A 249732-nucleotide genomic window follows, 5' to 3' on the forward strand; every position below is an offset into this window, starting at 1 on the left:
GGGGCTTAAACCTGATCCTGGGTCTCCCTATAAGGGTGTTTTAGGATGTGACTTACATTTAAACTAGTAGAATAATAGCAGACTTTCCTCCCTCATGTGGGTGAGCCTTGTCCAACCAGCGAAAGGCCTGTGTACAGCAAAAGAACTGGCTTCCCACTGGACTGGGTGACCGGATAAAAGCCAGTTTGAGCAGACTGTGTAGGGGGACTGGCTGAACAAGCAGGGACACTGGGTAAAATGCCCAGGCTTCCAAAACTGGTTTGAAGGGGAGCTGTTGAGGATGATGGTTCTCTTCTTGACATAGGACACATGGAGGATCTGCAGACATGAAGGAGTATTATTGCAGCCTGAAAATGCTGAGAAGGAAGGGTAACTACCGGAAGACCCCAAAGTCGCCAGAAAGTGGCAGTGCAGACTAGGGCCTTCCTCCAGATGAGGGGTGAGAGCTCCACAGAGAAGCTGACAACTGGGTGGTAGGGTGGTAGGTGAGGTTGGCCCTGGGCAATTGATTCTCATTTTATTTAAATTAGAGAGCAAGATCTATAGCAGAGTGGATGGGAGTAGAGGGAAAATGGAGGCAGGGAGGACGTGGAGAACCAGGAAGAGAAGCGGGAGGACAAAGAGGAGAAGGGAATAGGGGAGGAGGGGAGAGAATGAGGAGGAATAGCAGAGCCAGGAGGAGGGAGAGGAGGGGAGTAGAAGACGGGCAAGAGGTCTAGGAGGAAGGTGAGGAGGAGACCAAAGAGGAGGAAGGCGAGGAGAAGGACAAGGAGGAAGGGTGGGAGAAAGAGGAGGAGACACAGGGAGGAGCAGGAGGAGGGAGGTCATTTTGGAGGGCAGTGGGGGCAGTGCTAGACCTACCAGGGAGGTGTCGGGTCACTAAGCATGTCTGTGCCTGTCTGAGGTGACCTCACGGAGGGAAACTGAGAGCAGCTAGCACAGTCCCAGTTCCTGTCAGGTGCAGGTGTGGGATCAGGAATAAAGAAGTGGGGGAGGGACACTGACCAAGGCTACTGTTTGGCTCAGCATGTGTGGCACAGGGGACACTGGGGAGGAAGTTAGGACACTGGTGGGGACTGGTTGCAGCAATGGGACCTGTCATTCAAGCAGGGTAAAGCAGTTGGTGAAGACTCTCCGAGGGAGTGACCAACAGCCAGTAAGTGTTGAAAACAGTGAGGAAGTGGGCATCGCTGGGTGGCAGGCAGCTCTGGACAGGAGAGTGATGGAACCGGCAGGTGAAGGGCAGGGGTCCTGCAGTGGGGACATCAGAGGCCCCATCTGACTCATGTGGGCAGGGGACAGGGAGAGCTGAAAATCTGACTGTTTGGGAGCCAGAGTCTGAAGTGTGCACTGTCAGGCACACCGTGTGAGTCCCACACACTCTGATTAAAGCAAAGATGAGGAAAATGAACAAGTGACCACCAGTTACATAGAGGCCAAAGATCCCATGTGCCTTGGCTGGGGCTGGGTTCTCGGTGAATGCACTCTCTTACCAAGAATAGTCTGTAAATTACAACTAATTTCCTTTAAGAAAAAAATAAATTTATAACTCAGCCCTCTTAAGATTCATCTACTTTATAAAGTTCTAGTGATGAGAAGTATCAGATGAGAGGAAATTGTACAATTATTTTCATCACAGCACAAGTGGAGGAGAATTGTTTAACATTTCTCTGATATTTCTACTCATCTTACTTAAGCCATGAAAGGAGCCTCTGCACATCTGCCTAACCAGGAACGGGTCTAGCCATAAATACACCTGAATGTGTTGCTCCTCCTTGTCCACCAGGAGCCCATCCTAAAAGTTCAGGTGCCCAGTGGACATTCCTCCATCCAGCTGTTTTTAATATCTTCTAAACACTCTCGTGCAGCAGGGTGTGGTCACACAATCTGTCAGGAGTTCACTCCTTCTCAAAAAAATCTAGTTTGTGCACACAGGAAGTCCAGTTTCTGGAGGGCATTTTGGTAACTTTATGTAAGTGACTTACTAGATGTGCCCTCCACTCTACAAGGGCCAGGGGGTCCAACCTTACATACCAAACCCCAGTGTCCACTGAAGCCTCAGTACATGGTCAGCTGTCAGTCAACAGTGATGAGTGTATGAACAAACGATTATATTGAAAAGTAAAGTATAATAAATGATATAAATCTTTTTATTTATTTTTTGTTGGTAGTACTGGAAGTTGAACTCAGGGCCTTCTCCTTGAGAGATAAGCGCTCTACCACTTGAATCACGCCTCCAGCCTTTTTTGCATTGGTTATTCTTTTATATAGGATCTAGCTTTGTGCCCAGTCTGGCCTGGACCTCCATTTTCCTATTTATGCTTTCTGCTGCAGTTGGGATGACAGGTGCCCATCACTGTGCCCAGCCATTGGTTGAGATGGGGACTTGTGAGCTTTCTTCCCAGGCTGCCCTCAACTCTTGATCCTCCCAATCTCCAACTCCCAAGAAGTTATGATTACAGGTGTGAGCCTCTGTGCCCAGCTGATATAAATATTTGACTACAGTTTTAGGCATGTGGTTCTATGCTAATTCAACACCTCCCCATGAAAAAGGAAAAGAAGCTGCCCTTAGGAGAATGTATCAATCTATAAACTTTATTTTCTCAATCAAACAGCCAATTGAAAAAAATGTATACTGAGGAGGGGCCAATCAGAGTATGTTTTCATTTTTCCATACACAAGAGAAGGTGTCCTAAACTCAGGAGTTTCCAGAAATCAACTTTAAAATAACTGAGTTAAGGAATGAGGTGGTACATTCTGTAATGCCAGCTATTTGGGAGGATGAAGGAATCAGGTCAGCCAGGGCAGATCTAGCATGAGACCCAGTCTGAAAAACAAAGTAAAAGCAAGAAGGGACAGGGGCATGGCTCAAGTGGTAGAATAGTGGAAGGCCCTGAGTTTAATCCCTAGTATTGTAGATAGACAGATAGATAGGTAGTTTAATCCCTAGTATTGTAGATAGACAGATAGATAGGTAGATAGACAGATAGATAGATGGATAGATAGATAGACAGGTAGGATGGACAGATAGATAGATGAGAGGTAGATGGATAGACAGGTAGATGGATAGATGGATGGATGGATGGATGGATAGACAGACAGGTAGGTAGATAGGTAGGTAGACAGGTAGATGGATAGATAGATAGATAGACAGGTAGATGGATGGATGGATGGATAGATAGACAGACAGACAGGTAGATGGATGGATAGACAGACAGATATAGATAGATAGATAGATAGATAGATAGACAAATAGATAGACAGATAGATAAAGTAGTACAGCTGGATTAAAATTTTGAAAACAGACCATAAGGAAGAGATTCGAAAAACTGAAATTATATTTTAGAGGTAAAAAATTCAATAATAAGCTTTAGTTCCTGTGGAGGCATGGGAGGCAGGATGTGAGATGAGTTGTGTGTAACTCGGGAAAGAGAGGGAAAGCTGTGAGGCAGAGGAGGCGTCAGAGACACAGGACGCAGAGAAGCTGACAGGCACATGCTCAGCCCAGAAGAGGAGGAGAGAAGAGGAACACTGTTTGGAGAAATTCTGCCATCAGATTTTTCAACACTGATGAGAACTAGCAAGGTTCAGACTCAAGAATGCCTGCAGTCATCAGGAAGTATGAGCTCACAGCAATCCACAAGAAGTTCCAAGCCAGAAATGAGTGAGGAGAAACCTCCATGCAGCAACCCCACACAAGGAGGGCAGGACAGCTAGGACCTAACACCAATGTCTCCCACCTACTTTGGGACATCAGGGAAGCCTGCCACCTAGGTAGAAACAGAGCCAGAAGCCAAAGCCAGTGTCTCCTCACCGGCCCCAGAACATTGACTGGGTTGGTTCTGAACCTAGAGAATCACCCTTCAAATATGACACCCCAAAGTTCTTCTCTCACAGAAAATGAAACTCAAATGCCTGACTAAATTAATTAATTAGCACTTCTGAATGACCAGCTAAGCATTCAGGGTATTCAAACTTAACAAGGAAAAAATCAGAAGATAGCTTTTTAAATTAACCTGTAATGGAAACCCAGTGTTTTCTTCAATCGCAATAGTGGGCCACACATGCAACAATGTCACCAAGAGAAATTGCACAGCCCACTGCCCTGGGTGTGCACATTGTGAAATGTCTGGGATGCTCCCTGCCCTCTGACACAGAGTTAGGTATCTGAGCTGCCGCCAGAGCTCTTTGCTCAGTGTTTTCAAGAGCCTTGAGCACATCTTATTAATCATGGTTTAAAAATTGCTGGGTGTGCTTCCTGTGATTACTTTCTCTCTGGTTCTGTGTATTAACATGCATTATTCCTCTGGCCTGTCCTTACCAGGCCACTCAAGCATGACAACCCTGAATGTGTGACTTGGGACAAGGTGGCACCTCAGAAGTGAGGAGTGAAAGTGATGGGGGCAGAGAAGGGATGGGGACAGGAGAGAAGGGATGGACATAAATCCACAAATCCTGTAAGATGAGAGCAGTGTCAGGCTGGTGTCACTAGAGTTAAAATTCAGGCAATAGACACCCAGGCACAGGGAGGGTCTTGCATCCTCTGGAAGTGACAAAGGCTCAGCTGAGCCACCGTGGGAAGATGAGTACACACAAGGCCATGCTGGGAGGGAAGTAAATAACTGAAGGTAAAATAAAATAACAAAAGTACATGATTGGCTCAAAGGCAGGCAGGATTAATGGAAAACAAGAAATAAAGCACACATCAGACAAAAGGAAAACAAGTAGTATCAAGGTGGGAAATATAAACCTGAGTATGTTAATTGATGCATGAATTGTAAACAAAGGTTCCACTGACACACAGATTATCAGAATGGCTGAAACAGAACCTAGCAATGTACTGGATAAAAGAGACAGGTGCAGGCACTGAGCCACCCAGACAGCAAAGAGAGTGGAGGAATCACACATGCTATCAGAGGAAGGGCAGTGACTGCCTTGGATGCACACACAGCATCCTTCCAGTCAGTCAGGAGCGTCTCTAGGGACTGGGTCCACTCCACAAACCCAGAAAAGCCAGGCCAGGAGGGCATAAAATAATCCTGGACTGACTGATGGAAAATAGTATCACTCTAAACTCACCAAGTCAAAGCTGAGTTAAAAATTTCATATACCTCTCTCTGCTAATGACAGGATAAGCAGCTAAAGATCCCATAGACACAGAAAACTTGATATTTGGCAAACATGACTGAGATTTGACTTAATTGTCTGGTGGAAATTGTCTTAATGGAAATGAAAGAAGCACTGAATTGAAAAATATTAAATATATAAAATATGAGCAATGGGAAATTTGTCACCTGAAATTTGTCATGTCAAAACTATGAAAATATTAATAACTGATTATAAATATAAGTAATCATTTTTAAAAGTAAAATTACAAAAATATAAAAAACTGAGCTTGAAAGGAAAGTCTCATGAACGGACATCTCAGGAAAGCAAAAGTGCTAAAGTGAATGAATGCTCTGTGTGGGTAACCCAAGAAATGATAACTGCTTCAACAAACTGAACCTGTGAAAGGTGGAAGGAAATAACGGGATTGAAAAACTAAGACAAATCACCTTTGAGATGCTCAATAAAGCTGAAAGTTGGAGCTCTGATAAATCTTGCATGCTTTAAAGACCCTGCAAGGGACAAGAAAGAGAGGGTGCTTGAACCTGGGACTGAGAGGGGCACAGCTCCCAGCACATGGGAATCACAATGGGCCACATGGATGCTGCAAGGTGGTGCTAAGCAGACCTGTGATCAGGAAGCCCTGTCTTGAGCACACCATGGACCTGGTGAGGCTAGCGGGCCCCAGGGGAGGAGAAGGTGGAATCTTCCCTTGCAGGGCCTGGCAGGGTGAGGGCAGAAGGGGCTGGGAGGGGCTGATTGGCCTGCAGGTGGGGCACTTTCTTGAGAGCTTGGTGAGATGGGGGATGAGAACTGAGCAAATAAAATTGAGTGTGATGGGAGCCAATGAGATATGGAAAGAGGGGCAGGTTTACAATGGGGAGTGCTGCCCAGAAGGATAAATTTAATGTGCACTTGCTTGTCTGTATGCAAATAGATAATGGAGGCTGGGCTGCCATATGTAATATTGATGGACAGATGAGTTGTCCATTGGTGATTTATATATATATTTCAAATATATGTATTTGGAGGAGGAGGAGGATGTGTATATATATACACAAATAAGTGTATATGAATTATGTACATATGTAGTTTTTCATAGCTCTATCTGCGAACAAAAGCTAAGTGTTGGGTAACCAACAGCAATAAGTCATTTAGTATCTGGATTTCAATTTCTCTATTCCTTTCTCCTCTAAGAGGAGTCAGATCTCATGGAGAGAGAGAATCAGATCTCACAGAATGAGGACTTGTCAAAGGATGGGGGCTCTTGTGGGCCAAATATGACAATTTGTGCACCAAAATTTTACTGGGCTCTAACCCACCAAAGACAAGAAATCCATGTGCTCATATTGATGTAAATGGGTGAACTTGCACAGTATGCCAATTAGTGAAGGTAGAAAAGATAAAATTACAGGCCTGGTGTTATAGCTCAATGGTAGAATGTGTGTTCACCATGCATAAGGCCTTGGATTCCATCCCCATCTCCAAAAAAGAAAAATAGAAGTTATCAAAATATCATGTGACAACCATTACAGCAATGACTTGTATGTGCAAAAAACACCACCAATGGATGACTTTTACCTAAGGTGTGCATGGCAGCCTGGCCTCCCTTATGACCTAGAAGATCCATGCCTGCTGAAGCTTTTGTCCTTGTTTCTTCGCAGTGACTCAGGGGTGTCCCTGCATTGCCTGCAATGTCCACAGGTGGCAGTAATGACAGGTGCTTTCCTAGGCCAGGTTCTGTGGCACATAGAGGATCACACTTCTTCGCTGGGGGAAACTGGCCCACTATATCACCAGGAAACTCCTGCAGCCCTTGAGGGAACCTGGGGGAAAGGAACTGAGGCCTGAGCAGCTGCCCAGAGCCACCTGCCAGCTGGGAGATGTCACTTTGGAAAGGGGTCCCAGAGGTTCAGTCCAACCTTCCATGTCAGCAGCCTCAGCTCTACTCAGCCACAATCTCAGCAGGCACCCTGAGTGGGAAACACCCACAATGGCCAATGACCACAGACACTGTGTGGGAAAATAATTCATTCTTGTTGCTTTGAGCCATTGCACTTCAGGGTGCAGAAGTGGATAACCAAACACTCAACCACCAATAATCATTTCTAGTGTTTATTAGCTAGTGACTTACTAATTAATAATTGCTACAGTAGATAAATCTGGAGACACCAACTTAGCCCAAGGATGAAGCTGACATCCCCAGAGTGGGGACAGACCAGCATCATGCATTCTGATCTGATGTGTTATGAGTAACAGTGTAATTTTGGTGACATTCCTGCCAAAATGTGTCACTAAATCAAATCTTAAAGAGCATTCAAACAAACCCTTCAGGTTGTGACTGAAGCAATTACAGGTACAGGCAACTATGGCAGAACATGATCCTGAGGGGACCGTGACCCAAAAGAGAAAGCAGAAAAAAGGAAAAGCCAGGTATTTTTTTGAATGCATGCAGTGTTGCTATGAAATGACATTATTAGGCAAGTCAGTGTCATTTGAATCAGGTATTACTGCATCAGTGATGACTTTCTGATCTTGGTGGGTGTACATTGTGCCTGGGATGGTGCTACAGTTTGGAGGCTGATTGTCCCCAATGGCCCATGTATTACAGGCTTGGCCCCCAGAGTGATGCTATTGAGAGGGGCTGTGAACCTTTTTGGGATTATGAGGTCAGGCCATTGGGAGTGTAGATTGTGGGACCCTGGCTCCTGTCTCTTCCTCTCTTTTGCTCCCTGGCAATGAGGTGAACTCTGCCATGTTTTTCCACTGTGATGCCCAAAGTGATGAGGGCAATGAATCATGGATTGGAACCTCCAAAACTGTGAGCCAAGGCAACCCTATTCTAAGTTAATTATCTCAGGTGCTTTGTTATAGTGATGGACAGCTGATGAACACAGATGGTGTCCTTGTATTTTTTAGGAAGTCTGTGATAAGTACTTAGGAGAGATAGTACATTATATCTGCAAGGTCTTCACAAAATAACCTGTAAATACCACAAGTCTGAGTAGAGCATAAATGGTACTTTTGTGTATTACTTTGACAATGTTTCTGTAAATTTGTAATTAGGTCAATAAGTTACGGAGTCACTGATTATACTTTCTATTTGGACAGTCTTCAGCAGGAACTCTGCAGCAAATGGAAGGGGATTCATCAGGACAGTCAGTGTTGTACTATTTATTGTTATTGCATTGCGGTCCTGTTAGGAAACAAAACAACACAGCCCTTCCTTGTGGTCCTAATGCAAAATATACAAAAGCAGAGAAGTTACAGCTAAAACCTTCACTACAGCTTTCCAGATGTAGTGTTAGTGCAACAAAGTATCCCTATCTAGGGCCATGAAATGTAGCATTTGTAGAAAGGACTCCAGAGGTTTTCAAGTAAGACCACATTATTTTACAAATGTATTAATAATTAGCTTAGGTCTGAGAAAAAATACCCACATTCAATGGTAAAATTTGAAAAAAGCCTCATCTCCCACCTCCAACTGGAGCCACAAATCACACTGTTCCTCCACTTCCGACCCTGGAATCAAACTTCTCTTTGGAAGTCACTTAGGCGGTGTCTTTGTGTGCCTGGCAGACCTTTGATTTCTCAGATTATATTCATGCATTTTTAAAAATCCAACTTCCAACAATGATTTCCTTCTCTTTCTTATTCTGGGTTTTGCTACAAAAATAGTACAATATTTCTTGTCCATTCATCCAAGAAATTTATTTTGTAGCAGGTGCCAGACAAGTACAAGATCTAATTTTTGCACCTTAAGCACTCACACTCAGTAACCCAATGTGTGTTAGGAAGCTCCAGCAAGGTAAAAGGGGACAGAGAAATCTGGGAAGTCTTGCTTTCTCCCTACCTCTGGGTTAGAATTCCAGGCCTGTTCCATGGTCGGAACAAGTGGAGTCAGAACAAGTAAAGCGTCTCTAATGGTTTGCTCAGTATTTATTTGTCAGGGATCACAGGATTCCTTGAGAGGGTTCTTGGATGCAGATTTCCGAACCATAGACCTCACCCGGCATTTCATGGCCACAGAGCCATTTGGACTTGACACCCAGCAAGAATGTGTTCTTGCCTGTGTCTGAGTCGGGGTGGCCACAGGGAGGAAAACACACGAGTGTTTTTTAAAATGTTGGCACTCTGTGTTTGTGTATGTGCATGTACACATCTTGAGATTTATCCCAAACTTACTTTCCTTTACATTTAGGGTAGGATGATTTGAATCCACAAAACCCAATGTTGCATTTCTGAGTCTTCTTTTGCATAAACTTGGATGAGGGAAGGAAGCCACTGAGCAGGCTAGTGCCTGAGCTCCTGGCTCCATCCCAAGATGACCACAGCCCCATGTGCCAGGGAGGCACCTTCAGGGGGATGGGTCCCCCTGGGCAGATGAGAAAGGAAAAGGCACAGGAACAGATGCCACCAGTTTGGGAGAGGGGACAGCGAAATTTTGTGTGTGTTTCCTTTTCCCAGGCAATGGGTCCTGAGACAGCCAGGCTGGTTTACAGTATGGGGACCCTTGATGCATAAGGTGCCTCAGGCTGTGGATCAAAGTCCTCCTGTTCAGAAGCTGAGAATCTTTGCCAATGGAAAGGGTTTGCCAAGCCAGGCTAGAGCACCCCTTCTCTCCTGCACCCCAGAGAGCAGCAATGGATGGCCCCTTGAACCCCTTGGAACTGCATCTGTGTCCCCAACCTCCCATGCAACTTTGACATTCAGGTTCTGATGGACTTGCGCACCGATCCCTCCCCAGCTGGAGCAGCTTGTGGTGATGAAACCCCTTGGGACTCAAGATGGTCTCCCTCCTGGGAGTGCACCGCACCTAACCCTCACCACAGAGGGTGTGGCTGGAGGCCGTGGGCGGAGCTGACGGCAGGTGGGCGGAGCTGGAGGGTAGTGGGTGGAGCTGGGGGTGGTGGGCGGAGCTGAAGGACGATGGGAGGGACTGGAGGGTAGTGGGCGGGGGCTGGAGGCAGTGGGCGGGGCTGACGGCTGGGGGCGGAGCTGAGGGCGGTGGGCGGAGCTCCCAGGCGCCCTGAGCGGCGGCTGCCCTGGGAGCCCGAGCCCATCCCTGGAGGGCGCGGACGCGGCGCCAGCGCCCTGAACGCTGCGCGGGGCCGGCGCGGAGCTCGCCGTGTCGCGACAGCCGCGTGGGCGGCGATGAGCGCAGAGGGACCTTCGCCCCCGGCTGCCCGCTGCGGGCGCCCCGGCCGCCTGCTGGTGCCGGAGAGAGTGAGTGGGGCCCCTCCCGCCCGGCTTTTCCCCGCGCCCCCGCACCTTTCCACTCCGGTTTATCCCGTCGGGTTCCTCTTTTCCCCGCACCCCCTTCTGCCCTGCCTCCCCTTCTCCCCCCGCTTCCCCTCTCCCCGTGTCCGCTCCTATCCCCCTTGTCCTTTCTCTCCCCCGTGTCCCCTCCCCCCCCACCGTGTCCTCTTCCCCGTATCCCCTCTTCTCTCCTCCCCGGGCGTCTGGCAGGGCGGGTGGACACTTGGCCCTGGGCGCGGTGGGCACCACCCGTTGGCCGCTCCTCTCCCCCTGCCTAACATGTCAGCTGGAAACTTGTAAGCTTTGGTTTTCAAGTGTTGAAAGGTGGGTGTTGGGGCACAGGCGCTTCCCTTTACTGCGTGGGAGTTAGGGTCTTCCAGAATTGCTGGCTTTGCCTAGTACTGCTTCCTGGGAGCGGCCCCTCCTGTCCCAGTTCCTGGTCCAGCCTCTGCTCAGCTGAGGTCTCAGCTGACCCCTGAAGGCCCTGGCTGCCCCTGTCTGCACTGTCCCTTGTGCCCAGGGACTGTCAGCTCAGTGTCCCCAGCAAGCCAGGGGCCTGCTGATGCTCCAACTCAAAACATTTTTTTCTATCCTAGTTCAACCCTGAACAACATCTCCATCCTCTTATTTTTAAATAACTAAACTATTAATTGACAAAACCCAGAAATGTTGGCTCAAACAAAAACAGAAAGTTCTTGGAAACCTTCAAGTTGCCACCCACAGCACAACTTAGTGTTCTGGAAACCGTCTACAAGAACAGCTGGCTGTCCTAGACTTGGAGAGCTGCTGGGATGCTGTCCTGCAGATGCACTGGGGGGGCCCCTTCCTTAGGATTGCTCCTGGAGAGCTCCCCAGTTTCGGGAACCACAGCCAGACAACCAGGCACATCCAGCTGCCCTTTTAGGGTAACAAAAGCAAGTGTGTCAAGAGCCTAGGCTGAAAGCTGGAGAGTTCTCATCTGTCCTGATGCTTTGCACTTGAGTCGTAGTAACCAGCAGGGTAGGGTGCTTTGATTTGTGTGTGTGTATTTTAATGTTATGTAGACATGAATCTCTTCTTTGTGCAGTGTACCATTCTGTGAGCTATTCCCACCCCATCTTTACATTTTGTGTGAAATGTGGGTGTTTATTTTTTTTCAAGTACTTGTAACATGAATAGTTATCCAACTATTGCAGATGGGACTCAAGCCCTAGAAAATACACTTGGAGTGGTTAGCTATAAAATCCAGAAAAAAGTGCAGAAGCTCTGGGGTCCCTGGCTGCTGCTTGTATTCCTGCTCTGAATCTTGAACAGTGCCCCCACATGCCTAGTGGTGTACACTTTGGGAGAGGTTTACTTGCCACAAATGTCCACAACTGTTGGAATTACACTGAGAGATGGCACGCATTGATTGTATTTCATAATTTGACTAATTGATGAGTGTCGGCAACAACTTCGGATTTTTAAAACGTGTATCAACTCCACGTGTTCAATACTGACAGCTCCGTTGAGCTGCGTGGTGATTAGTGTAAGGCGTGGGACAGTGTGGGGAAAGACCTGATCAGCGCTTTCTTTAGAATGAGAACCTCGACGGTGTGAAACAACCCATCAAGGCCAAGTAGTTCATTAGTGATGCAGGGCATTAAAATGCAGGGCTTTGGACTCCTTATCATGAGGTGTGCGCAGATGCCATGCTCAGCCCTGCTGCACGGTAAGGTTTGGATTCTCACTTAGTTAAAATGAATCTGTTAGATGTCACGTTTGCTGGTTTGTGTTATGAACAAACAGCTTGTGTGTCAATGGCATTGTACCTGAAGCACTGTGAGCCTTGGGTGGCCAGTGATTTCCTTTTTCATTATTGGAGCGTAGAAAGCCTTGCAGAATTCTTAATTTTCTTATCAGTAACTATGCATACTATTATTGAACTTGTGTGGCTGTGTAATCGTTTCAGTTAAAGAACGTGATGCTTCTAATTTGAAAAATAATGATGAAACAAGGACCATACTGAATCCACTATATTTCCAGTCATTTTTTTTTCTGAATTAAAAAATATAACCCATCTTTATAATGGATGCTTGTTTCAGTCATGGGAACTTGGGCAGCTTTGACATCTCCACTTTTTCTCTCAGGTAACTGTTCTTGTGTATTTTTCTATGTTACGTCAGGTCATACAGTGCTGTCCTGATGATGCTGTATTATTGTGGTCATCGCATAAGTGAGAAGCACCAGCCCAGTGTGCTGAGAGGCTCTTCATTTATGTTCAAACACTGCTACATGCATTGACCATGTGTTCCTCATCCTTGCTGAAAACTTTACCTGTAGAATTTCTGCCCATGTCTATGACTTCAGCCAAATCCACATATTCTAAAGCAGGGAAGTATCTGATGTTACTAGGAGATGTGCTGCATAGTGAACAAGTCAGAAAATCGTGCTTATTCATTGAAAATATTAGAAGTTAAACTTGTCTTATTTCTTGAACTATACATGTACAATGGCAGCCTCTTATATCTACATATCCAGGTATATTTTCATTGTTATTTAGATGTATTTCCCAAGGTCGCCCATGTGACACAATTTGAGAGAGGCATGGAGGGGGCATTGCTGTACCCCATGAGGAGGGAGCCCCCCACAGCCCAGGTTTGTTGTTGAATGGGTATATTTGCTGCAGAAATTATGTGGAGCACAGGATGGCATCAGGTAGCGTGAGCCCCATCAGAGAGGCTCTTTGCATTTTTCCTGTTTCCTCCTGATCTTGCCATGCTGGTACCCCGCACATAGGCACACCATGTTTATGGGTGCAAGTGGACTGACTGCTGAGACTATTGTACCAGAGAACCAGAGATTCTAGACTTGGAAGGCACCTGTGACTGGAAAGGGCTGTTCTCAAGGTCACTTAGGTTGTTGTCACTTAGAGTTTGTAATTGACAGGCAGCAATTGCATGTATGTTTGGGGTGTGATGTATATTGTGGAATATTGTGGAATCTTACGTAATCGAACTGGCTGTTTAGACTTTAGAGTAAAACACAGTAAGGATGGTTTTTAAAAAGGCCTTTTAGGGGAAAACCGCACTAAGGATTTCATGGAAAATTAGTTTACATTTTAAACTGGTGAGTCCCACTGGTTGTGGCACCTTGTTTGCCCTCCTCAGTCTTGAACAGAGAGGTTGGATTATTCTTTGCCAACACTAGGTGGCACTGTTGCCCAGCCCTGGCTCCAGACTTTAAACTGGAGCCTAGTTTATCCCTTCTATTTCTGCCCTAAGCGCTCAGATGCTGACATGACCCCTTCTGTTCTGTCCCACGTCCTGTGGTCACTGGTTGTCTCCCCCAAAGGAGAGGGCACCTTGAACTCCTACCCAGGGATGGTGACTTCTCACCCCATTGGTCTCTCCTGTCTGTTTTCTTGCACATTTCAGGGGATACAATTAGGATATGATTTTTCAATTATGTTACTTAGTAAAAATAGTTAAACAGCTACTAAGGGGCCTATATTTGTAGAGGAAATCCTGTAAAGTATTATTAATCACTAGCTAAATTTTAATTAAGCCAAGAATTAGGATTCAAGGAAAATGAACATGCCTTGTATTTAAGGCTACTCGTGTAAACAGTTGTAAAATGTCAGGTTATATTTTTCACAGGAATCAGTCTACTTCTGAGATCGCTTACTCCAAAACTGCTGAGTCTTCATTTTGCTTAACCGGTTTTATCGCATTCATTTCTGTTTATTTGTTTACCATACTTTTTATTGTAAATGGAGAACACTGGTTCTAAGCTGAAGCATTTTGAGAGTGAGCTCAGTTTGGACAGGCACCAAAATCCACCTGACATTTGGAGGCTATCATTTGATAAGCACTGAATTACCTTGCTATAAATACAGTCATGTAAGATACCAACTTACCTTATGTGTTACTGGGTTGACTAGCCTTCATTTTATGGGTTCATTTTCTCACCACTGTTCATTGGACCCCAGCTCCAGGGAACAGATGTCCTTCTCACTGTAGGTGAGTAGTAACTTCATTTAAGTGCTGACTACTGAAGAGTAAGCATAACTAAGTTTGTTTTAATCAAGATAATTTAAATGGCAAGTCATATGTGAGAGCTGGGTTCTCTTTCTAGAACAAATACTTCAAGCAGGCAGGAATTCATGCCTCACATCACTATAGGTAAAAATACCACCTCAGAAAGGTACCCAAATTCTGTAAGAGAGCATTTTGAGTAATTGAACTACTGTTTAGGAAAATAATCTGTAAATGTGAAGTAATTGTCAGTTATTCCTGTCAAAAATTATAACTTATTTTCCACAGAAAATGAGTGTTTTACATCCAGCAGTACTTCCATGCATGCTGGATGACACAGCCTTCAGACACAGACAGAGGACTCCTTGCATGGTGTCCAGGGGAAGCAGTGCCTTTCCAGGGCGAAGTCAAAGAGAGGGAGGAGAAGGGAACTCGAATCTTTGGCGCTTCCCCCCAGGTGAAAGAGCCACACTGAGCTCCATTCACAGGACACCTCCTTAGTCCACGGTATCTGTCCACAATCCCAAAGACAGAACTGACCCCAGTGCCCAGTCCCAGGCCAAGCGCCCTGTGTCCACCTGCCTTCTCCACTCAGGGTGTCAGCAGTTGGCTGCTTGCTTCCCAGCATCTCTGCACTTGGGAGCCCTTTCCCGCTCTGCCTGGACGCGTGGGGGTGTGTAAGTGCCACTGGAAGCTGTTTCATCTCCTGTCTTATTTTGGCCAGGCAGGGTTCCCAACTCCTGGGATCACACCATCACCATGTGCTATGGACCGCAGAGCTGTCTGCAGCCTCTGAGTGGACCTTTGGGGCCCAGCCCTGCATGGGGTTCACAGGAATATTTCCAAGTCTGTTCTCTCTTCATAATGCAGAACAGGGTTTTCTGTGAGGTTCACATGTCAGAGCAGCATCACCCCTTGGCTGATCTCTGTACTTCTGAATTTCTGCCTGGGATGTTCTTCCTGTTAGCCTTGGCCTTTGGTAGGTGATCTTCTCTCCTGTACCTGCTGCCTAGTGCGGCCTCCTCTGGTTTCCCTTCTGCCTGGCTGGTTCTTAGTCACAGTGGTAGCCCAGAGCCTCCTGCTAGGCGTCCACTGCTGCCTCAGGTCAGCCCTGCTCTGCAGCCTCATCCCCTAGGGCAGTGTGCACTAAGTCCTCCCTCGATGGCCTTCAGAAAGGGCATGGCCAGCTCTGATAAGGGTGCTGCCTCCCAGAGAGTGGAAATTGTTCCCTTTGTTTCGGAAGGAGGCAAGGCTGGGGGATGAGCTGTACCCCAGAGCTGAGGCACAAGTGCTGCTCAAATCCATTCCTATTTCTCTGAGTTAACATCATTTACCCTTAAGAGTGAGAGAAAGTTCCATTTCTGGCTCTTGGACTGATAATCTATTTTATACTTACAATTAGCTTATTTGGGTTTAAATAAAATTGTGCATTTCTATTTTTATAGTAGCTAGATTTTAATTTTATGAATTAGCATAACTATTAGTGGTAAAATGTAATTTTTTTTCTTTTCCTTGTCTCTACCCTGCTGGAGATTATCCTTGATGATTTCTCTCCAGGTGATTAGAGTTCATCCGCTGGATCTATCAATTAGACCTTTCACAGTATGATTACCTGGAGTTTTCATTATGCTCCTCATGCCATAAACTGGGGCCTTCGTCCCTCAGATGGGTTAGAAATGGTCCCTTCAGAAAGGTGTTCTCTCTTAATGCAAGAAACCCAAGTCTGGTTGTTTTCCTAAAACTGTCATGATGCAGCGGGAGAGAGAAGCCAGCTCCATCCTGTGCGTCAGAAATGCCACGGTTTGAGTGACTTCCTGTGTGTGTGGAGGGTGGAGTAGGGTGAATGGAAAACACAGCACATAGCACCAGCCATGTTCCCTGGATAGTGGGGATTGTGTGATGTGAGGTTAAACACTGAAAAAGTGATTTGTGATTATAAATTTACACACATGCACAGCACACATGTAACTTACAGAACCCAGACAGAGCAGTGTAGGCCCCACCCACTCTGCTGGAAAACAGGAACAAATGTAATGGGATGTGGTCCACGAGGACCTGTCCTGGGGGACTGTGTGACACCCAGGTTCTGATCAAGCAGCTGTGTGTGTTCATCGGTGCATGTTAACCGGGACAACACCAGTGTGTCCTGAGACATTGAGAGAGGTCTGCCTTTAAAGCAAGCAAACAGAGAATGTGCTTGTCTTATGGCACTCGTTGGGGGTCTGTGCTATAGAGAAGAGCACACACACTGATCAGTTTAGTTATCTCCCCTGATGGAGGGGCACAGGGCCAGCAGCATGACTACTTGAACTGATGGTTGGGGCCTCTGAGCCAGTGAGTTGGGAAGCAGAGGGTGAAGTGGCCAAGGAGCAGCTGGCACCTGTGGTGAGCTGGGATTCAGAGACCTGCCTGGACCTCACAGGGTTAAAGGCATGTGTGCAGCACACCTCATGCAGGTGCACCAGTATCATATGCTTGTACACCACCCACATGTACTCAACACACACCTGCATATGCCAGACATGTATACAACACATGGCATGCATGTGTGTGTCAAACACGTGGACATGTGTATACAACATGTATACTGGCATGTGCCCATACACATTATGCAAAACATATACACCTATGTGCGTATTACACAGCACGTAACATTCACACAGCATATATGAATACACAGAGAACACATGCATACTCCACATTTGCACACAACACATATACACATACACAGAACGCACTGTATACCACTCAGGCACATGTACACACAATGCAACCCAGGTATACAATATAGCTGTGTGCAGCACACACTACATATACATATACACACTCACATGTACACAGCACACAACACACACTGGCCTGGGGCTGTTGGAGCTGGCGTGTCTGCTTCGCTTACCTGTGCAGAGTGGAGGGTACACAGCCCTGCGCGTGCTCTGAGGTTTTCACACCGATGGAGGAGCTATGGTCTGGCTGTTCCAATTCATTTTCCCTTTCCAAAGCCAGTGTGTTTATGGACCAGTTTACAAGCTGGGCTCACTTTGGGTCCATGATTATCAGACAAGAACATCTGTGTGTCGAGGTTGGATGGCGAGGGAAGAGCTCAGTGAGAAGGGTCAGGAAAGACAGGTCTGCATCCGAGCAGTTGCTCATTTCACTGTGGCCCTGTCATGTCCTCATGGTGCTGAGACAGTGGCGTGAGCGCCTCACCTCCCCATTGTACCCAGGTTGTTTGCTCCTCACAGTCATCTTTGTCACTATGTCTGTGGTGTGCACACCACTGGGACTTGCAGTTGGTCTTCATTTTAACCAAGTGTAGCTCAAAAGGCCTCCAGCTCTCTGCTATCTTTGACCCCTTTCTCCTTTGGGTACCTTTCCTGTTCACAACTTTGGGTTGATTTTGTGGTGTTGGGCAGCATAGCAGAGGACAACCCTCAACCCCAGCTCCACCACTGCCTGTGTGACCTTGGTCAAATTACTAAACTTTCCTGTTTCTTACCAGCAACATGGAGATAATGGTGGAGTTCTCACTGTAGGGTCCTAGTGCTGACCCCATTAATTGATGGCTGTTAACAGGATGTCTGGAGTTACTTAAAGAATGGCACCAGCACAAGTTAGAGACTGTTATTGAACTTGTCCCTTCAAATGCAAATCACAAGTAGCCTGTCACGACACCATGCAGATTTTATTCTGGATGTCTCTTAAGAATGTAGGTTCAAGCATCTTGGTGGCTTGGTAGGTTTTGTTTAAAGGGATCATTCCAATGGCATGCATTGTGACTGAAGTAGAATTTCTCTGTCAGTTAGAAAGCCACTTGGGACCCTAAGATTCCATCAAATTATGCAGACTCAGCCACATTGCTGTTCCTGGTGGAATCTTGTCCTAGAGTCTGCTGGGTTCTGATTCCCTGTGGGGGTTTTCTAACCAGTGGCAAGACACCCAGTGCATTCTGGAAATGTTGCCTGCAGTTTTCCATGTGACTTTCGTTGTGGGCTGAAGGGTGTTCCCCAAAACTTACGGCCACATCTTAATGATCTCTGAAGTTTTATGTCAAGAGTGTGGATATTACCTTATTCAAAGGATGGGATTAAGTGAGGGTTTTAAAGATTTAAAATATTTAATTGGCAAATAACATTTGTATATATTCAAGGTATACAGTGTGATGCCTTGGTCTATGTATACACTGTGTACTAATTACAACAGCCAAATTAATCAGCACATATAGTTGCCATTATGTGTGTGTCTGAAGTGGACACTTAAGTCATGATCCCCTGGTAGATTTCAGGTAAAATACACACTATTATTACTTACAGTCACTGTGCTCTGCAGGAGAGCTCCAGAATTTATTCATCCTGTAACTGAAAGTTTGTACCCTTTCATCAGCATCTCCCTACTTCCCCGCCTCCACCTCCTGTCAACCCCCTTCCCATCCTGGGTGTCTGTGCGTGTGGCTGTCACAGATGCCATGTGGAGGTGGACTGTTCGGCATTTGTCTTCATTAAAGACCTTGAGGGGAGTTTATCCTGAATTATTTAGAGTGCTTAAATACAAGCATGTGATTCCTCGTACTGGAGGGGAAGTGGGAGTCTGCAGACCAGCATGCAGGGCTGAGGCAGAGATGGGGGGAACATAGCCACAGTTGTGCTACACCTGGGGTCACTGGGCTGGAGGAGGAAGGAGGATCCTTCACTGAAGCCCCTGGAGGGATTTGATCTTGGACTTCTGGGTTCAGAACGGTAGGGAATGAATTCCTGTGGTTTTAAGCATTAGGTTGGTGGAAATGATACAGGGTCCCTGAGTGCACACATCTTTCTGGGTAGTGCGTGGTTTTCAAGAGAGCACCTGCTTTAGAAACACAGGGGATTTGAGCACAACCCTCCCCTCCCCAATACATATGACTATATTGTCATATTTGTGCTCCGAATGTTCTGGAGGACTTCATGATTTTAGCACAAGTCCCCAAGGTGGGGATGGCTGATGCTCCCCATTTGTAGGTAAGAAAACAGGGGCCAGACGCCTGTGATTGTCCTGCCAGCAGCTGCACCCGCGGGACCTGGCTGCAGAGGGTCCCTCTGGTCCTGTGTGCTTCAGGGAGAGAAGGTGTAAGGAATTCCAGTGAAATGGCCACTTCCTGTTAAACAAATGAGACAGCAGAAATTGGACCAGAAATCACATACATGCTTTGAAGTTACCTGTTTATGCCTGGGTCACCATCACAAATGCGGGAAAAGCAGGCAGGTCAGAGCAGACCGCCTCTGAGCACCATGCTCTGCAGGGAGACCGTGTGGGGTGATACCAGCCAAGTCACATCCAGGTTCCACATCTGCTGCTTTCACAGACTTACCTGAAAAATGTGACCATGACCAGTTACTTAAGAAATGCGAACAAAAATCCTGTCTGTAGGGTGAAGGTTATCAACTAATCCTGAGAAGTACATACTTTTAAAGAAGCTTTTCCTTTTTGAGTTCATTCAAAACTTTATTTTTAATATCCATTTTCAATATGAAAAACTCAAATTTAAATAAATATTTTTAAAACTCAGTATAAAAATACATGGTTGAATAAATTTTGAAGATAAGAGTATCTTATTATGAAGTATCTGTGGATGAACAAAATATCATTCCCTGTTCATCCTTACTTTGTGTCAGTCGTGGTGGTAACTGGTGACTACAGAGGGCAGATTTCATGTAAAACATGGCAGACTTTGTGATTTTGCAAAGACGTGACGTTTTTATTGAAGCTGAACTAGCTGGAGCTTTGTTAATTGGCTTAAAAGAAAAAACAGCCTAAAGTCAACATTATCTAAATTGGTGCTTACGATTTGAAATCAGAGGAAATGGATTTATAATTAAAATCTGGTTTAATGTAAGTAAATGGCATTTTAAAAGAAAATTTATTCACTTAAAATCCAGAGAGAAATGAAAAAAAAAAGATGCACCATTTACAAACGGATATTGTACGATACAGTATATATCAGCATTGCTATAATTGTAGTATCAAACCTGCTTAGTTGACCCGGGATTTGAGGATAATATAAACCCTGAATTATGACCTACTAAAACCCTGGGGTTTCTTTAACATTTGGGGAATGAGAACCTAATTCTTAAAGGGAGGAAAGTCATAAGAAAACCATGCATGATGCACACCTAAGACTCGCCCTTCTTGTGTATGACACAGATTAACAAGGTAAAGGGAAAATCTGACCTTTTACTGTGGGAGGTGCTGTGCTTGGATGAGGCGCAATGATGCTTGTACAAGTTCATTTATAGATTTGGTAATATTGTAACTTACAATGTATAATTTGATATGGAAATTTATACCATGGCACATTAACTTTAACATCATAATGAAGAGGAAAGAACTCCTAGCTAAAAACAGAAAAAAATAGGTAAAACTAAAGAGCTGTCCTGTCAGGACAAGGCACAGAGGCCAGTTGAAAGTGTGCACGGCTTGCCCGGTGCACTTACCAGCTGGGAATGAATCCTCTAGGCCAGGTTGCCAGCTCTGTGCACGTCCCCAGTGTCCCTGGGTTGCAGTTATTCCCTTCCAGCACTCTGTCAAGCATTGCTGTGGCCACTAGGGTCTTTCATTCTTATCAGGGAGGAATCAGACGCTTACAGATTTGCCCTTTCCCTGTTCGCAGATGAAAGAGGGTCAGAGGCAGAGGCATCTCTGAGCCCTGGAGCTCTGCAAAGGATCCAGGAGGAAGGACTCTGGGGCCGAGGGGGATATGGTGAAGTCAGGATGCCTGTGACTTCCTCATTGGCTCTTCTCAAGGAAGGTTTTGCTTTATCAGCCTAGGACTGAGAAGGAGGGAGAGGAAAATGGCGATGGGCTCCATCACAGAAGCAGGGTGAGGTCATACCGGCCTGGGCTGGGGCTGCTCTGAGCGCTGCTGTGACCCTAGGACAGTGGCCAGTGATGTGACCTTGCATCTGCCCATCACCTGCTGTGGTCTCAGGGAGTATCCTTCCAGCTTCTGAGGCACAGGCAGGGCACGGTGTCGGTACCTGGACAAAGAAAGTGTCAGGAACAGAGTTCCCAGGACCCTGCATGGGGGAGGGAGTGTTCAATACCTTTGTTCCTGGTGGTTTTCCAGTGCATATTCTGCAAGTCAGACTTCCATCTTACTTTTTAGAACTTCTCGTTACAAAATTAGAATTTCCACAGTTCAGTAAATTGTCGTTGGCTGTGGTGGAATCCCTGGTCAACTGCAGGAGGCTGCTTTGATGGAGAGGTGGTGTGGATCCCAGTCCTGCAGAGGGCTTGATGAAGACACACAGCTTGCTCTCCCGGGGGAATGGTGCCATCCTTATTGTCTCCCTGTTCTACTGGCACAGGTGTCTTTGAGGTGACAACATTGCTTGGGAGCACTTGGGAGCTGAGTTTGCTCTCTGATTACAATCTACAGGGACCATGCCAATTCCCCTTGAATTTTCAGTCCGTAGCTCTCATTCATCAGGAACACATCAATGAAGCACATTTGGAATGGGCTCATGCAGCTTATCTCCTGAATCCCAGGTCTGCAGGATTGCATTTCATGGTCTTCTCACATGAACGACAAGCTGGCCCTGTCACATGGTGCTTTTCCTCAGATACGCCTGATTCTAGGACAGGGAAACAGAGCCTTCTTTAGCCCATCTGGCCAGTCGAGGGATTTATTCTTTATTCAGACCTTCAGCACAAATGTGTTTTGGGCTATGGATCTCCAAATATTTGGAAATAAAACAGTGCGTGCACACACCCAGACATGCACATGTACAGACATACACATGCATGTGCACAGGAACACACACACATACAAAGTATACCTACACATGCACAAGGACACACAAATGTCCCCATACATGTATGTGGATAGACACATTTTCACCCCACATATGCAAACCAACATGCATTCCTGTGCACCCACAGGCGTGAACACATGGAGACACACACACACTCATATAGGCTTGCATGCATGCACATGAACACTGAGATGTGTACACAGACATAAACATACATACATTTGTGTGTACATTGTACACACGTGCACATGCACAGTCTTGTGCATGTATGTAAACAAAGGTTTACATGTGCCCACACTCATACCGATATGTGCACGTAGACACACGTGCAGGCACACAGATACCCATGTTCACACAGGCTTGCAAATATGCATGTGTGCACATGTGCCTCCCAGCTTTGCCTCAGGCTTACCATGTCCCAACTGCATGTCCATTTTCAAACCTGAATTCCAGTCGTTCTGTGATGTATTAGGTCACTCATCTGTTGTAGCAAAGCCCCGACAGAACCATGGACTCCTTACTTCCTTGGTTTTTTTTCTAAAATTCACACAAAAGTTTTGTCTGCTGTGTAATATATGAGATGGGTTTAATATCACGTAAGTTTTATAGTTTCTAACCCACTTTTTGATTGAGAACAGTGTTTCGCAGATGTGCTTGTTGCTCTGGACATTTCACACACATCGCTGTGCACACAGGTGAATCCACAGCTTGCTTGTCCAGGTTTGCCCCAACCTGTGCCCTCTTGGCTGGGAGTGAAACTGAGTAGCTAGCAATGCACTGAGGTAAAACACAAAATGACACAACAGTGGGAAACATCTCAACATCGTGATTCTTGCTTTCTAAACACAATTTGTGTTAAACTCAACAGTTCTCACGTTGGGTTTCCTAGGAAAGAGCCAGAGCCGTGTGGCCAGCTTCTACTTGCACACAGACACCCTGCTCACTCTAAGTAGCTTCCTTGCTGTTCCTGCTGGGCACCCTCACCCTTCTCAGAGCTGACTGTGGCTGAGATTCAGTTATTGATTATGGACTTGTCACTCAGTGCTAAATCCACCGAGAATGGAAGCCGCTGGCAGGTGAGGCACTGTGCCATTCAAATCCACAACTTGGTTCCCAGAATGGAGCAAGACACAGGCTGCCGATCCATTTATCAAACACTCTTGAGAGTGTGAGTGAGCTCCAGAGTGGTCTGACTAGCAGGTGTCTCCACTGCCTGACCTTGCCCCCTGTAAGACCCTTCTCTGTACAGAGGCCACAGTGGAGTGAAAGGCACTTCCGAAGCCCATGTCCTGGTCAGCCTCTGCTGCCCATTGCTCCTCAGTGGCTCCCAGGCTCCAGGACGAAACCTGAGTCTCTGGGCAGCCTTAGCTCTACCTCTTGTCCTCGGCTGGATTTAAAGTGCAGTGTGTGACAATTGCACTTAGATCTTCATCCAGAATACACCAGACAAGGGAGAGTGAAAGGCCAAAATGCCCCCACGGCCACGACAGCGCCCACAGTGCGAACAGAGAGGTGAAGGGAAGGAAGCAGCTAGGAGATTGGGTGGTGCTCACTGCAAGGTGTCAGGGCTCTGGGCATCACCTGTGTACTTGGCCACCCTGGGTAGCAGGAGGCAGCCACACCGTCCTTGGGGGGACAGACTGCCCCAGAGGTGGGGTGACTCGGGCCTCAGTCATCTTGCTCATCATGACTGATGGATTAGCAGCTGCACCCCACCACCACTGGCATTCTTCAGTTACTCTAATGATGGTGACAGTCTGAACCTGGTGCATTTTGGAGCAGAACAAGGAAGAAGCATGGCTTCCTGCTGATGTCAACAAAGCTGCTTTTGCTAAAAGCACCCCTCTTGCACTATGAAACAAAAGAAAAAGAAAAACCTCTCTGGTTAGGGACAGAAATCAGAAGTCCAGGGTCCCATTACTGACCAAGGAGCCTCACACCATCTAGAGAGCAACCCCTCATCCCCTCATTTAGCCCAGTTAAGCGGGAGCTCTGTGGGAGACCATGGGGAGGCCACTGATTCACGTGACCAGCCTTGCCATCTCTCCTGCTGCCCTTCCTCTCCTGACCTGACCTGTCCTTCCTCTGCCTCTGTTAGGCCTCTGCTTTCTTTTGAGCTGTGCACTGACTGCATCAGGCAACAATCACATATTGATCCCCTAGGAGTCTCCTCCGTCTCGGGACATCCTAAGCTAGACAGCAACCTCTCCACATCCCTAGGTCTCTGAACAGTGCTGAATAAACAAACTCATCCTGAGCAAGGCTGTGGGGACAATGATCACACAGTCAGAGCTGCTCCAAGGTGCAGATGCCTTGCTGGGAGGGAAACAAGACATCCTGAAGGCAGTCTGGAGTTTTCATGTCCTGTGCCCATTTATCTTCCTATAGCAGAATGGAAATTTTATTGTCAGAGTTTTACAAGATTGACACGAACCTATTTGTTCCTTTGATTTACTTTTCTTTCACAACTCTGGAAAATGAGATGTTACAGGGCTGCATAATTTGCTGGAAGAGATTTTCTGTGCGAAGTATATTATGTGCCATTTTTATGCCCCCCCAAAATTTGTATTCTTTTTTCCAAAGGAAATTACATCTATTTGTGTAGATCAAACTCTTGTCACCAAGTGTTGCCAGAGGACCAGATATATATAAATCACTTTCACTCTTAGGCACAACCTGGTTTCTAAAGCCAACAGCAATGACAAGAACAGAGCTGTGTCCGTCTCCTCGAGAACCCTCAAGCTCCCTGGGGTAATGGCCTCTTCCCTGGCGAGTGGATCAGGCCAGTGGGGACAAGCCATTGCACAGGGATGCTCTCGGTAAGTGGAGGGGCTGGATGAGTTTTTTTTGTTTTTTCGCAAATGTAGGAACAGCAAGGAAGCATTTCACGCTGGAGCAACCTCTGTAGTTAGGACTCTGCCTTCTCTAGGAGCTCATGGATGCGCTGCTTCTTCCCAGGAAGTCAGCAGACCACGTGACTCTACTCTTGAACTTGGACTCTGGACAGGTGGGTCATGACATTCACCCTGCTCCAGGCCTGCTTTACGCCCCTCTTGGTGCCAGGCCAAAGGGTCACCTTACAAGCGCTGATGTCTTCAGCCCAGGGTCATTTTGCTCTCTAACTTAGAGGATGTGAACAGAATTACTGCTGGGGAACCGTCTCGCAGAACCGCTATGGGCAACGTGGCTCCTTAGACTGACTTTGTAGAGAGAGAGGGTTGATCCCCATGGTGAACAGTCACCGTGTCTTCCATGTAGGACTGTGTGGGACCATTCCTCCCCTAAGGGAACCCCAATATGGTTGACTTTTCACCCCAGCCACTCTTTTAATTGGTTAAATTCTCATACCATATCCCTTAGTTGTTTTACAACAGTTATTAAAATACAGAGAGAGGCAGGGAAGCCTCGCATTCAGAATGTTCAGGAAAATAGACAAGAAAGAAAATGCAAAGAGGAAAGGGACTATGTTCACTTGACCTGAGGAACAAGGCTCAGAAGAGAAAAAAGAGGAATGTTATTTATTATTTTATTTGTTTTTATGATTTTGGGGGAAAATACATAATTTTTCCTGGCAAGTAATGTATACACACAGACCAGAGAGTTTCATTTTTGTCAAGCTTTGGTGACAGGGCTGGGATCACAGTGAACAGTGCAGATGTGTAGGGCCATCTCTGTCCTCGCCTGGGGCTGAGCACAGCTGTGACCCCTCTGGACCTCAGCCTCTCTCCTCAGGTGTTCATGGGGCTGCTGGATGCGGTGTGGAAAAGAGAAAATCCCAGAAGTCAGGTTTCTGTGTCCATTTATAATGCTGTCAACACACCCTTTACGTGCCCTTCCTGTGTGAAGGTGATATCTGGTAACTTTGTAAGTGAGATCGTCACTGTTAGCTAAAGTGGGAGAGACCTCAGACAGACAGGACTCCTGGACAACTCACGGTCCATAGGAAGGGACCGGTCTTGTGGCAGAGCCTAACATTGCTGACACCCAGAGAGGGGCTCACAAGCAAGTGGACTGTTTTTCCTTCCTGAAGTAGAGGAGCCGTCTGTTCTTTTAGTAGAGGAGACGCTGCAGTCTTGTTGATTAAGGCACAGATCGTGTTTTAAGGGAAATGCCCTGGGCGTGCCAGAAAACGGAGACCAATGAGCACACGGCACTTTTAGAGCGCGCACCTGTGCAGGCTGAAATTCGTAGGATGCTCGTAAAACACAGTAGCTCCTTTTCTTACCAGTAGCTTTTGAAATTTAACTTGATTGTTACTTTGTTGAGATTACAGAAATAAGTGATATATCACATGGCTATATGTATTATACTTCTATATAATATCTATTATAAAATGATCACTGACTCACATTTTTGAGTGGCAGTTATGTTTGTAACACTTGCAAAGTCCCATGTCTGCACACCTGGGCACCTCCATCCCTGCCTGTTTGTGTGCAGGTCCTCACCTCCCCTTGTCTGCACACAAGTGGTCACCAAGTGTGTAGGCCTGCTGTGTCACATAGAAAACCATGACTCCCCATCGTGGGTAAGCAGCAGCCCTGACAGCTTTCCATACCTCACCTGCAAAGTAAAGTTTGAGTCTGGCATTAGTTGACTTCACCCTGCTCCCAGCTTATAAGTCAGACTTTCCAGTACTATTTCAGGGAAGCTGGGTCAGTCACAAGACTCTTGGCCAGAGACCAACTTCTAGGACAAGGTTGAGCAGCACCTGCACATGGTGGGCTGTCCAGAAGACAGGTGTCTGGGGTGGACATTCACTGTCTGGGTCTATATGAGCTGTGAGGGCTGGACCGGGCCTGCCTCCCTGTGCACCTACAGAAGGGACCAGGACTTTACTCCCAACAAATCAGGGCTTCTGGTTCTGGACACTCTACAGTTCTGTCACCCAGTATTGGCCTTGTGGCATGCTGTTCACTTACAGCTATGGTCCACTTATGTGCTGTGTCCACGTTACACAGCATGGAGTGACGTCTGTCTCCAGGGTGGCCCCTCTGGCCTCGTCCTGTCCGAGTCTGGTGTGTGGTGCGCTGTGACGGCTGCTGCCCGGTCAGCACCTGCTCACCCACAGGAGGGATCTCAGCTGCTGAACTCTGGTCAGCTGCCATCCCTCCCTTTCCAGGTTTGTGAGGGGACGGCAGGGAGGGTGGTCAGATGGAGAGTGCCATTTACCTCTCGGTCACTGAACCTCAGACATCCGACTCTGCCTCATTGTAAGACTGCTTTCACCTTTAGAACCATCAGTGACAGTGAATTTACTTCTGTTCCTGCTTTGGGGGGGCAGACTAACTGAGATTCAATTCCCGCACAGTAAATCTGCCCTCAGCGGTTGCATAGTTTGAAGAATTTTGACAAATGCAGGGATGGAGTCCCTCCGTACTCAAGACACAGCACTTTCGTAGTCCTGACTCTGTCCCCCTACCATCTGCTGGCCTGTTTCCAAAATGTTATGTAAGTAGGATCTTACTTCTAAGATTGATTTGGGTCCAGCTTTCTTCCATAGCATGGCACTGTTGAAAGTCCCTTGTGGACTGGGCACGGTGGTGTATGCCTGTAATCCAGCCACTCGGAAGGTGGGCATTGAGAGGATCACAGTTCAAGGCCAACCCAGGCAAAAAGTGATGGAGAGCCCATCTCAAGCAACAAGCTGAGTGTGTTGGTTCATGGCTATAATCCTGGGTATGCAGGAGGCATATGTAGGAGGATTGCAGTTCTGGCTGACCCTGGGCAAAAATGCAATACCCTATCTGAAAAATAACTAAAGTCAGCAAAAGGGAGGAGGACGCTGTGATATGGCTCAAGTGTTAGAGTGCTTGTCTAGGAGGCCCTGAGTTCAAATTCCATACAGCCAAAAAGAAGACAGGGAGAGAAGAAAGAAGGGAGGGAGGGAAACAGGAAAGTCATCTGTGGATGTAGGTGTCAGGACTGGGGTCCCTTGAAGGGGCCTTGGCGCCTGTCCACCCTGTCACCACTGATGGACACTGTAGTTTGGTGGTAGTAGTGTCTGTATTGTGCGCAGTCTGTCTGTGAGGTGCACTTGAATTTCTGTCGGGAACGTCTTGGCGTGGGATTGCAGGGTCTCAGGACAGGCAATCAGACTTCACAGGAAGGCCGACGGTATTTCCCATGGGCTGTGACAGTGTGTGACGGGCTTGGTGGCTTTTGCTTGTGACCTTGCCGCCTCTGCTCAGAGCCAGGGCTTAAGCGCGTCTCCCTCGTGAGAGGGAACGTTGACAGAGCACGTTTTTAATTTGGGTGCATTCAGTTTCCCTTTTGTTTCCTGGTCCCTCTCTATTTACAAAATACTTTCCTAATCTAATATCACTAAGTTCTGGGAGGTTTATTTGGACATATTTTTCTTGCAACATTTTTTGAAAATACCTTCCCCTTATAAATTTTTCTGGCATTTTATTCTGTTGTCTCATGTGGAAATGTGTGTTTCCGGTTCTGTTTCTTTGACACTAAATGTCCGTCCTCATGCCACCGTCACCTTCTGTTCATTACTGTAATTTAACAGTAAGTCAAGACTGGAATTAACACGAGTCAGTCCAGTTTGTTCTTTAGTTTCAAAGTTATTTTAGATACTTCACGTTTTCATGTAATGACAGAATCACTTTCTCTGTTTCTGCAAGTATGCTTGCTGGAATTTTGATTGAGATTTTGCTGAACGTACACCTCAGTTTGGGGTAACTTGGTATTTTATAAATACTGGATTTTCCAATCTAGGCACATGATAAACTTCTCATAAACTCTCACACTCTGCCAGCCATGCTGCATCGCTTCTGTGCACAGAGCTTGCACACTTTGTTAGTGACTGTGTGAAGCTGTCGAGGTTGCTTCATGGAAGTTAAACTGGTGGTCACGCTGTCTTATGCTTCTGCTCCTGTGGACACCATGTGGTAGTTTGAGTAGCTTTAGCTTTAGATTCTCTGTAATTTCCTATTTGGCAATCATGCTAGCTGTGGTAAAGACTGTTATTTCTTCCATCTCCAGGATTTCTTTTCATGTTTTCCTTCCATGTTGCAAAGGCTAGCATCTCTAACAAAATGCTGAAAGGCTCCTTTCACCATCAGCTCCATGTTAACTAGAGATTTTCTTACTCCCCTCCCTCCCATGCCTTGTTGGCTGAGAGGTTCTGTCCAGAATGTGTGGAAATTACTGGAAAACCCATTTTACATCCATTGACAAGTTGATATAATTTAGTTTTATAGTTTTATGTGTTGTATGACAATTATTTCATGCAAATTTGCAATACTGGCACAAATCCTGATGGACATTACGTCTGATTCTTTCAATTCGTTGATAAATTTATCTGACGTTATTCTGTTCTGGTGTTGGCAGATAGGTTTATAAAGGAAACGACCTCCAGCTTTCTCTCTTGTGATGCCTTTGCTTTTGATACGAGAGTAGTTCTGACTTTCTAGGTGAATTGAGACTCATTCCATTCTCCACAATAACTGGGAAGGTTTTTGAGTGATTTTCTACTGAAGTGACTTACATCTAGAGTTTTCTCGTGAAGTAAATACACACAGGCCATTCGGGATATCCATGTCTTCTCCAGTGAATTCTGGGAGCTTTGACCCCACACTTTTGTCATTCCATCCAAGCCATGAAGTTACGCACAAAGCTATTCACACGCCATCCGCACAGTGGCAGGTGCCTTTCATCCTGGCGTTTGTAACTCCTGCCCAGCTTCCTCACCTACTCACTTTTCTTGACCCTTGGTAGATATTTACCAAGGTTCTTGAGTTCTTCAAAGAACCATCCTTTTTGTAGTAAAAATAATAGTAAAGTTTATTAGGAAAGGAATTTAGTGAAATAGGATAAAAGTGGGGAGAAATAGGGCAAAAGGGAGAAACACTGTCTGCTCCCCGTGCAGGAAATGGGAGTAGAGACTCCAAGAACATCTTTTTATTATTGTTTCTCTCTATTTTTAAATAACTGATTTATGTTTGAACTTATTATTACTTCCTGCTTCTTTCTTGGGATTTCGATGTTCATGTCTTCTTACAGGGAGTATTATTCACATCATTAATTTGGGGCTTTTGATTTAAACTTTTACTGCTATTAATTTTTATAAGTAGCACTTTAGCTGGATTGACACATTTCGATATGTCTTTAGACATTTGCTTCTTCAAAATATTTTCTGACCTGCTTATGATCTGCGCTTTGAAATGCGCTTCATTTACCACGCTGTTTTATTCCCAATATTTGGACATTTTCCAGGTGCTTTTTGGCTTTGTGATCCACCTTAATTCTGTTGTGTTTTAAATTCGTTGAGGTCTTATGCTGAAGAGTGTGCTTGCATTTATGTCCCACGTGTGGTTGGAAACCATGCAGGCCCTCAGCGTGGACGACACGCCCCAGGTCTCCCTCCCACACGACCCCGTTCTGTGACTTCACACCCACACACCGTTGTGCAGTGGATGGCACTTCCTGCTTTGTACCTGTGTCCACTGCTTTATCGAGCTGTACATGTGGACGTGTGCAGGCAGGCACACATCGTATATGTAGAGAGGAAGAAGCTAGAAACTGTAAGGCAGGGTGTATCACAGTGTTGGAGGTGTCGGCGGAAGGGTGGGAAACGGGAGTAGCTTTCATTATAATAGCACCTGAGTGTGGACTGTGATACGTTAACAGTGTACAGTGTAAACCCTACATCAACCACACATTCACTTTACAAAAGAGTTATAAATTTAAAAAGTCAAAAAAACCCCTAACGTTAAATAATAAAAACACTGACTCTGCAAAGGCCAGGAGACAAAGAAGGATGGGCAGAACTAGAAAACGGTACCAAACAGGGGTGAATGTGGACAAAATACGTTACACATGCATATGGAAATGCCATTAAGAAACCCCTTACTATGTACACTTATATACTCCAATAAAACTTAATAAATGTCCATCCAAATAAATAAAAACCAAGAAAACATACAGAAGGTAAAGATGCACTGACATAGAGGTCTTTAAATTCAAAGTTAAGGGTTTCAGGCCGGGTATGGTGGATCAGGCCTGTAATCTAGGTACTTGGGAGGCAGAGATCTGGAGGGTCTGGTTCTAGCCATCCAGGGTGCAAATGTCGCAAGGCTCCACCTCAGCCAAGAAAGGCCAATAAAAGGATGATTGCTGTGGAGGCCATCAAAACTCTGTTCAGAAGTGACCAGAGCACAAGAGGCTGGGGCCATAGCTCAGGTGGTAGAGCGCCTGCCTGGCAAGTACAAGGCTCTGAGTTCAAGCCCAGGCTCCTCAAAATAAATAAACGAATAAAATTAACAGTTAGCCACAGACAGGTCGAGGAAGACCAGTTGTTTTGCTTTGACCAGATTTAAAGGGCCATAGTATTTGTGCCCCCTCTGCTTTTGCTCTGGGCCCCTGCAGCCAGGTGCAGTCCCACTTCCTCCGGTCCCTGTGCGCCCAGTCTTCTCCGCAAATCCGAAACACATTTCTGGACATCAGACGTTGACCAACAGTTCTGTTTTCTCCTGGTGTTTGAGGTTGTTGCCTCCTGGCTCACACACCTTGCTCTGGGGTTTCTGCTACCCACTGTCAGGGTTTTTTCTTCCTCTCTGGGCTCTGGCAGGTTGGCAGTGAGTGTCTGTGTCCTCCTCTGGAGCTCTCTGAGGTCTCCCCTGCAGCTTCTTTCTTCCGGGTGGAAAGTCCTGTCCTCCATACTGTCACCTTCACTGCTTCCTTGGATTTGCCCTCTCACCGTTTTGCTCCTGACACTTTCTTAAATTCTAATCTCATGAATATTAGGTTCTTTGTTGTCTCCCCTTGGCTTTGGGTTTCCTATTGTTCCTTTTTCCCCAGGCTCATTCTTTCATGCTTTGCTTGGGTAATTGCTATTGACTTTAAGTTTACTGATTCTTCATGCTGTAGTGTTTACTTTGTTGATAACACTTTAAAAGATTCTTAAGCATCTCTACAAAAGTGTCCCCCAGCATTTCAGTTTGGCTTTTTTTTAATAGCTTGGTTCTTGTTCATCCGTGTCTATCTCCTAGGTTGTGTTAACTTTCTCCTCGCAGTTTCTGGGAAGAGCCTGTCTGACAAGTTTTGCGTCGTGGTCAGCTGAGGGATTTTGTTAACTGCTTCATTTGGTTGACAGCAAGTTCCTTAGTCTTGCTTCAAGGGAACACTGCATTTTATGCTGGAATTGAATGTAGGAAGGATGGGAGAAGCTGAGATAAATGCCACTTGCACCCCAAGTGGCCTTTCTCCTTCCCTTACAGCTGGGCAACCGGTCAGGTCAGCACGGAATGCAGGCGCGGCTTCTGTGGGTTCTGTGGGTGCTGTGGTGTGGTGGTTCCTCTTCTTCGAGGTAGCTGATGTGCTGTGGGGTCTTCCTGAGACGCTGCTTCCCAGGGCACAACCTCTTCTCTGTTTCTGGTGCTTGCTGGAAGGCCAACCATCCATTCCCTTGGCTCAGCAAAGCTCGTGACCATGGGGCGAAGGCAGCACCTTCCCCTCCTGTGCCGGACAGCACGGAGGCCTCCACCCTGAAGACGTCGTCACCTCCCAGAGACCCCACCTTGAGAGCATGGCCCCGCATGAGGTGGGAACTGCAGAGGATATGGCACTCGGCCCAGGGCAACACCGAGCTGTCTGTTAATGGTGACGTCTTTCCCCGCAGGTGTCAGTGCTACATGCCATCACTTTTGTGTGCACATTCTTATCGAAACTGCCGAGAAAGCACCTAATTAAAACCTATTAAAACAGGGCTACACTGACTCTCATTTTAGGAATGTCTCCTACGTCAGAGGGAAAAGTTGGTGTCCTTATTCTAAAATATAAACAAGGAAATTTGTCTTTAGATGGAGCCAGCCACTCGGTGTCCTCTTGCAGACTGGACAGTGTAGCCGCCTATTTCACAGAGGATTTGGAGGCTTTCCTTTACTGCCTTTTCCTCTCCCTCCTGTGGGCTTGTTTAATCCTTACCACACTGGGGCCAGGAAAGAACACGCCATGTGCTGTGGGTACGTCTCGTCCATATTAAAGCGAAAACTTGCTTCTGTGTGTTTCTGCTAGTGATCAGATAGTTTACTACTGAAGACAGAGGGAACCAGATGCAATTTTGTTTTTCCTTGACTGTAGGGGTTCCAACTAGCTCTCTCTGAAAATCTTGAAATATTCATCTTTAATGAGTTTCAAGGATGAAACTCAAAACAGTGATTCAATTTCCTAAGTCATGCATGACTTATACATACCTGGTGTGGGGAAGTGGAGGTGGATGGAGGCGGATAGGTGTCTTTTAACATTAAAACCCAAAACCTCAGACCCTGACTTCAATCCTAAAATGGCAAGGCAGGCTGTAATTGTTATACTACCCCCATCACCTTATTGCATTAGGATGTTTATGTAGTAGAAAAGGATCTTGCTCTATTAGAACTTGCTGGATTATTTGATTTTCCTTAATCCTGCAATGGACTTGACCTACTATATTCAAGTGCTGGAATGTGAAGCAGTTTTTTTGCTTCATATTACACTCAGTGACACCCAGGGAGCACAGTGGAGGTGTGGCGTGTCTGCGGGTGCCATGTTTGTGATGGCAGGAACAACGCAATCTCTGCCCTGTGTTCTGGCTACTGAGGTGACATAAGGCAAGCTGCCTTAGTCTCCCCAGAGTGAGTGTCCTTGCTTGTCCATAAGAAACCCAGCAGCAGTCGTGACAATGAGTCCCTTCTCAGTTCCTTCCGACTGTCAGAATGCTAAGTCTCCTGAGAGACAACTTGGGAATCGCCCTTAAGCTTAAATTTGACAGGGCAATTCCTTCTTCCCTGAGACAGAGTCACAAAGATGCTCACATGGAGGCCAAGTGCACCCGACACTGAAGTCAGGAGACAAAGGCAGCAGCAGCTTGGACTCGACCAGAACCCGTAAGAGTCGCAGGTAATGTGTACTGTGTAGATCGAAAGCACTTAATAGGGGTTCCTGCATGCTTTAGCTAGATAATCAATACTGCATTCTGAACTGAAAAACAAACATTTCATTATGTTATAGGTAACAAAATCTACCAGCAAAAATAAATACGCAGAAGACGTGTTAAAAATTAAATTGGTGATATTGAAGAAATTATGGTTGCTAAGAGTACAGAAAGACAGGAGAAAGTGGGTGACAGGTTCAGATGACAGAGCAGGGGACAGACATTGCCACTGAAGAGACAGACAACACATAAGCGAGGCAGCAGACAGATCACAACTGCATCCTTTCTGATGCATGGTTACTTCTATACCCTCAGAGACACCACCATTGGGAACTTCAAAATAAACGGCATATCAGACTTCAGAATCCCCAGTAGGGAAAAGCGAATGAGAGAATAAAGGGACAAAGTGATACAGTCTCTGAAACTTTCTCTAACTTACAGGCAGGAGAGCAACTGGACACCTCTGCCCTGTCCTGTTGCGTTTCTCGTGTGAATCACAGGCAGACGCTCAGCTCACATTAACAAGCAACAGACACGTGTCGTCCACTGTGTCACGCAGGCGGCCCTGGCCTGTCCAGTGGGTTCATCCCAGATCCTTCTGTTTGTGACAACTCTGTTGAGAGATGACACAACGCATGCTGTTCATCACAGTGTCTTATCCTGCAGTTCTCAGCATATTCACCGAGCTGTGCAGTGACCCTCACAGTCTGATCCGGGACCTCAACACTCCACAGCACATGCCGTCCACGGAGCAGCCACACCTCTGCTTCCCAGCTCTGGCCAGCAGCCCACCATGCCGACTCTGGCTTAGCTTCTTCTGACATTTTACACAAATACAGACAGAGACATGGTCTTCCGTGATGGCTTTTCTGTGTACAATAATTTCACCGTAGCGACCAGCAGACTATTTCCGATGTTGTCAAATGATGCTTTTTTTCATATTTTGTTTCTCCATTCGTCCGTTCAGCTTTAGGTCGCTCTGCTGTTGGCACTTACGAATATCGATGCTGTGAGCATCTGTGTGCAAGTCCTGACGTTCTCACCAGTGGAATGTCGGCCCGACTGATTTCGGATGTTTCCTTGTCTTTGTCTCTGTCAGCCCGTTGCAGGGTTTACACCTGTAGTGCACTGCTTTCTCCCAGACCTCTTGCCTGTTTCTTAGTTAGGGTGATGTTAGTGCACGTGAAGTGATATCTGAAGTTCATTTGTACTTGCCTAGTGTTTAATGACAGTAAACGTCTTTTAGTCTGTTTAATTGGCATTTGTGTATTTTCACATCTTTTGCTTATTTTTAATTGGATTACTTGTCTTTTTTTTTCTGGTGGTATTGGGGTTTGAACTCAGGGCCTCACACTTGCTAGGCAGGTGCTCTGCCACTTGAGCCACTCTGCCAGCCCTGTTTTGTGTTGGGCTTTTTTGAGGAAGGGTCTCACAAACTATTTCCCTCGGTTAGCTTTGAACTGCAATCCTCCTGATCTCTGCCTCACATTCTGTGTATTTTTTTTTTTTTTTTTTTTTTTACTTTTTCATGGCATTTTTTCTTTTTTGGTGCTGGGCATTGAGCCCAGGACTTTGCACATGAGCCACCACACCAGCCCTCTTCATGGCATTTTTGGCACGGAAAGGTGTTAAGCTAGACAAAGTCGAGTCTACTGGTTTTCCTTCTGCTGTGGGCTCTTTCAGCATGAGACCAAATGAACCATTGCCTGACCAGTTTACAGAGAGTCACTCTTTTGTTATTCCCAGGCCTTAAAGAACGCTTAGCACTTGCTACTAGGTAAAGGGTTTTTTTTGTTGTTTAGGAAAAGGTATTTCTTTTGTGCTATGTGAATCTGGTCTTTCCACCTTCCATTTATCCCGGCAGTCTTGTCGGAAGCCCGATGACTGATGGTATCTGTGGGGCTCATTTCTGGGTCTTAATTCCCCTGACCCTTGTCTCCATCCTTACAGATCTGTGTGTTTATCCTAATTCTCCTTCGGGGACCACCTCATCGTGATCTGAAACTGGGACTCTGAAACATTCCCTATAAAGTTTCAGAGCCAGGTTTTCAATTTCTGCAAAGAATGCCACATGGTGTTCATTCTCTAGCAGAGTTTGAGTTTTTTTTCTGTCATTTCTTGTGTCTTCCAAACCATGACTATAGGATGCCTTTCCATGTATGTAGTTCCTCTTTAATTTACTTGAACAATAATCCTTATTTCTTAGAGTTTTGCATTTCTCTTAATAAAATCATCGTGGGTTTTTATTCATTTTGCTCCTATAAATGGAATTGTTCTCTTAATTTCACTCATAGGTCATTTGTTGTAAGCACATATAAACACAGGTGACTTTTACGTATTGATCTTGTCCTTGGACACATAGTTCAGATAACTTTAGTGGATTCCTTAAACTTTCTGACTATAAGGATCACTCATCTGTAAATAGAGCTAGTTTTAATTGTTAACTTCTAGTGTGTTTGTTTTCGGGCTTTTTCCCCATAACTACCCTGGCTAGAACTTCTGTCAAGTTCTCAATGGGACAGGCAAGAGTGAATGTCTCTGTCCCGTTCTCGGTCTTTGCAGGGAGACACTCAGACTTCTTCCTTGTGTGTGATGTTAGGTGTGGACTCTCACAGACGCCCTTTATCTGGTTATGATTTTCTCTTTTGGATCTAGTTTGGTGCTCATTTTCATGATGAGAGGGTGTTGGATTTTACCCAGCTTCTCTTCCGCTTCTGCTGAGATGACCGTGAGCTGTGCTCTCCACTCTGTCCAAAGAGCCCCACGGGGACATGGTGCATACCCTTCTTCTGTGTCCTAAAAGATACTGGTCTGTAGTCTTCTGGTGATATCCACGTCTGTTTTGGGCATCAAGAGTTATTCTTCTATTTGAGGGGAAGTTTGTGAAGAACTGTTATCAATTATCTGTTCAGTATTGGGTAGAATTTGCCAAAAATTGCTATTTCAGTTTACATGCTTGTTTGATAGGTATTGAGATCAAGCATTTCTTTTTATTCAGTTCTGTCAATGTGTGTTTTTCTAGAAATTTGTCCATTCTCTCTAAGTGACATGGTTTTCCCATAGTTCTGTAATGCCAGTCTTCCTTGCCTTATCTCCCTCCCCCGACCCCACAGAGCACGCCCCAGGAGGACAGAGCAGAATGCTGTGAGATGCCACTCAACCTGCCATTTAAAATTTATGATGGTTTATTTCTTGAATTTTTCGTTATATAGGTGGCACTGGGGTTGAACTTAGGGCTCTGTGCTTGCTAGGCAGGTGCTCTACTGCTTGAGCCATGTCTCCAGCCCTTTTTGCTGTGGTTATTTTGGAGATAGGGTCTCACTTTTTGCCCAGGCCACAGTCCTCCTATTTTAAGCTTCCTGCTGTCACTGGGATGACAGGTGTGCACCACCACACCCAGTTATTCATTGTGATGGTGTCTCACAAACTTCTTCCCTCAGCTGGCCTCGAATCACGATCTTCCTGATCCTCAATCCCCCAAGTACGTAGGATCACAGGCATGAGTCACCTGTCCCTGGCTCGTTTAATACTTTCCAGCCATGGTTGGTCACACGTAAGTGAAACCATGGTCTAAAATATTGAATGGAAAATTTCAGAAATAAGCAATTCATAAATTTCAAACAACTTTTATTGAGATATGATTTTTTATATTTGGTGTATTTTATTATCAGTTATTGTTCTCTTACTGAGTCTATTTTATGAAGTAAAATCATGAGGTTCAGTACCACCACAGTTTCAGCACCAACTGGAGATATTGGTTCATGTCTCCTGTGGATGGGGGGGTTCTGCTTTTCCATCATCTAACTTTATTTAGCTGTATGATTTTAGAAATTTTTAAAAACCCACAGGAACTGTTCACCTGCACAATAATATTTGGTGTTTACGTGTCCAGTTGAACTAAACTCTGCAGTATTTTCTAGAAGCTATCTTGATAAAAAAAAGTTCAAAATGTCATTTGTGTGAAGATAGAATGTGATTTACACTCAGCTCTTGTGGTCCAAATGCTTGGTGAGGAGCAGTTGATCTCTGCACAGAAACATGTTCATTCTCACTCAGCCTCAGCAATGTGTGAGGCCAGCCAGGCTTTTCATCACACCGAGCTTTCTTTCTCAGACATTAACCAAGAGTTGGTAAGCATTGGGTGATCTAAATGTGAAAAGTTGCTCTAACATTGGAGGTATAGAAAGACAGCGATACTCTTCTATACTCATTATTAGGAAAATGCAAGGCTGTGCAGGGGTGAGCACTGCCTTCAGTACAGAGTCTCTTCCCTGGACAGCTTCGCTCTGTTCCAAGGCCTGTGCCCACCCACCTGTGCTCCTACCTTGGGCAGGCCTGTGCTTGCTCACCTCCTCCATGCTGCCAGCCCTCCCTGTGTTACTGAGAAGTAAATCCTGGCTGTCATGAGCCTTTTAAAGTCTTTTCCATGCATAGATTAGAGTTCTGAAAAGGCATTTTTATCATGACCTTCTTACTCCTGGCAAACCAATTATATTTATGTAATATCCAGTATCTAGTGAGTTCCATTTGAGATGATGCAATATAGCCTCTTCTTTGTTGTTAATGCCCTTGGCAAACAGCTAGGCCAACCTCCACAGCTCCAGGTGACAAAGGAACCTCAGAGGAGAAGCATTTGGTACTCGTGGCAAGGCAGTCGAAGATCACTGAGGCTTCCTGACACCTAGACCCCATGCTGCCTGAAGACTCAGCTAGTGACCACAGTGCCTGTTGCTGTCACCTCAGAACTGTCACAGTCCACACAGATGTCCCTTCATAACCTGAAGTCCAGGTGACCGCCTCACAGACAAGCATCACTTTCTTCCTTAGAACAACCCTGGGGGCCACCAGTGTCCAGCTCAGCTGTGGGATGGGACAGGAGGACACTAGCTGTTAGAACACAGGACAGAAGAATTTTAAAGTCACCAAGGAGCCTCTGGGTTGAGGAGCTTGGGGAGCTTTTGCAGGTGCTGGCCCTGTTTTCTACTCCAACGGCCAAGTCAGCTGAGGCTTGGAGTGGTCAGCTTCCCTCCAGCCGCACTTAAGAGGGCACATTACTTACAACTAGAAACCAGTCCCTGTGGTTCTTTCAGTGCCCTCCAGTGACCTCTATACAAGACTTGGGAGGGGATGGGTGTCATATGAGAAAGACGAAAGCACCCTGCAGTCAGAAAGAAAGGTATCTGACAGCCCTGTACAGCAGAAGTCAGCCCTGAATAACCGTGAAAGTCTTGAGTTGGCAGGGCGCATGAGCGTCTGCGCCATCCTCCCCTGCCAGTAGTCAGGTAAATGTTTGCCTTGCACATGTTAAAGAAACGCCTGCTCACGGCATTGAGGAGGTGGTTAACACAGTGCATTCTTACAGTGAGCACGGGGCGGGGTGCATTTTGCAATGGAAAGCCCTGACCTCTGCTTCTGAACCCTGACTGACCTGTTGTTATGGTCCACTCGAATACAGCGCATACTTATTTTAAAAAATTGCCTAGGGGTGAACAGCACACTATAATAAAATATATTCCAGTGAGTGAACAGCTGACAACATACTCATCCATTCCTGTACACAGATGTGTAGGAGTCCTCAGGTGAGCACTTGGCAATGCCAGGATGTGATCTCAATGGGCCCCACAGCTGCGGGCACCTGGCTGCTTTGTAAGGTTTTCATGTTGGAGTCTCACCATGCAGGGCAAGAGAGTGGGCTCCCAGGGCTGAGTGTTTCACAACAGTTGAGGAGACATGGGGAACACGCACGAGCACCCCATCTTCTTTCCACTCTTCACTCCCCATGAGGAGGAGCCAACAACTGGACAGCAGCGAGAGCTTCTTCCTGCTGAGCCATCTGAAATGGGAGCAGGTGATGCTGCAGGCTGCCTGCAGACACCCAGCTGTCCCCAAGCCCGGTGCCCACCTGGGATTGCAGCATCATCACCAGTTTAGGAACGGCGCAGGAGCTCAGTACTGGCATTTGTAAAGCAAGTGCTGTGTCCTACTAGATAGGACACAGCCGACAAGGGCATCCCTGAGTGGCCACACTCTTGAGAATGTGAGTGGACCGTGTGGCACGTGCTCTGACGCTTCAGATGTTCGTGCTGTGTTGATTCTCACACACAATTGTCAGCTTGCTTAGGAGCAGGAGGTGGATGGTTTGGAGTGGTAACGCTGGTCCTCACACGTGGCGCTTACACGGCATTTGAGCAGATGGTCACTGCAGAGCTTTACAACCGGAAATAACAGGAGGGGAGCCTGAGAGTCAACACACGTTAGCGTGCTGACGGACGATGTCTTACGTGGAACTGAGTTTTCCGTAAGGTTAATGGAACGTGTAAAATCACTGGGTTTGGTATTTAAAGACCCGTGTAAGAACAAAATGTGTTCTTTCCTCACTCCAGCTTTGAAATCTTAAGTTCCCACGAGTGCCTAAGGAGTTCTTCCCAGAACTCACGGCATCTCACACTCACTGTGGGAACGTCAGGACTTTGGACTGTGGATGGGCTCTCACAGCTAGTTTATTCGCTTTTGCTGCTGAAATACCCTCCAGTATGTGACGGAAGACAGCGTAATTGTCTGTTCTTCTGTACAAATGCTGCAGTCAGGAGGTGCTGTTTCTCTGCTGTGTCCCACAGGGGGCTTTATTTCTCCGTCCCAATGTCCCAGGGCTGCTGCCTTGTTCAGCCTGTGTTCTAAGAAGGGCTTTACTTTTTTTTTTAGATGCTTGAAACATAATGAACAGGTGAGCAGTTTTTCATGGTGAGAAAAAAGTGTGTGAAGCTCGTGGTTCAGCATAGGATCCTTTTGGATGTGGCCACTTACACCTGTCCACACATGACTGTGGTGGGGACCATGAGCCCAAAGGCTGGAAAGACTTGCTCTCATTTGTGCACGGAAGGTGTCCTGGCCTTGCTCCAGGGCCCCCGTGGCAGGTGTGGAGCCCCCTCGTTCCCAGAAGAGCTGAGAGAATGGTGGCTAACATTTCCGGAATGGGAGGCGCTCTGGGGTGTTAGTGCCGAGGGGCTCAACTTTACTTGGTAACATCCCTTGTTTTCCAAGGTGGTGCCTCACACCTGCAGCACCATGGGCTCACACACACTTCCCCTCAGAGGCAATTTCTCTCCATTCTGGCAGGTACAGGGGTCCATGCTCCTGTGGGTTTTCCCGTGTTGTTACCACTACCTAAATTGACACTGTTGCACGCCATGGCATGTCTGGCTCTGGTTTTTCTATCATTGTCTACCCGGTATTTGTATTTTTTGTATGTAGACATCACTTGTTTTTATATTCCCTGATTAGTAGTTATTTGTCACTTGTGTGTGGCAATTGTGTCTTCCACTTTGTGCAGGGGCCATGCAGGCAAATCTGTTTAATGTGAGACTGACTTGAGTTTCTACTTTCTGTGTGCCAGTTACATCACTTCACCCCTTGCTGTAAAGAAGGGGTGATGTTATCAGCCTTGTGTGCTAGTTTACAAAATGTGGGTCTTTCTGCATCTCACCCGGCAGCCTTTGCACATCTTAAAAAGTACACCTTGTGAAGATTCATCACAGTATTTTCCTTAAAACTCCTTTTCTCATTGTGCCAGGAGCAGTATATAGTGATGGCAACAGCTGCAGGGCTAGAAGTGTCTTGGTGGTTTTGTTGTTGTTACAAGGAGTAGGTTCCAAGTGTACTGATAGATTTTCTGTAGCTGTCTATTTGTGAATTGATTATAACAGCTGAGTAGCTATGATCTTGGACTTACTACATTGAAATACCTTACGACACTGATAATTCATTGCAAAGGACTCAGAATCACAGTATCACTTCAAGGTCGGAAATGTTTCAAATATTTCTTTAAATTACTCAGTGAAGATACCAGTAATAATTATTATCTGTTGTTTACTTTATGCAAGCTGCCTCATAAAGTTTGTTAGTTTTTTTCCTGGCTGTGACAAACTATCTGACATTACAACTTATGGGGAGGAATTATTTATTTTGACTCACATCTTCAGAGTTTCGGTCTGTGGTCAGCTTGGGCCTGAGGGGAGACAGAAGGTCGCAGACCCCAGGACCTGCAGAATGGAAAAGTCCCCTGGATGAGTCTCCTTTTTATTAGAGTAACGTGCACCTTTAAAATGCACTGTTTCCTTCCTACAACACCAGTATTGAAGAGTTTGTAGAAATTCTTGTGGAAGTGTCCCCAACTCCTTTTTGACCTGAAATGCCGTGGCAGCTGTGAGCCTGCAAGAAACAGCCAATATTTGGAGATGAAATACACAGGCCATGGTGGTAGATGGAGATGGGGAGTGACCAGGTCTTCCTTAGGGAAGTGGGCCACACAGCGCCATGCCCTTGACTACCATGAAGGCAAGGGCAGAGGTCGTGCCCTGTGTTTATCACTTTTCCCTCACTGTGGCAAAACCCAAGAGACACACTAAGCAACCAAAGGTTTATTTTGCCTCTTGATTTGTGAGGTTTCAGCCCAAGGCTGGCTGGATCTGTTTCGGGCCCATGGTGAGGCAGAACATCACAGGGATGGCAGCATGTGAGGAAGGAAGCTGCTCACTTCAGGGCAGCCAGGAAGGAGAGAGAGAGAGAGAGAGAGAGAGAGAGAGAGAGAGAGAGAGAGGAGAGAAGAGAGAAGGGGATGAGGGACAGGGACAGGATATAACCTTCAAGTCTCACCCCCAGTGACCTACTTCCTCCGCCCAGGCCTGCCTTCCACACCTCCACCACCTCCCAGATTTTGAATCCACCAAAGGAATAATCCATTCATTCCGTCAGAGCCCGCAGGATCTAATCATCCCCAGAAACCCACAGACACACCCAGAGGTGAGCTTCCCTTACTTGTTCTGTGTCTCTCAAGTCCAGTCAAATTGACCATCAAGATTGGACATCACCCCAGCACTGCCCCCCCAGGAAGACCCCGAGGCCGGCCCTGGGTCAGCCCTAGCTGCACACGTGGTCATGCAGCCAGTCACACTGCAGTAAGTGGTTTTCTGCATGTAAGATTTAAGCTGTAGCTGTGCCTTTCTCTAACTATCAAAGAAGTCTGAGACAAATATAAGAAAGGGTTATGTTTATCAAAAGGATCAGTAAAAAGGACTGCTTTCACCTGATTTGCTTAAAGGAGCAGAGTGAATCTGCTATTAAAAAATCATTTTCTTTTGTTTTCAATGCCCCCAAATCATGTTAATTGATAGAGTATAACCCAGAAGAATAGCTTTTCAATGAATATAACTTACAAGATTACTTCAGTATTATGTAAGGATTTAAAAAATTGGTAGTTATGTTTGTAAAAGCTCAGTGAAATAAACAGGAAATGCAGTGGAAACCTTCCAGGCCAATGATAACACAAATGATGCCCAGCTTGCTATGACCGGAAGATCCTGGATGTTCACTAATGGAGGTATCATCGCACAGCTATGACACTGAAAAATAAAAAGGTGTGAATTCCAAATGCATGGAGCAGCACTTACAGTCCACTCCAGAAATCAGCCAGATTTATGGAATTTTGAAGCACGGTGAATTAGCCGTTTTAAGTTATGACACACCTGCCTGCCAAGTGGGATTCAGCAGAGGCCCTTACTAGACTCAGTGCTAAACAATTTGCTAAACCACTCGCTGACCAACAAATACCCATCCATCCACTCATCTGCAGATGCCAGAAACAACAAACTGTCGAAGGGCCTCGAGGAAATGCCTGGTGCCAGCTGAGCCTGGCGGGGTCGTTCTCGGTGGGAGCTTACAGTGTAAGGGAGCAGGTGGGAGTACAGCCTGACCCGGACAAGACAGGTCACATCATCATTGAATCTAATTCTCAATCCACCGCTCATAGGACCCCTGCTTGTGCCATGACCCTGAATATTGTAGACGTGAGTATTTCTAATACGCAAGCTGCAAGATAGCGTTCACTTGCCAAGGGCATAGAGATATCTAAGGACGGCTTTCTGTGATTAGAAACAGAAGTATTAAGATGAAATCCATTTGTTTTTCTCTTTAAGCTTATCTTTCCTATGTGCACTCATAGGAAAAATGCAGATCTATCATGGGTGTCTAGAGGGTAAAAAAAGGGTCTTACCGTACCACAAATACAGTTATGAGTGTGTGCATGTGTGTCCCGTGTGATGTGTGTGTGATCACATTAGGTGTGCACGTGCGATGTGTGCACATGTGAGGTGTGTGCATACTTTTCTAGAGATGTGTTGAGGAGTCCACCTCAGATCTCATCCCTTTTCCTCCTCAGAGCTTATTACTCTAATAAATAATCTTTTTAATGAAAGTGTTTACGCTTTCACCACCATTCACATCTTAATGAATACTAGGCAGCAGTTTTGTAAGTTTTAAAGCTGTAGTAGAGGCAGGCTGTGCAGCTGAGAAACTGTCCACAGCATGGCTGCTGGGCAGCTGAGGGGCAGCGGGTCACACAGTGGCCAGTGGGCACAGAGCGATTGTTGTGAAGCTCTGAGCAAAGACCTGTGCACAGTGTGCTTCCACACGTGATCCGCCATCACCCCACGGCCTCTGCTGACCCCAGTGGGGCTCTCTTGGGGGGCTGGGCATGGGGCACCACGGGGACATAGAGAGGTGTCCAGCGCCTTCTCTGGATGGCTTCCCTCCCTCACACAGCTTCCCACCTGTGCGGGCCAATGCCACACCAGCTAGAGACCCTATCTCGAAAAACCCTTCCAGAAAAGGACTGAGGGGACCCCAAGTTTAAACACCAGTACTGCCAAAAAAGAAAAAAGAAATGTCACTTGAAGGAAAGTTCCAAGACCACGCAGCAGTCACAGCCATCAGCCTGAGGTGTTGGTTTTCATACTGAACATAAAATAATAAGGTGCAATGGTTAGCACCTCACAGGGAGAACCAAGCTATTTGAACAGTTTGTTGAAAGTTAAAGGACAAATGTTTAAGTTGTAATGGATTGTCTGAGAGGTGGAATAAAATTAGGCTAAGAAATCAACTGAAGTTTGATGTGAAAATTACCCCACACTGGTATAGAAATCCAGTGTCAGGCACTTGCTGCTAAATACAGAGCAGTTCTCATGTGTAACAGGATGGCTAAGCGCACGAGTTATCTCTCGTGATGTTTGCTTAGCTTGGTAGCCAGGAACTATGGTGGAATTCCGTCATCTAAGTAAAACACGCTCACACTCTGTTTCCCTTCCTTGGTTCTGATTTCATGAAGGACAACTGAGGTTTCGTTTGCAGAGCGCCAGGAGAAGTCAGTTTTGTGCAAAAAGTCATCCGAACACATTTGTGTGACAAAGTACATCTGTGACAAAGCAGATGGGGAGGTGTCAGACTGTCACTGGTAATTCTGATGTCTGAAGACGCATCTCAGGAACCGGGGCCAGAAAGAAAAGATAAATTGTGTCACAGAGCCCCAGTCAGGGAGGAGAGGGCATGTGGAGTGTCATCTCGCTCAGTCCTTGTGGCTGGTTCTTCAGCTGCAGGTCAGGGGGGCTCATGGACCCTGCAGGGGTAAGGGCACAAGCCCCTGCCTGGGGGCTGGGGGCCAACAGAGCCACAAGGCCACCGGGCACTTTTGTGGGACCCTGTGCTCTTGGTACCAAGTTCCCGTGTTTTACATCCATGCAGGCAAGAATGCATGTGCCACAGGCTGGTGGTTCTCAGAACTCACCCCGAAGTCATAGAGGAGGAGCGGCCTTCCCTGCTTCCTTTCCTCCTCCTCCCTGGGAGAATCCCCGCCCCACCGCCCAGTCCAGGGCGAGAGGCTGGCCAGCCATGCCTGTCTTCAGATCTGCAGATGGTGTTGGGGTTAAGATTTGCTTGGGAATTTAAGGAGACAAAGGAGAAGGAGAACCAAGATGACAAAGTGGCTCAGCAGTGCCCAGAAAGTGGAAGTCAGCACAGATGGAGCCTCTGGTCACACAGGCCCCTGGCTGGGGACACAGACAACAGAGGAGGAGGGGAGGCTTTGTGCAGTGCATCATTTCTGACCTGTCTTTAAGGTACTAAATGCAATTTAAGTGGTTTTTATTACAGCTTGGGATGGCTCAGTGGTTCAGCGCTTGCCTAGCATGCACAAGACCCTGGACCCTGGATCCCATCCCCAGCACCTCAGAACAAAGCGAAAAGCAAATAAATACTTTTTATTTACTCTGCTCCCGCATGAAGAAAACAGAAATATTTCAGAAAGAATAGTGGTGTTATTTAATAGCTTATAATCTGATCTCCCTATAAATAAAAGGATATTTTGAATACAATTCCAGTAAAAATATTAAGAATATTTAAACTGGAATATATCACCTCTGAGGTTTATCTAGAATGAGCAGGTGATAATGCATAACCTGTGTTTCTTGTGAAAGTTTGAAGTTTGATGTATTCTGCACTCATGATCTTGGACAGTAAAAACAGCAATTATGAGAATTCACAGTGTAATTTCAAATCCTACAAAGGAGAGTGACAAATCCCATCAGGTAGCCTGGTGCAGGAAGGAGCACAAATAAACACACTGATGGGGAAGAACTAAGCCAGACTTAAGCCTTCTCTTTTCTGGTTAACCAGTTTTGGCCAGTTTTTGACCATACCCAGTTAACTTCTGTGTGTGGTGGGAGGTACACCACCACACACAGAATACTGGTCTTTACAGTATGAAGCTACTTATCTTTGTTCTACTTCTTTTCTTTTCCTTGTTTTGAGACAGGGTCTTACTATGTATCCCAGGCTAGCCTTGAACTTGCAGTCCTCCTGCCTCTGCCTCTAGAGTTCTGGGATTACAGGTGTGTACCACTACACCTGGCTGTCTTTGCACCATTTCTTAAAGACAGTCTATTCTCCCCATTGAATTTTCTTGACATCCTGGTCAAAAACTGGTTAACCAGGAAAGAGAAGGCTTAAGTCTGGCTTAGTTCTTCCCCATCAGTGTGTTTATTTGTGCTCCTTCCTGCACCAGGCTACCTGATGGGATTTGTCACTCTCCTTTGTAGGATTTGAAATTACACTGTGAATTCTCATAATTGCTGTTTTTACTGTCCAAGATCTTTCTGACTATTTTAGATCTGTTGACTTCCCAGATGGATTTTAGGATCACTGTCAATTTCTACCAAACAAGAAAGCCAAGATTTTCAAAGCCTGCATCAAATGTGTAGATCGACTTGGGATCACTGCCATTTGAACAGTTTTAGGTCTTCTGACCCATGAACTTGGGGTGTCTTTCCACTTAACATAAGTTTCAACAGAGCTATATGGTTTCAAGGATAACTTTTGCTACATGTATTTTTTGTTAAGCTTATCCCTAGGACGTTTTGCTATTCTTAAAAATGGAGTCTTTTATTTCATTGCTTGTTCAGAAATACAACTGATTTTTGTGCATTGATCCACTGTAACGTGACCGCCCTTACGAGTACAGAATTCTCTGTGCAGACTCCGTGGGAGGAATCAATCACACACCAGTTGTCAGGCCCTCTCCTTGTCATGGTGTGTTGCTGCCACCTGAGCATCTTTACAAAAACACTTCAGTGTCCCAGGGTCAAGTCGGTGGTTGGCTTTCCTTTAAAAGTGAGCCAGCTCCCTGTGTAGGGAAGGTATTCATGTATTATTTCCACCATGCTTCCTAGGTAGGATTCCTCCATGATGACATTTTCCCAGCATGAACCTAGACATTCCCATGGCCAAGTGGAATAAATAAGCAGGTGTTGGTGGGAAGGCTATGCAGTCATGGAATGGTTGAAGTAATCGTCACCGTCCCTGGGCAGGGGGCGGGAGGGGTGATGGGCTACCGTGCCCTGGAGCTCCTCTCACCAAGCCCACCCTACCCATAGCTCCTCTGCTCCTGTTCACGCTCAGCAATGTCCAGATGAACCCTGTGACCCATTTTCACTCCTATTATTGTAAGTTAAAATCTGTAGGAATTAAAAAAATATCAACAGGAGTTCAATATAGATGAGAAGATCTTAGCAAGAGGACTTGTCTCCTACAGAATGTGCCCATGAAATGCTATTAGCTGCACCATTGTTTTTCCACGTGCAAGTTCAAGTCTGACCTTGTCACGGGCTTGCAGACTGTTTCAGCAGGTGCTGAGAAGCCTGCTAAATCCAGGGGCTGAAGTTGTTATTTTTAAGAATGTTAGGCGCGTATGCCTAATTTAATTTTGTGGACAAATGTGACATCGCTGAAACGTGTGACACATTTGGGGGATTTAGGCATGATGCATTCTATTCCCACCTGGACTTTCTTCCTCCTACCTGAGCCAGGTTTTATGGCTTTAGCTTTTTTAAAAGGACGTGTTTACTCGAAAGTGTATGTCCTGACTGCCTCGTCCTCTCTGCAAACCTATGAGTCCATGCTGAATGTGTAAAAAGCTCACATTGCTCCACTGCAAAAGGTGACACCCCCCATATATTAAGGGTGCCTGCCTATAATTTTGCCTTTTAAAGCCAGTGACAAGTTCCAGACTGTGACACGTCATCAGTTCTCAGAGTGGCCGACAATGCATCCCAGCATCACAGATGGGAAGTCGCTGACTTTGGGCTTTCCTTACCCTGAAATGCGGGTATGAGACTTTCTCTCACAGTTAGATTGCACTTTACAACACAGTCCGCTGCAAACATGTATTTTAAACAGCAGTGAGATGTGCGGTGTGTCGACCTGTTATTCAGATGCCGGGACGGTGGTGAGAAGGGCCCTGGTCTCCATGACTCCCTTCAGTGCTCTGTTTTGCAGAACTAGAGGTCATTCAAAGGCGTGGAGTCCTGCCTTTTTTGTCTAAAAATGTCCTGAAGTAAGCACTACAACAAGTCTTGCTGTTTTCAGAATGGTCATCACCGTACTGGGGTTGGAGAGTCAATCACTTTACACAGATGTCTGATGGCCGTCTTAGGGGCCTTGCTTCTGACTGAAGTTTGGGTCTCTAGATTAGAAGAAATACTAGAATTTTTCTTGGATTATGGAACAATATAAGCCCTACTTTTATTGATACCACTGGAGACTGTGTCTGTGAGTCCTTTATTTTTTGCTGATTAATCTCTTCTTTGTATATTTTCATGGGTGTCATACTTGTCCAGCATTTGTTATTTCCCGCAGGTATTGCTTTGTTGTACTCTGGCATCCAGGCTACCAGCATTGGAGAATTTCAGTTTCGATTTCCCTTTCTGTTTTGTGGACAGTTTGAGTGGCACTGGTCTTCGTCCTCATTTAAAGGTCTGGGAGAACTCAGCAGTGAATTCATCCCAGGCTTTTCTTTATTACTGCTTCAGTCTTCGTATTGTAAGTTTTTATTCCTCACGGTTCAGTTTTGTTCAGTCGTAGATGTTTAGCACAGTGCATCTGTTTCTTTTATATTTTCCAATTTTCATGAATATAAGTTTTTAAATATTCTCCAGTGATCCTCTGGATCTCACTGGTATCTGCTGTGACACCCTCCTTTCCATCTCTAGTTATGTTAATTTGGGTCTTCTCTCTTTTGGCTAGTTTGGGTGAGAGTTTGTCAATCTTGTTTATCTTTTCAAAGAAGTTCTTTGTTTCATTGTATTATTCTTGCAGTCTTCATTTCATTAATTTCTGGCCTGATTTTTTTTTTAATCTTTCCATCTGCTGACTTTGCGTTTGTCTTGTGCTTGATTTCCTAAGACCTGAGGTGCATCATTTTGTTATTTATTTGGGATCTCTCTGACTTATTAATGTAGGCACTCATAGCTATACACTTCCCTCTTACTACTGCTTTGTCGTGCTTCAAAGGTTCTACTAAGTTGTATTTTCATTTGATTATGGGAATTTCTTTATTTCCTCCATGATTTCATCAGTGAGGCACTTGTCATTCAGAAGTACATTTTTGACTTGGAATTGTGATGTACACCTGTCATCCCAGCTACTCAAGAGGTGGAGATGGTTCAAGGCCAAGCCTGGCAAAAAATTAGTGAGACCTCATCTCAATAGATAAGCTGAACCTCCCTGTAATCCCAGCAATGTGGAGGCATAGGTAGGAACAACACAAAAATGCGAGAACCTATCTGAGTAACAACTAAAGCAGAAAAGGGATGGGTTGTGGCTCAAGTGGCAAAGCACCTCCCTGACAAGCATGCAGCCCCGACTTCAGGTTCCAGTACTGCCAAAATAAAGCGTGTCATTCACCTCCATGGGTTCGTATGGTTTCTCAAGCTACCGATGCAAATTCCATTCCGTTCTGTCATATTGTGATCTTGATAAGACACAAGAGATCACTCAGTATTTTTCTGTTTGTGGAGATTTGCTTACTGGCCTAAAACGTGCTCTGGTTTGGAGAAAGTTCCATGGCTGCTGTGTCCCCACAGCTGCTGGAAGGAAGGGACCTGGGACATCCTTTTGCTCACAGTGCAGCTCGGTTCCAAGGTTTCTTTGCTGACTTTTAGTTTGGGTGAGAGGTACATATTGAAGTCACCCACGGCCATTGTGTCTGGACCCCTCTGTCTCTTTGTGACAGGGGCGTTTCCTTATAAAACTGGGTGGAGTCCACACATATTTACAATTACTGTATCCTCTTGGTGACTTTTCCCCTTCGTTAATATGTGCTCCCTTCTTTATCCCTGATATTAATATTGGCTTGAATCTGCTTTCTTGGAAATGAGTGCTGCCACTCACGCTTGCTTTTGGATTCTTTGGAATGTCATCTTCCCTCCTTTTACTTTGTGTCTGTGTGTCTTTGCTAACGAGGTGAGTTTCTTGTAGACAGCAAATGGTCGGTCTTGTTTTTACTCCATCAAGCTAGCAGTGTCTTTTAACTTAAGCCCGCTTACAGTTATTGGGAGATCTGCGGTACTGCCTCTGTTCTTCACCCTAGGGTTTTCCGGCTTGCTGACTTAGCCATGTGTTTGATTCTACTTCTCACTTGTTTATCTGCTTTCCTAGTTATATTTGTTTTTATTCTAGGCTCTTGTGCTTGTGTTTGTATCCTTCTTCTTCTATGTATAGTACTCCCTTACGTGACTTCTTCAGCGCTGATGGAGGGGTCATCCACTGCAGACGTTCTCATAAGTTTGCCCTTGGTTTTTATTGACACTTCTCTCTTTCAGCTTTAGATATTCTTCCTTTGTTCTGTACTCTGGGCTTTTAATGATATTATTATGTAGAGAAGAACTTTTTCTGTTCTTGTCTGTTTGGAATTCCAGATGCCTCATGTACTTGAATTTTCATTTCTTCCCCTAGATTTGGGGAATTTTCACTATACTTGCATCGAATACATTTTCTGTGTCTTTAGTCTGTATCTTGGCCCCTCTTGTACATCACAGACTCATGGGTTTGGTCTTAATTGTGTCCAGACCTCTTGGATGTGGTAAGCATAATTGCCTATTTTTTTTCATTTCTGCCTATTTTAATTCTTCTGCCTGTCTTTAGTACCTGATGCTCTTCCTTACACCTGGTTTAGCCTATCCTTGTGCTTTCCACTGAGTTTTTGATTTAATTTATTGAGATTTGCGTCCTCAAGATTTCCTTTTTTTTTTTTCCAGAATCTTTCTTTTTGCTGAATTTCTCATCCAAGTGGTTGAATTTCTAGTTCAGTTGCTGACTTTCTCATTCAGGTCTTGAATTTATTTCTCTACTACATTCATCTGTTTATTTGAATCCTTTTTTGAAGCTGTTCATCATTTTTAAAACTAGACTTTTGAATTGTTTGGCATTTCAACCTTCTCAAAATCTTTGGATTCAGATATTACAGAGCTGTGAACTTTTGGAGGAGTCACATTGTCTTGCTTTTGGAAAGTTTTTGTGCTTCTCAGTTCCAATTTGCACATCTGTAGGGATAGCTCTGTTTTCAAATGTTAATTGGAGGTAGGGATTCTATGCAATCTTCTCTTGAGGGCTCGGTGCCCAGTGCCCCTCAGTGAGGAGCAACAAACCTCCTTCACAGGAACGGCACTGTTTCAGGCTGGTCTGTATCTGGATCGACAGCCAAGCTTTCAAAGGGTCATTGTCAGCTGCAGGGCTGCATCCACTATAATAATTTCCCTTTTTTGAATACCAACAGCCATTGCTGGCCCTAATAAGCTTTGCAACCTGCAGACAAGGCAGTTTCCCATCCCCTCCGTAGTCCCCCCAGTTTGTGTACCCAGAGGTGGCAAACATCCTAGTAGAGGGGTGTCCCCAAAATGCATTGCATGGGGAGCCAACAAAGCACTGAATTCTGCACTGGGGAGAAGGGGACTGAGAGAATCTATCTGCCTGCTGGTCTTGGTGCCTTCAGATCCTGCTGGTGGTAAGCCACCCTGCAGATTGGAGAAGGCTGGGGATGTCACATGAACTGCTGGACCTGAGCTTTCAGTCCTGTCTGGCAGAGACCACAGTCAATAAGGAGGTAGTACTAGAGTCTCAGTCTGCTTTGCGGCTCCTTTGTAACCTCCTCAGTGTCATGATAGAAGGATTGGTCTGTGCTGAAGCTTGTGTCACTCTGGGGACAATTGGTTCATGACTACACTGTAGAAAGACTGGCCTGTGCTGTGCCTGTGTCTCTTTGGGGACAGTTGGTTATTGGCTGGATCCAGCACAGACCATTAATGGTGGTATCTGGCTATTGGATGGAATACTCTGGACTTGAGCCATTTGGATGGAGTAGTCACAAAAGAGTGTGACATTTGGATCAGACAGTCCCTGCCCTCCTCCTGAATCCATCACACAGCCTTTCCTCCTGTGCACACCACATGGCTATCCTGCCTCCTTCTTCCTGACCTCCCTTTCCAGCCCCCGTCATTGTGACCTCTCATTTCTGCACCCTTCTATTCCCAATTGTTTTCAACTTTTCTGCCCAATAGAATCACTGAGACAGGGTGTAACCTCCTTAACCCCACCCCTGTGAAGCTAGCACCCCTGTAGTGGGAACCCAGCACAGCAGTGTTTGAAGCTTACTAGGTGATTCAAGTGGGCATCCCAGTTTGAGGATCCCTTCCCTTCCCTGGCTCTCCAGCCACTCTCACTGCCTTGATCCCTGTCCATTCAATTCTGGCTCACATTTTTCTTTTCTTTTTTTTTCCTTTCTCTCCTTCTTCCCCTGACCCTTGCTCCCAGTCTTTTTTTCTTACCCTGTGGCTCTTTGCTTTTTCTGCCTCCAGCCCCACAACTTAAAGACCGGGGATCCTCATGGGTGTACAGTTTCTACCTGCCACCTCAAAATCCTTATCAACCTCCTCAGTGATAAGGAGAAAACCTCGTCGCCTGAAATATGAATTTCTCTTCTTTAGTTCTAAACAAAAACTAATTTAGATATTTTTCCTTACCATTAATACCATGCCTGATCGTGTGGAGCATTTCAGAAGCCGTGATGGGAAAATCTCATCTCAGAAGTGGCTGAGCAGTGTGATCAAGCGTAGGCAGCAGAATAAATTCTGCTCCTCCCACCACCCTTGACATTGATGTGAATTATGTTTCAAAAATACTCCCGTGTGACAGAGCCTGGGTGTGCGTCAAATGAGGGGTTTGGTTTCCGCGTTTGTTCCCGTTCACTTCTCTTGTTCTGTCAACTCTCAATCAGGTACTGTGGTTGGGTTTTCAGAGGAAGCTGTGGTGATTTAGGTTCAGAAGCTTGTGGAGAAAAGGGAGTTTCATGCCAGGCCAAGTCTGAGATGTATGTGTGGTCATCCATTTGGGAAGGACATGGCCTGCTGTGTCCAACAAGCAAACGTGTTACCTATCCTGTGCCTTCTGGATGTGGCTCATGGGCACCGGACAGGCGGCTTGGACCTGCTTTGGAGTATGTGCCCTGCTCTCAGAGGGACCCTTGGGTGAGAAGTCATATTTGTCAATCCTTACCTTGTGTGGATTTTGCCTTTCATGCTGGTTGAGAAAGCTAAGTAAGGAAAATACTTCTTTTAAAATTTTTGTAGCCAAGCATGGTGCTACATGCCTGTAATTTCAGCACACAGGTGACTGAGGCAAGTAAATCCCAAGTTAGAGGCCAGCCTGGGTTTGCGTAATAAGACCCTGTCTAAAAAGAAAAAAAATCAATTCAATGGCTTTGATTCATCCAGAATTAAGGGGTGATCCATTTTTGGTCTTCTTATAACGAGTCACTCATCCCAGCTCCACTTGTTCTGATCCAGGCTGTCAACGGTGCTGTGAGAATCAGATTTCCATGCACAGGTGGGGTGGGGGGCACTTCCGAGCTCTCGCTTCCATTCTTTGTCTTGTATTTCTCACCCTACAGTGTTCCCCACTGCTCTAACACCACAAGACTTCAATTCTGGGGTGCCATTAATAGCAACACCGTGTCACAAAGAACAAATAAGGCTGCCCAAGAAATGCTGAAGCATCACAAGATACGCCCATGAAAATACGCACGGGAGAAATGTAAGACAAGCGTTGCTTGCTTGTGATGGATGAGACCAGGCCCTCACTAATGTCTTCTGCCGAGTGCTTTCGTGGCCCATCCCATGCTTAATAGCTCATTTCTTTTTTTAGTGCTGAATAATATTCCATGTCTGGGTGAACCACGGTTCATTTACCCATTCATCTACTGAAGGTCATCTTGGTTGGTTGCTTCCCAGTTTTGACAATTACAGAGGAAGCTGCTGTAAACATCCATGTGTGAGTTTCTATTTGGACATATTTTCAACTCTTTGGTAAACACAAAAAGTGCGATTTCTGGGCCATATGGTGAAAGTAGGTTACTTTTATAAAAACTATCAAATTTCCTTCCAAACCAGCTGCACCATCTGCATCCCCACCAGAGAGAATAAGAGCCCCATTGTTCTGCATCCCCACCAGCATTTGGTGGGTCAGCTTTGGGCTCGGCCATTCTGACCGGTGTTTCCTAGAATATCATTGTTTTAAGTTGCACTCCTGTGACACGTGCTGTTGATGGCATTCCGTACGCTTATCTCCATCTGTCCCTCTTCTTGGTGAGATGTCTACTTGGGTCTTTGTCTATTGTTTGGTTGTGGTTGTCTCTTTGCAAATGTCTACGTGAATCTTTGCTAATTTCTCTCTTGAGTTGTTTTATTCTTACTTACATAGGAGTTCTTTGTATTTCCTGTGTATGACTTGTTATTAAATGGGCATGATGCAGAAATTCAAATACGTGAGAAGTAACTTCCTTTCTCTCCTCTTGGTATCTTTCACTGAGAGGAATTTCTCACTTTCAATGTAGACGTGGTTGTCCATCTCTAGACCAGTTTAGAACATGTCACCTTGTGATGAGGAGACCTTTGCTACTCAGGTTTACGAGGATGTTTTCACTTAAGCACTTTATTGGTTTACCTTTCAAATTTACACCGGAATTGATTTTTTGCATGTTAAGAATTAGGATTCAGATTCGTTCTTCCCTTTTGTTGTTAAGATTGATTGTAGGACTTCGCTGCATTGTCACTGTTGTCACAGTGAGGTCATCGTGCGTGTCTGGGTGTCTTCCTAGGTCTGGATTCTCACTGCTCCACTGGACTATTTCCTTTGAGAAAATTCTCCATTGGTTTACTTGCTATAGGCTTATAGTAGCTTTTGGTAACTGGCCACATGAATCTTAAACTTTGTTTTTCTTCCTCAAGGTTTCCTTGACTACACTTGGCCCATGGATCATGGCATTTCCACTTAAAATTTATATTCATATTGTTGATCTCCAGAAAAATTCTGGGATTGTGATTTTCTGTTGTGTTGTGTATGTAGAGGAGTTCAGAGACAAAGGAGAGCTTGAGAGTGCCAACTCGCCCACATTCCTGCCTAGTCTAAAATATGCATACCCTCCTCACCTCTCTATAATGTTTTGTACTTTTCTTCGTAGAGATCTTGCAGTCTTTCAGTAGACTGACTTACAGACATTGGCAACTCTTTTTTGGGGGGGAGGCAGTACTTTTCTTTTTGAGAGCTTGTTTGGAGGTTCTAGCAGGGGAGCGCAGCTACTCACACACACTTGACCAAAGAATGGTCCTCCTCTGTTGGGGATGGTCGTCCTCTTCGACCGAGCGCGCAGCTTCGGGAGGGACGCACATGGAGTGGTGAGGGAGGAAGGGGACACCCGCCTGGCCAGCCAGATCAGCCAAATCAACCCTGGCGATCAATGGGGTGACAGATGTCACAGCCAGATCGCCCTCCCATCCAGTACTTTCTTTTTGAACTTAAGGCCTCATGCTGGCTAAGTAGGGATCCTACCACTCAAGCCATGCTACCTGCCCTGTTTCGTGTTGGGTATTTTTCAAGATAAAGTCTTGTGAATTATTTGCCCAGGCTGGCCTTGAACCATGATTCTCCTGATCTCTGCCTCCCAAGAAACCAGGATTATAGGCATGAGCCACCGGTGCTGGCTTTGGCAAATTTTAATGCTATTTACATTTTGAGTTTTATTTTATAATATTTGTTACTTATACACTAGAAATATACTTATAAAATATTGATGTAGCATATCATGAACTGGTAATATAATTGCTAATATTAATTGCTTATCTGTCCTTATCCCACACACATAGACACTTTTGGATCTGCTCCATGCTCTCACATGTTCTTTTTCTGGGTGTCTCACAGATACGCCCATCTCCCCTTTCCTTTCTTGGTGTGTTCACTGCACTTCTGAGTTGCTGAAGTGTGAGATTTGCAGAAGCTTGTAAGGGTAGCATCGTGTCAGGAGGAAAGCTTTCATAGTTCAACACTTGGGTTTGGCTGTGCTCCTTGTAGACAGTCACTGGTGGGTTATGGAAGCTCGCTCCCCTCTGTACATTGTATTTTCAGTGGGTAAGGAATTTTTGTCAAGCTTTTTGAGATTAATCAATGACCCTTCAGTTCTTCTCTGACTGTTGACGTGGTGTGGCTTCCAGTCTCTACAATGGTAACTCACCTTATATGGCTCTGGGTTGGTCTCTGATCACACGTCATGACAAGCCACTTCTGATGGAATCCTTATCTACATGTCTCTGGGATGCAAGGTCTTTTCCTCCTGGCTTGTTCCTTCCAGAGTGTCATGTTGTGAACAATACAGAGAGGCCCATGTGTCCAAGAACTGAGGCCATGACAGCAGCCACAGGAGGGTCTGAGAGCAGCCGAGTCTCCATCTGTATCACTGTCCAGCTGTCCTGCAGCTGGACTGCAGCTGTTGTGGGAGGTGCCCTCCTGACACCCTCCTGGTCTAAATGGCTCTTTGCCATTGTCTGATGCTAACTTGGGGTGTTTCACTGTACAAGATTAAGTGACTATTATATGTTGTGAATTACTAGTTTTCAAATTGTGAACTCCTTTGTCCACCTTGTTTCAGATGCTCTGAGTCATATTTCTCTGGATTCAACTAAGAGCATTTTCTTCAGGACGTTTGCCTTTGTGCTCACAAGGGTGATTAATGTGTGGTTTTACCTTATCACAACATCCTTGTTAGGTTTTGGTCCCTGGCTGAGGCTGATGTTATAAATGAGTTTAATAGTGTCCCCTGCTTTTAGGCTCTCTGGGGAGTTTGTCCTATAGTCATGCTTTCCTGAAATGTTTGGAAGAGTTCACTGATGAACATATGATGACCTAGATTGTACCGCGTGGAAAGATTTCCATAATGGATTTAACTCTTTAAACAGACATAGGCAAGCACATGTCTTATTTCACTTTATAAGGGTGTTAGTAAACTGGGTTTTAAAGAGTTCGTCGTTTGAACACAAGTTGTCAAATGTATGGTGAAATTGGTTATTTTTTTAAATCACTGTGGGGTTCCTGGTGTTCCCTCCTGTTCCTATTGCTCCTACATCATGGGTCTCTTTCAGAGGACTCTTGCTTGGCTTGGCTTACATCTGACCTGGGTTCCATTTCATGCATTTCTTCTCTCATTATTTCCTTCTTTGTACTTTCTTTTATTCTTTGTTATATGGAAGTTTAAGTCAGAGATCTCTATCTGCAAGCTGTTTGTAGGGTCATATATGGGCTTGTAGGGCCTGTGGCCGCACACTCACCTCTGCCATGCAACAAGGAAGGGCCATGGTCGTGCTGATAAAAACTCATTTATGACACAGGCAGCTGGCTGGCATGCTTGTTTCTCTCCCCTAGGACAAGGACATTGGTTTCCAACCAAAGTTTTAGTCAAGCCTCACTGATGAAAGGAAATGCCTGTGAATTGTGTCTTGGATGATTTTGTCATTGAGAACACAATGTCACTTGGTTATATAATCTTGCTGGATTGCCATGGTATGTTTGATATGTCATCGACCAAAATGTACGTGGCCCGTGACTAATTATAAATACTTTTCAAGTTGTAATTTTTTTTCAGAAACACTGTTTTAGATGTATTCCACGAGTTTTAAAAGTTGTACCTTCATTGTCTGTTGAAGATATATTCTGGTTTCCACTGTCACTTCTCTCCCATTCACCTGTGATAATAATTCTGTTGGAGAATGGATTTTCTGTTACCTTTCAGCTGATTTTTTGTTGCTGAATATGTAAAAAGAACATACTCTGTATGTACTAGTCCTTCACCTGTGTTTTCCTATGACCCAGCATTGTGTTCAGTTGGGTACATGCCCCACGTGTGCCCAGAAGAATTTGTTGACAACAAATTCTATGGACATCAGTGAGCTCAGACTTCTAAACTGTGCTCTTCAGACCCAGGCATTGATTTGTTCACTTTTTAAATGCAGGTGAATAAAATTATTGGTTTTCAATTCTGGAATTTTCAACTATGCATTGTGATCCTAGAAAAGCATTAAAAATTCTATTTTAACCAAGGTGAAGGTTTTTTTATCAGGAACATCAGATCTGCTAAATTACTGAAAGTAAGAAGCCATAGTTTTATTTTTTGTCGTAAAGTACAGTTGGTGTTAGTTGTTGGTTAGTCTCAGTCAGTGCCCCACACCCACCTCTGTAGTCTCAGCAAGTCCTCCTACAGGTAGATCGGAGTTTTTATCCAAGCACTGTGTTATTTCTGTGCATATTAATGGCTCCTTTTCTACATTGGAAATGTCCATTATTTGCCGTTTGGCTTTTATCTGTCATCTTCTCCATATTGTATTTGTGGTATTTATTTAAGCCAACACAGCATGACTGCGTTTGACTTATTGTATTTCACTGTGACTTTTATTGCAATTATTTGTACATGGTTTTCATCTTCCTTAAATGTTCCTGTTGTGTTTCTGAGCTGTGGTGACTCAGTTCTCAGATTTTTCTCTCTCCATAACCTCTCCCTTCTGCACTGTGCCCAGAGTGATTTCCTGGGAGTCATTTGGAAGTCATCCTCCTGGCACCAATCTATAGGTTGCCTTTTCGTTTTATTGATGGGTCCCTATAACTCCATTTATTTATTTATTGATTGATTGACTGATTTTATACCCTGAGATTTGGGTGTGACATTCAAAACTCATTGTCAAATCCAAGGAATGGAGCTTCAGCTCCATCTTCTTCTGGACATTTATCATTTCAGGTCTTACATTTACATCCTTCATGCATTTTGGGTTTATTCTGGTTTTGATGTAACACAGGGGTCCCATGCAACCTTTTGCATGTGGAAATCCCATTTCTCTGGCACCATTTTCTTTAAGAGACAATCGTTTCCCTATGATAACCTCTTTTCATATTTGTAGAAAATTAGCTGTCCTTGTACATTTGGGTTGATTTCTGGGCTTTCTGTTCTGCTGCACTTGCCTTTGTCTTGCACCAGTACTAAATTGCTTTGGTTTCCTTAGATTTTCTATGATTTTAAATGAAGAATGTGAAGCCGTCAACTTTTGTTTGTTTATTGATCAGAATTACTTTAGATATTTGGGGTCATTCATAGTTCCATATGTATTTTAGGGTTTTTTCCTCTATTTCTGTGAAGAATACAATTAGGATTTTGATAGAGAGTATCTTCAACCTATAGATTGCTTAGGGGAGTGAGCATTTTTACAGTGTTCTTGTGATCCACGAACATGGGATTTTTTTTATTTATTAATGATTTATGTCTTCAATTTCTTTCATCAGTGTTTTATAGATTTCAATATACTGTTCGCTTTCTTGGTCCCACTTATTCCTAAGTATTTTCTTTTCCTTTTTTTGTGGTATGGGGTTTAAACTCAGGGCCTCATGCTAGCTAAGCAGGCACTTTACCACTTGAGTAACTCTGTCAGACCCAGATTTGTTTTCTTTCTTTTTTTCTTTCTTTCTTGCTTTCTCTCTCTCTCTCTCTTTCTCTCTTTCTTTCTCTCTCTCTCTCTCCCTCCCTCCCTTCTCCCTCCCTATCTATCTGTCTGGCTGTCTATCTGTCTATCTATTTATATGGTATTGCAAGTTAGATTGTTTTCCTTCCCCCTAGCTGGTCCTTTGTGCATAGAAATACAGCTGATTTTTGCGTATTGGTCTTATGTCCTGCAGCTTTACTGAAGTCACTTCTTAGAGCTAATATTTTTGTGAATTCTTTTGATTTTCTACATATAAAATCATGCAATCTTCAAGCAGAGATAGTTTTATTTCTTCCTCTCAGATTTGCATTCCTTTTATTTCTTTTTTTTTTGAGTGGTTACTTCTGGTTCTTCTAGGACTGTGTTAGAAAGAGAGGACATCCTTCCTTTGAACCATCCTTCCTTTGAGCCATATCATAAAGTAAAACAGTTCAGTTTTCCCCAGTGATAGTGATGCTAACTGTGGGGTTTTCCTAGATGATCTTTATTGTTGAGAAAATGTCCATCTGTGTCCTGACTATTGATAGTTTTTTCAAGAAGGGATGCAAATTTTGTCAAATGCTTTTCCTGCATCAATTGAGATCTGCAGTTTGTATCTTTCATGTTAATATGTTAATTCATGTTTCATGTTAATATGTTAATATGTTAATTCATTGGCTGATTAATGTATAAGTCAGCCTTACATGCCCTGGATAAACCGGTTTGGAGGAGACTGGTATCAAATTCCTTATAGTTTTTAGTCCCCACAAAGCCAATAATGAAATGGTTGGCTTTTGGTGAGAAACTCAACTTCTTTTGGCTTTGGTGTTTTTAATTGCCAAAAAGCTTAACTTATAGATTATAAAAATATCTAAATTGTATATTCAAAGTGTTTTGTAGAGTGGCAACTCAACCCATTGCTGCAATAGTGATTTTCCTACAATATGAGGTAGAAATCATGGTCTCATTGCCATTGTCACTGTCACTGCTGACACTGGACATCCCTCCCTACATACCCTGTGTTGATGAACTCACATTGTCCTTTCTCCATGGGGTTTTGGTCGTAATGATTTGCTGATGCCTGCTGTGGAATGGCGCATTCAGATGTTGCCATAAAAATTACAAAATCCATTTTGAAGTCACTGAGTACCATTTTAGAGAGATGCAATGGTTTGTTTGTTTGCTTTTCTGTGCTGGAATCTGTTTTTTAAAGCTCTGTGATGTTTCTACAGTACCAGGGACAGAGCTGTGAAGAAGCAGCCACAGTGCTTGCTTTGGCACATTGTTTTCTTGGACCAGACTCCATTTCAGGGTTGAATCCGGAGGCAAAATTTTAGTTCTGAAAGTGAGTTATCTGATTGTGTAGACTATCCTTTTATTCTGCAGTTGGAGAAATGAAATCAAAGGGAAGCCAGGGAGGATATACCAAAGACATCAGCCCCACCACGGACTGTCTGGGTAGAGCTCTGTGCCCTGTGCAAACAGTGGGACCGTGCTTCCAGTCCCCAGGGGGCTCCAGGAGATGTGGGGACCTGGCTCCCACAAGAACTTTGAATTACAATCTCTTGAGTGGTGTGCACACTGTGATGACAGCTGCTCAGGTGCCTCGGACTGGAGAGCTGAGGATACCACAGCCTCTGTGTTCCTCTCCATTGAGTCTGTGACTGGAATCAATGGATGAGCTCCAGGGACAGCTTGCTCTATGAGCCCAAGCTGTACCTCATTCTGCTGGGAGCTGGCATCACCTTGGTTCTCTCTGAAAACCGTTTTAGGTGTAGCTTCCTTCAGAGGTGCCAGGCACTAGGTGTGAAGCAAGTAGCAGAAGACAAACAAACCCGGGAGGAAGAGCAACTTTCCATAGATCACTCCGTCCCAGAAGCCATGCTGTGAACAGACTCGTTTCTTAAGTAATTGCTCTGCAGGTTGAGCTTCCCATAAGCGGAGGAGGAATGAGAAATCCAGCTCTCCCTCCTCTGTTCTCTGTGTCCCATGCCTGGAGCAGGCCATAGAAGCCTGAAGCACATGCTGGGGTTCCCATACTCCAGACGCTTGCAGTCACGCAGAGGAGCTGAGTAACCAGATGCTAAAACCTCCTCACTTGTGTGTGCCCTGGAGTTTTCACTACCCAGTGTCTTCCCTTACTTGCTTATTCTGAAAGCCATTATTGGTAAAATGCTGAAAAAAATCATAAAGTCTTAAAAATTGGAATTAGACAGATGTTCTAATTGTATAGCCACTTGGTATTTTGTCACATTTATACATTCATCTGCTATATTTTAGCTACAATATTCATAACAGCGTTTTGACACTTGCTTAAAAATACCTGCAGCTTCATTAAATTCATACCTGACGGTACTGATAAAGTGCACAGCCCAGACATGGGGTGCTGAGAGGCATCCAGGCCAGCAGCAATCAGCCTCACCGAGGAGCTGCGTGATTAAACTGTGTTGGCAGTAATTAAACAGGCCTTACAGCTTATGTTCCAGTCATCAGCACCCTGTGGCTTCAGCACTGCCATCTACCCGTGTCTTTACCTGTGCATGGCAGGTGGTATGTGCCCAGGAAAATGCCCATGTTTCCTTGGGGCTGCCTACAACAAAGCTCCATATTAATAGGTAGAACCAGCAGTACATTTTAAAACAGAAATGGTAAAACATCTTTCAAATACTTTGCATCACTAGATCTGTTATGCACTCACCATGAGGAATGTGCAGTAAAAGCTTCACGGCAGGAAAATGCTTATGACAGCCAGTCATTAAAAAAATGCATCTATGTTTTGGACTTATGTTCAGTTTCTTTGAAATAGTAAATGCCTTATGCTGAAGTAACATCACGAGGATTCAAGACTGTTAACTTTGTCATAAGATGACCGCAGGTAGTAGATGAGTAGTAAAAAACAGATGAGATGCTAAAGTAGCCAGAGCCTCTTTCGTGTGAGTGGTGTATCTTTGTATCATCTTCCATCCCACGTTGCACAAACCATCCACCTGGGTGGGAACGCCCATCGCCGCGGCTGAAGAAAGGACTGTTAAACATGACCTAGCCCCAGGCTATCTCCTCCGCTCCGCACCAGGAATCTGGGAAGTCCGCTTCTCCCCAGCCTCTTGCTCCTACAGCCATGATTTCTCTCCTGTGATTTCTCCTGTGTCCTTGCCATTATCCCATTCAGAGAGAATGGAGGACCCTCATGGTAAAGCCAGCCTCCAGCTGGGACCTTCTGTGTGGTGGTCAGTACCAGCTAAGTGACATTGGCAGCCAGTGCCTTGGGTCAGGGGCCATGTGGGCACAGAGCAAGCAGAGATCTCTGAGACAAGGGCTGAGGGTTTGCTGCCCTCATTCCAGCTTTGCCAGGACAGGTAAGCTTTAATTTACTCCTCTGCAGAGTGAGGACTTGTGAGGAAACTGCTCTTTCTCCTCCTGCGAGGCAAAGCGTAAGAGGAGCATGCGCACAGCTTCTCAGCAGAGTTTCTGACATACTTTTTGCTACTATCATGGTTATTATTTGGGCTCCCAGTGCATGTGCTCAGCAGATCTCAGGGTGAGAACCAGGCGTTCAGCATCACTAGTTCTCTCACTAGAATTCGTTCATGAAGCCAACATCACCACACATCATTTCTCTGGGGCCGCACACAGATTTGCCTCCATACTCAGGATCTGCAGAGGAAATGCATTCCCAAAGCTCCCGAGCCTGTGTGATGCCACATTTAGCTGTTGTCTTTTATATTGCTAAAACACACCAAGAGTGCCAGCTCACTGGTCAATTGATTTTTGTTCTGCCATGATGCATATTCAGATAACAACAGTTGGGAGTCTTCCTGAGTAACTTTAGTTACCAGGTATTGATTTTCTTTCCTCTGTCCAGAGCCCCTAGGCTTGCATGAGTAAGTACAGTGAAGACCGGGCCCTTTCCAGCTCACAATCATATGTAGAAAGACACAAGGTGATCAGATGTCCAGCAGGTAAATGATGATGGCCTTCAGCAAAGAAAGCCAGAGAAATGCAGGAATCTGCCATCTGGTGTCAGAGCCCACAGGCAGTGGTGCTGTGATATTTAAGAGTATTTAGGGAGGTGTGTAGTGAGTATGTCACTCAAAGGGAGACCTGACCTTTGTCCTCGGCCTGTTAGACTCGCAGCACATCTGAGTGGTAGGGGCATCTTTGCTGCATATGGAAGGCTTCTCAGAGCACAGGTCCTGTCCGTCAGTCAGCCAAGTATAGGATGAGGCCCCTGTACAGTCCTTGGACACTGAGGCCCAGGTCTGCCTCGTGGTGACAAGGCTTCAAGTGTCTTGTCACACTCAGTGCTGAGGGGAATGTGTCCAGGGACGGAGACCTCAACATCACGTCCTGCCCTGGCATCTCGTATCCTTGCTTCTGCAGTTGAACATGCCTGACTCTGGGGAGATGTGAGCTCTTCATTTGTTACTAACTCTGTTGAGAAACCCTACATCTATGACAGGTGTTAGAAATGAGGAGGGTCTTGTGTGCCTGCTCTCTATGACCCTGTGGCTTGACCCCAGATGGCTACAGTTGGTGTCAGAAGTCTGAGCAGACAATGCCCTTGGGAGAAGGCCTGGGCGTTTGCAATCTGACCAACTCAGGTAGCAGACCTCATTGAGAGGCAGTTGAGGACAGGATGGCAGGGTTGGGAGGTAGGAATAAGATTCTGGTAAGTGGATATTAGATTGAGAACAGAATTGTGGGGTCAGATTCTACTAAGTGGACACTGGATTAAGGACAGGGTTAGGGTGTAAGAGACATTGGAGGAATGGCAGAGGGCCCAGGAGACTGCATCTGAGCAGTCTTGGTGTGGCCACAGCTCCCAGCTGCAGAGGGATGACAGACATGGCCTTGTGGGCCACGCTAAGAATTTTAGCTGTTACTCCTTGTGAATCTGTGAGTGGGAAGGAGGTTTTAAGCTGAGAAGTGACATGATTTCTCTTTGTATCTAAAAAGAGATCATGGCGTCTTTGTTGAAGGGTGGAAGGTAAAAGCAGGGGAGATCTTGGGATTTTTATTTACCGTGATATGGGACATGAAGCCAGCATGGTGGCAGGAGAGGAAATCCAGGTGTATTCTGATGGTGGGACCAGATGCCTGCTGTGAAAACAGCAACGGAGTCAAGCAAAGGGTAAGTGTTTGACCTGACCTGAAGACTTGGTGGGCTGGAGTGAGCCTCAGGTAAGAAAGGCAAAGGAAGAGCTGGGGCCAGAGCCTGGCCTGGGCCTGCAGAGCTCAGGAAGTCTATGTGGAAGCTGCTGGTGCTGATACCTGCAGGTCCAGAGAGCCTGTGGCTGGAGATGTGATTTGGAGGTCATCCATGCACTGATGGGTGAGCCTTCCCAGGGGACCATCAGGACAGAAGGAAGACACAGGCTAGGTTCTGAGCCCTGACCAGTTGAACAGGCAGTGAGAAGTACAAGAACTCACAAGGGAGTGAGAAACAGGAAGAGGCAAGATCCCTGGGCACCATGGGAGACAGCCGAGCAGGAGGAGTAATGGACAGAGTCCACACACGTGGGCCATAAGAGAGAAACCAGTGCTCACAGCTGTGCTGGACAGTGTGGAGGCTGTGGTGATCCTGAAAAAGAGCAGGCTTGCTGCTACAGTTGAAGCAAAAACCTGGCAGGAGCGAGTTTGCAAAGGTCTTGGGGACATGATGGGCCAGTGTGTACATAGCTGTCTAGAAGCTCTCTTTCAGGGGAGCAAAGAGCCAGGTGGCCTCGGCAGGCAGGTGAGGTCAAGAGAATATGTTTCATGTTGGATTTAAGCACCACACTTATGGGGTGAGCTCAGGTGTGCTGTAAATTCTGAGGAATCACTGGAGGGACTTCCTGGATTGGAAATGAGCAGTGTACCAGTGTCTGTGTCTGCACACAGATACCTGGACCCTGGCTATGGGAGGTGGACCAAGTGAAGTAAAATGCTGTTTCCCAGCCACACATGTTCGCCGAGGACGTTCTTGTCTCACTGGTCCAGTTTTCTAACTGAGAAGGTGAAGGTCTGCAGCTGAGAATGACACTCAGCCGCCATGGCTGCAGGGGTGCAATAGGTCACACAGGGCATCTATCAGATGTGCAGAACTTCCCCGCACCTCCCCTGTGAGAGCGGTGACTTGAGTAGGTGCAGTGTTAGCGCATCCCACATTCCCTGCTGTGGAATGCTAACCTTCTCCAACATGGTTCACCGCCGACGCCAACCTTTATGTAATCGCTCTTTCAGCTAGGTTGAGGTTGAATGGTACCATCTTTGTATTCGTCTCATGAGCAGGAGAATAAATTGCCCTGTATTTTAAAGGTGTGACTCATTATTAAGTTCCCTTGTTTTTTTAGATAGAACTTTTGAGAAGTACTAATGATGTCTGTAAAACATTCTTCTTAAGCATAAGTTTGGCCAGGAGGCTTAAGCTGGGTACGATAGAATGCTAGACTGACCTTCGTGGTTGATATGTGGGTGCAAAGAGGAACTGCCCATTAAGGAGTCACTGTGTTGGCGGTGAGCATGTTAGGAGGACTGATGAGAGGATGTGGAATCTGCCTTGGGGCTCCATGGGGTCCATGGTTTGTTCAGCTGCTCAGTGCCTCTACAGCTCTCACCTGAAAAAGGGATTACTCAGACCAGGACAGAGAGTGCCAAATTCAAGTGTTTGTGTTCTCAGGGGAATTTTTAAAACCCTGAATGGACAGTAGGCCTGTACATTGAGGGAGAATTTCCCCAAGATAAAGCTATTGTTGCATTATGGATATGTTAATGGGAAGACAACTGCATGAGGCTGCTGGGTACCAGCTGCATTTTTCCTAATGAATTTAATTGCTTATATTTATCTCTGTTGAGCTGAAAGCTTGCTCTGTATCTGAGGTCAGCATATACTGTTCTTATCTGTGCACAGAGGTGTGTTCTCAGGAAACATTTTCCTAAGTGTAACTGAAGTGTATATTCTGAAGCAACTCAGGTGAAATGATCACATTTGATTTAGCAGAATTTTAAAAATAAATCTTTATACAGCTTATTTTTTTTAAACAAATCTACATTAATCCATGACATCCTTTGAGAAACAATGGTTTTGCCCTTGTTCCTTCCTATTATTGCTTATACTCTCTCTTCAACAAAATAGTTTCTGCCGGGTATCAAGGGGGTGGGGGGGGGAGAAGGAGGGGGCGGGATGGGTGGTAAGGGAGGGAGTGGGGGCAGGGGGGAGAAATGACCCAAGCCTTGTATGCACATATGAATAATAAAAAAATAAAAATTAAAAAAAGAAAAAGAGAAACAATGGTTTTGAAGACTGTCTCCTATTAACTTGTATGCGCGGAATCTTATTTAAAGTATTTACCTTGTTGTATTAAATGTTGATCAGTGAATCACATCACATCATTTAAAGTCAAAATAAATAGACTAGCCATTGAATAATATACCAATATGCAGAATGGAACATAGAGATCCAACTTTTTCATCATATTGATGCCAAAAATGATGGCCATAGGCGACTAAGACAAGAAGAACAGGTCAGAGTGTCATTTGAATGTGCACCAACAGGCCTATCATGTGTGTGAAAGTTTTTAAATTAACGAGCGGTCACTGGGCGTCCACCTGGTTAAGCACCGTCAGTGATTGAGACACAGGAGTGGGAGTGATCACATGGGCTGATGGGTCCTGCACTGCCGGGGAGCCGGCTAAGGGGACACCGCAGTCTCAGAGCCTTCACAGGGCTCTAGTTTATGTTTTTAAAATGTCAGACTCTCGTGTTTGTGGGCAGAATATTATCCCTCCCTCCTTTTTTTCAAAATAAAGCTTTTTGTTGTTACTTGTTAATATAAAATGAATTTGTTGTGTTTCCACTTCTCACCCTGGAAGACAAGCAGGGTTTGGCTCAAAATGCATTTTAGTGAACTCTTGTTTCTCTTTTTGTCTGAATTACTTGGGTTTATGTCTTTGTAAAATCCAGAGTATGGGATTTCCTCACTCAGATGACTTCTGCTTACATGGCTCTTGCTGGTGCCTCATTCTCTCAGCCATGTGGCATACCACCAGACCCAAAAGGTCTACATTTCTCTCCGCTTCCCAAAATGGTCAAATTCAACTGCAAAAAGATAGCCTACCAAATCACATCCAGCTACACCGTTCTATGACAGGTTTTCTGTCAGGAACTTTCATATACTACCTGCTTACCTATTCTGTCTCTGAGGGAAGCTGAAATTGCCTGCCATGAGAGAAGCCAGACAGGCTGTGGCCAAGCAGGGAATTACCTGCGTGTCACCTGGTCCCCGCACTGTCCTCCAGGGTCTTCTAGTTGTGTCCATATTGCACGAGCACAGTCACATCCAGTGCCACTTACACAATAGCGCGCTAATTTATGTCCACAGAGTCTTTACCACTGGTAAACCAAGACATGGGGCTAGGGGTTTAGACTCTTTACAACAAGGTACCACGTGGGTCCCCTCGGCAGCATGTGTCCGAGCCTGGGCTAAACTCCAAAGCCGTCTCTCCCCATCCCGCAGAGCTGGGTGGTTAGGATCTCCCCTGCTCTGTGATTCAGCAGCTCTTGGTGTTTACGTTTGTCTCGGTGTCTGATGTTCCCTCTGTAATTCACATTAGGTCAACAGTTCAGTGAAGAAACCGTAGTCTCTTCTGAATAAGTAAAGGAAAACATATTACAGCTATTTGTACACATTTTCTTCACGCTGAATTAATTAATGAATTGACAAATGAGTATTTGTTGAGTCAGAGTTTGTGATTTTTTTTTTTATCAAGTGTTTCTGTTTTAGAAAACACTTCTCTTTTGTCTGAACGATTAACAAGCTTCAGTGTGCTCTTGTGACAAATAGATTCATGAACCGTTCGGGCACTCAGTGTATAAATATGTGAAAAGCCTGTAAAATAGGCAATGCAGTGGTTCTGATTCTTCTAAGTTAGTAAGGCCCCAGCTTAAATTGCTTGGAAGGAAATAAACTTTAGCAGCCAAAGTCAGGACCCAATAAACTAGAAGTTGACAGATATTAAGTAGGCAGTCATAAACAATGCATGCTCGTAATTTTAAAAATAGATATTTATGTATAAACCCTATCTTTCTAACTTTGTGTGTGTCTGTCTACACATATGTATACACTCACGTTCTCATAAGTGTAGTTTCAATATACTAGTGACTGTCACACTCTTCTGCTGTTCAAGCAGTGATATTTTTGGACACTTTTGCTTATCAAGTGATAGAGAACTGAGTATTTTAGTGGCCTCTTGGCCACCCACATGCCAGGGAGCTTTACAAGTGAAGAGAGGAGGTGAGCCTATCACTCTCAGCACCCTGTGTGATTGAGTTTGCAGGATGACTTCCTGAAAGTCATTTTCCAGAACATGTGTGCCCCCCACACACCTGTGCACACCTGTCGCCATGTCTGTGCAGACAATGGGTGTCTCTGTCCTTAATCATGAGCTGACCTCATGGTTTAAGAAACTCATAAACCATTCTTGGGGTAACTGTGATTCTTCCATGACTGACGGGATTGCATTTCATTTCAGATTTTTCGCTCATTTTATTCTTTGGTGAATGAAGTTTTATATTCTTTTCTTTTAGGGATTACTCTTCATGTTCCATGCTCAATTTTACTAGAATGCTCACCTTCCATCTTTATTTGTAAGACTTCTTTCATAAACCTAGTGTCTGCTATATGCACATATATATTTCTATACCACAAAGTCAGTTAATCTTTCTCTCAGGAAATTCTGGCTGGGCACCTGTGGCTCATGCCTGTAATCCTAGCTACTTGGAAGGCTGAGATCAGGAGGATTGCAATTCCAGGCCAGCTTGGGCAAAAACTTTTCAGACCCCATCTCAACCAATAGCTGGGTGCAGTGGCACATGCCCTTAAGCTATGGGGGAGACTGAGATCAGTAGGATCTTGGTTCCAGGCCACCCTGGACAAAACGTTCCCAAATGCAACCTCAGAGGAAAAAAGGTGGGTGTGGTGGCTCACACCTGTCATCCCTGTAATTGTGGGAAGCTTCAGATAGGACAGCCTGGTCAAAAAGCAGAACCCATCTCTAAAATAACCAGAGAAAAAAGGGCTTGAGGTGCAGTTCCTATGGTAGAGTGGCAGCCAAGCAAACATGAAGCTCTGAGTTCAAACTCCAGTACCAAAACCAGTTTCTAGCTTTGGCATCAATCTGACCCAATATGGCGTACATGCACATGCATGCACACACACACACACGTGCTTTACTTCAAAGCATGTATGTACACACATGCACACGTGTGCACACATACACACATGCACACACACAGGTTTTCTTATGGACTTTAGATCACGTAAACATTTTTATAATTGTGGACCTCTGGAAATTGTTCTTTGAAGGAAGGTGTACAACAGCCATGTCTGGAGTTAGCACATTCCTTAAATGGCCCTTTCTCTGAGCTGTCGGTTTCTCCGTTGTATAATCAACCCCTGTGTACAACGGGGGTCTTCCAAGGCCTCTGCTGTGGTTCTCTGACCTGGTCGTTCCGCAATGGTGCTGCAATGCCGAACGGATTTATGGTTTTGCACAGTGTCCCCAGTACCTACTTATGTTACAGAAATACAACTCTAGAATTCTGGTGCCAATCTTTATGAATCTCAGGAGCATGTATGCTAACGGGTGGGCACCACGTCTGTGCCACTCACTCGGAAAGCACATCACATGCCCCAGGATGCACCGGGTCCTGCTGGGAGCCCAGCAGTGACTGGTGCACATGGATCCCCAGGGGCAAAAGCCACAGTTCTGACAGGTCCCAGGGAGGAAGGGAGGTGGAGAGGAACAGGGTCACTGAGTGGTCAGGGGGTTCAGACTCTGCAGCTGAGGGTGGGAAGCTCTGCTGAGGGCAACCTTCCAGCAGATGGGGTGGGGGGGCCTCCTGGGACTGGAGACTAGCAGCTGGGAACAGAACTGTGGTGCTGGTGGCCCTGCAGGATCACTGGCAGCTGAGTGGGGACCAGGAAGAATGAGGCCTTGTGGGATATGCAGGTATGGCTTTTCCTCTGCAGATGGAAACTCTTGGGCATTTGTCATGAGAACGATATTATTTGGACCATATTGTAAAGGTCTCCCAGATGGCGTTGAAGAACACACTGAGTGGGTCAGTGGGATGCTGGGAAGTCAACGGCAAGGTTCATGAGACAGTTGGGGGCCTGGGCCCTCAGCCACAGGCAGCCCAGGACAAAGATGCTGACCCTACAAGGGAGGGAAGGCCATGGAAGGGACAGAGGCTTGTTTTCATTAGTGTTTAAAGTTTTGTTTTCTTGTTTACAAATGGGAAAACTAAATGTTTAGCTTTGAAGAAGCTGATTAGAGGTAGCTCTTTTATGTTCGAGTGATGTGCAAAGGAAATGCACGTGGTCATCTAGCTAAATGGGCAGGACTGCAGCCTCAAGGCTTTGGAGTGGGGCAGGAAGCAGGCAGGACCCTTCTTCACACTGCCTTTCTCAGTGGGGCTGTCAGCTGTCACCTCAGGGTCCCCAGCCCGATGGTCCTCGGGGCTTCCTTGGAGCACTGTGGCCAGTGTCTTCAGCAGGGTGGTGGCATCTTGTGCGTGGATAGGACGTCCATGGAGAGTGTGCTACGTTTATACTGAAGCAAGTCGTTATGTCTGGCAGACGAGCGCTATCTGGGCACAAAATGAACGTTTTTATGGAAGAGAGCAGTAGGAAAAATTACAGTTTGGAGTTGGAATGCTTAATTATCTCCAGTTTGTTTTGGTTCCTGACTTTGCTTTGTAACATTTTGCACGGAGGCTGGGCTTGTGTCAGAAGCATCGCCTGGCTCAGTGGCAGACGATCCTGGTTGACTTAGGAGTCCTGATGCTTTAGCTAACGTTTAAATGTGCAGTGTTAATCAGTGAATCGCACACGTGAACGTGCTGCTCGGCTGAGGAAAGCCCAGCACCTCTCCTCGACCTTCGTCCTGGGCAGCTCCTCCTCCTCTGTAAGCTCAGCTGTTTTGCTCTTGGGGTCCCTGGGTCCCTGGGTGCAGGCAGTTTCCTCACCAGGGGACACGCTGATGCCACGGAAGTCTGGGCGGTGTTGGGAGTTAGTGAAAGTTAAGAACGTTTTGTGCATGGTGTGTTTTGCACATCGACCTGGATCGCTATTGCACCTTCTGATGTCATCTGAGGACTGAGCTTGTCCAGGGCAGCCAGTGCAGTGCCAGTCCCTTCCTCAGAAGGTGGCTGCCGCTTTCTGTGGTGACAGGCCCTGGTGTCACCTGCTGTGGCCACTGACCAGGTCCTTCTTGTGCTGACCCTCTGGGTCCCATGTTTCAGGTCCTGCTACTTATCACACTGCTCCTCAAGTCCTCTCAGGGTCCTGCAGGTCCACTGTCAGGAGGCGGCAGGGCTGCACTGTTGTCCTGGAACCTGCTGCAGGTGGCACAGGTGCTGCCCGGGGCGGTCAAGTACAGTAGCATCTGTGGGACACCAGGGCAGCTCAGCTCCCGAGTCCAGGGTCGTCCTGAAGAAAAGCCCAGCTAGTGGATTGTCTTACTGTACCTGTGGATCAATCAGAGTCTCACCACACAAACGCACTGTGCTCACTAAAAGCACGAGTGTGCAGCCCAGGTTGTTGACAGGAATGTGCGCTCCTGTCCACCAGGCCCCTGGACTGATGCAATTGTCCACATTCCTGCTTTTTGTCCACAGACCAAAACCACCCTCGCGCTGTTGTACGATGAAGTGTCAGAAAACGCCTATGACGTCCGACTGAGGCTGACACAGGAAGCCCTGACCATCCAAAGGCAGGACGTCGTCTGCGTGGGGGGTGGCCAACCCAGCAACAGCGTAAGTATCCCCGAATTCCAGGGCACATCTCCAAACACCCCCAGTCCACGGGCCTCGGGGAAGTCCTCTTTGGGGAGCCGGCTAGTGAAAAGCTGGTGCACCATGGTTTAACTACACCCGGGTGCTGGCTTTGGTGATCACAGAAGGACATACCCTTTTTAAGACTATGTCCTAAACCTTTGTCTGCCTTCTCAGTCACTTCATTAATACTTATTTTCCTTAAGGAATCTTACATAAAAAAATAGCTCCCAGTACCGCAGTGTGAAATGTGACATGTGATGTGCTCTTGTTGGATACTAAAAAGACAAACTATGGTGGACAGTCCACTCACTGAAACGGCTCTGACTAGGTTCCATCTGCCAGGACCCCAGGAAGTAGAGCAGCCCCGCTGAGCCCTGGCCTGCACACTGTGGGTTTTCGTGCTGGGGCTTGGTCCTTCCTGACTTCAGTTGTATTCCTGACTCACATTGACTCTCTTTTCAGTGGTACTTGGGTTTGAACTCAGGACCTTGTGTGTGCTAGGCAAGAACCACACCCCAGCCCTTTTGCTTTTCGTTAGTGTTTCAGATAGGATATTGCAGTAACTTTCCCTGTGCAGGCCTGGGACTTGAGCCGCCTATTTCCACCTCTCAAGTAGCTGGGATTATAGATATGAACCACCACACCAGACCTGACATTCTGTTAAGGGTCAAATTTTTATTAGCTGCAGTACAATCTTGAATAATTATGGAAATATTTCTGCAGCTTTCATCTCAGTGTTTAACTCAGACCTAGATATGTTAAATGTACTATATTAAAATCATAGTCAATGTGCCCATTCCCTGGTTCTCCTTCTAGAAGGTTTAAGTAATTTGAGATACATAGTACTCACAGAGCTTTCACCACTCCCTCCTTTAAATATGCACGTTAGATACCAGCACTGATATTCAGGAACTCATACAGATGCAAAGAAGCTCACACCCGTGTGTTTTGAAACTCTTCCAAAAAGTGTTCCACTTCCAAGTTCATGATGGCTCTTTGGACAGCCCAGACTCAGGAAACCTGTATTTATTTGGTTTTCTGAATTCACATGTGCTTTGCTTTGGAAATGCAATGACACATGCTTTCTCTCTGATTTGGAAAGCTGTGACCAGGGCTTCCTCAGGAGCATCTTGCTGGAAAAGTGGAGTGTCTTCGGGGAGAACGTCCAACAGGATCTCCCTATAGCACCTTCCATCCTAGGAGTGCCACCCTGTGACCTGCCTTGCTGGTGTCATGCATCTGAAAGGCCCTCCTTCTGTGTCCTGCCTCTGCCCCTCCCACCCGAGGGTGCCCACACCCCCCCACATCCATGTGCCCTGCAGTCGGCCTCCTGCTCCAGTGCTCTGTGCTCCCAAGGCTGAGGAGGACGCTTGGTCTTTCCCGCCACACTTCCCTAACCTGAGTCCAGTCGTGGACCTTGGCCTGGGGGTCCTTGTGACTTGTCCCCACTGCATGTCCCTGGCTCCTTCAGGGCTCCCACTGACTGTGAGTTGGTTTCTTTCAAAAGTGTGGATTAATGGCTCGTCCACCTTTATGTGATCTGGGCACCGAACTTTTGTTTGACTTCTTATTCCTCTGTTTGTTCTAAACCGTGGACAAGGTGAGATTGGGGAGGGAAGGAATGGGGCATGTGCTGTAAGCATGGAAATTGCCCTGCTTAGCAAGGAGGGATTGTTTTTAATTATAGAAAGTCTCAGACAAAGGAAAACAATAAATGTTTTCATGCTGTGTTGTCCAGGGAGAATAACTTATGCTTTTTTTTTTTCATAAGGCCCAGATCTCTACTTTCTTGGTAAAAATGAAGAGTCTTGCCTAAGGGAATGGGCAGATGCTCTGACACTTGAACTTCTGGTACAACTCCAGGTGAATCACTGATACCTGGACACACTAGAAGATTTAACGTTAAGAGTTCCTGCTGTAGAAAAGGGGAGGGAGAACACACAATTAACATGAGCAGTTTTCTGTCCTCTGCCAGGCTGGATCCCTCATGGTCTGTGCTGGCTCCCTGTGACCCCTTCCCCTTCACAAGTATAGTGAACAGACGTTTATGACACAACCTGGTTACTTGGGTTGGTGACAGGGCACTCAGAGGAATTTCCATACACAGAAACGCATAAGGAGGTCCTGAGATCCCCCAAGTTGACTTCCCACAGCCCCAGGCATGGGACTACGCTGGGATCCATCCTATTATCTGGGGAACAGGGGACCTGGTTCTGCTCAGACAGTGAGAAAATGAGCCATTCTTGCCCTGAGGGTTTTCTACAAGCTTAGAGAATGAGGACCACTGATAGCCAAGGTCATAGCTGCTTTTAGAATCAGAGGCAGATCATCCCATGGGTTCTCTGTGTGAAGAGCACAACAATTCTTACCGGATCCGTGTGGTGGAATGTGTTGCACATTGTTCTCTCTTGGGACTCTGATGAGAAGTAATTATTTTCTATGTCCAATAATTCTGATGAGCAGAAATGTAAAGTTCAGTAATTCTAAAGCTGGTTAACGGCAGCAGTGATGAGGATTTTATATCTTGGGAACTTGAGTCCCTGTGTGGATGTCATGACATTCAGTTCACCACATATTTATGGAGGGCGTGACACAGGTATTAAAGTCAAGCAGACTCAGCTCAACTTTGGAGCCAAAGCCATAAATACCACCACCACTGAAATCCTCATAAACTCTGGCTCTCATGCTACAGTGTGCCTGAACTACACTGAGCAATACTACAGTTCTCGAAATCTCCCAGCACTGCAGTCTGTTGCTCTCCCAGTCACAGTTGACAAAACTTAGGGACGCTAATGTTAAAAACCCAGCTCATTCTTCCTCAGTAGCTGGCTTGTGCATCTCAGTGGTGTCCAAGCTGGAGCACCCCCTGGGGCTAGGTCTGTGTGCCACTGCCAAGGGTTATGTCCAAAGCCACCTGTGCAGTTCTGGTGACTTTGATTTTCAAGATTCGTTTTTCCCAAGAGTAACTAACAATGAAAATTAACTTTCACATTTGGAGCTGCTTCTGGGGAAGTCCTTCTTCAAACTCCAGCCCCACAGCAGAGGACCTCACAGGGGACCTGGCTGTCCTGAAACCTCACCAGGCTGCCCCGCATTCATGGTGTTCACTGTCCACTGCAGAGTCATGGTAATGGGGAAACTTGTGCTTGGTTTTCTGAAAGAACAGGCACATTATCAATGGTAGATACCCGTTTTGTCACAAAAGGGGGTTCCAAGCTAAATTTACTGCATAAGAAAACCAGTAGATTTTCAAATTCTGCTGATTCAACACCAGATTTAGCATCTGTGAGTTTGTGTTTTATCTGTTTCCCATCCTTTGGAGATCAGCATGGCATGGTGAAGGCTTAAAAGCCTCTGCTTTCTCTGCCTCTCATGAGAGTGTGTGAGTTTACAGGAGAAAGCTGGCTCTTTACATGGTCCAGAGTTTTTGTTTAAACCACTTTATTTTCATATTTGTCACTGTAACCTTGACATACATTTGTTTCTAAATCATAATGAATGTGGGGAAAGTTGCATATAGAGACAGGTTCTTCATCGATCTCTATATTTGTCCTTTAAGTCATTGCAGAATTATAGCTGGATGGTGTTTTAGAGAATTTCATGTCCTCATTTTACTAGTTAGGAATCCAAGGTTCAGGAAGAGAGCATTGTTGGTCTACTGTGACAAAGGTGATTGCAGAGTTAAGGCAGCATTAACAACCGTCCTGCTCATTTACCATCCCAGGGGTGCTGCTGCATAACTTAGTGAAGATCACATCAAAAGCCCTGTGGTGTGCAGGACACTCAGAGAGCCATAGCACTCCAAGCACAGACATGCTCACCTACCGTTCAGACAGTGATGTGCAGGGAGGTGTCCGTCACTGGCCCTGGTGTTTGTAGCCCAGCATGGGCTATCAGGAGATGGCCTGGGAGGCAGACAGGGCTCGCTCTCCAGTGCATAAAGGAAGAAAGCTAGAAAATCCACACCTTCAATGAGTGAACTTGAAAAAACAAGTTGCCCCATAGAAGGTGTGCATCAGAATACCTACCAGCTCAGCATCGGACTACAGAAGCAGGAGACAAGGGCAGTCATCTCCCAAGGGTCCCTAGCACCAAATTTGCCCTGTGTTTAGAATTTCCACTTCCTATGTGGCTGGGTACCTTGTTCTAGAAAAGTAGTTTTCAGTAGTATCAAATCTGGGTTTTCCCTATTGTGTGGTTTGGACATGAAATGGACCCACAAAAAACTCATGTGTTGAGGCCTTTGTCCCGGCTGGTGGATCAAGTCATTGGGAGGTGATTGTATCATGAGGACTTTGACACAATGAGTGGATTCATCCACTGGCAATTCATGATTTGATGGCATTATTAGGAGGTAATGGACATATTAGGAGGTGGGACTTGGTTGGAGGATTCAGGTCACTGAGGGTGTGTCTTTGAAGAATTATCCCCTGCCTTTGCTCTCTGACTCTGCATCCTGCTGCACTACTCCCTGTGCACCATGACGCTCTGCTTCAGAACTACAGCAATGAGGCCGAGAGGCCAGCAGGAATGCAGATAGGAAGCAGGCAGTAGCGAGTGTGCTCCTGAGGCTTCAGATGGGACCCAGGACTCTACCGGAAATTTTTGTAGAGGCCATCCATTTTAAATGGTGACAAAGAATTTGTGTACATTTTGTCCATGTCCTAAGACTTTGTGGGAGGCTGTATAAAGACAATATACTAATTCATCTGAGGAGGAAATGTCAAATGCAGTCTAGCATTCAGGCTTTGGCTTGGGTTTTGCTGACTGCTTTTAGCTGAGAATTGGAAGCCAAAAGCAGAATGGAAAGATTTGAAAACATGCAGTTAGGTTGGAAAAGAAGTGTGTTGAAAGGTGTGGTTGTTAAAGAGATCAGCACGTCCATTACTTTGCCTGAGGACAGTAGGAAAAATGCCCTGAAGGCATCTCAGAGGCAGCAAGACCTCACCACAAGAGGCTAAAGGGTGTAAACTCACTTTAAAGTCTTTCCCTGGAAAGGGGAGTTCCCTGGGCACTCTGCTCAGCCTGCCATGTTGTTTCATCAAGATATATTTCACTGAGCTCACTTTCCAGGCACTCGGAAGCCATGGAGCCATCATCCAAGGGCTGCGGGCCACTGCTTAACCTGGCTGCAGATTTTGATACAATGCTCTTTGTACTGGTTTTACAGGCATGTAGAATGAAAAGGTTGTAGGGTCATAGAGGCTTCCACCCAGATTTCAAAGGAGGTCCTGAGGGTCCTGGGAAGCATGACATCATCAGAATTCCTGTAGGCTGCCCCCAAGAGGGTGGTGCTTGATGCTGTGATGTGATGGAGACCCTGGGAAGCTGGAGATGCTAAGAACACAGAACATCTACCAAAGAATGTCCCAGGCAAGAGAAGTCACATGGGCTGAAGTTGGCACAGCTGTGGAGTGGGGCTGCCCAAGTCCCTTAGAGCTCACACCATGCCACCTCATGCACTGGAGGTCAGGCATGAAGTTACAGGGTTTAATGTTTGCCCTGCTGGGTTTCAGTCTTGCTCTGGTCCCATTCCTCCTTGTTATTTTTCTATTCCTCCCTTTTGGATTGAGAATATATACCCTGTCCACTGTTACCAGAGATAGGACAAAAGCCTCAGGGATTTCCAAAGGAGTAGGCTCCACCACCCATCCCAAAAACCAAAAAGAAGAGCCATGGTGAATGTAGGAAAGGAGCTTTATTCTTAGTGTGATCACACTGGGAAGGACAGAGGGCTAGTGACCTAAAATCCATCTTCCATGCACTTACAGCTTTATATAGGAAAGAGAAACAGGCAAGGATTGGGGTTTCCCTGGTAGCATTCTGGTTGTCTTGGTCTGGCCATAGTCTGACTTTCAGACAATGGACCTTCAGCCATTGTCTCAGCGTGCAGGGCTGTAGGTTGATGTTCAGAAGGTCTCTTGTTGCTTAGGGGGGCAGTTTGGGTCCTTTGTCTTAAGATGTTTACCAGTTAGCCTTGTTGCTCCTGGGATCCAAGGTAACTGTAGGGGAGAGAGAGACTCAGGAGAGCTCCCAAGGAAGGAAATGAAGCCAGATGGAGTAGAAACCAAAATGGAGTTAGGTGAGTGACAGGGCTGCTTTCTCCACTCAGTCATATGTTGGCAGTATGTCACTTGTTTTTGACTCTCAGGTAAGACCTTGAGTCTCTGCGGAGACTTTGGACTTTAAGGTTTGAGTAATGTTGGAGCTGTTTAGACTGCGGGAACTCTTTGAAATGGACTGAACGAATTTTGCCTTATGAGATCAACATCAGCCTTTTGGGGCCAGGAGGAAGGTTATGTTTTAAATGTGAAGTATTGAGTTCATAAATCAGGAAAAAATATCACACCCATCTATTTTAGTTTACTTTGAAAATTCCTTACTAGTCTCTTTTGGTCTTTTATTAAATTTAAACAAGTGATTGACTCCCCTTGAGTTATTTTTCCATTCAAACAACATGTAACTTAATAACAACCCCTCATTCAAACTACACGCCACATGGTAACAACCCACATCAACTAATTTGATCATTTCCTTAGCATCCAACATTGTCCTGACAATATGTGTATTGGCAAATATTCATTGACTTCTTAAGATTTTTTATTTCTCTCAGGCCCCAACCCCAAATCCATTTCTTTTCAGTCTCCCAAAACTGGCTTTTCCACATGTATTTGCAGAATAAGTTGGCTTTGATATCTACGTATTGCTGCATTTGTGTCACCCATGAAGTGTGGGTTCACAGCACATCACCGTCCCAGCTCGCCTCATTTGCTCCTGGGCGGGAGCCTGGCAGCGGCGCCCATGGAGGGCTGTTGGGTGCCTTGGCCTGTTCTCTAGAAGCTGATCAGGAGCTACAAATGGCACAGTGTCATGGCGTACACGAAGGCTTGGCTCTGTTCCCAGAAACCAGCAAACAGTAACAACTGCGTTCAGAGTGTTAACACGTCTATGCTTGCCCTGCCAGCTGAAGAATTGCACAAGGTCATTAGAGTAGGCCCATATTAACTTTTTAATCTGAATAACTCACTCATCCTAGCACTATTTGTTCCAAAGGAAATCTGTGTGTAAGTGCTAGAAACCTTCCTTATGAAAACCACTTAGTACAGTTCTACACGTGTTAATGTGAAGATTGATTCTTGTTTAAGATCAAGAATCTGAAACAAGATCTTGTTTCTTTCTCATACTTAATGTTACCATGACCCTTTCATTGACTTCCATGAAGAGGTCTCCACTGTGAGGGAGAATGACTGTGTGCAGACCGACTATAGGACACAAAGGTGTCCTGAGAAGTGCAGGTGACCCCCAGAGCAAGTGGTCTATGAGACAGTTCAGGTGACCCACAGTCTCAGGGCAGTCTTGAACAGGCTTCCAAAGCAAGTCTGACATGCAGAGATCAGCACAATCCTGGACCTTCCCGCTCACAGCCTGAGCAGCGCTGGCCACAGAGGTCTTCTTGGCCGTTAGCTTCCAGCTCATAAAAGTGTGTTTGGTGGGACCCAGACTGCACCTCACTTTAATATGGAGAACACGGTGGGAATTTTATGAGAATGGAAAAATGAGACCTTTTGAAACTATTCTAGGAATGGTGGAGAGGGGATAAAGGGGAATGACAGAGGGGACAAATGCAACTAAGACATATGGTGCAAACTGTGGAAAATGTCACGATGTACCCCAGTACAACAATGCCAAAAAATAATAAAAAGATTGTGGAAACTTTAAAATAGTGAGAGCTTGGCGATATTGACTAAAAAACTTTGCATCTTAGTTTCCTTAAGAATAAAGTAACGGTTCTCATGTTCGTGGGGAGTAGGGACACGTAGCGTGCTTTCTAAGGAGTCAAGTACACATTATGTGATTGATCTGACACAACATTCGGTATAACCTCCTGTCTTTGCCTCCAAGTAGCTGAGATTACAGGCATGCGCCACCACACCCAGCCCAGCTCAGTTGCCTCAGTTTCCCCACCTGTCTTCTTTCCGGGGCTGTGACTGTTCCAATGTTTCTGTGCAACACTCCATTCAAATTTTTAACCTCTTACCACATTTGTGTTTTCCCACAGATGGCATTGATTTGCCTGTGTGTTTAGATTTGTGTGGAATGTCATTATACCTTCATTCTGCAAACTCCCTTTTGAATTTGTTCTTGGTGCACGTGGGTGCATCTATTTCATACTGAAAATTCTTATATGAAGACTCACGTGTTTCTCACCATTCTGGCTTGGATTAAGACCACAAGGATAATTTGTATTATCCTTCAACGGTGCCAATTTATTTATTTCAGTAAACTTTATTTCTAGTCAGTAACTCTGATTTCTAGTGACTGAGTGAGAATTTCTACATTTTCTCAGAATTGGTGTTCAACCCACATGTGGAGTGTTCTTGTTGAGGTTTTGAGAAGTGACTGACCTTTAGCTGCCCCTCAGCCTTTCATGATGACGGTGTCAGGGCCGGGCTGAGCGGAGAGGGCCGAGGAGAAGATGGAGCTCAGAGCCTCTGTCTCATCATGGACCTTTGGATCTGTCTCTTCCTCTGGTGGTGCAGACAAGGCCAGGCCAGAGAAAATGCCCACTGCCCTGTTCCATTCACTCCATGAGACAGCTCTGGGTGAGGGTCAGGAGGTCAGCCCAGACTTGGGGTTCTCCCCTGTGTGGGGAGCCCAACAAAAGCTCCTGCTGATTTGTGGACCCAGGGGCCAGGGGAGGGATGATGGAGTGAGAAGAGCCAAGAGAGGAAAGTATTGAGTGGGCAGTGAGTCCCTCAGGATTTTGACTGCAGGACCTCGTAAGTTGGTGAAGGCAGAGACCTCAGAGCAAGACCTGGGCAGAGGACCAGAGGGTTTAGGATCACAGGCCCCTGAGTTCCAGCCCTGGGACCAAGGATGCTACAAGGATAGGCTCCCAGCCAGCCCCTTCAAGACCTGGATGCGCTGTCTGGATACTGTACCACATCTGGCACAGGGAGGGCAGTGTCCAGGACACCTGCCAGGTACAGCCCAATAACTGCTCATGGTCACACCTGAGAAAACCACCAGTAGCACGTGGTCAGGACCCTCACCCCAGCTCCTCAGGAAGGCATAGGACCATTTTCTATTTCTAGATCTGAGGTGTTCTGATAAACTGTAGAAATCTTGAGTTTAAAATCCTTCTAATGTAGATTCTAGTCCGTTTCCAAACTGAGCGAGTGTGCACAGGAGTTTTCAAATTATTCTGATCAGCTTGGAACCATGTCTTCAATGAGAAATAGTTTCTTTACTTCAAGGGATAAACTCAGAACGTTCTTCATATTTAAAAAGTTTTACCAGATGGGATTGCTTCTAAAAGGTGCAGAAAGAAATAGTGAATTTATTCTAAGAGAAACCTTATAGTATTTTCTAGTAGAAGCAATATCAAATTTTGTGGAATAATGAAAAATTGCCTCGTGATTGAACACTCCATGGTGTGACAGGGTTCCCTCACAACCTGCAGTTTTGTTTCCCGCTTATGTATGTCATCATCCTCCAATTGTTACAAGTCTTGCTTTGAAGATGGAAGTTCTTCTGTGTCCTAATGTTAACACCATTGAGAGCCTCGACAATTGCAGTGTTTATCGTAAGACAAAAGACGTGGTCAGGCAGAGCCCTCTCTCCAACTTGAAAAACTACATTTCCTTGGTGCTTTAATGAGGCCATTTTAAAAGAGCGTGTTTCTGTAGAGGAGACGGGACACCTTGATATTTGGTGGACTTCATGATTCACTGTACTCTCCCATGGTGATCCAATGACTTCTGTGTGTCCTGCTTGAGCTGCTGTAAGAAAATGCCTCCGATGGGGCAGCTTAAGGAACAGATGTGCCCCTCACGGTTCTGGAGGCTGAGCACCCATAATTAAGGAACACACAGTTTCTATTACTGAGACAGAAACCAACTTGTTTCTTCTCACAATATTTCTTTGATATAAACCATCTTGCTCCCAGAGAGCTCGAACGATTATAGGAACAGCTGAATCAGAAAAACCCTAGTAAGTATTTTCCAAAGTCCCACAGGGTGGAGTTGGCTGGCAATGAGGTGCTGGGGTTCTTTCTCATGTTAAGAAAAGTTGTCTTAGAAGCACGATGCCAGTGATCCCACAACTAAAGGAAAGGCCATCAGCTGATCCTCCTCTCCCTGTCCCTGGTGGACCTGGAATGTAGTAGGAATTTAGTGTGCATTGAAGGAAGGAAGGAGTGAATGAGTGAATCCAGACCTTATTTACTTGGAATGTCACATATCTGCACTTTAGGAGAAAAATGACAGTGTGTGTCACACAAGAGTATTTCTCTCTTTGTTCCCAATAGGTGGTTTCCTGGGACACTGTGTCCCTACAAGGGGATTTATTTTCTCAACTTTGTTGAGATATAAATGACAAATTAAATTGTATATATTTAAGCTGTATAATGTGATGATTTAATGTATATACACGTTGTAAAATGATAACCACAATTAAGCTAGTTAATACACACATCATTTCATATAGTCCCATTGTGTGTGTGGTGTGTGGACATCCAAGAACTGCCTTCTTAGGAAATGTTAAGTATCCAGTGTGGTAATGTTTGCTTTCATCACCATGCTATGCATTGGAGCCCCAGAACACATCCAGCTTACTCCCCAAGCCTGATGCCTCAGACCACAGCCACCATGTCTCCTACTCTCTGATCTTACGGGATCAGTTTCCACATATAAGGGAGGCTGTGTGGCATTTGTCATTCTGTGCCTGGCTTGTCTCATACAACATATTACCCCCAGGCTCATTTTTGTTGTCACAAATGGCAGGATCCCATGTTTTTAAGGCTGAATAGTATTCCATTGTGGGTATGCACCACATTTTCTTTATCCCTTCATTCTTGGCTGTTGCAAATAATGTTTAGATGTGTGTGGTTTAAGACACACACGTGTGTGCTGCCATCCCTCACGCAGTGTGGTGATACCGAGTGAGGAAGCCAGATGCACACGTCACAGCAGCGTGGCATTACAGGAGAGTGTCTCTGTGCTGGCCACAGGTCTGTCTCACTTGGAATGCAGCCCAAAGGAGGAAGCTCACAGTGGTGCCCTGGAGCTGAAGTGCCTGGACTGAGTCTTTTGCTGGTGTGTGATCACATACGGTTTCCTCAGTTCCAGGGGCTCCAGTTGCAGAAATAGTAACTCAGCATGTTCCCATAGACAACTGTAAAGCAACCATGCTGGCTCTCATTTTTGGCTTCTTTGTGCGGAGATTATAATGGACTCATCCCTAACAGTCTGGACAGGTTTTGTTCCTGCCCCTGGGCTGCTGTGCTGTGCGCTGTGTCCCATCTGTCATCCCTTGTCCGTCACTTGCCTCACTCCCCCGTCCTGGCTTTGCAAAGCACATCATAAATGCCTAGAGCTTCTTTGTTCACTTGAAAACCAATGCAAGCCACTATTTAGCCTGCAGTGTCTCTTGAGGTAAAAGATGCATTTGCCTCACCTGTTCGTCTGGGCCCAGCTGCCTTCCCGCTTTTCTGTTCATGCAGTGCTGGCCTGGCCCACGTTTGCTTGCAGCTGGATGATGGTTGCCCAGGCTGTGTAGACACTGCTCGGTGCACATGGGTGAGTTCATATGTAAGGTGTTTGGGCACTTTCCTTCCACTGTTGGTTAAGAGCACATTGTACGTTTAGCTTTTATCACCACCTACGTTTCAATACCATTGGCAGCTGTTGTCGGAGGACATGAGACATTGATTGTTCTTGAATTAATACTGGTGACAGAAGCAGCCTCGGCACAGTTGAAGCAGGCAGAGACCTACGGTGAAGAAGAACCCAGTGCTAAGATTAATGGGAAGAGGCTGATTTTAAATGGGAGCTGAGCACAGGTCACAGGCTTACTATTTACCACCTTGGAAAATGAAGGCTGGTCATTTCCTTCTGGGGCTTTGTTCCTCACAGGCAAGAGGAGATGACAGCCACCGCAAGAGTTCTGCACAGTTTCCCATCCCACGTATAACACCTGCCTCATCTTACCACACCTTTGCTTCTTCCCTGTGTGTGATGCCAGAGGCTGAAGTTTAGAAATAATGTGTACACAATGCTGCTTTGGACGTATCTGTTAAGAATTACTCAAGTTTAAAGTAAGAAGTCGTATCTACACTTTGCATTCACTGTCTGAAAATGAATTGTAATCTGAATTCTTTTTTCCTAAACTTTTTTAAAGCACAGAACTGTTACACTTCGCAGACAGCCTGTGGGCGGCCTGGGCCTGAGTATCAAGGTATGAATGAATTCTGTTTCCGTCCTCTTCCTTTTCGAGAATGTCTCAGCCTCAGTCCTCACTCCTGATGGCTCTGTCTTCCAGGGAGGAGCTGAGCACAGCATTCCTGTCGTCATCTCCAAAATATTCAAAGACCAAGCAGGTAAGCACTGCCACGTGGCATGCGTGTGCAACACGACTGTGTGCAAGGTACAGATTACCCTAAGTGATAAACGGTAGCTTCATTATTTAAATGGCCATTTGAGTTTTGTAGCTGTGTATTAGTTCAAAGGACATTTTCTCAGCCCTGGTATGCGCTGCCTTTTCCATTTCTGCTGCTCCTTCAAGCCTTAAGAGAGAGACTAATTCCCTGTCTGATGTGCTGAGTTAACCCCCAAGGAACTGATGACTTGGGGTTTGAACACTGAGTTTCTTCAGATATGTTAAGATTTGAGGAGAAGTAGATACAGAACTCGGTGGTGTTCACTGAAGTCTCTGATATGGAAGTCTGTGAACAGCAGAGGTTGACAAACTTACCACAGACTCACAGCCCCCACTCAAGAGTGGACCCAGGTCCAACATCCTGGAGCCAGCATTACCTTAACCGCCACCCCAGTCTACCAGCAGCACTCACTCCTGGCTGAGAGGTTGGGACTTCCAGCCACATATCCCAGAGGTAAGCAGTTGGTTTTCTACCAACACAGGGGTTTCTGATGTAGTGACGTCACTTTGTTAGATGGCACGGGACCCTCGGCTGCTAGGAACTGCAGCTTTCCCTGGCCCCCTCATCTGCACCTGGTCCACCCTGACCCCTGCTTTGTCAGCCCAGCCCCTCCACCCAGCCCCCTGTGGGTTTTCAGTCAGGTGACTTACCCTGCAGACGGGGGTGGTGGGGATTAAAGACCATCCTAACTGAAGTTGAAGCCTGAACTGAAAAAGGAAGTAGATGGAGGGTCCTGTGGGGGCACCAGGAGGCAGAGCCAGCTCAGAGAGCCCCTGAAAGTCAAATTGGGATGCTGAGCAGGTGTGACCAGCCCAGCACTGACCCCCGACACAGGGCACTGTCTCCTCCTCCACTGAAAATATGCAGGTTTGAACTGAAGAGTGGTGAATAGGCTCCTGTTTCTTCTTAAAACTTTCTTACTTATTTCATCTGATTTTACCCAAACCATGAGAACTTGCAAATAGAGAGCACTGTCACTGCAATCAGCCATTACTGAGGACAGGAGGCCCTGGGTGACACCTTGAATGTCCAGCTTGGTGAAGGCTGAGTGCCAATGAGAGCTATCCTGCCCCACGACATAGTTACAGGAGACACACAGCCCTGGGATGCAGTGGTGGGTCCAGTGGGAGGGGAAGTTGCAGATGAGCTGTGGATCTCATGGATGCTTTGAACACATTCCTGGGAAAAAGAGATTTCCACAAAATGACGTGCCATGAAATTCAAATCTATGTGAAGATTTGTTTTCACCACAGGACATTTAGGAGTCAGTGCAGCAAAACACTTCTCCCCTTCTGAGCAAGGTTGCAAAACCTGCTTGCAGCAGACAAGATTATGTTTACTCAGGTCTCAAGGACCATGAACCATGTCCACCAGAGGCAGGAGGGGCTCTTGCTGAAGAGACCTGCACCATCATCATCTATAGGTCAGGAAAGAAAGCAGGGCAAGACACTCTGTAGTGTGCTTTTTCTGCAAACACCAAGGAATTTCATTTTATAAGAAAACACAGGTTCAGTTATAGCCACAGATAGCAGGAAATGGGAAAGGGCTATCAGATCTCAGAATCAGATGATCATTCTTTGAGAGGTTTTTCCAAGCATTTCAAAATGAGCATTGTGTTTACATCGAGCTAAAGCATTCCTGTTGTATATCACGCCTAATTGTGGAGCTGGCAAGCTTTCCAGAAGCTACGGGCAGCATGCACTTAAAGCAAAAACTCAACGAGCAAGAAATAGATCAATTCCCTTTTGCAATAGCTGTGTTTAATTATTGCAAGCCATCTGGTTAGCTGATTAATAATTGAAGGGGTAATTGCTCAAATGCATTTCTGAATCTATAAGTAATCTTTGTGAAGATCCTCAATTCTTTTTCATTAGCGTATTTGTTTGAATTTGTGGATATGAACATGTCTCAGAAAAAGAGAACAAGGCAGTAAGATTAACCCGCACACAAAAGCAGAAGATGTGGTGCTGAATTCAGAAGGAAAACCTGTTTGATCTGTTGAATGGGACACGGGTCCAGTGGGCCATGCACAGGACAAGTTGAATGAGGAAATGGGACTGCAGTTTTCAGAAAATTATTCTGGGGGAGCCTGAACCACCCCCCCCATGTCTGGGCCACCATGGTTGGGTGGACGTGATCAGGGGACATGGGTTTCAGTGGATTCCAAACTGAGCTTTTGGGGAAGTGGGGACATAGAATACAATGCTATAGAAGGAGGCACACGAGCAACCCCAATCCTGTGAGACTCAAGGTGAAGGCTGCATGTCCTCCCATGACCTTCCAACCTTACCGTCTGTCACTCCTGTGAACATGGAGACCAAAATGCCTGCCTCTCAGCCCTGCTGCCCACCTCACCCTGCCCTTCATGGGTCCCTAGGTCCCCACCGTTCCTGCAGGACCTCTCAGTGTTGCTTCCAGGGCCAGTGCACTTGAAAAGCACCTTTCCTCTCCTTCTCTCTCTTCTCCATATATGCACCCACTTTACCAAAAATCCTTTGCAGTGTCTGCACAAAACGCCTAAAGGAAACATGGGCATTTAGCAATGGGGCTTGGTCTCACCTGTCTCCTCTCTTTAGTGTGCAGAAAGGCTATTGTTTTAGGTGAAGGAGGGTGGGCTTGCCTGTGTGAAGTGGATCCTAGAGAGAGTGTGGGACTCAGTGTGCCAGTTCCCAGCAAAATCCAGGAGCCCTGGAGAATGGGGTTTGATGCAGCAGGTACACACCCACTACCCAGAGTGAAAGCATCAAGCACAGAGCCACTGTCTGGGCAGGAAGGAGTGGGGCAGATGTTCTTCACCATTCCTTACCCCAGCCTTCCCTGTGAATGGCTGCACTCTCAGACAAAGAAGAACACTGAGGCTGTGCGTGAAGCAGGGAGCTTCTCTGGGGGGCAGGCTGAGCTTCCCAGCCTGCATTTAGGAATAAGGCAGATGTGACCTGTTAGATGAAAGCAGAATATAATTCCATTAGAGCTCTTGGGTTTGCCCAGCCTTATTCAACAAATGATCCAGGGGTGAACCACTGCCTTGGGCTTCCAGGGAGCAGGGCAGATGCTGGGCACCACAGAGCCCATAGACAGCTGGAGGGACAGGCAACAGGCACGTCCGAAACACACTCTCAGAGGACAGCCTCTGCTGGATTGGGTATGTTGGGGAATGGAGAGTGATAAAAGATTGCTGTTGTGTTTGACTTCATGAGTAAGAGGGTTCATTTGAAATCTTTGCAAAAGTAGAGCAGTAAGGTTCATTTTGCATTTTTAAAACACCATGTGGTTGTGGTAAGGAGAGGACACTTTAAAAAGTTTGGGAGAGACAGAATGCTTTCCCATATACAGAGGGACAGTGCCACACCGTCCAGTAAGCTGGTGAACTTGGGGATGAGCCACCAGCCCTGTACATCCTTTGCAGGTGAAGTGCCAGGCCCTACAGAGGTATGCTCTGCTGAGAGAGAGAGAGAGAGAGAGAGAGAGAGGGCTCCTGAGAGTCACACAAGTTCCTGTTTCGTGTGAATCAGGATGTGTTTAAAGAAATGATCAGATTCTGCAGAGTTAGGTGAACAGCCTGGTGGGGAGACTCCAGAGAACCCCTGTTCCATGTCAGGTCCACGAGTGAGGCAAGGAATGGGGTCAGAGGAAGATGTCAGAGTCGGAGAATTTCTTACAAAGAGGCATTGAAATTAAACCAATGGAACCGAGGTGGCTGCCTAAGGATCGTGTGGATGGAGATGTCTGACTGGATTTTGGAGAGGAGAATGCTATGGAAAGCCTGACAGAGGAACTGGGGAGTGTGGACATGAGGGCTCAGTGGGCCAGCTCTGCTCACAGTGCTCTGTCCTTCAGCTGTGATAGGCATTCATGACTCCTGTACCCAGCATGACTTGACTGATATCCTGACAGAACTCTGCATAGGATTCCATGCACTGTGAGCCTCTTCCCAGGAGCCTGGGCAGAGGTCCCCTCCAAGGTCCAGGGTCTCAGGGAACCACCCCACAGAGAGGCAGAGGCCAGGGGCCCAGAGGGTTCTGAGAACCTCCCAGAGCAGACACAGATTCCAGCACCTGTGCCTGGCATTTATTTAATATCTGGTGAGCTTTTAACATCATGATGGAGAGCTGTGGGGTTTTTTTCTTGATGAGAAACATCAGTATCACATTTTTAGTAAAAATCTTTTTTAAAAAATTGGGGGGCGGACATTAAATCTTGATCACAAATCTCAGTTCCTTCCATTCCTTACGCATTTCAAATCAAGATTAAAAATTTCTATACTGATTCAATTAGACAATACATCCATGAGCACCATGATTACGGTTCTGTCCTTCCTTCCTTCCTCCCTCCCTTTCACCCTTCCTGCCCCCTTCCCTCTTCCCTGTGTTCTTCCCTCCCTGCCTCCCTCTTTATTCCCTCCCTGCCTCCCTCTTTATTCCCTCCCTGCCTCCCTCTTTATTCCCTCCCTGCCTCCCTCCCTCCCTCCCCCTTTCCTCCCTCCCATTAAGAAGCATTTACAGGGCACTATGGTGAGTACTGTCCATGGTGCTGAAAATCAAGAAAAGACTAATTTCTGCTTTCATAAAACGCACATTGTAGTGGGAGAAGAGAGAAAGTAAGCACAGATATGAATTACATCATGACATGTCAGGTGTGGTTATAGTCAAATTTTAGCTGGCACTTCTGTGTCCAAACATCAATTTCATGGCCTCTAACTGCCCTGTGGACAAGGACTGCTTTGATCACCCCGTTGATCCCCATGGAGGACAAGGAGGAACGGACATGTGGGAGAGACCCCTCAAGGACATGCAACAGGAAAAGGGTAAGGCCAGGTTTCCCCCCAGACCTTTCCCTGAGTCATTCTTCAGTGTCCCTTTAAACTTTGCAGGAACTGAATGCTAGAACACCTCTGTCCCTTCCTTACTTTTGAAGGTTCTGTGGGTTTAGGCTCTGCCTGTGCTGCTGTTGCCTAAGGATGAGGAATGGCAGCTTGACAGCTCCTTGGAGTCCTAATAAAAAGGGGGGAAGCTGCATTCCAGACCCCCTTGATTACAAGGTCAGGATGCAAGGTCCAATGCACTGATTACCCACTATGCATTATTTAACTGGCATAGGATTTGATTGGTGATCTCAGGTTAATTTAAAAACACATCATTTGTATCAAGCTTTTTTACAGTTAAACTTCATTAAGCTAAGAGACTTAATATGCATGTGTTCCCCTAAGTTTTGAGGTTTTGCATGTAGGCACATTCAGGAAGAGAAATCGGAAAAGGAAAGACTCTTACTAGTGGAGTCTGAGCCCATCATTTGGCCGTCTCTTAGTATCTGGCTCTGATGTGCAGCTCTGTGAAAGCCCTGGTTCCGTCCAACCAGGAATGTGCTTGGTTGTGAAGTACACTCAATCTTCAGCAGCTTGGATAAATGAGGGTGGTCTCTGGATTAGGAGGACAACTGATGTCTTGTGGGCAGTGTTCTCACATCCTCAGCTGTGGGGTTTCATCCCCAGCGTTTGATTCATACTTGTAGTAGGGCAGCTACATCACAGGATGTAGGGTGGGTGTCCCAGGCTCCTTAGCCTGGAGCCTAAGCAGGTTCAAGGGGAAAGTTGTGATAAGAGTTGAAAATTCTCTCTCTCTCTCTCTCTTTCTCCCTCCCTCCCTCCCTCCTTCCTTATCCTCTATCTGTCCATCTGTGTGTCTTCCTACCTACCTGCCACCTATCTATCCAGTAGTTGCAATGTTTGTGTTAGTGTTTCTGGGTAGGGGACAGATGTATGCATTTTAGCCTGTTCTGCATCCACACACACACACACACACACACACACACACACATGTATCTAAAATATGTTTTTTAAAGATGGTTTCAAGCATATGATAATAAAGTGAAAGAAGAAATGTCCTAGGTTGAAGGAAGATCCCATATCTCTTTACCTGAGGTGTGGGGTAAATTGACCTTGCCTGTTATTTTTCATGACAGGTGTACTGGGCTCTCCCACAGGTGTAAGTGAGCTCCACAGGTCAGGACGGACAACTGGAGTGGACATGGGCCAGACACACAGAGGCCGGGCTGGGTGATGAACAGCAACTGTGGGGAGGTCATTTACTCTACACAGCTTCAGCGTCCTCGCTGTGAAAGGGGATCTAGGGTTGGATAACTCAGTGTTTCCCTTCAGTGACGGCCTCTGAGGTGCCCATAGTCAGGGAAGCTGTGGCCTGGGTCTCAGGTCCTCCCACAGGCACTAGGAAGCACTAGTCTTTTACCTGGTGGATTCTCTTTGAAAACCTGGGAGTGGGTAGTGTGGAACAGTCTTGCTTCTCAGCAGCTTCCTTCCCTGGTCTGCTCCAAGGAGGGCTGTGCCCCGTACAGGCCGTTCGTCTCTCTTTTCTATGGAATTCCAGCACAGGCTTTGTGGGCATGGCCTCCTTGAGGCTCTAAGTGGCTGACTAGACTGAGAAATGGAGGGTGGAGCAGAGCACCTATCTCTATCAACAATTGTGCGTTGTTTATTTCCCGTTCCTGGCACTGCCTCTGAGAAGAGTGGTCTCAGATCAGTTGTGTGACAGTGAGCAGTTACTCAGAACAGAAAAGGGAACAAGTTGGTTTCATCCAATGATGTAAAGTTAAGTCTTTTTTGTGGTACTGGGGCTTGAACTCAGGGCCTCATGCTTGCGAGGCAGGTGCTCTACCACTTGAGCCACTCCCCAGCCATGTTTTGTGATGGGTATTTTTGAGATAAGGTCTAATGAGCTGTGTGCCAATGGCTGGCTTCAAAATGTGATCCTCCTGCTCTCTGCTTCCTGAGTAGCTAGGATTACAGGCGTGAGCCACGGTGCTGAGCTGTAATGTTAAGGCTTGTCGTGCTGTTGAAGGATGTGAACACAGCTGGCCTCAGTGTGAGTGTTGGCTGAGGATGAAGTCAAGCTTAGCCTTATGGACGTTCAAACTCTCAGATGTTGTGTCCTTTTTCATTCACTGCCCTGGTGAGGCACCTGGCATGCACCTGTGAGGCCCTTCTTCTCAGGACTCCAGCATGGATGCTCCACATGCCTGCAAGTACACCTGGACAGCCTTGCCAGTCACCGAGAACTCCATTCACAAACCCAAGTCCAGAAGTGGCAGGAGGATTTAACTCCATCTGTAAAGGTCACTACACACATTGTATTGGAATCAGATTACAGTTTTATGAACACAGTTTTAATATTGAACATGCATGGTTACTGTTTATGTCACCTTCCTTGGACTTAATTCTGCCATATGACCCTGCTGTCCTCTTGCCCAGAGATGGACAGAGACCCTCCATTGCTACAACAATGGCAGTATTGGAGCTAGATATCTGATCCAGCCTCACATCATTGGTGCCACCAGTCCCTTTATGAAGGGACCCTTTCCTGCAGCCTCTTTTCTGGTGCATGTTAAGAACACCCCAAACTTCATTCTCACACGGAACTCTCCCATTGCCCCTCCTAATTCACATCCTGATTACACTCAAACCCGAGTCCCAAGCAGCGCATCTCTCTCTCTATAATACTTAGTTGACAATTGAAAAATGGGCCACACAGAGAGAGATGCCATTAAGGCACTCGTGTTTTCTTAATGACATTGCATGGTGACTTCATTCATCTTGGTAACTTGCTATTAGTGACACCTGTTATTCTTCCTCAGTAATTCAGTAAAACCCATTGATATTTCTAAATCATATTTCTAGTATGGCCCAATCTTAGGACCCCAAACAAACTGTACACAGCACATGTATGTAAATGGAGAAATGAGGCCTGTTGAACTGTTCCAGGAATGGTGGAGGGAGTCAATTCAAGGATGATGTATTTGATGTAATGTAAGGACTTTTGCAAATGCCACAATTACCCCCACCCAGCACAACCATTGAAAAAGCAAAGACTGAGTGAATATAAGGCAACCAGACTTGAGAGAAGTGGTCATCAGAGTCCCAACACTTTATGTTGGCATTTTGTCATTTGAAGAGACCTTCCATTCCGACCCAGCGTTTGTGAGAACTGTGGTGTGAACACAGCATGCAGGGTTTTGCACATTTTCTAGGTCACGAAATGAATGGGAATAATAGCTGATCCAGTTTTGCACAGTTATTCAAGGGCAATTTCATAAAATTAGATTTTTGTCTCAAAATCTAGCTCTTCCAATGCAGCAGTAGGGAGAGATACAGCACCTCATTATGTGATACCATCTACTCATAGCCACAGTCAATGCAACTAACTCAGGCAGATTAAAATAAGATAAAATTATGCTTCAGGAAGAACTTGGGGATAGCCAGGCATGGTGGGGCATGGCTACAATCCTAGCTACTCATGAGGCAGAGGCAGGAGGATTGCAAATTCAAGGCCAGCCTGAGCAAAGGTAGCAAGGAAATCCTGTCTTAAAAACAAAAATAAAAAAGGGGGCTGGTGCATGGCTTAAGGGGTAAAGCACTTGCCTAGCATGCAGGGGACCCTGGGTTCAGTCCCATACCCTGTAGCTGATTTGATGCCTGCATCCAGGAGACAAAAGGACAGTTCGAAAATACTCAGAGAGAAGAGAAGAGGGAAGGAGAGAAGGAGGCCTTCTCCCATAAAGAGCAGGGGAAAGAACTAGAATCACCATCCTTCACCCATCCTCGTGATGTGGTTTTTCATTGTGAGGTGTGCAAAGGCTCAGGTAGTGATGGGATGGGCTCTTGCAGACACTGGCTGAATGGCAGCTCTGTGACGAGTCAGAAATGGGCCACACTGTGTTGTTCTCACAAAACAGCCATTGCTACATTACACTGAGGGAGAAAGAAAAGGACAGCCAACCCAGGTCCAGAAGCTCCGCCAGGCTCCCCGTGCAGCCCCTCCCATGGAGTGGGTTCTGTCCCACTCGCCCTGCCCCTTCAGCGTGGCCTTGACACCTGTGAACACAGGGAAATGGAACTTCCTGGCCTGCCTCACCTGGACTCTGAGCTTTGCAGGGAGTCTGGGGCAGGAGACAGCGGTGGCCAGGGACCCTAAGCCCCAATCTGTTTCCTTCAGAATCACCCCCCAGGTATTGGCACTTTCCTGCCACAACATTACCTCTTTCATGCCCTTGCACCAGATTTGTGGTTAGTTTCTTTTCCTGATCTTCCTATTTCATGTATTTTGCTGAATTCAGTGTTAGGCCTTTGCCTTTACTACTTGTATTTCTCTGCCCTTCTAAATGCTAACTTTACGTCTTTATTAAACATGAAGCTCTCTGTGACCCTGTCTGTGATGTGCCTGGAGGTCACATGACAGGTCACATCCCACATCAGAGATCCAGGGGCCTGAACTGCCTCTTTGTAGGACCTGGGTCTTTCACGAAGCTGTCAAAGCTTAGCCTACAGAAAATGATCCCTGCACAAAGCAGACGACGAGAGAGGGAGGAAGGACATACAAAACAATCAGGGGGCAGTGACACAATGGAGCAGCAAGCCCTTACCTGCCAACCACAATGATGGATGTAAATTAGTTAAATTCTCCAGTCAAGAGGAATAGACTGACTGGATAAATGAAAAATGAAGTCAGATTATTGTCTACAAGACATCCATTTCAGCATTAAAAGAGGAGGTATAAAAGATGTTCCATTCAATCAGGAACCAAAAGAAAGCAGTGTGCCCACAGTTGTTGCTGATGAAATGGACCTGACATCCAATAACAATGATGAGAGTCTAAGAAGATCACTGTCTATTGACAGAGGTCCACCTTATCAAGAAAAAAACAATTGTGAGTATATATGCACCCAGCTCAGAGGCACCTAAACACAGAAGACCTATCAGTAGACACAAAGGGAAAACTAGACAGCAATGCAAAAGGGTAGGCACTTATGCACCACCTGTTCAGCAGTGCATAGATCAGCCAGGCGGAACATTCACACAGAAAAACTGGACTTGAATTTCACTTCAAGGGAAAACTCTCCTCCTAACAGCAGCGGAATAAACCTTCTTTTCTATCACTCATGGAGTGTGTGAGGGCACAAAACAATTCTTAACAGTTCAGGAATATCAAAATATGAAGTATCATTTCAGAGTACACAGGAATTAAAGTAGGAATTATAAATGAGCAATCTTGGAAAATTCACAAATATGTGTAAATTAAACAACATCCCTCTGAACAACCAATAGGTCAAAGATGACAGCAAAATGCAAATGAAAAAATTATCTTGAGCAAACAGTAGAAACACATGACACCAAAATGGGTGGGTTTCAGCCAAAACAGTGCTAAGAGGGAAGTTTCCAGCAACAAATGCCTACATTAAAAAGAAAACAAATCCCAAATAAACACCTTTGCATTATGCCTCAGGAAGCCAGAAAAAGTGCAAAATAAACGTCGCGTTTGCAGGAGGGAAATAGCAAAGATCAGAAGAGCAATAAATTCAGTAGAGGGCAGAAAACCATGAAAGTAAGCATTTAGTCTTACTGAAAAAAAATCGTCTAATTTGACAAACTCACAGCTGATGAGTAAAAAGACAGGGCTCAGGTTAATAAAATAAAAAACGGAACCATTTCAAAAGATGCCTAAGAAATAAAAGGGTCATGGGTTCTACCCTGAACAATTATGTGGAAGCAAATTGGAAAACAGGAAGTGGTGAAATTTCTAGAAAAATACAACCTGCCTTGATTCAATTTGGAAGAAATAGAAGGACTGGAACAATGTAAGGAGTAAGGAGATTAACAGGTATTACAAAACCTCCCACAGGAAAAGCACAAGACTAATTGGCTTCATGGCTGAATTCTCTCAAACATTCAAAGAAAACCAGTGCTTTCTGTGGGTTTTTTGTTTTGTTTCTCGCAGTTCTGGGGATCAAGCCCTGGGTCTTTCCCAAGCTAGGGAAGTGCTGACCCCCCACTGAGGACCTCCCAGACCAGGAGGGACTGTACTTGTAAACTCTTCAAAGTGGACGGCTGGGAGGTCACTGCCAGATATCACCTGACCATCACACGGAAAGAAAACCACAGGCCAATTTCTCGTATGAGCAGTGTGACGCAGATTCCCAGTATAATATCAGCAAACTGAGCTGAACAACACATCAAAAAGAGTTCCCATGATGACCAAGTGGGATCAGCAGAATCCCTGAAATGAAAGTCTGGTTTGATTCACGCAATTCACGTGACACGATGCATCAAGAAGGCAGACGAGCTCAACAGAGAGAACGATGAATCTTCAAGGAAAGATGCTGAAGAAGGTTGGAGGAAGTGACCTGTCCGGTGCTCATAGGTTGGAAGAACTTACAATGTGCAAGCATCCATACTACACATGGAGGTTTACCACAATCCCCGTGAAAATTCCACTGGCACCCTTCACAGAAATAGACCATCCTAAATTTGTATAGAACCACAGAAGACCTCTGCTACCCAACACAATTACGAGAACGAAAAGGGTGGAGGTGTCACGCTCCCTGACTTAAAATTTTTTTTTCTGTAGTACTGGGATTTGAACTCAGGGCCTACACCTTGAGTCACTCCACCAGCCTTTTTTTTTTTCTTGTGAAGGGTTTTTCAAGATAGAGTCTCATGAACTGTTTGCCCAGGCTGACTTCGAACCACAATCCTCCTGATCTCTGCCTCCTGAGTAGCTAGGATGACAGTCGTGAGTCACTGGCACCCGGCCTAAAATTTTATTTCAAAGCTACAGTGATAAAAACAGAGTTTGGTGGCCTAAAAACAGATACTCAGACTGGCAGAGACCAGAGGAAAGAGTCCAGAAGGAAATGCAAAATTCACACTAATTTTTGACAATGGAGAAAGGAGAGTGTCTTCCATACGCAGTGCTGGGGAAAATGAATTTAAACAGGCAAAAGCATGAAACTGACAGCTCTTGCACAAAATGCTATTTTGTAATGTAGAAAGTGAGTTAATTTAGTCAAACCACACGATCTTTATTTTCAAGTTAGTAGAGGTTTTGTTCCAGTATCACTTTATTTTTAAACATTTTTATTAGCATGTATCAGTTGTACAGGGGACGTCATTGTGACATTTCCACATGTGTCAATGTATCTTAGATGCATCCCCTCCACTCTCCCTCACCCCCTCATCTCTACTTAAAATAATTTCACCCAGATTCTTTGCTTTTGTTTTCATACTGTATGTAAAGCACACTGCCATATTCCCTTCCTTTACCCTCCCCTCCCCGCTAGTATCTACCTCTAACAGGGACCTGTTTTCATTTTTCAATGTATATTCCCTGTTGAAAAGGGATTTGTTGTGGTGTGTCACCCATGAATATATTGTCCTTTAAACAGATTGCTCTCCCTTACCCTTGCCCCCACCCTCCACTGGTCGGCAGCTTTTGGTGTGTTTTGTTGTGTCCTCCTCCCACACAGTGTGATGTATTTTGATATTGTTTATTCTCTGTTATTCTCTTTTCCTCTCCTTCCTCCTACTAGTCCCCTCAAACAGTCCCACTATTACAGACATGTTTATATAGATGTATAGATATTTATTGATAGATAGATATAATATGATCAAGCTTGTGTTTGTGCAAACACTTATCTTTTGTGTTTTCTTCTACATATGAGAGAAAACAGTGACCTTTGTCTCTCTGAACCCAGCTTACTTTCAGTAACATGATGATCTCCAGTTCCATCCATTAACCTGCAAACAGCATAATTTCATCCTTCTTTATGGCTGAATGATATTACTAAAATCAATCTACATGTTCAATGCAATCCTCATCAAAATTCCAGTGACAGTCTTCATAGAGACATAAAAACCAATCCTAAGTTCATGTGGAAACACGGAAGACCTCAAATAGCCAAAGTAATCTTGAGCAAAAAGAACAACACTGGAGGTATCACACTAACTGACTTCAAACTACACTACAGAGCTGTAGTATTAAAAACAGCATGGTACTGGCACAAAAACAGACATGAAGACCAGTGGAACAGAACAGAGGACCCGGATCTGAATCCACACAGCTATAGCCAATTAATTTCTGACAAAGGAGCCCAAAACATACAATGGAGAAAAGACAGCCTCTTCAACAAAATGGTGCTGGGAAAACTATATATCCATGTGTAGAGGTTTTTCTTTAAGTTGAGAGGAAGCGTGGAGATTTCTCCTTACCTTCTTGCCTCTGTTCCTTCTCCTCTCTTCCCACCTGCCCTCTCCCACCGGCTCTGCAGGAGAACTCCTGCCTCTGTGCCCCTCGGTACTTGTCTCTCCTGGGCGTGCAGGCTGCTGCTGCCTTGTAATATTTCTGTGCTACCCCACCTCTGGATGAAGCCCTTCCGACAATAAGTTTATTGGCCACACTTTAGATGGACATTCTGTCCTTTTTTTCTTGCAGATCTGCAGCCTTTCAGACAGCTTAACACTGCTTCATATCTGGTTTAATCTGTTTTTCAGTGCTCCCCAGGGCCTTGCACCGGCTTGGAAACTGCTCAATTGAAAAATGTTTTCTCTCTTAGAGCAAAAAGTGACTCCACAGCAGATCAGAGAGTAAAGTTCTCAACAAGAGGCAGTGAGGTCATGAGTAAGAAGGATGTGGTGTGGCGGGCAGGGTAGGATGAAGGTTGCAGATTTGCCTTTCTGTTAGGAATATTCTTTATTTCCCTATGAAGAATAATGAAACCATGACTATCTGTGTACTCTATGTCTCATTCTGTATTTTATAAAAATAAAGTGGCTTTTTAAAAAAACGAGCTAAAGATGTACAAACCTTTTTTACTGTGAGCGAGGTACCTTCATCAAGGTGAAAAGCATATACCATGGATCTGAATTTAGCCTTGCATTGTTGCAGGTTCGTGGCTTAAGGGTCATGTTTTTCACACAGATTACTTTTTCAGTGTTTGTGTTACAAATACTGGAACATGGGCACAAAAGGTGCAGCATGGGTGGAGGTAGGTGCAGTCTGCCTTCCCTGTGCTCTGAAACCCTTCCTTCTGTGTACGTGCAGCACACATTGCATCCCCACAGCCATTGCTGTGATGGCGTGAGGCATGAAGACCATGCAGGAGGCAGGACTCCTCCCTGGGTTTGATTTGAGGATAGGTCTGTGCTGGAGAGGGGCTGGGCTGGGGTTACTCTTTGCCTCCAAGGCCGATGGCCAGCAGACAGAAGGAAGGAGGAGGTTCAGTTTAACTATTTCACAGTCACTCTTAATCTCTGAAAAGTCTAGTTGATTTCTCAAAAATGAATGCTTGATGTGGGAACAGTTAGAAAATAATTCAGAGTATGGTCAGGAGATTTACTTAACCTATGTCCCACAGTGGAGGGTGAATAGCACAAGTTAGAACACATGCCTGGACCTGCCACGGTCAGAGGAAAATGCTGTCTTTCCACCTGTGTGTTTAAATTCCACAAAAAGCAAATCTGCCTTTCAGTTCAGTGTGGGAACTGTGTACCTGCACCTCCAGAAAGGGCCAGAAGTGAACCAAAGTGATAGTTACTGAGATAAGCAGTGATCTTGCTATTCATCCACCTGCTTCCTTAAGGGTTCTAACAAAGGATTTTCCAAGAAAACTGCACCCCTGGCTCTTGTTACTCAGCTCCTTTGCAGAACAGCCTTTGGCAAACACTTTGATATAACTCACTGACATCTCCCAAGACTTCATGGAGATGGAGTTGGAACCTGGACATCCTGCAAAAAGTGGGTTTGAGCTCATGGTCCATTATGGTAGCTGTTTCATTTATGCATGGGTCCACATCAATGTCTAGAGTTCTTCCCAGGGAAATATTTCTCCTGTAGTAAAAGGACATCAAACTTGGAGTGAATGCTGGGGATTACAGCTTCCCTCCCAGCTGCCCAATCATCCTGCTGATGGAAAAGCCAAGTCTGTGACTGCATTAGATAAGCCTTCTGTGTATTATTTGTCACTCTAATGTCTTCATAAGTTAGCAGTGTCACTACTGTGTGCATGTTACTTAGGTCATTCTGCCTCTAAGCCTTGTGGAGGGGCTGCAAACCTTGTGTGAGGAGATGGAGATGAAGGTGGGGTCTTCAGGCACAGTGAAATGGACCCTGGAGTCCTGTACAGCTCACGGGCCAGGTTTACGAAGACTGGGTGGGGGCCCCTGGTCATTGTCAAGAGCATCCCTGCACATATCTCCCCTGTACTTTATCACATGGCCTCTTCACATCATTAATGTTTAATTTCTTGGAAGTGGGTACCATTTGGGGCTATTCTCTCACATTTGTGTGGAACAAGACTACTTACTATTTGCGGATCCAGGAGTAGAGTCAAAGGTGGAAACCCATGCATCTCGAGCCCTTGGCCAGGACAAGTGTGTGACTTAGTGAGCTCTGTGATCTTAGATGGCATGGGCAGGGCACAGTCCCTAGATCTGTCAGGCTCTGTGGACCCCTTGCAGTCTCCTGAGTAGACAGTCATAGGACCCCAGAGGACATCCCAGATCAAAGAGGAAGTCTCTGGGGGCCATTTGTTCAATAGGCTATATGAATTTTGGCATAATTGTGTTTTTACATATTCTGAGAATAAAATCACAACATAAAAAGAGCAACACATTTCTCAAATACAACTCAAGCATAGTACTAATTGATTTGTTAAAAAGAGGAAGCTTACTTTTTCCTTTTGGATGAATGAAATTTTGCACAACGAAGTCATCTTAAGAAAAGTCTGTTAGCATTTCCCTTTGTGTACTCAAGTTCTCAAGAGTTGGGCTCATGAGGTCTCCATGTAAATTGAGTCTTCTCTCCTTTAACAAACCCTGGCCCCAAGAATGCCCAACATTTTACCATTTTACTTCACTAAAAGCATGGTTCTAGGGACATGAGTTTTGGAGTTGTCTGAGAAAGTCTGGTGCTCAAGTCACAGAGCATGTATTGTCTTTCTGTTTCATATTCTGAATTTATTTACATTTGTTTTTTTTGGAGCAGAGTCTCACTGTACATCCCAGGCTGGTGGGCCTTGAACTAGCAATCCTCCTGCCTCAACTTCCTGAGTGCTAGGATCACTAATGGGCACCACGATGCCTGGCTTCACAAAGCATTTTTTTTAAGACAAGTTCTCACTGTATAGCCCAGGCTGGCCTGGAACTTGCTATGCAGTCCAGGTTTGCCTCAAACTCACGCTCCAACTCCCTCTCCCTGGGCCTCCCAAGTGCTGGATTACATGTGTGCACTGCCACACCCAGCTTCACAGAGCATGCATTTCTTCCCAGAAGCGTGATACAAACTTACCTCATTCACCTCCGTAAGCATGTGTGGTCAGCGTGTTTGGTCCAGTGTTGGAGTTAGGTTCTCTGTGTTGGAGCGAGGTTTCTTGTGGCTGTCTACCGGTCAGTCATCTCTGGGACTCGAGTTCCAGGAAGCCTGTCTGAAGTCAGGAATCTACACGGGGATTCCCTTTCAGAGCCCCCATTTGGTACATGTGGAAGCTTTCAGCAGTACCATTATAATTCTTCTACATTTCTGACTAAATATTGTTTAAAATCTATTTAATGGCTTTCTTTGTTTTATCAGGTAACACAAAGTAAAATAAGTCCAACATTAACACAAGCATTAGGGGTTCCAGCATAGGCAATGAGATACAGCTTTGCACCATGTTCTAAGAAGGTCCCACCAGTAAGTGCAGCTCTAAGACCATATAAACACTGGGCTGAATTATTTATTGGTTTGTTGATTGATTGACTTGCTGTACTGGGGTCTGAACTCAGGGCCTCAAGGTTGCTAGACAAGCTTTGTACCATCTGAGCCATGCCCACAGCTCTTTTTGCTTCTGGTTTGTTTTTCATACAGGGACTCAAGCTATTGCCTGGCCAGCTTCAGACTACAGTCCTCCTACCTTGGCCTCCTGAGTAGCTGGGATTATAGGCCTGTGCCACCATTCTCTCCATGATTAATTCTTTAGTTAATTTGCTGAAACTGATTGTAATTAACAGAAGGTGTTTCAAGTGGCAGCTCTGAGTGATTGTCCTTATCTGTGTTTCTGTCTTGGCTGTAACATTGGGTTGTGGGGGTTGGGCTTCCTCCTTCCTTAGCATGGAAAGGGCGTAGGAAAGAGGAACCTAAGGTCCAGAGTGGTGTGGGAGAGCTGCGTTTGGCCATGCTTGGGGGACCTGTTCAGACTCACGGTGTGGTTTCTGAATAGGCTCTGAACTGTTTGGGGAAAACCCTTCCATTTGGCAGAATGCACATCTCGGTCGTTACTGGAGTCTACACCCTCTAAGGTGAGCCCTTTGAGAGTGGCATAGTGGGGCACACACGATGAGTTTGCCTCCGTGGGGATTTCCAAGAGAATGCAGCAAACCCCGTTCGAGTTCACCATTCCAGCTCCCCTGCGAAGTCCTCCTTTGAGCCTTTCACCTGAGGTCAAAGTTTTCCATGTATTTTCACCTGTTCTCCAGACTAAGCGTGTCTCACCAAACTGTCACACAGAGACCAAGGATTGTTCTATGATGTCTGATAAAACAAAGTTTAACTGTAAAATATTCAGAATTTCAGAAACTTTAATCTTAGTTTTTTTTATAACCTGTTCTACATTGTTTAAGAAACAGGAAATTTCAATGTAAAATAGCAGGGTGTTTAGTCATAAAGTATTTAGTATTTTGGAAACTTTAACAGGAAGTTCAACTATAAAATATTTAGGAACTTTAATCTTTATTCAGTCACTTATCTCTTGGTACAGTGTATATCCCGGTGTTTCATTGAGGACTGAGGCCGGGTCTGTATGTTCGATAGCTGCCCAAGAAGACAAGTGAGGTCAGAACCTCGGGGAAGTGAGCGTCACACACATCACCCGATCTGGACCCGTGTGACTTCAGGTTACCCAGGGACGTGTTGTTTCAGCCCAATGCAGATTGTCTGGAAAGGAGAAGTCGTACTTTATCTGGAAGGCATGTTGCTGGAGAGAGTGTGGGGAGGTCCCTGTGACTGTCAGATTCGCCCTGACTAGAACAGGCGTTGAGGAGGGCTCCAGAGCCAGTCTTCACCATCCACGCCAAGTGTGCAGCCTCCTCTGGTTCTGTCTGGACTGTGTGGCCCAGACCATGGTGTGGTCAGACCCATAAGTGACTCTGAAGGGTGCTGGCATATTCGCAATTAGTCCAAATGCTAACAAGATATAACTCAGTGAACGTTAAAACTCAGTGTAAGCACTAACATTTTATGACATCACTCACATGTGTTTATGTGTTAATACTGAATTTAACAAAATGAGTTTTATAGAAGATTTTTCAAGAAGGAGCAAGTATGTGCTATCAGAGCACAATCGTGTAGCAAACCATGCTTAATTACCTTTAAATACCTCAAATAACACCCCAAGAGCAATGAGTCTTGAAAATGCAGATATCGCAAAGTAGAGAACTTTCCTCATTATGACATTTTGCAGAAGTTTGGGTATTTATGTGGATTATAACACACTATGCTTTATTTCAATTTTGTGTTATGACATAATGGCAGCATTACCACAGGTAAACTAGAACCGCTTTTCAGCTGAGATCCAGACTTGGCCTAATGTGAGCAAGGGGTTTATTTTATTTAAGAGTATTTGATTACTTAATTTTATCACACAGCTTCCACTCTGAATTTATTTACTAAGACCAAAAGCCTTCGTCAAGTAGATAACAATTCTGAGATTTAATTGGAAGCATATCTTTAATTATTTTTATTTTCTTTCCATAACTGCAGGGTTCCCTCCTTACTCCCCTGAACTCAGCCATTAATGGCGTTACTAGCGATGACCTTTAGCTGCAGGGCGTGCAGCTGTTTCTCTGGTCTCCTTTCATTTGTAGTCCAGGGATCGTTTTCAGTTTTGTGAAGCTGTGGGTGACCCTTGAACTGAATTGTCCATCTCCTGTCAGTGTGCTAAGAGCTTGACCATTCTAGACCTCACACACTCAGGGTTGGCTCTGACTCCAGCTGGCGGCAGTTCTAAGGAGCCTGGCTCCTGTCACAAACGGAGAAAAAGAGGACTGGGAACCAAAGACCAGCTTGGGACAGAAGCTGCCACAGCCATGCTGTGCTCCCCCACGTGGAGGACAACTGGGAACGGGAAGGCTGACCTCCCTTGTCTGTTTTTCAAAGGTTTCTCTGGATGTCAGCTTCTGATGGAGGGAGCGTAACCACTTCTCAAGAGGAGGGGAAAAGCAGGGGAGAAAGCAGAACAAATCAGCGCCTTTTCCTTACCAAAATCTAAAAATATTTTCTGCCATTCATAATCCCAACTTCCACTTAAAAGAGGACTTTAAGGATTTAATTTTATCTTCTAATTTTCCTCACAAACTTTAGAAAACATATGCAAGCACTCCTCTGTTTACGCATATTGCCGCTGGCATTTTAACTTCATTACTTGGGAATTTATAACATGATATCTGTGTGCACATGGACACTGAGGCAGCTCCTCGGGCCTGATTCCTCCTGTCACCCCAGCTCACATGGGGCTCCAGACTTTGCAGGGCCTCAGAGAACAGCACTGTCCACTCTGGGGCACACGGGAGCAGCCACTTGTTCTAGAGTGAGGTCCTGGTGGCTTTTGAGCTCAACTCAGAGCAGAAAATGTGTTGACTCGGGGGTATGAGACTCCCTTATGGCCTGGAAGAAGTTTTAATAAAACATACTTCCCCTGATCCAGCATTATTCCTTGCAAGGTGTGCTGGGTGTGGCTTCATGGTGCTCAGACAGACCCCAACCAGCATCATTGTCATCTGCTAAGCCCTCAGGTCCTGCTGGGAACGTACTGCATGCAGTCGGGGCAGCACAGGACACAGATGCAGAGTGAGGCTTAACACAGGGGCAGGAGATGGCTTAGCACAGGGTACAGGGATTGGGTGTGGCATTCTTAACACCACTCTGGCCGTCTCTGCCCCTTCTGTGACTCTCCTGGTGTCAGCCCGGTCTTGGAGCAAAGCAGACTTTCTCACTGTGTCCCACACAGAAGATAACCACACCCCTCTGAAATCGCTGAATACTTCTGCTATTTTGTGTGTCATTTCTTCTGATTGACTTTGATTCCATGAAAACTCTGGCTTGTGACGCTCCAGTGGACCCAGCTCAGAGTCTAGTGTACCTGAAGGTGAAGACCACACAGAGTAGAGAAGAGAAAGCCAGAGTCAGAGGGGAGCAGAGACAAAGACTGTTAGAGACAGGGACCAAGATGGACAGCAATAGAGAGGCCCAGAGCCACAGCGAGGCAGCAGCAGAGACCGAGGGTCAGAGGCAGAGGGAGAGGTGATGGATAGAGGGCCACAGGGACAGAGGAAAGGGAATTTCGAACATCTGGAGGGAGCCAGAGGGGACAAGGTCACACACTGAGTGGCTCATGGTGGCCTGTCTGGAAAGTCTCAGTGTGACTGACTTATTCAAGTTACTCCACATTTGTACCTCAGCATGCAGTGTGTGTAGTTCTGTTTTATTTCCATGATTTCATACTCAATGACTAGAAAAATATTGACAATTAGCATTAAATTCACATATGGTTTTAAGGAGCCGTATGTGAAAAAGAATATACTATTGTTTTGCAATATTTAATCAGACCTATAAAATTAAAACAATGCATGTAAAGGAAAATGGCTTTATATTTTGTGCAAATTTGCCCAGTCGTCTTGAGAGGATTTCTCTCTGCCTCTCTGATGCTGAAAATGTAAAACACAAATACGCTATGGACATTACACTGAAACTTCACAGTGCATGGTTTTCCTTTCATTGCCTTCCCTGTTCTGACACGGTCTTCCTTACAGCAGTCTGCACATTGGTTCTGGGGAGTTGGGGAAGTGCTGAGTGGCTCTGGGGACTTGTTTATTGTCTGGGTCCACTTAAAGCAAAGACTTTTCCCAGAATGAGAGGAAACCCTCACTGAAGAAGTGGCTTTTGTGCTCCACATTCCACCAGCCTCTGCATGTGGACAGTAACTTAATGCACTTAAAACTGACAGGCCGTTGAGGTCCCTGGTGCAGCCTGTGACTACGTGTTGCATTTTCCCATACCCATGCAAACACACATATGCACTCACAAGCTTGTGCACACACACATATTCAAGGGCACACACATGGTCATGTGCACACACGCTCATGTACACCATGCTTGTACATATCACACTCTCATGCACACACACAAATACCCACATCACTCAGACTCACACGTGTGTGCATTCCACAACTACACCCATACCTGGACATGGGTACACACATGCATGCATTCCTGCAACAGCCAAGCACACCCACATCCATGTGCACATTCACAAGTGCATACACACTTGCACACACATGCACAAACACACACGCACACACATGTGCAGGCTTGGTCCTTGCAGCACAGTGCTGCTTAGAGCCTGCCGTAAGAACGTGGTATCACTGAGATGTCTCCTAACACTTCTGCTGCTTTTGCAACCCTGCAGCTGACCAGACTGGGATGTTGTTCATAGGAGATGCTGTCCTACAGGTCAGTAGTTCAAACCTGAGCCCCTCACTTTATTGCATTTTTATTTTAAACTTGTCTTAATTATTGTCCTCAATATTCTTAATTTATCATCTATCCAGGTTAATGGCATTAATGTAGAAAATGCAACCCATGAAGAGGTGGTAAGTGTGCTACGTTTTATAGTTTTTGTTTTTTAGATATTCTGTTATTCTGATGAGTTCTTCTGTTATTCTACATTTAGCTGAGTGTGCTCATAGGCACGGAGTCTTAGAAATGGAATGAATATGTAAAGATTTAGTAAATCTCGTGGTTTCATGAGCTGCACGAGATGCTTTACAGACGTGCTTTCTTGGCTCTTTGGAACACCGTGGATGTGTGTTGTTATTGCCCATTCTAAATTTGAGGGAAATAGACTTGGTCCAGGACCACATCAGGCTACACACAGGCAAAGACACCCGGCCGTGAGGGCTCAGTTCCCACAGCCAGGCTGTGTGGCTGGTGCCGGGGACCTGTGCAGGAAGGGCCATGGGGATAGAGCTGCTCATGGTGCCTGTGGGGTGGGAGCAGAGGCAGAGATGGCATAAAGCTGGTCTGGAGAAATGAGGTGAAGGAAGTAGGGGGTCGGGTGCCAACAGAGCTGACCACATGCAGAAGGCCCATGCTGGGGTGAGGGGTGAGGACACACAGACAAGAGTGACAGAGAAGCCAAGTTGGGAGGCAGGCCTGGGACCAAGACCCCTCCTTGGGGTCTGTGATGGTCGATCTTGATCCTTGGGGTCTGTGATGGTCGATCTTGATTGTATTGAGAAGTGAGCCCCTGGTGCGTCTGTGAGGATGCCCAGAGGGGATTAACTGAGTGGGGAAACCTGCCCCAATGTAGGTACTGTCATCCCGTAGGCTTGGGAGAAATAAAAGGGGAGGAGGAAGAAGCCAGAGCACAGATGTTTGTTTCTGCATCCCTCTCACGTCATCCCGCCCTGTGCCTATGCCCTCCCCACCATGGCAGATGAGAACTTTTGAAACCATAGCCAAAATAAATCCTTCTTCTGCAAGTTGTGTCTTGCAGGTCACAGCAGTGAGAAAGGCTGACTGGTACCGAGGCTCTCACCACTCTGTTCTGTGTGTTGCAGCAAAATTCAAACAGGATTTTAATTTGTTAGCATTCCCTAGGAAGTTTGATGGGCGTTTGTGCGCTCATTCTTTCGTCAGTGCTGATCTTTTTCGATAAGCCCTGGGTAAGGAGAGCAAAAGTCATGAGTACGCAACACGACGTCCATGAAACCAGATGGCACGTTTGTAGCAGCTTGTACCTAAATGAGGACCAGCATGTGCTGTTGGCTTGTTTCCTCATTCAAGACGTGGTTCCTGATCTGTCCTGAGCACCAGGCCTGGGAAATTCACACAGGGTAAGCTCTGTCCTGGCCTTGAAGGACAGCAGTCCAGGTTCACATTCAAGGGAGAATGTGTGGTTACTCTCCAAACTAACAGTGTTTATGTCCGTGTTCCATCTCTGCAAGACGGGACTTCATAAGGCAAGGAAACACGATATAATTGAAAACAGGCTACATGACTCCTACTCCTGCCCAGAACAAGTGAAAACACTCATCCAAGAAGCAGGATTTTGAGTGAACGGGGCATCGGCCTCATAAACGGTCTGATATTTGATTCTTACAAGGGTACTCTTACCAGTTCTATGCCCAGATTCTTACGTGATGCACCGTAAATTACTGGAGCTCATGATGCTTGTAGTGTCAGTTCCTCAAGCTCATGAAGGTCATAAAATCTTACATTTGTAGCCTTCATAAATCATAGGGTGTTACTCCTGTCCCCATTGTTCAGAGTAAGTTCTAGCTTTCACTCAAAAGGGAAAAATGTCAGTTATGCTCAAAGCAAAGAGTTTTTGTCGATGTAAGTATTAAAGATACACACCCACAAAATGAATCTGAATCACTCTGCTGCTTTGGAAATGCCCTATTAACTTAGGCTGGTAAAGCACATAGACCTGTAAACATACACAAGCCAGCAGATGATTCCCTTTTAATACATCTGTGTATTTTCGTCACTTTGGTATATAATATTATAGTAGCAGCTGTAGGAGACAGTAAACTGTCCATGAGTTCATGAACTGCTGTGAATAATTCTGAGACATGTGGCCACTCGGATAAAGAAGAAAATCAATGACAGTTATCATTAGTGCACATCCATGTGAGGTCAAGGGTTACCGCAGGAACTTTGGGTCCCAGGGAGGGTCCCCGCTGCCTGTGTCTCTGCGATGCGTGGGTGTGGGAACCCTCTGTTGTCCCACAGAGTACAGAGCTCTGGGGTCGCCTGTCTGCTCCTCCAGAACCCAACACAATGGTCCCATCCTGTTCTGCACTTGATGGCCTCAGGGGCTCTTGGAATAAGAGGCCTTACAGTTTCACATTTCTACAGCTGCATTGAAAATTTATAAAAACATCTCAAATATTAGATTAATATATTGCAAAAGAAAATCACTTCCAGTCCAGTATTTCAGTCTGTATTCTTAGCTACTAGAAGAACCACAGATAAAAATTATCCGAACTGATAAAAATTCAGTAACTCCTCTTATGCACCCTTCTTGTGAAATTTAAATTAGTCCTTTTTAAAGAAACATATTTCAGTCATCTACATCAGCTTTCCTTAAAACTAAGACCGTGACCCTTGCTGTGTTTATGTCCAGCAGTTCTGAATTTTTCGAACTATTATACAGATAGAGCAGAAGGTCCCTCTGGCTTGTCTGTTCTGCGTGTCAGCTGGAGACTGTAACCTGCATTAAGAGAAACCGAGAGGCAGATGAGTTCGTGTCGTCCACGCGCACAGCCACAGTCGTGAGAGCTGAAACCGCTGTGTCTCTCCAGGTAGTCTACTTGACAGATGTTCAAGGGAGCGTCTGTCATAGTGCTAAGACTGTCACAATGTGAGCAAGCAAGGCCTCTGTCTTCAAGGCCGATCAGGGTCTAGAAGGGGATACTCATGAACCATTCACAAATTCAGTAGCATCAGAAAGCAAAAGCTGCAGTGAATGAATTCTGCAGAAGCTGCTGCTGAAGACAGAGGAGGAGACAAGCCTCAGGCTGGCTCTCCTCTGCTCTTGGAGCACAGAGGGGGCTGGGAGCTCCCCTCCCCATGCTCCCTCAGTGAGTTTGAATAGGTTTCTCTCTGCATCTTCCCATGGCTCCACGGCTTCTCTTTCTCAGGTTAATTGACAAAATTCTCCCATCACTGCTCACGAGAAAGCATCCAGGAACCGAAGTGCCTTGTCCCATGGTTGTCAGGAAAGCAGGAGCAATTCCAGGCATTGCAGCTGTGTGTTAGCTTTATCACTGCAGTGAGCAGATACCTGAAAGAACAACTTGAAAGAAAGAGTTAAGTGAGCCTCCGGTTTCAAAGCTCTCAGACCGTAGTCCTTCCTTGGCCTCATTGGTCCTGGGCCCATGGTGGGACAGAACATCATGGTGGCAGCCATGTATGGAGGAGACTGTTCACCTCATGGTCAGCAGGACGCAGAGAGAGGAAAGGTCCAGGGACCAGGCGCAGCCTTCAGAGGCATGACCCCGGGGCCTGCTGCCTCCTGGACAGTGCCACAGTTTGGGTCTGTATTCAACATATGAACCCATGGGAGAAATTTCCTGTCAAACCGTAACATTCTGCCCCTGGCTCCAAATGCTCGTAGGCATCAAACATTTAAAAATTCCAACATTTTTCAAAAGCCCAAGTTCAAAGTCTCCTCTGAGCCTTCAGGCAGCTCTTAGCTGTGAGCCCCTGTGAAATCAAAACCAAGTTACATACTTCCACTTCCACGAACAATGGAACAGAGTAAACATTGTCCTTAAAAGGGAGGAACAGGGGCTAGAAAGGAGGGATGGGATCACAGTCCGACTGAAACCCAGCAGGGCAGACATTAAATCCTATAGCTTTGTGTCTGGCACCTGGGGTGTGTGGTGGTGCATCGTGGCTTGGACAGATCTTCCCCAATGGCCTTGCTGTTTTCAGCCCAGGTGGCTCTCTCTTGGCTGGCTTCACATGTTACCTATGGCTTTCTTTGGCAGACTGTGGCCTCTCCAACACCCTGGAGTCTCCATTGCTGCTTAGGCTTCTCTCTATCAGCTTCATGTATCACCTGCTCTGAGGCCACTGCAGGGATCCTGACCCCGCCACACTCTGCCTGGCCACCCAGGGCTTCTTTGAAGTCTGGGTGGAAACCTTCCTTATCCTGTAAGCGTTCTGCATGCCTGCAAAGCCAGCACCACAGGGACAGTGCCATTGGCTCAGACGGTAGGCAGGTCCCCTTGGAGCTTCCTGTTGAGTGCCTGGGCTGCAGAATGCAGGAAACCTTCCCCAGGTGACCCCATGTGAGCAGGGCACTGTGGAACTCTCTTTTCAAACTGCTTCAAATGAATTAAAGCCCAGAACTTGTTTCCAGTTGTGGGAATGTTTGCGACCAGGGGCAGGCGGGGGAGGAAAAGAGAATGATAGAAAGTGTATGATATTGAATTGTAAGAAGAATGCGTAACAAAATGCTCTGACAGCTATTGAATAATGGGGTGTGGGGGAGAAAGGCAAGGGAGAGCAACAGAGGAAATTAATCTGATTAAAGTAACATTTTCATAGGTGAAATATCATGGCAGAAACCTTTTGAACCATAAACATACACTTACATAATGAAGGACAGGGAGTAAAACAGGTCTGGTTAAGGGGTGGGAACTAATAGGATGAGAGGGTGAATAGAGATGATCAAGGAGGGTGAATATGGCCGATGTACTTTATATATATGTAAGAAGACAGAACAATGAAACCTGTCAAAATTATTTTAAGTAGGGGGAGGGGATAAGGGAGAATGATGGTGGGAGTGAACCCAATCAAGGCACGTTGCAAGATGGAAATGCCAGTCAACCCCTGTACAACTAATGCGTGCCAACAAAAATCCCTCTATGCACTTGCACTTGCTTCATGGGGTGCAGAGTGGCAGCTGGTTGTTGAGATGACGCCCTCAAGGTATCTTTCCTATTGTCCTGGTTAAAGCACTTGATTTATTGCAGCAATGCTAACCTCTTTGGTAACCCCACTCTCCCCGTCAACGTTAAACACACTCCTTTTCTGGTCATATCTTTCTGCTCTGATTTTTACTCCCAATCTCACAATAAACCTGGCTAAAAGCAGCCAGCAGCAGCCACAGGCTGACTGCTGACTTGAAACACCCCCAGCCAAATCAGTTTATCCATTATCTTTTAATTCAGCCTCCCTCAAAGTCTCAGGACGTGAAAGAAATGTAGAATTCTTTGCCAGAGTGTAACACACGTGGCTTCCAGTCCTGTTCCCGGCTCAAGCCTCACGAACCTGCTTTCACTGTCACATTCCTGGGAGCATCCTGGTCCCCGGGGCTCCCACCAGAATTGCCCATTAAAGCTCTGCTTAGAGCATCCTAGGGTTTTCTATCCTGCTTCTCCAAACTCTTCCAAATTCCTCCCACAAACCAGATCCAAGGCTTAAGAACCACATAGTCATGTTTGGTCATGCAGTGACCCAACTTCTCCACTACAAATGTCCTATACTAGTTACTTTTCTTGTCACTGTGACAAAATCCCTGATATAAAGTTAAGGGAGAAAAGGGCTATTTCAGCTCACAGTTTCAGAGAGATCAGCGCACAATCCTTGGATCCACTGGTTCTGGGCCCATGGTGATACAGAACACCATGGCAGAGGTCCAGCCGAGGAGGAAGCTGTTCATCTCATGGCAGACCGGAAAATGACAGGAAGGGACCAGGGGACAGGTATGGTCTCCAGAGCACCTGAGACCTCCTTCATCTAACTATGCCCTACCTGCTAAAGTTTTCAGAACCTTCCAAAATATTGCTGCCAGCTGAGCAACAAGCTTCCAACACATGCATGAGTCTGTGAGGAACATTTCATAATCAGACTGTAACAAGTTGTCACAGAAACTTGGGATAAAGCCCTCCTGCTATCCACGGGTAGTCTCAGGAGATCTTGGTTTCTTTTGCATCCTGAACAAAGAATTGGGTGGAGACACACAACTTGCAAGGCAGCAGCAAAGTTCTTTTGAAAAATGAAGGCAGGAAGGTACGCTGCAAGAGAGCGTGGGCTCTGGCGAGATGGCTGGGATTACAGGTGTATACCACCACCCCTGGCCCAAGAATATACTTCTAAATAACATGGGAGTTAAAGAAGAAATCTCAAGAGAAATTAACATACAATTTGAAGTAAATGAAAATAAAAACAGAATTTAAAATCTGGGGGATGCAGTGAAGCAAGTGTTTAGAGGAAAATCTAGAACATGGAAGGAGCCCATATACTAGAAAAGAAGAAAGACCTGTAAACTTCTAAGCTTCCCTTTAAATCACTAAAAACCAAAAAGCAAATGAAGTACTCAGCAAACAGAAGTGGTCCAGCTATCAGACTCTGCATTTGTATCCACAGTAAATGAATCAGTCTGTATAAGAGACACCTGCCGTCCTGTGTTCACCACAGCTCTGTTTGCAATGACAGAATGTTTGCATGATGTAGATGCCACCTCCATGACTGGGCACCTGAGTGAATAGACAATGTGATAGTGTAGTTGTGGAATACTATTCAGCCCTAAAAAGAAAGAAATCCTGCCATTTGTGACACCGTGATAACCCAGAGGACGGTGTGGTAAGTACAACAAGCCAAGCACAGAAAGGCAGGTAACTCACCATTGCACCTCCCTGTGGAGTGTGAAAGCGTCAGACCACAGAGCGCCAGGAGCTGCGGCAATACGGGGGAGAGTTGGGTAGGCTGATCGAGCACACCCGTTTAAGTTATTACGCAGGAGGGTTTAGTTAACGAGATCTATTGCCCAACATGGTGAGTAGAGCTGGTAACGATGAATTCTTAAAACTTGATAAGAAAATAAGTTCTAAGTGTTTTCACCACGAAAAAGGTAACGAGGTCTGGGAGGAGGTGCGTGTGCTAACTGAACTCGGCCACACCGAACGTGTGTGTCCGAGCAGGGAGCTGTGTGTGCGACGAACCTGCCCGATCTTATTTGGAGTTCATGAATTCTCGTGAAATGAATGGCTTTATCCTGAAGAAAACAGGAAGCAGAAGAAAACAACAGATGCCAGACCAGAGATTAGTGAAGTGAAAACTCCAAATCAGTAGAGAAAATCAACACAGCGGAAAGCTGGTTCTTTAGAAAGATGTTTTTAAAATGAAGCTCCTAGCCAGGAGAACTAAGAAAAGAGACATAAGGCTCAGTTAGGTAATGTTATAAACAAGAGGTGACATCCCTACCGATCCTGTAGACACTAGGAGAGTAACAAATGAATGCTATGAACGACTCAACGCCCTGGAGTTGTTCATCTAGATGAAATGGACTAATTTATTGAAAGATGCAATCTGAAAAAACTCCCACCAAAGAAAAACTGAACAGGCCTACATCCATGAAAGAAAGTGAACCAAGTCGGGCTTGCTGGTCCATGTTTATAATCCCAGCTACTTGGAGGATGAAGGCAGGACGATCCTGAGTTTGAGGTCAGGCCAGGCAAATGTCATCAGACAAAGATTTTTCTCAAGGTCGAAATCAAACAACAGGGTTGGGGGCATAGCTCAAGTGGTAGAGTGCTTTCCTGGCATGAGCAAGGCCCTGGGCTCAATCACCATTACCACAAAAAGAAAAGAACCCAAACTCATAACTATTGGTTCCAAACCACAAAGCAGCAGACCAGCTCAGCTCATTGCTGACCCCCACCACACATTTAAAGAGGAATTATAGCAGTTCTCTACAACCTCCTAGAACACTCCTAACTCATCCTCTGTGTCCTGCCTTGCTGTAAAATCAAAACCAGTTGAGTTAATGCAAAAAATCTACACACCAGTACCTCTTACTAACATATTCAAAAAATCCTCACCAAAATATTTAACAAATGGAGTCCAACAATGTTAAAAAAATGATCTTCTAAGATCAAGTTGGATTAACCCCAGGTACGCAAGGCCGTTTCAACATTTGGAAATCAAATTACATCATCTAAGCAGAATAATGAAGAAAATCAGATCATATCAGCAGATGCAGGAAGATCTTTCAACAAAATATAATTACAATTTATGACAAAATACTCTCATTAAACTAGAAGTGAGGGGAAACAACCTCAAATTAATAAGGACTATTTTAAAAACCTACAGTTAACATTGTACGTAATATGAGAATCTGGAAGATTTCTGACTGAGATCAGGAACAAAGCAAGGATATCCTCCCTTACTACTTCTGATACAGTAAGACAATAAAAGTAAATTAAATGGGTACACATTGGGAAAGAGGAAATAAAACTGTCTTCGTTTGCAAATGACATGATCATCCATGTAGAAAATCCAAAAGAACCAACAAGAACAACAACCACCCCCCCAGCAAAATATAAGGCCAGTGCCATGATGAGCAAGTGACATTTGAAATTAAAAAGACAGCACCATTTGTGCTAGACCCCTCCCCTCAAAATACTTAGGTGTAATAAAATATATGCAAAATATATTTGAGAAAAACCACAAAGTCTGATGACATAAATCTAAGAACTGAAACAAATGCAGAAATACTCTGTGATCATGGATGGATGTCTCAATAGCCTCAAGATGTCAGTTCTTCTGACTTCTTGATCTATACTTCCAACGCAGTCCACTCAGAATCCAAGTGTGTTATTTTTGGATTTTAACAAACTAATTCTAAAGTTTACGTGACGAGGAAAAGACCCCAAATTCTCAGTATGATATTGAAAGAGAAGAAGCCCAGGTTTAAGGCTTCCTATGAAACTACTGTAATTAAGGCAGTGTGGTTTTGGTGAAGGAATGCAACAAACAGATCAAGAGAACAGAAGGCCGGAGAGCCCAGACGCAGATGCACAGAGCCGTGGCCGCTGCTCTTTGACAGAGGAACAGTACAATGGAGAAAGATCATCTTTTCAATAAACGGTGCTGTAACACCATGGATGTGCTGGACATCCATGTGCAAAACAACGAATGTAGACAGAGACTTAACGCACTTCATAAACACTAACTCACAATGAATTATATACAAGTGTAAAACTCAGCAAACTCCTTGAAGGGAGCAAGAGAAAATCTGGACGCCCTTGGGCTGGGCGATGCCTTTTTAGACACAAAACCAAGGACTCAGTCCATAAAAGGAATGATTGCTAAGCTGGCCTTCATTAAACTTGTCTCTGCTTTGCAAAAGGCGCTGTCAGGAGAAGGAAGACAGCCAGACTGAGATAAAATATTTGCAAATGGCATTTCTGATAAAGGGTTCTTACCCAAACTATTCAAAGAACTCTTCAGCTCTGAAAAAACGAACAGCCCAGTTATAAAAATGGCCGAAGACCTTAACAGCTATCTCACTTCAGAAGGCTCACAGATGGTAAATAGGCATATGAAAAGAAATTTTGTCTGGGGACAGGGTGGGAACAGGAAATCCCACCTATTGTGGTTAGAATGCAAAATGCCCCAGACGCTTTTGAAGACAGTTGGCAGGTTCTTACAAACCTATGGCCCAGTATTCATGCTTTTTGGTTTTTTGTGTAGAGTTAAGATTCATTCTACACAAAACCTGCACATGGATGACTTTGGCAGCTTTATTCATCATTGACAAAACTTGGAAACAGTCAAGACATCCTTCAGTAGATGAACGGATAAGTAAACCATGGTCCATTTAGATGAGATATCATTCAGTACTAAGGGAAGTGAGCTTCCAAATCACGGGAAGACATGGAGGGTCTGTAGGTGCACAGAAAGTGAAAGAAGCCAGTCTACAAAGGATTCATGCTGGGGACTCCATGTGTGATTCTGGAAAAGGCACGCTGTGGAGTCAGTGAATGACAGTGGTTTTCAGGAGCTTGGGAGGGATGGGCAGTGAAATTGTTCTGTGCACCTCTGTGATGGTGGATTCATGACTTGATATGTCCTTGAAGGATGTAGGTTCATCACTTTTTAAAATTTTCCCTCTAACAGGGTTTTCGATAGTGGGAGCAGGAAATTCAGAAGCACCCTGTATCTTCTGTTAAGTCTTGATGTGAACCTAAAACTACTCTAAAAACAAACTTCTTTAAAAAAAAAGGATAACTGAGTATGACGGCAGGAAAATATGACATTGTGTGTGCACCATGAAATGTGGCTGGCTAAAAGTATTTCATGAAATAGTTGTCAAATGTGCAGGTGTGTGTGTGTGTGTGTGTGTGTGTGTGTGTGTGTAGGTGCAGGTGAACATGTTTTTATGAGTTTCTGTAAGTGTCCATGTGTGCACATGTGTGTACGTTGGCTTTTCTTGGTTAAGTGTGTATTTGTGTATAGGTGTATTTAGATGCAATGTGTCTGTGCAGACTGTCCCTTCATTGTGTGTGTGTGTTCCTGGATGTGTGTATCCATGTGTGTGTCTCTGTGTGCCTCTGAATGCAAGTTTCAAAGGGTACCGGAGGCTCTGTAGTATATAATTCCCAGACCCAGGTCATTTGACAGCACAAAGAAATGACATCTGAACAGACTTTAAGGCACAAGGAGTGGTCAATGCAGCCAGAGCAGGCAGTGTGCAGAGTCCTGTTAGTGACTGTGTGAGTTACCCCCAGTCTCTCTGAATGAGATTTCCTGGCATCTTCCCGTGAGAGAACTGTGTTCCCAGTGCAAATTCCTGTAAGACATTAATACCCTAAGGGGGCCTCTCGGTGGAGCACCTCGTGACTCTGGGTGCGTGCTTCACGGGTCAAGTCTTGGGGCAGGAAATGATCACCCAAGGGTCAATTACGACATGATGGAACCGACACTCAAGCCAGGTGTGTGGACCCTGCACCTGCCTGAGCCCCCAGCAGATCAACGAGCCCCACCACTCTCCTGTCCCTTCTGAGATTCTGAGAGTTTGGAAAAAATCTACCCACCATATCTTCCCTGGTTCAGGGGAGAGCATTATTCATGCCCATCAGAACGGATGGACAAAGATTTCTCTTGACTGTCTGACGTTCCCTGTTACTAAGATTGCATCCATAAGATGTAATGCTGCTCTTCCGAGAAATGATCACAAATGCCCTAATAAGTGGTAGAGGACATTTAGTAGCAGGTGTTTGAGGTTTACGGAGCTGTGTGGGGATAATCTTTTAAGAGCAGCGTGGAGGAATTCCAGAAATGAAACATCAGAAGGGGTCTGTGTGGTGTCCATTTCCACATGGCCCAATGCATGTGTGTTCATTAGGATCCTTCAGGAGATGCTGAGACCCTTCCCACAGATCTTTGGGGACCCAGGGAGTCCTACCTGTCACTTGGAAGGGGTATCTGCTAAATTTAAGCCAATCTAGCTGCTTTCAGCCTTTATTGCTGCAGCCTCAGTAGGCAGGACTGAGCACACACGAGTGGAAAGCATTTCACTCACAACCCAGACATGCCTTGCACTGGGAAGGTGGCATGGGGACCCGCTGCTATGTAGCCAGGAGTGGGACTGAGGACCACAGAGACAGCAGTGAGGAAATGTCTGCTGTGTGGGAGCAGAGCTGATGTAGATACACAGAATAATGGGATTCGCCTAGTGTGACCTTACTTGTGTGACTAGGTGTATGACCTTGCCATGTGACCTAGCTGTGTCACCCAGCTATGAGACTAGCTGTGTCACCCAACTGTGTGACCTAGCTCTATGACCTATTGTGTGATCTGTGTGACCTGGATATGTGACATAGTTGTGTGTCCTAGCTGTGTGGCCTAGCTGTGTGACCTGGCTGGTGCAAATGTCACACTGAAGCGTGAGGTGTGGCGTGTGGGGCAGAAATCACAGAGAGAGGAGCAGACCTCTGCTGTCTACATGACTGGAGACACTGCCCGGCCTATGCCAGCCAGGCTCAGGTCGGCTCTCAGCCCCGGAGCAGCACAGCCCCTGGATGGGTCCCAAAGAACCTCATCTCATGCCCCATCTGACTCCCTTAGGTTGTGATCTGGGGGAAGCGACTTACACCAACTGGGCCTGATTGGTTTCATTTGTAAAATTAAGGGCAGAGTTTGTTCAAAACTTATAATTACTCCTGATAAGAGAATTATAGACTGTGTTCTGAATTTCAGACTTGTATGGAAAACAGCAAGGGTTGTGCATCTTTCAGAACACAGCCTGTAACATGACAGCTTCCCTTTAGGTGTTTTTGTATCATAGGTGTGAGTTCTGTCTTCAGCACAGGTGTAATGGTGTAGAAATCCACCTGGACTCTCTACTGCGGCCCTCTGCCCTGGTGGCCACACATGCCGGTCACTCACACCCCTCTGGGGTATCTAAGTGGGGCCACTTTTAAGCCCCCCCATGGAACAGTCACATCTGTAGACCCCTGCACAGTGGACCTAGACTGGTGTTTGATTGACTAATTGGGTGGCACCCAGCTAGCTTGACACATGAAGCTAACTGCTGGAACCAATAACAAGCCATGCATCTTGTTGAGGACAGCTGTGTAAAATATGCAAAGAAAAACCCTTAAAAATTATGCTTGCTTCAACGACACAGAAAAGGACCTGCTACTTTGAACTATGAATATCAGATGATCAGGAATATAAATAAAAACATGAAAACAACAAATGGAGCTGTCTCATGCCTAAGAAAGATGCTAAGAAAGGCTTTCCTCATGCAGAGTTGAAATTCAATTGTCTAAGGGTGTAGAGTGGCTAAAACTGTGCGGTGCAAAGTTAGGAAAGGAGAGGACGTGGGAACTGATCAAAAGTTTGTAATTATCCATGGGAGTAAGGCATTTGATTTTCCCCCAGAAATAACTTGTTCATGAACAAAGACAAGGGACAGTAAGTAATTACTTAGAGCAGTGATACGTGAGATGTGTAAGGAAGCAAAGCACGATGGACGCTGAAAACCAGGATCGTCTCAGTGCAGATGACAGAAGACAGCAGCTTCTCAACTTTAGACAAAAATCACAGTAAAGCAAGTTGGGCCCAATGCCTGTGACAGCTTGCATGAAGATGGTGGGTGCTAGTAGGGACTGCCTTAGTCATGGCCTATCCGGATGTGGTTGCCAGGAGGGGCCTGTGTTGAAGTCAAGCAGAGAGAACTTCTAGGAGCTAACTAAGAAGTTCAAAATGCATTGACCTAATTCCAACAGAAGTCACTCAAAATAATTGTTAAAGGTGGGCCTTACTTAAGCAGAGAAAATCCTCACGGTTGCAAACTCTTGGGTAGACACAGTGCCTCCTGACCCGGTGGGAAGGAGGCAGTGGGGCTGATGGGAACTCCAGCCATGGACATGGGGAAGTTGCAGGGTGCATGGAGAGGGCCTGAGTCCAGCAGCGTCAGCGGCTAGAATGGATGTGCAAAGGGCAGACCCAGCCCAGCGCACAGCAGGCTGCAGGGAGTACGCGTAAACATGTCCTTTCCTGTTGTTTTTAACAGGAGGTGTTCAGTAACATTGGGTGTACAGATGATGGTTAGAAAGTTAATTTATTAAAGGTTAACTTGTATAGATGCATTGCAAGCTGCTGTGAGAATTCAGGGTTAAGGGAAGGAATACAAAACCACAACATAGACTGGGCAGATCTCAGCTTCTGGTCAGTCTAACACTTCACCATCAAAACACTGGCTCATAAGTGAAAATGAAGTCCTCCTTCCTGTTTAAAAAGTGGATTCTTCTTTCGGCTCAGAAACCCAGTGCTGCCTTCACTGATGCATGCACACTCACACGTGCACACGCATGTGCTCAACAATGTACGCTCACACGTGCACACACATGTACTCAACAGTGCACTTCTACAGTGCACTCACACACTGGGCACACACATGCACACCCATAAGTATTCACACGCATGTGTACTCACGTATTTGTAGAAATATGCACACATGCAGGCAGACATGTTCTCACTGGTCAACTGACACCAGCATGCACACATACAGACATGCACACTCATACATGCATGCACTTACACTCACACATGCACACCCATGCACACTGTCACCCTCACACACTTATACACACACACAAGTATATGCCATCTACCAGAGAGACACTTAGGACAGTAGTCCAAAAGGTGAATAACGAGAGGACATTATGGCAGAGGTTTAGAGTCAAAGGTTGGGAGCAGCTGGAGCCCAGCGTGCGTGGAATCCAGTGTCCACGCCAATAAGCAGTGGTAGTGCTGCTCTGGCCACAGTGGTGCATGCAGACATGGATGGCTTTTCCATCATGCTCAAAGGACCCCCTGCTGGACTGGGCTGTGAGTGCTAGTTTAGTCTGATAAAAGAGCTTCACCAAGGTGCTGAGTTCTGAGGTGGGAGGAGGGGACTGTGTAGTTTTGGGAGCCCATGGTGGGCAGTGAGTGTGTAAGAAGGCAGGTCCCCAGCATTCAGAAATGAGCAGGTAGACCTGGGCCAACCAGGAAGAAAAAGTACCAGGTGAGGCGGGCGGAAGAGCAGGGTGGTGGGTACTGAGGGCCACAGGAAAAGACCTGAGAGGTCAATTCAGATAAAGATAGATGAAGATTCAGCTTCACAAGGCTGGGTTTGGCGAGGTGACCTGAGAAGGCCCGAGATGACAGAAGGAATCGGAGTACCAACCAATATGTAAAAGCATTTTGCTGTGGGAGGGGGCATGGAAATGCTTCAGGTGTGCGCAGGCCATAGCCACAGAGGAAGTCGTCGGTGGAATGCAGTGCTCTGGCATGTTTCAGGCCTGTGAAGAGGAACTCAGCAGAAGTCACCTGATGGAGACAGGAGTAAATTCAGGTGCAAGGGTTAGAGGGCTGGAGGAATGACCTGTAGCCTGAAGTGAAGCAGCCAGAAATACTCCCCTGAGACAGACAGAAGACAGGACCAGCTCAGATGGGTGAGTTGGCAGATGTGGTGATGGGAAAACAGGGCCATTTTTTTTATATATAACTCAGAATGAAGACCTTTGTCTGCAGCTGACAGTGGGGAGGGGATGTGGAGTCGGAGGCTGGACAAAAGGTGGGAGATGTCCTGCTGAAGTTTCCTGGAGGCATGAGACCCTAGACGGCCACAGCTTTTGAGAAGGATGAGCCAGCCAGAGTTGTCTCTCTGCTCAGTTGTGCAGGAGGGTCCTTGCGGTGTGTGTGTGAGAGGAGCCGGCAGCATCTATGGCTTGCCTGAGGAAGGAGCAGCCTGGTTCCTCAAAGCCAGAAGGCAAGGAGCAGATGGGAATTGTTAGTGTACAGTTTTACAGAGTAAAACAGAAAAACCTAGTACCCGGGGAGTCAAGTGGGGAGTTTGAGGTCTTATGACAGGCAGAATTACGTGTGGGACCAGGGCCCAACCTGAGGTTGGGGCGTCTTGTGGGGACTGGGTTCACCAGGATGAGGCTGGGGCTGCCTAGAGGGAAAGGGGAATGCCTTCCAATTGGAGACAGGCTGCTTGGGCCACAGTGGGGCTGGGGTTGTGTGCTGGCGCTCTGTGTCCTCCTGGGGTCAGTGTCAGAGCCAGGGCCCATGTCTAGCTTCTCCCTGATTGCCTGCAGTGGGACCAGCACTGAGTCATGCCTGCCACAGTGACAGCCACGGGGAGGTGCTACACAGTCATGATGGGTGAATGAGGTGTGGTATGGATGGACCCAGTGAAGAAGGAGCCTGCCCTGTCCAGTTTTGGTGAACAGTGGCCTGCGAGCTGATTCCACAGGAGGAACACTGCAGGCCCGTGGGTATGTGCAGATGAGCAACCCGAGCAGCCAATTGTGTCCACCCTCCCAGCAGTTAGGAGCCCACTTTTATGGCTGGGGGCCAGAGCAGTTTAAGATGTGTATGTGGGCCTTGGACCAGAGGATCCCTTGGATAACATGTTGGCCAGTTCATGGTCAGTGCAACCTTCATACACACTCAGACATGTGTGGGTGCCAGGTCAGAGGAGCTTTGGGTGAAGAGGGGTTCACTTCAGGAAAATCCAGGTCTGGCGCAGTGCTCTTGCTCCCATAAGAACAGATGGTCCAGTCCCACAAAGACAATTACACTTGTGTTTTCTCGTGTGGAAGATGGGGGAAGCAAACAAACAAATCCCATAAAACAAGGTCATGAAAGTAAAAGAGGGGCTGAGGACCGGGGTGGTGAAAGGTGAAGGGAGAAGAGGAAGGTGAGGCAGGGTGAGGAAGAGAAGCCGGGCAAACATGACCCAGGTGCATTGTACGCGTGCTCGGGAATTACCACGGGGAAACCCCTCACTTTGTGCAGTTAACACTGCCAGGAGCAATAAGACAACAATGCAGATTCTAGGTCACGTCTTAGGAAAGGGAACGAAGAGTCCACGGCTGGAGCTCTGCAGTGTGTATGCGTAAGCACACAGTGAGTTCAGTCTTTTTCCTTGGAGAACTTCATCCCGGTAGCTTTGCCTCTTCACGTAACGAAATCTCTCGGTGTGGGAGAAACCTATTTTGCCCTCAGAATAGAGATGTGCATCGTAAACGTCCCTCAGCCTACACCGCAGGCACCGTGAATGTCATGTTGCTGTGGGGGGGTGAAGTTTCAGTTTTGGGAACAGATATTTCATGCCTGGTTAATAACGGAAAAGGTAGCTTGCCTCGGGCAGTTTTCTTGAAAACGCTCATGGCTCTGCATGCAAAAGATCTTGGTCCTATAAAGCGAACACACTCATCCTCGAAGAACAAAAACACAAGCCGACATGGGGTAGACCGTGATGTCTGTCCTAGTCCAGGAAGGCAACATGTCAGAGGTCAGGCAGGCCTCCATTCACGTGCTGGCGTGAACCGCCTGCAAGGTGTGTTGAACCCCCCTGCCGCGCCCCTTTATGCCCACTAATGGAGCTACAATGAGCAATTTAACTGGCGGATTCCGACAGATTGGCCAAGTTGCCCTCAAAGGGAAGCTGTCTTCTGCAGGACTGTTTATGGAGGACACCAGCATCCTGGCAGCATGTGTCCAAGGGAATGGTAAAAGCAGGGCCTCTTCCTTTGCACACGTCTGTGTGGACTGTCCAGGGCCCCGTATGTTCCAGTGAGACTTTAAAACTGCTCTGACGTGCAGGCTTCCCCTCCTCCGCTCAGTCCTTGCTCAGCTGGTCTGCAGCTCTGTGTTCAGGGCTGAACGCTGTGCCCCCGAGTTCACACACTGAAGCCCTGAGTCCCTACAACCAGTATCAGAGGTGAGGCCCCTGGGAGACAACTAGGGCTCCAAGCGATCACGAGGGAGGGGGCCCTAGGGGGATTAGAAACCTGATAACAAGACATTGGTGTGTCCTCCTCCACCTGGTGAATACATCTGCAGATCAGAAGAGGACCTCACAGAAGCCAGCCCTGCTGCACACTGAGCTCAGACTGCCTGCTCCAGGAACCCGAGCAGATAAACTTTTGTCATCCATCTCTGGTCATCTGAGAAGGCGGCCAGAGCCAACACAGACCCCAGGGGAGGGAATGTCCCCAGGAGCATTTCAGAGGCGTGGAAAGCTTATTCAGGTGTGGATTCCTTTAAGAAAAGAAATATATGTGGCTTGTGTGTCAGAGTCTGATGACACAGCTGGAGTTTCAGATACTGGAAACAGCATCCGGCACTGACCAGCAGAGCAGTCCCCTGACCTGGAGAGTGGCTGAAGGTGTGGGGGCTTCGGGAAAGGACAGTGACCATGGACTGAACTGGCAGCCAGTGGCTGGTGTGTGCTGCTGTCAGCTGGCCAGTGGGAAGGAGCTGCTGTCTAATGAGTCCTGGGGTCTCTCTTGCAGCACCTCTCAAGGTTGGGTAATGATATAAGCAGGGACAAGTGGCTTTGAAGTCACCCGTGGATGTGGCAACATCAGGGACCCATACTGACTGCTTTTCGGACACCACACACATGCTGTGAACTAGATGGAAAAGAGAGCTGGTGAGTGAATGTCTTTGTCTTATGCAGGTGTGATGCCAAAACATCAATGCAAGATAAGCATTTTGAGACAGAAGTAAGAAAATTGGAATTAAGCTTTCATGAAATGGACTTGAAGTTTTCAGGCCACTGCACCTCACTCTAGGGATGGCTCTGTTACCCTGAGAGAAGATTAACTTGTGTGTTGAGATACGCACAGACTCAGCAAAATATGGGGGATTTTAGCACTTCACATCACACTTGTTCTGCAGAAGGTTGCTAAACAGATTTAATTTTGATTTTATTTAACAACTTAATTGGATGTGTGCATACACACAGAGAGACATTTTCTCAAGAACAAAATGCTTTACTTTCTTAGATCTCAGCCAAGTGCCGATCCATGGCACAGAGTCACGGCCTGGCTGCCTAACTGTCCTGTCTGAGGAGCAGGGTACCTGCTCAGGGGCAGTGCCCCCTTGGGTTCCTTGAGTCTCACCAGTTCCTGTCCCATGCATTAATCTGCATTCAGCTCTCAGGACCCAAGGTATCCAGTAGTCAGCCACCGCTGGAAGTGGTGACGGCCATGGTGACTGACTGTCCCCTGCTTTCCCCCTCACCCTTTTGGGGTCCAGAGATGAAGTGCACTGGGGACAGGTTTGAAGGACGTGCCACTCACTGCAAAGGGAGAATGCATTTACATCAAGCAAATTTGGAATCCATCCTGGATTCCATTTGCCCAAGGGGAGATGGGTGCTGCCTCTTCTGATCAGCAGGGAAGTGAATGCAGTGTCCATTTTCTCCCTAGGATCTTGAGCAAGGAGGGAGGAAGGACCCAGCTGAGTCTTTGGACTGCTCACCTTCAGTGCAGTCCTTGTCTGCTCCGAGGCCTGCCTCTTTTTCCTAGTGTCTGTGCTACTAGACAGTTTGGACATTGGGGACAAGCACCTGACAAGGGCAAACAAAACCAGGTGGTATTTCCTTCTCTCTGCCCAGTGTGTGCACTTCCATCTGAGCAACAGGTGGAGGCTGGCTGCAGAGGCAGGAAGAGGGTTCAGCCTGACTCAGCCTCACTCTTGGGGTGGAGCCTTGGGAAGGGAGAAGGGAATAAGGTAACACTGCAGGACCACAGTCACACAGCATGAGCAACACAGACCTGACAGGTGGTGTCCCCTCGCCTTTCCACATACAGTCACTAGTGACAGCAGTGAAGAAGACATTTAAGTGTTTGGGAGACTGGGGCTTCAGCAGTTCCTCTGTGAGGCCTAGGACAAAGGAAGAGCCAATGAGGCCAAGTCCAGTGACAGGCTAGGGACAGGTCAGGATAGTCAAGGGGTTGGTCTGGGGCCAGGGGGAGACAATGAACAATAGAGCTGGACGGGCAGCAATGCCAGGTAGCAATGCCTGTGAAGGACACAGAAAGGCATTGGTGTCCCTGCTGAAGGCCAGGGGACCTTCAAATACCTTTAATCCGGCTCTGACCCCTCCCCAAACTCCATCAAGAATTTTAGGGATCACTGCACTGCAATTTCCAAGCAAGAAATGATAGTCTTGGGGTGACTGGAGGAAGAAGGAGGCAGGGACAGAGGAAGTATAGATCTTAAGTGGGGACTGAATGCCTTGATGCCAGGCCACAGGCAGAGATGAGGGCTCAAGGTGACGGCCTGGGTGAGCGTCAGAAGATGGAAGTGTGGGGTAATGCACACAAGGTCACAGTCCATTCTGATAAACGCATCTTCATAGCTGCAAGTACACTTCTAGTGCCTTAATCAAACTTACCCGAACAGCAGATATATTGTTCACAAAAGGCTGGCTTTAGGTTGTACAAGTAGTGAAGTGTGTGGGAATGTATGTGAAATGCCTAAAACCAAACCTGTGAGAGTCATGTGAAAGCCCCGCATTTAAATTTCCTGAGAACTAGAATGCCACATAGACTTTGAGATTAATGTTTATGGTTGGTTGTGTCACTAAGTGTCCAGTTGGCACATGTTTTGCCAATGGAAATTGGCTATTCGTCGCAGTGGGTTAAGTCACAGTCCTGTCTTGAGGGTAAGCAAGTTTGTGAAACCCCTACACTTAGGTAGCGGAAACGCAGGAGCTGTGACCTTTGGAGGTGTAGGGTCATCATCCACTACCACAGATCAGTCATGAAAGCCTCGGTGTCCCAGAGGACACTGAGTTCTGGGAGGAGGGAGAGGCATGCAGAGCTGTTGTTCCTCACTTCCACGTCTGTCCTTCTGTGATGGTGAAGTGAGGGTCCTATTGTTTTCACAGGTGCATCTTTTGAGAAATGCTGGTGATGAAGTCACCATCACAGTGGACTATCTCAGGGAAGCGCCCTCATTTCTGAAGCTCCCGTTAGGTAAGTGGGAAGGGGGGAGACCCGAGATGGCATGAGAATTTTTGGGTGGTACTGGGGTTTTGAACTCAGCCTCATGCTTGCTAGGCAGGTGCTTTACCAAATGAGCCATATACACCACCAGTCCTTTTATGCTTTAGTTATTTTTCAGATGAGGTTTCATGATTTTTGTTCAGGCTGGTCTTGGACTGCTGTCTCCTACCCACACTTCCCATGTAGCTGATAGGACAGGTGCACCCCACCACATCTGGCTTATTGGTTGAGATGGAGCCTTTCTGACTTTTTTGCCTGTGCTGTCATCGAGCTGTAATCCTCCTCACCTCACCTCCCAAGTACTTTCTTACACCATGTGCCCATAGGGGTCAGAGCCCTGAATGCCCACGAGGCCAGCAGCTGGCATCTCTGAGGATGGGAGTGTGGTAGAACAGGGAGTCAGGCTCTGCGATGGGCTCCTGATGACATGGGTTGTGGAAAGTGCTGAATCCTCCGATGTTGAGTGTGGATGGACAAGAGGCTGGGTCCCAGGCAGGGAAGGGAAGGGCCCTGGCTGGTAACCCAGGTCACAGCCATCATCAGCCTCCCTGAAAGAGACCTGGCATTGAGGTATGTGCCTGTCCTGCACTTAGGAGTTCTGAAGTCCCAGCGCTGTCACATGTCTGATTGGTGAGCTATAGTCTGACACAAAGCCCCTTGCTTCCTTTTAGGGTCCCCAGGGCCGTCCAGCAGCCCCAGCAGCAGGGCCTCCTCACCTCTCTTTGACAGCGGTCTGCACCTAAATGGACACTGCAGCCACACGGTAAGCACGCATGTCCTGTGTCCTCACAACACAGTAAGCAGGTATATCCTGTGCCATTACAGGAGACATCCTGATCCCTGGAAGTCCAGTGTCCAGGAAGAGGCCATGACTATTCTGGAGAAAGTGCTTGAAGCAGACTTTAGAATCTCTCTGTTGACATTTATTCCTGTGTGCAATCCTTGTCACTGCCTGAAAAGATACTTAAAAGTTTTGACAGTTCATAATTGCCCAGTGAGCAGACATGGTTTCTAATTTTGAGGTAGAATCGGTGTCCTCTGGTTTCCATACAGCCTGGCCTGTGGGAAGTGCTGCAGGTCACTTTCAGCTTGCTCCTAAGATTACAGAGCACTAGGAAGCAGGAGTGCTATGTATTGGTTTATTCTCTAGTCTCCAGGGGATAGCAGAATTGAGCAAAAGAAGACTGGAGCTGCAGCTCACTGTGGACACTGGGCTGCAGCTCACTGTGGACACTGGGCTGCAGCTCACTGTGGACACTGGGCTGCAGCCTGGCCATCCTGCAGGGAGCCTGGCTCAGCCTCTTGCTGTGACACCTGTGTCCCTCAGGTGGATGCACTCTTTATGCACAGAGGCCTTAGTGCAAAGGAGGATTTCAGCATCTATAGTTTGAAAGAGTGCATTATCATAATTCATATCCAGTCACACTGAGTTCAGTAGAACTCAGGGGGAAAAGAGCCATGCTTGTTCAATGTAACTTTAAGTTACCTTTTCGGTCTAACCATTCTTGATAATTAAAATTGTATTTAGCATTTTGTGGGTTACGAAGCAACTTAGGGAAAATCCATCAGCAATTAGAGTCTGGACACACGTTTTGGTCTGTGTCTTCCCATCTCCCAGTCTCAGGGAGACTCAGTGACAAGCAGCATCCTGAATTTCATGTTTATCATTTCCTTGATTAAAAAATGGTTTTCAGCCATGCACAGTGGCCACCCATAGTCGTACCTACTCAAGAGACTGAGGCAGGAGACTCTCTTGAGCCCAGGAGTTTCAAGCCAGCCTGGGCAGCATAGTGAGACATTATCTCTTGAAAAAAAAAGTTTTATTTGTATGTTTACATGTCTCAAAATACATCATTTTCCTGTGAACCCTACAGAGCGTTCTCATAGTCTTCTGAGGCGTTTTGTGCTGAGATAACCCATTGTTTGAGTGCACTACAAGTTGTTTACCCATCGTCACTGTCAGCTGCCCTGGCTTTTACTTTACCTATGTTTCCTTCTCCAGTTTTCCAGTGGACCCAGGGTTGCCTGGAAAAGAAGTGTAAAGGAAGAGACTCTTGACTGAACACGCAGAGGCAGAATTTCTGGTTCTAGGCCACACCAGTGTTTGCTTTCATAATTAGGGGAAATCTTACTGTATAGTTCATATTCCTACAGTGCTGGGGTCCAGCTGAGGGTGAGGCAATGTTGGGAGAGGAAACAGTTGATAATTCTAGAGTGCCCAGAGTGGAATAACTGTATTAGCTAATTTTGTGTGTCAACTCAGCTAGTGCCTGAAGTCCACAGGTATTGTCAAATGTTACTCTGCGTGTCTCTGAACTATTTCTAAATGAGGTTGTTTATTTATTTACTTTTTGGTGCTGGGGATTGAGCCCAGGGCCTTTCACATGCTAAGCAGGCCCTCTACCCCTGATCCATATCCTCAGCGCAAGGTTAAGGTTCAAGTCAGTAGACTTTAAGCAAGGTGGGATTGCTGTTTTTATTTTGGGTTTTGTTTGCGATCACAGTTTTGGAGGTTTCAGTACATGGTTGGGGAGACCCATTGCTTTGGGGCCATGGCAACCAGGTAGCAAAGAGAGAGAGGAGAGCCAGGATCCCAATATCCCCTTCAAGGTCACAACACATGGCAGGAAAAGCTTCCAATTACGCCCACTCCTTTTTTTTGTGTTCTTTTTGTTTGTTTGTCTTTTGGTGATACTGGGGTTTGAATCCAGGGCTTCACACTTGCCAAGGGTACACTGTACCACTTGAGCCACTCCGCCAGCTTAGCCTTACTCCAACGGTTGCACCACGTCCCATAGTGCCAAGCTGAGGACCAGCCTCTAAGACATGGACCATCTGGGGACATTCCAGATCTAAACAATAGCAGATGGGCGAATAAAAAGCTCTCATTGTTAACATACTTCAGAAATTAAGTTAGGCTGCATAATAAAATGTCAAAGGCACCCACTTAGCTAGTAAAATGAAAAAGAGCAAATTGATAAACAAAAAAAGTTGTAGTTAAAGATGCATGAAGAATGTGCCTGAAAATAAGACAATGAAAGAGCCAAAGTCCAAAGGTAGACATAAATCCAAATACAGTAGTAATAAAATAAAAGCAAGTAGACCAAATTTTCTTGCTAAGAGGCATAGCTCTGTTAGATATAGCACTAACAAAACTAAGGAATTTGGCTTTTACTGTTTGAAAGAAAGATGCCAGAAAAATTTTAACAAAGAAGAGTGAAAGTAACGGGTTGTATAAAGAATATTTAAAATGCTCACCCACAATATCAGAAAGTACACTTCAAGGCAAAGTTCACTGTATAATTCAGGATATTGGTTTATACATTGTTAAGGTAGCATATGCAAGGGGAAAAGATGCCAGGAAAATGCTGAAATAAATAACAGAATCATCTTAAAATTTAAAGAGGTTATTTGGCAGAAGAAAGCAAATAGCTACCTTCCCTTCATACTGGAGGACTTAGACAGAAATGAAATCGTTACATGCAAAAAGGAGCTGTGTAAAAAGTAAAACACTGCCAGTAGCTCTTGGGGAACTTCAGTGACGTGTGGAGTGGGCATGGCTGTGCGCCAGCTGACCATTGAGTCAGAGAGGCAGAGGGAGTCGGGAACGTGGTGTCTGCACCAGGTTCTGTCCTGTGGCTTTTTGTCTCCGGGTGACTTGGACAGACTTCTCTGAGAGCAGGACAGTGTGTTTCTGGAGGGGGATCTGGCAGCCGGTGCCGGGATGGATCCTCCTGCCCTTGGTGGAGAATTCTACACCCAGGAGCTTACTAGAAGTGTTCCCCACACACTGTGCTGGAGGAAAGGTGGCTTCAGCCCGCCCTTCCAGAATAGGAAATGATCTGTGTCTGAGGATCCATTCATGGCAGGAGGTGTTTCAATGTTCTGAATGGACTTTTCCAACAAGTCTTAATGACTGGAAAACTCTTACATGATGTTAATTTTAAAACTGTAAATACCAGAGGAGCAAAATGAGTTATCAGTTATCAGTTATGAAGGAACACAAAAGTAAGCATAAAGCACCTTCCAGAGCCTGGCTGTTCTGGTGCTGTACTGCACATATCTGTGGTGTGAATAACGACAGTAGCTAGAGTCTTCACAGCAGTTCTTGTACAGCAGGGATCCTCCTAAAGGTTGTGCATTTTTTATTATTATGCTCATCTTTTTAATGGAGAGGAACCCGAGGCACAAGAAGTAAATTTGTTTACTAAGAAAACATGTTAGTACATGCCAGGGAACAGTTAGGAAATGTTAAAACTTGCCTCGGAGACGTGGCTCGCACATGCTGGTACAGACCAAGGAGACACGGCTAGCACGTGCTTGAGTCAGAATTTGAACCCTGCACACACAGTTAACACTCACATTTCCTTTGTTAAATATGTACGAGCCCTTCTCACCTAAAGACAATACTATGCTCCCATCATCTCCGTGAAACAAGTGTTCTACGAGTGAAACAAGCTGTTACAACCCCACGCAGATGGTAGCTACAGTGTCCATGGAAAAGAGAGACTGTGCATTAGGCCTTAAGAACATGTGTCTAGTGTACCCCTCGTGTGTTACAGCCTGACTCAAGGTTGACTGTGTGCCGGTGGATGTTCTGGTCATTGGGTGCTGTAAGTCGATGCCCACACCTAACCCCAGAACTGTGATCGGTGACCTTGTGGGTGTTGAGGTTCCAAGCCTCACAATTATGTATCCGTTTCTACTCATTTCTCAACCTAAGGCTTCTTGCGTTTATGATTTATGACAAGTTCATTGGTAAATTTGCCAATTTAATTTCAGAAAACTCAAAGCATCCTCCAGTGGTCAATCATGAGAGGCTCCTCCTCCCAAACTGGGATTGGGTTCTGTGTGATGATTGACACCAGGTGAGTTTGACCCTCCTTGTTGGGAAGACCCAAAGTGCTGAAGTCTGGAAGCTATTGGAAGGATGAGTTGTGTGGGCTCCCTTCAGTGTCTTTGAGTCCCAGGCACTGACGTATCTGATACTCTCACCTGTGTCCTGTAGGCTGAAGGGCGTGTGTCAGGATGAGTTGGTGTACACATAAGTGGCCCCTTTGCCACCTGTGCTCTCAGTTCTTGTCTGTCTGGGGGCTCTAGTGAGGCAGGTGAGATGAAGGGCGTTAGTGTGGAGGGACATGGTCACACGTTATTGGTCAGCCTGCTGCATGCTGAGACTGCGCTGGACACTGTATGTAGGGGACGGGGCACAACACCAAGTCCAGTTTTTTGGGGGGCTGTCCCAAGGGGCTGGTGTTAGAGGACAATGCCTGGGTGGTGAGCGGGGGAGTCAGCATCACCAGGTGAAGATGGAAAGGGCTCGCCACAGAGTGGGGCTGTCGGGGTAGAGAAGGGGAGAGGGGCAGAAAGAAAGGGCCCTGGGCGAGTGAAGAAAGTAATGAACTTGAAGTTTGTTCTTCAGTCTGTCACCTGATGTGTAGTATTCCACCACAATTACAGTGCTTTTCCAGATCTAAAGTTTAATAAAACTTACTCTGTCTAGATTTCTACTAAAATTGCATTTTAATAATAACACAGTATCCCAATTACACACATAGTGTTATAGGAGCCACAGCTAAAATTAGAATGACTGCATTGAAAATATGGAAGATAAATTAGTATTCTTACATCAACTGTAACTTTTTCAATACTTGTGTTTCTTCTGTCTCTTATACATTCATTTTTATATCAAAAGCATGAAATTACTTCAGCAAGACATGTATGTATAAAGAAGCCAGCATTCATTAGCTCTTTTAAAATGACCTTGGTGTTTCATTAAGAGTGAGGGAGAGAGAAGATGGTGAGTGTCCTGCAGGTGGCTTTGTGGAATATTGGCTTCAGGGCATTCCAAGACAATAAGGTGACCACCTCTATGGAACCTGGCTTCAGCTCTGGTGAGGATCTCAGTTCAAACCAGAGGAGAGAGGATACTGGTAAAATACAAACTCAACTTTCTTCATTTCAAGGATGCTTGATGCAATTTTCCTAAGAGCAAACACTGGCAGATAACTAAAACCATCCTCCAGTCATGCAATCACTCAAGCACATTTGAGGTCTGAGACCCATGGTGTTCAGAGCTGTCATATTGCTTAAATTCCTGTGATCATACTGACCCACAGGTCAGCCTACTTGGCTGCTCAGAAAATTGCAAAGGTTCTGAACTAAAGTCAAGCCTGTGATACCCCAGGTCAATTCACAGAAGCTGTTTAACCTAGCGCCTCACCATGTGAGCAGGTGAAATAATTTCGCTAATTTCTTGAGATATTTTGATGTTAAATGAATAGCTACATGGATGTTTTGTGTTAAAAGGATGGGCTCACACTCCATCCGTGGAGCAAGAGCCCACAGCTGAATTTGTTCTAGGAAATCCACGAGTGCTGATCCACAGAGAACTGATCTTTACAGGGCTCAGGTGTGCTGCCTAGCAGCTGCTGAATTCGGGGTGGGAGTTGGTCAGGTCCCAGTTGTCAGCAAGGCCAAGATGTGCAGACTGCCTGAGCTCAGAAATGTGCTGGTGACAGACACCAGGCTCTAGAACCCACTGCTGCCCACACATGCAGTCCAGACAAGTCACAGTGAGGAGCCAGTGACGCTGGCTCATGGCTGTGGTCTTGTGTTCCCTGCACAGTCAGCTCTGTATTTCCTTGGCAGTGGCTGAGGAGTGGTCACTCTGCTCTTGGCAGTGTGAGGCCATCTAGGCCTTCTGTATGCTTATGAAGGCTGTGCTGTGCTGAGGGACCTGCTGTGTCCACCTGCCACTTAGCCCGTGCTTTCACTCTTTTGCAATGGGACATTTTCCTGAGGGCCAAGAGACCCAGAGGAGGGCAGTGTTCACTGGTGTGTTTGTGCCACACCAGTGCTCATGTGGGGACATTGGCCAGGAAAAAGAGGTGGGTGACAACTGGCAGAGTTGTAATTGTCACCTACAAGGAGACAATAATGAGGCGAGTAATTACTTTTGTAAAAATTACCATTTCAATGTCGCTAAAGGAATCCGAGAGAAAATTACAGTGTAAGACAGAGCATGATGACGCATTCTTTCCCTGCAGTGAGGTGAAAACCACACAATGTCAAGGTGAGGGTGGTTCTTCAAAGTGAAAAGCAGGTAGGATCACGTTTGAGTCGTGTTTAAAAGGGACTTGTAACACCGCAGTCAAAATAACCCCTTCATCTGAAACATCATATTCTTACCTTAAATTATACAGTGACAGTGAAATCAATTATATAATTATAAATCTCCTCTCTCAAGAACAGTGCTGGAGAACTTTGTGCTACCCTTTCTGTCTGTCTGTCTGGTCCATCTTCCACACCCAAATCTCTGAATCCTTAAAAAATACCTATTCATAATTCTTATTTTAAGTGGTTCTGCTCCAAGAGCTTTAATATCCAAAGTTTTCAGGTCTGACTGAAGCAGGAACAGCTGCTGCCCTGTCCTGGGACCTCAGGACTGGCAGGGACCCCAGCATCCCAAGAAAAGAATGAGAAAGGGCAGGCCTGGCTCCATCACGCCATACCTTAGGGCCTCTGCTTGGGTGTGCTTGCTCACTTGTATCTTTACTTTTTGGACTTTGGAAGTAGATTCTCTGTCATGAAATGGATTGTGTGAGCACTCAACACCATTACCAAAGCTGCTGTGAACCAGCCTTGGGGCTGCAGAACCCTGTCCCTGGGTTAAAGGAGAGAAAGGAAAAAGACAGTGGTCGCGTTCATTGCATCTGGAGTGGGCTTCAGATGCCTCCTGTTATGGTTCGGGTATGAACTGCCCCTCAAAACTCAGCAGTTGAAAGCTCGGTCTCCACCCGATGCATTCAGTCCTTGGGAGATGACCAGCTCTTGAGGGCTCTGACCTAATCAGTGGATTGATCCACTGATGGATTCATAGTCTAATGGCAATATTGGAAGATTTTAGAAGGTAGGCTTGGTTGGAGGAGGAAGGTCACTGGGGATGTGCCCTGGAAGAGTTTATCTTGCTCCTGGCTCCTTCCACCTTCCCCTCTCTCTCTGTTTCCTGGCTACCGTGAGGCAAGTGTCTTTCTTCTCCCATGATCTTCAACCACTGGTGTCAGCCTTGTCTCAGGGCACAGTGGTGGAGCCAGCCAAATATGGACTGAAATCTCTGAAACTGTCAAAATAAATCTTCCCTCCTCTAAGTTGATTCTCAAGGTGTTTTGTGACAGCATCACTTAACTGATTGACACACTGCTGAGCTGTGGGGAGAAAGTCCTCAGCGTGTCTTAACCTCCTTGGTCCTCTGCGTGATGGCAGAGCACAGCAGACACTCATGGTAGATGGTGGAGAACGCTCTGTCCACAACCTGTTTCCAGGGAGACCCGGGTCAAGCATCTCCTAGCCTCCACTACATAACAAAGACACGTAAGCAGGACATGGACTACTATCCTTTAAGGCCTTGTACCTGCAGTTGGTCCTCTCTCTTTCTGAGAGAGGTTTGCCTAAAAGCTGCAAGTGTTGGGAGGCTGAGTGCAATTGAGCCCTGGACCCCCTTCTTCCAGTCTTTCTTTCTGTCCACAGGGTCAGGAGGGCATAGACAGGACTAGGTTTTTACAGGGCCAGGAGGCCATGGGGTCATATGTCCACAGGGCCATATATCTATAGGATCAGATGTGCACAGGTCCAGGTGTCCATAGATCAGGTGTCCATGTAGCCAGGTATCCACAGGACCATTTTCCATAGGAACAGGTGTACACAAGGGTAGGTGTCCATGGGGTGAGGTGTATACTGAACAAGGTAACCACAGGATCCATTGTCCACAAGCACAGGTCTGCATAGGACAGGTGTACACAGGTTTGGTGTCTTGGCAGCCATTTCAGCAGCCGTTTCTGTAGCATGTCAGTGAGCTTTGTGAAGTAGACATGTATTGCTTTCACTCTTCATTTTCTTTGTATGACACTATAGTGAAAATTTGAAGTGAGTGAAGTTGTGGCTGAACTGTGCACAGCAAAGTACCAGCAGGACAAGAGGTGCCAGCTGAGGCAGTTGGTGTCACCTTTCTGTATGTCCCACCTGCTCCGGGGTTTTCCAGCCAGACCCCAGGAGTTTCACCTGTGGTTTTGCACAGTGAGGAAAAACCATGCATATCTCACAGATTTAAAGCACAGCACTGGTAGGGACTTTTCACAGAAATCCATCTTTCTTAAGACTGTCCAGGCCCTGGGGCCCACTGAGGACCAGATCCCTGAGGGGTCACTGTGGCCCCTGCCTTCAGTTGTCCTTTGACCTAAGTCTGTCTTGGTGTTGTTGCACTGCTGCTCGCTATGGTTAAATTCTGTTTGGGTTTTTTTCATTACGTTTGTGAAGTTGCATTAATCCAGCGCTAGTAGGATTTTGATGCCTGAAATTACACACGTGTCCTTTACTGAGCAGTCACAGTTGTTTTCAATTGAACACGAAGTGGCAAGTGTTCTGCAGTTACAGTGTGACCCATTTCTTGATTCAGTGATTAGAAAGCTAAAAAAAGAAACGGGAAGTCACATTACCATAATATCTACAAATGATGAGATACTTCGGCATCCTGTGAAGAAGTTTATTCCAAAGAGCTATCTTAAAAGTTCAGGTTTCAGATTCTGCACAACTCAAACTTTGCATGTCACCTTCACAGTGGTCTCCAGAACGTAGTCACTGCATCATTTTGCATGTTAGGTCAGAATATCCACTACTCATAGCTGGGACAGAGTTACCAGACACTGTCTGTCCTGGGGCCTTTCTACTTAATTCCATGGAAATAAACATTGAGAAAACCTGAGTGGCTTTGGAGCTTAACCTGTGAGCCACCAAGTATGCACTGTCAGCACCTGTGCTCAGGTAGGGAGTCACAGCTCTGTGATGCTCCTGGCTGAGATGAAGCCAACATTTTAAACACTGAAGCCCTGCATTTTAGTCTAATTATTGAAAATTGGAATTAATATGTTTGTTTATAAGATTGCATCCACATTAAACAGCCCACAGAATAGGAAGTTGGAGGCGTACTTCTTCCCCAAAACAGATCAAGGCTCTAAGATTAATAGAAGATCCTACTTGGGGCCACATAACCGCATGAAAGCACCTCTCCATGGTGTTGGTCCAACCCTTACTGCCAAGGTCACCTGGGAGACTTAATGTCAAGTCCAAGGTCACATTTTGTTTCTTTAAATAATATGAGAATCTCAAAGGAAGAGAATTGATGATTGATCTTATACAGCTGCCCATATGGTTCCTATACACAGCAAAGTTTCAAGTCAGTGTGTTCCCATGAGGCAGCTAACCACAGAGCCCCTGTCCAGCACAGCTTCTGAGATGAGAAATCAGCTCCTAAATGATAACTGGCATCAAGAAAATCAAGCAAAAGTGTAAAGCCTCCATTACACTGTAGAAAAGGCCCTTGTCCTCAGAGAAGGGTCAGCTGCAGTTGAAGACTGTGAGCTGACAGGAGGGACCATCACAAGGTGAGCCCTGACCAGCTGTCTGCATAGGGGCAGGGAGGCTCAGGTGTACATGTGGTTTTTTTCTTTTTTTTTTTTTTTTGTGAACTCAGGGCCTCACACTTGCTAGGCAGTCACTCTACCTCTTGAGCCACTCTGCCAGCCCTTTTTTTATGTTAGGTATTTTTAAGATAGGGTCTTACAAACTATTTGCCCAGGCTGGCCTCAAACCATGATCCTCCTGATCTCTGCTTTCCGAGGAGCTAGGATTACAGCCATGAGCCACCAGTGCCAGGCTAGCATGTGGACCTGCTGCGGGGAAGGAAAGGCGGGGGGGCAGGCTCTGAGTCAACTGGCATCTGTGGATCAAGGCAGCAGAAGTGGCCTGCGGAGCTGGCGGTCTCCGGCTGAATGCTAGAATACACGCAAGGGCTTCTCAAGATACTCAAGGCCTGCTGGAAAGGGGACCAGGAGCTAGGACAAATGCAGATGGCAGCAGTCGGGCTAGATGGCAGTGAGCTTGCCCCATGCTTGCAGCGGAGAAGACACTTTCTCTCCAGACTCCCAGCTGATGATCCAGAAAGGCAACATCTTCACTTCAGTGAAGATAAGTCAAAGCCAAGCCGAGAAATGTCTGCAGAGGAGGCAGTTCAAAGGAGAGATCCTCCAGTTTCAGGAGCTTCATAAATACTCCAGGTTCTCCTCGGGGCCACTGCAACAGAGGTGATTATAGAAAATGAACGGACTCCTGAACGAAAACTAGCTCTATGGAGAAAGGTAATGTCATCCATGGTCTGTCTGTCCCTTCTGTCACCCACAATGTCCAATGACTAGATACACAAAATAACAAGAAAAATAATAGAAGTAGACCCATGCCAATATATGGAATACCAGACTTTAATGTAACGACTGCAAATATATCAAGGAGTGAGAAGAAAATACGACCTTTATGACTCAACAGACAGGGACTCTCGGTGGGAAATTAAGACATAAATAAAAGAAGCAATGGCATTCATGTCACTGAAATGGATACAGTAACCAAATCACTAGATCAGCTTCATGAAAGATTAAAGACGGCAGAAGAACTGGTGGGAAAACATAGACACCAAGAGGAGTCTCTCAATCTGCAAAGAGAAGACAAACAGCATGACGGGCTGTGGCACACAGCCAGTGGACTGGGTTGTGTGTTCCTGGAGTCCCAGAAGCAGATCTGGAATGCAGAGGAGAATAAGAATGACAGGGAAGCAAGAGGGACACACAGATGATTACACACAGGCACATCAGCACTAGCTCAAAACGAAAGAGGAAGCAGCAGTTCGGAAAGCAGTCAAATCATGTGTGCCGTGTTGCTTTATGTGAGGATGGTGGTGAGAGTGAATGTCTAGTCACAGTTTTACACCCTTTGAAAACACCCTTCAGAACTGTAGGGACGTGACGGAGATGGTACCTGCATCACAGGAAATGCCACAAGTGTGGGCTGTGTGTCAGACATCTACATTTCTTTCGCTGAACGTTTTGAAGGAAAATTATAATTTAAAAGACAAAATGATGACACAGTAGAGTGGTTAATGTATGCAGAAGTAAAAGGTGCAGCAAGAATAGCACATAAAATAAGGTTGGGTGAACTGTTCTCTTTAAGGTTCTTACATTTGTGAAGTGAGGTATAAAAGAGCAATATGTCAAATGTGAAACTTGAAATGGTACAATCTTGATTCCAAATAAATATCGATTGTGCATGGATGTCATATTATCTACACAATGAGGAGATGGCTGTGAATAATTAAAAATTGATTAGCTGCTTAAAAAGAGGAACATCTTGAACACAGCAGGAAAAGAAGACCCAAGGAAAACAAATAGTAGATCAATACAAATATGTAAATAAACCCAATCATATAAAAATCACAGTAAATGTAAATGTACTAAACATTTCAATTAAAAAAGTACATGTTGTTAGACTGGATTTAAAAAGCAGCAAGACCCAACGCTTTGCACTCTACAGAGGATGTACTGTAAGTATAAAGTTTTGCATAGGTAGGAATAAATGATGGATACCTTGTCTTTTATAAACAGTAACCACAAGAAGGAAGGTATTACATCTGATAAAAAGCCTGAGAGACAAGGAGTGTGTATGTAGCAAAGGGAACCACTTCATTGTGATTAAAGTCACTACCTCAGAAGACATAGCACTCCTAACAATAACAGAGCTTCCAATACTTGAACCACGAACTGACAGACAAAGGCACAGGCAGTCCCACAGCGAAGGTGGAGATTTTAAACCCTTTGCTCAGATGTCGATGGAATGAGTAGAGGAGCGCTCAGTGGGGTTAGAGGACCTGTAGCGTCCTCTGAAGCCTGACCGACAGCTGCAGGGTGCTGCTCACAATCCACATGACAACCTTCTCAGGGGCACACAGGCCACAGGCTGGGTGTGATGGACTTGGGTGTTCTGTAATTGGTGGATTCTATCACAGAAATACATGATGTGCAAACTCCACCTGCTCTGTCCGGAAGTAGAGGAGGGTGGGATGTGTGGATGACTTGAGGCCAGGTGACTGATCCTGGGGCTTCCCAGTGGCTGTGCAGGTGAAGAGCACCAAGGAACAGGAGCCTTGTGAATGGAACTCAGAATCTCCAACCACAGACAAGCAAATAAATAGAAGGATTACACATCACAAACAAGTGAGATTTGTCCTAGGAGTGGAAGCATGGTATACATTCAAAGCCCAAATTTAAGTGACAACAAAGCAACTCTCTTTCTAATTCAGATTATAAAGAGTTCCTCCAGGAGGAGAATGGGAAATGTACACTGATGTACACAAAAAATAGATGAACATTAACAATCTTCTAACACATGGATTAAATAGGATACATCTCACAGACATTATGCTGAGAGGAGCGAGCGTTTCACAGAAGTTTATATTGTATGATTTTGTTAATATCAAGCTCTAAGTCAAACCAATCCATCACGATGGGAACCAGGTCAATGCCTGACCTGGGCTGGAGAAATCCCTGCACACAGCACAGGGCAAGTTTGGGGAAGGGTCATCTGATGGGGTGGAGAGATTCTGCTTTGTAATTTGAGTTTGGGTTGCACAGGGAACATGTGTCAAAATTCATGTGTACATGTTATTGTATGTCATTTATCCTCAATCTAGTTTAGTTAAAAGTAAAAACTGTACTCATTCAAAGTAGAATAACCTAAAAAAGTTGGTTTCAATCCCCCTTTTTTCAAATGCATTTCTTGGGAAGAAGATAGGTCAAGGAGATGTTCCACACAAGACATGAACATAGGTTAGAGCAAGGTTGCAGTGGCCCGCCTCCACCCAGGTGCCCAGAGGCTCCTGAGCTCATCCATTCCACAATGCTGCTTTCAGGCAGCCGCCTCTGACCACAGGGTCCTGAGCCTGCCTCCTGCTTTCTTCGTGCCTGTGTCTGTCTGGTACTCAGTGAGCAGTAAGTTTCCAGCAGGACCTTTTACCTGCTTTTGAGATGCTGCTGCAATTGTGTTCGATAATACTTAAAGCAAATGAATCGTGGTGTTCTCATCAACAGTTGCTAATAATTGGTAAGCAATGCAGAAATTCTCCCACATGAGCAGTAGCTCAAGACACCACTGCCATGCTCACCTTGTCCTGCAGAACTGGTTATCTTTCTTGCAGAACTGCCAGGCACTGTGAGGTCAGGCCTGCCTCCAACTGCTGTCCTCAACTTTATTTACCATATCTGCAAAATTGTTGCAGGCAGTATGAGCCTAAGTTTTCAAAAGTGAGTAGAAAAGGGCCATAAGGCACACAACATGGAGGGGTAAGTTTGGGCCAATTCTGTCTGTTTTTACTTTTACGTATTTGTCAGTTTTCCTAGAATGTGTTTCCATGATTATCAGAGAATGCAGCTGTGAGGTTATGCTCCTAACACTGCTGTGTTCATCCGTTGTGCCCGAGGGAGACACAGGCATGAACACGGTACGCCATTCCTGTCAATGGGGCATCTTGTGTCCTCATTTTTATTCCTTTCCAGCAACTCTGTAAAAAGTCAGTGAGGAGTACCCAGTCCCACCGTCTGTGTAGACAGGTGGGCCCTTAGCAAAGCTAGTGTGCATGCAGAGCAAGTGATAAATCTGGAGGTGAGCCAGTGCCATTCTTAAGGGTGCCCAAAGGTAAATATTTACTGGATGTCAGGTCCTACGATAGCAGGGAATGAGTATCAGTCAAATTTAGCTTAGGCCTCAAAGGTTCCATTGTGGTCTCTTTTGCTACTGAGCTGTTGGCCATAAAATTAATAATTCAAATAAAGAACATGATGAGGGTGACCCCGCCCCCTCTGGCTCCAGGACTCTGGTCCTGCTTCCCATCAGTGTAAGGTGACAGTGCTTCCTTCTCATGGAGCCCCACAGTGGCTCAAGGTCAGTGAGTTGTCCCACACTGGTGAGAGGCATTCCTTATAAACTCTGGAGCATGGATGCAAAGATGGGGAGAGGAGGAGAAGAAGGGGGCTTGGAGGACAGGAAATATGAGAAATAAACCCCTTCACTTATGTGGGTTGTTCTAGTGGTGTGCAATTGTGTGAGTTCTAGCACCCTCTGGGGACACTGTGGGGTGGCCCCTCTTCTCTCCTCCACACAACTCCCCAAGGGCCATTAGCCTCCCAGGAGGCTCAGGGGTGTTGTTTGGGATAGGTAAGGCTGGATGCCAAGGATGCTTCAGGTGGGGAGGGGCTGCCATAAATTTCATCACAGTCTTAGAATCAGTTGATACCAATGAAGTCTCGATGTTCTAACACATAGTGAACATTTCTTAGCTTAATTCTTACAGACAATCAGATGTGGCTGGTGTAATTCACAGGACTCCTCCAAGCCTCAGGAAAGACCCTGGTGTCTGCCCAGGGCACTCCTACCTGCAGAAAGATCCAGAGGCAACAGTCTCTCAACAGTGTGGTCCAGGGAACACAGAACTCCTGATTGGCATTCTTGTTTTCCATGGTTGCTTTAACAAATGAGTACAAACTTGATGACTTAAAAAAACAAAAACATCCTCACATGGTGTTGGTGACCAGAGGAGCCAAACCAAGGTGTCTGTCGGCAGGGCCACCGTCACTCTGAAGGCTCAGGGACAGAATCCTTCGTCACTCTCCTTGTGTCATGTGGCTTATGACTGCACCCCTCCCATCTCTGCCTGCGTTCTCCTGTGGCTTCTTCCTCTCTCCTCTTTGTCTCCCTCCCTCCCCTGGTAAAGACAGATGTGAGCGCATGGAGGGCTCCTGCCGATGGTCCAGCACCAGCCTGTCTCTGGAGCTGTAATGCAATCACATCTGCACACTTTGCCAACCAAGGCAGGGTGTGGAGGTTCCAGGGATCAGGACCTGATCTCTCAGTCCTCAGATGGCTGTGCTTCAACCTCCGCCTGAATTGGGGGAGTTCAACTTAAAAAGTCATCATCATTGGTGTACTTTGTCATCCTTTCTTGATTCTTTAGGATGGAAAGACACTAAAATGTCTCAGTTCACATGTGCTGGGTGACTTCAGTCTTCCTGAAAACACACATTTTCAGCAGTAATTACTCTCTTCAGCAATCCTTATTTTCACCAATAAAACCCATTTGCTATCTTATGAATGATAATTATCACAGCACAGGAGCTGAAAGAATGCTCAACAGAAAGTCTGATGGGCCCCTGTAGTGTGCAACACTTTCTGACTGGATGCAAGGTGACAGATCCAATTTCTCCTTCATAATTATTGTCACAGGCCACTGTGTCTGGAATTTTTGTTTTTGCACCTTGCTCTGGCCATATCTTCCTAATACAGTGCTCTATTTCTTTCAAAAATCTGCAAGTTGTGGGGGGCATGGGGGGTCTGGGCAGGGGTCTGTCTGATGCCCCATGTGGGCAGCACCCTGGGGGCTTCCACACAATGGTCATGGTGAGGGAGCCCAGCCTGATCCTTTCTCTCCACTTGGGTCTCAGTGTCTGTTTGGGCTTCCTCACCAGATGTGGTGGGGTCCAAGGATGAGCATCCAGAGAGGTAGGCACAATTTAGGGTCTACTGCAAGGAGTCCCACAGCTTATATCCACACCTGCCTGGGAGACCCTCCCATGTGTGGGCCTTCCAGCGCCAATGGGATGAGACACAGCCTGTCCTCTGGTCACAGAGTGCTTACATACTCCCATTTGCAGACTGCTCACTGACCCCCAGCATCCCCAGCCTCAGGCCCAGGACAAGAGCTAAAAGTTTCCTCAACAGAACCAAGTCCCATGAAGATGAGGCACCGGGCATGCATGTTCCATGAGCAGCCCTTCAGGGGCAGTTCTTCACCTGGACACTGTGAGTAGAGAGCCCCAAGCCTCTCACATGTCATAGGACATTGGTCAGGATGACCACAGTGGACATCCCCACCTACAGAGGTGGATGATGGGAGTTAAGCCTCATTTCCTGAGAGTCTTGTCCTGTGGGTCTCCACCCTGGCCCTGTCCCCTCCTCTCTCATCACAAGTGTCCTGCATTTGCAGCTCAGGGGTTTTATTCCACAGCTGCCATCCAAAGGCCTGACTGTTTTGTGGTCTAGCACCTTTCTAGAAGATGGCATAATTCCTTTTGAACTTTTGTTTTGAGAATGTTTTATGCATCAACTTTCATCCACTCCATGGGACACAGGTCCTCCATCCCACCCTCTTCTAGGAGGACCTCTGACTGTGTCCTGAGGATTCCAGAAGAATCCCAGGATTTAGTGGGAGGAGCTGTGGAGACAGGAGCTTAGGAGATGTCTGTCTACCCCAAGGGTAATAGGAAGTCGGCCTCATATCTTTCTGAATGTCTAACAAAGAAACATGAGCCCACCACGACTTGACACTGACCTGGGGTCCATCTCCTGATTGGGTTTCACTGCTCTTGATGGAGGCTGGAATGGGAGGCAAGTCTATTTTTGGCCACAGTCCTCGGTCTCTGATGGAGGTCAGCTCCTTCTCTACCTCCTCCTGCCCCCAGGTTCCACGTCTCTGGGTTAGGAAAATTCATATTCCATTCATTCAGGTGCCACCGTTTGCCAAAGAGGGAGTGTGATGCTTCAGGGATGAACTGAACCTGAGGGCTTTGTGACAACTTGTCACCTGAGTTCAGAGACAAACCTGGTGAGGGTTGTGAGACCTGTGTGGCTTAAGACATGCAGGGTGTGCATGGGCGTCCATGATGGGGCTGCAGCAGTCATGTCCACGCAGGGTGAGCTGTGAGTCTGAGGGATTCATATCTACGTGAACATCTGTGCTCAGGGTTGTGGGAGTCCCGTCCTCTGGGGTGTCCATGGCCAGGGCTCAGGGGTCCATACCCTTTTCACTCGTGGTGGGCCAAGACTCTAGAATAATGACAGCTCAGGAAGCTTCTCTGCAGAACCTAAGGTGGGAATATCTGAATGTCCTCTGGCCTGGAGCTCAGTTTATGACCCACTGTTGGTTGGAGCAAGTGGGATGTCAGTCTGGGAATGTGGCCATGGGTGGGCTCAAGCATCTCCCCAACATGAGCTCCTGGAGAGTGGTCCCTTCCCACTCCTGGGCTCCTCATTTGCTGCTACCACTAGGTGACAGCAGGGCCATTGACAATGGACAGTAAGACAGACTTGGAGTCTGGCTGCACTAGAACGCTGCCATTATTGTTAATTTGTGGTATATCTTGCACCGAAACTCTCCTGGTATTTCGAGCTGGCTTGGCCTCTCTGCTCCCATGGTCTTCACAGCTCAGCCCTGTGTCATGGCAGTGACATTCCTTGCTAGTGCAGGTCTGCCTTTTCAGCTTTTTCCCTTCTCTGCAATATGTTGTTAAAAAAGTAGAAAATCTTTTAAATTCAAGTAAGAGAGTACTTGATTTCTCTTTGTGGATCCGAGCAGTGAGTGTTCACACTCACTTTTATCCATGGAACTGGGTCTAATCTGAATTTTGGGGACAGGCTGGTTCAGTGCTGAGGACCCTTCCTGGGCACAGTGTCCATGTCTGGCAGGTCTGTGGCCACTGACTCTCCTTTGTTTTGTACAGGCTCCACCGTCGCCTTCCTCACCCATAGCTAATGAACCAAAGTACGAGAAGCGCTGGCTAGACACCTTGTCAGTCCCTCTGTCCATGGCTCGGATCGCCAGGCACAAAGCTGGAACGGAAAAACTCAGGTGTGTGAGCATCTTGGGAAGTGGGGAAGGCTGGTGCTTCTGCATTTGTGCCAGGTCCATGGTCCCTTGGATGCTTCCTCTCTGACACTGTCCTGAGCAGGTGCATGCCCTGTCACTGGCAGAGCTGAGCTTTGGGGGGAAAGTTGAGGACCAGGGCAAAGGGAGCCTAGAGCAGTCAGGAGCCTCTGAGTTCTTTCTTGTGGCAATGTGGCAGTCATCAGAGCTCATGAAACAGTGTTTAGAAGAAATTCTATCCTCAGCTTCAAATGTTAACAGAACTATATTACACATAAACACTGCATTCTTCAAATGGCAAATGATTACAGAAAGGCCACTGAAACTCACAGGCCTTGTTTTCTTTAATAAAGCGTGAGGCTTAGTTCAGCACTTGTGCAAAATAAATGCTGCTTGCTTGTGAGCCTTGTTAATGAAGTCATTTGAGGTGCATCTGTGCAGGGTGCTGATTCTGTATAAGCTGTGTAGGGCCAGGCACTGTCTGACCCATGGATGGCCAAGAGGAGCGAGAGGCCAGGGCTTGTTTTTTCTCAGTCTTAAGACACATTGGGGGTCAGTGACCCACTCATAGCTTCAGTGACAAAGGAAAAGTGTTTTGATGTTTGTCAGTTGATCCCTCAGAAGATGTGTGTGGTTGTCTCATGGTGGTTGGTGTGGTGTTAGGCTATGTGTGGTTGTTGTGAGGGCTGTGTTTGTACATGTGTGTATGCTTGTGTTGTGTGCTTTTGTTGTGTGGTTGTGGCGTGTGGTGTGTGTGGCGTGTGTGGTTGTGGTGTGGGGTATATGGTTGTGGTACGTGGTTGTGTATGTGTGTGATGTGTAGTTGTGATGTGTGGTGTGGTGTGTGTTTGCATGAGTGCGGTTACGGTGTGGTGTGGTGTATGGTTATGTTGTGTATGGTTGTGTTGTGTGGTGTGTGTTTGTTGCATGTGTGTGTGACTTTCTTATGGTTTGTTCCTTCGGTGGGATTTTCATTTAAAACCCAAATTGGGATTTGGGCACGTCTGCCTCGAAAAGGAACTGAGCTGCTGTCTGATGTCTGTCTGCGTTTGAGTTAAGTGGTTCCCCGGACAAACAGATGCCCTGAACTTTGCTGGAGCAGGTGGCCCCACCTGGTGGGACGTGTGGAGAGAGGACATGGTTCACACCTCCAGTTCCACCTAGAGCACGGGACACAGCAGAAAGAGGACTGAGGACAGGGCGAGGCCTCTCACACCTAAAACGCAGGGCAGGTTTCTGGCTGCTTGAGAAACTTAGAGACACACAGTATGCTTGGCAGCAAATGTTTCTGACCCAGGAAGCCATGCATTCCCCCACCCTGTGTTTACCCAGCAAGATGGAAAGCAGAACGCCCGTCCCTGCCCCTCGCTCTACCAGGAAAGCCGGCCGCCCCAACCCCAGCAGTGAATGGAAAGCCTTCCCTTGTCCGCGGGAGGACGACATGCTGTTTCCTGCAGGCAGAGATGCTGTATGAGCTTTGCTGCCGTTTTTTCATGACTTTAAGCAAGGAGGCACGAAAGCAAAACGCCTCAGGACTCAAACTCGTAATAAACAGTTAGTCCTGACCCACATCCCTGTTGAAGTCCCGGACAGAGTGAGGACATGCTGTCGGTGCCGTCGTCCTATAACCCTCTATGGTCGCACTTCGAGGTGAAGAAAGAGGGCCGGGCATGAGTTGAACCCCAAGACCCCAGGACGCTTTCTCCCTAGGGGTCCTCAGCCTGGGAGGTGGGAAGAATTAACTCAGAATTTGCCAATTCTAGGTGAAACAGTTTTAAAATCTTAAAACAAAAGCTGCAATACAAACCCTGGGGTAAACATGAATAGATTAGAAGTTAGGTCTGGTCTGTCTTTCCGTAGTCATAGGGCGCCGGGTTTACAAGCACCGCTTCCTGCTCCTTTTATTGTTGATTGACAAATACTAAGCATACTAAATGTAAATTTTTTTAATACAGTGTGGCTTTTGATATTATTTACCTTGTTAAATAATTAAATCAAGCTAATTAAAGCATCCACCAGCCCCGTGCTTGTTTTTTTTATAGTGAGAACGTTAAATCTACTCAGCACTTTTGAAATGCGCAGTACATTATTTCTGGCTGTGGTCGCCAGGCTGTGCCTTCTCCTGTGTAACTGAGACGTTCACCCTTCGGCCAGCGTCCCCCCAGCCCTGCCCTTGCTCCACGCTCTGGAAACCTGACTTCCGTGTGTTCAACCTTTTACCTTCCACACACAAGAGAGAAATGGTCGTTATCTTTTTATGGCTAGCTGCCTTGCTTAGCTTAATGTTCTCCATTTTCATCCATTTTGCTGCAAATGGCTAGTATCATTCTTCTTTATGGCTGGATAATAGTCCATTGTGGACTCATCCATCCATCCAGGATGGGCACCTGGTTGACCCCTTCTCCCAGCCATTGTAATCAGTGCTGGGATGAACACGCGTGCGGAGGTGTCTTAGACACGAGTCCCCGCATTTTGTGTATACACCGGAGTGGACTTGCTGGATCACATCGTGGCTATTCTAATAGCCATGGCTAATTTTTTGAGACATCAGTACCATTTTCCATGATGGCTGCACTGATTTACTTTCCCATGAGCAGGGCACAAGTCTCTCCTTTCTCCACATACTCCCCAACACTTGTCACCTCTAGTCTGTTTAACACGGGACACCTACAAACCTGGTGTAGCTCTGCAAAGACAGCTGTCACTTGCAGGACTTTCAGGCTTCCTCCCAGTCACACCAGCATTACAGAGACTGACCAGAGAAGGTGGACAGCCTGGACAGACACTAGGAGGTGAGCCAACTGGGGACACATGGCAGAGGAGCCATAGTGTCAGAAACACGTGTCCATGGTGGCACGTGTATCCCAGATGACATGTGTCTGTGGTGACATGTGTGTCTCTGGTGACGCATGTACCCCAGATGACATGTGTGTCTGTGGTGACATGTGTGTCCCTGGTGACACTTGTGTCTGTGGTGGATTGTGCGTCTGTGGTGACATGTGTATCTGTAGTGACGTGTGTGTCTTTGGTGGCCCATGCCTCCATGGTGGCACTGTGTCTGGGATGTTCTGAAAAGGCTTCCCAGAGAAGCCACACTGACTGACATGGGACCCAGATTAGTGAGCTCTCACTCTCCCCAGAAGAGCAGCACTGATCGCCCGGGGATCTGTGTCCTTCCTTTCTGGGCTGGGTGTCCTTAGACCCCAAAGCAGCTGCCCAGTCTCAACCTCTGTCCTTTCCGCCCAGTATTCCAAGTCCCCAAGCTCCCGGGCACATCTCCTAACAGGAGAAGGCAGGAAGTATGGAGCACCAGAGGTGCCCACACATAGAAGCTGGGGCCACGTGACAAACTGCAAATGCCCTGCTGACTAAGTGAAGGTGCCTTTGTCAGTATGGGTCACAGTTTCTTCCTTAATGACAATTTGCTGTTTGTTTAGCTTGTCTTAGAAAACTGCTTTAAGTGAGTTTTGAAGAAGAACAAAGACTTCATCCCCCTCTCCAGAGTGGAAGAGGCAGCACATTCTCCCTGCAGCCGGGAGCCACCTTACAACAGGGCAAGTTCTTCCCAGCTGTCAGTAGCTCTGCTGTAGTGTCTGCCTCCCTCCTGTCCTCAAATCCATGACTGGTTGGTTCTTCTTTGTGGACCCCACCAAGTGACACCAGCTTTGTGCAGACAGAGAGCACATTCCCTCTGTCTCCAGTGTGGCTTGGCCTTCTGCTGTGACATAGGCCTGTCCTCATCATAGCTATCAGGGCACAGACATCTCATCGTTGTCCGTATGCTTTTGGTAGCATTTCCTGGATGATGGGGGGATGGTAAGCCTATTTCCTGTATCTTTAGGCCATTTGTGGGTCTTCCCTTGAGAAAAGACTGTTGCGTTCCTTTGCGCTGGGCTAGGAGCGTGGCTGAAAAGCAAGCACCTGCCTAGCAAGGGTGATGTCCTGAAGTCAAACCCCAGAACTCTGTTGAAAAGAAGTCAGGAGCAGGCCATCCCGATCTGCTTCCTGATCTCAGAGGAAGCTCAGCCTTTCACCACTGAGCATGATGTCGGCTGTGGGATTTTCATGTTAATTTGTTGCATTAGCCATAATTTGTTAAATTATGTCAAATATTTACCTACAGCTACTGAAATTGCCATACAGTTGTGTCCGTTCTCTTAATAAATTCTCAGGTTTGCTGTTTGCTTATGGGATCCTTGCATCCCAAGCCAATGCGGCTTGATCCCCACGAACACTCCTTTGAAGACACCATTGAATTTGCTTTGCAGTGTTCCACAGAGGATCTTTGCATCCGTGCTCAGCAGGGGTGTTGGCCTGTAATCTTTTCTTGTGGAATCTTTGTCTATCTTTGGAATGAGACAACAGGTAGTGGTGGTCTTGTGTCTTTGACTTTTGGGAAGAGTTCACAAGTTTTGGTGTTCTTTACATGTTTGGTGGATGCCAGCAGTGGTGGGATCAGGTCCTGGAATTTTCTTTCCTGAGAATCTCATGGCTGACTCAATCTCCTTACCCGTTATTGATCCATTAAGAATTTTTGTTTGCTCATGATTCAGTCCTTGTAGGACATGTTTTGGGAACTCTTCCATTTCTTCTAGATTACACAACTACTCGGTGTAAAATTGTCCTTCGGGTCTATGGTGTTCTCTGTTCCTGTGGTATCTATTGCAATGCCTCCCATTCATTTCTGAGTTTATTTCTCTCTGTCTCTCTCTCTCTCTCTCTCTCTCTCTCTCTCTCTCTCTCTTTCTTGGCCTATCTGAAGTTTTGTCCATTTTCTTTATCTTTTCAAAGAATCAACTTTTAATTGTTTGTCTTTTTCTGTTGTCTTTCTAGCTTCTTGTTTATTTCTGCTATTTTATTCTCTTCCTTCTACTGACTTTGGCTTTAGTTTGCTTTATTTTCTAGTTTTTTGAGATATAACATTAGTTTTTTATTTACTTTTGCAAGAAGTAGAAGGTGTAGGTGTTTATTATTTCTTTCCTGAAATTCCTTCACTGTGTCCCATCAATTTTGGTTTATCCACTTTCATTTCTCTCAAGATATTTTTTTTATTTCTCTTTTCATTTTCTCTTTGATCCACTGACTGTTTAGGAGCATGTTGTTTTAATTTCTACATATTTGTGATTTTTACAAAGCTACTCCTGTTATTGAATGCTAGGTTTTATTTTCTTTTATGATCAGAAGATACTTGTTAGAACTACAGCCTTCTTAAATTTAAGACTTGCTTTGTAGCCTCGCATATGACTGGTCCTGGAGAATGTCCCATGGCACCAGGAAGAGCATGTCTTTTGCTGCTGTTGGTTAGAACGTTCTCTACACGCCTCTGGTCTGGAGTAAAGCTATGTCCAGAGTTTGTAGATTGGTTTTTTGTCTGGGGGTCTTCCATCCTTAGCAGTGGGGTGCCTTTGAGGCTGGACAGCGTTTTGTTTCTTCTGCTCACCATGTCCTCGGGGGGCCTCTGTCTGAGACTAGCAACCTGGGCACTCTGTGTGCATCTGACTGGTGTCCGACCACACCATCTCACTGGTGGTGGGCAGGGGACAGGACTGCTGTTGTTTCTCAATGCACTGGCTGTAAGTTTTATGGAAACTTCATTTTGGGGATAGAAGATCAAGGCGTTCATGCTGATTAAAAGAGAGAATGCCTTGCTACATGTGCTCCTAACACGTGCAGCACTGTGGCCAGGCTCTGTGCACATGCACGTGGACAAAGGCCGCTGGAACACACCCGAGGACATGGAGGTCTCCAATCCCTCTCACAGAAACTGCAGGTGATCAGAAGTCTCAGAAGGCAGAGCCCCTCACGAAGGTGGCTGTGCTACTAACCCAGGCTGAGCCAAGCTGCCCTTGCACCACACGCTCAGTGGGTGTGGTGACTACCTGAGGCCTAAGGTTAGCACCTGCAAGGCTCAGTCTCCTCCACACTGTCTGTGAGAGTGAGATGAATCAGAGTCTTGTGAAAGCCACAGAGGATTGCCTGATGGATGCATGAGTGGCAGCTGCCTTGACTAGTGACCACGTCCACAGAGCTGTCTTGAGCCTGGGTTAGTATGGACTGTGATGCTGGAGCCCATGTCAGCTACCCTCCCACTAAGCAGAGAGAAGCAGCGCAAATGGTGCTGTCTGGCTAGAATCTAGAACTGCTCCCAGCAGTGACTGTTATCAGCAGTCTGTCAACAATCCCCTCCTGCTCCATGCCCTCCATCCACCCTCTGGGGGGCGTCTCGTGCCCTCCATGTAGGCTGCCTCCCAAAGCTGCTGCTTCCCCCTTACTCCTCTGTCTGCCTCTTGGTCTCTCTCTCCATCTCTCCCTCTGCATCAAATGGCAATTTCTCAACGTAGAATCCTTTATTTCTGTCTCCAAGAGTCATTCATCTTGACTGCACGGGATTACTGTCCCATCTGCTGACAGATCCTGCTGGTCTCAGCTTTCAGATATGATGAACTTTTCTTTGTAGCTGAGCAAGATAAAGTCATCATGAGTCTATCCTTTGAACACTCAGTTGGTACTTGGTTCTCCTTTCCTTTGTGTGTGGGGATTTAATAGGCTTTCAAGGTCTGAAATGAAAATAAACAGGAAGGAGTTTTAAAGCTGGGGGAATGAAATCACAGTAAGGCACACCCATCCCCAGAGCCTGCTCTGAGCTGCCTACCATGGCCGCAAGTCTTTCATCTCCCTCAGCAGCAGCTGCATCTGACACCAGCTCTTGTCTCCAGGTGCTGTGACTGCAGAGCTCACAACTGTGGGGACGTCATCCTATCTTGACCCTCTCTACAGTCAGTCTGTCCACGTCCTCATCATTATAGCAAAACAAGGAAACCATAGGGACCGTGTTCTCAGAGTGCCAAAAGAAAGGACTTAATGACTTAATTCTTATCCAAGAAAATCAATACCAGATCAGGGAGGAGCTGAAACAGTAGATGGAGAAGTTTCTAAACGCACTAAACCTCCTGGTTAGCAGTGACATGGTGCTCCTTAGGTGGTGTCACAGTCCCTTGAGGCTGCTGTGACAAAGCACCAAGACTGGTTGGCTTATAAACAACACATCTGGTCTATGTAAGTCCCACATTAGTGTGCTCACAGCTGGTCCTGGTGACCCTCTTCTGCACTGCCACCTTCTCACTGTGTCCTTACATGTGGAAAGAGTGGAAGAGGGTGCCTCTGGGGTCTTTAAGAGGACAAAAATCCTGTCATGGGTTCTCCCCTTGACCTTTGTCAAGTCAGCACAGAGACCAGATCCCTCCCAGGTCTCTCTTCCTGTTGGACTCCTCCCTGCAGAGTTGCTGGAGCGTTTCTGGTGCAAACTGTCCACTATGTGAGGAGTTAAGAGCAGAATCCTCAACTGGCATTTTACAGAATGTGTTCTGCTTCCTTCTGGTCTCTGACTTGGCCATGTCTTAGAAGGTGAAAAATTCTCCTGGCTAAGTAACTTCCAAGCATGGAGACTTTTACATTTACCCAGATGATTCAAAGTTTCAGCTGGATACTCCAAGCAAGCAGTCGGACTCTCCTACAGCTCCCTGGTTGGCTGCGCCCCTACCCCCCCCCAAAAAAAGAACATAAGCAATGCTAATGTGAGGGGAGCAGTGACAGAAGTGACTCCATTGTGGATGATGGAGGCACTTTAGAAGCAGACATCTAAAGAGGCATGAGAAACAACAGTTTTCTCAGTGAAATAACAAGTCTCCAGCCAAAATAACAAAATGCAGCTGCAAGATGTGGGCCCCAAGGCCAGGATGAGCTGACCAGACCTTCTTGGAATGCTCAGTTCGATAAGAAGAGGGACAGACATGTGGCCAGGTTCATAGAGAAGCTGACCAGGCACCAACCAGTCATAAATACTGTTTCAAGATAGATTAGGTGGACCTAAACCAGGTAGCACCCTATGTCAGTCCTAGACTTCAGCTATACTATGGCTTAGTTTCCCTAAGCCCCTCCTGTGCTGGGAGCTTTGCTGTCCTTTCAGTAAACCTTGTGCTGACTTTACTCTTAACTGCTGGTCTGGAGCTTTCAATCATTGAGCTCGCCAGGACACGAACCTGGGATCAGCAATCCAGTATCACGAACTCAACTGCAGATAAACAGGTGCTGCTGGAGGTAGCTCCCTGCAGCAGACATGACGGTGTCAAACCTGAAACAGAGCAAGGGGCAAATGACTTGTGTGGGAGGGATGGCGGGATGAGCCATGCGCTCCTGCTGGAGTCACTGACCACAGCAGCAGACCTGACGGTCAAACCTGAAACAGAGCCACAGCAATGTGCAAAGGACTTAGGGGCTGGGAGATGGAGGCACTGGGTAAGCAGCAGTGCCTGTGGCTCTGATGCAAATTGCCTCTCATAGGTATTTTTGTGCCAGGTGCCTGCACAGCCAGGAGCAGAGTTTCCTTTCTGTGGTGGCTGGTGTTGTGCATTCTTTGCCAGTTCTGGCCTTAGGAATAACTGGCAAAATAACTGGGCAAAGTGATAATGTACTTAATCAGCCTCAATTTTCATCTCAAATCGTAACAATAACAGCAGGGTCTTCTTCATAAGGCCGCTGTGAAGGCTAAAACCATTTCACTGTATGAAGAGTTTTGTGGTGATTATTACAAAGGAGGTATGACAGATGGCACTGGCTCTTTCTGTTGTTAATTTTAAATGGCATTGTTAATGGTGTGTGTTTATATATATATTTTGCTTGTCCCTCCCAATTTTATTAAATATTTAATTTTAAAGCTTTGCAGAGAGCTATACATCAATAAGTATACTACTGCTAAAACAGCATAAGAATTCATTGCACATCATTGACTTGTTTTAAAATACACTGAAAGACAGAAATAAGAAGAGAAAGGCATATAACTTTGCATTCTTGTATTTTGAACTCTTGGAATTCTCAAGAGAATGAAATTAATAGCAAACTAGCCAGAAAACTGACAAAGGGCTCTTTGGGGTGGAACTTTAGCACCATATAGACTAAGTGATGACTGCAGGTCGGTTCCCTGCCAGATCCCAGGGAAGTGGAAAAGTTCACGGATCTGAGGGTGATCTTTTCACCTTGAGGTGACACGCAGGTCCTGGAATCCCCAGCGCTAGGGATCCGGGTGTGTGTGGCTCCCCGTGCACGTGGACACAGGTACACAAGTGTGTGGAGGTCCTCAGTACACCTGTGGGTTGGTGACTGACATTTACTCAGGAAGCACTTCCTGACTGCCCTCAAGTCCCACCTGCTGCAACTGGAAAAAGACTTACTGTGGGACAAATTATAAAGTGACAAGTTTTACCACCCAGTACCGAACTCCTGTTGCACCCATCCGTTGGGTTTAGGTGACTCTCAGATGATCTGACAGGGCTCCATTTGGAGGATCCTGATTGGGTTATGTAGTTGCTAATACAGATGTGGATTTTAGCGTAAAGGTTGAGCAGCACCAGGGAAGCTGAGGGTCCTGTGAACAGAATGTGTGCTCATCAGGAGGGAGACTCAGAGTGTCCCCAGTGCAGGCGTGCCCTCAGCCTGGCGTCAGTTTCCACAGATGCTCAGTGGAGGGGGTGGCAGTGACCTGCGTGTGTGGCCTGCTGCCTGCCCAGCCCTGCCAACCCCACACGCTGGTGCAGCAGCTCCCACAGAAGTGGCCCCATTAGACACTGGGAGACAGCAGGGATTTGACAGGGTGGCTTCGTGGTCACAGGGCTGTCCTCCTGCTCCACACTGATGCAGTCACCAGGCAGCGATTGAAAAGCAGGCTTGTCCAGGACACTGTGTCTACAGATGAGGGAAGTGTAGTCAGGCAGAGCATCGTTGTGTTGATTTTCTTTGGCTATAGAATAAAGCTGTAAATTCTACTATTCAAAATACCAAAAAACTAAACTTTGGAGACCTAGAATTCACTGTGTTTGACTTAGAAGTCACAGTGAATTTAGCCATCAAATAATCTTCTAGAATGTGTTCTGTTTCATTTTATAGACAGTCAATATATTTCTCTGTTCCACATTTGTAGGAGTTTTAGTTTGTTCAAAGGATCTTCGGAGGGCTGGGGATGTAATTCAGTGGTAGAGCACTTGCCTAGCAGGCTCAAGGCCCATGGCTCAGGCATCGTGTGAGGTGGACTCTTGAAATGTGTGCTCACTTATTCAAGACTGAAGACACAGGACCATTATCTTGCTCTTGATGGACTTGCAAGGTCCTTAACCAAACAGCAGCCTGGCCCTGCTAGACAGATGTGCTGCCTGGGCTGCTATCTGCTGGGACGGGAGAGAGGGAGGCACAGACCTCCTTGCTCATTTAATACAACCCTTAGCTGCACACTGTACCAAATGTGCTTTTTACCAAGAGTCCTTCTGTGTGTGCTTTTTGAAACTTAGTACACTTAAATCAGCACCCGCCCTTACGAACAAAACAAAATGCAAAAAGTCCTTTAGTAATGATGAAATAGCTTTAACAAAACAAAAATAACAAGACTCATTTGTTTACTAGCTGGGACACTGAAGCAGAACCTCATTTCAGGGGAAAGCCCAAGTGTAGTATGGCATGTTTGCAGTCATCTTTGGGAGGTGTAGTGGGGTTTAATTAATCATTTCTCCCTAAGGCATAAATATATTTCAAAGGATACTTTTATAAAGCACAAACAAATTCTAGGAAAACTCTGCTAGTCCTGATGCCTTTATTTATTGAGGACCTGCTCCACTGAGTGATTCCTCAGGCATCCAGTGGGGTGGACAGACGAGGACAGGAGAGGGCACAGCAGCACATGGAGAGTCCAGGTCTGCCTGCGTCTGGCACCTGCTCTGTGTCCCAGTGCGGGGGGCAGCACTCGAGGAAATGAAGCCCTTCCCATGGCAATCCTGCACCTGTGCCTGGATGGTAAGGTCCTCTCACTCCTGTGGTCCACGGTGGACAGCCATGACCGCAGACAGCAAGTGCGCTCCGAGAGGTTCTTCGCACTTTGGAAGTGTTTGAAAAGCAGGGTCTCTATCAGTAGGGCCAACGGGGTTTTCGTGGCCCCCAGCCTGACTGCAAGGCCATCTTCCTCCAGTTCTGGTAGGTTCTGGTTGGACCGTTTGCAGATGGGGAAGACCTTCTCCTGCCCCTTCGTACCAGGCGGCAGCTCCTCCTGGCTCTTCTGCTTCATGTCTTTTGCCTTGCTGTTTGGACACTCTCTGAGTGCCTGTCCTCACCAGCAGGCCTGCAAGTGCTGTCCACATGCCACCTGAGGTTTTCACCCTGCCCTCCACACATACACCAAGGACAGCGATGAGCATGGTGGCTGCCATTTAATGTTTCTCCATGCTCTGTCTGTGCCAGTCACCTTTGCGTCACTACAACAAAATACCTGACACAGTCTGCTTAGGAAGGAAAAGAGGTTCATTCAGCTCCCAGGTTTGGAGGTTCAAAGTCCAGACAGGGCTGTCTCTTGGCTGCTTGCTGTGCATCCTCAGAGGACACAACCACATTTGGCTACAGCACCATCAGAGCTGGCAGCTTGGGGTCCATGTTCCATTTGGATTCATTTGGGAGCTGCATATTTTCGTAGCTAGAGGCATGGAAGGCTGTTGGGGTCCAGTGTGTAGTTTAATTTCTAGGTCTCTTCTTTGAAATGGAAGGAAGCAAGCAACAAAGCTCAGAGAACATGTGCTCGGACTATTACATCACCAATGTCTGGTCAGTGCTTTAGCGTGACATCACACACTGGAAAGCAAGGTGCAGGGTCAGAGCTGTGCACCGGCCTTCTCAACGTTTGGATGGAGACTCTTAGAAGATGGACAGAGAAGAAATGGCTTATGCAGAAGACTTGGATGGATGTGTCCGGGTAGGAGAAAAAGCAGGGTTCAACCCTGACAATGGCTCCTCCCACCTCTGCCTGTCTCCTGGTGTCCAGAGAGAACCCTGGGCCTGGATGACCAAGGGGCAAACTCAACCTGTGCTGCTTCTTGGCTTTTGCTGGTCTGGATTGTGCATAAGGCCAAGGCCACAGCTCCTGTGCCATGGTCACCTGTGCTCAGTAAAGTCCATCTTGCTTGCTTCCCACCAAGGGCTGGTGGAATGAGGTCTCTGTAACATTGCCTTTGCCCTGGGAAGCCAAACAGTTACGCCCATTCTGTAGAGTTCTGTGTCGGGCATGAGTTACTTAGATGAGGCCTCGCACAGTGCAGGCTCTTAGTAACTGTGACCTTCAGCTCTTCCCACCCTCCTGCCATTGTTGTTACAGGACTTGGAGAAGGACCTCCAGATTCCAGCAAAGGGGACAGTATGACCTCTGAAATGCCTATTTCCAGATGGAGGCTGCCCTCAGGGGCTGGGACTGGGCTTGGTGCTCCTTAGAGGCCACAGGTACCGAGACCGGGAGACCTGGCACTGGAAGACACACTGAGTGTTCTCTAACACTTTTTCCTGGTGAATACTCTGTGCCTCGTACAGGCAGGTAACAGCCAAACAAGGAATACGTCCTGGATGCGTTCGGGTCTTTGAGGTCATTTCCTTTCTTCCCTCGAGGGGAGGCATGGCCAGTGTCCCTGGATACCCCCTTCACAGCCTCCACCCACTGGCTTCACACGGACTCATTGGGCCTCTGCCTCGCTGTTGTCATTGTTATTTTTTTAGTTCTGGGATTGAACCTGGGCCTTGCGCACGCTAGATGAGTGCTCTACCTCAGAGCTGCGGGTGTTTCAGGAACACCTGGTCCTTCTGAGGCTCTGGAGACACAGCGCTGGTGTCTGGGAGGCACAGTGGTGACAGGTGGGTGAGCTTGCTCTCAGAGGCAGCACGAAGGGGAGATAATTCTTTTCCTGGACCTCCTGGACTCTTGTCTGTCAACGACCTTTTTTAACGAAACGCTACCTGATTCACATGCAGCAGGATGCCGGGTTCCTCAATTTAAACTGCCCCTCTTTTTATTTAATGTGGAATTGTTAGAAATGCCAATGCATGATAGGAAAAGCAGGAGAAAACACTTTTCTGACTTGCAGTTTATAATAATATCTTGCAGAGACCGTGTGGAAATGTGCTATGTGAACAACAGTGTGACATTTCAAATATCAAGAAATATACACATTTTCCTCTCATTCTGCCGAATGAAGGCTCACAGCTCTCTGTCTTGACCCAGGTAAACACACACAGACACGTACATATTCATGTACACTAACTCAGATGCACATGCATGTGTGCACACACACACACAGAGGCCCATCCTTTATTGCCGGCTTGCGACCAGCACACCTGAAGTGGCGGATGAAAGATTACTTGAATACAGGAAACGTGTATGAGAGGCCAAGGGGAAGACTAGCTTGGGACTAGCTAAGTCCCAGAATCTGTTTGCCTTGCAGCTTTTATTGAGTACAGCAAATGGCCAAAAAAATATTTTTGCAAGCAATCAATTGTATCACTGGTGTCAGCAGGAAAGGTAGACAATACAGCAGATTAAGATCAGAGTGAAAGGGACAGGAACTTTAATTACTCTTAAGTAAAGGTTTAGAAGTCATGGAACAGGTGTATCTTATTGAGGTCAAGCATTGAACGGATGCCCTCATCCATCCTGGAGGAGGTGCCTCACTTTTGTCCTCCTTGTTTACAATCTCTTTAACCATGCCTGAACCCCAACACTTCATCTTCCAAAGCAGGGAGATTTGCAGCTAAACCAGCCTTCAGAGGCATGAACACGCTGTGCTCCTTTTCTTCCCAGTTTATGGAGCTGTGAGGAGAATGGAGGTAAGAACCTGGGGTGGAACCACAGGACACAGCTGGGAGGGTCACCAGGCACACTTCATGGGTAGAAGGTCCTTTGGTTAAATGTTAGCTCTTTAAAAATTATGACTTGTTCAAAGCTTGGTTTTAAATTGAGTCCCCTTTCTCTGACACAGAGCTCTGAGGTGGATTAGCATCCGCAATGTTTAGGGTCAGACTTTGTGCAGTTCCTGGGATTTCACAGCACAGGGGAAAGAGCAGGTCATAAGACTGGTTGTTGCTGTAGGACATTGACAGTCTGTGTTGGGGTTCTGAAAATATCCAATAATGCTTAAGGGTCAGCCTCTGCTTCAGGCAGATGGCTTGGTAAGGGACAGTTGAGTGTGTTTACTGAAGGCATGCTCACAGAGGGTGGCCAGAGGAAAGGCATGGTCAGGGTGTGGAGAGGATGTCTAGGGAAGGGAGGCTGCAGGAGCTGATGAGGCCATGTGCAAGAAGCATGGCCAGCAGGTGCCCCAGTGGGAAGGGAGTGGGCCTGGTGTTGTCTTCCAGTCCTGAATCCAAGGAGATGGACCAGCCAGACTTCACACAGTCAGACCCATGCACTGAACTGTGAGCTCCTTAATGTTCCCGTAAGTTAGATGTGTGCTTTGAACTTCTTTGGGACTCATTTTTTCCCTTAGCCAAAAACTTTGTATTGATTTATTTCTTTTAGCATGAAACTCTGTTCCCAGTTTCCCTTTGGAATTCAAAACTTCCCCATAGGCTTGAGGAAGTCATGGAAGGGGTGGGCTTCTCAGGAGCATTGACATTGTCAGTTATTGGCTTCCCGACTGAGGAGCAGTGTCTCACATCAGCGGCTCTGAACAAGAAGCCTTTGCTCCAGAGTCCTGCTGTTGCTTCCTGAAGACCCTTAAACCCATCGTGAGGCTCTGCAGGAGTGTGTGGGGTCCTGAATACCTGAATTTCTGCTCTGACAATGACCTTGACCATATGAGAAAGATCCGAAAGAACCAGAGCAGACACTGACCAGAGAGTCGTGAAGCAAGCTTCCGTCTTGTGCGGTGGAGGGGACATTGCAGGCAAGACTAGACACTAAACAGATTCAAGCCAGAGGACGAGGACACCCAGCCCTCGGGCACATGTGCATAAAGTGTGTTTCGTAGGCACTAGTTAGTACATTGTTACAGCAATGGCCAAGAATAAACCAACGTGTTTCCATGGTGCCTTATCACCATGTCAGTAAGGGCTGTCCTCAGCCCTTGTGTCACATTTTCAACATTTCTTTTCATATAATACCTAATTTGCATTGATTTTTATTGATAAACCGTTTTACTGATTAACACTCTTTGCATAGTACCTAGGGTTCACAATGGCCTTCTTACATGACCTCTGCATTTCTCAGTCTTCATAGCAATGGATCCACTGAAGCCCCTCACAAGGACAAGGGCAGCATGGCTCAGAGTTTAGGAGTCCACCTTGCCCCAGAGAGCCAAGGCACGATTGCTAGGGGGCACAGTCACCTGATCTCACAGCCGCCCACACCCCGTACATGGCTGTGAGCTTGGATCCAGTCCACAGATGGCTCCAGAGTAAAAGCCTTGTTGTCCTTCTGGAGACCACATGGTTGGTAAAAGGCCATTCGGAGCCCAGGTGCTCTGCTCTCTCCCACTTCACGTTTTCTCTGCCTCAAATACAAGGACATTAGAATGGAAGGGTAGAGTTAGTACTTTTGTCCCTTTCCTTCACTAGGGTTGTGATAATAAAGTTTTAATTGTATTGGCTGCAATAAGAGAGCTTGGCCTTCAGTAAAGCATGTATTCAGCGTGAATATTGATATTTTAGAGGATTGGGTGTGTCAGGAAGACACTGCCCATACAGATCATGCCTGGAGGGAAACTGGAACATCTACCTCCTGTGCCTGCACACACCTGGCCCCTAGGCATCTGGGATTCACTGTAGAAGGGAGCTCCCCACCCACTGCCCCCAGGTCCCAGGCCAGGCACTTTCTGCCAGCCCTCCCCTGACTGCCCGCACCACTGCCAAGGTGCATGCTGACCCGAGGTCAGAAAGACCAGGTGTGCCAGCTGCAGAGAATGAGCTGCTGTGGAGGAAAGCGAGTGTGGGTTTGAGAGTGGATCGAGGAGGGACTGCAGGGGACTTCCCTGACCTGGTGTAGGGTGCCCGAGTACATGTAACACATGCTGTTTGTCAGGGTGTGACTGTGCGCTGTGTCCCATTGTGTCTGTGATTAGCTCTGTAGAAGAGCTGCCTGCAATGAGCTCTGGCCTCCGTCCTGCCGTCCTGGGGTTTGTCTCATCCATGTTAATGGATGCGGTCTAACTAGTCTTTCATTGTTAAATTCAGGTCAGCCTGTGTTGTATACATCACTTGGTATTAATGAGATTGAGGAAGGTGAGTGACCCAACGTTTCGTTAGCCTTTAATGAGAGCTGGATGAAAAATAGATATAAGTGTCTCCATGTTTAGTAATCATCTCTTTTGTGTGGACTAGTGCACAATGAGCACAGACAAGTCCCCAGCGTTTTCCAAGTGCAAACAGTGTCTTTGATGAGCCCACCAATAAAGAAATGCAGAGTGGCTGTCCTGGCTACCCACCCAGTGTCCTCAAGGATGAGCAGAGGAATGTCCAGACAGGGTGGGAACCAGGCTCTCCCCTCCCAGAGGACCCAGGGAGCACCCACTCTCTGGGAATGTTCAGGGGCTTTGAAGGTGACCCTTGTCCTGAATGGTCACATTGGTCAGCAGGGCTCAGGCTACAGCAGTCTCTAGAGCAGCTCAGTCTGAAAAGCACCAAGACCTGTGTTGCTCTTTGGTTACTTCTCTAAATTACTAGTGTTTCAGCCACATTGGTGCAACTCAAGTGAACGAAACCTGAGAAGTGACACCGCTCTGCAGTGGTTGTGATGGTGAGGACCCTGCTGGAGCAGGGGTCCATGTCCTCACTGGGGAAGAGCATGATACAAAAACATGCTGCTGAAAATTGGCCCTCTTTTCTCAGTTTCCCCTCTGAGTAGTTCCACTGGCTTCCTTCTTCAGCAAGGTCCTAGAGAGTTACTGTACTCACCACAGTCAAGTTCTGCCCCCTTGTGCTATCTGTCATAAAAGCTTCATCCAGGAAACCAGTTAAACACATCATTTTGAGCTAAAATGAATGTGTCTCTCAATGCAAAGCAGTAATAGCTGGGGTGGATTAATGTGAAATACAGACTCAATACCGAGAATTAAACTTGTTCTCAGACATTCAGTCTTCTAAGTCGGTAAAAGAACTGGTATTACATGTTTCCCTGAAAATCAATTAAGCACTTCATTTTGAGCTAAAATGAATGTCTCTCAGTGCAAAACAATAATAGCTGTTCTGTTATTCTATTGTATTATTTCTTTCAAAGTATTAATTCTTTAGTTATATTTAATTGTATTAGTTATAATATATTAATTAGTTATATTTGCTTATGTATTAGTTCTTTAGTTATAATATATGTGATGTAATATCTATGTATCCACTTTTCCTTATATCTGTGTTTAAATTACACCTGCAGCTTGTGCAGATGAACTCCTCTGCCAGGCTGAAGAGCATGTCCACCATGAGCCTGTGTCCACCTTCATGGGCAGGTGTTGGGGTCTGTGTCATTTTCTGCAGTCCCTGAGATCATGAGATTTTGTTTTTATTGCATAGTGATGACACATTACATTAATTTATTTTCAGGTCTTAAGTCAACCTAATATATGGTGCTGGATTCATTTTGCTGGTTTCCCATTGAGAATTTTTCACCAGTACTCACAAGATACATTTTTTGGGTAATGTGCTTGTTTTTGGTATTCAGATACTATGATCACACAAAGGGAGCTGAAAAGTGATTGCTTTATTTTTGGAAGAGTTTGTGAAGAATTGATACTATTTAAATATGTGGTAGAATTTAGCAATGACACCATATTGGCGCCAGCATTTCTTCATGGCTCGTTGTTTTTTGTGTGTTGTTAAAATTCAGTCTCTTTGCTTGTTATGTTGTTGGTTCAGACTGTGTGTTTCTTCCTAAGTCAGTTTTTGTAGTTTCTGTTTTTCTAGGACTGGTTGATTTCATAGTTCAATTTTTCATAGTATTCCTTTACAGTAATTTCCACTTTTGCTTGAGTTTTATGCCATAAGTTTTGCCATTTGTGTTCATTTCCATTCATCTTACATGAATGCAGGAATGGATATAATTTCCTATTATTGATTTTTTGATGCATGGGTTACCTGTTCATATCTTTAATTTCCATCTGTTTATGAGTTTTGTACTTTTTCTATGTTATTGACTTCAAATGTCATTCCGCCATGCTTGAAGAATATGCAGTGACGTCATTTCTGTCCCTTTACATGTAGAGGTCATTGGGACTTGGTGGTCTAGCATGTTCTGCCCTGGAGGATATCCTGTGTGTACTTGGGAAGAATGACCATCCTTGTGGACAGAGGGGTCTGCCAGTTCTGTTCAGACTAGTTGATCATGAGTTTCAAGCCTCGAACAAATGAATCAGTGACCTTTTGGACACTCTCAAAAATGCACTACAAATGTTGGTGCAGTGAGTCAGTTTGGGCAATCTGTGTGTCCAGGCCATTGTAATCTGACAAAAGCAGTAATTGTACTTTGGGCAAGTTTTAACTTGATCTTGTCTGAAGTGTTCTGAACTCACCCTTTGTAGTTTCAATTCTGTCAATTCTATTTTCTGAATACATCTCGACCCCTCCTTTTGTTGGCTCCTTACTTCAGCTCTGTGTTTTACTATGCTAGTCACTGCAAATACAATGATGAAAGACAGACACGGTTCCTGCCCTTACCACTTCTTGTTTCAACTATGACAAACCTTCAGATTTGTTTCACTCTACCTAGTGTCTTCATTCCATTTGACACTGTGGACAGACTTAGTTTTTTTCAAACTACAAAATGATGACCTCATTTTCCCAATTATATTCCACAAAAACCTTTCAATATTAACCTCTCCCTATATTTTTTCCTACTCTTTAAGAGCCATGCTTGACCATCAGTCACTTCCCGGGCATATGATAAATCCAGTGCCATTGCTTGTACTCACAGTGTGCTTTCTGCCTAAAATCTTTTTCTTTTAAAACTATTTATTATTGTACTGAGGCACATTGTGGCATTTATAAAAGTTCATACACTATTTCAAATATGTTATACTTGAATTCACTCCTCCACCATTCTCCTTTATCCCCATTCCTGGAACAGTTTCAACAGCTCTCATTTTCCCATTAACATACATGTGTACACAGTATTTGCACCGTATTCACCCTCCCACACCTTTTCCCCAGCACCTCCCTGCCTCCCACTGGTACCAACCCCACCAGACAGGACCTGTTCTGCCCTCTTGTTCTCCAATTTTGTAAATGAAAAAAAAATGACATTTTTGTTTGCTTAGGATAGCTACACAGGGAGTTTCCTTGTGACATTTCTATGTATGTATTTCTAATATATAATATAACCTGAATTAGTTCATCTCCTCTGTTTTCTTCTTTCTACCTTGGTCCACTTTTTATGGTGGCAGCAACAAGTTTAAAAATTCTGTATTCACTCTTGTATAGAGAGTACATCAACCACATTCACCTTCTTAACTTCCTTCTACTACATTCCCCCTCTCGTATGTGACCTCCCCTTAGCGTGACCTGTTTTCATAATACTGCTGTATTGGTATTAGGTCTGTATTCCACATGTGAGAGAAAACATGCAGCTTTTGGTCTTCTGAACCTGACTAACTTCACTTGAGATGATGTTCTCCACTTCCATCCATTTACCTGCAAAATTTCATTCTTCTTTGTAGTTGAATAAAATTCCATTATATATAAATACCCCATTTTCTTAATCCATTCGTCAGTAGTGGGGCATCTTGTACAGTTATTTCCTTCTGGTGGAATGACTGTTTATCATTTTAAACATCTTTGTTTTTAAGTTCTGTTTGCTCTGATGTTGCTAGAGTCACTCAGCTTTCTCATATTTGTGTTTTGCTGAGGCATCTCCTGTCATTTTGCTTTCGGTCTCTTTTGTGCCATTAAATCTGAAGTGTCTCTCATGAAGACAGACTGATGGTTCACTCTTGTTTTCTCGTCCACTCATAAAACCTCTGCATTTTGAGTGGGTTATTTAATTGTACATGTACCGTGGCTGTAGTTAAAGTTGCTCACCCCTGAGACACCAGCAGCACTAATAGTCCACCCTTCTTCCACACCAAGTTGTTTCACATCACTTCCAGGACGCACTCCCACTTCACAGCTGCTCCTGTGTGTTTCCCCCACTGTTTCTCCTCTCTCCAGCTGCTCGAACGTAGGGCACCCCAGACACTGCCCCTGCCTTGCTTCACTCCTTGTGATGCTGCTTCGTCTCCCAACTTGACCCTTTTGAAAGACGGTGTGATGCAGGAGAAGACCGCTGAGGTGAAGTCAGTTGGCTGTTCAAAACTTGGCAAGGCTGGGCTTGTGGGAAGCTGGTGCACGTGGAAAGGAAGATGATGAGGTTTCTTCAAGGAAAAGCTAACAGTCAGCATTGCAAGCACTCAGTCTCTGTGATGTCACTCAGCAGTGTGTCTGCACACAGTCCACGTGCTATCAGTCAGCAGTGTGTACACACGGTCCACATGGCATCACTCAGCAGTGTGCACACACAGTCCCAGTGGCGTCACTCAGCAGTGTCTGTGCTCACAGTCCCAAGGATGACACTTAGCAGCTTGTGCTCTCTGGTCTGTGTCAACACAGAGTTTGCTGATGCTTCTCAGCATCATAGTCACTGTCAAGGGCTGTTATTCCCCATGACAGCCACCGTTGTTGGCACAAACAGCCTTCAAAAGAATTACTAAGACAAGACCTATGAAGCAGCAATTAGCCAATGTCAGCAGGGAGCCTCTTCCCATCTGGACTGCTCACATGTTTACTAAATCACCCAGAACTCCTGGTGAGAGTACTCAACAGCCAACCTTTGCTTTGGTGAAGCATCTTGGTTGATTGGGAGCCCACCGTGTTTCCCTGGTGACCATCAGCACCAGGGAGCAGCACAGTGGTCAGCTTCCCGCCAGGACACTGCTGAGCACACACTGCTCTCCTGCATGCCCCTGGCCTCCTGACAGCACCTTCTCTCCTCCCACAGGTCCAGTGCTTTCGAGGTGCTGGCCCTGGATGGAACCAGCACAGGAGTCCTTCAGTTTTACACGGCCCAGGACTGTGCTGACTGGATGCGTGCGGTGTCGGCCAACATCAGCAATCTGACACTTCAAAATGTGAGCACACGTTGTGAATGTCCTCTGCTCTTGTCACAGGGCCATTGATGAAGCCAGTGTTATCTGTTGCACCCTACAGCAGGGCTTTGCAGCAAGCAAAACACGGACTGGCTTCGGTGTATGAAATCTCTGCCCAGAAAGTTAGAAATCAAGTCATCTAGATGAATCCACAAGTGAGAGTGCGGACTAAACCAGGCACACGCCCTCCTGTGTCTTCCTCCCTCTCTTCCTCTCTTTCTTTCTCACCACAAGCACAGGAGCTATTTTATTCAAATGCATTAAGGTAACATGACATCTTTATTTGGGGGGGAACCTAATTGGGTTAAAATGTAATTTCCCAAAACATCATGAAAATGTATAACAAGACTTAGAAAACCAAAAATGTTACACCTCACATTTTCACTGCAGGAATCTGGGCCAGAAAAAAAGTCTGTGTCCTTGAGCAATGTGTCTGACATTCAAAGTCAGCAAAAGTTGTTAAAAAGAGAAGAATTAAAAGGGATGGAGAGGGCTGGAGGAAAATCTCAGGCCAGCGTTATATCCCTATGCAGCACCCCAAGCTGCAGCCAGCCCAGGACCCAGCAGTGAGGCTCTGACATGACCGATGACCAACACTTGGTCAAAGGGGCTTTTGCCTAACTCCCCCATCCTCGCTCCCTACCAGCAAATGCATTGGCGCCCAGTCCCTGCTCCGTTCCTGGTGCCTGGCACCAGAGGTGTTGGGAGCAGCCTGTGACGGTGGGTGTGGTCCAACCCTACTAACCTGCTGCCTCTCCCTGCTGACCACTCCTTCCTCATGTCCCTGCCTGTCCCTGCCTGCTAAACACAAGTTGGCTGAGCAGTTTGCCTCTGCAGCGGTCACTCTATGGCTTGGCCACACCCCCAGCCCAAACTTGAAATCTTTAGGGAAGTAGCAATTTGCAAGATTTCTATTCTAAAGATTCAGAGCCTTTCTTTCTGCAGGAAAGTACCTTCCTAATATTCTAGCTTTTAAATTCTACACTTTGACTTACAAAAGTAGTTTGATGGATAGAAGGAAAAATCAAATAAAGAAACCAGCAAGCCCCAGCCAGGCAGAGCTAGATGGATACTTGCAGAAATGCCTTGAGCATGGGTCCTCCAGCTGGCTGATTTTCCCCGTCACCCTGAAAAGCAGAGCAGAGCAGGCATGTGCACCTGTGGTCAGAGAATGTGGTTACTCTGCATCTCCATTTGCCTCACTGGCAAATGTGGAAAATAGCTTGTACCTCACAGGTGTGGGGAGACTAAATGAAGACTCATGTGAAGGGATCATTGTGATCCCCTGAGATCAGGTACAGCACAGACGGTTTTCTCCACTGTGAGATGTTGGCCCTTCATCCCTGCAGTTGCACAGCGACACTGTCATAAAGTGCTCAGTTTGGGGAAGAATAATTGAAGCATGCTAATACAGTTTTTCTATTATGAGAATTGCTACCATGAAGTTTGACTTTGAGATAAGAAACATATCCTAACAGAAGCTTGTTTCTGGGACACTTCATGCCGAGTTTATACCGGCCATCAATCAGGTTGGCACATGAAGCATTGGTTATACCTGGGTGCTGACTCCTCCCTACCCTCTCTCTGCAGATGAAAATGGCCAATAAATGCTGTTCTCCTTCTGACCAGGTAGGATTTGTGGTTTTCTGACCAGGTAGGATTTGTGGTTTTCTGGCGAGGTGGAATTTGTGGTTCTCCAAATGTAGCCACTTTCTGGTTTTTGGAAATTTGAATTGGAAATCTTGGTAAGAAAACTCTAGCAAATATCACAGTGAAATTGGTGGTCTCTGCCCACCGTGTTAACCCGGAAACTATCCATTTATATGGGATAGGATAGGACAGCATTTTACCTGCCTGTGGTTCCCATGGCAATTATAAATGTTACCGTAGAAATGTGATTTAAGCAGTGCTATAGATGTGCTGTGTGAACTGATGGGTGTGTGAGGCAGATGCACCGTGGAGTTTGGAATCATTTTCTCAGATGACATCCTTATCCGTAAGCTTCACTGGAGGCCAATGCAGGCAGGCAGGGTCCTGCCATCCCATGACCTGGGAAGTTCATTCTGAGAGTCCAGCTCTTAACTAGCCTTGCCCCCACCAGCACCTCCTCAGTCACACCAGCTCCTAGCCTGAATGCCTGGTTGTGTCACTTGAGGGCTGCTCATTATTAGCTCTGTAAGGTCTAAACAATAAGCCATTACAACTGTGTTGTTTGAGCCACTATGTTACTCTATCTTCTTTTGAATAAAGTCATAGTTTAAGCTGTCAGGTAAGGAGAAACATTTTATTCATCGTTCCTTCATTTCCTGATCACGTTCCCAGGTTTGAGGAAGCATGCGTTGTAGCCTTGAGAACCTGAGTGCGATGCTCGGTTTGCTTTGACTGGAGCTCATAAACGCCCTTCCTATAGTGAAGACATGCAGGAAAACATGTCTCCCCCACCAAGGATTTACTGAAAAGCACAAGAAATTATGCTGTGCTTTAAATTAAACCCTCTAGGCAACCTTTCTACATTGGAAAAGAAGCAATTAAGAAAAGTTCTTCTAAATTCATATTTTTCTAAATTAATTGTCAACTGTTTGTGTTCTGTGTCACCAAATGAGGGTTTGGCTATTTCATGAGTGATGTTTTTATATGTGTCTTCAGATTAATCCAGGACTCATTTTATATTTTTATGCACACACCCATATTGTATCATGCTATTTGTACTTCGAGGTTTTGAAAGAAGGCCCTCTAAACTCTTCTGACACTCAGAAGCATTTTCTCTTGATTTATGTATTGGGACAGGAGGCCCAATCGGTGCCACTGTCTGCATGAATTCCTTACCGTTATTGAAACTGGATTTCCTACCAGAAAATTAACAGCGGTATCCTGAGAGTCTGTGTGTCAAGAGTCAGACCCTTCTGAGATCCAGGAGGAGTAAGGAGACCCTGGAGGTCCTCAGCCTCAGCTTCCCCATCTGGCTTGGTGAGGATTGTGGCCTCTGTTATCCAACCCAGGTCACCATGACTGAAGAGACAAATCATTCCTGGTCACTGCACAACGGGGAAGGACCCCTTGGAGGGGAAAGTCCACTCTGCTGAGAACGAGCTGTTGGAAGGCGCTGTGTTCATGGAGCAGTGGAACACTGGATTTCCTCAGATGTGCCCGAACTTCTTGTCACCATGGAAAGAGCACTGTTCTGCAATCAAAACCTGCTGCCTCTGCTTTGGAACTGAACACCCCTCTTCCCGCTGAAGAACAAGGGACACCCATAAGATGGCAGCTTAGGGACATCGCTCCATCAGAGAAGTACAGCTCCAGGACCAGAAATGACATGAGTGATCCTGCTTAGTCTGAGGCAAGGAAGAACCTCACCCTTACTTCACCTCAGTGACACTGCCGCAAGTCACCTGGTTTCTGTGACATCAGTGCCAGCATGGCACCCCTGCTTCACTGAACCTGGATTCTAATCCCAGCTCTGTTAGGATGGTTCTCTCCTGTCAATTATGGTGACACACTCCAGTAGCTGTTCATAAAGGCATAATACATACTTCTTGGAATATGCAATGAGCCTTTACAAAATTCGAAATGTGAAAGATAAAATCAGCTTTCCTTAAGGTTATATATGTTCTGTACATACATAAAAAAGACTCACAAAGCAGCCAATCTTTCCAATAATAGCAAGCTATAACTTACGTCTGTGCTAATTGAGCTAGGCAGAATTATATTAGGCATGGGATTTCATGACATTCACACCCAACAAACTGATGATTAAGATTATTGACAGCCATCCCCATTGTGACCAGAAGGACAGCTCGTCACCCGCTCCTCCATGTGGACTCTTGTTGAACTATGTGCTGAGTGGGGTGCTAACTAGATGTGGGGAGCTGGCAGAGGGAGGGGGAGAGCAGAGTGCGTCAGTGTCAGCTCTGGATCCCCAGCCAGTGACCATGGCTGTGATCCTCACGCTGCGCTGGAAGAGATGGAGACTCTACCTGTGTTCTCCAAGCTGAGGAGCGCTTGCGCTGCTACTGTGGGAAAGAAAGATCTTGAGTTCCACAATTTAGCCAGGAATCAAGAATCCACACTTCATCTCCCTACTCACCTTGACCCAGCTACAGTGTAAATCAGTCTCTCTTCTTCTCATCTGTCCATATTGACTTATGTATCTGTGAACGTTGTAGTCCTGCCTCAAGTTCCTACACATCAGAGTCCCATCCAAAGTCCGCTCCTGGTGAAATCAAAATTCATGAAGAGAAGGAGGAGAATGGGAAGGCTTGGCAGCTATTGTGGGTTAGGTCCGGGACGCCCGCCCACCACCACCGAAGGTTGTATGTTGAATGCTTGGTTCCCAGCTGGTAGCTTTGCATTAGGTGGTGCTAATGTCAGGAGATGCTGCCTAGTTGGAAGAGGTTGGTCATTGCGAATGTGTCCTTGAAGAGGATATTGGACCTGGGTGCCTTCCTCCCTCTCTCTCCTTCTGTCTTTCCCTCCCCTTCTCTCTCTCTCTCTCTCTCTCTCTCTCTCTCTCTCTCTCGCCCCCTTCCTTCCCTCCCTCCCTCCCTCCCCAGCAGCACAAGGTGAGCCCTTACTCCACCACATCCTCCCCAGCAGAGTATCACATGCAGCAGAGTGCCGGTGTCACCTCAGGCCAGCATCGACAGGGCCAAGAGACCAGGAACTGAAACCTTGGAAACTGTGAGCCAAAAGCAAACCTCCTCCTTTAAGTTGACAGTCCCATGATTTTGTCACAGCAATGAAAACTGACAGATACAGCAACATTTGAAAATGGACTCAGGTAATGAAGGAAAGCAGCTGATTTTGCCCTCCCCTGCAGACAAAAGAGTTGCTTCAAACACCTCCTGCTCTGTATGTCTCAAATTAGACACAAACTCAGGATCTAATTAGATGCAAACTCAAAGGCTTGGCCATTAGCATTTCTTACAGAGGAAATGCTTGCTTGACACATTTCAGGGAACCTTGAACTACGTTTCCAGACCTGCAGAAGGAGCTCGGACTCCATTATGTAATGTTGCTTTGTGGATTCTGGTGTCTCTGTCTCTCCTTCACTGACTCAGTAGTGGTCAGGTCCCTGGTGCAGGACCTGGCAATAAACACAGCGTCTGAGTGGACCCGAACTTGCTGCTGACTGCTAAGGTGTGCCATCATTGGAACTCAAGCTCCCCTGCATTTTCTGGAAGCACCAGTTGCACCTGTGGTTGAATCAGTAGCAGAGCTTCAGCTCAGACATCCTGGCTGACAGCAGACATAGCCACCCAGGTGCAGCTGCACACCTGCTCACAAAGCCAGACAGATCCAGGACCAAGCCCATGTGATGACACCTCACCAGACCCTCAGTGTCCCTTAGTGAACTGCAGTCTTGTGACCATGCACTGACTTACAGTAGGGAAGCGCCACTGTCTTCACACCAGCAGGCTCAGTTCTTTTGGGATACACCACTGGTGTCATATTCTTTTCCTTATTCTGTAAAAGTCACTGTTTGCAATTCTCTGGTTTTAGTGACCGTGCTTAAAATTAATATTAGCAAATAAGCTGTATAGATCATTATAGTGGTGGGATCAGAACCAAGAAGTCGCATATTGAAATCACATTAGTTGTTTTGTTTTCTTTTGGCAACTCGGGGCATTGCAATGCCAGGCAGGTGCTCTACCACTAGAGCCACATGTCCGGCCCTTTTTGCTTTGGTTGGTTTTGATATAGATTCTTTCATTTTTGCACAGGCCTGCCTGGACCACGACCTTCCTATCTGTACCTCCCTCATACCTGATATGGCAAGCGCACACCACCATGCCTGGCTTATTGATTGAGACGAGGTCTCTCTAACTTTTCTCACATGCTAGAACTGTGATTCTTCCAATTCCACCTCCCAAGTAGCTGGAATTCTAGGCACACACCTATAATTTCATGCTGATTTTAAAGGTACTAAGCACCTGCTAAATTAGCTAGAAAAATGCAACTTTTTAACAAATAGAAGTTAAGTACATCTTCACATTTGTAGCAGAGTTACCACTGGTAGATAGCCCACAAAAATGTATCTTAAATGACCCAACTAAACAGACAAAAAGAGGAAAATCAACTATTAGATATTTTTAAACATTCTGTGAACTGGGTACCAAACCAGCAGATACTCAAGGCATGAGTTATATTTTGGTAGTTTTCTCAGTGTGGATGCCATCTGAACAGTGCATTTGCTGCCCTCTCCCTTCTGACACTTTGAGAGGGGATTTTTCTGTGGCATAGCATTGGATTCTCACTATTACCATGTGAGATTGGTAATTGTAGTTCCATTTATCAGGGAAAAGGGAGGTATAGCTGTGTGGAATGTGCCCCAGGTCACATATGAGAGAAATGTTATCATTTTATCACTTGCCATGGCTTTCATCTTCTTGGGTCATGGGTAAACAGGAAATTTATGAGCTGTGAGCCAGAGGCTATCTGGGTTACATAGAAAGCTCTGTTTATCTAGGATGGCCTGATAGGACGAGGTCAAAGCTTTGTGTATTCAAACAGAAAACCATGAGAATGTTGATGGGTCAGCTTTGGCTGACACTTCAGCAGAACTGGGCTCTTTAATTTGCATTTCCCATTGTGGGAAATACTGTTTTCAGAAACTCTTTCTGTAACTTTCATCTGACACTGTGACTTTTAGGAAGTCTTTCGTCAGGCATAAGAGGGAAAACTGTCAGAGTTTATCAGGTGACAACCTGGAGCTGGGCTGCCTGACCTTGGGCTGTGGTCATTGCTGATAAACACTCAGCTCCTCCCTAGGATTCCATGCACAGACATGCGGTCCTCAGACCTGAAGGACTCCCAGTCGTGCCGGTCCATCTGGAAGGAGAGCAGAGGGCTCTGCTAGTCCATGAGGTGTCTGGGGAGTCTGCCTTGTTTCAATTTTTTCCTGAATAAGGATATGTTAGGTAATATGTTTTCTTAGAAATGGCAAATGAGAAAACATAAATGATATTGCTCGTGTCACTTACTACAAAATAAGTAGTTGCATTCACATCCGTGGCATGACAGGAATTTTTCCTTAATATTGTTGAATTCTCAAATCCTATTACTATTTCCTGTACGTATTTGAACCATGTCCTGACTTTTATAGTTTGCATTTTGTGGCATTGAGATTAAAGCTTTCTTCTCCAGTATGTGCTCATTAAGGTTTGGTTTTTAATTTTCAAAGGTTTCCCTCTGCAGGTTGTGCACATGGGGTGGGCAAATGAGAGGCTCCTGGAACCTGACTCCTCGGAGACATTCAGACCCACGTTCCTGGCCCTGAAGGGATCCTCCGTCTACATTTTCAGCACTCCTCCGGTAAGGACACCTTTCAAGCTCCTCGGTTCCTTTACTCCACATTCCCAAAGGAATCCATTTCTGTCTTTCAGTTCAAACATCCATTGAGATCCTGTTGAGTTTCTTTGCTTAAAATCTCAACTGGTTTGGAGGGAGAGGATGGAAGGCTGTAGTCTTGGCACATCAGTTATGTGGTTGAAGAATCCAAACAAAACAAAACATAGCCCTTCTCCTTAGGTGTTTCAAGTTGAATGGCTAAACCAAATAATGAAATTTAAAGCTCTTCCTTCCCTTATAGTTTCCAAATGTTATTAAAATAACCTGCTTTAGCAAGGTTCACATATGAATGGAAGGTTAAAGGCTTTTGTTCTGTAATTTTATTTTCTGATTCCTACCCACACCATTGTCCCTGAACTGACCACATACAGTGTGAGTGTTCTGTCTTTAAACAGAGCTTTTAAGGTTTTTAGACAAGCTTTTAAGCTTGTTGTTTAGAGCATTTTCACTCTCTGTGGTCTGACACCCCGCCCCCATCTTAATCAAGCTACAAAACCTGACAACTTGGGTATCTAAAAAACCTGAGTCTAAGTTACATGCAGGGCTGATGGAAATTTCCACCACTAAGAGTAAATAAAGTGACACAAGTAAGTTCCACCCTCAGGCATTATCAAACAGTATAGCAATCTTTTCTGTTTATTGATAAGTATAGTTTATTTACATTAAGCTTTTTATTGTGGAAAAATTTTTATGATTTCAGAATTTATACTCAATGCTCACCTTTCCCTAACACATACATCCTACACATTGATAAAAGTAAAAAATTACTTCGCCAAAGTATATCAACTAAACTCACAGAGCCTGAAACCTTGCTGAGGTTTCACTAATGCACTCTGTCCATCTCATGGGACAAACAATACCATACTGCATTAGTTGCAAGTTTGTTGTTTTGTCTTGTTTTTCTTTTACTTCAAAGTCACCTGCATACTTGCATAACAACTGCATTCTCCTAAAAACAAGTGCACTGATGTTCCTCAATTTTCTTTTTTGCTAAAAGTAATTTTGTATCATTTTGTCTAACTAACATCAGAAAAGAACTTTTTTTAAAAAAAACTTTTGAGTAGTGTTAAAACCCCCAATCTTATTCAGGTAAAATGCCTTGCTAGTGGTGCACACTTTGGAGTCATCAACACAGGCACTGCCTAAGGCTTACTTATCTTGGATATTTTGAAAATGTTTATCTTAAATTGTACCTGTCTGTGAGATGGTTAGGCTCTGAATTGAATTGTTCTAACAAGACTCTAGAGCTGTAACTAAAAAAACAAAAAGTGGAAGGAACCTGAAGGGCATAATGAATGGCAATTTTCCTCAGGCAGAAACTTAGTTACCTCCTTTTGCAAGAGCCAGGCTCCACCAGTCTGGCTTTCCTCACTCCATCCACATCTGGGTGCCGGCTGCACTAACTACACAAGCCATCGACATCCTGCATCCCAGGGCCCTCTGTGCAGGATTGTGCTGTGTAAGCATAGCTTTGACCCTGGAGTGAGAGTCACAGGGTCCCCAGGTGGCACCACTGCTGGGCTTCAAGGGGAGGGACGCCTGCCCTGGCTGTCAGGAGAGGCATCAGGATGGACTGAGCTAGCCTTAAAGGAGATGTGGAGCTCAGGTGAACCAGAAAGAGGCAAAGAAACAAAGACCGCTTCTGTTCTAAATTAATAGACTGTTTTCAGAGAGTGTTAGGTTTACATAAAAACAAAGTCAAGGTTGGCCACACCTCAGCCTATGCCATTTCCCCATTACTGTCAATTTTTCACCTGTGTGATACATTGTTGCAACAGAGGAGCCAATGGTGATACATTGTCAGTAACTGGCTTCCAACAGCAGCAGGCAGTGTTTCCTCCAGGCCCACAGACAGAAGGATTCTGTCCAGAAGTCTGAGCATCAACTCATGTCACTGTCTCTGATGAGGCTCGGTCTCTTCCCTGAGTCCATCAAGTGACTAAGACGATGAGATGCAAGGTCTGACTCCCCTGGGCTAGGAGCCCGACCCACCTCAGGAGTCCAGGAGCTGGGGCAGAGACAGGGTCACCCTCCAGGGGACAGGCGTGACTACTGGTCACTGTAACAGCAAAGCCAGCACTGAGCTGTGGCAGATAACGCAGAGAGCAAGTCCTCCGTGAGCATGCTGTGGACACAGTCGGAAGTGTGCAAATGATAAACAGCCTCCTTCCATCCTTATAGAATGTGACTCTAGAGAAGTTGTTCTGCTGTATATTGATAGCGAACTAATAAGGAAAATATAGTCAATGATATATAAGGTCAGAATCCCGTGCCCTCTAAACATACTCATCTGAACATTATAATGACTGAAGGCTAAGATGTTTGTCACAATGATAAAGCTTACAAAAACAACAAACCCACGCACTAAAATTCTGAACAGTCATTAAAACTTTATCACTGAGAAATATTGACATAGGAAAATGCTGATATTACAAATTACATTTTTGAAAAACATAATTCTGACAGTGTATAACTCAAACTTAAACACCAAGTCAGCTATTAAGGGAGGATGTCTCTGAATAATGTGTTCAGTCATTGATTTGAATTTTCTTGATTTTTAGATTTTGTAATTTTTAGATTCTCCCAGAATAAGTTGCAGTGTCACAATGGGAAAGTTAAAAACAATACATACATGTTCACTCATTTTCTAATCATAGGAGCAGCCCCGAGCTCCGTGAGGGAATCATAAGACTCAGCTGGTGGGAACTTGAGGAGGGAAGGGGACAGACAGAGCAATTGTGGGGTCAGCAACCCTGGCGATGTCATCTCAGAATGCTGAGCACCTCAGCCTTGGGGGAGGGTTGGGTTTTTTGTAACTTAACTCTGAAATACTCACTAGGACCATCTCCAGCTAATTCTAGAAGCCACACTTCTGGCCTGAGTGTTGTCCTAGATCCAAGAACAACCTTGGCGTGACCATCCTGATTGCACTTCTTCCTATCACATTGCACCTTGCCTCGTTCTTCCTGCCAGGGTGTGCTTTTCACACCATGCATCACGCTTGCAGAAACCTTCTGACTGGGGTGGCTCTGAAGCACTGAGCACATCTCGAGCATTTTCTCTGGTGGAATTGTCACCAGAACTGCCACTCACGTGGCTCAAACCAAGGAGTTCCCAGAGGACCTGAACCTCTAGTTAGGACCAGTAGACTGCACTTTCTCTCCATTGTAGCACACGATCATTTCACAAGAAAACTCATCTTGAATTCTCTGCACTTAATCTAAAATTAGTCCTGAATTGAGTGCAAAGAGATTCTCAAATGAGTTACTATGGTTATGCCCAGCCATGTGTAATACACGAGGAGTTCCTGCATTGCCAGGTCTTGCCTCAGCGCCGTGCTTCCACATCCACGCCACGCACCAAAGACAGCACCAGATCTCTTGTTGGAGCTCACGGCAGCATGTCAAGAACAGTGTGACCAAGGTGCTCCTGGTGACTTAGCATCTAGCCATGGTGGAGGCACAGGGAGTCACTCCCATGTGTTAGCAGTGGAAGGTCTCAGCTGTAAGAAGCCAGTCTTCCTTCATGTGTCCATTTTGTGTTTCCTTCAGGTGAGCACCCTGGACTGGGCGTGTGCAGAGAGAGTCTACAACCTCTGTGAGGTGCTGTTCAAAGTTCACAAGGTGGGTGACAGCACTCAGATGCCTCAGAGGAATAAGATGACCCAAGGGTTACAGCTGCAGGGGAGCTTGTTCACTGAGGGCCACAAAACAGCAAAGTGTCCCAACCCTCTGCCCCCATCTGCTGTGCTAGCCTCATGCAGCAGGTCGATGGATGGAGGGGTGGTGTGCGTGTGCATGTGTGTGTTTTGCGTGTATGTTGTGTGTTGTGTGTGTGTTGGGGAGATTTGTGTGTTAGAGCTTTTCCAACCACCATGATACATTTCAGGAACTTTGGATTTTGCTGCTGTTGATGTTTTTGCTGCTTCTGCTGCTATTGTAGATGCTTTCAACACTCAAGTACAAATCCATCTTCCAGTCTGCGCTGACCAACCAGAGTAACTAGTAAAGAAATTTAACTAGTCAGAGGGAAACAACTCAGAGAATAACATGGCAGTTTTACCCACGGTGGCCACAGTGCTTTCAGAGTCACCTGCTTCAGCTGTAGATAGAAACTTCACAGCAAGGAGGTCGTGCCCACCATTGCTAGTGCACTGTGGTGGAGGTGTGTATGGTACTGGGGGTGTGCTCACTGTTTTTAGGACAGAAATGTTGCATACAAACAAACCTCTTTTGTCTTTTGTATGCAAATCCACTGTGTAGAAAAGTGTGTACACAAAATGAGAGTTTGAAATATAACAGTTTTAGCCTGACAGTTTGACTGGAACAGTCATGAATTAAAAGTCAGAGTTTGAATGGAGACTGATGGTTTCAAGAAGTTCAATTTCTTTTCTCCAATTGAAAATATCATAAAATTAGTCTCTCGGGATGTTTGCAGCTGCTCTATTTTAAATTTAAATCTGGAACTTTAGGCTGCCTGTGATGGAAGTGCAGACAGGGGGAAGGAAATCCATAATGATGTCTTTCTTGGGGTCCTGGCGGGAAGCGGTCACGGCAGCAGGTCTGGGGACACTGGGACCAGGTAATTTGATTGCTGACTTGTGAGGAAACTGGGAGCTAAGAATTAATCATCAGACTTTCATCTTTCATACGGCTCAGCACAGCCTTGAAGGTAATGTGTCCTTTATGGAAACAGTAAAATGATATGAGCTGAGGATTTATGTGTCCTGTGTGTTCCCATGCTGTCATGGAGCCTTTTTTATTTTGACTCCATTTTACAGTCAACACTTGAGGCTTAGAGAGAAGTCAGGTGCTCAAGGTCAAGTAGCTAGGAATTGGCAAAGGAAGGTTCACATCTTATCTATCTCCAGAACCCATTTTTCTTTTCCAACAGTAACCAGTGATAAGAAAAATAATTAGTCACTCAACTTACATTGCCCAAATAAACATCTTCATTTCTGGTTATCTGTTTTTGACATTTAAGTTCAGTAGGTAGAAAAATAATTTCTGCAAAGCAAGGACAACAACTAATATTGTTAGTTTAAGACATGTCACCACACAGTTTTCAGGTATCCGGTCTGAGGTGAAGGGTCTGGTGTGGGACTCTAGGTACAGATTCTGCTCTCAAGGCTCACTGGGGTTAGAAATGTACACACACACATGTGCACAGACATGCACACACACTCACACATGCTTGCACATGGATGCATTCACCATAAGGCAGTTGGTGTCCAGATGACACACAAGAATAAATGTGCAAATTGCCAAGTGACAGACAGCAAATGGGGTACAGTGGAGCCACCTCCCAGGCCAGGGGCTCAGCACAGCTACCTGGAGAGTCCCAGTCTCCTGGACACAGGTGTCATGTGTCTCAAGTGTTGTGTTTATGTCACAGCTGTGCCTGCAAGGTATACTTATCAAATGGAGACATTTGAGTGCATGTGGATTTAGGGAAGAGCTTTGGGTGGGTCGGCAATGGATGGCACAGGTGGATCCAGATATCTCACAATCACAGTGTGAAGCAAACAGAGGCCAGCCAGGCTCCCTGCCTTTCTGCCACCCTCACAGAGCTGCAGAAAACATCATTTTCCACCAGGCTGTGATCTGTGAATGAGTGATGAAATAAGTGAGCAAGAGAGAGAGAGAGAAAGGGAGCGTCAGTCAGACAGAGATTCTGTGCACATGTCACCTGCTTCCACACACTGCTGGGCTGAGAGTGGTGACAACTGAGGACACCCAAGCCCTGTAGCTAACCTTGAGTCAAGTGGGTCCTGAATGGCAGCTTCGGAATGAGCATGTGTCAGGCCCAGGGAGGAGACGGGTGAGCGAATGTGGGCTCCGTGCTCCATCAACTCCCAGGGTAGTCAAGGTGAATCTGTGGTCCCCAGCCATTCCATGGTCAGTTTATGCCTTCTTTCTTTGCTTTTGAAAATATTTCTTAAACACTTGCTGTCTTTGGTCAAGATCATCAGACCCAGGATGACCAAGAAATGGTCAGAGACCCCCGGGCATTAAGTCTTCACAGGACTGAACCCAGGCATTCCTGGGGACTCAGCATAGATTAAATGCCCAGGTGTGTGCTGTCCTCAGTGAGCATAAGAGTCTCAAGGCTTTTTTCTCTGTCTTTAAAATTATATATGGAAAAAAGTTGTGTTTACCATTCTCTTAAGGTACAGTAACCTACAGTTAGTCAGAGGCTGGACATAATTAAGTTACAATAATTTTTTTTTTGGCCACACCATACCATCTGCTCCAGAACCTGCCTCTGGAAGTGTGACAAGGAGGTGACCTCCACCAGGCCACACAAACCCCTTTCCCTCTTTGCCTCTCCTGGGAACCTGGCTAAGTGGCCCCTTGGTTTCCACAGTCTGGTATCTACCATCCAACTCTGACCCATTTTTAGTCCATGCTGTTTTTCAGTTCGGGCTTACAGGCGACTACTGGCTGCAAGCAAACTTATATCTGGGTCTCCAAGACTTTGACTTTGAGGACCAGAGGCCATACTACTTCAGTGTCCTTGCCGGCCAGGGGAAGAGCCATGTGTTCAACGTGGACCTGGGCTGCGAGCTCGCCATGTGGGAGAAGTCATTCCAAAGAGCAACTTTCATGGAAGTGCAGAGGACCGGGGTGAGTATGCAAGCCACACATCTCCACCATAACTGTGCTCAGAGTCCGGAAGCATGGCCACTGGGCACACACGACCTTCTATTTCAGAAAACGAGTCAGGAGAGGCAAGCCTTTCCCCGAGTTCCTCTATCAAAACGAAGGTTCCCACTCTGCAGGGCATGTGTACATCAGGGAGGCTGTAATGGGAGGGAGGTGACCAAGGGTTTCTTTCTGCGTTTGCATCTGTGTTATATTTGATGTGAGAAAAAGGGTCAAGTCACTTCCCACCCCGAGTCTAGAGACTCAGCAGACACTGGAAGGATGAAACCTCTCATGGCTGTGTCCACAGGAGACAGGACATCCAGCTTCCACCTGTAGGTGTAATAGTTTAAGGCAATGCCTTCCTCTCAAACTTAACCATCCAAGAGAATCTGAAACAGCTTATGTGCTGATTCGCTCCCCTCCCAGTGACAGCAAATACATCACCTGCATACTTAAATAAATGTCTGCCAACTGAATGGAAAAGGAACACACCATATTCCTTGTTATGAATATGGGGTTCCATCGTGGGGTACACTTCAGAAACGAGTGACAGAAAATAAATGAAGCACGTATCACAGAAGAGAGTCACCACCTCACAGAAGTTACGGATCCATTCCTGGGCATAGTCAGCCTGCGGTGTGAACGGCTATTCCATTTTATATTTATGTACGTATATATGTATATATGCTGAATTTAAAAAGAATCTGTGTCATTTCTCTGACATTCAGGCTGTCAGTGTGAACACAGGTGCCCCGTGCTGTGGCAGGGCACATTTCGTACACATAAAATCTGTTAGATCCCAAGGTGACATCACACTCGGACATCAGGGAATTACAGGCCAGCATTCCTCCCGTTCCTCAGCCCCTGAGGTCTTCCCCTTGGGCTGTGCGTCGTTCATGGGGTTGTGGTTGGCGCCTTGTATCTGAGGCGTCAGGCCACTTCACAGGACGTGACATCAGAAGGGACGTCCTCGGCTGAGCGTCTTGACAGATGTATGATGATGTTCACCATGCACAAATCCCCAGTGCAAAAGTTTCAGTTACTGGATGGCCGCTTGAAGGATGCGTCCTAGAGGGGGGGGTTCTGGGTGACTGCTTCTGAGGACAGCAGCAGTCATTCTGTTTTCAACATGGAAGCTGGAAACCCAGGGACAGCACTCCACGCCGGTCATCATGGCTATTCTCCCCGGGGTTCCAGGTTAGAGAACGGCAACCTCCGGGTAAGGGTTCAGTCTTGGTGAAAGACAGGTGGCAGATAACCATGAGAAAATGTCCTGACTAAGCTGCGTCACAAAACCTAGTGTCAGAGGGAAGCTGGCCACTTCTCATACCTGGACGTCATGAGACTCTGAGTCATGGACAAACATGTATTTAGCATGTTGGAACAGGAGAACTTATCCCCAAAGGACAATGGCCAGAGGGTCCTTGCCCCAAGAACAGAGTGGACCGAGAGGGGTTGGAGCCTCAACAGGTAGGACATCAGTCCTGGAGGATATCATTAGACCTTGTACAGGCCCTGGGGCTGTGCCAGGTGGAGGGCACGCTCACTGATGTCTCACTGCACACTGCACTGACTGCACACTGCACTCTCACTGCACACTGCCCTCACTGCACATTGCTCTCTCACTGCACACATCACTCTCTCATGCACACTGCACTCACTGTACACTGCACTTACTGAACATGGCTTTCTCACTGCACACTGCACTCACTGCATACTGCTCTCTCACTGCACACTGGTCTCTCACTGCACACTGCACTCACTGCATACTGCTCTCTCACTGCACACTGGTCTCTCACTGCACACTGCACTCACTGCATACTGCTCTCTCACTGCACACTGGTCTCTCACTGCACACTTCACTCTCTCATGCACACTGCACTCACTATACACTGCACTTACTGAACGTGGCTTTCTCACTGCACACTGCACTCACTGCACACTGCTCTCTCACTGCACACTTCACTCTCTCATGCACCTCACTCGCTGCACACTGCACTTACTGAACATGGCTCTCTCACTGCACACTGCACTCTCACACACACTGCATTCACTCACACTGCTCTCTCACTGCACATGGTGGTTTTACACTAAATGTTGATACAAAGTGTGTGACAGGTCTCCCATCTAAGACATGTCCCTAAAGGGATTTCCCAGGTCCCACCCAGGGAGCAATGGACCCTCCCTGAGCCCCCTTGCGTCCCTCCAGGAAGGCAGATGCCCTTGGAATCGCCAGGGCACCCAAGTCCTGGCCTTCCCACTTTCCCCTGCGCACCGATAAGCTAGTTCTCCAAACCACATTGCAGAACCTACTGTGTGCACACCTTAGAGCTGTCGTGAGCACTGCACGCTAGCATGTGCTCCACACAGGCTTTTCACTTATGAGATCCTCAGTTTCCCTCTCATTCCACGGATGAGAAAACTCAGGCTCAGAAAGACCATGTGACCGTCCCATGGTCACCCAGAGATTAAGCCACAGTGGCATAGTCTACTCTGAGAACCTCTGTGATGAAATCATGTTCTTTCCAGTAAGATACATTGCGTCCCTTGTGCTAAGGGATGAATGGGCGTGAAAGTTCCTGCAGCAGCGCCTGGCATGTTTCAAACAGTGAACCTGGGAGCCGTGGGCCAGAGGCTCAACTGCAGGGTCCACACGGGGGTCCAGCCACTCACCCCAACACACCAAGTAAGAGATGCATGGTGGAGAAGGGCAGAGAGCGGGATTCAGCCCAAGGTCTGAGCGTGGCTTGAGAAGAGGCAGAGCAAGCTCTGCAGCACATCTGCAGGTGCAGACCCGAGCTTAAGCTAAAAAGAGGAAGAACTGGGACCTGGAGTGAGAGGTGTACATAATTACTTAACAGCCCCGCCCAGGTGTGGTCAGTGGTCACAGGTGTTCGAGGCGTGGTCAGTGGTCAGAGGTATGGTCAGTGGACACAGGTGTTCAGAGGTGTTCTCTGGTGGTCAAAGGTGATCAGTGGTGTAGCCTGGTGGTCAGCAGTGTGGTCAGTGGTCAGAGGTGTGATCTGGTGGTCCCTGGTATGGTTTGGTGGTCAGAGGTGTGGTCAAGTAGCTTCTTATCTCATAATTGGTCAGGCAGGAGGACCTGGTCGTGATAAGAAAGTCATTGGTGCCTATCCATCAGTCCTGTCCTTTCTGGACTCCAATATGGCTGCAGGAGGGAACAGCTCAGAGCAGAACTGATTCAAAATGGAGGCAGAGATGCCAAGCTTCCATCCTGCTGTTGGACATTTGCAGGCCCTGGCCACAGCAGAAGCAGTTTCTAAGAGCCTGTTACAAAAACAAATAGTGTTTGTCTTGTTGGACTAGCCAAGCCGCCTTCCTTTTATCCAAGTCCCATCTCTCTTTCTTCCTTCACTAGTTTTTTCTTTTCTCTCATGACTGACTTTGATTTCACTCCAGCTCAGGGTTCACGATTTTCATCTCTAGAAGATTTGCACAGAGGTACGTCGACAATGCCGACTCCTCTTCATGGTGTGGCAGGTCACTTTCCTGATGTGTGCTCAGATCCGTCACTTCCCTGCAATGACTTCCCACTAGCTCTGCATCACACTCACTGGATTCCCAGCAGATCCTTCTGCACTCCCCGTGGGTCCGATGCATCTGGAGGAAAGTTCTGAGCTGGCGGTGTAGTGTGTCCTCACTTGACAGCCCCACCTCGGCACCATGATCTTAGGTAACATCATTTTAGGTTTTATCTATATGGCCAGGCGTGGTGGCTCACACCTGTAATCCTAGCTTCTCAGGAGGCAGAGCTCGGGAGCATCACAGTTTGAAGCCAGCCCCTGCAAAGTTAGCGAGGCCCTCACTCAAAACCTGGGAGTGGTGGAATAAACCCTTAATCCCAGCAGCTCTCTGGAGGATCATGGTTGGAGGCCAGCTGGGGACAACCATGAGACTCTATTTGAAAACAAACTTTAAAAAAAGGCCAAAAGGTTGAGGGCATGGCTAAAGGGTAGAGCACTCACCTGACATGCACAAGGCCCTGAGTACAATAAAAAGAAAAGCCTGAATCCTAAATGCATTACACATGTTAGGTGAAATTCAGTGCGGCTCAGAAGAAAGCCTTCCCCAGGGTTCCAGCTTCCACGTCAGCTCCTCCCACTTCAGGTGCAAAAGCCACCCTTGTGATTGATTGCCACACGTCCTTCTATGTCACACACAGTCCAGGAGACTTCGTGGGAAACACTCACAGCTTGTGCACACTGTTCTGCAGCGTGCAAGGTTCTTACCCATCCCCACCTCCTTCCTCTAGGATTCTCTTTATGCCAGCAACAGTCCATGCAATGAAAACCTCTTTCACAAAGACCCGGACCCCCAAGCTCTAAATCACCCATCACATCGGAAGCTTTTGGCTGCAGGTAACAAGTCTCCTCTTGCCTCAGCGGCCTTCACGGGAAGCAGTGATGCTGTTTTACATTGCGAGGCTTCCCCAGCTCCACCTCGCTGGGCTGAGGAGACTCCGTGCTGCTGGCAGGTGCCTCTCAGACCAGCAGCTCTCTTAGGAATGCCAGCGGCCAGGGACATCTCCAACAGACTGAGTCAGGTCACCTCCTCAGGTGGATTTTGGGTCTGTAACCCATCAGACAAAACATTGGTCCCCGGACACATCTTCTTGAGAGCTTGTCAATCTCCACTGTGGGGCCTGGGAAGAAGCCAGCTTGCCCTGAGAGCAGGGGGAGAGAGGCAGGCGTCTTTGGGAGTAGAGGCCTGGGCAGCATGGACATCAGGCAGCTGGCCAGCAGTGCCGGGGACTTTGTGAAGGACATGGGTCCTGTGCACTGGAAAACTGTGTTCCCAGAGGCTTCAGGATGCACATCACTTCAGATCTGGTGGCAAATTCAGTTCATGAAGGAGTGTGGTTTGTACTTACTGGTCTTTACCTGGAATGTTAAAGGGAAAGGAATGTATGCTCAAAAACTTCATCTTATTTTTCAAGGAAGAGAGCCAGGGGTGTTTAAAAAGCCCAAGGAGCATTTGAGAGACCCATTGCAGATTTGCAAAGGCATGTTAGGACATGACTGCTGGGTTACATCCAACAGGTTCACAGGTTCAGGTTGAACTTATCCATTCCATAGTCAGTGTTGGCCTCCACCGAGCTGACCAGTACCTTCAGTAGAAGTCAGGACCAGGCTGCACTCACCAACCCCTCCTCTCTTCAGCCTGTTTCCCACTTTCAGAAAACTTTTTGCTCCTAAAGAACCTTCAAAGCTCGGTCTTGTTTACGTGCAGATAAACACACAGCCCCAATCTCCCGAACTGGCCTTGGCGGTAGACACAGGAGTGGCCAGGGCATCAGGTAATCCCCCACCACCGTGAGCTGCTTTGCATTTGGCCACCAATGCCAGAAATGAAACCTCTTCTGTGAGCCAGCAAAGAGTGGCAAATGTGACCCAGTGTTGGCAGAGGACGTAGGACAAATCATCACAAGACCAAGGAATTAAAACTCCAGGTGTCAGCGGCTCACTCCTGTAATCCTAGCTACTCAGGAGGCAGAGATCAGGAGGATTGAGGTTGGAGACCAGCCTAGGCAAATAGTTCATGAGACCCTATCTGAAAAGAAAAAACATCACAAAACTTGGGTTGGGGGTGTGGCTCAAAGTGGTAAAGCACCTGCCTAGCAAGTGTGAAGCCCTGAGTTCAAACCCCAGTACTGCCAATCAGTAAGTAAGTAAATAAATAAAACTCCAAAGAGCGGCAGAGAAAATCAGCAACAACAAATTTTATTCTATCAGATAAAAAACCTACAACTTTTACCAGACTGATTGAGAATCAAGATTGCCAGCTCTGAATATTAGAGCCGATGTCAGTGTCCAGTAGCAGAATTTTGTAACAACTGAAGTGTCACCAGTTTGACAACTCAGATGAAATGGACTTTCCATGCAAGACACAGGGGAAGACACCTGAGCAGGTTCTGCTGGTGAGGCCGCAGGAGCTGCCTCCAACAGCACGGGTCAGTGTAAACTTGCAGTGTGCCCATGGAATGGAATGGAGTCACCCAGTTAGCATCAACAGCTGTCACATCGATGTGACAGTGCTGGGTCCCTGCACGCTGGGCTCTGTGAGGACACCAGGCACGCTGGGCTCTGTGAGAGGTGGAGGTGGTGGAGGTGATGGTCCTGTGGGCCTCCAGGCTGTGCTCTGCAGGGAGGCTGCACTACATGGTGGTGGACAGAGCTGTGTCCAGGCCTGTTCCTCAGACAGGAAGTACAGCTTATCCAGGACAATCTCCTTGGGGATGTGACTGAGGTGCTCAGACCCGACCCAGTTTACAGAAAAGCAGGCAAAGATAATACCATCATGTTTTACCCATAGCGGCCTCCTGGTTGACACTGCGGCTCGCACTACATTCACAAACATATCAGTAAAACCATGACAGTTTTGCTTGCTACATGTCAGCAGTTAACCAGCAAATTTCTCACACAACCGGAGACATGGCTCTCGGCTGCAAACCCAGGCTACTTTTCTGTGGGTAAGTGTCACCTGTTTACGGTCACCCCCATTTAGAGAATCCACACAGCCACCAGGCACATCAGCCATCCTCACGTCACAGCACGAATACCAAGAGGCACAGCCTGCTCCATGTCCCCAATCTGGAACAGCCCCGTCGCATGGCTTATGCTGATCACTGCTGCTAAGTTCTTTTAATTTCTCTTCAGCTACACACACCATACTTTTCTCTTGTAATGAACGACCTTTTCCTCCAAATTACATGTCCATTTCCAGTGTTCAGTCAGCAGAGAAAAAAGACCAAAATACTTCAGAATTTTCTCAAAAACAAGAACAAAGTCGAGAAAGGGTTGAAGAGTCAAGAGCCTTGCGTAAGAATTGAACTTGAGAGCAAGGGCTCTTCTGGTCATTCTGAGGTCAGCTTGCATCTCGCTTCCCAGTCTTATGCAAGCAGATACGTTTTCTGCCATCCTCTCTGTCTGCAGGGCCTCCAGTGAGCTGCACCCCCTTGGAAATGTCCAGATGAGGAAACTGGTCCAGGAGGTTGCCAGTCCTCTGCAGCCGGTCAGGGCCACCTCCTCCAGAGCGTCCCTTCCCACTGTGCTGGCAGCAGGGTGCCGGACTCCAGCGGGGTTTCTGGGCATCAAAGATAGCATGAGTTGATGGGGCAAAACATTTTCAGTACATCACAGCTATGAGAGAGAGAGAGAGAGAGAGAGAGAGAGAGAGAGAGAGAGGAGTGGGATAGTGAGGGAGGTACATCCCTTCCCTTCCTTGTTCTTTTGAGTTGTCAGTGGCTGGGAAACAGGTTTAACGTTCCTTTTCTTATTTCTAATGTGCTTATTCTATTTCTTTGGACAGTGCTAGGAAATTTAATTAGTTAATGTTTAAAAAGTACTTCACACTGAAACATGCAAACCAAAATTTCCTTAAATGCTTACAGTTAACTTTCCAGGTACTTTTTTAAAGAATTCCCAGACTTCAGTTATTTTTAAAAACCTGCTAACACTAATGAGGGAGTTTTAATACCATATGAATATTAAAAATATGTTTTATTGTTTCTTCTGAAAAAAAATCAAGATCTAGGAGAAAGTCAAGCGAAATATTAAATAGGGATCAGGGTAGATTTATGGGCTCATTAAAAGATAATTATTGGTTTGCTTCCAGAAGCTCCTGTTTAGCTACACAAGTATGATTTAGGTTATTTTCACCGTGTCACAAAGCTTCTTGCAATTCTAGTTTCCCTGGTCATTTTCAGATGTGGTTTGCCTGGCAGGTTTATTAAGTTAAAACCATTAGTATAATTGCATGGTTTACTTTGATTACTACTAAAATGTTTTGTTTCCCTTAAATTTACAACTTCATGAGTGATGGGTGGTTGGAGGGTCCATCTTGTTCCTCTAGGGCATCTTCCTGTCCTTCTCAGAGCCCAAGGACCCCGGGGGTCACAGAACTTGAAGGTCACCTCCATCCCAGAGCCCCTTCTGTATCCATGTTAAAGTTGAGCATCCGTTCCGCTCATCTGCTTGAACACAGTGAGTAGTTTGTTCTCAGCCACTAAGGAAATGATGAATTTCAGCAAATCCACACAGGACCCCGTAGGGATACTTGTGATCCTAATACTAGGATTTTGTTGCTGTTAAGTTTGTTGCAGTATTATATAAGCTTTGTCAAGCCCGATGACTGCTACTTTGCATATGCAAATTCAGATACTCACAGTCGTCAGCTGTGCGCACTGTGCAAGTGGATGCACTGACAGCCACTGAGCTGACGGACCGTCCAGCTGATGTCACCTTGAGCATAGCTCCTCCACCTTCCGGGCAGCTGGTGTCTCAGCCAGCCGAGAGCCATATCACTGAGGGTGGCTAGTGCCATGTGTGCTGTTCTAAAACAGCCAAGCCAGCACCAGCTGCCCCTGCTGGGGCTGAGGCAGTTAGGAGATGGTGATGCCAGGCTGTAAAACTCTGCCCTGGTCTTGCCCACGGCTGCCACTCCTGAAGTTTTCACAAGAGAGTTGTGACTTGAACTGTGGTCGTATCTATCCTATGAAACTGTGTGGGAAAGGTAGACATGAAATGAAAAAGGAAAGAGTTTCTTCAAGGACAAGGACAAGAAATGGTGTGTTTTCAACCGACTTGAAGAAAAGAAGATAGTGGAATTGCTAAAAGTCACAGAATGTCATAATGCCAGAAGCCTGAAGGCAAACATGAGGCAGACCTCGGAGTATGGGTGTCAGTTCTCTGTGGTTCCCTAAGGGATGGTAGTCACCTGGGGGACCACACAGCACCAGGCTGTCTTGGCTCTGCAGGATACAGAGCCCTGTCACAGCAGAGCTCTGATTCAAGGTGTCAGGGGAAAGCCTTCCTCTGCCCTGTGCAGCTGCAGAGCCGGGCGCTCCCAGCTGGGGCTCCAGTGTCCCTCTGTTTTAAGAGCAGGATCTTTCTCACTGTGAGTGCTCACAGGATTTGACAGGTGTGGTCCAGGACCGTCACCTAGCTCAAGGTCAACCCTTCTTTCATCACATATGCAACACCCACAAGTCCTGAGAAGTACCAACGGAGGTCACTGCTGCTGACCATGGCTATTGTACCTTCTAGGGACTAAGATGACACCAGTTACTGTGTGTGCACTTGGTGTCGGACTGCAGCCGGTCCACTTTGAAAGTGAGTGTAAGGTGTGCAGCTCCAAACAGGTGTGCAGAGGTCAGGCCTGGCCCCCACGGCCAGGAAACCACCATCAGTGACTCACTCAATGGGTGTGTCCTCATGGCCTTGTGCAGAAGGAAAATTGGTCACTTCCAGGAGACCTTGGACCTGGAGGAAAGTTACTTTGTTAAACACTGATCCATGTTGGGCCCTGGTGGGGCCATAAGCCTGACAAAAGGACAAAATAGCACAGTGTTCCAGTTTTAACTTCTAAACATTCCCTCACAAGCTGATTCACTGACTTTCCGTTCAGGTTTCATCGTTTGTGGACATAAACTTGGGTTGCAGACTAAAACTTAACTGACCTCTCTCGTGCTTCCTCCTTACACAAATGAACACAGGCACACACATACATGCACATAGAACTCACACACACACATCCCATACAGCACACATGTGAACACACATGCACAGCCGTGCTGCACACGCACATGCACACCTCCCCCCATGTGTGCACGCTCTCGTGTACACACTGCTCCCCCTGCAGCTCCTTCATTTCTGCCTTGGCCTTGGCATTGCAGTCACCCTGGCCCCACAATCTGACTGTGATCTTGTCTTGCTCCTATCTCCTTCCAGCCCTGACCTTTGACCTTGGTGACTCCTCACCCTTCTTTTCATGGCCATCTATGGATCTCCACCTCTCTCACCACTATCCTCTGTTCGGTAACTGGGCTCCAAGAGCCACCTGTGGGCATTGCCTGGAGTAGCTTCACCTCCAGCCAGAGGCACCTTCCTTCAGAGATGCCAACAGCACCTGTCAGCAGCTCTCTCAAACCTCAGCTCAGCGTCTCCAGCTGCCCAAGACACCTCACCTGTGGCACCATTGTCACCTTTGAAATGGCTTCTGTCCCAGTCCACCCCTCACATCTCAGGACACCTTAAAAGTCCTCTGCTCAACACACCCTTGGCCAGTGCCTGCTTGGTTCATTTCCTGCCCTGTTTCATTCTCCTCTGCAGTTTCTCTGTCGATTGACCCTTTCCCCTGCCTCACTCCCACCATGTGCTCTGACTTCCTACGTCTGCCAACCAGCCTTTCAGAGAAAGGTAGGGCATAGCAAACAGGAGATCAGTGACCCCTGGGCACACAGAGGAAATGGACCAGTCCACGTTCACACCTGTGGCTGTAATTTGAGTGAGTCCTTTGAAAATAAGTTGTGGTAAAGTGTACGTACCACACAATGTGGCATTATAAAGTGTACAGTGTGCTGATATTAACTATAGTCACCTTATCGTTCAGCTGTCACCACTGCACAGCTGGTGCTCTGTCCCAGGAATACCCCTCCCTCTCCGGGCCTCTGTCACCCTGTGACAGTGCTGTGAATTTACTGCTCTGGATATTTCACACAAATGGAATCACACAGCGTTCGTCTTTCCTAACAGCTTACTTCCCTTACACTGTGTCCCCAAAGATCATCAGTGTGTTGGTGTCAGAATCTCCCTCTCTCCTTCCTTCCTTAGGCTGACTGGTTTTCCATTGCACACAGATACCTCATTTCAGTTGTCCATATCCCATGAATGGACACTTGGATTTTTCTCCCTTTTGGTGATTGTGAATAGTGCCGCTATAAAAATTGGTGTGAAATATCTGTTAATGTCCCTGCTTTCAGTTATTTTGGGTCTACACCCAAAAGTGGAGCTGCTGGGCCATGGGGTTGATTCTCTTTGAATTTTTGACTAGGAGCTGCCGTATTGTTTCCCCCAGTGGCTGCATCATTTTATATCCCATCAACCTGCACAGGGGTCGCCATTTTCTACATCCTCTAAACACTTGTAACTGTCTTTGTTTGTTCATTTGTGTTTTATAATCTCCATCTGAGGGGCAAGGAGATTCTCCTTGTGGTTTTACTTCCCCATGACAAGTGATGGCGAGAATCCTTTCATGAGCCTGTGGCTGTCTATCTTCGTCCTGAAGAAGCTTCCTTTGCCTGGCTTTTCATTGTGTTGTTTAGTGTTTGATGGTTGTGTAAGACTGCCAACATAATCAACCCTCTATTAGGCATAAATTATTACTTTATTTGTAAATCTTCTCACATTCTGTGCCACATTTTCACTTGTTGACAGTGCCCTCAGAACCACAAAAGTGTTTAATAATAACTTAATTAATATTTTTTGGTTGCTGTGTTTTTTTGTGTCATGTCCAGGGTATCAGTGCCCAACACGATGTCATAAAGTATCCTCCTCTGTGTTTCCTCTTAAGAGTTTTAAATTCTTTGACCCCTAGCACTTAGGTCTTCAATCTATTTTGAGTTAATTTTTTTTTTGGTAGTACTGGGGTTTGAACTCAGGGCCTCACACTTGCGAGGCACTCTACCACTTGTTCCACTCCATCAGCCCCTTTTTATGCTGAATGTCTTTTGAAGTAGGGTCTGGCTGGCCTGGAACCCCAGTCCTCCTTCTCTTGGCTTCCCTAGCAGCTAAGATTATAGGCACGAGCCACCAGAGTCTGATCTGAGTTAATTTTCATACATGGTGGAAGGCAAGGGTCTAACTTCACTTTTTCATGAGGTTACACAGTTTCTCCACACCATTTGCTGAAAAACTGCAATTTCCCCTTTGAATGGTCTTGACGTCCTTTTTAAGAGTCATCTGGCCACCCATGCAAGACTTTATTTCTGTGCTTGATTTCCGAGTGATTAATTTATCTTTCTTTACGCCGGTACCACCCTGTCTTGACTACTATCTCTTAGCAGTAAGTTTTGAAGTCAAGAAATGTGAAGCTTCCAACTTTGTGCTGTTTTTTGGAGATTGCTTTGGCTATTCAGGGTTCCTGGCTTCCATATGAATTTTTAAATTGGAGTGTTTGGAGATTTTACAGGAGTTGCATTGAGCCTGCTGTTAGTATTGCGTGGCACTGACAACTCAGCTCAAGTCCTCCAGTCTATGAGCACAGATGCCTTTTACTTTGTGTACTTGAATTTTTCACTAACATTTTATAGTTTTTAGTGTGCAAGTCTTCTTGCTTCCTTGTTTAAGTAGGTTATTCTTAAATATTTTATTCCTGGGTTAGTATTATATAGCTTACTTGAATATTTTATTCCTATTTTGTTCTTTGTGATGCTGTTGTAAACAAAACTATTTTCTTAATATCTCTTTCACGTTCATTTTTGTCATGTGGAAACATCACTGGGTTTTAAGGGCTGATTTTTTTTTTCATTTTTCTTTTATTATTCATATGTGCATACAAGGCTTGGGTCATTTCTCCCCCTGCCCCCACCCCCTCCCTTACCACCCACTCCACCCCCTCCCTCTCCCCCCCCCAATACCCAGCAGAAACTATTTTGCCCTTATCTCTAATTTTGTTGTAGAGAGAGTATAAGCAACAATAGGAAGGAACAAGGGTTTTTGCTGGTTGAGATAAGGATAGCTATACAGGGCATTGACTCACATTGATTTCCTGTGCGTGTGTGTTACCTTCTAGGTTAATTCTTTTTGATCTCACCTTTTCTCTAGTTCCTGGTCCCCTTCTCCTATTGCCCTCAGTTGCTTTTAAGGTATCTGCTTTAGTTTCTCTGCATTAAGGGCAACAAATGCTAGCTAGTTTTTTAGGTGTCTTACCTATCCTCACCTCTCCCTTGTGTGCTCTCGCTTTTATCATGTGCTCAAAGTCCAATCCCCTTGTTGTGTTTGCCCTTGATCTAATGTCCACATATGAGGGAGAACATACGATTTTTGGTCTTTTGGGCCAGGCTAACCTCACTCAGAATGATGTTCTCCAATTCCATCCATTTCCCAGCGAATGATAACATTTCATTCTTCTTCATGGCTGCATAAAATTCCATTGTGTATAAACACCACATTTTCTTGATCCATTCGTCAGTGGTGGGCCATCTTGGTTGTTTCCATAACTTGGCTATTGTGAATAGTGCTGCAATAAACATGGGTGTGCAGGTGCCTCTGGAGTAACAGTCTTTTGGGTTTATCCCCAAGAGTGGTATTGCTGGATCAAATGGTAGATCGATGTCCAGCTTTTTAAGTAGCCTCCAAATTTTTTTCCAGAGTGGTTGTACTAGTCTACATTCCCACCAGCAGTGTAAGAGGGTTCCTTTTTCCCCGCATCCTCGCCAACACTTGTTGTTGGTGGTGTTGCTGATGATGGCTATTCTAACAGGGGTGAGGTGGAATCTTAGTGTGGTTTTAATTTGCATTTCCTTTATTGCTAGAGATGGTGAGCATTTTTTCATGTGTTTTTTGGCCATTTGAATTTCTTCTTTTGAGAAAGTTCTGTTTAGTTCACTTGCCCATTTCTTTATTGGTTCATTAGTTTTGGGAGAATTTAGTTTTTTAAGTTCCCTGTATATTCTGGTTATCAGTCCTTTGTCTGATGTATAGTTGACAAATATTTTCTCCCACTCTGTGGGTGTTCTCTTCAGTTTAGAGACCATTTCTTTTGATGAACAGAAGCTTTTTAGTTTTATGAGGTCCCATTTATCTATGCTATCTCTTAGTTGCTCTGCTGCTTGGGTTTCGTTGAGAAAGTTCTTACCTATACCTACTAACTCCAGAGTATTTCCTACTCTTTCTTGTATCAACTTAAGAGTTTGGGGTCTGATATTAAGATCCTTGATCCATTTTGAGTTAATATTGGTATAGGGTGATATTCATGGATCTAGTTTCAGTTTTTTGCAGACTGCTAACCAGTTTTCCCAGCAGTTTTTGTTGAAGAGGCTGCTTTTTCTCCATCATATATTTTTAGCTCCTTTGTCAAAGACAAGTTGGTTATAGTTGTGTGGATTCATATCTGGGTCCTCTATTCTGTTCCACTGGTCTTCATGTCTGTTTTTGCGCCAGTACCATGCTGTTTTTATTGTTATTGCTTTGTAATATAGTTTGAAGTCAGGTATTGTGATACCTCCTGCATTGTTCTTTTGACTGAGTATTGCCTTGGCTATTCGTGGCCTCTTGTGTTTCCATATAAATTTAACAGTAGATTTTTCAATCTCTTTAATGAATGTCATTGGAATTTTGATGGGGATTGCATTAAACATGTGGATTACTTTTGGGAGTGTAGACATTTTTACTATGTTGATTCTACCAATCCATGAGCGTGGGAGATCTCTCCACTTTCTATAGTCTTCCTCGATCTCTTTCTTCAGAAGTGTATAGTTTTCCTTGTAGAGGTCTTTCACATCTTTTGTTAGGTTTACACCTAGGTATTTGATTTTGTTTGAGGCTATTGTAAATGGAATTGTTTTCATACATTCTTTTTCAGTTTGCTCATTGTTAGTGTATAGAAATGCTAATGATTTTTCTATGTTGATTTTATATCCTGCTACCTTCCTATAGCTATTGATGATGTCTAGAAGCTTCTGAGTAGAGTTTTTGGGTCTTTAAGGTATAGGATCATGTTGTCTGCAAATAGGGATATTTTGACAGTTTCTTTCCCTATTTGTATTCCTTTTATTCCTTCTTCTTGCCTAATTGCTCTGGCTAGGAATTCCAGTACTATGTTGAATAGGAGTGGAGATAGTGGGCATCCTTGTCTCGTTCCTGATTTTAGAGGGAATGGTTTCAGTTTTTCTCCGTTAAGTATAATGCTGGCTGTAGGTTTGTCATATATAGCTTTTATAATGTTGAGGTACTTTCCTTCTATTTCTAGTTTTCTTAGAGCTTTTATCATGAAATGGTGTTGGATCTTATCAAAGGCTTTTTCTGCATCTATTGAGATGATCAAGTGGTTTTTGTCTTTGCTTCTGTTAATGTGGTTTATTACGTTTATTGATTTTCGTATGTTGAACCACCCCTGCATCCCTGGAATGAAGCCTACTTGGTCGTGGTGAATAATCTTTTTGATGTGTTGCTGAATTCGGTTTGCCATTATTTTGTTGAGGATTTTTGCATCAATGTTCATTAAGGAGATTGGCCTATAGTTCTCCTTTTTGGAAGTGTCTTTCCCTGGTTTTGGGATAAGTGTAATACTGGCTTCATAAAATGTGTTTGGCAGTTTTCCTTCCCTTTCTATTTCATGGAACAGTTTAAGGAGGGTTGGTATCAGTTCTTCTTTAAAGGTCTGATAGAATTCAGCAGAGAATCCATCAGGTCCTGGACTTTTCTTTTTGGGGAGACTCTTGATTGCTGCTTCAATTTCATTTTGTGTTATAGGTCTATTCAGGTGATTAATTTCCTCTTGGTTCAGTTTTGGATGGTCATATGTATCTAGAAATCTGCCCATTTCTTTAAGATTTTCAAATTTATTTGAATATAGGTTCTCAAAGTAGTCTCTGATGATTTCCTGGGCTTCCATGGTGTTTGTTGTTATCTCTTTTGCATTCCTAATTCTACTAATTTGGGTTTTTTCTCTCCTCATTTTAGTCAGGTTTGCCAGGGGTCTATCGATCTTGTTTATTTTTTCAAAGAACCAACTTTTTGTTTCATTAATTCTTTGTATGGTTTTTTTGGTTTCTATTTCGTTGATTTCAGCTCTTATTTTTATTATTTCTCTCCTTCTATTTGTTTTGGGATTTGCTTGTTCTTGTTTTTCTAGGAGTTTGAGATGTATCATTAGGTCATTGATTTAGGATCTTTCAATCTTTTTAATATATGAACTCATGGCTATAAATTTTCCTCTCAGGACTGCCTTAGCTGTGTCCCACAGGTTCCGGTAGGTTGTGTTTTCATTTTCATTGACTTCCAGGAACTTTTTAATTTCCTCTTTTATTGCATCGATGATCCATTCTTCATTAAGTAATGAGTTATTTAGTTTCCAGCTGTTTGCATGTTTTCTGTCTTTACTTTTGTTGTTGAGTTCTACTTTTACTGCATTGTGGTCAGATAGTATGCACGGTATTATTTCTATTTTCTTATATTTGCTGAGGCTTGCTTTGTGCCCTAGGATATGATCTATTTTGGAGAAGGTTCCATGGGCTGCTGAGAAGAATGTATATTGTGTAGAGGTTGGATGAAATGTTCTGTAGACATCTACTAGGTCCACTTGATCTATTGCATATTTTAGATCTAGGATTTCTTTGTTGATTTTTTGTTTGGATGACCTATCTATTAATGATAATGGGGTGTTAAAGTCTCCCACAACCACTGTGTTGGCGTTTATATATGCTTTTAGGTCTTTCAAGGTATGTTTGATGAAATTGGGTGCGTTGACATTGGGTGCGTACAGATTGATGATTATTATTTCCTTTTGGTCTATTTCCCCTTGTATTAGTATGGAATGTCCTTCTTTATCTTGTTTGATCAATGTAGGTTTGAAGTCTACTTTGTCAGAGATAAGTATTGCTATTCCTGCCTGTTTTCGGGGGCCATTGGCTTGGTAAATCTTCTTCCAGCCTTTCATCCTAAGCCTATGCTTATTTCTGTCGGTGAGATGGGTCTCCTGTAAGCAACAAATTGTTGAGTCTTCCTTTTTAATCCATTTCATCAAGCAGTGCCTTTTGATGGGTGAATTAAGTCCTTTAACATTAAGTGTCAGTACTGATAGGTGTGTGGTGATTCCTGTCATTTAGTTGTCTTAGTTGTTTGAAGGTTTGATTGTGTGTACCTAACTTGCTGTTACTCTCTACTGTCTTGCTTTTTCTTTTCCTGTGATTTGGTGCTGTCTGCCTTTTCATGGTTAAGTTGGGTTTCACTTTCTGTGTGCAGGATCACTTGCAGTATCTTTTGCAGTGGTGGCTTTGTGGTCACATATTGTTTTAGTTTCTGCTTATCATGGAAGACTTTTATTGCTCCATCTATTTTGAATGATAGCTTTGCTGGGTAGAGTATCCTGGGGTTGAAGTTATTTTCATTCAGTGCCCGGAAGATCTCAGCCCACGCTCTTCTTGCTTTTAATGTTTCTGTTGAGAAGTCTGCTGTGATTTTGATGGGTTTACCTTTGTATGTTACTTGTTTTTTCTCTCTTACAGCCTTCAATATTCTTTCCTTAGTTTCTGAACTTGTTGTTTTAATGATGATATGTCGTGGAGTAGTTTTATTTTGATATGGTCTGTTTGGTGTCCTGGAGGCCTCTTGCATTTGTATGGGAATATCTTTCTCTAGATTTGGGAAATTTTCCGTTATTATTTTGTTGAATATATTACGCATTCCCTTTGCTTGCACCTCTTCTCCTTCTTCGATGCCCATGATTCTCAAGTTTGGTCTTTTGATGGAGTCAGTGAGTTCTTGCATTTTCTTTTCACAGGTCTTGAGTTGTTTAATTAATAGTTCTTCTGTTTTTCCTTTAATTACCATTTCATCTTCAAGTTCTGAGATTCTGTCTTCTGTTTGTTATATTCTACTGGATTGGCCTTCCGTTTTGTTTTGCAGTTCTGTTTCGTTCTTTTTTCTGAGGTTTTCCATATCCTGGCAGTTTTCTTCTTTAATGTTGTCTATTTTTGTCCTGAGTTCATTTATCCATTTATTCATTGTGTTCTCTCTTTCACTTTGGTATTTATACGGTGCTTCTATGGTTTCCTTTATTTCTTCTTTTGCTTTTTCAAATTCTCTATTTTTATTGTCTTGGAATTTCTTGAGTGTCTCCTGTACATTTTGGTTGACCCTATCCAGTATCATCTCTATAAAATTCTCATTGAGTACTTGTAGTATTTCTTCTTTTAAATTATTCTTGTGGGCTTCATTGGGTCCTTTGGCATAGTTTATCTTCATTTTGTTGGAGTCTGGATCTGAGTTTCTGTTCTCTTCATTCCCCTCTGGTTCCTGTACTAATTTTTTGCTGTGGGGAAACTGGTTTCCCTGTTTTTTCTGTCTTCCTGTCATTGTCCTTGGTGTTGTTACTGTCCCTGTACTGTGTGCAATTAAGTATTTTCTAGCTTGTAATAATAACAATGGTAATATTTAGAATGGAAGGGTGAGCTGAGATGGAAAGCAAGAAGTTAAAGAAAAGGGGAAAACAAATATACAGACAAGAGGGAGAAAGCAGAGCAAGGTATCAGACAAGAGAGTTTCAAAGGTATAAACAGGGAGTGTTAGTGTACTAATCGACAGTAAGCTGAACAGACATTAGAGAGACAGAGAGAGGATCGAAAATCAAAGATAAAATATAAAAAATAAGTAAATGAAAGTAATATCTAAATAAAATTGAATTAAAATAAAATGGAAAATAGAAAATTAAAAAAAAAAACCAAAAAACTTCCAAGTTTATATGCAATGCAGTTTCAGTCTTAATAATTTGGGTGTCCATCTCAATCTCCAGTCCTGGAGTTGGTGCCTCAGATGTTGTTCTGTAGTTGTCTCATCAAAGGGGATGCATAAAGTAGAACAAAACTACACACACACACACACACACACACACACACACACAAAAAGCCCCAACAAGTGTCCCCAGTTCAAATGCAATACAGTTTCAGTAAGTTTTTCGTCTTGCAGGTGTAATTCGGTTGTTCTCTCATCAAAGGTAGGGAGAAAAAGAAAAAAAAGCGTCTGGAGGCAGTTCTGAGAGTGGTATCTGCAGCTGTGGCTTGCCTGCCTGCTGCTCTCCGCCTGTAGCTGGCGGCGTTATTTATGCAGATCTCTGGGGTGAGCTTAGCACTCACCTGGTCCCACAGGCTTTGTTTGCTCAGAGTTCTCCTGTGCGGGAGCCTCTGCTACAGGCTTTCCCCTTTCCAAGCACTGGGAAAGGTGACACTGCACCCACGTTCTCGGGCCTGACTGTTTATTTACAGTTCATGTGGGAGGTGGGTCTTCCCCCCTCTCCTGTGCAGTTTCCCTCCCACTGCCACTCTCACAAGCTTTCCCGCTCCTCGTTGCTGGGTGCGCCCCGCTCCCGCCAGAGGCTCTCCGGCCGCCTGGCTTGTTTATTTACAGTCCCGGGAAGGCTTCCCTTCCCCCAATCTTCAGTGCTCAGGGTGCCCCACCCTCTTTCCAGCGTGTCTTAACTGTTCTTATTGCTTAGTACTCAGTTTCTCTTTTTTTTTCCCTGGGTGGAGGTCAGTCTGTCCAGGGAGCTATGCTGCTGTGGCCCAGGCTTGTCTATGGGGCTACCGCGGTACCACGAAGCTCACCTGGTCCGCGTCTTCCCAAGCCGTATGGGCGCTGGCCACTGGCACCCCGGGGGCCCTCCTCGTTTCTCCGTTTAACGTGAAGTGGAGATTCTCTGCGCCGGCTGGAGGTGTGGAGGGGTCAAAGTTATGCCTTTTCTCAGTGATTATGCCTGCAAAGTGTGTCTCCAGCGTCTCTCCAAGATTTCACTATAGGAGGCTCGCTTTCTGCTTCCTACCTCTAGCCGCCATCTTGGAATCCTCCAAGGGCTGATTTTCAAAGTTCCAATTTGCTCACTCTGTGTGTTAGTTCTAATAGGTTTTTGGCTGGATTTTTTAGGACTCTCTGCATGTAAAGTCATGTCATTTTTGGACAGAAACCATTTTACTGCCTCTTTGCCAGTTTGGATGACTTTGTATTTTTCTTCCCTTTTTGCTCTGTAGGGATTTCTAGGAACCTGGTAAGCAGAAGTGGCAAGAGTGGGAATTTTTCTCTTGTTCCTGACTTTACAGAAAAAAATTATCAGTCTTTCCCTTTTGAGTACAATGTTAGCTGTAGGGTTTCATTTATGACCTTTAATACATGGAGGCGGTTCCGTTCTATTTATAGTTTGTTGAGCATTTCCTCTTGTGAATCATGAAAGGGAGTAGAATTTTGCCAGTTCTTCTCTGCATCAATTGAGAGGATAAAAGTCTTCTTTTATTTCTAATCAGTGTGTTGCGTTGATTCATTTTCCTTTGTCAAACTTCCTTGCTTTCCAGAGACAAATCATGGTGTGCAACCTTTTCATACGCTGCTGACTTTTGTTTGCTAGCATCTTGTCCAGAGTCCCACGTGAAAATGCATATGGGAGTCAGTTCTCGGCTCTGGTGTCAGGGTGGTGCTGAGCTCAGGATAAGTTTGGAGATGTTTCTTCATCTTCAGTTTTGTAGGTGGCTTTGAGAAAGATTTTGCTGCTTTATCTTCAGATGTTTGGTAGACTTTATTAAGGAATTTGCCTATTCTGGAGCTTTCCTTTTTTTAAGGTGTTTGATTGTTGGTTCTGTAGCCTTCTACCAGTGGATAGCTTCAGATTTTCTGTTTTGTAAAGTGTCAGTCTTGGTATATTGCATGTTTCATAGAAACTCTCCCATTTTGTCCAAGTTATGTGATTTGTTTGTGTAAAATTTCATAGAGCACTTTTCTGACAATCCCTTTATTTCTGTAAAATCAGCAATCATATCCTCTTTTTGAGTTCTGATTTTGGCTATTTCAGATGTCTCTTTATTTTTTCTATAACTGATTGTCTATTTTGTTTTTCTAATTTCTCTTCTTTTAAATCAGTGCTTTACTTTTCACTATTTCCTTCCTTCTTCTGGATTTCCATTTAGTTTGTTCTTTTCCTAGTTTATTAAAGTGTAAAGTTAAGTCATCCATTTGGGCTTTTCTTTCTTTACGTCAGCATTTAGCAACTCTTAAGTTTCTCTTGGCCGTGTGTTCAGTGGGTTTAGGATTCCAACTTATCTTTTGGGGGACATGATTCAACGTAGCCCAGAAGAAATGTGGAAACCTAAGAGTCCAGGTCCCACCTTGTGATTTGTGGTGCTGGAAGCTGTTTGGTCAGGAGTCAGGACAGGAAGAAGCAGGTACCTCACCGTGCAGCGGCAAGCTGTGCTGCTGTTGAACCGTCTTTTACCTGTGAAATGCGGCACGAGGATTAATGCAGGGCACTCGGCCTGGCTTCTGACCCACAGGAAGTGTGCCTTAATTACAGAGCGCTCACTGGAACTCAGGTGCTAGGAAGACGCCTATGACTTCACTCAGGTGATTCTCACATCCATCGTCAGCCAAAGCATTTTCTGTAAATTTTACTCCCCGGTCCAGTCAGCTTTAGACAGAACAGAGCACTGACCCTGGGGGCTTGTCCACGACTGGGTGGAAACAGAAGATTCCCAGCTGGACATGAGCCTGGTGTGTCTGAGGATGCATGTCCACAGGGGGTGTGAGGCCAGGTGTGAAGGCCACCATTCTGTCCCACTTGAAGCTCCTTGGGGGTCTCACACCCTGTGCGATGTCTCCCAGCTCCACAAGTCCTGCTGTGTCAATGAATCGCTTCAGGCCCTGTGCTGTTTCTCCCCTTCCCTGACACTCATGCCTTTGTTGATTTAGCAGTGCCAGAGCATGAATTTTTAAAGCCATATTTGAAAATGAACTTGAGTATGCTAACATGATACCACATTTTCTATCACAGCCTAATTTAGCTCACAACCCACTGTCCTCTAAGAAGCTGTTTTAATCTTACTTTTCTTGATTCTCCTGCTGTGGAGGCACATTCAGTTTTCTAGAGAGGTGCTCTGAGACCAAGTGAAAGGATTTGCAAGGAATTCTAAAATGCATTCCTCTGCCCTGGAAGGCTGGATTAGCACCTGGCCCAGTGCAGGCTGGCAGAGCCTGAAGTTCTGCACAGCAGGCACTGGGAGATGCACAGTGCCAGGCTCACAGGGCTTGGCCCAAGCCTCAGTTTCTCTATGACATGGTTTTTCTTGGAAACTACCCCAAACTTCATCCCCCATATCATGGGTAGGTCAGTGCTGCAGGATGTGGACAAGGGCATGTGGACCTGCGGATAAAGAGAAAAGCAAGTAGAAACAAAACCAAAATGGCAGACCAGCCCTGAGATACCTACCAACATCCAATCAAGGAGCAGAGATTGTGACATAGACTAACAAACAAGACCCAACTAATGGTGACTATGGAAAGACGGCTTCCCACATAGCAGTGCAGATGGTGTGTAAGTTGAAGGACACACAGAGCTACCTCATAGGGCAGTGCTCAGAGGAAATCAGGGGTGGCTATGTCATCAGATCCAGCAGACTCCAGAGCAAAGACAACCACCAGGTTCTAAAGAGGCCTTCAGAGCAATGACAGGGTCGGTCAGCCAAGGAGACCTAGCCATCCAGATGTGGGTTCACCAAAGGACAGAGCCACAAAACCTGATAGAGAAACTGATGGAACTGAGAAATAGACATGTCTACAACTATAGCTGGAGATGCCTACGCCCTTCCACCCAGATAGGTAAGAAGAACTTAGCACCACCCACCGCCATCAGGCCAGGATGAGCACTTACCCAGCTGCAACAGACCACACCCAGGCCTTAAGCAAAGCAGGACAAATGTATATGGATTGAAATTGCTCAAGGTATGTTCTGTAACCACAGTGGAAAAAAATCAGCAATCAGCAACCGAAAGATAATAGGGAAGTCTCCAAAAGCTGGGAAACAACACATTTCTAAGTCGTCAGCGTGTCTCTCAATACAAATCAAAAGGGTTCTTTGTAAACACCATTAAGGAAAAACTGACAAAGGAAGTGGGGGAGAAAAGGAGAGAAGATGCATACTGCAGTCCCAGAACTGAAGCAGGTTATCACTGCAGCCTGCAGCTGTGCAAGGGCCCCGTGGCAACACCACGTGGAGCTGTACACCTAAGCTAAAAGGAGACCGATTGGCAGAGTGACTAAGACACTGAATTTGTAACTTTAAAAATCCCCAAAAGAAACATTTAGCCTAGAGCAAACACTTAGAATTAAGACCAGTTATTCACAATCTTTTCCAGAGGAGAAGGGCAGGGGGAACATTCATTTTCTGCAGCTAGCATTACCCTAAATCAAAGCCCAAAACACCACAAGAAAGGAAACTGAGCACCAACAGGCCATATGCACGTTCAAATTCTGCAGCAGGACACCAGCATGATGTGCCCCTGAGGTTGCCTTCTGTGAGGGAGTCCAGTGCCTTTGCTTGTTGCTTGTGCTAGTTTACTTTGACTGTCTGTCTGCCTGTCTGTCTATTCAGACAGGGTCTCACTATGTAGTCCAGACTGACCTTGAACTCACCATCCTCCTGCCTCCGACTCTCTGGGCTGGGATTACAGGTGGAGACCCCACATACAGCTTAGTGTTTGCTCTGTCAACACCATTTCCTACCTGGACACAAGCCATTGCAGTGGGGTGACTATGGGATCTGAGGCTGACAAGGTGCCCTGACATCCTCATGGTGTCCAGAACACAGAGGAGAAAGCAGTTTTTCCACTGGCATTCTGGGTTGTCTCTGTTTGGGGTTTTCTTTTAACTCCCCAGGTAGCTCTTTGCTGGGGTTTTCCATGGTTTCCTTACACACGGGCTGCTCTCTGCTGCTGACTTTGGCTCATTCTATCCAAAACTGACCTTCATAGCCATGCATTCTGAGCTTCTGTTAAGACTTCCTTCACATTTTTCACATAAATTTTCTGACACTCTCTGACAACTTATTTTAAATTGCAGGCAGGTGTTGAGGGAGGCACTTAGTTCTTCTTTCCTGAGCTCATTAATTTATTCAAATGGCTTTGTTGGTTGCCCAGAGCGGGGGTCAGCAATTGAGCACTTTTCTGTGGGTCACCACAGATAGAGTCCAATCAGACAAGACACGTCCCCCTCCTCTGTCACCCCCGTAAGTATTCATGGGACATTTGCCCATGATTTTAGCAGTAAATCTGTTACCTAAGACATCGTTCCTGTGGCCTCAATACCTTGGATAATTTTAAACATGCCCTATGAATGTTCTCCCCAGCAGGTAAATGAAAATATTTAAATTGCTAACTTTATTTAAAATTGTGAGCAGTTTACAAGGATGTCTTTAAAGAATCTGATGCCCACAAATGCTCTGTGATTCCCCATGCCATGGGGAATGGACCATGAAGCCAACGCTGCCCAGAGGACTTTGAGCACAGGTGTCAACCTGAGTTTGTTCCACTGTACTGAGAGAATAAACACAAAAGGAGCATAGCATCTGTTCACTGAACAGAAAGAGCTGTGCTCACAGCTTATGACGTGACTGTGCCCAGCACAGCAGTAACGGGGAGCCTTGGACCTTAAATATCACCCAGTTCCTAAACTCTGCATCTGGATGCCACTGAATGACTGAAAATGAGATTCTGCATGGCCAGAGCCTCTCTACACAAAGCCTTTCCTCTGTATTCTCTAATCTGCCTGACATGGTGCTCTGGCACCTTCTGAAACAGCTTCTGTTCTCCAGGGGTCCAGTGGAAGATGGGCGGGCAGCTGGGATGGGATAATACTGTGTGTGAATTGCCACCCGCTGTGTTCACTGCGCTCACAGTTCTCTGGCTCCCTTGTCAGCTATGACTTAGGCTGCACAGAACACAGCAGTTGTCCAGGAATATTTTATCACAGGTTCATAACTGCAGGATTTGTTTTTACTTTATTTGATGCGACTGGGTTTTGAACTCCGGGCTTTGCTTTGAACTCCGGGCTTTGCACTTCAAGAGCTGGTGCTCTACAGCTTGAGCCACACCTCCAGCCCATTTGGCTGTGGTTATTTTGGAGATAGGGATCTTGCAATCTATTTGCCCATCCTGGCCTCCAACTGTGACCCTACTGGTCTCAGCCTCCCCAGAAGCTAGGATTACAAGTGTGACCCACGGCACCTGGCTGATGCCTGGAAACTGAGTAGCTTTCAAAGCCAGGCCATGAGAACACTAATTATCGTGGACTTTCACTTGTGATCCCAGCGGTTCCCTCCATGTAGGTCAAGTTCAGAGAAGGTGGGAGGAGGAAGGGTAGGGATGGAGTGCAGCTCTTACCAAGGTCTGCATTACTTGGTCACAGAGGATTCAGTTGGCACCTTCTGTGTGCATGATGCCCGGAGGCAGCCTGGAAGCCTGGCAGTCAGGAGGCCATGTGAAGGCTGAGCTAGGGCAGGCATGTTCTGACCTGGTGGACAGGCTCCCACCTCCCAGGCCTTCTTGCTGCATTCTGAGAGTAAGGCACACAGAATGGAGCCAGTATGCAGACAGCCTCACCAGGAATCACTGACAGATTTGAACAACATACAGGACATTTGTCCAGTTATTAGGAAAAGGCTGCAGCAAAATGAGATGAGTGGCAGAGCCAGGCACAGGGGTGGTATCTAGGAACCACGTGTGCAGCATAAAGTACAGTGCGTGCAGGTGTGAGAAGGGCTCCTGCTGACTTTCCAGCGCTGGACGTGAGAGCCTGTGTGCACGTGTGTGTGCGCCCACGTGGGTGAGAGATGGGGAGAGAATCAAGCCCCAGCCTCCTGGGAAGGGAGCTGTGTGGGGTGGATCCACAAGGTGCCTGGATTCTCCCACTCACGAAGGTTGCAGTCTCCTCTGAATGGGGGAACACCCCTGCCCAGTGTTTGGAGCACACGGTTCTCTCTGTTGTGCATTTTGGGTGGTGTCACTGCTGTTCCAGCTACATAAGTGTCATCTTGAACTGTGGAGCTCTGCAGAGTGTCTCCCAGGACAGCCATGTCTGGAACACACCCACAGGTCATGGGGACCCCCATCTAAATTGCATATGAGTTGCCCAGCAATGTGAGGAGCTCATGAAAAAGAAAGCTTAGGAACCCAGTGACCGTTTTCAGAAACACTTTGGAGAATAAAGATTTGTTGGGCTGTTACATTTGTTTGCTTTTAGTTAAAGGGACACATATAAAGATGTCTTTTTTCTGTCTAAAAACAAAAAGCAAGAAAGAACCCCCTGTGTTCAGGGAGTGACCCTGGGTCCTCCATTGGTTCTACATCCTTTGCACATTAGGACTTAAAAAAAAAATCATTTGACTAAAGGGGGGGTTAATATTAAAAGTACCTGAAGTTTAACATTACTGTTAAAGAACATTTTCTCAAAGTCAGTGCTCTCTTCCAGTCAAAAACATACATGTGCAGCTGGCAAGGAGAAGCACTGTGGTTCACGGTGGATTTCGCGCTGGGGTTCACCTGCTTTGACAGCAAGATGAAGGTAAGTCGCAGCGCAGCCCCTGCCTGCCACCACCAGAGTGCTTTTAGCTTCATATCATAGCATGCTAACACGCACGTGTCTGAGAATAGCCACCAACAGTGGCCAGTGTGCATCGCACCTGTTCATAACCTGCCTTTCTCCTGATAGCTCAGGGTGTCCACCAGCCCCAGAATCCACACAGAGACACACCAACCTGAGTGGTGTTTGGTGACCACATGTCACATCAATGGGCAGGGATGTGGTGGTAAGGAAGGGGAGGGTTTCTTGATCCTACTCAGGGAAGGACACACAACACTAAAATAAACATGTTGAAAAGAATGTGGACTGTTGCCTGCTAAAATCCTACACGCTTTTACTAACAGAAATTCAGCCTCTTACAGGGTAGAAATTGTCCACACAGAGAGCGCTCCCCTGATTCCAGGTTTACCTGTTAAAGACGCCAATGTGAGTGAGCAAGGGGAGATACTGCCATTTCCAAGAGCATCCAAATGGTCACCTAGCTACAGAAGTGTTTGCCAAAGATAAAGCCATTATTTTGTCATTTATACATATATATATATATATATATGTATATATATATATATATTTTTTTTTTACGGTACTGGGTTTAACTCATGGCCTACACTTTGAGCCACTCCACCAGCCCTTTTCCGTGATGGGTTTTTTCAAGATATGGTCACATGAACTAACTGCCTGGGCTGGCTTTGAACCGCAGTCCTCCTGACCTCTGCCTCCTGAGTAGCTGGGATTACAGATGTGAGCCACTGGCGCCCATTAATATTTCTAAACATCTGTCCTGTGTGCCAATTGAGAAGGGGTGAAGTGGGAAGGCGCTCACATGATGAGTGCAGTTGTTCACAAACAAAGTGTCATTGAGGTCTACAGTCCCCACCCAGGCAGCACCCTGTGCGCAGACGACGGGGCTCTCAGACATGGCGAAAGTGATTTCCACAGGGGCTGGAGCAGTAACGGGATTGCGGTCTCACCTTGGGTGCTCCGGGGTGCCTTCCATGCAGGGGTAACACAGACGAATGTCTTTATCAGCAGGCCTGGACTCTTGTGGTAGGTGCAGCTGCAAATCCACAGGTTTTGGGGAGCTCGGGTGGGCTTGGGGGTTTTCCTGCTTCTGTGAAGTTTCTGCTTGGTGGCAGGGCATGTGAGAGACTCCATTTTAGTCTGGTCTTTGAGGCCTCACGCCCCAGCTTAGGTCCACTCTGAGTGAGTGAAGCCTTGTCTGAGGCTCCTGACAGTCAACCTGCATTTCCTCCTCGTGGTTTCCCAACTGCTGCAGAGGAAAACCTCCGATGCTCTCTCCTGCGTGCCATCTTTGCAAGCCACTGACAAACGGGGACTGGCCTCACCTCCCTCCCATTCCACTATGCAGAGGTTCTGGCCAGGATGCGACTGTCCCCTCAGGGCACTTGGCAGTACTCCAAGTCCTTCCTCATTGTCAGGCCTTGGAGTGGAGTGGAGTTTCTGCAGTGCCCAGGGGTGCATGGTAGAGGACAGGGGTGCTGCTCAACCCCCGCCATGCACAGAACGCCGCACCACAGAGAATTGCAGGCTCCAACCTGTCGATAGTAGAGAGGTCAGCGAACCTGAGCAAAGCAGAAGCTACTTCCTCTACAGGAACCTGAGGCCCAAACGCTCACAGCAGCAACTGTCACCTCCCTCCCTTCCAGGGTCACAGTCTGGCTGCTTCCCAGTAGGGATGGAAACACACAGTGTTTATAATACTAACAAAATGTATTTGCATAAAATATGATATTAAGAAGGGATTTTGTGTCTGCATCCAAACCAAAGGCTGTCTCTGCTTTTGCCCTCTGATCAGAGCCAGTAGACAGCTTCCTGGGCCTCTCAGGTGCTCCTCCCATTGTACCTGGTCTGCCACAGGACCTAGCAAGTCCAGGACCTGTAGCCAGATCCAAGTACCCTTGCCACACGTGTCCTTCTGAGATGAGGGCACCAGCACAGCTCCTACCCTAGCGTGAAAAGAATGCTTTGCCTGCTACACACGAGACCTGCGGAGGACCTGTTTCCTGCTCACTGCTTCAGGAAACCTAACCTGAGACTCTCAAGACTTCACCTCCAGGGCAGGTGGCATGGTCCACCTAGCCACTGCTCCTGGGATGAGGTGTTTGTGTCCTCTGATGCACTTGGAAATGCCTTGGTGTGAACCATGGGCAGAGCCCTCACCTGGGAAGAGCAAAACCCAGCTACCAGCCCTGCCTTGGTTTCTGCTGTTAATTATTCAAACTCAGTCATTTCATTCCAAGTCCAGGAATCAGCACAGAGCCCACAGAGGACTGTATAAGATGACATTCTTAATTCTATGAATTGACCTCACCGTATCCACCTACCCTCCAATGCCAGGATGGGGCAGCACCTTTGGAGAGCATTGTGATGTTAGCTCTGGTCATGGTCGCCTGTAAAAGGAGCCTGGGCATTCTGCTGTCCCTCCCTGTTCCTACTGGGACACCATGGGAAGGTCCACTCAGTCTGCACAGATCACGAGAAGCAGCCTTGCACTGCAAGCCTCTGCCATTTGAGTGAGCTGATCCATGGACAGGTGCTCAGCTCTTAATACTGTGCAGAACTGCATGAGAGCCCTCCCAGCAAAGCTTCCGTTTTCTGAATTCCCCGACACTGAACTGTACCGCCAGCCTGAGCTCTTGTAACTGAACCGTACTTACCACGGCCCTTAGCAAGTGGGGTACAGTCACCAGGATGCCCAGGATGACGTCAGAATAAGCCTGTGTTTTCCCATGGGTGACGTCTCACACGCACACTCTGGCAGGACCCACACCCCGGCAGGTCCCATCCCTGACTCAGCTCCCCAGGGTCTCTGCCTGCAGGAGAGGCCTCATCATCCCTGAGTGTTGCTTGCCTGCCTCTTGTCCTGGCCACTCTCAGGCAAGTTTTTGTAAAGATCCAATTAAAGATGGCTTTTGCTCACCTGAGTGAGGCTTGCAGGCTGCAACCTCCTGACAAGTCTCCTCTGAAGGTGAATGCTTACCTTGTGCTTTTCCTGTGATTATGCCTCTGTCCTAAAAAGAACATCTTTCCCAGCTCAACCGTGAAGGGTATACCACAGGCCCTGAACTCATGAGAGACACAGGACTCAACTCTACTTGACATCGCTTCATTCTTCCGAGGCAGAACGGTGTTTGTAAGCTCAGATGGGGGTTTCAGTTATTTCCATATTGTTCTGAAATAATCGTGACGATAATTAAATAATTACTCAATGTGAAATATTTGTGAACAGTTGTGCCTTCTGTATTGGTTATGGAAAAGTCAAAACTTTTCTCAGTTATGCATATTTAGTTGGGATTTTCTGTGCTTTCATTCACAAGATAATTAGCACTTCATTACAGCCTCATGTTGCTAAATTGAACCATTTGTGAATTATTTCTGTGATCTGGCAGCAGCACTGAATAACCAAAGGCCTATGAAAAATGACTCAGACTGGGTGTACTTCTCAGTGGTGAGCACCTGCCTAGGATGCACAAGGCCATGGGTCCATCTATAGCATCACAAAAATAATCAATGTGGACTTTGATAACTGCCCATCAGGTTTTAGTGGACATCCTCATGTCAGTCCCCTTGGCCACACATGGTCCAATTTCACATTTCCCCATTTCTGCGCTTCCAGAGAAAGTCAATTATTCCCAAGTAGCAATCCATTCACCACCAGCTGGCCACTTTCAGCATCAACAAAGAGAAATTAAGCAGGAAAAGAAACAGGTTTGGCCACAAAAATGTTTTCTACACTGACGCTACAAATAAGACCATTATCTAAAATGTGTGTTAATTTCTAGATTGAAATTATTTTAAATCATTCAGCAAGAATAAACTAGAGCACCATTCTAGCAGCTGGAAATGGAAGGACATTGCTGCCCAAGGAGGCCAGTCCTTTGCCCACGCCCACAAGTGTCTGCAGGCCAGCTGGGATAAAGACAGTTAACTGCTAGCTTCTCTTGCTCTCGAGGGGTTGGCACTAACTGATAACCTATTTCTGTCCAGATTAAACAGAGGAGGAGAGGAAGTAGAAACAGAGGTAACACAGGGAAGGAAGTACCTAGCACTGCACATGGACATTAGGCTGACAGAACAGCAAAAGAGAAGAGTTAGGGAGACAGCAATGAGTCAAATTCCTGCTTTTACCCTCTGAGCACCTGTCACCTGAGCTTAGAAAGAGCTGCGGGACACAGAGTCAGGGAGGAAGTTTCTGTATTTACCAACTTCTTGTCACTGTGCAAAGCTAGCCCATCCCTAAGTGTGGCTTCTACTCCACCTGACATTTCCCACTCTCAGCAGCGGGCTCTGATTCTGCATTTGGCCTGGTCAATGTGGACCCTCTGAGTGCTGGGTGCTGGATTGATGCCCAGGGATCCTGGTTGTCAGGCCCAGATCTCATAACTCCACAGGTTTAAGCCTAGTGGGAAAGAACAGAAAGACCAGTGTTTTGTTTTGTTTTTGTCTTAAGAAGAATAAGGAGGAGGAGAAAGAGGGAAAAGAAGACAGGAAGGGAAAATAAGAGAAAAGAAGAAAAAAGAAAGAAGGGTTAACTTTCTGGCAGGAGAGAAGACAAGATTTGACTCTGGCCTGACTTTGAGGAAAAGGTTTTCAGCTAGCCAAGAAAGTGCCAGAAGGTATTTTCTGCTGGAACCCAAAGGGCTCCTGGTCCTGATGTCAGTGCCTCCAGCAGCCCTTGCTGGAGTCCCAGATAAGGATGCAGTGTCACTTTCATCACCAGCATTTTAAAAACCCAGAGTTGCTACAGAGGAAGTGAGCAGTGGTTATCTCTTTCACAGAGCCTGTGTTGTGAGAATGAAGTATAAACCTCGGTGTACAACACACATGAAACTGTAAACCGGCCTTTGATTACTAAGACCACAGATAAGTGTTTTCTGGTTTCCAACAAGGAGACTAAAGGTCAGGACTCCCTTCAGCCTTCAGATATCCTCCGGGATCCACCACCCATGCAAGTTCACTTCCAGTTTATAAATGCACCACAATGAGCTGTCTATCCAGCCAGCAGCACCAGACTGTGAGTGGATAGCCAGCACTTTCCAGTCTATAGGGCCCAGTTGTATTTAAGGAGGGCTCAGAGTCTGGAAATTAAACTGCTACCCAGACCTCTTTCAGGGAAAGCCCGTAGAAATAGCACCACCCTGGGGTGCTCTCTGGAGTGCAGACACTGCCTGGGGTGCTCTCTGAAGAGCAGACACCCCCCACTGTGGTGCTGTCTGGAGTGCAGATACCCCCTGGGGCACTCTCTGAAGAACAGACACCCTCCTGGGGTGCTCTCTGGCATCACCATGATCAAAACACATGGCTCCGAGAGGATTAAAGGGAGTAAGGCCTGTTGCCAGCCACAAACAAAGCACAAGACAAGGCTGGAAGCTCTAGATGACTGTTCTTGTCTTACATCACCCCACACAAAAGCTATGTGGTATAATTAGTAATTTTGTAATTATGCACTAAGAATTTCATTGTGATGGGTCTTTGGTGCCTGAAGTCGGCCTGAGTGAGAGGCTGGGTGCCCTCACTGTGAAATGCAGGGCTGAGGAGCTATGCCCAAAGGCCCGATGATGTTGTGAATTCTGGAAATCTAGAAGAGACGTAGGCTGTGACACTTTGTCATCTGAAATGCAGACTCCATCCCTCTCCTAAATTTAATGTAAAAGAATGTAGCTCGAACCCTGAGCTCAGTGTGCGGACCATGGTCAAACAGGCTCCCCACTTCCCAGCCCTCCTGTCCTTTATGACTCTTGATGAAAATATGTTTATTATTCAGCATAAATGCTTCTGATAGAAATTCAACCTGTAGCTAATTGTTGTTTCCCATTGGGACTTTTCTGGAAAATGGAGATTTATTACAATGAAATATCCACAACTAAAGACTACATTTCATGAAAGATAGCCCTTAGGTCATTATTTGCTGTGGCCTCTTTTTGTAGGAGCAGGGATTTATAGAGTCCCTTTTGTCTTTAAAGTAGCTCAGCAAGCATTAGGTACCTTTTCAGCAGGAGTAAAAGTAGCAGTGCCACGGCTTTCACGTAGGTTCTCAGGAATCTGAGGTTGATTGACAGCTCGTAGCCGTGGGGGTAGGGGGTCCAGGACCCAAGCTTTCTGGTTTGTCTGCATTCTAGACCATGTCTCCTGCAGGACAGAAAGAACTGGACCTTCCAGCGGGTTACATTCCCCAACAAGGAAAGGAACAATGATCTTAGGAAGATTCCGGGCTGTGTACAGGAAACCCAGGAGGGTAGAAGCAGGATGGGGACTGAAATGCTGACATGCTGAGTGGGGGGAGAGGCTTGCTGGATGTGAGGGTCAGATTGCACAATGGAAGGGGAGCAGACAGAAGCTCTGGCAAGTCTGTGCACACTGAATGTAGACAAGGTCATTCACAAATGACAGCATTGATCGGCGTATTCCGCTCAACTTGTGCACAGGTGTTAGGTAAACGAATGTGCGCTTCTTCATAAATTACTAATTAATTTCACTGTTTTGCAGAATGTGCTCTGGAGATTCAAGTTCTCGCAGCTGAAGGGATCTTCAGATGATGGAAAAACGCGAGTGAAGCTGCTGTTTCAGAGTCTGGACACCAAACAAATTGAGAAGAAGGTAGGAACCGCCATCCTGCACCCAAATGCGCATGCGTGAGGCGTAGTCGATCTACTGGTCAGAAAGTGCGCAGGTGAAGGAAGCAGGGCCATCCTGAAGCACGTGACCTCCTTAGCAATCCAATGGCTGATATGTGAAAAAGCCTGTGCTTCCTGCAAGAGAGCTTATGTCCGAAATTGTGATGGATGAAACAAAGTATCTAACGCTATTAAAACTAGAAGTTACTTTGTAATATTAGCAGGGAGTCAATACCTTAATATACCAGAAGTCAAAATTTAACAGCAGAGTTTTTCAAACTGTGTTAGATGTATGATGCTGGCTGTAGATTATGAGCGTAACGTCTTCAGGTGTCATCTTACTGTCAACAGGTATTGTTTTTCATACTTTTATATAAACGTGCCACCAACAAAGCAGCTCTAACATAAACTAAAGACAAAAGAAAGTATAAACTTAGTACATTGAAAAGTAAGTTCTAAAAAAAAAAGTGAGAACATGAAAACAAGGTTTGGAAACAGACTGGCAGTTCTGCACGTGTTTTGATCTGATGAAATTATCCCTCCCATTGTGGTTTGTTTTAACAAATGTAAGGGTCAACTTTTACCTCTCTTTGTTCAGCTCAATGAACAACTTTTTTTTAAGTACAATGGAAATGGTGCAGAATTGCTTGACATTCTTAGATCTGGGCAATTGGCCAAAGAGAGCAGAATGTGGACACCATCCAGGCGGAGGACACTGTCCAGATGGAGAACACTGTCCAGGCTGTGGGCTACTGAGATATAGGATGGACCCAGTAGAATGAGACTCAGGACACGGGGCTGGCTGGAGATTTCCCACTCTGTCATGCTGTCCTATGGAGTCCAAGGGAACGGACACCAGAGTAATCATCCTGAAGACACAGGAGAGGGAGAGAGAATGAATTGCATTTTAGGGTTTTTCTTCCATTGAGATGGCTGTTGTGGGTAAAATTGGTGCTTCCTCCGTCTGGTCTGTTCATTTCACTGGAGACCATGGCAGAGGAGGGGCACCGTCACCTTTCCCTGTATCAGCCTTGTCTCCTTCTCCAGCCCATCTGAGTCACCATGGTTCTGAGGATTTGGGTTCAGGGGACCCTGGTGGTCCCAATTGTCCCCAGGGCAGAAGCTTTGGGAATGGCTGACTGCTCACCTGGCATCTGGAGAATATTCAGACAGACTACACGTTTCATTGGGTTTAGAGGTTAGAAATTCTCTTTTATTGATCACTTAGCTGTTGGTCACCTGTGTTAACAAAAGGAGTGGCGATAGCAGATAGTAGAAGCCAGGCAGTTATGAAAAGTACCATCTTAATTGCTTTGAAACAGTGGTACTGTGTCATGGTACTGTTTGCTTGGTGGTACTGTTTAGTGGTACTGTGTCTGAGGATGTTTTTTATATTGCTAAGGTTCCATTCTACTTAGAGGAAGAGAGAAAGTCTGCAAAAGTTGTTGAGGCCCAGCAATGGTACAGAACTGAAAGGGCTAAATGTTTAAGCAATTTTGTGAGGATCTTTTTATGGGAAAAGATGCAAACTTTCAAGTACAGTGAATTGACTTCACCTCAAATGATTCTGAGACAGGAACATGCGTTAACATACCCAAATGCACCGACCTTCGTCCCGGCTCTGTCCTTTGCAGAGCCCATAATGCCATGGACACGAGCCGGAGGAAGGGCAGCTATGAGATGGTGCCTAAGGATATGGTCATGAACGTGAGCTGGGGGGCTTGGAAAAGGAGAGGCTGAAGTCTTCACTGGCTGCAGGATCGAGGGTCACTGCCAGGTCCTAGAGGCGTCTTGCAGGTGAAGGCTCAGAGCCCAGTGTGATGAAGGGAGGGTGCGGAGGACGTCCACCATGATGCCACATGTGACCCACAGCATAGACAGCATGTGTGTGTGTAACCACGAACACCCAGGGCCCAACCCACATAGCCAGCTTAGAAATGACCTTTCCCAACTGAAATCTGCATTTATTATAGTTTATGAGACAGAAAAAAGTCAGGCCCAAGCTTATCCAGACAGTTAATGGACAAATTAAATGAGGAGCCCACTGGAGTGAATTCTGAATTAAATTCAGAATGCAAATGTCCTGTTGGGTGTGAGCAATGTTATTTTTATAAATAGGAACACTTCCCTACCTTCATGTGTCCCATAACCAGAATCTCAGAGAAGATGGCATTCCTTCTCATTTTACTAGAGGTGACCATGAAGCAATGTTTCTTTCTGTAATACCCGATGTACTTGAAAATCTTTCTTTGATATTTACCCAGCGCACCATCTTAGTAATTAGTGCATATAGACTTTCTTGAGTTTCTCTTTGAATTGGGGGCACGGGGGCTCCAAGGCCTGTGCTGGACATCAATTATTTGAAAACCTGACATAGAGCTTAGGAATTTGGGCTACTATTATAGTGACTTCAGTGGCTGGAAAGTTGAGGTTGAGTTGTTTTTAAAGTAAAATGCTTTTTTTCTTTCATTTCCCCTCTTAAAAGAATAGGGTGGATGGGAAGCAAACATAATAAATGAAGGATTTAGGTTCACGCAATTCTGTTCAGTTGACTGTGCGTTGTTTGTGTGACTTGTAGTTAGGGTATGAGGATTCAGCTCCGGCCGCACCCTCCCCAACCCCTCACCCTTTCTGCTGTGGCCCCAGCCCTGCTTCTGTGTGTATTGCTTGGATTTTAAGTTTCTTATGATTTCACCTCTGCCTGAGACTCAGCCTCCAGATGGTGGGTTTATCTTAGCATTTATCTCCAGCACAAGGTTGAGTACACATGTGCATTAAATAAATGTAATTTCTAGTGAATAAATGAACAAAGAAAGAGTGTATTAGCACAGAAAGAATGCCAAGAGCACTCATGGAGGTTTTACCAGTTTCTCAGGAAAAGATTCTTCCTGTCCTCACTAGAACACAATGCTTGCCACTATGCTCATGTGTTTCTGAGGTCCTCGGAGAAGTTTTCCTGAAACAAAGGTGGTTCAAGGAGCCAAGGACAGCTGAAAGGAGGATGAGTTTGCCTTTGGGAGAAAGGATGGCATACATTTTCACTCTGTAATGACCTGAGAGGGTCCCTCTGTCATCGGGGAGTCAGCCACGTGGTCAGACACAGAGAGGAAGAGCATGGGTGCCTGTGTTTAAGAGTCTGGGGCTGACAGAGGGAAGGTAGCTGCTGTGTTGGTGAAGTGGGAGCTTGGCCCCTGTCCTCTGCAGAGACAAAGCCCCTTCATTCTTTCCTGATGCTGCTGAGTTGTTCATAGTGAAAATCTCTTTCAGGAAGCCAGAAGGGGCAGAGAGGGATGGGCAAACCAAGCCAAGTGTTATAAACAGGGGATTTCAGGAAACCGGCAGTGCGGAGTGCTGTCCTCTGCAGAAGGATGTGACAGGAGGAGTGGAAGCAGTAGATGCCTGTGAAGCACAATGTCACTTTCCAAGTATATCTGTAGCATCATATAAAGTTGGCTCCCTAGAAAGCCTGGGCAAAAACAAAGCTTAGCTTTTTCCTTACTTTTTCCTTTTATCCTTAGTGAGCATTATAGCAAGCTGGTACCTTGATCCATCCCAGAATGGCAGGTGACTTTCTTTAGCTGTGTGGACATGGCTCTCTGCTGTGGTGTTGAGTCTGTCTGTAGAATTAAAATCACAGTGTTCTAACTAACAGAAACTTACAGTTTAGTTGAATTGCTAGCAGTGGCAAGAGCAAGTTTGCCTCCTTCCATCTGATCAGGAAGATGTTGGAATGATGAACTGAGATTAAAGATTGAACTGCTCGCCCTGTCCCATGCAGAGAAGCGGCTGACCTGGGCAGGGCATCCTCTGCTGCACCTCTGGTCTCTGCATCCTGAGTGAGCTTCCCGGTATCAGGACAGTATGGGGTAGAGACTTCTGGAGACGCCCCAGGAATCTCAGCTACCAATTCCCCTGAGAGCAGAGAAGTTAGAGCCCAAAGAAGAAATATCTGTGTCCTCAGAAACAAAGGCAGTGGGTCCTGGGCTGCTCATCCTGCAGGGGAGCCAGGTGGACAGGGGACTGACCAGGTAGTGGAGCTGCAGTTCCAGTGCAGCTCTCAGCACATGTTCACTGCCCAGCCTCGAACTTGCCCCAGCAGAAACTGTACAGGTTAATATGGTTTCCCTAGGTGGTTCTCAAGACATATGGACTTGGTACCAGGTTCAGCTCCCTGAGGCTCTGCCTGTCTCTGTCTCTCATGCACAGCTCCCTCTGCCCTTCTAGTTTTTATTTCTTTTTTCTTTTATTATTCATATGTGCATACAAGGCTTGGGTCATTTCTCCCCCCTTCCCCCACCCCCTCCCTTACCACCCACTCCGTCCCCTCCCTCTCCCCCCACCCCCTCGATACCCAGCAAAAACTATTTTGCCCTTATTTCTAATTTTGTTGTAGAGAGAGTATAAGCAATAACAGGAAGGAACAAGGGTTTTTGCTGGTTGAGATAAGGGTAGCTATACAGGGCATTGACTCACATTGATTTCCTGTGCATATGTGTTACCTTCTAGGTTAATTCTTTTTGATCTCACCTTTTCTCTAGTTCCTGGTCCCCTTCTCCTATTGGCCTCAGTTGCTTTTAAGGTATCTGCTTTAGTTTCTCTGCGTTAAGGGCAACAAATGCTAGCTAGTTTTTTAGGTGTCTTACCTATCCTCACCTCTCCCTTGTGTGCTCTCGCTTTTATCATATGCTCAAAGTCCAATCCCCTTGTTGTGTTTGCCCTTGATCTAATGTCCACATATGAGGGAGAACATACGATTTTTGGTCTTTTGGGCCAGGCTAACCTCACTCAGAATGATGTTCCCCAATTCCATCCATTTCCCAGCGAATGATAACATTTCTTTCTTCTTCATGGCTGCATAAAATTCCATTGTGTATAGATACCACATTTGCTTAATCCATTCGTCAGTGGTGGGGCATCTTGGCTGTTTCCATAACTTGGCTATTGTGAATAGTGCTGCAATAAACATGGGTGTGCAGGTGCCTCTGGAGTAACCTGTGTCACAGTCTTTTGGGTATATCCCCAAGAGTGGTGTTGCTGGATCAAATGGTAGATCAATGTCTAGCTTTTTAAGTAGCCTCCAACTTTTTCCAGAGTGGTTGTACTAGTCTACATTCCCACCAACAGTGTAAGAGGGTTCCTTTTTCCCTGCATCCTCGCCAACACCTGTCATTGGTGGTGTTGCTGATGATGGCTGTTCTAACAGGGGTGAGGTGGAATCTTAGTGTGGTTTTAATTTGCATTTCCTTTTTTGCTAGCGATGGTGAGCATTTTTTCCTGTGTTTTTTGGCCATTTGAATTTCTTCTTTTGAGAAAGTTCTGTTTAGTTCACTTGTCCATTTCTTTATTGGTTCATTAGTTTTGGGAGAGTTTAGTTTTTTTAATTCCCTGTATATTCTGGTTATCAGTCCTTTCTCTGATGTGTAGCTGGCAAATATTTTCTCCCACTCTGTGGGTGTTCTCTTCAGTTTAGAGACCATTTCTTTTGATGAACAGAGCTTTTTAGCTTTATGAGGTCCCATTTATCTATGCTATCTCTTAGTTGCTGTGTTGCTGGGGTTCCATTGAGAAAGTTCTTACCTATACCTACTAACTCCAGAGTATTTCCTACTCTTTCCTGTATCAGCTTTAGAGTTTGTGGTCTGATATTAAGATCTTTGATCCATTTTGAGTTAATCTTGGTGTAGGGTGATATACATGGATCTAGTTTGAGTTTTTTGCAGACTGCTAACCAGTTTTCCCAGCAGTTTTTGTTGAAGAGGCTGCTTTTTCTCCATCATATATTTTTAGCTCCTTTGTCAAAGACAAGTTGGTTATAGTTGTGTGGCTTCATATCTGGGTCCTCTATTCTGTTCCACTGGTCTTCATGTCTGTTTTTGCACCAGTACCATGCTGTTTTTATTGTTATTGCTTTGTAATATAGTTTGAAGTCAGGTATTGTGATACCTCCTGCATTGCTCTTTTGACTGAGTATTGCCTTGGCTATTCGTGGCCTCTTGTGTTTCCATATAAATTTCACAGTAGATTTTTCAATCTCTTTAATGAATGTCATTGGAATTTTGATGGGAATTGCATTAAACATGTAGATTACTTTGGGAAGTATCGACATTTTTACTATGTTGATTCTACCAATCCATGAGCATGGAGATCTCTCCACTTTCTATAGTCTTCCTCAGTCTCTTTCTTCAGAAGTGTATAGTTTTCCTTGTAGACGTCATTCACATCTTTTGTTAGGTTTGCACCTAGGTATTTGGGTTTTTTTGAGGCTATTGTAAATGGAATTGTTTTCATACATTCTTTTTCCGTTTGCTCATTGTTAGTGTATAGAAATGCTAATGATTTTTCTATGTTGATTTTATAAACTGCTACCTTGCTATAGCTATTGATGATGTCTAGGAGCTTCTGAGTAGAGTTTTTTGGGTCTTTAAGGTATAGGATCATGTCGTCTGCAAATAGGGATATTTTGACAGTTTCTTTACCTATTTGTATTCCTTTTATTCCTTCTTCTTGCCTAATTGCTCTGGCTAGGAATTCCACTACTATGTTGAATAGGAGTGGAGATAGTGGGCATCCTTGTCTAGTTCCTGATTTTAGAGGGAATGGTTTCAGGTTTCTTCGTTAAGTATAATGCTGGCTGTAGGTTTGTCATATATAGCTTTTATAATGTTGAGGAACTTTCCTTCTATTCCTAGTTTTCTTAGAGCTTTTATCATGAAATGATGTTGGATCTTATCAAAGGCTTTTTCTGCATCTATTGAGATGATCAAGTGGTTTTTGTCTTTGCTTCTGTTAATGTGGTTTATTACGTTTATTGATTTTCGTATGTTGAACCACCCCTGCATCCCTGGGATGAAGCCTACTTGGTCGTGGTGAATAATCTTTTTGATGTGTTGCTGAATTCGGTTTGCCATTATTTTGTTGAGGATTTTTGCATCAATGTTCATTAAGGAGATTGGCCTTAGTTCTCCTTTTTGGAGGTGTCTTTGCCTGGTTTTGGGATAAGTGTAATACTGGCTTCATAAAATGTGTTTGGCAGTTTTCCTTCCCTTTCTATTTCGTGGAACAGTTTAAGGAGGGTTGGTATCAGTTCTTCTTTAAAGGTCTGATAGAATTCAGCAGAGAATCCATCAGGTCCTGGACTTTTCTTTTTGGGGAGACTCTTGATTGCTGCTTCCATTTCATTTTGTGTTATAGGTCTATTCAGGTGATTAATTTCCTCTTGGTTCAGTTTTGGATGATCATATGTATCTAGAAATCTGTCCATTTCTTTAAGATTTTCAAATTTATTTGAATATAGGTTCTCAAAGTAGTCTCTGATGATTTCCTGGACTTCCATGGTGTTTGTTGTTATCTCCCCTTTTGCATTCCTGATTCTACTAATTTGGGTTTTTTCGCTCCTCATTTTAGTCAGGTTTGCCAGGGGTCTATCGATCTTGTTTATTTTTTCAAAGAACCAACATTTTGTTTCATTAATTCTTTGTATGGTTTTTTTTGGTTTCTATTTCATTGATTTCAGCTCTTATTTTTATTATTTCTCTCCTTCTATTTGCTTTGGGATGCTTGTTCTTGTTTTTCCAGGAGTTTGAGATGAATCATTAGGCCATTGATTTGGGATCTTTCAGTCTTTTTAATATATGCACTCATGGCTATAAACTTTCCTCTCAGGACTGCCTTTGCTGTGTCCCATAGGTTCCAGTAGGTTGTGTTTTCATTTTCATTGACTTCCAGGAACTTTTTAATTTCCTCTTTTATTTCACTAGTGACCCATTGTTCATTAAGTAATGAGTTATTCAGTTTCCTGCTGTTTGCATGTGTTTTGTCTTTACTTTTGTTGTTGAGTTCTAGTTTTATTGCATTGTGGTCAGATAGTATGCACGGTATAATTTCTATTTTCTTATATTTGCTGAGGTTTGCTTTGTGCCCTAGGATATGATCTATTTTGGAGAAGGTTCCATGGGCTGCTGAGAAGAATGCATGTTGTGTAGAAGTTGGATGAAATGTTCTGGAGACATCAACTAGGTCCATTTGATCTATTGTATATTTTAGATCTAGGATTTCTTTGTTGATTTTTTGTTTGGATGACCTATCTATTGATGATAATGGGGTGTTAAAGTCTCCCACAATCACTGTGTTGGCGTTTATATATGCTTTTAGGTCTTTCAGGGTATGTTTGATGAAATTGGGTGCATTGACATTGGGTGCATATAGGTTGATAATTATTATTTCCTTTTGGTCTATTTCCCCTTTTATTAGTATGGAATGTCCTTCTTTATCTTGTTTGATCAATGTAGGTTTGAAGTCTACTTTGTCAGAGATAAGTATTGCTACTCCTGCCTGTTTTCGGGGGCCATTGGCTTGGTAAATCTTCCAGCCTTTCATCCTAAGCCTATGCTTATTTCTGTCGGTGAGATGAGTCTCCTGTAAGCAACAAATTGTTGGATCTTCCTTTTTAATCCATTTTGTCAAGCGGTGCCTTTTGATGGGTGAATTAAGTCCTTTAACATTAAGCGTTAGTACTGATAGGTGTGTGGTGATTCCTGTCATTTAGTTGTCTTAGTTGTTTGAAGGTTTGGTTGTGTGTACCTAAGTTGAGGTTACTCTCTACTGTCTTGCCTTTTCTTTTCCTGTGGTTTGGTGCTGCCTGTCTTTTCATGGTTAAGTTGGGTTTCACTTTCTGTGTGCAGGATCACTTGCAGTATCTTTTGCAGTGGTGGCTTTGTGGTCACATATTGTTTTAGTTTCTGCTTATCATGGAAGACTTTTATTGCTCCATCTATTTTGAATGATAGTTTTGCTGGGTAGAGTATCCTGGGGTTGAAGTTATTTTCATTCAGTGCCCAGAAGATCTCAGCCCACGCTCTTCTTGCTTTTAATGTTTCTGTTGAGAAGTCTGCTGTGATTTTGATGGGTTTACCTCTGTATGTTACTTGTTTTTTCTCTCTTACAGCCTTCAATATTCTTTCCTTAGTTTCTGAATTTGTTGTTTTAATGATGATATGCTGTAGGGTAGTTCTGTTTTGATCTGGTCTGTTTGGTGTCCTGGAGGCCTCTTGCATTTGTATGGGAATATCTTTCTCTAGATTTGGGAAATTTTCCGTTATTATTTTGTTGAATATATTACGCATTCCCTTTGCTTGCACCTCTTCTCCTTCTTCGATGCCCATGATTCTCAAGTTTGGTCTTTTGATGGAGTCGGTGAGTTCTTGCATTTTCTTTTCACAGGTCTTGAGTTGTTTGATTAATAGTTCTTCAGTTTTTCCTTTAATTACCATTTCATCTTCGAGTTCTGAGATTCTGTCTTCTGTTTGTTCTATTCTGCTGGATTGGCCTTCCGTTTTGTTTTGCAATTCTGTTTCGTTCTTTTTTCTGAGGTTTTCCATATCCTGGGTGGTTTCCTCTTTAATGTTGTCTATTTTTGTCCTGAGTTCACTTATCTGTTTATTAATCATGTTCTCTGTTTCACTTTAGTGTTTATACAGTGCTTCTGTGGTTTCCTTTATTTCTTTTGCTCTTTCAAATTCTCTATTTTTGTTGTCTTGGAATTTCTTGAGTGTCTCCTGTACATTTTGGTTGACCATATCCAGTCAATCTTTATAAAATTCTCATTGAGTACCTGTAGTATGTCTTCTTTTAAATTATTCTTGTGGTCTTCATTGGGTCCTTTGGCATAGTTTGTCTTCATTTTTTTGGAGTCTGGATCTGAGTATCTGTTTTCTTCATTTCCCTCTGGTTCCTGTACTAATTTTTTGCTGTGGGGAAACTGGTTTCCCTGTTTTTTCTGTCTTCCTGTCATTGTCTTTGGTGTTGTTATTGCCCCTGTACTGTGTGCAATTAAGTATTTTCTAGCTTGTAATAATAACAATGGTAATATTTAGAATGGAAGGGTGAGAGGAGATGGAAAGCAAAGAAGTTAAAGGAAAAGGGAAAAACAAATAAACAAGTAGAAAAAAAACTAAACAAAGAAACAAACAAAAAAGTTTCAAAGATATAAACAGGGAGAGACAGTGTACTAATCAACCGTAAGCTGAAAAGGCATTAGAGAGACAGAGGAGGATTGAAAATAAAAAATAAAAAGAATAAAAAAATAATTTTAAATGAAAAAATGTATATATAAATAAAAAATAAAAATAATAATAAAAAAACCTCCAAGTTCAAATGCAATGAAATTTCAGTGGTAATAATTTTAGTGTTTGTCCCTCAGCCTCCAATCCTGGAGATGGTGCCTCAGATGTTGTTCTGTAGTTGTTTCATCAAAGGGGAAAAATAAAATAGAACAAAACCACACAAAACAACAACAACAACAAAAAACCCACAAAGTGTCCCAAGTTCAAATGCAGTACAGTTTCTGTAAGTTTTTCAGCATGCAGGTGTAGTTCGGTTGTTTTCTCATCAAAGGTAGGGAGAGAGAAAAAAAAGAGTCTGGAGACAGGTCTGTGAATGGTATTTCCGGCTGTGGTTTGTCTGCCCGCTGCTGTCAGCCTGCTGTTGCTGGAGGCTTTATCTATGCAGATCTCAGGGGTGAGCTTAGCACTCACCTGGCCCTGCAGGCTTTTTTTACTCAGAGTTCTCCTGTGTGCAAGCCGCTGCTACAAGCTTTCCCCTTTCCAAGCACAGTGGGGGAGGTGACACTGCACCCGCTTTCCCAGGCCTGTGTGTTTGTTTACAGCTCACATGGGAAGTGGATCTTCCCTCCTGTCCTGTGGAGTTTTCCTCCCACCACCACTCTCACAAGCTTTCCCGCTCCTGGTTGCTGGGCGCACGCCCCCGCTCCTGCCAAGCCTCTCCAGCCAGGCCCAGCTTGTTTATTTACAGTCCCGGGAAGGATTCCCCTTCCCAGCTCTTCGGAGCTCAGGGCACCCCACCCTCTTTGCCACATGTCTTTATTGTTCTTATTGCTTATTACTCAGTTTCTCTTTTTTTCCCTGGGTGGGGGTCGGTCTATCCACGGGGATATGCTGTTTTGGCCCAGGGTTGTCTGTGGGAGTACTGTGTACTGCTTAGCTCACCTTGTCCACATCTTCCCAAGCCATCTGGGCGCAGGCGACTGGTGGCCCGGGGGCCCTTCTGGTCTCTCTGTTCAATGTGAAGTGGAGATGCTCTGCGCAGGCTGGAGGTGTGGAGGGGTCAAAGTTTTGCCTCTTCTCGGTGGCCTTGCCTGCAAGGTGTGTCTCCAGTGTCTCTCCAAGATTTCACTTTAGGAGGCACGCTTTCTGCTTCCTCCCTCCAGCTGCCATCTTGGAATCCATCCAACTCTGCCCTTCTAATTCAGGGTCCTTGGGGGCACCTTTCCTTCTGGGGAAAGGGCAGTCTGTACTTTTTCCTACTTGGGATTGACTTGGAAGAGCCCAGCTGAGCTCATTGATTTTGAAGCACCTTGAGCTGGACAGGGCCCCATCACCTGAATGTCTGGGCAGGGGCTGTACCCTTCAATATCCTGACACCTGTGGAGAGAGGGCTCTAAGGTGAGTTCAGATTCAAGTCTCCCATGGACAACCATTTCATTCATAAAGTGTGTTTACTCTGTACAGCCCAAAAGTGAGCTCACTAGCGTTCCTAATAACCTGCAGATTAGACACGTTCAACTCCATATCCACACATGGAGCAAATTCAGAAACTTGTGTTCAGAGATGTTGTGTGCTTAGTAAGAGGGAACCTGGTTGTGCCCTGGCAGTGGACATGAAGCAGAGGTTGGGAGTGGGCAAAGGAAGCCTCTCTGTTTGATCTCTTTAGTGGAGGAAACTCTGTGTGTCCCAGGAGGGTGGACCTGCACTGCTAGTGTCAGAGGAGGAAGCAGAAAGCAGTGGCAGTTGAGCCAGTAGCACAGCCCTCCTCACATGGTAGCAGGGGACATGTAGCCCACCCTGAAGGACATCACTAAAGCCTACAATGGACTGGGTGACAGTGAGTAGCCAGCAGAGCAGGACAGGGCTGGAGTCCTGATCTGTAGCATTGGCTGATTAAGGTGGCGGAACAATTCCTCTGTGGTCTGTGGCCAGCTGCCCATGTGACATCAGTTGTCTGACAGCACACGAGGACTGTGTAGTCAGCTCTGGGAGTCAGGCAGCACCTGTCTTCAGCCCAGTCCAGCAAAGAAATCAATCCAGTGCCATTTATCTGTTGCTGTCCAAGAATGAGGCATAAACCCTATCTGAACAGTGCTAAGAGCCCCTTCCCCACTTCCTTAATGTCCTTCTGAAGTCAGTGGCCCTGTCCTGACTTCTACACACTGAGCTCAGTGTCCTTGTGCTGCAGTAAGGGGTATGAGCATCACTTCCCAGGTATGAATCGATACTTCTCACCTGTCATGCCCCAGCCTGTGTGTATGGCCCTACAGCCACTATCACCTAATCCCCAGCAGATGGGGCATGGTTTACACCTTGACCACCTCAGCTTCATTGAGGTATGACAAGGGACTGCTGTGAGCTCTAAGGTGGATTAGTGCAGGCGTTCATCCACTGTACATACTACGTGTGGGGACCACCAGCTGGCTCTTGACCACTGCTGTTGAGATAAATCTGCCTCCATTTTCTCTGTGCTGTCCAGTATGGGCTCCTCCTCTTTACCACTTGTCAGTGAGAGCAATGTTGGCTGCAGGAGCTTTGAAGGAAGCTACCTTTTTGTCACAGTGCACATTTCTGTCCCTGTCACTGTGATGCACGGGCAGTGCACATTTCTATGTGACCCGTGCGTGGCTATGTCATATCCACATTTAGGATTATCATTGAAAAAGGAGCAGGCAGTCCCTGTGCCGACAGGCACATCTGCAGTCCTCCTGAGGATGGCATCCTCCCTCCCTGCTGAGAGGTGAGCCTCAGGTGAGGGTCTCAGCCTCCCCTCGGCAAGAGGAAAAGAGTTAAAGAGATGAGGCAGCAGTACTCAGCTTGGAGATTTCTCTTCTTCATCCTGTGACTTCTGTCAGATGTCCACTGTGCACAAATCCCTGAGCTACCTACTAGGAAAAAGCAGACAGGGACTCAGGCTACGGGACTGGCTGCAGCACTGTGCACAAACACACAGACACCTGGCAATTAGGACAGGATCGTGAGAGAACTGGCAGGTGCACAGAGCTCATGGGTTAGTCAGAGAATTCCTGTATCATTCCGTAACCCTGTAGAGCAGAAACTGCTCAAGGCCATTGTCGTAACCACCATGTCTGGCCTGGGCTGTGAACCACAGACTGCCTCCAGGGCTGAGCCCATGGTGGCCTGGGAGACATGTGTCCCTCTGTTCCTTAAAATGATTTTCTGGGTGTTCTGAGGTCCTCCTCTCTCCCCCAACAAAAATGTCAGAGTCAACAGTGGGAGCTGAAACCTCAGGTGTCTGAATTCCAGATTATGTAATAAATGATCAACCACAGAGACTGCTAGTTTGCAGGGGTGATTCGGAGATGGAGTGGGGTGGAGGAAGATGCAAAGAGTGGGCTGACTGGCCTTGGAATACAAGGATCACCGCCCTGCAGTCCGGCTCCTCACTGCCAGTGAGGAGCAGACACTATTAGAGAAGCAGGAACTCTGTAAGTGGTCCTACTTCCTCTCCACATTCTACAGGTATTAAATAAATAAGGATTAAATACAAAGTCCTGGTGTCTTTTCACAGAGATCACCTCTGTGCTTTGACCACAGCCTAATGGAGTATATCTAATGCAATTGCATATGGTCATAAAAATGATCCAATTCATAAAAAGGCATAAAAATGTGACATAAAGCAACTTGCCTGACTAAACTTGAACATGACAGCACTTACATATTTTCTGCATTAATGGTAAGAACACTAGTTTCATTTTTCTGTTTATAGTTACCAATGAAGTATTGTATTAACCTGAAGTGTTTGAGCTGAACTAGCCAGAGTCATTTTCCTTCTCAGTGTCCCTAAAATACCCTGATTTCTCAGGTGAGACACTGCCATAGAGACTCACTGCCTTGCCTCTGCGGTGGTTGCCTTTCTTGAGTCTGTATCGTGCAGGGTTTACAAGTTGTCCACCCAGTAACTCTGCACACTCCCAGCAGACATTCATAGCTGAAGAAGCCAGTGCAGAGAAGAACCTTCCGACACCCTCAGACGTGGAACCTCACAGGTTTAGGACTGCTGGAGCACAGCTCTGCCTGTTAGTTTCCAGAGCCCATGTGTGCAACACCCATGGGAGCCAAGGTCCAGGTGTCTGGATCTCCTCCATCCTGTGCTGTCACTGGGGGTCTGAGTGTCCTCCCAGCCTCAGGAGTCACAAGCGTCCTTTCCTCTGCAGTGCAGACCAGTGGCAGGAGGAGGGCAGCTGCCACTGGCAGGCACCCACAGAGCAAGGAGCAAATGCATTCTTTGATGCCTTTTCTTTTCTTTTAACTAAATATCTGGAATTTAGGCAAGTCAGATTCTGGAAGAGATTTCCATAGAAGCAAACGCCTTCTTGAGATCTCCAGGCCATCCATAGTGAGGCCTCCAGGACCTTGGCAGGAGTCAGTCCAAGTACAGGGGGCCCTGTCCCAGTCACATCTCTGCAGGGTTTGGACTTGACATTGCTCATCCCCAGAACAAGGCAGCCTCCTCTTTAGTCTGGATTATTAACCATGGAAAAAGGAAGGAGCTGGGAGAGGCAGCCTCTCACCCAGCCCCTCGTTACTCTGGGCGCACGTACCTCAGGAGCCCTGTGCCTAGATGCCCCAGTAATGGGGCCACCTGAGGGCAGCTGCCTGCCAGTCACAGAGAGCTGCCGGGGCTCAGTCCTGCACCAGCAGGGCCAGCGTCCAGACTCACCAGAGCAGGAAGGAGGTACCGCTGGCCCCCATCACACCTCACCTCTTCAGTGAGGATGCTGGGAACACAGGACACCAACTGTAGGACACAAGGATGAAGAGCATCCTCTCAGGTGAGCTGTGGCACTTGCAGGTGACAGGAAGATGGAACAAAAGCACAGATAGCGCAGACTCTCCAGGGGGACACCTGAGCAGCAGGGCTGCTCTTCTGACCTTGGAGCCTGCAGGGTAAGGGTCCAGACTGCAGTGGTTGCCCCCGAGCAGGACTCCAACAAGGAGGGGTCCCAAGCCTGAGCCTGGCTGTGAACTTGCCCAGTGCTGCGACTGGACACAGGAAACAATGGATCCACAGCCAAGAAAAGGATGACCTGCCCAGAGGCTCCTGTCCAGAGGTGAGGAACACAGAAAACAAGGAAAAAGTGGCAGTCATAGCAGCGATGTACAGCGATGTACACCGAGATGCCTCCCTGTTCTCTGAGCTCCTGTCCCTCTGTGCCCCCTGATGCCCTGTCCCTCTCTGTCCCCAATGTACTGTTCCTCTGTCCTCTGATGTCCCCATCTGACTTTCATGGCTGTCCACTTGGATTTTATTTACACTCAGTCGTCTCCTTGTCTGAGAGCCTGTGAGTTTGGATCTGCAGAAACTGAAAGACTGGTTCTAACTCACCCCGCAAGCCACCAGACATGTCCAGGGTACTTGGCGTGTCTTTGTAAAATGTAAGAGCAAGTCCATAAGCAGTGATGGGAACGCATGCACCTTAGTCCTGGAAGCTGTTGGTCCAAGGTCAAGGTGCTGTGGCACCTGGCGAGGGCTTCCTGGCTCAATGAAGCACCTTCTCTCCGTGTCATCACTTGGCAGAGGGGGCAGGCTGCTCTCTGGGGACTTTTACACAGGCACCAATATTGTGGGTGCCCAACCTTGTGAGCTCACCACCTCCCAAAAGTCCCCACCTCTTAATCCCACACCACTTGGGGGTTAGGTTGAGACATGAATCTGGGGACACAGACTCTCGTCCTCAGCACCCTGTTTTCTTTAGCACCTCTGTGAGGGAGCAACGCTGCCTGTCCTTCTTGGCTGCTCTCATCTGCCATGTCCTCTAAGTAAAGCTGAGAGGCTGAGAAGAAAGGTGGCCAATGGCCCCAGTGAGCCACTGTGAACCTAGGGACACAGGATGGTGTGTAAGCGGTCAATGTCACCGAGGATCACTCAGCATCCTGCTGAGGTTCCCAGGGGCGAGTGACAGCACTCCATGTGGATGTGGAGGCCATGTTTGGAGGCCTGGAGAACTAGGTGTTTAATTTGCAGCATCATTAAGCTGACACCACACAGACACACATCCCAAAATGTTTGAAAACGGTTATTTCTAAAATAACGAATTATACGCTTGTAGGGGATAATATATCAGTGTCTATTTAAAATTTAATTTTTTAAATTTTATAAACAGCAGAAAGTACAGCCCAGTTAGATGGTCAGAAGGCACCAGGTGGCTCCTGGGTCACATCCTCTGTTCCCAAGCCCCTGCTGAGCCTGGGTGCCCGGCTCTCCCTCAGCAAGGGCCTGGGGGAGGGGGTGGTCACCAGGGAGTGAGCCCAGGCAGAGACCCACAGAGAGAGGTGGTCCTGACCGGGGTGAGGAGCTCCTGTGCAACCATGTTAGTTCCCAGGGAGTCTTGGCAGAGAGCTCGGTCATCTCCAGACCCCGGAAGGACAGAGGATACTGTCCTTGGGTGACAGTCACGTGAGCGGAGGGCGTCCTGCAGCGTGTCTGGCCCAGCTGCACCTGCAGACATTTTCCAGACTCACTTCCTCTGGATCGGAGGAAGCAGCCTGGACAGAACCTTCTACTCATCTTCCATTTTATTAGACTCTGCAGGTCTTTATTTCAGTTTCCTTGGACAGTTGTGGGGCATCAAATCCGGGCCTCCAGCTTCCTAAGCAACTGCTATCATTTGAGCCACTCTCCCAGACCTTTTGTTCTTATTTTGTTTTTAAGGAAGGGTCTCGATAGCTTTCCCCAGGCTAGTCTTCAACTCATAATCCTCCTGCCTCCACCTCTGAGTAACTGGGCCTACAGGCATGTGCCACCACTCCCAGCATCTATGGTCCTTCTTGTCAGGGTCTGGCAACTTATAAATAACAGAATTTACAGGAGGAAGAGCTGGACACCATTCCCACATATGTGCATCCTCACTGGCTCCACAGATGAACAAAGGCTGAAGATTTTAGTTAAAGAAATATGATTCACATTAACAATAGAAAGCAAACAGCAATGTTGAGCACTGAGTTTTCTAAAATGGAAAAACAGAAGTACAAAGGTCACCAGGCTTCCAGAGAAAGCACATGGTGACATCTTTCCAACTGCCTTCGTGGGAAGAAAGCAACTGGCCTTGCCAAGGCAAGTGATATCCGAGTGGCTCCTACGTGACTCATGTGAACTGGTGCGGGTTTTGTTATTTGTAGGACAAATTATCATTCCCAGTATACCAACATATGGATTACTGGTTTTAGTCTTCAGCATTGCTAAAATGAGGGAAGTTTGCTTTTCCCTCTTCAAGAAAATGAGCTTATTTGGATAGAAAATGAAGGAGTTATTTGTCTTATCAGAACTTGGAACTCCACATAGAAAATACTTACAGAAGCAGGAAAGCAGCTAGTCCTGGCTCTCTTGGTTCCCTGCCTTCCCACCCTCCACACATGTCTGTGTCACTCTGGAGCCACTGCAAAAGCAAGGACTAAATTTGTGAAGACAGCATTTCTAAGAGCCAGTGTTCATCTTACACTCGGGTCCCTGGGGGAGCAGGGATCCGCAAGGTGACAACTCAGAGGCCTCCAGAGAAGCTGGGCTCTCTCCTAACATCCTGCCAAGAAATCATGCTGGTTTTTAGTGTAAATAAAATCCATGAGTTATGATTCCATTATTTGCTGAAGGGGAAATGGTGATTTAAATATGTAAACCAAGGAAACAACCGAGAGTATTTTACAGCCAGAAGTAGAAAACATCACAAAGGTGAGTTACAGAGCAGGTTTTGAAAGTGACTGCTTTAAGGCAAAGTAGACCTGTTGAATGGAGCCAAGTGAACACAAGCCAGGTGGAAGAGGCCCCTTGATGCCCACGCAGTTATCTGATAACAGGCAGGCGATGTGTACACTGTGGACACTCTGGACACAAAGGGGCAGCCAGCACAAGGTTTCATTTCATCATGCTACACAGAATAGGAGCCAACTTTAAACTTAATGTTTCTTTCTGGAATTTTCCCTTAACTATTTTTGGACTACATTAGACAACGGATAGCTAAACCTCAGAGAGCGAAACCACGGATAGGGGTTCTACTGTAGTAAATTCCAGACAAGAAAGGGAGATGCGCCTCCCGTGAACAGCACTTTTTCTGGTTTGCTCAGTCCGTCCCCTCCAGCCCCAGGCTATGAGCACCCTGCAGCTGTCACCCTCTGTCACACACTGGCTCTTTCTGCATTCCCTGGGGAACATTTAGACTAATTTAAACCCTACCCTCAAAGTCAAAATCCTGGTACTCCTGGTGTCTCTTCCTAGTTGTACCAAGGTCTCTGTGGAGCAGCAGTGGTGAGTTGAGTTCTGTGTGTGGTCACTGCCTATGGCTATGGCACCCCATCTTATATTTCTTGGGTATTTTATGGTGCAAGTTACGAAGCATGCTCATTTGTTCTAGTTACTCATTTCTTTTTTCAGTCATCTCTTCCAAGTGTTGTGTTAACGGCCAGAGTCTCTGTGTTGAGCTCTCTGGGCAGGGGTGGTGGTGAGGGAACGACTGACTGTGAAGGACAGTTTGTAGTTGAGTTACTATGGCTGAGTGGAAGCTGTTTTCTTGAAGTTCATAGACTTTCCACTTTCCCCATTCTCCATGGGGTGACAATTAGGGAAAACTGAAACTCTAGTGTGGCTCCAGCCTCCAAGAATGGATGTCCAGCTATCTGCATGCAGAAGTGGCAATATGGAGAGAGTGACAAAGAGATGAGACTTCTCCTGGGGGAGACTTACTGGGGACACAGGTGACACCAATACTCATGTGTTTATTGGAACTGTCACTCTTGTGACAGGTGGAGCACACCTGAGCGTAGAGAGAAAGAAGGAAGGGATGCTTTTCCAAATTGCAGTGACCTCATTGTTCATACTTCGATAAGCACAGGGTAGACCTCATGGTATTTAAACACACAAATATTGAAAACTGTGACAAGCCATAGACCATAATTTAAATAATTATTTTATCCACCTTTAGATATTGAAAGACTATGAAAACATAGCTCCTTGGGACAAACGTATTATAGAGGAGGATAACAGGTGACAGAAGGTCAGTGGGGAGCTGACCACTGACCAGAGTCCAGGAACACATGGGGGGTTGGAGGGATTGCAGACCTGCTTGGCCAGCCCAGGTGCTGCCTGGATGTTCTGACTCTCTGCTTTCTCATCTATAAAATGGGTGTCATTTCCACCAAAAGGTGCTGGGAGCTGGAAGTATGGTTGACTGGGACAATGAGTAAGAGTACAGCAGTCAGATCTGCAGATGAGGTTTCAGCTTTGTTTTTGATGCGTGGCACGTGTCTGACATCTCTGACATCATCTGCTTCATGGGCAGCAGGGTCTGAGAGGGGAGTGCTTCCCATGTCTTTGTCACAGGACACTGGTTGGGTTCAGGAAGACGATGCATGGTGGTCATTCTTCCTTCCTTGACGTCAGTGCTGTTTACGCCGTTCACGTGACCTTGGAAGTTATTTAAACCTTTCCACTACTTAAATTTCTTGGCACATGGAAACAAACACAGGACGTGAGATCTGCCCCCGTCAGTGTGCGGGGAACAGCCCAGGAGTGCTGTGCATTCAGTGTTGTGCAGCTGACATCTTGAGCTTTCCTTGTGATGGGACTGCAACTCTGAGCCATGGAGCAGGCCCTTCCCTCCGGCCGTCCTCCTGCCCCTCCTCCCCTCGTTGAACCCCAATGTCAGTTTTCACGTATGAATACAGCAGCGTGCGGTTTCTCTTTGGCCTGACTTTTTACTTAACCTGACATCCTCTAGGATGGACCTCTAGGTCCATCTGTGTTGCCACAGTGGCAGAATTTTCTTCCTTTCTTTAAGACTAAGTTTTTTAAGCTTTTTTCAGACTAAGCTTACACGCCCTCCCATGGCAGCACAGGCTGGCAAGCAAGTCTTTAACACATGCCCTCTTGGGAATATTTCAGACCCAAACCATAGCAGTCCCTGTACTGTGTGTGTATGTGTAGGGAGTGGGGTTCTAATCTTACTTCTACTTGTAAGGATGGTAACTCCATCATGGAGCCCCATCTTCCTCATCTTTTGTGGTTGAAGCTACAGCAATGACTAACCACAGTGTCCTGACTGAGCAGGACGATTGACCCCAAGGGACCCATCCAGACTGGGGTGCACACAAGGGAAAACTCTTGCCCTAAGTAACCAATTGTCCCAGACCCCCTAATTATACCCTACATGCATGCATATGATTGTAACAGAGTGAGTTCTGGGTAGTTGCATGTTCATTTTGTGTAGAGTTATATAAAATCCCTGACAGTAGAATTTGTCACCACCGAAGTCACCCAGATCTCCCCCTTTGCTCATCCTTATAAATGCCCATCTGAACCAGACCACTGGCACTCTTGAGCACCTCGCTCTAGCCCAATCCCACCCTGTGTGCAGTGTACTTTCTATTTTTCCTTATAAGAAAACTTTGGTCTCCCATTCATGTGTCTCCATCCAGTTCTTTGTTCAGGACACCTGGTCGTGAGACTCTCACAACCAGAGTCTTCTGAGACCACCCACCGGTAACAACATCGCAAATCACATCTTTTAATTGTATGTCCCTTTGCATGGTTTAAAGTTATGTTTTTAAACTTTTGTCTTTTTGAATTCTACATCAGAATTAAAACTGACTTGCATGCCATGGGGACATGCGCAGAGCAGCTGTGTTGGCTTCACTGCATGCTCAGTTGTGAAATTTAACTTTCGATCCTTTTATGTCATTAAGAAGCAGGGAAGGACTGAGGGTATATATAGCTCATGTGATAGAGCTTCTGCCTAGCAAGCAGGAAGCCCCATGTTCAAACCCTAGTCCTGAGAAAAAGGACAGAAGGAAGAAGATGAGGGAAAAGGAGAAGCAGAGGAAGAGGAAGGAGGAGGAGGAGGCAATAGGAATAGGAGGAAGTTATGATGCTCCATTTTCTCCAAGAATTTAAAAGTGTGTTTTAAAGGTTTGTGAGCACAAGAATGCTTGGGGTTTTTTTTTCTTTTTTTTGTTTTCTTATACATACTTAATAATCTTGACTGTCTCTTAGTTCATCCATTAATATTGAACTGAATATTTGAGGTCTTGAACCTCCCAAAGCCCTCTGACTTTGATCAGATTTTTGCTATTTGTTCTGTGTCCTTCCTTCTCCTCCTTCTCTCCCTCTTCTTCTATGAGTACATTAAGTGAGGTTGGGGAACAAAAAATGTTTGCCCTGCCGGGTGCCAGTAGCTCACACCTGTAATCCTAGCTACTCAGGAGGCAGAGATCAGGAGGATTGCAGTTTGAAGCCAGCCCAGGCAAATAGTTCCATGAGACCTTATCTCTTAAAAAAAAAAAAATAGGGCTGGTGGAGTGGATCAAGGTGAAGGCCATGAGTTCAAGTCCTAGTACCTTAAAAAAAGAAGTCCTTAAAAAATTCTACTACAGAGGCAAAGCTATGACTATGACAACCATGAAACAAGCAAGAGAATCCCACAACTTCTGTGCCCATGAAGGGCTGTGTCAGCACAAAGCTGGATGCTGTGGGAGGTGGTGTGTGGAGGAGGATGGATGCAAGGAGGAGTCAGGCAAGGGTGTCCAGAGGGCGCCTGGAAATGAAGCTGGGGACCAGACCTAGGAGATGGACTCACCATTTCTCTCCCTAGACTAAAGAAGTTGCTGGTGTGACTGGGAAAGTGCTGGGAGCCACATGGTTCTGGATGCCTCGACTCTGAGGAGGAACCCACTCCTGGTCACCCAGTGTCATGATCAAGATGGAGCTGAGTGACATTTCAGAGACTTTCATTTGGTTCCTGGATTTAAACATCACAGTCTGGAGATTTTGGATGGAGTTTCATGTTTAAGTTCACTCTGTTCTGTTAGTACCTTCAAAAAGTGGCTTCGGCTGCCACTATCGGATCCATGCAGTGATGCTGGTAGCCGTTTGTCTTCCTGTGTCCATGTGTCATTCTATTACTGGATAAGTCGTGGGAACTTGTAAAGCGATTTCTGATTTGCTTACAAAGCAAAGCATATACCCTATGATTTTATGGAGCTTTTTCCACTGGTTCTTTTGAGGTCAGTAATTACTATAGGAAACAAATAAATTGAATTGTGTTAGGTTCCAAGAACCTTGTGTTTGCTCTAGAAAGTTGCCTGGCTTTTCTCTCTTCCAGGAGAAATCACGGTGAATAAAGTTTTCAAGTGCTGTCTCACAGTGAGAGAACATATGGGTCCAGAGGACCAGCTGGGCAGCCTGTGGTTGCAGACCACCTGGTCAGGCCACTGCTGGCGAGCTAGAGCTTCTCTGTGAAGCTCAAACACAGGAAGCTTCTCATGAGTGCCCCGAGGACAGGGACGCTGGACTCTGCCTCCCCGCCCCACAATCCAGTAATGCAGCGTTTGTGTGCATAGATGACTGGGCTACAATTCATTCATTTCCAAAGGGGACATTTATACTGGAATGCAGGATCGTGGGCACCTTTGGTCCCAGGCACTGGAGGTCAAGGACAGCTCCAAGGTCAGTGGACCTGTCCCCACTGGTTGTTCAGTGGGATCATTTCCCCACAGACTCACTTGCTCCATGTGGCACCCACACTTCTCACAGCTGGTCATTCCAAGATGAAGCCCCAGCCTCCCTCTCCCTCCCATGGGACTCTGATTGGCCCTATAGGTCCTGAGCCCCCAGGAAGGAGGAGTTTCTAAAAGGAAGGCCAGTGGAGAGACCAAGAGAGGGCTTGATGCAGATTTCCCTGTAAGGAAGGTGGGAGTCAAGCCATGCTATGCCATGTCTGTGATGAACCCCCTCCCTCCTGCTGGAGGGGTCACCTTCCCTCACCCTCACCCTCACCCTGCCTTGTGATGCTCCTAGGAGCACAGCAGGAGGCTGACAGGAAGACTTGACTGTTTTCCTTTCTCTCTGATGGGCATCTCAGCAATTTACAATATGCTACATGCTAGAATTTTGCTGAAATCCAGTAAATAGTACCTCAATCTACTAGTGGTTGGTTGAGGAGTCATGAACTTTGTCCTACCAGCACAGAAGAGAAAGAAACTGAAGGATGTGCTCTGAGCTCCTCCCTCAGTGTAGAATGGGCGGCAGACTGGGGAGGGCTCCCACCCACCAAGGCCATGTTTCCCGATAGCCATGTAACTCCTGGAGATGGTTTAGCTTCTGTTTCAGCCTGGGCTCATTGTCAACTTGCTTGTTGATTTGGCCTGGGGACTTTGTATGGGGAAGATTGTGGGAAAAAGAAAGATTACTGTTTGTGTTATAGTCACTCAAATAATAGCACTTGAGATCTTTAAGGTAGGGAAGGAAGATCTGGGAGTGTCAAGGGGTTTTCCTGTTCTCTCTCCTGGTGGCGGCCCACCAGCCCTGGGGAACCTGGTCCTTCAGCCTCATTTCCTCCTTTTGTCTGCATGGTGACAGGGTGAGTAGGGACCAAGGTCTCTATTTGTTTGTGCTCAGTGCTCACTCAGCACCACACAGTTGTGACTGTCCTTTCAAGAAAGATCTTCATAAACCACACATACACCTGGGGTACTCACAGGGCCAGCTCTGTGAGGTCACAGATAGTACAGGTGTGCTATACTGAGAGCCAAGTCCCAAGGTCAGGTCCTGTTCATGGTGAAGATTGAAATCCCAACCCTGATGGCCAGGTCTGATACAAGATTCAGTGCAGACCAAGCAGGGATGCAGAAGTGTATGAGTCTCAGGAAAACAGTCTATTGTCAGAGGGTCACAACAGGAGAGCAGTGTGCTCGTGTCCACAGCCTGTGTGTCATCAGACTCGCCACCTTTTGCACTGAGCCTTATTTCACGTGTATTCATACTTTCTGGGGGAGGTGCTGGGGAAGCACAGTGTCTGTTACATGTTTTTAGAATGCATTTTGCAGTAACAAGTCCTACTTCACTCTTCTCTCAGAAGCTGGAGTTCCAGGACCTGACGGCCGTCCTGCACTGCATTCACTCCTTCATCGCAGCCAAGGTGGCCGCCCTGGACCCTGTGTTTATGGACAGCCAGAGCGTCTCAAGGCGGTACATGTACAGCAGCTGAGCTTGTTTCTGCTGCAAATTAAATTATTTTCTTAAGAAAAGAGTGTTTCCTGCACAGCATTGCACCTTTGTGTGATTTTATAACGAGACTATAGTTGTGATACCAATAAAACACGTCACTAGTTTCACAGACGGGTCATGCGTGTTGAGTCTGTCCAGCAGAGCAGAGGGACAGGAATACGGGGCTCGGGTGAAGCCATCCGTCCAACAGCTCTCAACTCCTGTGAGGGTGACGCCAGCACCACCCTCCATTACCCCCACAGGTACAATCCAGATTTTCTCTTTGCAAAACATGAAACAGAAGTACTGAGAGCTGGCCACTTGTTCTTCCTCGAGGAGGAAGGGCACCCTTGGCCAGCTGGCCATGTTTCATTTATTGCACGTGGGGAACAACAAGGGTCTGAGAAATGGCAGTGGGAGAAGGAAATTAATTATTTAATATAGAATATTTCTATATGAATTATTGTGTAACTGAATTCTAAGTCACTTAAATGTGAGTTTTACTTTTCCTGGTTCATCAGATACAACACACATTTTGGCTTCCTGGTTCCTCATATTGTTTATGACTTCAAAGCTGGAACACAATTCTATTTTTGTGATTAAAAAAAACTCATTGGCATGCCTGAGTTTTCTCTCACAAACACAGGCTGTAGTTTGGAAAGGCCAAGACTTTGCTGCACTCCTTTCTACGGGGCCAAGTGCAGGGAGACCACAGGCCATCCGGCTGGAGCCCAGAAGCTAGCACAGCAGGGGGTGCCCCACAGAGGGCCTGCTGTCCCCCAGACGATAGAGGCCTCAGGGCTGTCCGTAGCTCCCTGCCTCCACCCGCCCCGGTCTATCTGATTTTAGGGAAGAGGGAACTATTTTTAAATATGTCAGATATTTATAATCAATGCTTGTTGTTTGCAATTACATCCCCCTGCTTACACGATACACACTCACCTATTCGTGAGTAAAATGTGCTTTGCGCAAGACTCCTCTGACACAGGCTTCCATGGGAGCCTCCAGCGGGCAGGGCTGCAGGTGAACGCTTTGGTCTCATTTCTGCTCTGCAATGCAGTCACTCAGCGCCAGGTGGCATTTTCTGAGCAGGATTTTTTCCTCCAGTTTTAACTCAAACTTCCTGTTACCAAGAATGTCAGTGACAACAGGAGCTGGGATTTGATGAATTATTCACCCAAAAGAGATGAAATTAGGAGTTCCCTTTCTCCAGCTTCTCCTGCAGGACAGGAACTCTCTGTGCCTGCTTCTCCATGTTGAACACAGATTCTCATTTTCTTCCTTATGCAAAAAGACAAAACCCACTCAACAACAGAAGGTGTCCTTCACTAGGTGAGGAAAATGGAAAATTTTTCATGTAAAAACTCAGAGTTTCAAAAATGTCCATTTCCTGGAGAACAATGAAGATAGTATTTTCCCAGAATAGTCTAACACTAAAGTTTATTTTCATACTGTTTAGATGTACAGTTCTTTCTGAAGGATGTACAATTTTTAAATCTGAAAACATCAAAATATTTTCTTATAAGAACAAAACAGGCTGACACCTGTGGCTGATGCCTGTAATCCTAGCTACTTGGGAGACTGAGATCTGAAAGATCACAGTTTGAGGCCAGCCTGGGCAAATACTTAACAAAACCCCATCTCCAAAATGACCCGAGCAAAATAGACTGGAGGCTCAAGTGGTAGAGTGTGTCTGCTTTGCAGGCTGAAAGCCCTGAGTTCAAATTCCATACCACAAAAAAAAAACCTTCCTCTGAGCACTGCATCAGGTGCCCAGTGCAGGCAGCGAGACCACACAACTCCAGCCTGACCTGGCTCTTCCTGCAGGGCACACCCTGTGAGGCTGGTCCACAGTCATGGCGCCATTCCAGAGCCAGAGTCCTCAGGGACGTCAGCATCTGCTCTCCCAGGCCTTTTAAAGTGGGAATTGGGTTGGAAATTAGTGTGCTTTTATTTGGGATATGCCATTAATCCAAAAATTCTCTCATTTTTGTATTTTATTCAGAAAGAAATAAGAACCACCTATGGTGTCTAGCTGGCATGTGTGGGAACCGTGTCAGCCCACGCTGGCTAAGCCTCTTGCACTAAGTCCCTCCCTGCAGCTCACAGCTCATAGTGGGCAGGTGCCATCAATCCTGAGTTCTTCCTTTCCAGATGAAAAAGCAAGGTTTATGGGCTCAGCGAATTGTCCACAGCCACCTGCTTGGCCATGGGCCAAGGCCTGTCCGTCACAACCCCAGTGTCCATTCTGTCCCTGAGTCAGTGACCACCGCACTCACGACTCTGCAAGCCTCCTGTGCACTCAGGAGCAGTTATGCACTGATGCCCCACATGAACAGAAAGAAAGAAAACTTTCTACTGATCAAGTGTTAGTACAAGAAATTATCTTAATCCAGTTTAATCCTGATTTAATTTACAATTTTATTACATAGGTAATTTACATTTACCTATAGGCATTTCACCGAATGTCATTCTAAGTAGGACCTATAATTCATTTTGGTGACATTGATGATAAATATTCATCTTGAAGTTTGACTGACAGCTTTTAGGAGGAAACCTACAAATGCCCATAATCCTAAATGACAAGGAAATGAATTGCAGGTGTCTCCTTGTGTGTGGAGTCTGCTCATACATGCAGCACGTGGGATTTGAAGGACATGGGAACCAACAGAAGTGCTCGAACCTGACAAAGAGGAAAATTCCAAAGGAAGACCCTGCTGTAGAAAAGATCTCATGACACACATTTACAGCTCAACTCTGACCTCGGGCCTGGGGTACAAAAGAGCAGGACTCCATGTGAAAAGAGAGAAAGATATTAATTCAGCTGTGGATTTTCATCGAGGACTCTTGGCAAAGTGAGGGCAACATTAGTGAGAATCGTTTCCACAGCAAGTACCCTTGAGCACAAGGAACAATTTAAATGGCTCACACAACCTTATTTTTCTGATCTGCTCTGAATTTTAGTGACCTCGAAGTGTGTTTCAGAAATCAAAGGAAAGAAGTTTGAACTGCATTCAATTACAGAATTATTTAAAATTAAAACCACCATCAGAATATTAAGACCAAATCTCTCAGAATCTCATAATTTCAATGTAAGTTGAACTCTGAATTTGGGCATGAGATTCCAACCTGCTAGTGATCCCTTCCAGTTACTGCTCGTGGCCTAGCGTTGGTGTTCTATGTCTTTCACAACAGAGTTCCTCCTTCAGTGGTCGTCCAACTTTTCAACCTGTGACAAATGCCTGAGAAACACAGTAAGAAAGACTTATTTGGCTCACAGTTACGAAGGTGTCAGTCCATCGAGAGGGCATGGCAGTGCAAAGCCACCAACATTGTGGTGGCCGGAAAGCAGAGACATGGAATACAGGATATCACCAGGGAGGAAGGGGCCAGGGAGGGCCAGGGCAACATACAGCCCCAAGGACATGCCCCCAGGGACCTGCTAGTTAGCCACCTCTACTTCTCGCCACCTGCCGACAGTGCCACTGGGTTAGGGATCCATCATGGGATGAATCTGTTCATTGGGCCAGACCCTCATGTTCTAGTCATCTCTGGAAACCTCTCTCTACACCCCAAAGTGTGTAGTGGGCTGCTCAAGTCTCCTGAGTATTTCTCAATCCAATCAAACTGACAACTGAGATTAACCATGACACTTTGGATGCTCAGATGTCACAGCCATGCCCATGGAGTCCTAGACATTCAGCAAGAGTGCTCGGTGTTCCTCTCCATGGTTTAAGGGATCCATTTGCTTTGTTGAACAGGTATTCATAAATTCCTTACCTGCTCCTGGCTGGTAGAGAGACATTTGATCATTGTTTATTCAGACATGCTGAGACTAGGAAGATTTATCTTTTCTCTTTCAGTGTTTGGGACAAGAGATGGGTAATTAGTACACAGTTGTCCCTCCTGGTCTCCACCCTGCCTTTCCCCGCTGTTTATAGCACAAGGAATGTTGAAAGTGAGGTAACCACCTTTAGGATGCTGTTCGTTCCAGAGCTGGACCCTGCCTCAGCTCTGATAGGCAAGTGCGGCCTTAGGTGAAAGATGTAGGGACTTAGTTTCTTTTCCTCACACATAGAATTGGAACTATAATAATCCCTGTCCCCAAGTTGAGAGTGACAAAAGTTTGTAATGATCCTGGGTTTGTAAGCCTGTGTCTTCTCAGAGTGTGAAGGACACCACTGTATGATGCTGGGTTTCCAAAGAGCACACAGTAATTCAACATGGCAGCAGGGACGATTAGGCCCCACCTCCCCATTCTGTGGAAATTCCCTGGCAATTGTTCTCCTCCCACCGAGGCACAGGAATGGACAAGGTGGGGAGGACCCTTGACCACAGAGGGTTGACCATAGAAGTCTGAACTGTCAGGGATCAGCCACATAAGCTTAGACTTATTTCGTGTCACTCTGTGAGTGAAGGCAAGGAGGTCACACAGAGCTGGTGGACCCTGACCTTTGCAGAGCCAGGCTCAGCCCCTTTCCATAAGTGAGGCTGACCTCAGGGCTCACTAACCCATGGGCAGGTGGATGAGATCGCATTGATCTTGGGGCTACCTGATCTAGAAAAGGGACCTGGGGGACTATTAGGGATTCTCACCAATCCCTCAGGTCTAGAACATCCCAACACCATCCTTAGCTGCTGTGGGTGACGCTATGCTGCTGCAGGCCAATGGTGAGCACATTTGCAAACCAGAGGGTGAGTCTGCTGCTCTGTGACGCCATGCCCGGCGCCTGCCTTCCTGTGTGTAAAGCAGATCATTTTCCAGGCTTCTCCTCCTTCAGGGCTCACCTGCCCATGCAGACCACAAGGCTCTGCCCCAGGTATGAATTCCTGGTAGCATCTGTGTATTATAACTTCTCTGTCAAGAATTTCTCACTTAATAAAGTCCTTGGGCCCTCTTAACCTAAAGGAATAATTTTAAAAGTGAAAATATCAAAGGGAACAAATCTTGCCGGAGCAGTTCGGGGTGGGTACACGTCAAGATGTCACATTCTTCAAGAACCCAGTCGTCAGAAGTAAGAGTTACATGGACAGCATTGATGGTCTGATGACGAAGGACAGCCAAGTGTCCTGTGGACTCTGAAGAGAGGGTAGCAACATGACTTCACAAAGGTGAGGTGGAAGTGTCTGCTCCTGGTGTCAAATGAAGAGTAATGTTCCCAATGAAAACCTAGCTCGTTCCTTGGTTTTCTTAAGATACCCATCAATTTTCACGTAAAACAATGGTCATGTTCGTACTCACACGCCAACCAAGACGATATATCGTAACGCCATTATTATCAGAACTCTCCAAAGAGCGGAGAGCATCACTGAGGTCAAGATTTGGGCAACTCAGTTTCCAGCACTTTTCCTGAGTCCTGGAGGAGCACAAGCAAAACCCTCAGTGAGTCTGGAATTGGCTGCTTGTATTCACCTGTGCGGTAGACAATCCTGAGAGCTAGACCTCACGAGGGGATGAATTACCGAATCTAGATAAATTCTTTGAGACAGGAATTATTTTTGTAGCATCCTATATACATGGATAACATCTGACGTTACACGTACTTCATTCAAGACCCACAATGTCTCAACCCATGACGTCAGCACAATGACACCAAGGGTTGGAAGGTTGGCTACCCCACTTACAGGCAGGCAGCACCTCCAAGCCATGCAGAACTGAGCTCCATGGCTCAAGGTTGCACAGCCTCAGATGTGGCTACCTCACCAAGCCTTGGCTTCCTCTTCAGCAGGGTTAAGACCAACAGTCATCTCGTCCTCGCAGGACTAGGACAGAAGTGGCAGGGGACGGTATGAGCACACAATAACCACAACTGTAAATTTGGGTTATTTTAATGTTGGAGACACCCCCACTCCCCAGTTACCCAACACACAAGGATTTCCTATCCCCATCCTCAGCAGGTATTTGGGGACAGAGTTCATCAGTAGCCTGTGCTTTGACCCTCAAACCTGAGACTTCATACAGTGTAGTAAACCTCTGAAACCGTCCTGACTTCGGCCTCTAAGGACAGACCCACCAGGCTGTGCACAGGGTCCTTTCAGGCCCACTGCATTTTAGAAATGGTTGTCACATGGAATTCTAGACAAAACAGCCCCCAAGTATAAGGGACAGACAGATATTCACAGTTGAGCCACTGTCCACAGTTGCTCTCTTCCTGACACAAGAACACAGGCTTCTTCTCTCTCAGGTGTCAGCCTCTTCCACACAGAACCTCCAAGGTCATTACAGACACAGAAAGGACAATGTGCATCTTCTCACAGACATCCTGTCAGCAACGTTCATTTACGTCCAGCTAAACCTAAGACTGGGAAATATCTCTCCCTGAGCCCATTATAAAAACAAAACGTTTGAACTTAGCTAATCTTTTCCACAGGTACCAAAGTTGTTGAAGTTGTTCTGTTTTGAAGGCTATAGACAGGAAGTTGCTCTGAAACTTTTAACGGACTTCACGACGGTATGACTAGAATTCCAGAAAATGTAAACCTGATGCCAGACGGAGCAGAGTCTGTCGGACTGGCTCAAGTGCACAGTAGTACATGGATTACTACACAGGGTGGCCCCACTTCTGTCTGTGGACGTGTCAATGTCCTCTCCCAAATCAGTCTTGAAGAAACCTTACTGTGAACTGGGCACCTCAGCACACCCTCGTGTGCGACCTCTTACAAGTCAGAAAGTGTGTTCTCATTTCAACAGGATTCTTCCTTTATGGGTAGCTGTTTAAGAAGAGAAGAGAAGAATCCTCTGGAATCACATCACCTGACTTTTCAAGTCACTTTCTCCAAGGAGCTCAGAGTGCATCAGAGACATAGCCAGGCAGACTCTAGCTGTGCAGGAAAGGAGCCAGAGAACCCACCAGGCTATCCACAGATCAATAATTTCTTACCAAAAAACAGTGCTGAACAAAAATCCTTCAAACAAGTAATAACAGTGACTTCCTTTGTGTGTGTGTTGGGTCCTTGCAGAGGTTCAAGTTGATCACCGGGAGTCACCATAACCCACAGTTTCCCTCCCACACAGACCGGCAGACCAAGTCTAGAAAGGGGCCTCGCACAGCTCCGTCCCACATGGGGCCGTTCCTCCCCAGTCCTTCTCATACCAGACCCAGAGCTGCCTCTGCAGGGACCTGCAAGGCCAGTTCTCTTCTCCTTTGAGAACTTGCTGTTGATTTCTGCACCTCGATCCTGTGACTGGAGGGTTACCTATGAGTGCATTATACTGTGCTCGGGACACGCCACCCAGCCCGGGGCAGACAGCCTCTCCTCTGGTCTGCACTGTGATGGCTCCACCCTCCTCGTGACTCTTCCAGTCAGGCCTGTCCTGCGGAGATACAGCTCACCTCCAGCATGAGAGGTGGTAAGGATAAAAGGGTCTTTATGACCTTTAGACAGAAAGTCAGCAGCGATCCTAAAGCAGTGATCCTTCCCTTTTCTGGGCATGACAAGGCAGAGTGTCACCTGGCGGGTTCCCTGGAGTGCATGTTCTGGGTACACTTTAAATACCCCATGAGATCTTGATGCACATTTCCAAGGGCCTCATGAAAAACTGAATTACTTCTAGTTTATTGTCCTGAGAGACTGGAAAATGATGGATTCTCAGATGACAATGACATAACTGGGAGAAATCTGCTGAAAGAGGACTGGGACCATTCCACTTAGAACACACTGTAAGGCCTTTGGCCATGAGCTTAGCAAACTGAAAACAGCTGAAGTGCAGTGGAAATGCTCTGCAGGGTGAGGACAAAGCAAGAGAAATGGCGACATCTGACTGAGCAGGTTCACAGAACCCACGAGGCAGCACAGGGGCCTGCAACCAGGAAGAAGTGGAGAAGCCAGAAAAGCAAAAGGCAGCAGGAGAAGCAGCCAGGCATGATCGTGGCCCAGGAGGGCAGATCGATTGGGCTCTGGGTTTTCTCCAGTCCAAGGGCATTACTGATGGTTAGAAAATTTGGCTAGATTGGGGCTGGGACTTCGGCCAGAGCAGAATTTGTGCTGGGCTCTGAACTGCAGAGCTTGATCAGTGTTTAGTCAGAAGGAGACAACAGGGGAGATGGTCACGGATTTGGCACTGAGTCTGAAACCAGTGTGACAAGACCACTGATCATGACCAGGCACTAGGGTCCCTGCTTGAGAGACCCCATGAGGAGGGAAAGGGCCCCTCGGTGCCCTGGTGTTTCTTTTCCTGGAAGGTGACTGTTTGCAGAGTTGGGCTCAGATTACAGAGCCCATGTGCTGTCCACCTCTGTGGATGGCCTCCCTTCTTTGTACTGGTCTTGGCAGAGCACAGAGTTTACCTACTGAACCTTGACACCTCACCTACTTAATGATTCAAGGGACTCCAGGGAGCAGAGCCAGACCACAGCCAGCATCCCCTTTGCCCTGTGTGGGTCAAGAGGTTATGGCCTCCCCTGTAGAAAGTTCAGTTATCTGACCCAAGCATCAGGATGGCAAATGACCATCCTGACACAGTCCAGGGACAAGGTGGAGGCTAATGCAGCAAAGTTCATCACAGCAGGGAAGAGATGGTGCTGAAGGACAGTTGGACAGGACCTGTCCTCTCTGGGCCTCGGGACCCATGCTGCCACATGAGGGTCCTTCCCTCACATTCTCCACACACTTGCTCCCCTTCTGAGCCCAGTAGAGGACAAGTGAGGACCATGGGGGTGGTGGCTGCTCTTTCATACTTACACAAACAGGCTGAACCCAGCTGCCACAGTGCAGGCCTTCCCACGAAACTAGCAAGGAGCCCAGCATGGGAGACCCAAGGAGACACAGGGAGTAGGTCAGTGCTAATCCTGGCTGGGGGTTGACACATGGGAAGGCCCTGTGTCCCCCTCCCATCACTCCTCCAAGCTGGGCTCTATATGCTCAGACACACTGTCCTCTCTCCAGCTTCCAGCTCATTCCCTGCTGCGTGGTCATCTCAGCAGGTAAGGAGAACATTTTCTGGAGTCAGACACCAGCAGCTCACACCTGTAATCCTAGCCACCTTGGAGGCTGAGATTGGGAGGATCATGGGTCAAGACCAGCCCAGGGAGAAAGTTAGCAAGCTTTCAACCAATAACTAGATGAGATGATGTATGCCTGTTATCCCAAGATCAAGGCCAACCTGCACAAAAAGTGAGACCCTGTCTCAAAAATAACCAGAGCAAAAAGGGCTAGAAGCTTGGCTCAAGTGTTAGAACATCTGCCTAGCAAGTAAGAAACCCTGAGTTCAAATCCTAGGACTGCCAAAAGGAAAAAAAAGAAAGCATTTTCTAAAGCTCCATGGCGGACCTGATGCAGCTGGAGTCACAGCTCCTCCTGACTACTTGGTAACTCCGGGAGGATGGACCACCAGTCCTGGATACCTAGGGCTAAACCATGCACTCATTGTAAGGGTTCAAGGTTGGAAGGGACACCTGGGCCTGTTGAGCTAAAAGATTGTTTTCCATGAGGAATGAGATTCTGTTAGCCAGGTGAAAGGGCAAGACAGAAGGATTAGGAACAGTAAATAAATCCACACTCCCCACCACCCAAATGTGAAGACAAGGCTCCCAACTCGATCCTGATCTGGTCTCACCACATGGATCTGGACCACTCAGTCCAGGAAGACTTCCTTAATGGGCCTTAATTCCAAAATCCTCTGCCTGACACAGAGCTGTCCACACCTTTGCATGAGGTCAGTGTGGCCCAGGTGCCATCTGAAAGTGGGAAGGGGAACAAGGTTGCCAGTGGCCTCCAAAAGCTGTGATGTCCCATGGTGTGGACAGGAGCAAGGGGGAGAGGCATGACCACTAAGACAGGGCTCCTCTTTCTGGACCTGGATGAAGAGGGTTCTGCCTCACATGCTTAATTCTTGAGACTTTGCAGCACAGGAGGGTGGGGACTCTCCTGGGGGAAACCAGAGTGAGGCAGGGAAGCATCTAATGACAGCATGGAGGGAAGTGGGGAACTGGGGAAAGACACCCAGAGACCCACACACTCATGGAGACGCATGCCAAACCACAGGCAGCACCGACCCCTCACATGCTCTGAGAAGAACCTTCAAATTCGGGGAACACCTGCAGGTGCACTGCTGTGCCAGCTGGGCCCCAGCATGGGAAAAAGGTTCCAAGTCAAGGCTTCATTGGAGGCAAGACAAACAGAACTAAAGACAGACCAGAGCCACAGCCCATGGCAGGCTCCTGTCTTCCAGCCTCTCCCTTACCTGTCATTCTGTTCAGCAAACTCTCTGACAGGTGTGTTTTTTAAGAGCAAACAGGACTTATAAGAGCTTAGCCGGGTGCCTGTAGTAGGAAGGAGGGTGGTCAGCAGGACAGGAACGGTGGGTGTGGGAGATGAGCTTCTAACTGTGCACAGCTCAGAGCAGAAGCTGTGGTGGTCAGCGAGGGATCACACATTCCAAAACAGTTTGAGGACCGGAATGCTCCTAACACGACTGATGACTGTCTGCAGTGATGGACCAGCCAGTGGTCACCACATGGATACATGGATGGGATGTCACACTGCACCCCAGAAATATGTACAATAACGATGTGTCCATTAAAAATTAAAATATATCTTAAAATTGAAATTTATAACCATCAAGGAAGAGATGCCTGTTCTGTGGGAGGGCAGCCAGCCAAAATTCCAGCTCAGGAACTAGTCCCTGCCACAAAGATATGAAATGCTCGTTTGTCCTTTTTCTAAGGGAAAAGTAGCTGTCACCCAATACAACCCAAATCTACATAGAAAGAGAACACATATCTCAAACTAATTTTGTCAAAAAAATTGAATATCCAATTTGGGGAGTTTGGCTTTTGTTTTTCTTCCTAAACTGATTGACTTGATCATTTTGCCCTTATACAAGCTGTGACTCTAATTCAATAGGAACAAGCACCTCATTGCTTTCCGAGAAAACCAGGTGACATTCACACCCTCCCTCAGGAATGACTCAAGGGCACTTACGGACCTTCACTGCTCAGAATAGACAAATGCACCTGGTGAGAGAAGCCAGCTGCTCTAATGTGTGTGGGTTCTGTCTTCCATGTACGTTAACAACGCTGAGCCCGGCTGGAGGTGGGGATTGGTCACCTAACATTTTTTAAACCTCAATATATTTATTTTTGTTTTCCAGAGAAATTGTTAAACCTTCCTTTTCATGACTGCTCATGTCAGACATGTGAAGAACTTAGCTGAGGAATTCAGCTGGTTATGTGCTTTTCTGCTTTCAGAGAGGTTTGGCTGAACTCAACATGCCTGGCTGGCAGCCCATGACCCCTGACCAGGACAGCAAGGTGGGCCTCTGACCTGCTCCCCCGCCAGGGCGCTGCCATGTGTGTTATGGAGCTCAATAACCAGTGAGCGTTGTGGCCCATTGTCTCACTACAGGGTCCTGGCCCCTGTGATACAAAACAGAGGTTTTGTCATTCTATACATCTCCCCAGCACAACCTCTTGCAAGGCCCGGGTCATCTTCCTTCCAGGTGCAGAAGCATGAGTTTCCTCTCTGCTGTTAGCAACCAGGAGGGGAGGCTAGGGAGGGCCCATAGAGTCTGGAGTGAAATAAGCTGACCACAACTTGGAGGCCACCTGTTTAAAGAAAGCAGATCTTTGTTGTGGCCGTCATTCTAAAGACCACAGGCCTGGAAGGTACTCGAGCTTGGATTTGGTTATCACACACTGTTTAACGATGGAAAATTCACTTTGCCATGGATGGAGGTTGGGAGGCACACACTGACAGCCGGAGAGACAGAGCCAGAAGTGAGGGTTGAGGAGCAAGGCAGGTACAGACATGGCGGGAGATGGGGAGAGGGACTCAGGAGCTCAGCCTTGGGGAGCTTTCATTTCTGTCTATGCTGACGTTGACGAGCCAAATGTGTGCCTTAGGAAGACATTCGTGGCAGCTAGGACCTCATCTATGTGCCAGTAGTCCTCCCGTACAGTCCTCCAGCGGCCGGGGTCTGTGCCTGGGGCACTGCTGGGAAGGCAACTCAAGCTGTCCTTTAGGGTTCTGGACACTGAGAAGAGCTGCTGGCTCAGGGGCTCCCAAAGACAACAGAGCCTCAGCTGAACGCTTTTGAAAGTGCAGCTCTTCGAGTGTGATTAAGAACTGACTAAGCAGGGAGGTTCTTTTGAGTATTTGTCATCTTAACAAAAGTCAAGCATCTTATTTTATTTCTTCTTAAGAAGGGTGTGTTTTGTCTTTTTGTTTTTGTTTTTTTTTTACAAATCTCTGGAAGCACTCCTTTTTCTAGTTGTCTGTAAGCAGGCTGCTTTGGGAATCAGACCCCCCAGAAAAGTCAGGTAGCTTTTGTTCCTCACTCACCAGCATGGGTGTCTTAGGGTCCACGTAAACCTGAGTTTATCAGAACACGTAACTCATTGTTTTTAGAGCAACTTAAATTCACTAAACTTGAGAATAATTATACAAATTTCTTATGTGTCTTAGGTCAAGGACAATGATTTGTTTGAAACCCCTTCTCAGGATTGCTCTATAAAGAAGAACTTTGGAAAGCACTCCACAAGTGAGCAGAATTGGGTCTGGGGTCCATTTATTCTAGTGGTTGCTGGGCTTGATGACGTTCTGGATCCTTCTATGAGCGTGCAATGAGGCATGGCCTGGACTTGGAACTATGAGAAAGCTCCTCAGAAGACCGAAGCATTCCTCACACTCCACGGAGCAGCAAAAGGAGTCACGCACGCCACCGAGTCCCTGACGTCAGTCACACGGTGTTCGTGGGCAGCATGGAGCTCACTGGACCACAGAGATGGGCATAGAGAGCCCGGGCTTCATGACCTGGGACAGGTACCTTTCGTGTCAGCTGGCTGGGAGCTGAGGCTGTGTGGACACGTAACCTGTTGGGCATTTTTACTGACTTAATT

The 249732-nt window shown here is 46.1% G+C and overlaps 1 protein-coding gene across 7 annotated transcripts; it reads left to right on the plus strand.

Annotated features, from left to right (window-relative positions):
- Positions 1–10182: 10182 nt before the first annotated feature.
- Positions 10183–237028, plus strand: Sntg2 (syntrophin gamma 2). 7 transcript variants are annotated; one of them, XM_074049063.1, is made up of 17 exons: positions 10183–10332; positions 72705–72842; positions 85044–85100; positions 85185–85242; positions 106582–106625; positions 106724–106765; positions 126664–126751; positions 127453–127544; positions 145210–145337; positions 166156–166285; positions 167894–167932; positions 173501–173617; positions 177205–177276; positions 180073–180279; positions 206097–206189; positions 212712–212822; positions 236763–237028. In XM_074049063.1, exons 1-17 carry the CDS (start codon positions 10261–10263, stop codon positions 236892–236894), a joined length of 1620 nt encoding a protein of 539 aa, XP_073905164.1. In that variant the 5' UTR covers positions 10183–10260; the 3' UTR covers positions 236895–237028. The 7 variants fall into 7 exon arrangements, with proteins under 7 accessions (XP_073905164.1, XP_073905165.1, XP_073905167.1 ...); XM_074049064.1 differs by lacking the exon at positions 236763–237028 and adding an exon at positions 234501–236756; XM_074049066.1 differs by lacking the exons at positions 212712–212822; positions 236763–237028 and adding an exon at positions 208021–209642.
- The last annotated feature ends 12704 nt before the right edge of the window (positions 237029–249732 follow it).

Source organism: Castor canadensis, chromosome 12 (assembly GCF_047511655.1).
Source record: "Castor canadensis chromosome 12, mCasCan1.hap1v2, whole genome shotgun sequence".
Classification (NCBI taxonomy): Eukaryota; Metazoa; Chordata; class Mammalia; order Rodentia; family Castoridae; genus Castor; species Castor canadensis.

Coding starts and splice junctions, on each gene's coding strand:
- Sntg2 (XM_074049060.1), top strand. CDS start 10,261: ATGAGCGCAGAGGGACCTTCGCCCCCGGCTGCCCGCTGCGGGCGCCCC. Junction 85,243..106,581: donor AATATTCAAAGACCAAGCAG/GTAAGCACTGCC, acceptor GCAACCCTGCAG/CTGACCAGACTGGGATGTTG. Junction 167,933..173,500: donor GCTGTTCTCCTTCTGACCAG/GTAGGATTTGTG, acceptor TTCCCTCTGCAG/GTTGTGCACATGGGGTGGGC.